This window comes from Rhinolophus sinicus, linkage group LG11 (genome assembly GCF_036562045.2).
Source record: "Rhinolophus sinicus isolate RSC01 linkage group LG11, ASM3656204v1, whole genome shotgun sequence".
Lineage (NCBI taxonomy): Eukaryota > Metazoa > Chordata > Mammalia > Chiroptera > Rhinolophidae > Rhinolophus > Rhinolophus sinicus.
The window spans coordinates 6788857-6994269 of record NC_133760.1 but is presented as its reverse complement, the minus strand read 5'-3'; the positions used below and the strand labels follow the sequence as shown (position 1 = coordinate 6994269).

Genomic DNA, 205413 nt, shown 5'->3' with positions numbered 1-205413 from the left:
AAACTCTTGCTCAAATGCACTAGGAGATAAGCACAAGAATAGTCATAAGCAGCAATGTTTGCAATATCGAAAAAAACCCACAGAAAAACATGGGTTGGTTCTAGGAACCTGGATTGGATGATCCTGAAACAGAATGAGGACATAAGTGAAAAAACTAGTGAAATCTCAACAAAGGCTGGAATTCAGTTAATAGTAATAAATCAGTGTTGATCTCAGTTTCAACAATTGTACTGTGATAATGATAAGATGCTGACAGAGAAAACTGGGTGAAGGGTACATAGAGGTGTGTATCTTTGCACCTTTCCTGTAAATCTAAAATTATTCCAAAATCAACAATTTAGGGGAAAAAAGAAAAAGAAAATGTCCATCTATAGGAGGCTGGATAAATTGTGGTACATTTATTTAATGGAATAAATTTTACCACAGTGAAACATCAATCAGTTTCAGTTACAACAATGCAGATGTGCTTCCATTTACTAATGAAGTTTCAAAACAGGCAAAACCAAACAATATACAGTTTAGAGGCACAAATATATTGAGTTCTTTGTTTTCAATTGAGGGAAAGATAAAATTTAGCAAAATAGTTACCTCTAAGGGGCAAAGGAAGGGGATGAAATGGAGATGAGCCCACAAGGGAACTTCTGAGCAAATGATTTTTTTCCCCTTAAATTGGGTGGTGGGACCATGGGTGTCATTTTGTTCTTATTCTTTATATCTTATCTCGTATGGATTTGATTTTTTAAAAATACCTGTTCCATATTTATTTTTAAAAAATTTTTCTAGAGGTGGCCGGATGGCTCAGTTGGTTAGAGCGCAAGCTCTGAACAACAGGGTTGCCAGTTCGATTCCCACGTGGGCCAGTGAACTGCGCCCTCCACAACTAGATTGAAGGCCAACTACTTGGAGTTGATGGGCTCTGGAGAAACAAACTGTTCCCCAATAAAAAAAAATTATTTTAAAATTTTTTTTCTAAAGAAAAGAATTTAGCTGGGGAAGCAAAACTTTGGCCTCTGAAACAATTGAAGTAAGTCCTTTCATCCCTTCTCAAACCTTGCAAACCTTCTAAAGGACTCTAGTCACAGAGAGATGGTGATCCAGGTAGAGAGGTATGATTTAAACCCCAGAAACAGTTTTAAAAGCATTTCTTAGGATCACTGCATAGATTATATAAATGTCTAACCACTATGCTGTACACCTGAAACTAATATAAAATAATATTGAATGTCAAAACTAAAAAGTGAAAAATATAAAGACACCATAAAAAAGAAAAAGCATTTCTTCCTTCCATTACTAGGCAAGTATTAAGAAATACTGAGCCTCTCCCTGTGTGCCACACCTGAGCTGGGCAGACAAGAAAATAAGGAGACAAGGCCCTGGCCATTGAGAATCTACTTCCAGGAGGTAGGACTTACCCACCGATTTGAAATGAGTTGATGAAAGGGCCAAGACTCAGGAAGAAGGGGGCCCTGGATAAGAAGGATGTCAGTCCACTTAGCAAGTTGGGACTAAACCTCTACAAGTGAATTGACAAGAATTCCTGCATTTATTTAATAGACATCAAGAAATATTGGGTGTTTGTCTGTCTTCTGCTCAGAGCTTATGCTGGAGAGATGAAAAAAGAAGATGCAAGGAGCCTGGTAAAAGCTGGGTGTGGGGCAGAGCCAGGAGTGCAGTTTCCAGGCTCTCAGCCTCACGTGGAAAGGTGCTGGCTCAGGTAGTAAATGGCCATCAGCTGTGATTCGATGGTCTTCAGCTGTGGCTAGTTGGCCGTCAGCTGTGAGCAGTGAGCCATTGGTCACTAATATAACTGCCGTGGCTATGCTAGCAGCAAATGGGGGCTAGCAAGAAGATGGTGGCTGGGCTGGCAAGAGGTGGATTGCAGTTAGGATGGCAGGTCTTGGATAGTGTGGCTCCTCCTTCATGTGTCCCCAACCCAGCCACCAGCGAGACTATAGTGGTATGACTCCCCTATCTATGGCTCCGTGGGTGTTCCTTTTTGGCCTCACCATGTCCTGCGTTCTTGTGTGGGGAGCGGGACTAGAGACCCCGCATGCCACCCTGTGTGACACTGGGAAATCTCAGAGAAAGATTCATGTCCTTGCTTCACTATCACCTACTGGTTGGCTAAGCGCTTACTATGTGCCCAGAAGAGACAAAGAATTCCTGCCTGTGGGAGAGCTTACAGTCTCATGAGGGCCAGGCATCTCCAACCCTTGATGGGACCTGCAGGAGGAAACAAGTGGGGAGGAGGAAGTCACTAAAACCAGCCTCAGAACGGCAACCTTCTCCCTGTCTGGAGGAGATGCTGGCATCTGTGCACATGGCCTTTTGCCCCTATTTTTAAGTGGAGACTTGTGGAAGGTGGTGGGGCCAGAGTCCCACAGAGCAGTCTCCGGGCTCTCGGCCTCACGTGGAAAGGTGCTGCCTAGGGTAGTAGATGGTCATCAGCTATAACTGGTTAGCCATTGGCCACTGATATAACTGCCGTGGCTGAGCTAGCAAGCACGGATTGCAGCTAGCAAGTGGGTTGGTTGGCAGAGAAGCAGACGGCACATTGCAGTTAGTAAGGGGTTGGTTGGTAGGCAGAGAAGTGGACGGCGGGTTGCAGATCATGTGGCTCCTGCTTCCTGTGTCCCCAACCCAGCCGCCAGCAAGAATGTAGTGATATGACCCCCCTATCTGTGGCTCCGTGGTGTTCCTTTTTGGCTTCACCATATCTTGCATTCTGGTGTGGGGAGCAGGAGCTGAGACCCCACATGACAAAGGGCATGTCCCATCAAGTCACCCCTTCTGGATAAAAACACCTTAAAAAACTACATTCAACACTAATCATAACACCCAAAAGGTGGAAACACCCAAATGTCCATCAACAGATGTATGGATAAACAGAACGTGGTTATCTATGCAATGGGATATTTTTGAGTCTTAAAAAGGAATGAGTACACCTGAAATCTATGTAATTTTACTAACAATTGTCACCCCAATAAATTTAAAAAAATAAAATACATAAATGTTTTAGAACCTATGTGACTAAACAGGGAAAAAAAAAAAAAAGGAATGAAACACTGATCCATGCTACAACATGGACGAACCTTGACAACATGATGCATGTGAAAGAATCCAGACATGAGAGGCCACCTATTGTAGGATTCTATTCATATGAAATGTCCAGAATAGACAAATCATATTCACTGTCTTTTGTACCAATAAACTACTAAAGTTTTGGGGTGCTCCATTAGACTCAAGAGAAGGGTGGCAGTGCCCCCACTGACTCAGCACTGCGCTGTGGATACAGCATACGTTCACCTTTGTGGAATGAATGAATTGGCAGGGTGACTGAACGATAAAATTACTACTGGCTGTCCCCACCCTGAAATACAATATCTGGAGACATTGGCAAAATGTTTGTGGTTGAAATTAGGACTTGAACAAGCCTGATACCAAGGGGGGAGGGGGAGAGAGAGAGAGAGAGAGAGAGAAGAGAGAGAAGAAGTTCTGCTTCTTGATATTTAGCCATGAAAATGCCAAGCCCACAGAAGTGGAGACCATTTTCTTGGCTCAATGAACAAATAGATGATGGAGGAGAAGCGTCTCCGGCAGGATGACTCTGAGCGCTCCCCCAGCACGATTCCATTTGTGACTTGTCATCTTGCAAGTCATTCGACAGATGCCTTTCGACTGTCTGCTATGCACAGAACACTCACTCTTCGGGGCATCGTGTGAAAATTACAGCAACCTATCTCCTAGGGTATGTATTTATATTTAGAAAAACTTTCCAACAATTTCATGTTATAAAACATATTTAATAATTCTATTTTCTGGTTTTGATTATTGTTGTAATTCTTTTGGTTCTCCTACCAGAGACATGCTCCTTGAAAAGTGTGGTCCGGCCTCATTCAACCATCTATTCCCCATAGCACTTAGCAGGACTTAATCATTTATTATAATAATAATGCTATTATTAATAACTTATATCAGCATGACCAACTCATACCAATTTGCCCAGAACTTTCCTGATTTTAGCACCAAAAGCCCCATGTCCCTTGCAACTCCTCAATGCCAGGCATACTTCCACTTCTGGTCACCCCTATTATAATCTGTAATATAAACAGAAACCATTTATTGAGCTCTACTTATATTAACTTACTCCTCACAACATCCTGATGAGATAGGAATATTATTACCGTCCCTATTTTCTAGATGAGAAAACCAACTCAGAGAGGTTAAGTAACTTTCTCAAAGTATACACAGCTAGGAATAAGCCCATCCTTTTTACTACCCTGGCATTCAGTAAATATCTGTTGATTGAGTAGACTAAAAGTCCTTAGTATCTTAGTATTTGCTCATAAAATCTAGTTGAAGAGGTAAGACAGTCTGAATCATCTTTGTATCTCTAGTAACCTGACAGGGTCTGGCAGATAGGAAATTAATGTTGTGAAATCACACAGCCTCAAACGTTCAAAAAACACCACGAGCAGCATTTGGCTAACTACCAAAGAAGGATTTTAGTTTCCACTGGCTGTAGGAGGAAGGAGAAAGTTATGAGGACTGGAGAAGATACAAAGTTTCAGACCTAGTAATCTATGTCTTAAAGGTTAAGTGGATTATGGATTCGGGTAGCTCAGTTGAGGATTAGTTGCTTACCATGTGCCAGACACTTTGCTAAACTTTGTGTTTATCTTTCCCTTGCTTAAAAAAACAAAAACAAAAACAAAAAACAAACTCTACAACATATTTGACCCTAAACTGTATATTGTTTGGTTTTACCTGTGTTTTGAAACTTTATAAGTAAATGGAAGCACATCTGCATTGTTGTAACTGGAGGTAGGTGGCCCAGGGCTGGTTCCACAGCTCAGCCATGTCATCACAGATTTTCACATTTTTCTGCTCTGTTGTCCTCAGAGTATTGGTGTTTTCGAGTCTCATTATTGTTGCTTCATGGTCACAAGGTGGCTGCTGCTGCTCCAAGCATCACATATTTGCTCCATTGTCCCAAGTGGGAGAGATGTAGAGCAATAGAAAATGCTCTCTTTTTAAGTGTCTTGGTATTTTTATCCAGAAATAAAGGTGTTTTTTGTGGTAGTTTGCAAAAATTTCCCTATACTCTGTGTTCTTCTCTCTATTCATGCTGTGGCCTTATAACTTTGTAGTGTCTTCCTACTCTGACTCTGGGCTTAGCCATGGGACTTGCCATGGCCAGTGGGATATTAGCAGGTGTGACACCAACAGAAGTTTAAAATGGGCTTTTGAGATTGGGCCCAATCACTCCCGACCTGCCATCCCCATGAGGACATTCCCAGGCTGGCGTGCTAGAGAATAAGAGAGACACCCGTGGAGCATAATTGAGTTGCTCTAGTTGCTTAAGGCCAGCCTCCATCACTCAACAGCCATTGACCACCAGACAAATGAGTGAGCCCCACCCAGATCAGTAGAGCTGCCCAGGCCACCCCCAGCTGACTCCAGATGCATGAACAATACATGCTGATTATTATATTCCACTGAAGTTTGGTGGTTGCTTGTTACACACCATTACTGTGGAAGTAAATAACTGATTCACTTATTTCAGAAATCCTCCCAGCAGTCTTGATGAGAGCGGGGTGGGGGGAATCACATAGCCAACCACATCTGTGAAAGCAAGTGACTGGCAAGAGGAAGGGGATGGATCTGATTGGCTTGGGCCAATCCTGCTCGATCCTCTGGGATTGGTCACATTAGCCCCTCAAACAAAACTGAAGATCTGTTAGCAAAGACAAGACAGGGATAAGTGGGGGAGGCAGCCAGCAGTATCTGTCACTATAATGACTGAAGACACCTTTTATGGGGGAGGGGAAAGCTAGATGCATTAGATGCATGCAAAAACATATAAAGGCTGTCAGAGACCCCAGAAGTAATGGTGGGCCTTCTGGGGATGGGACCCGGATGGGAGACAGATCAGGAGGATAGATCAGCATTATCAGTAAGGTTTTTGTTTTTTTTTTACTTTTCTTGATTATTTTTAACTGTTTTAATCATTAAGAGTTTTAATTTTCTGCAAAATTTAAAAATTTAAATGTACTAACTAAATTAAAGTCTATTAATTAAACTCAAAACTTGATTAAATTAAAACTTATTAACTAAAATTGCATTAAGACTTATTAATTAAAAGAAAACTTGGGGTGGCTTGTTGCTCAGTTGTTTAGAGCACAGAGCTCATAACACCAAGGTCACAGGTTCGATTCCCACATCGGCCAGTGAGCTGCGCCCTCCACAACTATATTGAAAACAACAACTTGACTTGGAGCTGATGGGTCCTGGAAAAACACACTGTTCCCTAATATTCCAGAGTAAAAATTTTAAAAAATTAATTAACTTATAAAAAAAGAAAAAGAAAACTTACTTCACCTGTGTGGGGACAGAGCTCCAGAAAGTAGTTTACAGGCTCTTGGCCTCACGTGGAAGGGTGCTGGCTAGGGTAGTGGATGGCCGTCGGCTGTGGCTGTTTGGCCTTCGGCTGTGGCCGGTTAGCCGATTGGCCGCTGGTATAACTGCTGTAGCTACGGAGGAGAGCCGAGGATTGCCGAGGATTGCCGAAGAGCCGAGCAGAGCCGAGGAGAGCGGAAGAGGAGAGCCGAAGAGAGCAGAAGAGAGGGGAGGAACAGAGTCGAGAGAGTGGAGGAGAGTCGTCGGTCGGTCGGTGGGTCGGTTGGCGTTAAGGCGGACGGCAGGTCGCGCGTCTGGTGAACCCAGCCTCCAGTGAGACCATAGTGGTATGACTCCCCTACCTATGGCTCCGTGGGTGTTCCTTTTTGGCCTCACCATATCCTGCGTTCTTGTGTGGGGAGCGGGAGCAGAGACCCCCGCAGGCCGCCCCGCCTGAAAAATGGCGCGGCGAGCAGGCCTCCGCGCACGACAAATGGCGCAGCGAGCAGGGTCTCCCGCACGACAACCTGAAACTAATAAAAAAAATAAAGTAAATAAATAAGAAAACTTACTAATTAAAATCACTGTCGTGTGGGGAGTCATGCGGGAGACCCTGCTCGCTGCTCCATGTGTCGTGCGGAGTGGCCTGCGGGGTCTCTGGTCCTGCTTCCCACATAAGAACGCAGGATGTGGTGAGGCCAAAAAGGAACACCCACGGAGCCATAAGTAGGGGAGTCATACCACTATAGTCTCACTGGCGCCTGGGTTGGAGACACAGGAGGCAGGAGCCACACTATCTGCAACCCGCCATCCACTTGTCTCTATGCCAAACAATCTCACTTGCTAGCAATCCACTTCTCTGCAATCTGCAATCCACACTCCTCTCCTTGCTAGGTCAGCCAACATCTTGCTCGCCCCCATTTGCCGCTAGCGTAGCCATGGCAGTTATATTAGTGGCCAATGGCTCACTGGTTACAGCTGACGGTCAACCAGCCACAGCTGATGGCCATCTACTACCCAAGCCAGCACCTTTCCACGTGAGGCTGAGAGCCTGGAAACTGCTCTCTGGGGGTCTGTCCCCACAATCACATTAAAACTTATTCACTAAAGTGCATTTAAAGGTATTGATTATGAACACACAATGGGATTTATAGATGATGCATTACAGAATTGTACACCTGAAATCTATGTAACTTTACTAACAATTGTCACTCCAATAAACTAATTAAAAACAAACAAACAAACAATAAAGGTATTGATTAAAATTAAATTAAAATTTATTGATTATTGAACTTAACATTTAGTAGATTTAAATTTATTAATAAACTGAAATTGAAATTTCAGTTACTAAATTTAAATTGTCTACAGATTATGTTCTACAATTATAATTCTACAATTCAAGGAATTCATGTGACATGCCTGTGATTTTACTAAATGCAGTTGTGGGGACAGAGCCCCAGAAAGTAGTTTACAGGCTCTCGGCCTCATGTGGAAAGGTGCTGGCTCGGGTAGTGGATGGCCGTTCTCTGTGGCTGGTCGGCCAATTGGCCGCTGATGTAACTGCTGTGGCTACGGAAGAGAGCCGAGGAGAGTGGAGGAGAGTCTTCGGTCGGTTGCCAGAAAACGGACAGCAGGTCGCACGTCCGGTGAACCCAGCCTCCAGTGAGACCATAGTGGTATGACTTCCCTACCTATGGCTCCGTGGGTGTTCCTTTTTGGCCTCACCATATTCTGTGTTCTTGTGTGGGGAGCGGGAGCAGAGACCCCGCAGGCCGCCCTGCCTGACAAATGGCGCAGCGAGCAGGGCCTCCCGCACGACAGCAGTGCTATGTGGCAGGCCCTGTTTGAAGCACTTCACATATATTAACTCAGTGAACCCTTACAAGCACCATATGGGGCAGATAGTAGTTATGGGGACAGAACCAGGAGTGCAGTTTCCATGTTCTTGGCCTCTCGTGGAAAGGTGCTGGCTCAGGTAGTAAATGGCCATCAACTGTGATTGGATGGCCATCAGCTGTGGCTAGTTGGCTGTCAGCTGTAACCAGTGAGCCATTGGGCACTAATATAACTGCTGTGGCTACTCTAGCAGCAAATGGGGGGCTAGCAAGAAGATGGTGGCTGAGCCTGCAAGTGGCGCAGTGAGGGTTGCGGATCGTGTGGCTCCTGTTTCCTGTGTCTCCAACCCAGCCGCCAGCGAGAATATAGTAGTATGAATCCCCTATTTATGGCTCCGTGGGTGTTCCTTTTTGGCCTCACCATATCCTGCGTTCTTATGTGGGGAGCGGGAGCAGAGACCCCACAGGCTGCCCCACACAACACTAGTATTACCCCCATATTCCAGATGAGTAAATCGAGGCATAGAGAGACTAACCTAGTAAATGAAAGAGTCAAGATCCAAAGATCTGGGTTTGAACCTGGCCCCAACTCACAAGCTGTATGGCCTCAGGTGAAAATCAGTTGCTGCACCAGAGATTAGGGACAGTGACCCATCTGAATGGAGGTCACAAAGAGAAAATGGGAAGACTTTCAATAAAGTCCTCACTGAATCATGGGCTGCCACATGGTCATCTCCATCTCCCACCACTGCCCACCCACATGCAAACCACCTGATATTTTCACCAGGTAGTACAGTGCTTCTCACACTGGGATCGAGGTTTTCTGTGGTCACAGGAACTCTTGGAAGCTGTGAGAGTGCTTAGGAAGACTAGGCAGCAAAGAGAGGCAAGGAGGGACCCAGATTTACACTCTGAAAAATGCAGGCACTTGAGAAGTCAATCAGTGAGGACACAGAAAAAGAGGAACCAGAGAAGTGGAAGAAAAACTCTGAAAAGGGAAGCACCAGTGAAGCTAGGGGGGAAAAGATGCTCTCTGAATAAGTGAGGGGTCCACCCTGACCACCAGCTTCTCCTCTCCACCACCCTGTCCTCACTTCTTTGCTTCGATCAGCCCTACTTTCTATGGTTCGTCTTTTGAATCACTTCCTTCAAGCACCCTCAAACTCCTTGCCCCTCTCATCCTCTGGAGTACACACCTGGCTAAACTCCAGCCATCCACCTTTTCGGTGCCAGCTGAACACAGCAGGAGGAAACCACCCAGCCAGCCTGACGGGTTTTACCTGAACCAGAGAAATCACAGACCTCAAACGGGCACAGGGCATTCTCCCTGCATCTCTGGTGTGCTTGTTTTCTGCTGAATGGAGAGAGGACTGTTTCCTTCTAGGCCTCGCACCCCGACCCCCACCTGCCCTCCAGCTGAGGACCATGTCCCATATGGTACTTCCCTGTGCAAACCGAAGCCGTCAGACGGGAAGCTCCTTGCTGCCCATCTCCAGATCACAAGTCCCCTCATCTTCTTTCCTTTTCTTGACCCCTTCCTTTCAATCCCCCAGCCCCTGGGTTCCATACCCTCATTTGAGGATTGAGGTTATATCTTCTCCCTCCCTCTCTTCCTCCCTCCCTTCCTTCCCTCCCTCCCTCAATCCCTCCCTCCCTTCCTTCCTTCCTTCCTTCCTTCCTTCCTTCCTTCCTTCCTTCCTTCCTTCCTTCCTTCTCTTTTCTGTTTCTGCTTCTCCTACCCTTTTCCTCCCCCTCCTTCCTGTACCATGAGGCTCCACACCAGCTACTGCAGTCCTTTCTAAAAGGCACTGGGAACCATCCACCCCTCAGTGGGAAGAGAGGCCAAAAGGTTGTGGACTAATTTAAGCTACCACAGGTGGTGATTGTCAGGTCTCTCCTGGTAAAGCAAACTTTTCTCTCCTTTGCAACCAGTAGTCCGAGAGGTAATGCTTTGAGACTGTGTGAATGGCCTGCTCCCCACTGAACTCCCCCTAGTTGATTTTGGCATCTAATATTGACCCTTGCCTGGAACAAAGTTCCACTGCAGTTGACCATATCAGAGATGACAGTGGCCTGGACTAACGAGTGGGGACAGAGATGGTGAAAGGTGCTCTGATTCTGGCTTTAATTGTAAGTAAGTCACTCCCCATGTAACTACTTACAAATATGTGTCTCTCCTGCTTGTTCTGTCAGGGTGGGGGCCACGCTTATCTTGGCCACTGTGTCCCCAGTGCCTAACAGGGCCTTCTAGTAATAACAACATAAAAGCACCAGGTACTGTTCTAAGCCCTTCACATTCACTCCTTCGTTGAGAGACGAGGATTGCTGCTATACCCATTGTACAGATGAGGAAACTAAGGCACAGAGAGGTGACTAACTGGCCCAAGGCACACAGTCAACAGGTGGCAGAGCCAAGATACAAACCTGGAGGCTTTATTCCAGATCCTGTACTCTACAGTCCTCAGGAAAAAAAGCCTCAATAAATATCTATTGAATGAGACAATGTTGGGGGGTGAGGGAGGTATGATGTGTTCCAGGTCATTTCAGTTTCCTCTACTTAAAATCCTTTGGTGGGGGGCAGAATTTTGTTTTCTGTTTTGTTCAGTGATGGTGAATGTTCAGCCCTTGCGGCATGGGTTTTTTGAGCACGAGCAGCATAAGCCTGGCTTGGCAGATGGGCCCGTGCTCTGATCTGTCCTGTCTGTTTAGGGCACAAGGCTCAGATTCCAAAATACCAGTTTCTTCCTTGAAATCCAACTGTGTCCTGTGTCTGAGGACACCCAGGACATTCATTTCCCTAGTGGAAGCATCTAGCTTCACAGATCCCCTACCTTCCTTAACCAGGGTCTCGTGGTTTCCCTATGTGCGGTCCAGAAGCGAAATGGTACAATGAAAGTAATGTGGGTCAAAGCCATCTCGGTGCAGGTGACATGGGTGGTTGAGGTTGATATTTCTCTCACTTCCACCAGTACCTATCACCTCATTTCCTGCAATTCAGCAAAATCATCATTCCCTCTGAAATTAAGACACTTGTTTCTTTGCTTAAATGATAATAATAGCTCTCAGCTAATATAGTGCAAAAGAAACAGCTCCAAAGCTGTTATTCTTTGACTGTACCATCCTCTCTTTTGTCATTTGTCATTGTATTATTAGCAGCAACCTGACATTTGGATATTGGAATCAGAGTTCAAGGGGAAGTTGGTGAGAGAAAGGTAAGAGAGAATTTTGGATTTCCTTTGTCATTCTGTAAGCACTACAGCACTAGGTGGTGGGGGATGCCCACATGTTTATATTAGCTCTTAATCTCTCCTTTGTATCAGTTAGCTAGAGCTGCGTAACAAACCATCTTGAAATGTAGTGGCTTAAAACAATAACTGCTTACTTTTTCTCATTTGTATTTGGGTCATCTGCACAGTTCTGCTGATCTGGGTCAGGCTCAGCTGACTTTGGCTGGGCTCAGCCATGAATCTGGCACCCTCTGGTGGGTTAGTGACTTCAGCTGGAATGACTCATTTCTTCTCTACCTTTCACTCACATCACTCCAGAAAGCTAGCCCAGGCATGTTCTCATGTCAAAGGCAGAGTAGCAAGAGAGAGAAGAGAGATACCCAGAACCTTTCAAGGCCTAGTCTTTGAAGGTATACATTGTCACTTCTGCTGTATCCTACTGACCAAAGCAAGTTGTGAGTTTAGGGGATGGGGAAATAGACTCCATCTCTTGATGGGAGGAGCTGCAAAGTCACAAGCCAAGGGTCTGCATACAGAGAGAGGTGGTGAATGGCGGGCTTGAGGCAGGTAAGAGTCCTGCTCACTCCATCTGCTGTCTTCCCCATGAGCTGGTGAAAGCTTGGGTCCCACTGGCCACCATTGCCCCATTTGCTCAACATCCTTGTTTTCTGACTTCAACCTGTTCCTTATTTCTTTTTGTAGGTCCCTTTGGTATATTTTGGGGGCTCCCTATCCCGTTCCTCACTGCCCAAGCCCCCAGTCCCACATCCACCCATCATCAGAGGCTAATGGCCTCCACCTACTTCGGGATCAGGACTATCCCACTTTCTCTGCCTTTTCTTTATTCCTTCCATGTCCTGCAATAAAGTGTCTTTTCTCAAGTGCATGTGAGGGGTTCAACCTGGACGTCTCACACTTTCTCAGCCCCCTTCCCAGTCAGTCACAATTTCATCTCCCTGGGGGTCAGTCCTCTTATTTCCATCCCCATGTCTTCACTGTGGTCCAAGCCACCCCTGGACATGACCTCATGCCTAGACTAACAATAACAATAATACATAAGGGTAGGGGGATGCAGACCTAGGTTTTAATCCTGGTTCTGCTCTTGACTCGCTGGGTGGCCTCAGGGGAGTGGCTTTACCTCTCTGTGCTTCAGTTTCCTCCTACTAGCACCAAATGTTTGTGTCCCCCTCAATCCATGTATTGAAACATAATCTCCAATGTGATGGTATTAGAAGGTGGGGCCTTTGGGAGGTGGCGAGGTCATTAAGGTGGAGCCTTTGTGAATGGCATTAGTGCCCTTATAAAAGAGACGCCAGAGGGTTCCCTCACCCCTCCCATCATGTGAGGACACAGCAAGACAGTCATCTAATGAACCTGGAAGCGGGCTCTCACCAGACACTGAATCTTCAGCCACTTGATCTTAGACTTCCAATCTCCAGAACTGTGAGAAATAAAGTTTCTATTGTTTCTAAGCCACCCAGTCTATGGGATCGTGTTATAGCAGGCTGAATGGACTAAGACAACGCCTCTATAAAATGGGGATGATAATATACCTGCTTATAAGGTTGTTTGTTGTGAGAATTCGAAAACCAACCGCATCTGAAGACCCGAAGCATTTGGGACTGTTCTGGGTCCTGGAAGCTGAGAGAAATAAATGATGGAGATATTTGGGGAAACTGATTCCATCCAATGTGCCAGGTCTGCACTTAGCATGCGACCTTGAGAGTTAGTCCCATTTTTCTGATGAAACAACTGAGGCTCAGACAAGTTCAATCACTTGCCCAAAGCCACAGTTACTGAATAATTGGGCCACAATTTGAATCAAGATCCATGTCATCCCCAAATTTCTCTTTCTGACTGTGAGCACCAGCTTCTCACTGGTCTCCCTGCTTCCTCACTTCCCTGCTCCAATCTTCTCTCCCCACATCAGCCAAAGGGATGCAAGGAAGGGGTAAAGTTGATCACACCTCCCCTTTCTAAGCTTCTTCAGGGACATGACTCAGTACAACACGTGATCCAGGATGGGACCATGGCCTGGGGAAAACACCGCTATAAAAAACATTATTTGGCTGGCCCGGTGGCTCAGGCGGTTGGAGCTCCGTGCTCCTAACGCTGAAGGCTGCCGGCTAGATTCCCACATGGGTCAGGGGGCTCTCAACCACAAGGTTTCCAGTTCGATTCCTTGACTCCCGCAAGGGATGGTGGGCTCCGCCCCCTGCAACTAAGATTGAACACGGCACCTTGAGCTGACCTGCCGCTGAGCTCCCGGATGGCTCAGTTGGTTGGAGCGCATCCTCTCAACCACAAGGTTGCAGCAACTGGACCTGGAGCTGAGCTGTACCCTCCACAACTAAGATTGTAAGGACAACAACTTGACTTGGGAAAGTCCTGGAAGTACACACTGTTCCCCAATAAAATCCTGTTCCCCTTCCCCAATAAAAATCTTAAAAAAAAACATTGAGGCAAATTGAGAGATTTCAATTTGTGGATTAAACAATAGTGTTATTGTATCAGTGTTACATTTCCTGATTTTGATAACTGTTCTGAGGTTTTTGAAAATGTCATTGTTCTGTAGCTTCATGCTAAAGTATTAATAGGGATCAAAGGATACAATGTCTGCAACTTCCCTCTCCAATGTTCAGAAAAGAGTGAAATAAAACAAATGTGGGCAAATGTTACATTTTTGACCAGTGAATCTAGGAAAGGGAAATTATTTTTACCTTTCTTGCTAGTTTGCTATAGATTTGGACTTATTTCAGGTTTAAAAAAACAAAAACACAAAAAAAACCCTTCATTCCACTCCTAGATACCTATCCAAGAGAAATGAAAACCTATGTCCACACAAAAGCTTGTACACGAACATTCAAAGCAACATTATTCATTATAGACAGAGAGTGGAAGTAACCCCACTGTCCATTACCTAATGAATAGATAAACCAAATACAGTAGATCAAGACAGTAGAATACTATTCAGCCATGAGAAGGAATGAAGCACTCATCCATGCTATAACATGGGTGAACTTTGAAACATTAGGCTGAGTAAAAGAAGGCAGACACAAGAGGCCATATGTTTTATGAGTCCACTTATATGAAACGTCCAGAATAGGCAAATCCACAGAGATAGGAAGGAGATTAGTGGTTGCCTAGAGTTGGTGAGAAGGGGAAATTGGGTAGTGACTGCTAATGGACACAGGGTTTCTCGTTAGGATCATGAAAATGTTCTAGAATTAGATAGTGGTGATGGTTGCATGGCATTGAGAATATATGGAAAACCATTGAATTGTAAACTTTAAATGAGTTTTACAGTATATGATTTGTATAGCAATTAAAAGTTAACAGCGATGCTGACAACAAACATTTCTTTATTTTTTTAACAAGCATTTCAATGACAGTATATTGCCTTTGGGATACCCCCAAATCCCTGGTGTACCTGCAAGGCTGCCCCAGCCTCTCTTAGCCAGGCTCCCAACACTCCAGCAGCCTGGCCTGCCTTCTTTCCCTGCTGCCTCCGGACCTTTGCACCTGCTCTTCAGCTCCACCCTTGTCTGACTAACTCTATGCATCTTTCAAGTCTTAGCTTACAAGATAAGATGACTTCCCTCCAGAAGGTTTCCCTGAATTCCCAGAGTCAGCATTTGAGATAATTTCCAGAGGATTTCTTTTAATGGTCACGCATGTATTTTTTTTAAAACAATTTAAAAATAATTTTTTATTGGGGAATATTGAGGAACAGTGTGTTTTTCCAGGACCCATCAGCTCCATGTCAAGTCGTTGTTTTCAATTTAGTTGTGGAGGATGCAGCTCACTGGCCCATATGGGAATCGAAACGGCGACCTTGGTGTTATGAGCACTGCGCTCTAACCACCGAGCTAACCATCCACCCCGTTCATGATGTATTTTAATGCTTGTTGGGGGGGGGGAAAGTAACCTGCCTATCACACACATGTAACTTCATGACTATTGTTACTTAGGGTGAGCCTAAGGGAGCCCATTTAAGGAAAGAGAAACAAAAGTTGATCGGAAGAACAATTTAAAGGTACAAACAATAGAGGAGCAAACATTGTGAAATAATCCTTTAGGAACTACAAAAGTTGGGAAGCCCTCCCACCCACCACCCACCCCTGCCCCTGGGGCTGGGTTAACTCCTCCTGACCTCCGATAGCTGCCACCAGGCTAATATCTATCAAACCACAGGAAATGCTTTGTTTTACATGTCTCCACCACTGGGGCGTGAGCCCCATGAGGGCAGGGCTGGGCCAGTCTTGTCACCCTTGTGTCCCCAGCATTGCCTGCACAGGGTGAGGCACAGAGCAGGTGCTCAGGGAGTGTGTGTAGAAGGAACTGATGCCAAGCTATGGAATGTGGACTTTCCCCTAAGGGCACTAGGGAGCCACAGGAGGGTTTCAATCAGGGGAGTGTCAAGGTTGATCTGTGTTTTAGAAACTCCAGGCTGCCTCTCTAGGCCCAGAAAATCAACCCTGCTTTCCACAAGCTTTTCCTAGCAAACTCTTCTTTTCCCTTCTCTTCTTCCTCCGGGAAACCTTCCTGAACCCCAGGCTGGGTCAGGAGCCTGCTCTGGGCTCCCACAGCCCCCTGCCTCCCCCGTCTCAGCCCTGTCTACCCTGGGGGGTAGGCTGGGTCTGTATCCCCTAAGATCTCAGTAATGCCTCCAGAGCAGGGGCCTTGACTGGACCTCAACTGCCATCGCCCCAGACCTCCACGTTCCTTTTCTCCATCAGCCCCTCCCCAGCCAGCTTTGGCTCCTCTCCTTGTGTATACTGCCATATGTATTATTTTTGGAAGTTGTGTGTAATCGACACCTCTACTTTCTTACCACCTTTTTTAAAATTAAAAAAAAAATTAAAGAACTTTTATATAAAAAAATTTAACTATTTAAAAGTGTATGACTCAGTGGCATTAAGCACATTCACAATGTTATACCACTATCTAATTCCAGAACTTTTCCATCACTCTAAAAAGAAATCCTGTGCCCATTTAGCAGCCACTCCCCATTCTTTCTTCCTACCCCAGCCCTAGACAACCACTAATCTGCTTTGTCTTTATGGATTTGCCTATTCTGTATGGTTCATATAAATGGACTCCTGCAATATACGACCTTTTGTATCTGTTTCTTACACTTAGCATGATGTTTTCAAGGTTCATGTAGCATGGATCAGGACTTCTTTTTATGATTGAATAATATCCCATTGTCTGGATAGACCACATTTTGTTTATTCATCCATTGATGGATATTTTAGCTATTGTAAATACTGCTGCTATGAACACTCATGTACAAGTTATTGTTTGAATACCTATTTTCAATTCTTTTGGGTATATACCTAGCAGTGGTCATATAGTAATTCTATGTGCAACTCATTGAGGAAACACAAAACTGTTTTCCATATTGGCTGCACCTATTTACCAACCAGCAGTGTATGAGGGTTCCGATTTTTCTACATCCTCCCAAACTTTGTATTTCCCCCTTTTTTGATTATGGTCTTTCTGGTGAGTGAGAAGTAGTTAGTCATTGTGGTTTTGATTTGCATTTCCCTAATGACTAATGAGCTGACCTCAGCTCCCCGCCTTTGCTCCCCCCCACTAAAACCATTTTCTCATGTTCACCAGTCCAATGGTTTAATTCCCATCCTTTTTTCTCTCTCACACAACTTTGGACACCTTCCTCCCTCTCCCGCTATGACCTGTCCATTCCTAGTCTTCCTCTTCTTTTTGGAGAGAGATGTGGGAACTTGGGCTAGTTATTTAACTTCTATGTGCCTCAGTTTCTTCACCTGTGAATGAGAATAACAATACTGACTTCAAGGTTGTTGTAATGATTCAATTAACTAATGCATATAAAAGGCTGAGAAGTGTGCCTGGCACACAGTAAGTATCAGATAAGTGTTTAATGGTGAGAAGGCTGGGGGGGCCAAGGGCAAAACTTTTCCTCTGCAAAAGGTACTTCAAAAAGTAAAAATTGCCCTGGTATAGAATTTTAGGAAAACCATCAGAAATTCTTTTATTGGAAAAAAAACCCTCTGCTGAAGAAAGTAGATATTAAATTGTTCACCTTCATCAAGAATTTGCATTAACCTTATATAGATTTTTAAAACAATGCAACAAAAGACAAACTTTTTAGGGGCAAGTGCAGTAAGTGTTTAAAAGTGTGAACCTTGGAGCAGGGCTGCCTGGATTGAAATCCCTGTGGCCCTGATTTTTGCAATTCTGTGACCGCTCTGTGACTCAGTTTCCACATCTGTAAACTGGGGATGATACTAGAACCTCCTACCTGCTAGGATAATTGGGGCATTCATTGAGTTGATCTATGTACCTGGGTGGGCAGTGCCAGTTCAGTTAAGTGTTACTTATAACTCCATCATCTTGTAGCCTGGCAAATTTTCATTCTACGCGGGGGTGACTTTCACAGTCATCTAAACTAGGTTTCACAAACCCTGTAGTGCACTTATACAGAGGAAGTCTTCACAAATAAGATCCGTTAACAGGCCAAAACTCATTAACTGTAGGAAGTCCTGTTCTCCAGATCTCCCTGAACAGAGAGTAATAATAAAGGTCAAAACCAGACAGTGCTCCCCTCTGCCCATCAACTCCTCCAGCCTCCTGTGGTTTTCCCTGAGGAGGCCAGCTTCCATTCTTAAAGGGGCCTCTCCTAAGTTTTAACTTTTCCTTCCTTTTCCCAAGAGGATCTGGCTGGGTCTCTTCCTCCTACTCCCCCAAGCATAGCCCAGGAAGCGGCCCCTCCCACGTAGCTGGGATGTTAAATCCACAGGTGATTATTACGTCGCTTAAAGCAATAAATAAATAAAACCACTCTCTGGCTCTGGGTCTGGGTATCTGGTGGTGGTACAAGAACAGGTGAAGGAATTCATTCCCACCGTGTTCCCACCCCCCAATGCCATTGCAGGGTGCAGGGGGTGCAGGTCAGTGACCTCCATAACCAAGTCAATAGTTTCCTAGGGGCAGTAGTGAGGAGGTAGGGGGATGCAAAGGGAAAGTTCAGAACTTCGTATTTTTACTTACACTATCATGTATTTCTTCGAACAGGTGATACAACGTTCAAACTTTATAAAAGTACAAAAAGACCTACCTTCCACCCACCCTGTCTCCCTCCCAGACAGCTGCTGTTACTAGTTTTGTTCTGCTTTCGAAGATACTCTGGGCATTTAATAAGCAAAAGCTTGTATTTTTCAACAACTCCTCCCCCGGACCTTTTAAATTTTTATACACGGTGCTCCTATCTTTGCTATTTTTCCTCTTTACTGAATACATAGCTCATTCCGTGTCGGTTCCTCATATTACGGTTATTCGTGTCCCATTGTGGGCCAGACAACAGCTTATTTAATGAGTCCCCCAACGATGGACAGCTACGTTTTTTCCGGGTTTGTTTTTCCTTATGCATCTTTATGGAAGAAACAAAAAGTTCCCCACCCCTTGGTTAGCGTTTATCAAGAAACGGGAGGAAGCCTCAGCCTGTCGGCCCCAGCTGCCCTCATCCGCCAAGGGTACCCCATCTCCAGGGTCCCAGAGCTCCCGCCGCTCGTCCCTCGCGGGCCAGGCCTCCCTGAAGCTGTCAGGCGCGAGCCGTAGCCTTCTGGAGTCCCGCCCATCAGCCGGCCCGCAGTCGGGCCAATTCAAATCCAGCCAATGACAGAGTGTAAACAAACCCAGGCCCCACCCCCCCGGTGAATAATACCTCCGGCCGGCGCGAGGCGTATTTAACTCTGTAGGGATTGGGGGCGGGTCGGAGCAGTGGACCCGCCCCCAAGCTTGGGCCAATGGGCTATCAGACCCCGCCCCCAGCACTTGCTGCGCGGAGGACCCGAGGCCGGGCTGGGCTCGCAGCTGCCTGATTTGGTCGCAGCTCACGGTCTCAGCTCTCCTGGTAGGTCCGCAGGGCTGGGAACTGGGCAGCGCACTACTGCTGTACGAACCATATTTATTGGGGGCGAAGGGGTGTCAGATGGCGGAGGTCACCCAGTAATCAGTGCCCTCTGATTCTCCCTTCCTTCCCCCGCCTGGCGCTAAAACCCGGATCCTCTAAAAGTCTTCGATGGAAACTTTCTCTCCGTACACCCCATTGAACAAAATCTGGAGAGGTGGCAGGAGTGTTTTAGGACTTCTTGTTTTGTTCTCCCGTGTTATTGAAATGTTACATACATAAAAAAACAAAAAGCAAAAAACAAAAACGCACAAATCGCAAGTGTGCTACTGGACAAAAAGCTAAAAACACCCGTGGCGCCAGCATCCTCCCACATCAAAAAACAGAACTTGGGTTGGCAAAGTTTTCAAGAACTTGGTAGCTGCCGGTGCGAGGGAGGAGCCACAGTGGGCGTTGTTTAGACTTTCAGAGGCACAAACTAAAGAAAAACCACTCTTCTGTACAGAGGGAGATCAGGCTGGACATTGATCAGGGTCCTGCAGTGTAGGAGTTGGTTGCTGGGCGGGTAAGAGGTGCAAGGCTCCGTTAGAAGTAAAAGGGATCTTGTTGGGAGAGCTGGAAATGGGGTGCAGGACTAGAAATGAGGGATGATGGGACAGAAAATGCTGTGGTCTTGCGGGGAGGCAAGCGTTCCTAGCTGAAGCATTAGGAAGGGAAGGGGGACTTGAAGCCAGTGCCCAGGATTTGGAAAAAGGCCTCAGGCCCCTGGGAAAGAGCAGGTTAGTTCTCCAATGTACTGGTGCCTTCCACAGCAAATAGGGGTTTTCCTGACATAACTTTTTAGCTGCACAGTTATAGTAAAAACAAGTCATTGGAGGTTGAGATGAGGGGCCCAGATAAAGGTCATGCTGAGATCATAAGCCCAGGTCCAACATCTAGGACCATGCTAGTTAAGTGGCTGCAAGGGCCCGTAGAAGAAGCCATTAGCCTCACAGCAAACTTTTTTCAAACCTTTTATTCTATCAGCAAACATGTGAGGTGTCCATCACCTGCCCAGTCCTATGTTAGGAAATATTGTGACTCATATGGGATTAAGTCCCAAATCGGCAGGCAAGAACCCTGTACTAGGAACCTAGCTGAACACAGGGTGCAGCGTAATTGCTGGTTAATATATCACCTCTGTATGCTGCTTTGTCCCTGTCCCAAAAGAGCTTCCATGTCCATTGCCCCATTTTATCCTCTGTAGTCCTCAAAGTCTGGACTCTGAGGCCTGACAGAGCTGGGTCTGGATCCTCAGCTATGTGACCTTGATATGGTTTCTTACCATTTCTGAACCTCTTTCTCTTTCACAAAAAAAGGATAGAATTGAGATTTATAATAAACAAGAGTCAGCACCTGGCCCAGGGGGTTATTACAGTCCTCAACTGTTTATCCGAGTTGGGAGTTAGTAACCTGGTTATTAATGTGGTCAGGGGGAGGTAAACAGTTGTCTATAACATACTTTGAAAGGCATCAAAAAATAAGATGGTTTTGATGGGTGGATAGATGCACAGAAATAAAACAAGCAGAGCAACATGCAAACTAGATGGTGGGTATTTGTTCACTATATTTCCTCCACTTTTTCATGTTTAAAAATGTTCATAATAAAATGTTTGCGGGGGTGGTTTTGATGTCTGACTGTATAGTCCCACTGGAGAGATGAGGAAATGGGGGAGCTAAAGTGACCTGCTCCAGATGAAGGAGATAAAGTGAACTTCATCTGGTGACTCAGACACAAAGTTGGTGTGAGAACACCTAGGTGTACTTGATTAGTCCCTACCCTGGCTGGGCAGCCCTGGGGCAAGTTGCTTAACCCGTGAGTCTCACTGCCAACTCAGTTCGTAACTCACAACTTTCATCTGATTCTCAAAGGAAAGGAGCGTCACCTCAAAAGGACAGCAAGTCTCTACTTGGGCCCCTACTGACCTTACACTGGCCTTGAACATTTAATCTCCCAGGGCTTTGCCTGCCAAGGTTTGGGGCTGGCTATTTTATTGGCTTCCTTGAAACCCAGTCAGGCCCGTTCCAAGTGGTATGGCCTCAAGATAAATCTTCCCGAGAGATCAGCTGTGCTTGTGGGAGGGTGGCTATTGTTTATCTCTTTGTTCAGTGGACCTGACCTTTCTTGAGCACTAAGTGCTAGGCACCATTCTAGGGGTGAGGGATCCCATAATGCACCAAGAAACCTGGGACCTGCTGTGGAAGGTGGGGAGAAACCAAGGCTAAGTGACTTATTTGCTCACTAGCTTATTGTTGGTGTCCCCTAACAGACTGTGTATGTGTTGGGGACAGGGGGGCGGGAACAGGAACCAGGCTGCTCTTGGTCACTACTATATCCTTGACACACACTAGATACTCAAACAATATTTCCTGTACGAATGAATAAACTTGGACAGTCACCCTCTCCCCCACGCTTCAAGTTTGCCAACTTTAAGCCAGCCAGTCCTCAAGTTCTGAGTCCCCCACGGGCCCTGCAGCTATGACAGAGACACAGTGCCACCCAGCTCAGATCAGGTCCCACTTCCTGGCTGGGTGACCTTGGGCAAAATACTTCCCCTCTCAGAGCCAATTTAGTTTTGCACATTGTAAGATGGAAATAACTAAAGGTCTCCAGATGGGGGATTATCAGAGGTCTCTTCCGGGTGGGCAGTATTGAGGATTGGAAACTGCTTGGCACTAGTTAATGAATACTCAACGTGTAGTTCAATCATAACCAATGGAAGGGCAAGCTACACAAAAAGTCTAAGTGTGTCTATTGCTGTTCCCCGAAGGGTCACATACCACCAGTGCATGACCACTGTTACAGATTTACCACTCTTATATTTGGGGCAACCCTTAATGTGCTCACTTCTGGAATGGATCAAGTTTCCTTTCTATATAATAATCAATAATAACAGCCAGAACTTATCTGGCACTTCCTGACAGATGCTGCTGTCTCCATGATAGTTCATTTCCTTCTAACGACCCAAAGAAGTGAGGACTATTATTTAGAGATGAGGAAATGGAGGCACAGAGAGGTGAAGTAATTTGCTCAAGGTCACACTGTAAGGAAGTGGCAGAGGCAGGATGTGAAACGGGCTCACTGGTTTGAGTCAGGGCCATTAACCACTGTGGTCTAACAAATTTAAAAAAACGATAAAATGTTTAAATAATATTAGTACCACCAAAATATTAGTATAAATGCTAAAGCTTAAAAAATACAGATGTTTCAATCACTCATTTATTCAACACACATTTATTGGGCAGCTTCTGTGTGCATGGCGTTTTCTCAGCACTGCGGAGACAGAAGGTACTAAGAGACCAGAATATGGGTTCCCCCGGCCTGTGCGCCCCAGGAGGTCAGGCCTCGACTGTCCTGAGCCCCCGCTGGGCCCTCAGCATGGCAAGGGCACACAGTAGGCGCTCACCACACGTTTCCTGAATGAACGCGTGAATCTCTGTCCCGCCCGCGAGGCTTTCACGGCCAGGTGGGGCGGAAACGGACCCAGCACCGCCGCGGCGTCCTGGGACTTCTGGGAATCCACCAGCGGCGCCGGAGAGGCCTCTAGGAGGCTCTGCGGCAGGACGGACCCGCGTCCCCGGCACCCTCCGCGGGGCCGGCGCAGCTCGGCAAAGACCGACTGGGGTGAGTGATCAAGCCAGCCCGGGGAGTCCCGGCCGGTCGCCCCAAAGCACCACCGCCTTCCACCCTTTTGGTTCCAACTCCCGGCTCCTTCACGGTTCCACCTGCGGGGCCTCCCCTCTTTCTCCAGCCTCATCTCCCTCTACCTTTTCGAACCATCGCGTCCTCCCGCTGGGCAACCGTCCCCCGAATCGGGGGCACGTCCAAGGCGCAGGACGACCCCTCCCCAGCCTGGCCAGGAGTCTGGGAGCGGGAATTCCTTTTAGCCTTCCCCCCAACCCGGAGCGTCGTTCGAGGCAATCGCAGAACTCCACCGGAGCCTGGCAAGGCGCACCCCCAAAACCCCCGCGACTGGGGCTGGGGAGTGGGCGGTGCTGGAACGGAGGGTCCCCTCCCCGGCTGTCCGCAGCCTCCTATTCGCTGATCTGCCCGCCACTCTGCGCCGGGCGCCGGGGCTGGTTTGCCCAGTGCGGGGCGTGGCTCCCCCAAGCCCCTCCCCCGGCGAGGGCGGAGGGAGGAGGAGGAAGAGGAGGAGGAGAAGGGGGGGCGGAACACAAAACCTGCAAAGGTTTTTTTTTTTTTCTTTTGCATTTAATTAAAAAAAATTTTTTTTTTGCAAACCTGAGGGGTCCTTCCCGGAGCGGGAGTAGGGCCGGGGCGCCCGGGCCGCACGGGGCGGCGGCGGGAGCCCGGCGGAGGCTGCCGGGCGGCCGCCATGCGATCAGGCAGTGCGCTGACCGGCCCGGCCGGTCGGCCCCTTCTGGGTCCTCCCTGTGCAGCCCGTGCGGGGCCGTCTCGGAGACCCCGCGCCGACGGCTGCTCAAACATCAGGGTGAGTTTCTCACAATGTAGCAATTTCTCTTTAAATCTCTTAACTCTCTCTACCTGCGAGTCGGGGCTGTGACAGGGCGCAAAAGCGAGGGGGGAGTGGGGGTTGGCGGCGAGGGTGTGTGTGGGGGGAGCCGGAGCCGGGGCCGAACCCACCCCCCCGACACTCACACACTCAGCCCCCCAACCGGGGCGCAGCGCCCGCTACCTCTTTTTTTGCTCGGCGCCCACCGCCCCCGGCAGCTCCCCCACCCCCCGCGTCTCTCCCACCATCACCGCCGCCCCGATCCTACGGGGACCCCCCCCACCCCCGGCTCCCCTGACCAAACCCAGCTCCCGGTGCTTCCCCGGCCCTCCCGCCGGCTGCCGGGGATACAATGGAGCGGCGGAAAAACGAGACCTAACGTTCCACTGGGGGAGGGGCGGGGAGACCCCCCTCCCCTCGCCCTGGACCCCCTCCCCTCGCCCTGCTCCCCGCCTTTCGGGGAAGAAGAGGGCAGTGGGGCAGCGGATGGTGATTTCCCGGCCGGAGGCAGCGAGCCTTCACCTCCCCTTCTCGCTCGTCTCCTGCGCCCCCTCCCCAAATGCCTCTTGGGGATGCCGGGGAGAAACGGGGCTTCTGGCAAGCTGGGGAGGGATGGATGCGGAAGGAGGCCACCCGGTCTCCCCCTCCCCACCGCCCCTAAACAATGAAAAGAGTTGACTTGGTCCCCCACCCCCTAGCAGTGAAAGGAGTTGACCCCCTCCTCCGTGTGCTGGCTGGTCCCGGAGGGGGTCCATTACGGGGGGGTGGGTTGAGGATGGAGGTGAGCCTTACCCCTGTCACCTCCCGGGGTTTGGGGCGGCCCCCCCATCACCACCCCCTCGGCATGGGAATGGGAGGCACCAGGCCCAGCCCGGGCACCGCGCTCGGGTGGTGACCTTTAGACAAAGGCAACCCTTTCCCTGGGGTGAGCCCGGGCGAGTCGGGCCCCTGCGGAGGGCGGCCAGGCCCCGGGCACCCGGAGGGAGGGATGGAGGAGGAGGGAGGAGGAATGGAGCCATCTGGTTTTCCCATCCCTGGCTGCCCCTTGGGCTGCCTCCCCGGCTGCTGTCACAGGCGGCCGCGGGGAGACAAGGGACCAGGGGCTGCCCAGGCCTTGGTCCGCGGCCAGAGGAGAAGCGGGCGAGGAGCCGTGGGAGGGCTCTGGTTGGGGCGAGGGCGCCAGCGGTGATTGGAAGGCACCGTGGTGGCTCCTTCCTCTCCGCGCCCCTTTGTTTTGCTTTGTGGTTCTGAGCAGCTGAACTTCCCGGGAGGTGGGGTCAGAGGCCGCCTTGTCAGCTCTCCCGGGGAGGCCAGGGTGACAGGTCCCAGCCCTACAGCGTTCCCAGACGGGGGTGGGGGGCTGCAGTCTTTGCTCAGCCTCCAGTCGGGGCAGTCAGCCCCTTTTGTCACACAGCCCTCCAATAGTCTAACAAGGATATACTGAGCGTCTGCACTTCCTTCACACCTCCTTTTCCAGGGCGCTTGTCCAGGGAAACAATTTGTAGAAACACCCAAAACTCCAAGGCCTGAGATAAGTTCTGGGTGCTTTCACCTGGGATGGGGGGTAGGGATGGGGACTGACTCAACTCTGACCTCAGGGGTGGTGGGAGAACCGGCAGGTGACAGCTCAGGAACTATCCTCTTGTGCTGATGTCAGGTGGGACTTAAGGGTCTGTGGACCTCCCCCACCCTCCTGCAGAGCTACCCCACTCCTAGGAGCCGGAAATAACATCTCCCTGCCCAGGGAGCCTTATGGATTGGCTGATGCTAAGTGCATTACACACTGGCCACAACTGGAATAGGAACTTGGGACTATTATTAAGTCCCATTTTACAGACAGGCTAATGGAGGCTCAGAGAGGTTAAATGGCTTGCCCAGGGTCACACAGCCCCAATTTGTAACCCTCTCAGTTTTCTCCAACTCAGCTCAAAACTGTTACCTAGGTTCTCCTGTATCCCTCTTTGGCACTTGGTCCCTTTGATTTCGGTTGACCTGGGTCTCAAATATAGTTAATACCTGGACAGAGCTGTCAGAACACCACTACCCCCCACCCCGGCCTGCCCCTGCCTCCCCTCCCTTCGCCACACCTGGAAGCTGGGGAAAGTAAGGAGCACCTGGAAGCTGGGCTGAGGGCAGGATCATTTCACCTGTGGCTGAAGCAGAGCTTTTGCCTGCCAGGGCTGAGAGTTGGAAGTGTGTGAGTCAGGGGATGGGGGGCCCCAGACCTGGCTAGGAGGCACCAGGGAGCTGGCCCCAATCATCTTCCTTCTCCACCTGAGCTGGGATTTGCCTTGGCTTGCTCAGCCCCTGTGGGAAGGGAAGCTGAGCTATTGGGGACCTTCCTTGTACTCTCCCCCTGTGACCCTCCGTGGGACCCTGATGCAGCTGGCAGAGAAGTTTCTTGCCCGTTTCTCTGCTTGGCCTGGGTGTCAGACTCCGGTTCTAGTCTGTGACCTTAGGCAGCTTATTTAGCTTCCTCGTCCTCGGTTTTCTCATCTGTAAATGCGGATAATCACAGTTCCCTTAGCTGACCTTGAGGTGGGTGAAAGTATTCTCCAAACATGTTCTTTTTCTTTATTATTATAAGAAATAATGGCGTGTCTTATAGGGTGGGGGAGGATTATCAGGTGCTGGGCATTTTAGGGTGATAGCAAAAAGGCGTCCACCCTGGGAGATTTCCCTGTGGTGGGAGAGGGCTGGCTATACATAATTCCACTTTGTTGACACTTGCCCTTCCCCGACTCTGACCTGGGACCCTACTCCTTCATCCCTCACTGGTGCTGAGTAAACCTTTGGGGGTTGGGCTGAGGCAGAATTGCTGGGGAGGGCCCAGCTCACTCAGTGAGGGAGGTGACATAGGTGGTCTTGCAATTTTACAGATGAAGAAACTCAGTCTAGGGGGAAGCCTGTGCTATGGCTGGGGGTAGATGGGAGAGGGGCTCCATACTTGTCAGCAGAGCTGGGGAGAGAACGTTTTTGAGGGAGCCCCTGCTCCCAACTGCTGTCCTTTCCTTAATGTGCAAATATCTTCCTTCGTGAGCTGATAGGCATAAGTAATAATAATTCCTGGGTGGGCAAAAGGAGGGGGAGGCTGTAGGTCTCTAGGCTGAATGTTTCCTGAAGTAGGAACTCTTTTTTTTTTTTTTTTTTATTAAAGGGGGGGAAGCATGAGTAAGGCCCAAGAGGGACAGGCCTGTGCACCGCCCCCCTCCCTGCTGACTTCCTTCCCAGAGGCCTCTGGGACCTTCCTCAGCCTTCCCTCAGGATGTGGGGTCTTCTTCTTCTCCCCTCCTTGAGTCTGTGGCAGGGCCAAGGGTTCAGTGCCAAGCCCTCGGGCCTGGTGGGAGGGGCCCTGGGGTGTGGGGAGGGTTTCCCAGGTCCAGCCACCAGCTGAGTTCCCGCCAGCCATCCCAGCTCTCCCCTGTGGCTGTCTTGACTCCTGGTCTCAAGAATGCAGAGGGCTGCTGGTGGGGGAAGTTAATTGGAAACAGGAAAACATGGCATTCCTTTCCAGGCGGCCTGGGCTTGGAAAGCAACTGAGGGGCTGCCTTTTTCCCTCTCCCACCCCACAGGGGAAAGGGGTGGGGGCATGGTTATCTTGCCCTGCTCTCTTTTGGGTCTCCCCCACCACCAGGCACCCTCACTCTTAGTAGCAACAGTAGGATACCTGAACTACATAACTGCTGCCGCCATCAGAATGCGTTGTTCCCCACTTATTTACTGTTTATATCTGAGTTTGTCCCCTCTCTTTGAGGGCAGAGGGCCTGCTTGAAAGTTGGCTCCCCAGTGTAGGGTGCGGCACACTAGAGACACACGGGACATGTTTCGGGAAATGTTTCATTGAATTGTCCCTAAGGAATCCCTCCTCATTCCTTCTCTAGAATTCTCCCCAGCCTGGAGTATCACCATTAGAGTTCCGTCCCCATTGACTGAAGCCTTTGTGTCTCGGTGACATGCAAGTTCCCCCAGCTGGGAGAGAGAGAATGTTTTCTGAGACATTTCTAGTTTGGTGACAATTAGTTTTGTGTAGAGTTTGTGTATTTATGGTGGCAGGGGAATGTGTTGGCAGGAGAAGCAGGAGAGAGTGCCTTTGTTTCTTTAATTGTTCCCAGTGAGGGCCTACTGTGTGTCAGGGCCCTGGGGCTCAGTTATGAAATTGGGACCCAGTCCAGGAGGAGGTTAGAGGTAAGTGTTGTTTTCAAGGCTGGACTAGCTGCTGTGGGATTTGATGAACTCTGTCTGGGTGGTCTGAAGGCTCTGAGGAGGAAGCATCTCTCTCTCTCTCTCTCTCTCTCTCTCTCTTTCTCTCTCTCTAAGTGATATGTGTACATGGGACAAATTCAGAATAGTAAGTCTCCCTCTCCACCCTCCCTGGCATTGGTGGGCCCCCATCTTGCCTCTCCGGAGGCAGCTCCTCAATCCTGATGTTCTGTACACACACATTTATATCTGTGTTTGTAGCATTAGAAGTATTTATTGTGCACAGAGGGTAGTCTGCTCTTCCCATTGTTCTGCACGTGCGTTTTTTCACTTCTTCTTCCTGGAAGGCCCTACTGCACAGTACATGGAGTGTTTCCTCTGTCATTTTCTTGGCTGCATGGTATTCCACGGTGTGGGTGAATCCTTGTTGGCATACGCAGATGTGGAGGTGTTCCCAAAAGATTCTGCTCACAGAGCTGGAAGGCACACGTCCACATGTCTTATTGGGGAATGGGTATGCTTGGGATAAACCGGAAGTGGGGTTGCTAGATCCAGAGCCCGTGCTTTCTCATTTGGTCACTCTGAGGAGGTTCCTTTGCCATCGCATCTTGAAAGAAATCATCTCCCTTTTTGTTCAGTTCATCCTACCTGTCTGCTCTGGGGTCTTTGCCTCTTGTGACCTCCTTGCCTCTTCCTCCTTCCCGTGGCCTGCAGCGTGTTCTTGCCTGCATCATGGAGATCAAGAGTGGAGCTCAGGAAGCCAGCTGTCTGTTGGTTTGAATCCGGGCTCTGCTACTTGCTGGCTGAATGGCTGCAGGCAAGAGGCTTGCTCGCCCTAGGCCTCCATTTTCCCTTCTACTAAATGGGTTTATTTCAGTACCTAGTTTTGAAAGGTTGTTGTGAGGATTAACTAATACTGGTAGCCTGCCAGTCTATGGTGGTGTTGTCTGTCATTCTTTGTAGTTCTTTTTTCCTGGGGCTGTAAACCCCTTAAAATGGCAGGCATAGAGGGAATGCTGGCTCTTCTACTAAATTGCAGCATGACCCTGAGCAAGTGATCCCTTTTCTGGGTCTCAGTTTTCTTGTCTGTAAAATGGGCCTGTGCTGGCTCCCTCATAGGGTCTGCTGGGAGGGCCTAATGAGGCAGTGCTCTTCCAAGCCAGGCATACGGTGGGCTTTCAGGAACCAGCAACTGGTGTCGCTGTTTAAATCTACACTGTGATTACTGTTCTCCCATGGGACCCAGGCTGACTTCTCCACTCTGAAAGGTCCCCATTGTCTTCCCGAAAGGCACATAGGAACAGTGTCGGCATTCTAAACAGGAAGGCACATAGCAGCCTGCTCTGGCATCAGGCACGGCGGTGTGACCCTGGAAACAGACAGGGCTTTCCTGCTCTGTGCCTCAGTTTCCTCATCTGTAAGAATGAGAATGACAGGAGACCCACCTCAGGTGTGCTCCCAGATGTTCAATGCCTGGCAGATAGCAGGTACTCGAAAAATGTTCGTGGCTGTGATGATGATGATGATGATGAAGAGAATTAGCAAAGTCTCCCATGAGATCAGATAGCCAAGTCCTCACTGCCTTCTCCCAAACCCTAGGCAATCAACGTTGGCATTTAAATGGAGGGCAAGGACCCAGGCAATCACATACCGTTTGGGTTTGGGTCTCAGTTTCCTTATCTGTAACAGAACTTACCTCCTGGGGTCGTTATAAGGCTTTAATGAGTGAATATGCGGAAAGGTTTTTTAAGACAGGGCCTGGCTTGAAGGGGTGGGTGCACGGCAAACATTCACTTTGCTTATTCGTTATGTATTCATTATTAATATGTATAAAATTATTATGATTTTAACTTTTTATCATGGAATTTTTAAAGTAACCACCAAGAGTTGAGAGAATAGCATAATCAACCCCCACATGCCTATTGCCAACTTCAGTATTTTCTGGTCCATTACGCCACCCCCAATCCCCCCGACCCAGCACCTTTATTTATTTATTTATTTATTTTTTCTGAAATACTTTTAAGCAAATTCCAGACATCTTATCATTTCAACTGTATTTTTAGTCTTAATAAGGATATTATTACTTCTGGGGTCCAGAAACTGTTTTACCGCCTCCAGGATCTGACCTGTTCAGTAAAGGAGGAAACAGTAAGCCCATTTCACAGATTAGGGAAACTGAGGCAGCAGGGAGTGGACTTTGGCCAGGTTTTCCTATCTCTGTGTTCCCTTCGTTGGGACCTTGGTGAGGTCCCTGTCTTGGCCACCACAGGCCTCACACCCTGGGGGCTGTTGCTGATTACAGGGGTTTGGGGATTCACACCTGAATGTGGGCAGCGTGGGCGGAGGTTCTGATGTTCTATGCAGAAACCCCTCCCCCAAAGGGCGAGTGGGAGAGGTTGAGCTGGAGCTGGGGGCAGGGGGATGGGCGTGATGACCGTGGAAACGAGGGATAACTGGGTCAGCCAAATGCCTGGGTCCGAGTCCTCTTTCTGCTCCTTCTAACCTTATGACTCAGGGGGCAAGTTACTTCCCCTCTCATCCTTAGAGAACCGGAAGTACAGGAGTGATAATAGATGTTTCTTTCAAGAGCCTTTGCACCAATTAAATAAGGTCCTGTGTGGAAAAGTGTTTCACAAGTGCCTGGCTCAGAGTATGCCCTCAGCAGAAGGTAGCCAACAGCGCAGGTATTATCACTGTTGTTACTACTTCTGTGTATACTCCGAGGAGGGCGTCACCAAACGCTCTTTCTGGGATTAAGAGAATCGGAGGAAGGGTTCATGCTCCGATAACCCCCAGGCGGGCTTGGCTGCCTTCATCCGCTCCTCTTGCTCACGCCGTCCTTTAGTAGTTCCCCTGCAAAGAGCTTGGAGGGACTGGAGGGGGCTGCTGACTTGTAGGTGACCCTCCTCCCAGCCTCCAAAGTCCCCTGTGTCCTAGGCTGGCACCTTGGGAGGGCGGAATGTCTGTGGCTGTGGGACCCTTGTTAATTACCCCTGGGGCCCTGGAGGGAGCCCCTGGTGATCTCCGCAGCTTGGAGGCAAAGAGTGGCCCATTCCCCCAGGACATCCGCAAGTAGAAGCTCCCCAGAGCCCCCTTTCCAGGGAGTGGGTATTACCTGTTGTCCACTGTGCAGTGGCTGTCAGGCGGAGACCCATGGCTCCTGCCTCATGGGGCGGTTGTGACAGTTTGCTAGACTGTCACCTGCCTCCTGCTCTTCATGGCAACTCACCCATCCTCGAACACAGCCCTGCAGGCTAGGTGGGGGGGACATCCTGGAAGAGCTCTTAGCTCTTTTACCCTCTCATGCCAGGCTCCCTTCGGCTTAGCAAGCGCTTGCCACAGAGGCCTTAACTTCTATCCCCAGATTGGGCCACTGACTCCCCCTTTCACAGAAAGTTTTCTATGGATTCCCCCCCCATCCTCTCATGGAAGTACAATTTACACACAGTGAAATGTGCAGACTTTAAGCGTGCATCTCCATGAGTCTAGACAAACATGACCATCTCTGTAACCCATACCGCCGTCAAGATCCAGAGTGTTCACATATATACTTGTATATATTTATGTGTGTATAAAATTCCCTTTTATTCCCATTCTCTTCCCTTGCCTCTCCAGGTAATCTCCTCACATTTTTAAGGTGTATCTCCTTATTCTCCTGTGCCCCGACGAATTGTTTGCTTTGTGTGGTGGATTTTGACTTTAGGGGATCCTGCTTTATTTCTCCTTCTGGGTCTATATTGGCCATCTCCTGGCTTTTAGGTTCCATGTTGCTAGTTGTCTGTCTTGTCTGTTGCTTCACCCAGCTGTGTTGCTCCGTGGGGCAGGGTCATCGTGGTTTGCTTAAATTTCTTCCCAGGGCCAGATCCCCAGGTTGCCACCATCTCTCTGTTTTAGAGGCAGTGAGAGGCGAAGTGACTTGTCCAACGTCACACAGCTAGCTGCTAGCAGAGCGGGGGATTTAAATACAGACACGTCCTACTGATTAAATTCAGACCCACGTAGCAGGCCTCCTGTGCGCCTGTCGTCAGAGCTCTGCCCTCAGGGACAGGGGAGGGAGGTAAGCCAAGAACACACCCATCCTCCTGCGAGGGGAGATCAGTATCTTAGTCTGCTGGGCTGGTGGAGGCTGGTGGAGGCTGGGAGGAGACAAGACTTCTGGGGTATGTTGGGGCATCAGGGCAAGCTTCCTGGAGGAGGGGGCTTCTCGGGACAGGCTTTGGGCTCCAGGCCATTCCCAGTAGAGAGAAGCTTGAGATTCTTTGTACAAAGGCCAGTTGAAGCTTCATGGGGGAAGGAGGGCCCGGGACACTGGGGCTGGGGTCTGGGGTGCTATGGTTTTGTTAATGGGAGGTAAGAGAAAGAGAACTCCAGGATGATTCAAGGCCACTGGCCTGAGCAACTGGGTGGTTGTAGCTGCCTTTCTTGAGAAGTGGTAGAGGTGCCTGTGCTTTGGGGAACACAAATCTCGGGGAGTGGAGCTCTAACACCCTCTTGGCTGGTGGAAGGATGCAGAGAGGAGAGAAATGGAGCATGAATGAATGAACTGTAGGGGTCACAAGTGAGAGTCGGCGACACCAAGTGATGACTGAAGCTCCAGGGATGGAGCGATTTCCCAGGGAGAGGACAGGAGAGGGTTGAGAACCAACCTGGGTGGCTGCCCACATGTAGAGCAGAAGCTTCTTTGGCCGAAACAGAGGAAGTGGGGGAGGAAAGTCAGGTACATGGTCAGCGTCTCGGGAACAAAGTGGGGGAGTTTCTAGAAAGGTCTTAGCTTATATGGACTTGAGGTCGCACTTCTTGGGTTGGATGCAGCTGTTCTGGAAGCAGAGATGTCCTGGGTTTGATGGGGAGGTAGGGGCGGGAGCCAGACGGGAATGTGATGAAGAGCTACGAGACATGGAAGAATGGTTTCATGGACCGATGGATGGAAGGCAGGAAGGAGGGAAGACAGATTTAAAAATATGTGTCTTGCTACCCTCCAAGGCTCCCTGGTTCGCTCAGGTACAAGTCTAACCGTCACCTGCCCTGACAGAGCCCCTCTAATCTGGCCTGGGCTTATCTCCTTGACCTCGCCTCCTGCTTTTCACCTTGCTTCTCCACAGCACCAAGCTTGCTCCTCCCTCCTCACCTGTGTACTTGCTGTGCCCTCTGCCTGCGGTGATCTCCCCCACCTCCTCCCTGTGGGGCAGGCCTCTGCTTAAATACCCCTCCTCAGGGCAGCCTTCCTGGCTGAAGCTGTGCTGCTTCCTTCACGTTACTCAGTGGATTCCCATGTTAGGATTCATCCCTAGGACCTGACTCGGAATAAGCCCATCATCAGTGTTTATTGCACAAATGAGGGGCCGGGTGACCTTTACATTGGTTGGGAGGAGAGGAGCACAGGGATTGGTGTGTTAGGATCTAAGGCTTAGAGGCTCTGGAGAGAGAAAAAAAGGAGCGAAGGGAAGTTCTAGAAGAGGTGGGAGGGGGAGGTACCAGGTTAGCCCCAAGAGTGTTTACTCAACAGGTCAGGAGGCAAGGAGAAGAGGGGTGTGAAGGCAGAAGAAAGGCGTTTGTGCAGTTGGGAAGGAGTTCTGGAGACCAGCATGGACCTGCTTGGAGAGGAGGAAGGGGAGGCCTGCGGGGGCATGTGGGGTGCCACGGTATTGCCACCTGGTGGGGGAGGAGGAGCTTTGGCAGTCCTGGCCCACCTGGCCCATGCTCTTTCTGGGGGCTGAGGTCTGAAGAGCATGGTGGTTCTTAATTTGGGGGAAAGAGGTCTCGGGTCCTTTTGGAGATCTGCTCAGAGGCCACAGACCTTTGCCCCAGAGAAATGCACGCTGGGTTCTCCCAAAATTTGGTGAGGGATTTCAGGGTTGTTGTGGATCTGGTTAAGAGCTTTACCTGGATTGTGACCAGAGCAAGAGCCGACACTGCCCCGGCCACTGGCCTAGGCCCTTCACAAGCACTGACTCTTACAGAAGGACCCTAGGAGGTAGGTGTAGTGAGAACCCCCATTTTACAGATGATAAAAGGGAGGCACAGAGTAGTTAAGTGACTTGCCCAGCGTCACATAGCTGCTAAATGGTGGTATGGCCCCAGAGCCCAGGCTTTTAGCCTTAAAGCCTCGATGCTTCCTTGGTACTGGGGTCAAAATGAAAATGCTCCTAGTCCGGGAAGCTGCCCTCATCCCCTACCCGCCACCTTTGCCCCCGGATCCTGCTTGGGGCTCCTGCTTGGGGCTCAGCGAGGTGTCGTCCCTTCCTCCTCTCCCTTTTTACTCTCCCTGTTTGTCTTCATTACCATAACCGTGGCTGCCCCAGCTTCCTCCAGACAGCGGATATGTTTGTGAGTTTGTGAGCGAGCTCAGGTGGGTGACAAGCTGGTATGAGTCAGTGAGACCTGCAAGCGGTGGAGGAGTCAGATTGTGAAGGCACTTCTGGTTTGGGGCCAGCTGTGGGACTTGGAGCACGGGCCCCCACCTCTCTCAGCCTCAGTTTCCTCATCAGTTAGAGGGGTCTCATGTCTTCCCCTTGGAGGTGAAACAGATGGCGTCACATGTCTACAGATGTGCTGCATTTACGGCACTCACTGGCATCGTAGGTGTTTGAAAATTTAGAATAGTTCGGACCGGAGCACACACTGGGTGGCGGGGAACACCCAGCAAGGCGGGCCGCTTCCCATCGCCAAATAGACTAAGATTTCTGCAGCCAATAATATTTCTGCTGCTGGTACATCTGTGGCTGTTGACGCGAAGGGCGATACATGTGAACAGTCATTGCAGGCCAGGTTTGCCCCCAGTAAGTCAGGAAAGAAAAAAAAAGATGGATTTTAGAGATTTTTGGAGGCTGAGATGGCAGATATGGGTCATAGATCTAAAATATCTACCGATGGGATTGTCTTGGCGTTTCATTGAGATAATGTGTGGTCTAAATGCTCGTTGATTACTCTCACGGTTGTGGCTGTTATTCTCATTAACCAGCCTTTAGTCTCCTACTGGTGCAGACACGTCGGGCTGGCCTGTAGGTCAACGGTTTCTCAAACTTGAATGTGCCCAGGGATTCCTTGGGGAACCTGTTAAAAATGCGAGTTCTGATTTAGTAAGTCTGAGGCTCTGCATTTGTGCAGGTGAGGCCACTGCTGCTCCCAGTCGGGACCACACATTTGAGTTGCAAATATGCTAGAGAGTAGAGTGGTTTCCCCATGGTTTCTCAGACTTGCTTCAAGCGTTCTGGGAATCTAACAGACATGGGATGCTCAGGCTAAAATAAAATTCCTTACCGCTTAGCTTTTGGGTTTGCCGATTTGAGGGTAGGTCTGTAGTAATTATTACACATGGGGAAAAAGCCATATACACTGAAAGTCTTCACTGTCTCCCCTTCCTCTGGAGAGGAGACCTCAGTGGGGAGTTTGGCGTGTATTCTCTCAGCCCTCCTTCTATGCGTACATTTTTTCCTTTGATCATATATACTGTATGAATTCTTCTACCCCTTTCTTTTTAACTTGAACAAATGTCTTAGAATTGTTTCCATGTCAGCAATCTAGAACCCCACCCATTCTTTTAGCAGTTTAGGAGTAGTCCATAATTTATTTAACCTCGGCCTTATGAGTGGGTTTTTTTCCGTTTTGTTTTTAGTTTAGTTCCGATTTTTGCTGTGAGCCGGTATGTGTCTTTATATTTAAAGTGTCTCTTGCAGACAGCATATATATAGTCTGACAGTCTTCATCTGATGATTAGATATTAAGATCAGGGCTGTCTGATAGAAATAAATGCAAACCATTTATATATTATTTTAAATTTCCTAGTAGCCACAGTAGAAACGGAAAATTAATGCGAATATATTTTATGTAATCTAATATATCCAAAACACTGTTATTTTGACCTGTGAGCAATATAAAAATCATTCATGAGATATTTTTAGTCTTTTTATTGTGGTTAAATGCACATAACATAAAATTTACCAGTTTAACCGTTTTTAAGTGTACAATTCAGTGACAAGTATATTTGCAACGTTGTGTAATCAGCACCACTATCCATTTCCAGAACTTCCTCGCCATTCCAAACAGAAACTACCCTCTATATACACTCTCTCTCCCCTGCCTGTAACCTCTATTCTGCTTTCTGACTCTATGAATTTGCCTGCTCTAGGTACCTCATATAAGTGGAATCATACAGTATTCATCCTTCTGTGTCTGGCTTATTTCACTGAGCATAATGTCGTCAAGGTTCATCCATGTTGTAGCGTGGATCCGTGCTTCATTCCTTTTCACAGCCGCGTAACACTCCGTTGTCTGTATAGACTACAGTTTGTTTCTCCATTCATCCATTGATGGACACTTGGGTTGTTTCCACCTTTTGGCTGTTGTGACTAGTGCTGCTGTGAACACTGGCCCACACGGATCTGTCTGATTCCCTGCTTTCAGTTCTTAGGGATGTAACCTGAGCGTGGAATTGCTGGGTCATATGGTAATTCTGTGTTTAACTCTTTGAAGAACCACTGTTTTTCCCAGTGTTGAACGATTTCACATTCCCACCAGCAGTGCACAAGGGTTCCCATTTCTTTACACCCTCACCAACGCTTAATGTATAGTCTGTACTTTGTTTCTTCCTACGTCAAGGTTTCGAAATCTGGTGTGTATTTTACACTCACAGCCCATCTCAGTTGGGGCCAGCTGTATGGACAGACAGGTTTAGACCATTTTCTGTTCAAGGTTGGTATTGATGCGGCTGGATTTCAATCTTCCATCTTGCCATTTGTTTGCTGTTTATCGCCTATGTTCTTTGTTCCTTTTTTCTCATTTCCTGCCTCCTTTAGATGAATTGAGTAATTTCGTGTTCCCTCTTATCTCCACTGTTAGCTGGTTCATACTACCTCTTTGTTGCTCTAGAGTTTCCATTCTGTGTCTTGGACTAAAACTTGGGCTTCGAGTCTCAGTGAGACGGGAGCCACAAGGGGCTTTTGAGCCAGGGAGTGACCCGACCTGACATTCTTGTATCCACACCTTCAGTCGCTTGTGCAAGAGTGTTTCTACCAGCCAGATTCCTGGAAGAGGACTTGCTAAGGCAAAGGGCAGCATGCATTTAGATGTGGGTAGGCCCTGCCAAATTGCATTCCACAAAGACTTAGCCTTTCTCACCCCTTGCAAACAGCAGCCAGGATCTAGTGAGTGACTGCTCTGTGCCAGGCCTGTGCCGGACCCTGGGGACACGGGAGAGAATCATCCCAGGCCCCACTGCTTAAAAAAACTCCATCTTCAAGGCCCAGCGCAGCCTCAGGAACTGCCTCTGAGCTCAAAGAAAGGCGAAGGTTTCAGAGGAACCGAAAACGGAGAGGCGAGAGGATATTCTTGGTGGTGGAAGGAGGCTTGGTACATCCCGGGTGGCATGAGAGCTGGCGGGTAGACTGTATTGGTCCAGAGACCATCAGTGCGGGACATGTCAGGGTACAGTGGAGTAAAATAACTACCTTCCTCTGGGGTATGTTTGGGGTGAGTTCCACAAGAAGGAAGACAGCTCACGGGTTGTTGTTTGACTAAATTATCACCGTGTGTGTGGGAGGGTCAGTGTCAGGTATGGGTCCACCTGACCTAGGGGCAGGCTTGACCCAAGTTTTGGACCTGTGTCCGATAAACTTGTGCTTGGAGCCCCAGCTCGCTCCTTCCCAGGCAAGCTACTCCAGGCCGCTGGTAAAAGAGAACAAGTAGCAGCAGAAGCTGCCTCCCAGGGGTGTGATAAGGCTTCAGCCAATGACGGGATGGCAGCATGGAGCTTACTAGCCTCCTGAACTATATAGTAAGGCTCAATAAAGGTTAGCTGCTATTACCATGATTGCTCTTGTTGCATCGTCATTATTATTCATTTCAGGCGGATAGGCAACAGCCAGGTACTTCCTTATGCCTAGAACTGACACCCCAGAGAAACGAAATCAATAGCTCAGGGTCAGAACAGTGCAGAGCTGGGATCTGAAGCTGCGTTTGTCTGATCAGAGCTCATGGACAGCCTGCTTCCACGCCTTCACACACAAAAACTCTTCCCCTCTTAGAACAGCCAGCAAGACACGCTATCAAAATAACACCACCAACATCAGTAATGGTACCCGCAGTGACTTGGGCAACATGACCTGACCTGAAGCCAGGTTATTTATAGTCTGTCTTTATCACGCTCCAAGTGAATATTCATACGTTTGGCTGCAGAAATACTAGCATTTGATTACCGGGTGCCCCCTCGGAGCCTGCCGTGGGTGTTCTGTAGTAGGCACGTGTAGTAGATACCCCATCACCTTGCAAAGTCTAGAAAAAAATCTGCATTTCAGCCCATCTCAGCTTGAGGGATTTGAATAAAGGATCAGGGACCCACACGCATATAAGTTCTGTGTCCCCTTCCCCACACCCCAGGTTGCATATTGCACACCTCTTCGCATCTTCTAGCACTCTCTAGGGTTGTGTGTGCTACTCAGATTCTCCACTCCCTCCCTGCTAGACGGTTCCGAATGAGCAGTGGCGTCAAGCCTTGATGGGATTGGAGGCCAGGGAGGTGGGTGGGCGGTAGGAGTGGGCAGTGAGGCTTCTGGAAAGCTGTTCTCCAAAGCTGGAACCTGGAGTCTGTGCTGGGCCATAGCTGGTGATGCGGGAAGAAGGGGAATGTGATGATGGGCCAGGCGCAGTGTCATGGGAACTGAGAGGGAGGCCAGGCCCTGTAAATGGTCAGGTAGAGGAATTAAGGTTGAGTGGGCTTGGAGATTTTACGCACTGTCCCCGCTGGTTACTGGCATGTTGTCTCCAGCCTGCATCACTTTGCCGAACTCTCCACTGGGTTGTCAGGCACCCCAAACTTCACGTGTCCAACACAGAGCTCCCCCAAAGCCAAACCAAAGTAAAGACAAGTCTGCTTCTCCCCAGTTTGTCACTACCTCTGTTCACGGCAGCTCCATCCTTCTAGGACCAGGGCTGGAGAGATGCTTTGACATCATGCTTGACTCCTCTCTCTTTCTCTCTTAATTTAACTAAAAATTGTTCTTGTTGTGATAAACAACACGTAACATAAAATTAGCCACCTTAACCCCTTTGAAGCGTGCAGTTCAGTAGTGCACAGTAGATTCACGTTCTTCTGCTGGATGCCTCTTTTTCTCTCCCGTGCACCTATCAGCTCTGCCTGGTCTCCAGAACCTGGCCTCGTGTCCCCACCTGCACTGTCCCCACCCTGGGCCAACCTTGTCACCCCCCACCTGCACCACTGCAGTCTCCTCCTCCTGGTACACAGCCTGTTCCCCTCACGAAGCCAGAGGGAACCTACTGTCATTGGAGTCTGCTCGGCTCCCTCCTCTGCCCAGAGCTCTCCCACAGCCCCTGTCACTCAGAGCACAGAGTCCTTACAGTGGCCCAGAACTCTGCTGTCCAGTGCGGTAGCCGCTGGCCACATGTGGCCCTTGAGCACCTGAGTGTACAACACACACTGGGTTTCAAAAACTTAGAATGTAGGGGGAAGGAAAATAAATTAATCTCTAATATTTTTATATTGATTGAATGTTGAAATGATTGTTTGTGTATACCAGGTTCCATAAAATATGTTATCAAAATTAATATATATGTAGTGCCACCTATTGTCTCCACTAGAAGACTTAAAATAACATACAGGGCTCACACCATATTTCTGTTGGGCAGCGCTGGTTTAGACGGTACCTCCCCCGTAGCGCCAATGAAGGAGCAAATGAATTCATGGAGGGAAAGCTTGGAGAACAGTGCCTGATACATCACACGCAACATAAATGTTAGCTGATTTTCTTAAATTGCGGTAAAATATGCATAACATAAAATTGACCATTCTCACCATGTTTCAGTGTACAACTCAGTGGCACTAAGTACGTGCACAGTGTTGTGTAACCATCACCTCTGTCCATTGCCAGAAGTTTTTCAAAACTCCAAGCAGAAACTCAGTATTAAATAATAAATCCCCTTCTCTCTCCTGCCAGCCCCTGGTAGCCTCTAATCTACTTTTAATTTTTTAATCTACTTTCTGTTTCTATGAATTTGCCTATGGTAGGTACCTTGTATAAGTGGAGTCATATTTGTTCTTTTGTGTCTGGATTCTCACACTGAACATAATGTTTTTCAAGGTTCATAAATACTGTAGCGTGTGTCAGAATTTCATTTCTGTCTAAGGCGGGATGATACTCTATTGTATGGGTGGACCGCATTTTGTTTATCCATTCATCAGCTGATGGACAGTTGGGTTGTTTCTATAGTACCTTTGAGCTGTTGTTATTTATTTAGTTATTTTTTTTTGGTGGGGGGGAAGGGGAACAGGACTTTTTTTATTGGGGAACAGTGTGTACTTCCAGGACTTTTTCCAAGTCAACTTGTTGTCCTTTCAGTCTTAGTTGTGGAGGGCGCAGCTCAGCTCCAGGTCCCATTGCTGTTGCTAGTTGCAGGGGGCGCTGCCCACCATCCCTTGCAGAACTCGAGGAATTGAACTGGCAACCTTGTGGTTGAGAGGATGCGCTCCAACCAACTGAGCCATCCGGGAGCTCAGCGGCAGCTCAGCTCAAGGTGCCGTGTTCAATCTTAGTTGCAGGGGGCGGAGCCCACCATCCCTTGTGGGACTCGAGGAATTGAACCTGCAACCTTGTAGTTGAGAGCCCACTGGCCCATGTGGGAATCGAACCGGCAGCCTTCGGAGTTAGGACCACAGAGCTCCAACCGCCTGAGCCACTGGGCTGGCCCGCTGTTGTTCTTTTTAACTCACAGTCTGGACCCTGACTTTCTAGCTGTCCTCATCTCCCACTAACTACTCTCCCCCTTGTTCACTGTGCTTCAGCCACATTGGCCCCCTTCCTCAACTCAGGCAGACACGCACTGAGGGCTTTGCACTTGCTGTTCCCCTGCCCCATGACACCCTCCCTCCCTCCCCTCTTCAACCAGGCCTGCCCTATATCACTCTAGTTAAAATTGCAGACCCCATCCCTTTCTTTTTCGTGCTTTGCCTTCATAGCATTTAACGTCTTCCGACATACCATTTACCTTGATTTTATATATATATATATATATATATATATCAATCAACATTTTATAATATTGTAAATATTGTAAATATTTTTAATATTTATAAATTGTATACATAGAATGGCATTCCTGTTTCAACATTTATAAATATAATTTAAAATGCATATTAAAATTTTATTCAATAAATATAAATCAAATACATGTAAATTAAATATTTGTAAATGCTTAGTATAATATATTGTTATTCTATTTTGTCTCCAGCCTTACCTTCCTCAAAAATACCCGCTCAAAGTGAACAGGGATCTTTGTTTTGTTCACAGCCGTCCCCCCAGCTTCTAGAACAGAGCCACATGTCTCAGTCCTTAATTGCTGAATGGGTGACTAGTGAGTAAGGAACAGAAGAATGCGAATGAGCCAAAAGAAAGTGTATTGGGGGTGGAATGGAGAGGAAGTTAGGAAGAATGGAAAAAAGGCCCCAAGTTGTAAAAGCTGGTGTGATCACGCCTGGGGGGTTGTGAGGGACACTGGGAACAGACTGGCAGAGTAGGCAGGGTGGTGCTTCAGGGTCCGATCTTGACTTGAAACCTGGTTTCCTCCCTCATTTGCTGGGTGACCTTGAGTCAGTGACATGCCCTCTCTAAGCCTCATTGCCTCATCTCTGAAAAAGGGAAAAGAGGGTGGCCGATGGCTCAGTTGGTTAGAGAGCGAGCTCTCAACAACAAGGTTGCTGGTTCAATTCCCACATGGGATGGTGGGCTGGGCCCCCTGGAACTAAAGACTGAAAACGGCAACTGGACTTAGAGCTGAGCTGCACCCTCCACCACTAGATTGAAGAGTAACAACTTGAAGCTGATGGGCCCTGGAGAAACACACTGTCCCCCAGTATTCCCCAATAAAATTTACTAAAATAAAAAGGAGGGGGGAAGAGCAGCAGTTCACTTATTCAGCAAATATTTCCTACATTCCTACCACGTGCCAGGCACTGTGGTAGATGAGGTAGGCAATGCCCTTGCCCTCATTGAGCTTCTCTTCTAGGTTCCCACCTTCGGTCGATGTGTGAATTAAGCACTTAAACACCTGGCAGGCCTGTGGTGAACCACAGTTCCTGTTGTCAGCTTAGATGTAGATTTCAGCTTTCCCCATCTGTCAGGTGGCGATAAAGGTACCTACTGGGCAGGGTTGTCATGAAAGCCCAGTACCTTGTTTATGGTGACGGTGATTTATAAATGGGGGCTCTTGTCATTGATGTGGTGTTGGGCTGGACGTGCAGGTTGGCCCTGATCATGGAGCTTAAGTTTCTTTTCAAAACACAAACTTGATATGGCTTAGAACATTTTGTGGACACTAAATCTCTAGTCTTGGACGTGGCCCTGATGCTTTGTGGTAGGCGCTTCTGAGTTGGGCACACCTCTTGTACCCTGAGGCGTGCAGAGACTCAGTTCCTCTCCTCTCTTCTCTTTCTGAAACTTCTGCAAAAGGTTCTTCTTTCATCAGCCTACTGAGTTGACCAACCGTCATTTGGTAGGTGTGTGAATTAGCATGGGTCATACTAGCCACTGTAACAAATAAGCCCTTTATTGTCATTGGCTTACCACCATAAAAGAGTTTTTCTTGCACATGTCATAGACCAGTGAGGGAGTTCCTGATTGGGCGGCCTCATGTGAACTCACTGAGGAAACCAGATTCCTTCCCTCTTGTGGCTCTGCCCTCCCCTGAGTCTGGAATCCGCTGTAGAAGTGGAAGAGCGGAGGAACATTTTATGTGTCAGGCCTGGAAATGGAGTGTGAGTTCCACCTACATTCGGTCATGTGGCTATACCCGGCTACAAGGGATGCTGGGAAATGTAGTCCAGCAGTGTGCCTAAGAGGAAAAGAAAATTTGGGAGCCATACACAACAGTTTCTGGCACAGTGGATGTGTAGTTTTAGATCTGACATGGCTGGTGGAGTGGGTGGGAAGGACTTGATTCTGGGAAGAGGGGGCATCTGGGTTAGCTGTTTTCTTCACTTTTGACTTGTAATCCCCGATAAGACATACACGAGTATTTTACACCATGGTCCAGGATGGACAGACACACGCACACATCTGAAACAAAAGTTTTGTGGAACACTTAGCTTGACCACCTTTGAGTCATTCAGCAACACACTTTAATTATTTTATGCTCTTTTTTTGTTGTTAAATTTTTATTCTCCTCTGTTTGCTTCATTTGTTTAAGTGATCTTGAGACTCACGACATTGATTTCATTCCTGTTCAAATATTGCAACCCACAATTTGAAAAACACTGAAAATGACAATGGAAATATGAGAAAATTTGAACTGTAATGGACAACTTCTGGACTCTTGACCGTACCACCTTGGTTTTTCATGTGTCCAAACCCATTTTCAGAAGCATGATAGAGGCATGGAAGGTTAGAACACCTAGAACAAAGTCTGCTTGACTCCCATGCCCTCCACAGCTACCCCTCTGACATCATTCCCCATGCTCTCCACCCACCTCACGACAATCTAGTTCTTGGGGCTAACCAGACACATTCCTGCCTCAGGGCCTTTGCACTTACTATTCCCATACCCTGGGATGCTTTACCCTCACATATTTGCTTGGCTCTCTCCTCGTTTCATCTCGGTCTCTGCTTCAATATCACCTCTGTTGACCACCCTATTTTAAAATTGAAACCTTCCCTTCCCCATCATTCTTTATCCTGCATTATGATCTCCTTGCCACTTAGAACTATCCAGTAGGTTAATTTATTTACCAGTCGTGGTATGCTCCTTCTGTGAGAATTTAGCTCCATGAGGGGTGTCCCAAGGCCTGGGGCAGAGTAGGTACGCACTAAATATGTTGAGTGAATGAATTAAAGTTTTTCGGTTTGATTTTTTTCCCCCCTCCCCAGCGGGAAAATGGCTTCCTCAGATCCAGGACAGGATGTTTTATTGGAGGGCAAGGTCAGGTAGGAGGGAGAGAAACTAGAGCCTAGAAAGCCATTCCCAGGAATTCTATGGAATCAGTAGCTTGGTTGCTTGAAGCGAGAACATATGTCTGTAGATTATTTTTACCAAAAATTTGCTTAAAGCAATGCGGGTTTTCCCTCCTTTCTGCTTCATACCAGTCCTAAATGTCACCTCTTAATCAACTGAACCTTCTGAGGCACCACAAGGCACGGGGCGGTCCCCTCCAGTCTTTTCCCTCAAGTCCCTCAGGTCTGGTTTTCTTTTTTAATTTTTATTGAAGTATAAAAGTTTCTATGTTTTTTTGTTTTATTAAATTTATTGGGGTAGGTAACATTGGTTAATAACATTATATAAATTTCAGGTGTACAACTTTTTGCGACATCTGTATACTCCATTGTGTGCTTGCCACCAGAAGTCTAGTCTCCTTCCGTCACCATATATTTGCTCCCTTTGACCCTCTTCGTTTCCCCCCTGTCCAAAGATTTCTATGTTTTGTTTTGCTTTGTTTTGTTTGAAGTCTTAAAGTATTGATGCTTCTGAAATCAGCACTGCTCACACTTAGGAAATTCGACAGACCTGGCACATTTCACATTCCTTTGTGGTTTCTGTGTCTTGACTATTTGGGGGAAGGTGAATGGTAGATGGAATGTGAGGCCAAAGCCTCGTGCCCACCCTCATGGCACCCCTGCCCCTGGCCAGTAGTGGGTACAGAAGGGAGGCAACCTGGGATGACCTGGGGACCCACCTGGAAGTACATGTAGGGGACCCAGGAAGTATTATACGACCGCGACTGGAGTTGGGGACCCTGGTTTTGCTAGTCTTGTTCAGGCCTCTGTGTGTTTGGGGCATGGGGGCCGTGCTGAGGGGAGATGCTGTGAGAATGCGCAGCCTGGGAAGGGAAGCTGGGTTAAGAGTCAGGGTGGGGGTGCTGGGGTGGGCCGCATGACCAGTTTCTTTCCCTTTTTTTCCCCCTTAAAATTTTAAACAGCTTTGAGATACAATTCACATATCATCAAATTCACCCATTTAAAGTGTATGATTCAATGGGTTTTAGTAGATTCAAGAGAGTTGTGCAACCATCCCCTCTATCTAGTTCCAGAACATTTTCGTCATCTCAAATGGAAACCCCATACCCGCTAAGCAGTCACACACACACAGCCTCCCTCCAGCCCCTGGCAACCACTGGTCTGCTTTCCTGTCTTTGATGGAGTTGACGGTTCTGGACACTTCATATAAAAGACACCTTTTGTGTCTGGCTCCTTTCACTCAGCATGACGTTTTCAAGGTTTATCGACATGGTAGCATCTATCACTACTTTATTCCTTTTTTTTTCTTCTTTTTTCATTTTCTTTTTAAAAATTAAGATAATTTACATACCATAAATTTCTCCCTTTTAAAGTATACAATTCAGTGGTTTTTAATATAGTCACAAGATTGTGCAAGCGTCACTTCAGTCTAATTCTAGAACATTTTCATCACCCCAAAAGAAACCCTGTACCTATTTTCCCCCCAGCCCTTGGCAACTATTAATATACCTTCTTTATCTGTGGATTTGCCTATTCTGTACATTTTATATAAATGGACTCACATGATATGTGGTCTTTTGTGCCTGGCTTCTTTTACTTAATATAATGTTTTCAAGCTTTATCCACGTTGTAGCATGAATCAGGGCTTCATTCCTTTTATTGGCTGAATAATATTCCTTTGTATGTGTACATCACATTCCTCAGTTGATGGACATTTGGGTTATTTACACTTTTTGTCAATGATGAATAAAGCTATTTGGCCATTTCTGAAGCCAAGGTGGCATTTTCTGCCACTCCGTGCCCAGGCCCATTCTTCCTTTCTTCCTACAGGCACACACACCTCCTCCCTGCCTCCTCCTCCTCCTCCCCTTTCTGTTCTCCTTTCTCTTCCTCCTTCCAGTTCTTTCTGTGTTATCTCTCCCCCTCCCCCAGCCTCAGCCAAGGAGGAAGAGTCTGGAAATCATTTCCAGGGAACCCTGGGCAGGCCCACTGAGCACTTCTGTTCTCCCTGCAGGGCCTGGGACGGGAGCAGAAGGGACAACCTGATCCTTCTAACCCAGCCCCAGGGGAGATGTGTGGGGACAGGGCCTTGCTTAGGAAACAGCTTTTCTTTGAGGCTTTAAAATTTTTCTGTATTTTATTTTTTACTTTTTGGAATAGAGAACACGTGCCCAAAATTTCGAGTGAAAATCTCCCTCCTTCTCCTGACTCCCAGCCATCCAAACTCACCTACTCTTCCTAGAGATTAAATGGTTAGTTTTGGAGCCTCTTTCCAAAGAGGTGTTCTGTGCCTATGTAAGCATCTCTCTCTCTCTCTCTCTCTCTCTCTCTCTCTCTCTCTCTCTCTCTCTCTCACACACACACACACAGTTTATAAGGCACTAATGACAGAATAGTCTAACACACCATTCTGCCCTTTGCCTTTCTTTTCCTTTTAATAATATATCCAGGAGGTTCTAACTTATCAAGTTCAGTGTCTTTCACAGCTGCATAGTATTCCATTGGAGGGCCCTGACTTACTGAACCTGTCCCCTTTTGCTATACACTTAGGTTAGCTCCAGGCTATTACAAATGAGGTACAATGAGTAACCATGTACAACTGCTGATTTGCATGAATGTGAGTAGAGTTGTAACTTAAAATCCCAGAGATGGAAATGCGGAGACAAAGGGTGTGTGTGTTGGGGGGAAAAAAAAGCTATGAAAATTCCCAAATGTACACGAAAGTAGAGCAGCCAAATGACTCCTGTTACCCCCAGGTTCCACATAGACGAAGACTTGGTCACACTTGTCTTACTGATCTCTTTTTTGTTGTCATTGAAATATTTTAAAGCAAATCCCAGATCTCCTGTCATTTTAATCCTGCATACTGTGTTTCCCTGAAAACAAGACCTAGCCGGACAATCAGCTCTAATGCGTCTTTGGAGCAAAAATTAATACAAGACCGGGACTTATGTTATATAAGACCTGGTCTTATATTATATGAGACCCGGTCTTATATTATGTAAGACCCGGTCTTACATTAATTTTTGCTCCAAAAGACGCCTTAGAGCTGATTGTCCGGCTAGGTCTTATTTTGGGGGAAACACGGTACTTAAGTGTGTATTAAAAAAACAAAAATAAGCGTTTTCTTATACGAGGACAACGACAATGACATTATCAAACCTAATAAAAAGTTACAGCTGTTTGGTATCATCTACAGATGTGCTTTTTTTAAAATTTTGATGGGGAGTATTGGAGGACAGTGTGTTTCTCAGGGCCCATCAGCTCCAAGTCGTTGTCCTTCAATCTAGTTGTGGAGGGCACAGCTCAGCTCCAGGTCCAGTTGTTCTTGTTTTTCAATCTTTAGTTGCAGGGGGCACAGCCCACCACCCCATGCGGGAATTGAACTGGCAACCTTGTTGAGAGCTCGTGCTGTAACCAACTGAGCCATCTGGCTGCCCTTTATTACATTTTTGTATTGATGTAATTCACATACTGTACAATTTGCCCTCTTCACGTCGGTGGTTTTTAGTATATTCACGGGGTTGTGCAACCATCACCACAGTCTGGTTCCAGATGACTGTCATCACCCCGCAAAGAACTCCCGTACCCATTAGCAGTCTCGTCATTTCTCCCAGCCCTCCTTCCCCACTGCAAACCCCTGGCAGCCACTATATTTTTGTCTCTATGGATTTGCCTGCTCTGGACATTTCATGTAAGTGGAATGATACCATATGTGGTCCTCTGTGTCTGGCTTCTTTCTCTCAGCATTATGTTCTCAGGGGTCACCCAGGTTGTAGCAGGGTTCAGAACTTCATGCCTTTTTATGGCTGAATAATATTCCATTGTCTGAATATAGCACATTTTATTTATCCATTCATCAGCTATTGGACGTTTGGGTTGTTTCCACCTTTTGACAGTTGGGAATAATGCTGCTATGAACATTCATATACGGGTATTTGTTAGAGCATGTTTTTGATTCTTTTGGATATATGCCTGAGTGGAAACGCTGGGTCAGATGGTAACATGACGTTACCCACCAGAAATGCATGAGGACTCCAATTTCTCTTTTTCATTGTAACCATCCTAGTGGGTGTAAAGTGGTACTCATTATGGTTTTGATTTGCATTTTCCTGATGGCTAATGATGTTGAGCATCTTCTCCTGAGGGATGTGTGTTTGGAATTCAGATCTATCTTTCCAAATGGGGGCCAGGACCACTGTTTTTGACCACCTTGTCTTTAATTTGTCCCCCAACACTCCTTCCCTGATTGTTTTCTCTGGCCCTGGTTTGTGAGTCTCATGGTTCTCAGTCTCTACCTCGTCATATTCCTATACAGAGACCTCTAGCCCCTCTTCCCTTCTGTTCAAGGGATAAAATCTAGGTTTCCTGGTGGTCCATGGCCCATGCCCTTCCCTGGGGCAGTGTAGCTGATGGTACCAGACTATCTGGTGGCATGCCAGCTCTGCTCCTTACCTGCTGTGTGACCTGGGGCCAACGCCTTCATCTCTCTGTGCCTTGGTTTCTTCGCAGGGTGGTCGTGAAGCCCATTTCATTCCATCTTCCCTCGGGCTTTCTCCTTTTCTTTATTAGACACTTATTGAGGGTCTTTGTAATTCACATCCCCAAATGGGAGTGACATGTATCCCTTTGTTCACTTATTCAACAGTTATATACTGTCTATTGTGTGTCAGGAGGGGGAATATGGCATGAACAAGACAAAAATCTCTGCCCTTGGGAAGCTGATCAGTTAGTGGGGGGAGACCCAGGATAGGACTGAGTGCTGCATGCTGTGAAGAAAAGAAAGAGGGAAAGTGGGTGCAGAGGGCTGCTGGTGCGAGTGGGAATTTTAACTAACCCTCACTAAAAAGATGACATTTGAGCAAAGGCCTGAAGAAGGTGAGGGGCAAGCCCTGTTGCCATTGCAGAAGGATGTTCCTGGCAGAAAGACCAGCAAGTGCAAAGGCCCTGAGGCAGGAAAGCAGAGATGCTTGCCCCAAGGCGTAGCCAGTAAGCCCCAGAACCACCATTGGAACTGGGCAGTCTGGAGTCAGACTCTGGTTTTGTTTTGTTGTTGTTTTTTATAATGAATTTTATTGAGGTATAATTTATGTACAATGTAATACATCTACTTTAAGAGTATTGTTGGGTGCATTTTGACAAATGTATATATACCATTGTGTAACCACCACCCCATGCAAGATACAACATTTCCATCACCCAAAAAAGGGTCCCTCAGTGCCCTTTTGCAGTTAGTCCTCCCTACCTCCTGGCCTCAGGCAATGACATCTGCTTTCTATAACTATAGGTTCGATGTGTGTTTTCTAGAGTTGGATATAAATAGTCGCACAGCATGTAGTCTTTTTGTGTCTGGCTTCTGCCACTCAGCATAACGATTTTGAGATTCATCTACATTTTGAGATTCATCAACGTTGCATGTATTAGTGGTTCGTTTCTTTTTGTTGCTGAGCTGTATTCCACTGTGTGGATATGTTACAAATTACTTATCCAGTCACCTGCTGGTGGACCTTTGGGTTTTCCCAGTGTTTCCTTTACAAATGGAGCTGCTGTGAACATTCTTTGCATGGACATACATAATCGTTTCTCTTGGAGTGGAATGGCAGGGTCTGGCAAGGACATGTTTAACGTTATTAGAAACTGCCCAACCATTTTTCAAAGTGGCTGTAACGTTTTGCATTTCCACCAGCAATGTGTAAGAGTTCCAGTTGCTCCACGTCCTCACCACCACTTGCTGTTGTCAGGCTTTTTAGTTTTAGCCCTTCGAATGCATCTGTATGGATATGTCATTCTGGTCTTAATTTTAATTTCCCTGATGACGAAAGGTGTTGAACATCTCATTGGCTTATGGGCCATTTGTAGATCTGCTTTTACTTGTTTTTAAATTGGGTTGTTTGTCTTATTGCTGAGTTGTAGGATTTCTTTATATATTCTGGACCCCTGTCCTTTGTCTGATACATGTATGTACTGTGAACATTATCTCCCAATTTGTGATTTGCCAATTTAAGTCAATTCTTATTATTCACAGAAGGTATGTTCTAGAAAGTTGGTAAAGGCTCCACGCGAGGGACTTTGCAGAGCTCCTGCTGGCTTCCCAAGTGGTGGGCAGCAGTAAGTCCCCAGCCAAGGTGATGCGGTGACACTCCTTCCACCAGCCTGCATCCCAGCCCAGACATCTCTTCTGAAGCACCCTTAATTCCCTGCTCCCACTTTTTCTTCCATGCATTTCTTAAAATGATATATGATGTATGAGATCATTCGCAAACCATACAATTCACCCATTTAAAGGGTGCGACTCAGTGGCTCTTAGTACATTCAGAGCTGTAAAACATCACCACAGACCATTGTAGAACATTTTTCATCTCCCCAAAAAGAAACCCTACACTACCTTTTTTATTTTTTAAAGATTTTATTGGGGAAGGGGAACAGGACTTTACTGGGGAACAGTGTGTACTTCCAGGACTTTTTTCCAAGTCAAGTTGTTGTCCTTTCAGTCTTAGTCGTGGAGGGCGCAGCTCAGCTCCAGGTCCAGCTGCCGTTGCTAGTTGCAGGGGGCGCTGCCCACCATCCTTTGCGGGACTCGAACCAGCAACCTTGTGGTTGAGAGGACACACTCCAACCAACTGAGCCATCCAGGAGCTCAGCGGCAGCTCAGCTCAAGGTGCCGTGTTCAATCTTAGTTCCAGGGGGTGCTGCCCACCATCCCTTGCAGGACTCGAGGAATTGAACTGGCAACCTTGTGGTTGAGAGCCCACTGGCCCATGTGGGAATGAACCGGCAGCCTTCGGAGTTAGGAGCACGGAGCTCTAACCGCCTGAGCCACCGGGCCGGCCCCAAAACCCTACTACACTTCTTAGTCATCACACCTCAGTCCTCACCTCCAGCCCCCCAGTCACTGACAACTTCTAGTCTACTTTCTGTCTCTATGGATTTGCCTGTTCTGGGTATTTCATATCAATGGAATCCTACAATACGCAGCCTCTCGTGTTTGGCTTCTTTCCCTCAGTGTAATATTTTCAAGGTTCATCCATGGGGCGGCATGAATCAGGACTTCATTCCTCTTTATTGCTGAATAATATTTTGATGCATGAATAGACCACATTTGGTTTATCCATTCATTTGGTTGGGCTCCAATCTCATACAGCGATGTAAGAGCCGTGGCCCCTTTTCTCTTTCTAGAAATAACTAGACTTCACACACAGTAGGTGGGACTAGGGTTGACAGGGGCCACCTCCTTACCAACTTTTTCCCATGATGGTCTGGGTTTTTTTTTTTTTTAAGATTTTATTGAGAAGGGGAACAGGACTTTATTGGGGAACAGTGTGTACTTCCAGGCCTTTTGTTCCAAGTCAAGTTGTTGCCCTTTCAATCTCAGTTGTGGAGGGTGCTGTTCAGCTTCAAGTTGTTGTCCTTTCAGTCTTAGTTGTGGAGGGCACAGCTCAGCTCCAGGTCCAGTTGCCGTTCCGTTGCTAGTTGCAGGGGGCACAGCCCACCATCCCTTGCGGGAGTCGAACCTGAACCGGCAACCTTGTGGTTGAGAGGATGCGCTCCAACCAACTGAGCCATCCGGGAGGCAGCTCAACTCAAGGTGCCGTGTTCAACCTTAGTTGCAGGGGGCAGAGCCCACCATCCCTTGCGGGACTCGAGGAGTTGAACTAGCAACCTTGTGGTTGAGAGCCCACTGGCTAATGTGGGAATCGAACCGCAAGCCTTCGGAGTTAGGAGCATGGAGCTCTAACCGCCTGAGCCACCAGGCTGGCCCCCCATGATGGTCTGGTTTTATCCTCACATCAACCCTGCACGTGTTTGGGTGCAACTGGCCCATTTCCCAGATGAGGAAACTGAGGCTCTCAGATGGAAAACCATTGGCTCCAGGTCCGACAACTGAGCAGAAAGTCGAGGCTGCTGACCCAGATATCTCCAGAGACCTGGTCACAAATTCTCGGTGTAGTGTAAGCATCCGGGAGGCAGCTCAACTCAAGGTGCCGTGTTCAACCTTAGTTGCAGGGGGCAGAGCCCACCATCCCTTGCGGGACTCGAGGAGTTGAACTGGCAACCTTGTGGTTGAGAGCCCACTGGCCCATGTGGGAATCGAACCATCAGCCTTCGGAGTTAGGAGCATGGAGCTCTAACCGCCTAGGGCAGGGGGGTGCGGGGGATGGGGGGTGGGGATGGAGATGTGCCAAGGGCAGCTGAGGAGCCCCCTCCCTGTCAAAAGGGGTCAGTTGCTGCTCAATTCTTACTGTAGGTCAGATAGTCCAGTTTTTTAAGAAAAGCTGGAAATCTAGATTCTTTTTAAATAACATTTTTCCCAGTTTCTAAAATTTGGCCCACAGAGTAACTATGTAAACCAGCCTAAATGTATCTGGAGCTTCGGTTTGCTGCCTCTTACTTACTGTTAAAGGGACAGATCTGAATGTGGCTCTTGCTGTACCACAGGGGCTTAGTCCAGGCCCTGGACAGGCACCTGCTTCCTGGGACGTCAAACCCTGTCTCAGTGTTGTCTCATTGTCCTCGGGCCACTCACTGCTGTCACCAAGGTCCCTGGCACCAGACAGGCTGTGACAAAGGACTAGGGACCAGCCCTCTTAGTAGGTGGCCCTGGACAGACAGGCTTGGCGCAGTCCGTACATGAGCTGGGAAAACGGGACACAAATTTTCATGGTTTTGGTTTCCTCATGTTGATAGTAACAGTTAACATTGATTGAGCGTTTGATGTGTTAGGCACATGGACTCATCAAATCTTGATACAGCCCTGCAAGCAGGAATGAAGTGGAGAATATTTAAGCTCCATCAGAACCCAGGTCCGCTGTGAAACACCCGCATGCAGGCAGAACACTACTGGCCTGCAGAGTGGTTATTCCAATGTCTGTTTTGTAGACACAGAAACAGGCACAGAGAGGGGAAGAAACTTGTTCCAGGTTGCACAGCAAGGAGGGGACTGAGCTAGGGGCAAATCCCCAGAACTGGCCGAACTTGATATTTTGAAAATTTTTCAAGTTTCTAAAAAAGTGGCAAAAATAATATAGACAACCCTTCATCTAGATTCACCAACTTTTAGCATTTTACCATGTTTCCCTTTTTTGTTCTCATTTTCTCTTTTTAAGGGCCAGCAGAGCAAAAAGTTTTCTGTGTGGGAGCCTCAGTTTCCTCATCTGGAAAATGGGCCAGTTACAGAACATGGTCCAATTACATCTGAACTCTACACTATTTATTTTTTCTGCACCATTTGAGAGTAGGAACCATATACCACTCGCTATTTTGGCCTTTGACACTTTGGTGTGTATTTCTGAAGAACAAGGCTGATGTTACGAAATCCTAGGATTGTTATCAAACGCACCTCGTTGAACATTGATGCAACACTTTTATCTGGTGTATTCTTCGTATTCCGATTTTGTCAGTTCTAATAAAGTTCTTTATAGCCAAATCTCCCCACCCCCAATATAGGACCTGGTTTGGGATCACGCATTACATTTATTTGTCGTATCTCTCGTTTTCTTCAGTCTGGAGTGTTTTTTCTCAGCTTTTCTTTTGTGTTTTGTGACATTGGCCTTTTGGAAGGGTCCAGACCAGTTATTCTGTTAGAGCACCCCTGCATTTGGGTTTGACTGCTGTTTCCTCTCAGTAAGAGTCAGGTATTCACGTGACTCATCCCCGCGGGAATTTTCAGAACCCTTGCTCTTGACCTGGCCAAGGTTCTTCCTTTCAAAGGTGCACTCCAGTGGGCGGGTAGTTGTCTTGTTTCTGTCCCGGCAGCTGCCGTATTGTTTGTGACAGTCCATTGTACTTGTAATATGTGCATTTGGGGGGCATGCGATTTTAATACAAAGTTAAAGAAAAACACAGTCTCTTAACTGGAGGGAACAAAAGAGAAGCGTGGGGATGAAAGTGGAATATACAAAGGTCCAGAAATGCTGTGAACACACAAGTGACTCATAATTCTGTCATCTTGGGTAGCCAGCCTTATTTGCATCTTGGCACATGCCCTCCCAGTCGATTTGCTTTTCCCCTTGCCCTCGGCGGGTGCGTCGTGAGTGGGGAATGCCCCCTGAGGGCTTGTGTCTTGGAGCTGGGGTTTCTGCCCCACTGTGTGTGTGAATACCAGTGTCCTCCACGGTCCCTAAGAAGGACTCAGAGTTCTGGTCCTCAGGGTGACCAGGGCTGGGTCTAGATCTGCAGAGCTCCAAACCCAAAGCCGGGGGTCGGCTCAGCCCAACGCGCAAGGCTGAAGTGCATTGCGCTAAAAAACAGTTTTCTCTGGTGGTGGATTTTTTTGAAGCCTAAGCCTGGGGATTTGGGAGCAGTAGCTACTCCTGATAATAGTGACCCTTTTCTAGCACGTCCCGCGAGCCGCAGCTCTTGTACTTTACATGTATTCATTCATTTAATCCTCGCACCGACACCGTGCAGGTGTTGGGGCTCCTGTCAGAAGTGGAAACTGAGGCACAGAGAGGCGTGACTTGCACAGGTTCAGACAACGGCTTAGTATCAGAGCAGCATCTGAACCCAGGCCGTCTGGGTGTATGTGGCAGACTTTCTGGCTGCTTCTGATGAAACACTTTGCCTGTTTATTTAACCATGGCCTCCACGATGTTTTTTGTTGTGGAACAAAAAACAGATGTCCCTTTCTCAGGACCCTTTACTTCCATCTGCCAGAAAATTGTGATCATGTGTATACACAAATCTACAGTGTCGTAAGATGGGAATGGCGTCCCCCTAGGGCGGTGCAGTGTGCAACCTGCACAGTTGTACACAGTTACCCAATGTTTAGTAAATATTTCTCAAGCATCTACTTCAGAGACAGATAATAAACAAGATAAGTCAGTAAAATATTTACTGTGTCAGATGATGGTAAGTGTTCCTAACAAAGATAAAGCAGGATAAAGGGGAATCAGGTGCAGGAAGCTGGGGCTGCCCTTTTGGAGGTGACGTTTGAATAGAGACCTGAAGGAGGTGAGGGATTAGGCCATGTGGGTATTTGGGGAGGAGCGGTCCAGACAGCGGGAACAGCCAGTGCAAAAGCCCTGAGGCAGGACCTGCCTGGTGGGTTTAAAGACTGTTGAGGAGACCCGTGTAGCTGGAGCTGAATGAGCAAAGGGGAGAGGGTGCAGGCTGAGCGTCACAGCTTGTGGGGCCTTGTGGGTCACAGTAAGGACGTCACTTTTACTCTGAGTGAGACGGGAACCTGGCTAGGGTTCTGAGCAGAGGGCAACATGAACTGACTCAGGTTCTAACCAGATCCATGTGAAGACGAGGCTGGGGTGGGGGCAGGAAGACCGTGAGGAGGCTGCTGAAGAGAGTCAGGCATAATGTGGGTTCAGGTAATGTTTCTTACTTTTGAGGTGTGAACGAATGATTGCAGCGAAGCCGAAGGAAGCATTTGCTGAAAGAGAGGTGCAGGGTAAGGGCTGAGAGGTCTGCTCCAGCCACCCCCCAGCCCGGTCCCTCCCAGAACAAAGCAGGGTCTTGGGAGGACCCAGCCACAGAACAGCTGAGAGCCGGGCTGCAGAGCACACCTGCTTAGTAACGCAGGGTGTGCTCAGGGGGTGTTGCCTCCATTTTCACTCTGTAAAATGGGGATAATCACGTGTCTTGGTGTGGTCAGTACCTAGTTGCTACTTTTCCTTTTTTATAATTCTGAAATAGAAGATTCGTACAGAAAAGTATAAAACATGTATGTTCCATCTGGCAATTATAAAGTAACACTCTTTTGCATAGTTAATCTTTTTAAAACAGCTTTATTGAGATACAATTCACACATCATATAATCTACCCATTTAAAGTGTACAATTCCATGATTTATAGGACATTCTCAGAGATGTGGAACCATCATCATCGTCAATTTTAGAACATTTGCATCACCCCGAGAAGAAACCCTGTGCCCCTTAGCCATCACTCCCCATTCCTCCCATCCATCCCAGCCCTGGCAACCAGTGCTCTACTTTCTTTGTCTATAGATTTGTCTGTTCTGGATGTTTCGTAGAAACAAAATCATATAATATGTGGTCTTTCACGCACCATGTTTTCGTGGTTCCCCCAGGTGACAGCATGGATCAAAGCTTCATTCCTTTTCACAGCTGACTAATATTCCACGGTGTGGATGGAACACATTTTGTTTCTGCATTCATCAGTTGATGGGCATTTGGACAGTTTGTACCTTTTGGCTAGTGTGAATAATGCTGCTGGAACATTCGTGTACAAGTTTTTAACGTGGACACGCGTTTCTGTGTCTCTTGGGTATCGTAGAATAACTCTGTTTTACCTTGTGATGAACTACCAGTCTGCTTCCCACACGGTCACACCATTTTCCATTCTAGCAACAATAGATGAGAGGGACAGTATTGTTTTCTTCCCCTTGTTGATAACTTATTGTTGAATGACAACACACAGAAAAGTGCACACATCATAAGCGTCCAGCTGGATGAATTTTCATACCCTGGACACACCCATCTAATCAGCTCCCGAAACAGAATATTACCACCCTCCCAAGAGATGCCTCGTGCCCTTTCCTATCCCCCAATCTCTTGCCCTCCCCGAGGGAACAACCATCCTCATTCTAACTCCATAGATTAGCGTTGCCTGGGTTTGTACTTTACGTGTGAAATCCTGCAGCATTGTTTTCTTTCCATCAACGTCATGTTTTTGAGGCCCTTCTATGTTGTGTATACCCATACTCGGTCTGTTCCTTTTTCATTGCTGTGTAGTATTTCATTATGTGGATGTACCTTGACGAATTCATGCATTCTCCTGTTGATGGGCATTTGGGTTGTTTCCAGTTCAAGGGTGCAATGAACTTTCTAGAACGTGTCCTTTGGTCCACATCTGCCCTGTTATTCATAAGGGTAGGATTATAGAGAAAGCAACCCTAGGCTCTGTATGATGCCAGGTAGAAATTGTCAGAAATATGCCCCACATCACATATTCTAGAATCTTTCTTCCTGGATGAAGATTCAAAGGCATTGCTGCAGCCCTGCTGCGTGTTTAAGCCCTTTAACTCTTGCTCTGGGGTCTGGAGAAATGTTTTGCACTGCGCCTATGAACCAGAAATCCACGTTGTCAGTGCAGGTGTGGAGGCAGCTGCCTTGGGATCCTGTCCCTTGTGGGGGTGTTACAGGGTGCTGTGACCCCCCTAGTGGGCATTCTGCACTTTTGCCTAGAGATTTTGTTGTCTTGTTATTGGAGTGGCTCCTGGCATTGAATGGACAGGGACCGCAGGTGTAGACTGACTGGATTAATTTGGCTCCTGGGTTTATGTGCAAGGCGGGAGAGGGAGGCTAAGTCCTGTGAAGATGCACTCACTTTCTCTCTGTCCCTCTTCCTCTTGCTCTCCCTCCGTCTCTCTCTGAACTGCTCTTTCCCACATGGCATCAGCCCCATCAGCACTTCTCAGCTTCCCGTTCTCTGACCAGCTTTCTGTGCTGAGGCCCAGTTTCACGCCCCACCTCCGTGACCTTTTACCTCCTCTCCCACCGACAGGTTCCCTCTGGGTCGCTGGGCCTCACTCCCATTCTAGCGTCTGGTCCCCTGTTTTGAGCCCAGCCCCGTGGATCTCTGGTCGGCCTGTGGATGTGTCCCCCCCACACAAGCCCTCCCCCAACTCGCTTCGGTCTTGGGACAGGCATGTAACACTGTTCAGCATTAGCTGTGGGTCACAGAGAACTGTCCCCCTCAGTCATTCAGTCAATGTTTACACAAAGTGAACCAAACAGAAGCCTGGGATCACCCCTCCTGGCGGAGACAGGCAGTAGATAAGATTAATCACTTTTACAGCATGTCAGATAGTAATCAGCGCTTTGAAGAAAAGTAAAACAAGAGAAGGAGGTGGAAGTGCTGGGGGGGGGGTAGGGGTTGCAATTGTAGAAATAATTGGTTGAGTCTCACTGACCTGGTGACAATGGAGAATTGGTGGTAAAGGCAAAAGCTTGCCAGACAGACAGAGTGGCTTATGCAAAGGTCCTGAGGCAGGTGTCTGCCTGGTATGTTAGAGGAATATTGAGGAGGCTGGAGGGGTTGAATGAGGGAAAGAGGGTGGGAGATGAGGACAAAAAAGGAATGGGGACAGATGGTGTGGGGCCTGGTGGCCTGTGGTGAGGACTTGGGCTTTCACTCCTGAGTGAGGCGGGAGTCAAGGGAGGGCTCCAAGCAGAGGAGGGACGTGAGCTGACTTGAATTCTAACAGGATCCCTTTGGCTGCCATGAGGGGATGAGATTGTAAGAGAACAAGGGCAGAATCGGGACATGTTTTGGAGCTGTGAGGGACACACAGGCAGGTCCTTGAGATGAATTTGCTCCATCAGGCCGAGCCCTCGAGGGCCAGCGGGGCCTCTCGGGAAGCAGGTCAGAGCTGCAGCTCCAACACTTTTTTTTTTTTTTTTTTAAGTTCATTAAAGACTGTTGAGGTTTTTTTATATATGTTTAAACTTTTTCTTTTGGAATAATTTTAGATTTACAGAAAAATTGCAAAAATAGCCCAGAGTTCTTTCATACCCCGCACCCAGTTTTCCCTAATGTTAACATTTTGCATTACTGTGGTCTATTGTTCACACTAAGAAACCAACATGCTGCGCTCCCTGAACTTATTCTGATTTCCTTAGTTTTTCCCCGTTTCTCCAGGATCCCATCCCGGGTACCACCTTACAGTTAATTGTTATGTCTCCTGAGGCTCCTCTTGGCTGTAACCATTTCCCAGACTTCCTTTATTTTCAATGACTTTGACGGTTCTGCGGAGTCCTGGTCAGGTATTTTGAAGAATGACCCTCACTTGGGATCTGGCTGGTGTTGTTCTCGGGACTAGACAGAGGTTAGGGGTTTGGCAGGAAGACCACAGAGGTAAGTGCCCTTCTCATCATGTCACATCAAAGGTACATGCTGTCAGCATGACTTGTTACCAGTGGGGTTAGCCTTGATCGCCTGGCCGAGGGCACAATTCTTATATCTCCTTCACCCTCTTTTTAAGCAGATGGTAATGTTTTGTACACACTGTTCTGCATTTCACTTGTTCATGGAGCAAATAGTTTGGGAGATCTTTCCCTATCGGTATATAGAAAACGTCCTCATTTAAAAAATAATAATATCTGTATTGATATACAGTTTTGTGCCGCTTAATGACAGGATGCTTTCTGAGAAACGTGTCGTTAGGCGATTTCGTCACTGTGCAAACATCACAGAGTGTATGTACAGTAAGTCCTTTAACGCCGTCAATAGGTTCTGGAACTTGAAGCAAAACAATATATAGCGAAACTAGTTTTCCCATAGACTGATGGATACAAACAAGAGTTGAGTTCCCATGGCATCTCCTCCATGTAATGACGGAACAGCATTAGTTGAGGACCTGCTGTACTTATGCAAACCTAAATGGTACGTGTGGCCTACTGTACTGTAATTGTATGCTGTACTTTTCTATGACTGGCAGTGCAGTGGGTGTGTTTACACCAGCGTCACCACAAACACATGAGCAATGCATTGTGCTGTGACATTACGATGTCTGTGTCACTAGGCAATAGGAGTTTTTCAGCTCTGTTATAATCTGTGGGACCCCTGTCGTATATGTAGTCTGTAGTTGGTCGAAACATCGTTATGCAGCCCATGCGTGTAATTCACATACCATAAAACTCATCCCCCTGAAGTGTACGCTTCACTGGTTGTTAGTATATTCACAGAGTTGTGCGATCATTACCATACCTAGTTATAGGACATTTTCATCATCCCGACAAGAGACTGTACCCATGAACAGCCACCTCAGATTCCTGCCTCCCCACCAATGCTAGGCACCATGAATCTGCTTTCTGTCTCTATGGATGTGTCTATTCTGGACATTTCATATGAATGGAATCCTACAATAGATGGCCCTTTGTGTCTGGCTTCTTTCACTCGGCATGTTTTCAAGGCTCGTCCATGTCGTACGATGATGCCTTCGTACTTCATTCCTATTTACGACTGAAGAATACCTCACTGGCTGTACCACATTTGAGTGGCCCTTCTCCCGCTGATTTGGGTTACTTTGAATAGAGCTGTTGCCACGGACATTTGTGTCCAAGTTTTTGTGTGAACGAATGTTTTCATTTCTCTTGGGTGTATATGTAAGAGTGAAATTGTTGGGTGACGTGGTAACTCTATTTTTAATTGAGGAACTGCCCAGGCTGTTGCCCACAGCAACCACACCATTTTACATTCCTACCTGCAATGTCTGAGGGATGATTTCTCCTCAGCCTCACCAACACTTGTCACTGTCTGTCTTTTTTATTAATAACCATCCTAGTGAGTGTGAAGTGGTATCTCACTGTGGTTTTCACGCATTTCCCTGATAACTGACATTGTATGGCATCTCTTCACGTACTATTTGGCTATTTGTGTACCTCATTCTTTTTTTACAGCTGCATAGAATTCCCCTCGTTTAGGTGGACCACAGTTTATTTAACCCATTTTCTACTGATGTCCAGTGGATTGATATGTTGCTATTACACACGATGCTATAAAACCTAAACATGTAATTCTGGCTGTGTCATGTGTACCTATAGGATACATTCCCCTTAGTGGAATCATTTAGGTTAAAGGTAAAGGGTAAAGGTAAGAACTTACCTTGATAGAGACAGCCCTATGCAGTCGATTCTCGTTATCGGCACTGGCCACATTGCAAATTCACCTACCTGCTAAAATTTATGTGTAATTCCCAAATCGCAGTACTTTCCCAGCCATTTGCAGGTGAAACGTTTGCATGGCCCTCTGTGCCCGTTTCTAGCCGAGGTCAGACGCAAATGCTCTGCCTTCACATTTCAGCTCTCACGCTGTCAATGAGTATCATTTTCTTGGTCTATTTAGTGCCATGTTTTTCACAGTTTTGTGATTTTCTTTGGTGATTTAGCTGTTTGAAATGCCCCCAAGCGTAGCGCTGAAGTGCTGGCTAGCCTTCCTAAACTCAAGAAGGCTGGGATGTGCCTTACAGCGAAAACAACGGACGTTTGAGAAGCTTTCTTCAGGCATGAGTTTTTGTGCTGTTGTCCGTGTTCTCAGTGTGAACAAATCAGCAACATATATTAAATAAGATGTCTTTCAACAGAAACACACATAAAACAAGGTGACGTATTGATCAGTTGGCCACCAGAGGCTCCCAGGACCCTGTATTTCCCCGGGGAGCAGTATAGTTCATTAGTCCCTAATTCAGCGTTCGTGGCCACTTTGTAGAACACAACTGTCACAAATAACAAGAATTGATTGTGTAAGCTTTTTAAAAATCACACTAGCTGTGTTTTACTGAGATAAAACGCACAGGTCTTAAGTGCACAGCTTGATGAATTTTGACACGTTATCTATGTAACCATCATCCAGATCTAGATACAGAGCATTTCCATCATCCCAGAAGATTTCTTCATGGACCTTCCTAGGCAATACTTACCCCTCTCTTTTGTCCCCCCTCCCGACCCCTTGAGGACACCATACCTCTGATTTTTTGCCCCCATCCGATTCGCTGGAACTTTACATGAAGGGGACCACATAGTGCGTAGTCTTTTGTGTCTGGCTGCCTTTGCTCAGCATGATTCATTTGAAATTCATCCATGTCTTTGCATGTGTTGGTTTATTCCCTTTTATTGTTAAGCTGTATTCCACTGTATGGACAGAACACAATTTCTTTATCCATTTACCTATTGATGGACACCTGCGCTGTTTCCAGTCTGGGGCTTTTGTGAATAAGGCTGCTATGGAAATTTTTGTACAAATGATTTTGTGGACATACTTTTCACTTCTATTAAGTGAAATGGAATTGCTGGGTCACACAGTTAGGTGTATGTTTAATCTTAGTTAATCCAGGCTTTTAATTCTCTCCTGAACAAGATGTCTACTAGAAGCCATTCTGGGAATATTTGTATTGCTAGGCCACTAGGTCTGTCTCATAGTGTCTTGACCTTACCCTCAGGAGTGCAAAATGGCTGCTGTAGCACCAGCCATTGTCATCAGGCTTCCCCTCCGTCTTTGAAGCAGGAAGAAGGAGCAAGACACTTACTGGGAACTGGTGGCTTGTGTTCAATATGAGAGCAAGAGTCCCAGAAGGAAAACTAAAACAACAGAAACTTCTAGAGCAGCAGTTCTCCAAGTGTGGTTCCTGGACCAGCTGCATCTGCACCACTTGGGAACTTGTTAGAAATGCACGTTCTCACGCCCCACCCCAGACCTGCTGCTTCTGAAACCCAATCTTTATTTTAAAAGCCTTCTGGCTCAAATTTAGGAACAAGTGGTTGGAGGCACGTGTGGGATGCTGTCTGGGCTTTTGTTTCCTCTGCTTCTCATAGCTCCATTTTTTCCTGAACTTGAAGCTTTCTCTTGCCTGATGCCGTGGAGGCCCTGTGTCCAGTCAGTGTAATCGCACCTTTTGTTCCCTTCATCTGACCCCATTGCCTGTTTCAGTCCTTCTCAGAGTTTCCCGTTTTTTTAATTTTAATTAATTTATTTTTTAACTAGTACTAAGAAAAAAAGTCTAAAATCTTTCGAGATACCTGATTTTCTTGGCAAGACTGTAGCTTTATAGCTGGGTTTAGAACAGCGGTGAATGGCAAAGAGGGAAAAAAGAAAGAACACACAGAGCATTTCTATGGTGTAACTAACTACCTGTATAAACTGGGCTTTTAGGAGTTAGGCACCAGTCCCTTTTTGAGCAATCCAAGTTTTATAGGGCATGCTGTCCCGTTGTTAAGCTAATACAATGATTTTAGAACTCTATAGGTCACTCAAAATGAAGATGGTGCAGCTTTTATTTGCTCTTCAAATTGCTCTTTCTCTCTCTTTCCCTAAACGGGTGGGAGTGGGCGAGGAACCAACATTTTTTTCCTTGTTTTCCTTTTCTGGCTTTGACATAGACACAGCATGCTAGCAGCCACATACCCAGGGCCCAGCTACCTCTTATGAGTTTTTGCACGGAATTGTGAAAGATACCTCTTCTGGGAGGGCACAGTCCCAGAGTCTCCTTTGTGTGAATTAGGAGAAGGGGGTCCTTTCTCCAGGTGGATGTTACCCTTATCTGGGTCTCACTGGTGTCAGCAGAACTTCAGCTGGATTTGAGGCCCCACTTGTCCCTATAACTGTATTCCTTTGTGCAGTGAACAACCTGGGCAACTGTACATGATGGTTGACATATAGTATATAATATTATATATAGAGGGTGCCAGAAAAACTGTATACACATTTTAAGAAAGGAAAAAAACATTAAAATTGTAATATTCAATATATACGGATAGCAAAAGATGACTACAAGTCACGTTTGACTTCTGCAATGACAAGAGGTGCTCAAAGTGGTTACCATCAGCGTAATTTTAGTATAGTTAAAATTTCAGTAATCCTTTCTTAAAATATGTATACTTTTTTTGGCACCCTCTGTATGTAGTAATATAATACCATTATATACCCAGTACAGATTACATGTGTGTGTCTTACAAATTTACATCCCACATTAGTTTCCTGTGGCTACCCTAACAAGTACAACAAACGTGGTATTCTTAAAATAACAGAAATTTATTCTCTCACAGTTCTGGAGGCCAGAAGTCCACAACTAAGGTGATGGCAGGGCCAGCAGAGCAGTCAAAGTCTCGCTCTCCCTGAGGGCCCTAGGGAAGGGTCCTCCTTTGCCTTTTCCAGATTCTGGGGGCTCCAGGTGATCCTGGGCTCGTGGCTGCATCACTCCAATCTCTGCCTCCGTCTTCACCTGGCCTTCTCTATGTCTTCCTTTCTGTCTGTTCAAAGGTCACTGGTCATTGGACTTAGGGCTCAACCAGATAAACCAGGATGATCTCCTCTCGAGATCCTTAACTTCATTGCACCTGCAAAGATCCTTTTTTCCAAATAAGGAAGGCCATATTCACAGATTCTGGGCTGTGGACATAGCTTTCTGGGAGGCCACTATTCAATGCCCTGCCGGTGCCTTAGAAATAAATACATTCAAAGAGTGTAACATCTAGGCGTTGTGGTATGTGGAGTCCATTCCACAGGGCATCACCCGATTTGCCTGTCTGCCGAACTGTGTGGGAAACGAACTGACTTCTCTATGGCATTTCAGGACCCCATAAGGGGAAGAGGACCTGAGTGGGTTACTGGAGGACGGGGGGACCCGTAAGGGCATTGGGGTGGGGGCGCTAGCCAGCCTGGCACCACCATGGAGTTCCCATGAGCCTGGGAGCCTGTCGGCCTAGGTTCAAATCCTGGCTCTGCCATTCTGCTAACTGGTGACCTTGGGCAAGTTACCTAACCCTTTTCTCTGCCTCCGTTTCCTCAGCTGTGAAATAGGTATGAGGGTAATGGCACCTGCCACATAGGACTGTTGTGAGAATGAAATGAAATAAGATGAAGCACTTAGAACAGCATGTAGCACTAGTATGCTCAGCAAACCCTGGCTATGATGACGAAGACGACGACGAAGCCAGAATTGGTGACAGCCAAGGGCATAGGTCACAGATGTAGACCACCTCAAATGCCTGGACCTCCAAACTCCAGCCATCCTGGGGGCCTCTTAGGCAGGGGTCGGCCTTATGGCTGGGCAGGTCGGGGTGGTGGCCAGTAAGGAAGGGGTGGGCGTGGAGGAGCAGAGGCCAAAGCGATCCTGGCCAGTAGGAGGAGGGCTTTATACTGTCGTTTGTGCGTGGTTTGATTGATGTTTTTACTGGTAGGCTTGAGCTCTGAGAAGGTATATCCATTTGCCCACCACCGTTTCCCGGCACCCAGCATGGGGCGGGAATATAGGAGGTGTTGAGTGACACTTGCGAATTGGTGGGTGAATGGATGCGAGTGGTGGAGGCAATATTTAAAATTTGTAACAAGCAGCAGAGCCTGGGCACCAATCGAGTATGCGTGGCATGGTGTGGAAGGAGGGTCCTGCGGGCTCCCTGCTGTGCCACCTGGTCCCTTCAGTTGCTGGGTCGTGGGAGAGGGTGGGTCTTAGGTGGTCCTGAGAAGGTAGGCGGAGTGTTGGAGGCTTGGAGCAACATTTATTTACCAGTCAGTAAGGAAGTGCTTGGGTATTTTAACAACAGGTGCAACCAGTTGTGAATAAGCTGAATGTTAACACAGACGGGGTGGATGGGTAGGTGAAAAGAGAAACGGTGAGGCCTGGATTTGGGTAGGAATAGTGGTCATGGAGAGGAGGAGATAGAGTGGACAGATTTGGGAGATGCAATGGATAAGACTTGGGGGAGTCAGAGATGTGACGTCAAGGTTGGTCCTTAGTCTCCAGAGAGGGCTATAGCTGCTACATAACAAACAACCCCAAAATAGAGAGGCTGTTCTGGTTATTGCTGTTTAACAAGTTACCCCAAATGGAGCAGTTTAAAGCAACAGTTGTATTATGCTCATGGGTTTAATGGGTCAAGAATGTGACATGGAATTTGACACAGTGGTCTCTGATCCGTGATGTCTAACGTCTTGGCTGGGAAGACTGAAAGGCTGGGGACAGAAGGCTTTTCCACACGTGTACTCGGCGTCCGGGCTGCGGTGACTTGAATATATGACCATGAACCAGAGCGCCTACTCGTGGTCTCTCCATGTGACGAGCTTGGGCGTTCCCCTAGCATGGTGGCCTCAGAGTAGTCAGTCTTCCATCTCATGGTTTCCATGTTAAATGTCCCCATGGCCAAGGCAGAAACTGAATTGCTTTTTGTGACCCAGCCTCAGACGTCACATAGCGGCACTTCTGTTGCACTGCCCTGGTTCAGAAAGTAGTCACAAACTTTCCTCAATTCAAGGGAGTAGCAAGATCACTTTGGGAAAGATCGGGGGTGGGGGGGTCAGAAACATTGCTGCAGCCATCTTTGGCAGACACCATACGCCACAGTGGCTTAAAACCAGTATCCTAATGCTTAGCATGCGGACGGGGTACTTCTGGGGTTCCCTGGGTATCTGTGGTTCGCTGTCGGTCAGCTAGGTGGCTCTGCTTCTAGGGCTTGGCTGGCTGTGAGCTGGGATGATGAAGGTGACAAGCACGTGTCTCTTGTCCTCTAACAGGCTAGCTGGGCTTCTTCACATGGCAGCTGGGCAGAGCATGCCAGGTCTCTTTAGGTGTAGGCTCCGAAGTGCACACCACACTTCTACCACATTGTCGGCTAAGACAAGTCCAGAGGCCAGTCCAAGTTCAAGGGTTGAGTAATAGATTCCACCTCTTGATAGAAGGAGCTGCAAAGAGTGTGGGACTAGGGAGGAGAAGCGTTTCTGGCCGTTTATGCAAGCCCACGGGGATCTTTTTTTCACATCCCCTTACCATCAGCCCTCTCCCATTTGGCTGGACCTCTCTTCCCAGTTAGTGTGTTCAGAGTCCTTGACCCTTGGAAGGCCGTGGGAGACCCCTCTGATGGGTTGCACAGTTATCTAGAAATGAAAGCTCATTTATGTCAGGTTGTGTTTGACTACAAATAATGGAAAACCTAATAGGGGCTTAGACTGTAAGAAGTCTGGAGGGAGGCAGTGCATGAAGAGTTGTTAAGAACCCAGTCTTTTTCTCTCCTCTCAATAGTCGTCCTCTGCCTGGGGTCTTATCAACCTCAGGTTTGTTGCCTCCTGGCTGCAACATCACTGCCACAACTCCAGTCATCACAACTGTATTCAAAGCTGGAAGCGGGTAGCAAAAGACTTTCTTCCTAGAGAAGTTCTGTCATTATATTCTGGAAGAAAAACTTTCCCAAAGTCTCCCACAATCTTCCCTGAAAGTCTCACTGAGCAGAACTCATCTCTATATACTTTGACTTTTACTACTTGCAGAACTATGGCTACCTTAGCTGCAAGGAAGCCTGGGAAAGTGAATGTCTGATAAAGGGAATAGGTGTGCCACTGGCTTAGTCTAATTATTTTAAAACTATTTTGACTACAACCCACAGTAGGAAATATGTACCCAGACAGACACACACACTTGAAACCGGTGTCACAAACTCTTATAGTTAGGCTTACCACGTGTGGTGCCTTTTTAATATTTTCTATTCTATCCTATTCCATTTTACTCTATATCATTTAATTTAACAAAAATTCCTGGTCACGGCCTGCTAATTTGATTTCACAACGCTCAAAGAGGTGTCCCACAGTTCGAAAAAGACTGACTGAGAACAGTCTTTGTTTACACTTTGGAATTGGCAAGTGTCATCCTGAGTAGCACCAGGCTTCTGTGAGCAAGGCGAGGAGGGCTGGGGAAGTGGTGTTTGGAAACGCAGCAGCTACGCTTTGCCACAGATCTTCTTGTCTTGCCATTTGCCATCAGCCAATGATACAGTTCTGTCGACTTTCATTTTGACCCGAAGGTAACTAAAATCTGTACTGGGAAATTATCATTTTCCTGTTTCTGGAGCTAATGGGGCCTTTTAATTCCGTATCCTGCTAGGCAGTCTGGCTTCTGCATGGCTCCCAATGACAACGCAAAACTCCGATCGCATTACAAGTGCCGGAGGAATTCACACGAGTTTCTGGAAGGACACTTTGTCATTGTTGCGTCACGGCTGTTCTCTCTAGCTGGTTGTGGAGTTGAGGCCCACCTTTTTCTGCTTTTTATAGCAGGTGGTGAGAAATGAGGTTCTTCAGAATCACAGGGTCTGTCTGAGTTCGAATTCTGGTCCCGTAGTATTGTTTGAGGCAGGTGTTCTGACCCCTCTGAGTCTCTGTTTCCTGAGCTGTGAGACGTGAGTCAGCCTTCTTCCCACCTCATTGAGGCCGGGAGGGACCGGCGGGTCAGGAATTAGCACAGGGCCCGAGACTGAGGGAGCATTGAACCTGTGCAGGCTTTTCAAGGTGCATCAGTCAGCTTCAGCTTACGGTAGCCAAGTCTCATCCCCCCTCCTGTGTGTGCCCTCTGTGGGTTGACTGTGGCTCTGTCCACGTGTCCACTCCATTCTGGGACTCAGGCGGAGCCATGCGATGGCTCTTAAAGCTTCTGCACCCATGTGGGCAATTTTGGGTTGGCAACTTCTCACACCAATTATGGCCCCCTGGAATCACTTTTTCAAAAGCTTTGGATTATGTGTGTGTCCGGGAGAGGGGCATCCGGTGCCACCCTTGGTTGAGAATCGCTGTGCATGCTCCCCAAGGTCAAGGACTACATCTGCTTTTGCTCATTATGGTATTCCCAGCTTTCCCCATGCTGGACACATAATAGGTGCTTTATAAATGACCTTTTCACCAGGCTGCTCCTTGAATGAATGAATGAATGAATGAATGAATGAGTTTATTTAATTTCCTCTGCAAATTCATTTCATAAGTATTTATTGAGCTCCTAGTGTGTGCCATGCACTGTGCAGGCACTTGGGTGTCCCACAGGGAACAAAACAGGCAAAAATCCCTGTCCTTGGGGCGGGTTGACATTTTGGTTGGGGGCAGGACAGACAGTAAACAACCAATCAGAGAGACATATGACATTTAGTATTAAAGTGTTTTTGTAATTAAGAAATTCTCATTATGGGACATTTCAAATGTGCATAAAGCAGGGAGAATAGTAAAACATGGACCCCTCCCACCACCCCAATCAAGCAACTTCACCAATTTTCAGTTTTCCGCCACTCTTATCGACCATCATGGTCCAATAGCACTGTCTGCTTTCTGTCACGATCCAAGTGTTTTATATCTGTGCTACCCCGTATGCTAGCCACCAGCCACGTGTGGTTATTGATTGACCACTTGAAATGTGGCTAGCGTGACTGAGAACAAATATTTAATGTCATTTAGTTTCTTAATATGAATATATTTTATTTGACATTCCTAATTGTCCTTTTTCCCCCCAATTTTTAAGTCGTGGTAAAATACACATAACATAAAATTTACCATCTTAGCCATTGTTAAGGGGACAGCTCCATGACATTAAGTACAGCCACACTGTTGGGCAATCATCACTACGGTTCATCCCCAGAACTCTTTTCATCTTGCAGAACTGAAACTCTGCACCCGTAAACACTAACTCCCCATTCCTCTCCCCCTCCCACCCCCTAAGCCCCTGGCAACCACCATTCTGCTTTCTATCTGTACATGTGTCATACGTGGAATCATACAGTGTTTGTCGTTTTTTGTAACTGGCTCATTTCACTTAGCCTAGTGTCTTCAGGGGTCACCCATGTTATAAACTCTGTCAGCGTTTCCTGCCCGAATAGTATTTCATTGTCTGTAGACACCACATTTTGTTTCTCTGTTCATCTGTTGATGGACACTGGGGTTGTTTCTGAGTTTTGACTATTGGGATAGGCCTGCTATGAACACGGGTGTAGAAATAGCTCTCTGAGACCCTGCTTTCAATTCTTTTGGATGTATACCCAGAAGTGCAATTGCTGGATCATGTGGTAGTTCTATTTTTAATTTTTTGAGGAACCGCCAAACTGTTCTCCAAGCAGCTGCATCATTTTACACTCCCACCAACAGTGCACAAGGGCTCCAATTTCTCCTCATCCTCGCCAACACTTGTGATTTTCTGGGTTTTGATAGTCGCCATCCCAATGGGTGTGAGGTGGTGTCTGCCGTTTAGATTGCCTTTCCCTAATGATTAGTGATGCTGATCAACTTCTCATATGCGTACGGCCGTGTGGTATCTTCTTTGGAGAAATGTCTATTCAAGTCCTTTGCCCTCATTTTGTTTAATTCACTTAAACTTAAATGTACATAGCTGCATGTGGCTAGTAGCTACCGGATTGGACAGTGTACCCACAACAGGATTATTTTGCAGTAAATCACAGACATTCTATCATTTTGCCTCTAAATATTTCAGGATGTATTTCTAAAGGCCAAGGACTCTAAAGAAAAAAACAAAACAAAACGAAGCCATTATTACACCTAGAATCTTGATCATAATTTCGTAGCATCGTCAGATACGCAGGCAGCATTCAAATTCTATCTTTTTCAACAGTTGGCGTTCATTTGTGTCCTTAAAGTCTCCTCTGTCTGCTGGTTGAGAGCTGTGGGATGCCTGCGTATCCGAGAGCATGCGGGCGGGCACATTTCATCCTTCTGTGTGGCCCCTGGATCCCCCATAACTGCTCTATTTAGCCTCGTTGATCTCACCTGAGAAGTGGGGGTAACAACAGGGTTGGAAGGATTCAAGGAGACCTGGTGCCTTGAAGTTTAAGTTGCACCCTGTGCATAACCCTCAACTGAAGCAGATGACATAGAAACCCTTCCAAACGTGCTCAAGGGTGACACACAGCAAAAGGTACCACGTGGAAAAGCTGGGGCCTGGGATTTTTGTCCCCCCTGCCTGGGCTGTGGCCAGAAAGCTTTGGGAGTGGCCACACCTGCATAATATTCGCAGTGGCAGTTCCATGACTTACAGGCACACCTTGTTTTGTTGCACTTCACTTTACTGCCCTTCACAATGTTGCATTTTTTACAAATTGAAGGCGAGACCCTCCACCAGCAAAAAGAGTACAACTCAACTCGCTTTATTGGGACCCTTGCTTCATTGCGGTGCTCTGGAAACAAACCTGCAATATCTCCGAGGTCTGCCTGTATAACTAGTATGTATCGCTTACAAAATCCGTGAGGATTAAAGGTGTTCATATAAAACAATCCTGTGGAGGAACATAGTTATCCCCATTTTTAAGATGGGGAAACCGAGGCACAGAGGGCCTAAGTAACTTGTAGGATACATGGCTGGGAGGTAGCTATACTTGGATGGGAACCCAGGCCTCCTCTTACCTCCCCCCCACCTCCCCACACCTGCTTCTCCAGCAAAGAGCTCTTCACTACTCAAGGTGCCTTCGATTCCCACCCTAAGGACTGGGCCAGCAGAGCGCACACAGCAGCTTTGTAGATGTCAGCTGCTCAGAATCTGGGATGTTTGTTAAAAATGGAGTAATTCTGGCTCCTCTCATGACTTCTGATCTTCTCGATCCAGGGTAGGTCCTGAGAATCAGTGTGAGACCATGTGGAGAGGAGACTGGGGGGCAGAGAGCAGAAGCTGGAGGCCTCTGTACCTCTGACCTGTCCTCATTAGCCAGGGACGTTTAGTAGAACTCAAAAAATAATAATGTAGAGACCAATAATGTCAATACTGGCACCTGGTCTGTGCATACCACAAGACACCGTCACGTGAGAGGTGGGGACTAGGATTGTGCCCATTTTACAGATGAGGATCCTGAGGCCCAGAGAGGCAAAGTGACTTGCCCCAGGTCACCTAGCCCGTGTGTGGGGGAGCAGAGATTTGAACCCCTGACTCCAGCCCCAGGACTGGCACCCTACATGGGACCTCCTGGCAGTCACCTAATGGGGGACAGGTGCCAACCCCAGCCACTGAACGGGGCAGCCAGTCTCCCAGGAGCCCAGGCCTGCTGATCATGCCATATTCTTCTCTCTTTATTATGGAAACTTTCAAAAATATACAAAGTAATTAGAATGGTATGATAAAGTAAAGCCCCCAGATGCTTGTCATCCAGCTTTAACAGTTACCAACATTTTGTCATTCATGTCTCACCTCTCACCCCACCCACTGCCACTCCATGATGATGATTTATTTTTTTAGTTTTTAAAGGTGAAATTTATGTGTGTTGAAATGCACGAGTCTGAGCTGTTAAAATTTTAAGCCCTCATAACCGACACCCAATCACCATGTAGAATGCTTCCCCCGCCCCATTCGTTTCTCTAGTGCTATCATTGGAATGAAAAAACAGATAAAAATTGTCGCAGAGAAGTCTGGAGTCTCCCACTGGACATTCACCTGTGGACCCATTTGGAGAAGCCTGCTCAGGAAACACCCCCTCCTGGCTCTGATTCTGCTGTTAGGAGGTTTACAGAGCTTGGACCGTCCCCAAAACCTGAGGCAGGGTGGAGGGAAGAACTTGGGAAACGGGCCCTTGTGAACACCTCTGGACCAGGCCAGTGCACCTGGAATCTAGGTGGGACAGGACCCCATGCTCCAGGGTCTTGTGACAGATGCTTTCTAGATCTCTCTGGGGCCTGGGCCACTGGAGGAGGAGGGGAAGGCACTCCATGCTCCGGTTCCTCCTCTCTCTTCCATGCCACTCTCTTTTATCGCGTCTACAAATCTGAACTATCCCAGGCATTCCTAAAATGATAACAAAAGCCTGCACGTCACCCAGCTGTCTTATCTTGACATTTTTGCCATATTTGCTTCAGATTTTAAAAGAAAAACAACACGATGAGCATCCTCTGTGGGATTGTGGTTAAGGGCGGGGACTCTGGAGTTAGCCTGCTTTGGCTCAAACCCCAACTGGCCACTTCCAGCTGAGGAACCTTGGGCATGTTGCTAACTGTTCTGAGCCTCGGTTTTCTCATATGGAATGGTGCTGATAAACGCACCTGCCTTACAGGGCCTTAGAGAAGGTGAAATGGGTTAATACGTGCAGAGTGCTTAAAACCTGTGCACAATGGGCCCTAATTCAGAGACTCATTATCGTCATTACAGTGGAACCTCATTATTCACAGATTCTGTATTTGTTAATTTGCCTACTTGCTAACATTTGTCACCCCCAACTCTCCATACTCATAGTGCTTTCCCCCCGTCACTTGCAGGCATGTGCAGAGCCTTGAAAAACACACATGGGTCCAGCTGAGGTCACTGCTGTGGCCTCCCAGTGCAGTGCTGAAGCCCTGTCTAGTGTTCCCAAGGTCAGGAAGGCTGGGTTTTCCCCATGGAGAAAACAAGCTTCGTTCAGGCACGAGTTATAGTGCTGTCAACTATGCGTTGAATGTTCGTGAGTCAACAGTTTCTATTAAATAAGGTGTCCTTAAACGGAAACACAAATAAACCAAGGTTACGCATTGATTGGTTGATGAAAATGTGATGAGAGGCTTGTAGGAACCTGACCCCTTGTGTTTCCCCCAGGAGCGGTGACTCAGTATTCACTAATTCAGTGTTCACGGCGACTAGAGAACCTCAGTACCACGAATAACCAGAGTCGACTGTATTTTGTTAGATTGAACTGCCGCTAAATGATATTGTATAATGTTATATACTATTGTGTCGTGTGTGTATATATACACACGTGTATCTGTAGCACGGTATATATACAGAGGGTGCCAAAAAATGTATTCACATTTTAAGAAAGGAAAAAACTATTAAAATTATGATACTCAATGCATAACAAAAGATGAATACGAGTCACGTTTGACTTCTGCAATGACAAGAGGTGCTCAGAGTGGTGACCATCAGCGTCCAGACACTTCTGATTGCGGGGAACTGCTGCTTGAGCAACATTGACCAAAGTGTCCGCTTGTATCCATTGTTTTTTTTGGCACCCCCTGTAAATACATATTTACATATTGTATGTATGATAATATATAGTGTTGTTGTATGTGGTTTTGAACTTGTATTTGACCTCTCCTTTCTGACTTCCCTTTTAACATTGTCTCTTCAACCCTTCTCCTCTCCTGTCCTTCCCTTCCCCTTAGTCCTTCTCCATCCCTCCCCACTCTTCTTTTCCCTCCTCCTCCTCCCTCCCCCTGCTCCGCCCCCTCCTCCTCCTCCTCCTCCTCCTCCTCCTCCTCCTCCTCCTTCTCTCTCTGTCTCTCTCTCTCTGGCTACATCTTTCTCCTTTTCACTGACTTGCTCACTCACAGCCTCTCTCTCATTCTCTCTCCACAGCTGGCCCCTGAAAGGACGTTCCCCAAGTCCCCAGCTGGGGGCCCCGCATAGACCTGGAGTGGACACCCCCTCCTTCCCTTCATGATTCCTTTGTAGCACAGGTAACCAGTGGAGGATCCCAGTGCCTCCCCAAAGGGGTAGTTGTCCCTCCTTCCACTTCTCTGGGCCCACCTGGGCCCCTGGACAAGGAAGGGACTTCCTTCTTGGCAGAGCCTGCTTAGCAACATCTGCAGCCCCTGCTTCTCCAGCGTGGGCCCCCTGGCTCATTTGGGCCATCCCCCTGTGTCCACGCCAGCAACAGGCAGGATCTTTCTCCCTCCGTTCCCCCTCTCTCCAGATTCTTTGCAGATCTTGACTTTTGGTCTCCTGGCTGGGCTGTGTCCCCACTGTGGGCTGGTTGGGCAGGGCAGGGGCTTGTAGGCCATGGACCTAGTGACACAGGAAGAAAGAAGTATAGCCAGGGGCTGGGATATGGAGTCAGAGAGAGCATGTTGTCACCATTGCCTAATGCAGCAAGAGCTGAGAAAAGGCCTATCTGAGGACAGTCCCATGGCTCGCTCTGGGTGGGAGAGTGATTCGTGTGTGAGCCTCTGGGGATGTGTGTCTCTTGTCTGCATTGTCTGCCCTGCTGTAGACCCAGGCTTGTTACCCGGGGCTATAAAGTGTGTACGTGTGTGTATGTGTGCGTGTCCCATAAACCCTGGGAAGGTACGTGTCACATTTTTGGCCGCATGCATGTCTCTGACAAGGGGGTCTTTTGCTTTCATCAGCTTTTCCTACGTACTGTTCGGGGAAAAGCCTCACCCAGCTATGAGAGGAGGCTGGCTCTTCTTTATATCACAGAGCAGTTGAGGGTCCTGGGAGCTGGGGTGGCGATTAGGAGGTCTAGGTTAGGGGAGTTCAGAGAATGCTGGTGGAGTGAAGGGTTGTGAATCTGCTGAGCGCGCATGTGAGATGGTATGTGTGTGGTGTCAGTGGAGGGACTCACAGCAGTCATTGCGTCTTCTGTGAGGTTCAGGAACACCCCTCCACACCAAAAAGAGACAAGAGGGTAAGAACGCCATGGCCCTGGGCTGCAAACCTGCACCAGTGAGGGGCTGGGTATGATTTCTCATCATGTCATCCACGCATCACTGGGAGGAAGGATGAGCGGGTAGAGGGACAGGTGGCTCGTGTGTTGGGAAGAAAGGAAAGATGGATATTTGAGTGGCAGTTTGGAAAGATGGGCGGACGGGAGCTTGGAGGGAAGGAGGAGTGTTTGGAAATACAGAAGGTTAGGTGGGTGGTGGGGTGGACAGACAAATGCAGACTCAGTTCCCTCATCTGTAGAATGGGCCCATTGGGCTCCCTCCCTCTTCACGGGAGTGCTTGGGACAGTGCCTAGTGCAGTGTACGCACTCGACAAGACAAACGTTAGGCATCCCCATCCTCATGCTGACGGGCTCAGCCTGGCCTGGGCAGCTCCTCTGACTTGGAGCAACCATCCTCCTGGCCCCGCTCCCTCTCTCTGCCCTCCCTTGGGAACCACAGTACATATGTCTTCAGGGGGGGTACCCAGAACCTGGGCCGAGAAGTCCTTCTTGCCTCCTCCACCCAAACATCTGCAGGACAGACCCCTACCTCACCCCTCTCAGGAAAGCATGGTGGTGAAAATCACAGGCCCAGGGGTCAGACTTCCTGGGTTCAAGACCTGCCTCTGCCACCTGCTAGCTGGGAGGTGGAGAATGATGGCCCCTGTGCCTCCGTTTAGTCATCTGCAAAGTGGGGGTGGCAGGACCCACCTCCTTGTGGGATACCATGAGGATCAAGTGAGTTAAGTGTGTGTGCAGCACTTAGCTCGGGGCCTGCGTGTGGTCAAGGCTTGCTTAGTCTTGGGTGACGTCATCATCATCGTTATCAGGTGCGGGGGAGAGTGAGAGGAGAGGAGGAAAAGGCAGCTGTGCCTGGTCCCGAGGCTCTGCAGGAAGGGCACCCAAGGGATGCTCCCCACCCCCACCCATGGCCATAGACTCAAGGGAACAGAAACCCTGACCCCTCCAAGGGCCTTGGACCCAGGGAGTGGTCCTTGAAGGGAGGGTCCTGGCATGCTGCCGAAATCTAACCTCGTCTCCCTTACCCTCTTCCTACCCTGCCCCACCTAGTGGCGATGGATGATGAGGATGGGAGATGCTTACTAGACGTGATTTGGTGAGTAACAGGCTCCTTCCTACCCTCTTTGCCCCTCCCCTCCCCCACCCACCTCTCACCTCTTCAGTGCCTCTTCCCTTCTCTCTTTCAGTGACCCTCAGGCCCTCAATGACTTCTTACATGGATCCGAGAAGGTGAGTGCAGGGCAGGGAGGCATTCCCAGGGTATGGAGCTGTGGAACTGGGAGTTGACATGTTTTTCTGATTCGGTAGACACCTGCTCCCTGCCTTCTGTAAGCCAGCCACTGGGGTTATGGCAAAGAGCAGACGAAACGGCAGACCCCTGTCCTCAGGCCATACACATTTCCTTGGTCAGCAAAGCAACCACTAACCAATAAAGGTGACTGGAAAGCACCATGCAGAGTAGGGTTAGAAATAATAGTGTCACATGCACAACCAAAGTGGTTTAAAAGAAAATGAATGGCAGGTGTGGTCAAGGAGACTCACCCTAAGGTGACACTGAAGGTGCACCTGTGGGATCAGAATGAGGTGCCCACGGTGCTCCAGGCAGGGAAAGAGCAGGTACAAAGTGGGAGCATTTGGCACGTTCAAGGAACAGAAAGAAGGCTTGTGGGGCCAGAATGAAGGAGAAACTACTAGGAGGTAAGACTGGAGTGGACGAAAGTCAGTAGGACATACAGGCCCTGGAAGACTTGGCTTGAGGAGTTTCGATTTTATTCTGAACGTGACAGGCAGCTCTGATGGGTTATTAAGCAGGAGAATGCCATGTTTGATTTGCAACCCAGGGAGTGGACGAGTGTGGAAGAGGGGAAGTCTGTTGAGCCACGAGGAGTTGTTTCAGTCGTCTAGGTCGCGTAACAAATTATGCCAACACTTAGTGACTTAAAACAGCGTTTATTAGAGCTCTCACAGTTTGTGAGGGTCAGGAATCAGTGAGTGGCTTAGCTGGGTGGTCTGGGTCAGATGTCGGCTGGGGCTGCTGTCATCGGAGGGCCTGTCTGGGGCTGGAAGACAAGCTTCCATGACTCATTCCCATGGCTGTTGGCTGGAGGCCTCAGCTCCTCACCACGAGGGCATCTCCTTAGGACTGCCTGAGTGTTCTCACAGCCCGGCAGCTGGTTCCCCCAGAGCAAGTGACCCAAGGAAGAGAGCCAGGCGGAAGCTCAATGCCTTTTATGACCTGGTCTTGGAAGTCACACACTGTCACTTCCGTCAGATTATATTCACTAGAAGCAAATCACTAAGCTGACCCACACTCATAGGGAGAGGAAAGGAGCTCCACTTCTTGAAACGAGAAGTATTGCTTTGTGGAGCGGAGGCAAATGCAATGGGATGACAGTGACCTGGGCAAGTGGCATGACAGTGGAGGAGGGGCCAGGTGCTGCCTTTGTTTTGGGGTCTGTCTGGGAGGCAGAGTCAAGCAGATTTGCTGGTGGATTAGGTGTTAAGGAAGAGAGTGTCTAGATTGCCTCCTGGATTTTGGCCTGAGCAACTAAGTGGGTTGTGGTACCGATTTCTGTGATTGGGAGTTTACGTTGGATTCCAGAAATCCATGGAGGGCTTTTGGATATTCCAGCCTGGGGTTCTGGAGAGACATCCAGCTGGAGAGAGAAATTGCGGGGGAGGCCTCTCACCTTGGCCCTGGACAGACAGACATTCACTGGGCTTCTGCGGATGCAGGCCCTGTCCGAGGTGCTGAAGGTGCTCCTTGGGAATCAGCCAGGGCCCTGCCCTTTCAGAGACCTGTACAGCTCGGCAGGTTAGGTCCGGGCCAGTGGGGAGGCCAGATGCTTGGAGTGACTTAGTGAGAAGGGACGGATGGTTATTGGGAGGAGACGGAGGTGGCATACCTGACAGGCCCTGAAGGATGTGTTACCAAAGAGATGAAGGACAAAAGGCAGGGGCACAGCCTGGGCAAAGGCAGGGAGGCAGGATTCTCAAGTTCAAGGCAGGCATGATGTCAGAGGAATTTTGGAAGCCAGGCTAAGGGACTCAGTGTTGGGGACATCTTGCTTCCCACCTCGTGTTTGTCTTTTTGTCCCGTGTAACCCTAAATTGTTTTTTGTTCTAGAGCATGGGCTGGCCTACTGCCCAGCTGACCTTTGACCTTGGGTGGGGGCGGGTCTTGTTGCAGCTCGACAGTGATGACCTCCTGGATAATCCCGGGGAGGCCCAAAGTGCCTTCTATGAAGGTCCTGGGGTAAGTGGCCCCGCAGGCTCCTTCCCAGTCATCGCCCAAGTTGCCCACAATGGCAGCCAGCGGGAGGGAGGCCCTGAAGGCAAGAGGGAAGGGGTTACACTCAGCCCTGGAGGCACTTTGTGGGGAGGAGGGCAGGGGCAGTCACTGAGAGCTGTGTTGGTAGAGGCAGGACTGGCTGCTGGACCACTCTGGCCCTGCCTGCAGGCCACTCGGAGAAGGAGGGGAGGGTCCTGGGCCCTGGCCTTGGCGCCTTGGGGCTCAGCTGGTGCAGAGTGGTTCTGGGAGCTGAGGTAGATGCCAGCTCTGGGCTTCACAGAGAGACACTTCTCTGGGGAGCAGGAGGTATGGAGGCCTGGGGACCTGTCCCTGCTCAGCCATGTGGGGTGTTGTGACCTAGGGAAAGGGGATCAGCTGATGCAGTCCTCAGTCTCCATCTGGAAAATGAAGGTGGGGTGATGAGCAAAGTTCAGAGTGAGGACTGCAGTGGGTATTTATTGAGCATCTACTGTGTGCCTGACTGTGCCGGACCCATCAGTAAATGCCAGTTGTCCTTTCTTCTTTCTCTCTTGCTGCTTCTGCCTCCTTCCTCCTCTCCTCTCCCTCCCCCTCCTTTTTCCTCCTTCCCCTCTTCTCTCTCCCTCCCCTTATTCCCCCTTCTCTTTTTCCCCTTCTCCCTCTTCATCATTGTAGCTATCATTTACTGAACACTTATTATCCACCAAGCCCTTTACAGAAATTTTCATTTAGTTCTCACAACTGTAATAATATATTCTGAATAATTTATCTTTCGCAATATAAATTATTACATCCAGAACCCAACAAATAAACATCATTTCATGTTATTACATTTATAGACTGAGTAACGATGATGAACCTTTATTCTTATTTTGTGACCACCATTCTCATCACCACTGTCATTTTTTAATACCTAAGGTTGGGTTCTAAGCACTCCTGTGTGTGATGTCAGTGAATGTCACGACCGTCCTAGGAGGCTATCTGGTCAAGTATCAGTGGGGATTCCATGCCATAAGCATAATTATTGCTCATGGATATTTGCACAAATATGCATACACATATTTACACATACGTGTCCTGCATGGGAAGCATTTTTGAGAAACGTCAGACTCACAGCACACTTGGCACAAAGTAAGGTTCAGCAGCAGTAGTGGCCCTGGCTGCTGCTGTGTTTAATAACCAGGAACTTTTATCAAAATAAAACCTTTGGGGCCAGGCATGTTTCAGAATTCATGGTGTTTCAGATTCTGGAAGGGTGATGCTGAATGTGTGTGTGTGACGTGTAACAACACGCTCGTTCACCTTTCCGTGGTCAGACTTACGAAGGGTCATGCTATGTGGGTAAATTGTGCCTTTCCCCAAGAGCGCCACTTCGGTTCTGGTCAGGTTTTGCTGCCAAAGAGTTATAAAAACATTCGTGGTTTTCAGGGCCTTTGGGGTTTGGGAATTTCAGATAAGAATTCAGGGGCTGTATGACTATTCAAAAAATGGTTTTATTACATTCTACGGATACGTACAGATGGGGAAAGGAGCCGGATTCTATAAGCTAAGCCCTGGTGGAGCTGGATTTGAACCCAGATCCAGCCACTTCCAGATGGAATGTTCTTTCTGACTATGCGACCCTGACACCCAAGTGTCCTCTGTTTCAGCCGTGCCCTGAGCCTGGCCCTTTGCTAATCTCAGATCTTTCCTTCCCACCTTATTTGGCCCCAGCTCCATGTTCAAGAAGCTTCTGGCAACCACTTGAACCCAGAGCCCAGCCAGCCGGCCCCCAGTGTGGACCTAGACTTCCTGGAAGATGACATCCTGGGCTCACCCGCAGCAGGGGGCGGCAGCGGGGGCAGCGGGGGCGCGGACCAGCCCTGTGACATCCTCCAGCAGAGCCTCCAAGAGGCCAACATCACCGAGCAGACGCTCGAAGCGGAGGCTGAGCTGGACCTGGGCCCCTTCCAGCTGCCCACCCTGCAGCCTGCAGATGGTGGGGCAGTCCCGGCAGGTGCCGGAGGGGCTGCTGCTGTGGCCACGGGGCCCCAGGCCCTCTTCCCAGGTGGCACAGATCTGCTGGGACTACAGGCCCCACCCACCGTGCTGACCCACCAGGCCCTGGTGCCACCTCAGGATGTGGTCAACAAAGCCCTGAGCGTCCAGCCCTTCCTGCAGCCCGTGGGCCTCGGCAATGTGACCCTGCAGCCCATCCCGGGCCTCCAGGGCCTGCCCAACGGCAGCCCTGGAGGTGCCACAGCGGCCACACTTGGCCTGGCACCCATCCAGGTGGTGGGCCAGCCCGTCATGGCACTTAACCCCCCCACCTCCCAGCTCCTGGCCAAGCAGGTGCCTGTCAGCGGCTATCTGGCCTCAGCGGCCGGCCCCTCAGAGCCAGTGACCTTGGCGTCCGCGGGGGTCTCGCCGCAGGGGGCCGGCCTTGTCATCCAGAAGAACCTCCCAGCTGCGGTGGCCACCACGCTCAATGGGAACTCAGTGTTTGGAGGAGCAGGAGCTGCCACAGCAGCAGCCACCGGGGCGCCCTCAGGGCAGCCGCTGGCGGTGGCCCCGGGCCTCGGCACGTCACCGCTGGTTCCGGCGCCCAATGTGATCCTGCACCGCACACCCACGCCCATCCAGCCCAAACCTGCCGGTGTGCTGCCCCCCAAGCTCTACCAGCTGACACCCAAGCCATTCGCCCCTGCAGGCACCACGCTTACCATCCAGGGCGAGGCGGGGGGCCTCCCGCAGCAGCCCAAGGCCCCCCAGAACCTGACTTTCATGGCAGCGGGCAAGGCAGGCCAGAACGTGGTGCTGTCGGGCTTCCCAGCACCTGCCCTGCAGGCGAATGTCTTCAAGCAGCCTCCTGCCACCACCACAGGGGCGGCCCCGCCTCAGCCCCCCGGGGCCCTGAGCAAGCCCATGAGTGTCCACCTCCTGAATCAAGGCAGCAGCATCGTCATCCCTGCTCAGCACATGCTGCCGGGCCAGAACCAGTTCCTGCTGCCCGGTGCATCCGCCGTCCAGCTCCCCCAGTCGCTCTCGGCCCTCCCGGCCAACGTGGGTGGGCAGATCCTGGCAGCTGCAGCCCCCCATGCCGGTGGACAGCTGATCGCAAACCCCATCCTCACCAACCAGAACCTGGCAGGCCCACTGAGCCTGGGGCCCGTGCTGGCCCCCCATTCTGGGGCCCACAGTGCCGCCCACATCCTCTCGGCTGCCCCCATCCAGGTGGGCCAGCCTGCCCTCTTCCAGATGCCTGTGTCCCTGGCCGCGGGCAGCCTGCCCACACAGAGCCAGCCGGCACCCACCGGCCCTGCTGCCACCACCGTCCTCCAGGGGGTCACTCTGCCCCCCAGTGCCGTGGCCATGCTGAACACCCCCGACGGCCTGGTGCAACCGGCCACCCCTGCTGCCACTGGCGAGGCGGCACCTGTCCTCACGGTGCAGACAGCCCCCCAGGCACCCCCCACAGTCAGCACCCCACTGCCTTTGGGCCTCCAGCAGCCTCAGGCACAGCAGCCCCCCACACAGGCCCCCACCCCTCAGGCTGCTGCCCCACCTCAGGCCACCACCCCCCAGCCCAGCCCAGGCCTGGCGTCCAGCCCAGAAAAGATCGTGCTGCCGCCCTCTGCCACCACCACGGCCATCCTCACTCAGGATTCCCTACAGATGTTCCTGCCCCAGGTAACCAGGGCTGCACTGGGCTGGAGAGGAGGGATGGGGACGGGGGTAGGGGACGGGGTCTGCGGTGGAGAAGGGCCGAGAGCAGCAAGGCAGTGGCTGGGGAGGTCTTCTGGGTTAGAGCATCTCAGAGATGGCACCCTTGCTCTGGGTAGCAGTGTCCCCTAGGGGGAGGCCTGAGGGTGACAGGGAACGACTGTGTGACAGGAAACAGAAGACAAGGAGGGAAGTTGACACAGCAGAGGGACAGACAGATAAGGAGAGGGATTTGGCTGGCTGACAGATTGAAAGACTGATGCGGAGAGTGAATGGCTGGCTGACTGACAGAAAGACTGACAAGGAGAGTCTGACTGGCTGACAGAGACAGACAGACTGCCCTCTTGCTGGAGATTGGGCGAAAAGACATGGAGAGACAGGGCAGGAGAGGTGGAGGGGGAGGTGGCTCTGGAAGCTGGCTGACCTCCAGGGACTGAGTGAAAGGTGCTGCTCAGGCTTCAGCCGCCCTGGCACCTGGACCACAGGGCTGCCAGCCCCCCGGCTTCTGTGCCCAGCTTCTTGGTGCCCCTCACACCCAGTTCCCATCATCTCCTTGTCTGGAGCATCAGTGCGGGTGGGGGTCTCGGGGTGGGGAGGCAGCAGGTGTGTGGGGGCAGCTTGATGACCCTGTGTGGGCTGCCCATTTCAGGAGAGGAGCCAGCAGCCCCTCTCCGCCGAGGGCCCCCACCTCTCCGTGCCTGCCTCGGTCATAGTCAGCGCCCCGGCTCCCGCCCAAGACCCAGCCCCGACCACCCCTGTCGCCAAAGGAGCTGGCCTCGGCCCTCAGGCCCCCGACGGCCAGGCTTCCCCGGTGCCAGCCCCCCAGGTAGATGAACCCCGGTAGCCTCTGTCCTAGCTCAGACCAGGCTTGCCCCCGCATCCCTCTCCCGCTCCCCACCCTGGCTTCCCCGCCTGTCTCTCTGTCTCGCTGGCTTGGGAAATGGTGCTCTCCTTTGCTCCCCAGATATTTCCTGAGGGCCTCCTGACAGTCATGGACGCTTGAGACCAGGGTCAGCCCCAGGGGAGCCCACATTCTAGGCAGGAAATTGATACACACAACAGGAAATCGATGATTTCCTAAAATTCTCATTTGCATATCTGGATAAGTAAAACGTTCAGATATTTCACATTTCAAAGGATGTAGATGAAAAGCCCCCTCTCCTGAACCTTAGCTTCCTGCTTTCTCTCCCCAAGGTGGTTTCTTACCTTTTCCATGTACAGACAAGCAAAATGACATCTAGGAATCTTCTTCCATTTTTACGAAAATGGTAGCATAGTCTGCATACAGGTTTGCACCTTGCTTTTATCATTTAAAAATTCATCTTGGAGACTACTTGGTTCTTTATATGACTACACAGTGTTCCGTTGTGTGGGTGGGCTGCTATTTATTTAACCAGTCCTTGTTCTTGGGCATTTTGGTCACTTCCGTTCTTGAGCTATTGTGAGCAAGGCTGCAAACAATGACTAATATGTCACTTTGTAGGGTAAGTTCTTAAAAAGGAAATTGCTGGGTCCAAGAGCACGTGTGTTTGTAGTTTTGACAGATATTGCCAAATTGCTCTCCATGGAGTGTAAATCGGTTTAACCTTGATCAGCAATATATCATCTGTGCCTGTTTTCCCACAACCTCCACGGTGTATTGAATTTGGCCAGTCTGGTAGGCGAAAAATAGTATCTTGTTTTGTTTTCATTTGCATTTCTTTGACTCTGAACGCGGCTGGGCAGATTTTCATGGACTTAGAGCTATTTGTGTTTTCTACGGAATTGTCTGTTCATACCTTTTGCCATTTTAAAATTTGGGATACTGGTCATTTTGTTATTGATTTGTAGAAATTCTTTACATATTAAGAAAATCAGCTTTTGTCTCGTGGGTCATAAGCACATGAGAGGTTAGGGAGAGCCAGCGTCCTTTTATTCTAGAGGGGAGGATGTTGTAGTCATTCAAAAAGGACTAGTGGCCAGGTAGTGGCCAGGTAGGCTAGGTAGGGAGAGGAAGGCATAGCATCAGCAAGGCCCAGGATGGCAGACATCAGGCTGGGCCTTGGCTTAAACCAGTCATGATTTCACTCTCATGTGATTTCAGTGCCGTGTGACTTGAAGCAACCAGTTTCTTCATTCCATCAACAGATGTTTGGGAAGGGAGGGGGCCGCTTAGTGTGTGTCTCCGGCCGTGTGTTGCCCGAGCACAAGGAACTGCTGAGCCTTCATGTCCTCATCTGGGAAAAGGGATAATAGTTTCTTACAGGTCTATTAGGAGGAGTAAATGAGTTAATACATGCTTCGCACAGAGTAAGCACTTGATAAATAGTTGTTATTATCATTATTACCATTATTATCATTATTATTATTATAGCTGTTGTCACAGGTAGAGCACGGGTCCAGTCCTGAGGGACAGGGGCTACGATGGCATCAGGCCGTCTCTACACAGGGAGGAACAACAGGCAGAAGGAGTAGGGGAGGGACGAGGGGCGCCGGGCCTGTGAGAAACCCACACTGGAAGTACTGTTGCTAGAGTGGCTCCCACGCAGGCCTGGGTCCCTTCGGCAAGTGGCTTCCCCTCTCTGAGCCTCCGTTCTCCGCTGGCACCTGGGGCTGGCAGGGTCCCTTCTGCTCAGCACTGTGGTGGAGAGCAGTCCAGAGCACATTTGTCCTGTGCCATTTCAACGTGTACACTTGGCGGGCACCTGCTGTGTGCCAGGTGTTTGTCTACACTCTGTCCTCGGGTGCCAAACCATCCCAGGTGACCTAGTACTGAGGAGGTTCTTGGGATACAGGGCTTTCTGTTTTAAGATGGAGACAGTGCAAACACGCGAACAGAAGGTTTTGTCTGTTGTGTCCCTGCTGTATGCCCAGTGCCCAGAACAGTACTCGGCACACAGCGGACAGCAGTGAGCACTGACTAAGTAAATGCCTCAGGGAGGGAGTCTGCCCACACATACAAGCACCTGCTCTGTTCTGGGTGCACCACCGTGAAATCAGAGGGCGTGCCATGATTAATGGGCACCAGATGTGGTGTGAAAACCACTGTCTGGGAGGATTGTGGGGTGGTAGCAGGGACAGGAACCCTGGAGCCCCGGCTCTGCCACTTAAAGGCTGTATGACCTTAGGCAAGTCACTTGCTTCTCTGTGCCTCAGTTTCCTTGCCTGTAAAATGAGGATGATGATAATAGTATCTACTCCACAGGGTTATTGTGAGGGATAAACAAATTAATATATGTAAAGTGCTTGAACAGGGTTGGCATGTTGAAAGTCCTGCAAAGTGAAAGAAGCCAGGCAAATGTCCTCTAAAGGGCCAAGTGTAAACATTTCAGGCTTGACGGGTCTCTGTCATTACAGCAGTCGCCCCTTATCCACAGGGGATACGTTCCAAGACCCCCAGTGGATGCCTGAAACCACAGACAGTACCTAACTCTATATATGCTATGTTTCTTTCCTATACATACGTACCTATGATAAAGTTTAATTTGTAAATTAGGCTCAGTAGGAAACTAACAACACTAACTGATAATCAAGTGGAACAGTTATAACAGTATGTGTACACTGTAATAAAAGTTACATCAATAGCTGTGGGGCTTTAGTAAGTAAAATCAGGGTGACTTGAACACAAGCACTGCAGTACCATGACAGTCAATCTGCTAAGCGTGATGGCTGCTACGTAAGTGAGTATGTGCAGCATGGAGACGCTGGGCAAAGGGATAATTCACATCCCAGGTGGGATGAGCAAGGTGGCACAAGATTTCATCACATTCCTCAGAATGGTACACAATTTAAAACTTCAGAATTGTTTTTCTGGACTTTTCCATTTAATATTTTTGGACTGCCTTTGACCTCAGGCAACTGAAACCCCAGAAAATGAAAACTCAGATAAGGGGGAGAATACTGTATAGTGCAAAAGCAGCTATAGAGCATCCATAAAAGAATGAGCATGGGCATGTTCCAATAAAACTTTATTGATGGACACGGAAACTTGAATTTCATATCGTTTTCACAAGTCACAAAATATTATTCTTGATTTTTTTTAAAGCATTTAAAAATGTAAAAACTATTCTTAGCTTGTAGACCATAGAAAATGGTAGGCCAAGCGGGGTGGCAGGCCAGATTTGACCTAGGGGCCATGTTTTGCTGACCCTTTTGATACCTTCATTTCATTAGATGAACACACCATGATTTATTTATTCAGTCCCCTGTTCATGACTACTTAAGGTGGTTGCCTGTGTAATTGTTAACAAACAACACTCATAAGTATTCTTGTACCCACATTTTGCACACATGAAAATACGAGATATGATCAAAAATATGGTGAATGTTTAAATAAAAAAAATTATTACAGTAAAAGACACATTGCCATCAATCTCCCTCAAAATACTCCCCCTTACTTCAAACACGCTTGCCCCATCGTTCTTGCCACTTTTCTAAAGCAGTTCTGGAAGTGTCTTTTGTGAGTATCTTTAGTCGTGCTGTCATGAATTGATTCAAAACATTTACCTTTCATAGCCATTTTGGCTTTGGGGAAGAGCCAGAAGTCTCCCGGTGCCAGATCCGGTGAATAAGGCAGATGATGTTAATGTTTTTATTTGACATAAATTGCCATACACCAGAAGCGATGTGTGACACGGAGTGTTGTCATGATGGAGGATGAAGTAAAGATACTCATGAAAGAGGACTTCCAGAGCTGCTTCAGAAAGTGGCAGGAACGATGGTGTGAGTTCGAGGCGAGGGGGAGTCTTTTGAGGGGGATTAATGGCAATGTGTCTTTTACTGTAATAATTTTTTTTTAATTGGGGAACAATGTGTTTTTCCAGGACCCATCAGCTCCATGTCAAGTCATTGTTTTTCAATCTAGTTATGGGGGGGCACAGCTCACTGGTCCATGTGGGAATCAAACTGGCGACCTTGGTGTTATGAGAGCTGTGCTCTAACCACTGAGCTAATTGGCCGGCTGCCCATCAGCGGCTCAGCTCCAAGCTCAAGAATTTGTTTCTCACTGGCCCATGTGGAAATCGAACTGGCGACCTTGGTGTTATGAGCGCCACGCTCCAACTACTGAGCCATCGGCCACCCAAATTTTTTTTAATTTAAGCATTCACTGTATTTTTTTATCATACCTAAAAACTGTAGGGTACATTTCTAGAAACAGAAGTTGGATTAGAGAGTATCTGTGCTTTCCAAACATTTTAGAAAAAGCGCTAACCTGGTTGGTTGCTCCTCCATGAGGTTCGTGCCTGGGGAGGCTTCTGGAAGCTTCATCAACCCCAGATCAGCAAGCAACTTGCTCCCCGCCAGGCTGGAAAATGCCACCCCTCCTGCACGTTTCTCTGATTCTTCATGAAGTTGAGCGTCTTGCCATCTACACGTGGGCAGTTGGAATCTCGGTAAACAGTCCACTCGTGTGGTAGTTTAAAAAAAAATGATTATAAAAAATAATTTCATGCTCATTTAGAGAATTTAGAAAATATACAACAGCACAGAGAAGGAAAATGAATTGCCTGTGATCCCACCATGTAGGAATCACTGGTAACATTTTTTGGCATGAAGCTTCTTTTTTTTTTTTTTAGCCTTTTTTTTTTTCCTTCTCATCCATTTAAAATGTTTTTCATTTTTTAAATTAGGTATTATATTCACATGGTTCAATCATCAAAGAGCATTTTTTAAAGTACAGGGGGAAAGTGTCCCACCCCATGCGTGCGTGTTCAACCACGGGCCCCTCCACTATATCCACAGTACCTCATTTTTCGTCTGTCCTTCCAGGTCTTTGTGCATATATAGCCTCGTGCACATATGGGTTTACATTTCTCTCTGCCCGGAAGCTAGCACATGACAGTCGCCCTCCCCCACCCCCCACCACACACACACACATCTGCGGATCTCGCACCCACGGATTCAACCAACCGCAAATCAGAAATATTCGGGGACAATACCAGAAAGTTAATCCCTAAACAATACAGTATCACAATATAGTGTTCACATTGTATGAGGTATTGTAGGTAATTTAGAGATGATTTAAAGTATACGGGAGGATGTATGTAGGTTATATGCAAATACAACAACATTTTATATAAAGGATTTGAGCATCTGTGGATTTTGGTATCCGTGGGGGGTCCTGGAACCAATCCCCATGTCCCCAGTAAATGCTATATTGATGCACCTTAGATCATGTTTAGTGTCGGCCTTGGCCTTCCACACAGAGCTGCAGTAAACAACTTGGTCACGTGTTACTTGCAGCGCGAGCAGGTTTATCTGTCTGGTCACTTTCTGGAAGCCTATGTTCTTGATCAAAGCAAATGTGCACCTATAATTTAGATATAATTTGCTGAATTGCATTCCTTTGGAGTTGTAGACAATTGTGCCAGGTTAGACCCCCACAGGCAATATACAAGAGTGTCTTTATGGGACTTATGGCTTATTCCTAGTGTGATGAGTGAACGTGGTTCCATAGGGTGCTTTCAGTTTGCATTTCTTTTTTTACAAGTGCAGTTGAGCTTCTCTTGAAATACATAAATCTTTTGTGTTTCCTTTTCTGTGCACTGTCTGGTCATATCCTTTGCCCCCCATTTCTCACTGATTGTTATTCTTAGGGGTTTTTAAAGGCTCTTTATATATGAGAGAGATGAACTTTGTGCTGTGAATTAGAAATATATCCCCCAGTATATCATTTGTTTTTTGACTTGGTTTGGGTGTATATGTGTGTCTGCATGCACGTGTGTATTGTTTGTCTCTGCATTTTTAATGGATAGAGTAAAATTTGGGGGGCTATTTTTAAACTTCATTTTAAAATCATTTCAAACATACAGCAAAGTTGCAAGAATAGTACAAAGAATTAATGGGCATTCTTTACTCTTTAACCAGTTGTATTAGTTATGTATTGCTGTGTAACAGATGTATTGCTGTGTAACACAGCCGCTTACAAGAACAAACATTATCTCATCTCAGACGGTTTCTAAGGATCAGGAATCTGGAAGTAGATTAGCTGGAGTATTCTGGCTCGCCATCTCTCATGGAGTCAAGATGTCAACCAGGGCTGCAGTCATCTGAAGGCTTGACTGCGCTGGAGAATCTGCTTCCAAGATGGTGCACTCATGTGGCTGTTCGCAGGGGGCCTCAGCTCCTCCCTATATGGGCCTCTGCAAAGGGTAGCCCATGGCACATTTCACAGCACCTTTCCTCAGAGTGAGTGATCCAGCAGAGAGAGAGGGTGCCCAGGATGGAAGCCACAGTCTTTTTTATAACCTAACCTTGGAGGTAGCATATGATCACTTCTTCCAAATTCTATTGGTCACAGAGCCCAACACTGGTGCAGTGTCAGAGGAGATTGCTCACTGGGGTTCGTCTTAGAAACTGGCTGCCACACCAGACTTACCCACTGTAACTACTTTGCTACAATCCCTTTATCCTTAGCTCTCTCAATAGCATACATTTTTCTTCTGAATCATTTGAGAATAAATTGTAGACATCAGGCTCCTTTACTCTTTAATATTTTAGTAAAATATCTCAGCCATTAAGAACAAGAACATTCTCTTACTTGACCACAGTAGATAATGTTCAAATTTAGCAAATTTAGCATGGAGACAATGCTGTTATCTAATCCACTGTCCATAATGCAATTTAGCCAGTTGTCCAGCAATCGTGCAATATATTATTCTCCTTACTTCACTCAGCATTCTAGCGCTCTGTGCTGGCCACTTCACTCAGACCTCAGAAGCATGTGTTTAGGGTGTTGTGTAGTGGGCCAGCTCTCTTTGTCCTGACTCACTGCCATGGGCCATCTGGGTTGTTTTCCTACTTTCTCGCTTGTAAACACTCCCAGGCTGGATAGCCCTGGGAACCTCAATGATCCTTATCACAGATGCCTGGAGGGGGACTACTTCTTCATAAGTTGGGTCCCTTTCAAAGTCACCAAACCAAATTGCCTCCAAGAGGAGTTATGCAGGTGACAATCTCACCAGCCCCTTGTGAGAGCCAAGGGCTGCCCGTCTGATCTCTCCTTAGGGCTGGCAAGCCTTTGAGGATGTATGGATTGAGTGATTGATTGGTTTGTTTTGAGAAGTTATTCTAGGCCGAGCTTGGAAAGGATGCTGGAAGGGGCTTGGAGGCGTAAAGCAAGTCATGACTCTGAAATCATGAGTCGGCCCACTTTGAGGGCTCGAAGCAGAGTCCCAGCTTTGGAGCCTAGCAGCACTGGGTGGCCTCGGGCTAGTCCCCTGAGCCCTCTGAGCCTGTGTCCTCAGTCAGCCTTGAAGTCCTGGATGGCAGTAAGGCAGGGGGACTCTAGAACATTTATTTCCACTCTTGGCCTCAGTGTCTCATCTATGAAATGGGTCCAATATGATCACAGCTCTCAGGACTGTGGAAGACCACATGAGTGGACTCAGGTGGCCAGCTGTACTTGCTGGATCAGTGTGGGCTGTCATGGGGTGCACGTATTCTGTGACAGTGCCAGTGTCAGGTACACAGCTGGCACTTACTGGTTAAACAGCAGCTGCCAAGGTTATGATTCTTGGGGAGGTGACCCTTGCAGAGGGAGAGTGCAGGGGGTCTCTGGCTGAGGCGTGTTATAGGGTCACTGTGCCCATGTAACAGAACTAGTGCCCAGATCTTATACACCCACACTCACAGGTACACACACGTGCCCATACCTCCAGGCTCCCGAGGCACGCAGGTGGGCCTGCAGCCCTGGTCATGCAGGACCTGGACATTTAGAAGGGAGCCCAGGATTTACAGGCTGGTGTCCAGAGGGACAAGCCCTGCCCCTCAGTTGCCATCCTTGTCCTTGGCTCCCTGGATCCCTCAGACTCCACTGTGGCCTCCATGACCATCAGCCCCACACTCCAGTGCCCAGCTGCGTTGGGGTTTTCCTTGGTTAGCTAGGCAGTCAGGCTGGGGCTGGCTGCTGGGACGCCGCCCACAGCGCCTTCTCCCCCCTCGCTGCTTGTGCTGTGCTCCTGTTCCCTGGCCCCTCGCCTCCCTGCTGGGCAGCTGGTGTGGTGTCGCCTGCTGCTTCCTCCGCTGCTGCCCCCAAAACCCTGCAGAGCTCGCCTTCATCTGGGGGGATTGGGGAGATGGGGCACAAGGGGAGGGGGTGAGATCAGAGGGCTGAGGTATGGAGGGGATGAGGTGGGGGACATATGCAGGGGTGCGGTGGGGAGTTGAGAAATGAGAGGCGGGGAGGATAACCATGGTGGGGTCCTTTCAGGACAAGGGGTGGCTAAGAAGGGGGGTTTCTGGTGGGAGTGGCCCGGGTCCCCAGTGTCTTGGGGCAGTGGGAGCCAAGGTTGGTTCTGACCCCTGCCCCCTCCCCTCTACCTCCCTCCCCTGCCCAGATCCCAGCAGCAGCTCCACTGAAGGGCCCAGGCCCCTCGTCATCCCCATCACTACCTCACCAGGCCCCTCTGGGGGACAGCCCCCACTTGCCCTCCCCACACCCAGCCCGGCCCCCTTCCCGTCCACCCTCCCGACCCCACTCCCGTCCTCCCTCCCAGCCCCAGAGCTTGTCCCGCCCACCCTCAGAGCCCGCCCTGCACCCTTGCCCCCCACCCCAGGTCCCGCCCACTCTGCCTGGCATCTTTGTCATCCAGAACCAGCTGGGCGTACCCCCACCAGCCAGCACCCCTGCCCCCATTGCCCCAGGTCCACCCCAGCCCCCTCTTCGCCCCTCCTCCCAGCCCCCTGAGGGGCCACTGCCCCCAGCCCCCCACCTCCCTCCGTCTTCCACCTCCTCTGTTGTGGCCTCCTCGGAGACATCTACCAGACTGCCAGCCCCTACGCCGCCTGACTTCCAGCTCCAGTTCCCGCCTAGCCAGGGACCCCACAAGTCCCCCACACCCCCTCCAACCCTCCATCTGGTCCCTGAGCCCGCAGCGCCCCCCCCACTGCCTCCTCGGACCTTCCAGATGGTGACCGCCCCCTTCCCGGCGCTGCCCCAGCCGAAGGCTCTTCTGGAAAGATTTCACCAGGTAATTGAGGCAGGGACCAGCCCCACCGCACGTTCCACAAGCTCCCCAGCCCTCCTCCTGTAGTCTAATCGGAGCCCTCCCACTCCACCCCCAGCCCTGGTGCCCGGCCACCCCACTCCTAGCGTGTGCCTCCCCACCCCTCAACCACCTGTCCCCCTCCTCAGGTGCCGTCTGGAATCCTTCTCCAGAGCAAAGCCGGGGGACCCCCCACCGCCCCACAGACCTCCGCCAGCCTGGGGCCCCTCGCCAGCCCCACTGCCTCTGTGCTGGTCAGCGGGCAGGTCCCATCCGGGACCCCCACCGCGCCCAACCATCCCCCTGCCCCGGCACCCATGGCCACCGCAGGTAGGGGCGAGGTAGCTCATGCAATAGAGATGGGGGCCTGAAGGTGGGTGGGGGGCTAATCTGTGGGTATGTGGACCCAAGGGGTCACCCAGCCCTCCGGGGCCTGGAAAAGTGGAGGAGGAAGGGCTGTCCCCCAGGCCCAAGGGGGCACTCGCTCCAGGGCTGGCGGGGCTGCCGAGGCAAAAGAACCAGAGGAAAGTGGGGTGCAGGCTTGGGGGTCATGTTTGAGGAGGTGGCCTCCATGCCGGTGACCTCTGAGCCCTGTCTGCCCCCACCCCTGCCCTCAGGCCTCCCTCCTCTGCTTCCTGCCGAGAGCAAAGCTTTTGCCAGCAACCTCCCAACTCTGGGTGTAGCCAAGGCCACTGTATCCGGGCCGGGGAAGTCCTCCGGGCTGCAGGTAAGGGGCTGCCAGATTGGAGGGCTAGGACCAGAGCGACATTGCCAGGGAACTAGGGAAGGAGCTGGTGGGGCAGGAAGGGGCAGGAGAGGCTGACGGACAGGTGTTCAGGGATGGGCAGCTGAGACAAATCCAGACGGTGGGGGAAAGCAGGACAGTCTGGGCAGGGGCATGCAAGAGACCTGCAGACACCAAGACAACAGGGTGACAATAGGCAAGATGGCCTGAATGAGACCCCAAGATGGTCACGGGACAGAAACAAGTGACTGTCAGGTGTCAGCTCAGGACCGGTGGGGTGAGACAGGTGGATGAGAGATGCAAGAGGAAGGAGCAGGTGAGACCCTAGACAGAGGGGCAGGGGTGGGTTGGGGGAGACTGAGGCAGAGACCACCTGTCGGAAATGGGGGGGGTTGGGTTATGAAGACAAGAACATGTCAACAGAGATGAGACAAGTGGGTGGAGGGACCAGCACCCAAGAGGTTGGGAGAGACTTAGAGACAAGCTTCACGAGAGGCCGAGAGGAAGACGGCACGAGAGAGAAATCAAAGTGATGAGATCTGAGGAGTCATTTGTGCAAATCAAGACACCAGAAAATGGCAGGCGAGACAGAGGCCTAATGATGAGCAGGGAGGGAGACACCAGAAGTTTGACTGGTGTCTAGACCCGAAGGCAGGCAGAGGCCAAGAGACTCACATGAGAAGGGGCTGAGGGGACCCTTGCTGAGGGTGCCAAGGATCATGCCTGTCACCCTCTCCTCGCCACATCCCCCACCTGAGCACAGTCCAGGTCTTCCCCACAGGTTGAGTGTGATGGGCAGGGTGCCAGGACCCCATCAGGGCGACAGCAGCTCCCTCCTGTCGGTGCCAGGCTGGGGATGAAGGGAGTCAGGGTGCCGAGGGAGGGAAGGCTTCTCCTCACTCACCTCTTCTCACCGACCCCCCCACCCCTGCAGTATGAGAGCAAGTTGAGTGGCCTGAAGAAACCACCCCCACTTCAGCCCAGCAAAGAAGCCTGGTAAGTGACAGCACCCTGTCCCTGGGTATCTTCCCCCCACCCCATCCTGCCTTCCAGGAGGCCTGGGAGCCGGTGTGGGGACCACTCTTTAGGAGAGGGGTTAGGCAGGCCCCAGTGCAAATCCCCACTCTACCTCCTGTTAGCCCTGTGGCTACAGGCAGTGCTGTTTCCCTCACGTACCCTCAGTTTCCCCCTCCGGAAAATGGGGTAGTAATAGTGATAATAGGCTGACGGGTGAGGATTCGAAGAGACTGTGTTAAGAGCACTCATGTGGCACCACTAGGCTGCTAGCTTCAAGCGGGAGGGATTGGCGTGGCTTGGTCACTGCTGCATCCTCAGCACCTCAGAAAGGGCTGGGCAGTCAGTGCTTGGTGGCATGGGATGGGTAGGGGATGGGTACATGTTGGATGCTTGCATGCGTTCTCTCCCTCTCTTCTGCCATCCTTCCACCAAGAGTGTTGATTAGTGCCCAGTCCTGTGCTGGGTTCTGGAAATACAAGACAGACCAAGTCCTACCCCTGTCGTGTGTGGGGTCCTCTGATCTTCAGCATAGGGTGGCATGTCTGGTGGGGGAGACTGTCACACAATAAAGGGACATAATTCACTGTAATATGCACTAGGGTAGAAAGCCTGGTGACAGAACAGGATTTTACCTCCCAGCCAATCAACCAACCAACCTCCCTCCACCCCTCCCTAAGGTTGCTGTTGGGTCCCAGGCAGCGCGGGGCCATGCTGACCCCCGGTGGCCGGAGACAGTATAGCATGGAGGATGAGGTTCAGGCTCTGGCATCTGACTCCCAGCTCTGCCTCTTCCTCACTGTGTGTGCTTTGGGTCAGGGCACTGCACCTCTCCAGGCCTCGGCTTTCTCATCTGTGAAATGGGCATAATGTTAGCACCTACTTCCTTTGGTTGTCGCAAGAGATGCAGTGAGAGCAAGCATGGTCAGCACACAGCACCTGCTTTGGAAACATAAGCTTGCCCCTAATGTCTGTGTTGGGGGCTGGGGCTCAGGGTCCAGGAGAAACCATTCTCCTGGCCTCACCACCCGCTCTACGTGTGTGTGGTCTCTCCCCACCCACCCCAGTTTCCTGGAGCATTTGCACAAACATCAGGGCTCCGTCCTGCACCCGGACTACAAGACAGCCTTCCCCTCCTTCGAGGACGCCCTACATCGCCTCCTGCCCTACCACGTCTACCAGGGCGCTCTCCCCTCCCCCAACGACTACCACAGAGGTGAGGCCTCCCTAGGACTACCCCCATCCTGTACCTGCTGTGTGGAGGGGGCGGTGAGGTACCTCGCTTTGCCTGTCCGCCCCCAACCTCTGCCTCTGGACCTCTTCTCTTCCTCCGCAGTGGACGAGGAGTTTGAGACGGTTTCCACGCAGCTGCTGAAACGCACCCAGGCCATGCTCAACAAATACCGCCTCCTGCTCCTGGAAGAGTCCCGGGTAGGGTAGCCATCACCTTCCCGCTCACGCAGAGGGAGGGAGGCAGGGAGGATGGTGGTCAGATCACAGGAAGGACAGTTTGGAATCTACTCCCATCCATCCCGGTTACTCGCATCCCCTCCGTCCCGGCTTCTTCACTTGCCTATCTTCTCTCCCCTTTTAGAGGGTGAGCCCCTCGGCAGAGATGGTGATGATCGACCGAATGTTCATTCAGGAGGAGAAGACCACCCTTGCCTTGGACAAACAGCTGGCCAAGGAGAAGCCGGGTGAGAGGGGAAGGGAAGGAGAGGTGTCGCCCACTCTTACCGGGGCCCCAGAATTAGACTCGGGGGTGGAGGGAGTGGGCGTGGCCTCACCTTACCCCGCCACTAGGCGGCGCCCGAGCCCGACCTTCCTGCAGTAGCTGGTCTCCCCTGACCTATGGGAGCTGAGCTCCTCTTCTGTCATCACTGTGTCCCTTTCACCCCCTCAATCCTGGCATGGAGGGAACATTCTGCTACTCCCAGGGGAATAGAAAAGCAGGGGAGCAGCGCCAGGACTAAGGTGAAGCAAGCAAGGTGCCCAGGTTGCAAAATATAACATGACGTCTACTCTCAGGTGCCATCCCCCCTCCCCCAGTTGCACATTACGGGGATTTGGGAATTGCTGAGAAGGGTTGCACCCAGCAATGTGTCCCCAGCCCCTGATGAGTCAGGGGCTTAGCACAGGGCCTGGTGGATAGTAGGTACTCACTCGGTGCACACCAGTTTCTCTTAGCTCTGTTTTGAGCAAGTGCCCCATGCATTCCCTAACCCCAATGGGTTTTCTTGGCCCCTTGGTCCTACAGATGAGTACGTGTCTTCCTCGCGCTCTCTCGGCCTCCCTGTCACAGCCTCTTCTGAGGGACATCGGCTTCCCGGCCATGCCCCAGCACCATCCTCAGCATCTGGGACACCCGCCCAGCCCCCTCTGCACCTGCCCACCAAGCTCGTGATCCGGCACGGCGGGGCGGGCGGGTCCCCTTCCGTGACCTGGGCCCGGGCGTCTTCCTCCCTTTCTTCCTCGTCCTCCTCGTCCTCCGCTGCCTCCTCCCTGGACGCCGATGAGGATGGCCCAATGCCCTCCCGCAACCGCCCACCCATCAAGACTTACGAGGCCCGAAGCCGCATCGGCCTCAAGCTCAAGATCAAGCAGGAAGCTGGGCTCAGCAAGGTCGTCCACAACACGGCCCTGGACCCTGTGCACCAGCCCCCGCCGCCGCCTCCCGCTGCCCTCAAGGCGGCCGAGCCCCCACCCCGGCCCCCGCCACCACCCCAGACCACCAGCCAGATGAACGGCACTGTGGACCACCCACCACCGGCCACCACAGACCGCAAACCGCTAGCCCCAGCCCCACACTGCCCCCGCCTGCCCCTACGGAAGACATACCGGGAGAACGTGGAGGCTCTGGGCAGTGGGGTGGCTGAGGGGGCGGTGACGGGCAGGGCCCGGGGCAGCAGTCCAGCGCCACTGCCCACCAAAGTGGACGAAGCCACCAGCGGGCTGATCCGGGAGCTGGCTGCCGTGGAGGACGAGCTCTACCAGCGCATGCTGAAGGGAGCCCCTCCAGAGGCCACTGCCAGTGCGGGGCAGGGTAGTGGCAGCAGGGACCCCAGCTGGGAGGCACCCTCAGTGCCCCCCGCCAAAAGGCGCAAGTCTGAGTCCCCTGACGTGGACCAGGCTAGCTTCTCCAGCGACAGCCCGCAGGATGACACGCTCACGGAGCACCTCCAGAGCGCCATCGACAGCATCCTCAACCTCCAGCAGGCCCCTGGCCGGACAGCCGCACCCTCGTACCCACACGCCCCCCAGGCGGCGGGCACACCCGCCTCCCCATCACCCCTGCACAGGCCAGAGGCCTATCCCCCCTCCAGTCACAATGGCGGCCTTGGTGCCAGGACGTTGAACAGATAACACCGGGCTGCACTTCCCTTCCCTATCCCCTTGCTCCGTGTGGACACCAGGGGCAGCTGGGCATCTGACGTCAGCCTCCTGGGGGACATGAGCCGGGGATCCCCTGAGTTTTTCTTGCCTAAGTTATTTGAGTCACAAAGGCCTCCTCCCCCACCTCCTGCTTCAGCTGGGTTGTTGGGTGGGGGTCGTGGGTTTAGGGGAGGGGGCTGGAACTTAAAATGTCCCCCTGCCAAAGGAGGGGGTAATCCCGGTGTGTCATTTCCCATTTCTTCCCACTTCCTGCCACACTCCACCCCTCCATCCTGGGGACACGCGTGTGTTTGCCAGGGATGGGGGCACTCTGGTTATTCCCACTGCTCACGTGTGTCCGGGTACCTCTCGTTGATGTGCTTTCACGGATCCATGCCTGGAAGGCACTCAGAGCTGGGAGGGTCCTTGCAGGCCTCGCTCAGCCTTTCCCCACAGGCCATAAAAGGAAACGCAGGGAAGAGGCAGCTTGAGCCAGCATCTTAGAGCCCCGTGTGGGGGCGTGCCTCCGGGCATCGGTCACAGCCTTGTGTGTGCGTCCAGCTCTGTGTCCTGTGTCCCTGTGTGTGTGCTCGAGTGAGAGAGATTTAGACCCTTCCCGTCCCTCGACTGAAATCCGAGCACCTCCAAAACAGGAAACCGGGGTCTTCCACCCGCCCCCCCCAACCAGTCTTCCCCTCTGTTCTTCCTGCCCCCAGCCACCTGCGCCAGATTTTGAAATCTCGGAGACAAAACGTACTGTAAGATAAACTTTTTTGTACTGTATTTATTGTGTATAACGATTTTTTTAAAGAATTCTGTACATTTAGAACTCTTGTAAATTAAAAACCGATCCTTTTTTTAAAACTATTGACGCCCCCTCAAGCACCATTGCTTTTGGGTCTTTTGGGAGTTTAGAGTATGAGGTTGGGCCCAGACGTGGGTGGGGAGTGGGGTGGGGCAGGCTTATTCCACATATATTTGTTGAGCACCTACTTGGTGGCAGGCCCTGTTCCAGGCACAGGGGTGCAGTATGAACCGGGCAGATGAGTCCCTGCTCCGGAGGGTGGGGCGGGCTTATGAGTGGAGGAGGCAAACAGTGAACAGCTCAACCAAAGAGGCGATTTTTTGTTTTTTTAATTTCCATCTTCCCACCCCCTCCCCTTTGGCAATCGTCAGCTTGTTTTCTGTATCTATGGTTCCGTTTCTGTTTTGCTTTGTTTATTCATTTATTTTGTTTTCCCCGCCATTCTTGTTTCCGCTATTGCCAATACTGAAGAGGGAAGAGGCGGGTTACAGGGTTAGCTTCCGTCCAGCCTCTGGTGACAACATTTTTGCCAACTGATGAATATATCACCTTGTTTTGTGTGTGTTTCTGTTTAAAGACACCTTATTGTTGATTCATTCACATTGAGCTCACCACCGACAGCATTTGGAATTCACACCTGAAGGAAACCCGTCCAACACACGTATTCTTCGTAAGGCACGTCACGGCCTTTTTGTCCATAGGAACACTAGATAGCATTAAGCACCACGCCTGGGGACCAGGGTTGTGGGGTGAGAGGCAAGGTCAGCGGGAGCAAGGGGGGGCCTATCGAGTAGGCCCTTGTGCTCCACGGTGATGACTCGGCTGTTACTGTGAGTGAGGCGGGAGCCGCACTGGAAGATTCTGAGCAGCATGGGCTGTGAGCTGACAGGTTTCCCAGGCGCCCTCTGGTGGCCGCGTGGGGAACACGGCTGAGTCGGAGCCCAGCGAGTGGACCCCAGGTGGGCAGTGGCGGGCAGACCCCAGCGATGGGCCCTTTCTCTGCAGGACCTTGGGGGTGTTTGTGGTGGAGAAGCTGATACATGGGGTCTCTTGGAAATGTACCACTCCCCTGCCTTGCTCTACACCTACTTCCCCCATGTGCAAAATAAAACCCTGAAAGAGAGCACAGTTCTTAACATTTTGGATCTCCATCCGTTCGGGGAAGACCCCACGTGGCCACGCCAAAAAAATTGACAGTGATTTGCACGGGCCGGGCCTCATTTCTGGAAGGCTGGCTGCACGCAGCCGGAGCAGAGGAACATGAAGACTGTCGTTTGGGGAGTAGTCACCGTGGGCGCTGCTCCAAGCCCTTCAGCTGTGTATCTTACCTGGTTCTCCCAGCAGCCCGTGTGGGAAAGGATAGCCCCATCCTGCAGGTAAGGAAACCAAGGCCCGGGGGAATGCAGTAAGTGGCAAGCTTGGCTACAAACTGGGTGGTCTGGCTGTGAGCCCACCATCTTCACGTCTGCAGACCCAGTTTCCAGTGAGCCCCAGGGGACAACAGCAAGGCCTTTGCAAGTGGGCTGCGCAGGAGCCAGAGACCCTCCCTCCTTCCACTGCCCCTGGAGAGGGGATCCAAACTGACCTCAGCTCCTACAAAGTAAGCCTTGCAGACCAAACTTCTTAGCTACTGCTCCCAGGTCCTGGAAGCAGCTCGGTGGCCATCTATATGGTTCCCTTTTCCACAGCTGAGCTATCTGGAAAAAGAGAGAGGCTCCAAAGGTTACTTCAGGGCCCAAGTCACCTGGGCGTAGAGCAGGATTGGAACCCAAGACTGACGGAGCCCAAAGTTCATTCACGTAACTACCAAGCTCACTGGCTGCCTTCTCCATCTTCCCCCCCCCCGCCCCCACTTATGGTAAAATATACATAATATAAATTTTACCATTTTACCATTTTTAAGTATACAGTTCAGTAGCATGAAGCACATTTACATTGTGTAATGATCACCACCATCCATCAGAACTTGTTTCATCTTGCAAAACTGTAACTCTGTCCCATTAAAAAATACCTTCCATCCCTCCTCCCGTCAGTCCCTGGCAACCACTACTCTACTTTCTGTCTCTATGGATCTGATGGCTCTAAACACCTCATATGAGTGAAATCATATAGTGTTTGTTAGGGAGCTGGCTTATTGCACTTGGCATAATAGCCCCAAGTTTCATCCATGTTGTAGAATGTGCCAGAATTTCTCCATCCAGTTTTGACAAATGGAGAAGGAGGAAGCTAGAGGGAAAAAAATCAACTGTAACTGAAAAAAATTAAAAATTTAAAAACTTTTTTAAAAAGGGAAAAAGATCTGAGCTTATGCCCTGAGGGAGGGGCTCCAGAGGCTGCAAGGGCATCAGGGAAGCTGGACGACACTGGGGACAGATCTCAGAGAGTCCCTGATTCAGAGAGCAGGGAGACAGCGAGATGAGACGGTAACCTCAGTTATTAAGGGCTCAAAGCGTATTTAATGAGGCAGTGTCGTGTCGACTCTCAGAGACATTTCACTCCACTGACTGCTTCCTAGAATATCTTTAAATGTATAAAATAAAACCCACAGGAATACAAAGGAACCAATTATACTGAAATACAGTTATCCATTTATTTCAAAACCCACAAATTGGTGACATGGTAATAGGGGCTGCTATTAATTACACACTAATTAGAAAGAGCAGGCGGTGGGTCTGATCATACTGAGTAAACAGTTACTGAAAATCTTTGAAACACCCAAAATGAGATGAAAACATCGGCGATTCATCTTAGTGACAGTGACACAGGTCCTGCTGATGCTATTGTGTTTTGTGGCTCACATTCATGGGTGAAAGAAAACCTGAATTTCAGTGTAAAGTCCAGATGTCATTTCCCCCCCCAGTCCAAGTTTATGGACCCTCCTGAACTTCATCTGAGGACACAGCAGGATGAGAGGCCCCAGGCAAGACATGAAAGCAAGGCTCTGCCTTCAGACAACTTGGTTGGACTCCTGTCTTTCCACTCCTGGTGCCAGAGAGACTGCTTCCTTGTACCTCAACTTCCCCATCTGAGAAATGGGATTAATAACAACAATAATATAACAGGACCTCACTTCCTAGGTGGGAGGGAGATGGTCCACGTCAAGCTTCTAGAATAGAGCCTGGCTCCTAGCAATTATAACATTAGTTGTCACTAAGTTCCAGGCCTTTTATTTACATGTATATCACCCCAATTATGTACATTATTGCATTTAACCAATTAAACATTTACTGAGTGCCTGCTGTGTGCCAGCAGACACTGGGGTGACAATAGTGAACACAACAGACCCAAGTCCCATTCCTCAGGGAGCTGACATTCTTACAGGGAGGAGGTTAAAAATAAGTAACATTAACAATAAACAAGCACAATCAATTTTTTTAAAAAAGGAAATAGGTAACACATATATTCTGGCCGTAGTGATAAGAGCTAAAAAGCAAAATGAAGTGGGGACTGGGGAGAGGAATGGGGGGGGCAGGACCCAAGGAAAGTGGTCCTGTGAAGTAAGACAGGTGGGGAAACTGAGGCTTGGAGAGGCAAAGTCACTTCCCTGTGGTTTTCTAGCAAGCAAGTAGCCGGGCTAGGACTGGACTCAGACCTTGTACGCTCTGAGTCCCACGCTGGGAGGAAAACCCAGCTCTGGACCTGGATTATTAGGGCTGATTTTTCTTAACCACCTACCATGGGCCAGGCGTGGCACTCAGCCCTGAACAACCTCTCTGGGTTTTCTGAATTCACTTTTCCAAGATTCAGTTATCTCACATGTAAAATGAGGGTAATAATACTTCTCTGGGATATTCTGAGAATTCAAAGAATTTAGAGTGGTTCTTGCACATAGGAAGCCCTCAGTAAACATTAGGGATTCATTCAACACATACTTACTGAGCCCCTTCAGTGTGTCAGGCACTGTGCTGGGCTGGGGACCCAGCAGGGAACCATCCAGTTGGAAATCCTTGCCCTCATGGGGCTTCTGTTGCTGTGAGAGAAACAGTCACTTAAGCAGAAAAATGTGGAGTATGTAGAATGATAAGACCGGTGGAGAAAAGAGAACCATATGGCTAAATGGTGGGTGCTGCATCAGAGAAATCAGGGAGGGCTTCTCTGAGGAGGTGGCACTTGAGTATACACCGAGACCTGAAGGAGAGGTGGGAGCAAGTCAGTCCTTCCAGGTGGAGGGAACAGCAAGTGCAAAGGCCCTGAGGTGTGTTGGTAGAACAGCCAGGAGGCCAGAGTGACTGCAGTGGAGTGAGCCAGGGGGAGAGGAAAGGAGGTGGGGGCAGGGGGAACAGGGAGATAGTGCAGGACCTTGTGGGCCACCTACTTTGGATTTTACTTTGAGTGAGAGAGGAGCTAGGGAGGTTTGTGAGCTGAGGAGTTTAATGAACTCACTTAAGTTTTAAAATTATTGTTATTATTGCTGCTGTTGTTATTGTTATTTTTATTCCCGTGTTAAGAAGGGAAACCAGATCAGGGAGTGGCCCAGTGCCTGAGGTGGAGGTAGAACTTGAACCCCGGAATGGAAAGCCCCTCCCTCATCCACCTCGCGAAGGCGCCCTTCCACTCCCCACCAGGGGGCGCCAGAGGCCGGGTGCCCGGTTGAGGGGGGGCGCCTCGTCCCGCCCCCCCCCCCGCCCCTCCCTTCCCTCCTCCCCGCTCCAGGCCCCACCCGGCTCAGACGGCTCCGGACGGGACCGCGAGCACAGGCCGCTCCGCGGCGCCTCAGATTCCCGCGGGACCCCTGCCCAGCCCGCCCGTCCTGTCCAGCCGCCTGTGCACCCCATCGGTGAGTGGCCCCGACCACAGCTGTCGCCTCCCAACCCCTGCCCGTGGAGCTCCGGAACCTGCCTTTGCTCCCGATTAGTCTCCTGCTCGCAAAGACCCTCAGTCCACACCCCGCAGTGTCTAAAGTTCTCCCAAGTGTCCCCAGCCCCTCCCGAAACCTGTCTCCCTGGCTCCCCCCAGCCCCTTCCAGTCTGTAACAGTGTCCCTCACTCTCCACGTCCCTCCCAGTCTTGCCAAGTCTCCCCCACTCACCCCGGTTTCCACTAGTCGCGCTCAACTCTCCTCCCCATCCTCTCAGCTAGAGATCCCTCTTTGGGGTCTCCCAACACCACCCTCCTCCATCTCTGCCCTACTTGGTCCTCTTCCCACCCAGGAGCTCCTCTCTTACCTCACCAACCCCATTGCCTGTCCAGCCACCCCAAACCTTCCAGTGATGTCCCCCAGACCTCTCCCTGCCTAGGACACCGACCAAAGCCCCCTTCCTTTGCCAGCATCCCAGGTTCCAGCTCCCACCTCTTCTCTACCTCTCCCACACTCCTGCCTTGACTCCTTTACCCTTTTTTTTTTTTTTTTTTTTTTAAGAATCATTATGGCTTTATGGATTTTTAACATATTTGATTTTCAGTTATTTTTGATGCTCAAATTGTTGCATCTTTGGGCAGTGGAAGTCCCATCAGTCTGGGTCCTGTGTCCCTGTGACTTGCCCCACCTATCTTTGAGTACTTCCCCACTATCTAACCCAGGTTCACTTGTTCTTTCTGTGCTGCAGCCCTAGAATCAGCCATTTCTCTAAGGAGCTCCGGTATCTTTTAGTGGAAAATGATATTTAGAGACGTCAGTCTGACCATGAAAACAGCAGTAAAATTATATGTATCCAGTTAGACTGATCAAGGAAAAATAAACAAAGAGACAAATGACTGATATCAGGAATGAAAGAGGGGACATCACTACAGATCCTACAGAGAAGGAAAGGCTAGTGAGGGAATTTAGAGAACACATCTGCGTGCTGGGGGTGCTCGTTGCTGCTGGGTTGGTAGTTCTTTCTTTCCCTAACTCCTTAGACCTATGATAGTCTCTGTGGTCAGGTTGCCTGAAGTCCCAGCATGAGCACTTTCTAGCACTTTTGGCAAGTTATTGCTATCTTCCTGAGCCTCCGTTCCCTGGTCCGAAAAGTGGGAATAATAATAACCCTATCTTACAACGTTGTTATGAAGATTAAATGAGGTAGAGCAGTGTCTGGCATGCAGTGATCATATATGTTGAGTTATTCTTATGAATGCCCAAGGCCCTCATGACCTGGGTGCACCTGGGCAATTTCTCAGCTTTATTTCTCACCACTCCTCGTGCAACTGTGTCCAGCCACTCCGTCCAGACATTTCACAGCTCCAGGAGTTTGCACACACTATTCTCTCAGCCTAAATGCCCTTGTCATGCCCACTCTGCAGGGAACAACTCAAAAGTGAGCCCCTCCAGAACTTTGCTGATCCTGTGGTCAGTTCATCATATCCACTTCTGGTGCCCACAAGTCCACTGCCTCGCATTTCCCAGACATCACTGACTGCTTGTGCCCAGGTCCTCTCCTCACTGGGGGCTCTGAGTGGGTGGGGGCTGGTGTCTGGCCTATTTCTGGGTTTACAGCTCCTGATACATGGCGTGATTTCAGTAACAATGTGTGAAATGATGGAAGGGGAGATGGGAGGCAGACCAGAATGAAGGAATGAAGGAATACATTTCTTCCAGGCAGTTTCTGCATCCTTCCCTTTGTCTATCCCTTGGTCTTCCACCATAACTCCCCTTCTTCAGTCATTTCACTATTAATCTCTTTCTTCCTCCAGTTCTTCCTTCTTCCTATTTTAGCCATCACCTCCCGCCGTCCACCATTAGTGCTCTATACTCCTCTTCCTCTACGCATTCCACCTTGAGCTCCTTTCCTTCTCCTCCTCCTCCACCAGTTCCCCCATCAACACCTTCTCCTTCTCCCACAGGCAGCTCTCTCCCTGCACATCTCCTTGGGCAAGCCCAGTGAGGGTAGCGTGCAGCCACCATGTTCAGCTGGCTGAAGCGAAGCGGGGCACGGAACCAGCAGCCTGAGGCCATCCGCACAGTGACCTCCGCCCTCAAGGAGCTGTACCGCACCAAGCTGCTGCCTCTGGAGGAGCACTACCGCTTCGGGGACTTCCACTCGCCAGCACTGGAGGATGCCGACTTTGATGGCAAGCCCATGGTGCTGGTGGCTGGCCAGTACAGCACAGGCAAGACCAGCTTCATCCAGTACCTGCTGGAGCAGGAGGTGCCAGGCTCCCGTGTGGGGCCCGAGCCTACCACCGACTGCTTTGTGGCCGTCATGCACGGTGACACCGAGGGCACCGTACCGGGCAATGCCCTCGTCGTTGACCCAGACAAGCCCTTCCGAAAACTCAACCCCTTTGGAAACACCTTCCTCAACAGGTGTGTAGCTGGGAGCCAAGGAGGCATCTTCCTGTCCCTGGCCCCCATCTCAGTCCCTTCCCCACCCGTGTTTCTCTCCTTTTCAGCCCCAGTTTCCTTCTCTCTACCTGATCCTCCCCCCTTCCTGCCTCTGCTCCCCTGCCTTCTCTAGAGGAACAGTGGAGCCAGCCTCCCTGGGTTCTACTCCTGTCTCCTGGGCGGCCTTGGGCAAATGACGTAACTTCTCTGTCTCTCTTATCCTGGTCTGGAAAAAGGGGATAATCATAGGGTTGTTGTGAGAACTAAAGGAACTAATACCTACAAAGTGCTTAGAACAGCACCTGGCACAAAGTATGCGTAAATGCTCAGTAAATATCAGCTCTGATTTTTGTTATAGTTATTCTCTGTCCTGATCTTCCTTTTCTCTTTCAAGTCTTCTGTCCTCTGTACCTGATGCACCCTCTGTGCAGACCTGGTTTGCCTTCCTCCTGCATCTCCATTGACCCCTGCCCTTCCCTCTGCCCCAGGTTCATGTGCGCCCAGCTCCCCAATCAAGTCCTGGAGAGCATTAGCATTATTGACACCCCAGGTATCCTGTCAGGTGCCAAACAGAGAGTGAGCCGTGGTAAGTGAGACTGGACTCCTGGGTCTGAGGGAGGAGGGGCTGGGGGCCTGGGCTCCTGGGTCTGAGGGAGGCGGCCCGGGTCTCTGCTAGGACTTGCTCCTGTGTCAGCTGGCCCTGAGCTGGCTGGGAAGGGAAGGGAGCTGGTGGAAGAAAGGCTGTGATTCCCCCATGTTGGTGCACGTTGCTGGTGGGGGAGGTGGTGGGTGAACACGTGTGAACAGGCCACAGCTGCATGTCTGGGCATCCCGAAGGGCAGAGAGGGAGACAGAGACAGAGAGACAGAGATACACAAAGTCATAGACAGAGAGACAGAGAAACTCGAGGCCCAGAGAGGAGACAGAGCTTAGCAGGGAGGCCCTGGGCACTGTGAGCTCCTGGCGAGTCTGGGCCACAGATGGGGTTGAGAAGGAGCTGGGAGGGGGGATCTGGGCAGGGGCCAAGGCCTGGCGTGGAATTTATAAACAGCTGTGCAGGGGGAGCGGCAGGAGGCGAATTCCAGCGGGGCCTCCAGAGCCTGGCCCCCACCGCTGCCCAGCGTGGCTCAGCATCTGCACCCCACACCCCCACCCCAGCATTTCAGTCCCCTGCTCCGCGCCCCAGAGGCCAGGAACTGGGGCAAAAGAGGCTGCAGTGTGGGTCAGAGGGGACCGGGAGGCTGGGCCTTGGGGTAGGGTGAGGGCGCGGAGCGTTACGGTGTTCCTGGCTGCAGGCCCAGCCCCAGTGTTCGTGCGTCCCTGGAGAGAAAGGCAGGGGGCAGCTGCAGAAGCGATTGGGAGGGCGCGCTGCCAGCCGGAGGGGGGAGGCAGAAGGGCGGCAGGGAGTTCCTGGGAGAGCTAGAGGGAACGGGTCTCTAAGCCAGCGCAGGGGTGCCAGGTGGGGGGGCCCAAACGTAGTGGGAAGGGGGGAGAGTTGAGAACGGGTCTCCTTCCCTGGCAGGAGGCAGAGGAGGAGAGTCTGTCTGGCTCTCTGTGTGGATGTGCCTGTGTGTGTCTGAGAATCTGTGCCTGTGGCTGTGACTTTTTGCGCCCCTGAAGGACTGTGGGGGACTTTGTGTCATTGTGTCTCTGTATGCCATTGTATTGTGAAGTGTTGGGTGAGTGTGTGTGTGTAAGGGAATCTTTTGTGTAACTGGATAATTTAGCGTGTGGCTGGGAAAGTGTGTAATTGGGGTGTGACTGGGATTATGAAAGATTCTGGGTGTGTCTGTGCATCTGTGTGTGTCAGGGCTGGGCTTGTGGTTGTACCTGTGTGTGACTTTGTGTGGCCGTGTGGGACTGTATAAGCCTGAGGGTCTTTGTTGGATTGTGTGTGACTGCATGTGATGGTATCTCTGTGTACAGTCGTGTGCTCGAGCGTGCGTGCTCGTGTCTGTTACTTTCTGTGGCTCACACAGTGTCTTTGTGATTGTGTGACCATGCATATCTGTGTACGTCCTAGATTGTGAGCAAGGGTGTCTCTGGGAGCCTGCAACTTCTAGCGTGTGACCAGGTGTGTGCTACTGGGTATTCACGTGTGTGTGCATTCATGTGTGTGTGCATTGGTGGAGTGTGTGGCTGCCTCTGTGTGTAATATCTGTGAACATGCGTGTATGTGATTGTGGCAGAATGGAGCCCTTTGGCGGGGTTCAAATCTGGGCTCTGCTCTTTTTAATCTGTGGGACCTTGGGCAAGCTACTATAAATTGGGACTGATAATAGTGTCAGCCACATAGGTTACAGCGAGGGTTAACATTAAATGTTAAAACATGGGAAGCACTGAAAACAGTGTGCGGCACACAGTAGGTGCTATGGAAGTGCTAATGCGACTGTTTTTCCTGTGTGAGTGCGTGTGTGCCCTGGGTTTCTCTCTGCCACGTCTCCCATTCCCACACTGACTCAACCTCCTTCCCTCCTTCCCTCCCGCATGAGACACACTTTCCAAATTTGGGCTGGTGTGTGTGTTTATGTAGGCACTGGGGAAGGAGGGGGCCCCAGCTGCAGTCCCTCTAATGACCTGGCCCTTCCTGCCCCCAGTGTCCCCCACCCGTCCAGTCCATTCCATTCCCCAGCGGCCATAAGGAGCCTGCTTCCTCCTTGGCAGGATGGGCCTGGCACCAGCTCCCCCATGAGGGCTCCTGCTCTGTGGACTCCCACCTGTGTGCCTTGATTCCTCATCTGGAAAATGGGGGTCATAAAAGTGTCTGTCTGCCTGGGGTTGTTTTGCGGATTCGATGAGTTGAATCAGGGAGAGCATGAAGTGATGTCAGGTGAATCAGTGATGGTTCCCCTGTTCTGCCATTTAACACCTCATCCTCCAGACCACTCTGTGGTCACTTATCCGAGAAGCCCTTCCTGACCCCCCAGGCTGGGTCAGGCACCCCCTCTGTGCTCCCGCAGCTCTCTGGGCTTCCCGGATCCCAGCCTGACCCTCTGGGGACAGCTCTGTGTCCCAAGTGGACTGTGACTGCCTGAGCAAGCCATGGCCCCAGCACAGAGCAGGCGGCTGTGGGGATGGCTCCTGAAGGATTCCCCCATTGTGTCTGGCACGCATCGTGACTAATACCTGTTCAGCACTTACCATGCGCTCAGCAGTGGGGTTTTCTTTTCTTCTTCCCTCCCCCCTACTTCCGCCTCCCTCCCCCCACTCCGGTTCAAGTGGTTGTTTCTCAGTCTAGTTGTGTAGGACACAGCTCCCTGGCCCATGCTGGTGTTATGAGCCTTGTGCTCCCCTCAGCTGAGGCCGTTGGTTGCCGGTCATTGGTCAGCCGCTCACAGCAGTTCATGGCAGCTGTCGCCGACTGCTGGCCGCTCACGATGGCTGCTGGCCACTCACGCTGGCCACCATCCACTCATGGTACCCCATGGCAGCACACGGCAGCACACCGCAGATCACCGCAGCCCAGCTCCAGAGAGAGCCGTTGTTCACAGGCTTAACTGTAGAGGGCACAGCTCACTGGCCCATGTGGGAATCGAACCGGTGACCTCCGCATTAGGAGCACAGCACTCCAACCACCTGAGCTACCAGGCCAGCCCTGTTTTTTGTTTTTGTTGTTGTTGTTTTTTAACAGTTTTATTGGGGTATAATTTACATGCTTAAAACTCACCCATTTTAAGTGTACAGTTCAGTGCCAGGCACTGGTTTAAGCTCTTTTTTTTTTTTTTAATTTTATTAAATTTATTGGGGTGACATTTGTTAGTAAATGGTTTAAGCTCTTTATATATGCTAGCTCATTTATATTCTTTTAATGTTCACACCAGTCCTATGAGGTTGGTTCTGTTACGAGTTTCATGTCATATAAGAGGAAACAGATTCAGAGAGGTTTCCTCCTTAAGGTCACACAGCTGATGGGGGCAGAGCCAGCATTCAAACCCAGTTCTTGCTGACTGACCTCTCTGTTCTCCCAAGCCTCCCTTGGGAGTGAATAGTGTGAATGAGGAAATGAGTGGTGAAAGAATGAATGAATGAACCCAGGAGCCAGTTGTTGGAATGGGTGCTCCACGAGGGCAAAGGCCTTGTATGTGTGTCCTCTGTGGTATCGCCAGTGCCCAGGACAGGGCCTGGTACACGGAAGACTCTCAGTCAGTATTGGTAAATACATGAAAGATATTAACATCTGCTATGACAAGAGCATTGTCAGGGCCAACGTGAACTCTCTAGTTGCTGGGTTGTGGGGAGATCAGACAGGCCTGGGGAGGGGCTGGGGTGATGGAGACACTTGGGGGGTTGGGGGGCCCATGGAAGCACACAAGGTGTCTGTTAGGAACCAGTTCAGTATTTTAACAACTTGTACACCCGGACCAATGTACACCACTAGTCTGCAGAATGAATGAATGAAAAAGGGGAGGGGGTGATTGTCCCCTGTAGTCAGATGGCTTGAGAGACTGGGGCCAGATTGATAGGAGTTGTTCTGGGGGCTGGGGGGCAGAGTAGTGGGCTACACAGAGGCCTTGGCTATTTTGCATAGACAAGGATTTTGATGGTTAACAACCTGGACATCCGTACAGTCCGATATCAACCCAAATAGATGCCTCCGTATGGCTGGAGGGTGGGGGGCTGATCTTTGTCCCACCCCCCTCCCCCAGGCTATGACTTCCCAGCCGTGCTGCGCTGGTTCGCCGAGCGTGTGGACCTCATCATCCTGCTGTTTGACGCCCACAAGCTGGAGATCTCCGACGAGTTCTCTGAGGCCATCGGCGCTCTGCGAGGCCACGAAGACAAGATCCGTGTGGTGCTCAATAAGGCCGACATGGTGGAGACGCAGCAGTTGATGCGTGTCTACGGGGCGCTCATGTGGGCTCTGGGCAAGGTGGTGGGCACGCCCGAGGTGCTGCGCGTCTATATCGGTTCCTTCTGGTCCCAGCCCCTCCTGGTGCCTGACAACCGGCGCCTATTCGAGCTGGAGGAGCAGGACCTCTTCCGCGACATCCAGGGCCTGCCGCGCCACGCAGCCCTGCGCAAGCTCAATGACCTCGTGAAGAGGGCCCGGCTGGTGCGGGTGAGTAGGGGTGGGGGGCAGGGGGAAGGGCAGTACTGAGAGACAGGGAGGCAGAGGCAGTCTGGCCTTTCCTTTGATCTTCCTTGGTCAGAGGCTGCTAGTCACGGATTTATCAGCTCTCTGATTAGTTAGTTGTCTAATCTAAGAGAGTTCTCTAAACTGGATTATTCTGGTGCAGAGTGGACTGGGGGAAGCAGAATTGCATGGAGAATTGTTCTTCTACCATTGCATTTCTGTCTTTGTCTTTTCTGTTGTATTTTTCCTTCATTCGTCACCTATCATTGATCAGACTGTACCATGTCCAGTCCAGGACTCCCATGTCACTCAGCAAAAACCAGGCCTTCCCTGTGGCTCACCCCCACAACCTGCCTTTCCTCTCTGTCTTCATCTTCCACTCCTTTCCCATCATTCATTGCACTTCACACTGGCCTCAGTCCTACCTCAGGGCCTTTGCACTTGCTATTGTCTTTTCCTGGAGACCTCCCCCTTCTCATTCCCCTCCCACCTGGCTATCCACATGGCTCACTTGTCACCTAGTTCAAGTCTTTACTCAAATGTCCTCTCTGGAAGGTTTCCCTGCCTGCCCTCCCTTTTTTATGACTCTAACTACCCCCCTTGCGAGTCCTGCTTTATCCCTGTTGTAGTTTTCTTCATAGTAGTCATTACTGCTTGGCCTTATGTTATCCATTCATTGGGTTTCTATGTTTACTGCCTGTCTCCTCCACTCACATTTAAGCTCCACAAAAGCAGGGATCTTTCTTTGGATTTGTTCCCTGTATCCCCAGTGCCTGGAACAGATTTCGTGCTCAGTAAATATTTATTGAATTAATGACATTGAACAAACGCTCACATTCAACAAAAACTCTTCTGTGCCTGGCCCTGTTCCAGATGGTGTAGGGGACACAGCAGTGACCAAGGCAGTCCAGGGGAGGAGAAAGACCCATCCCCAGACAAGGACAACCCAGCATGGTCAGGGCTAGAACTGGGGAGGCTGGGAGTAATCAGAGAGGGCTTCTTGGAGGAGAGAGCACCTGAGCTGTGAACTAGAGGATGAGGAGGACAAGGAGCAGAAGGGATTCTAGACAGTGGGAGCAGCAAACACATGGACTGGAAGTAGAACGTGGCAGGTTCAAGGAACAGGGAAAATGTCAGGTGAACGTAGTGTGGGCAGTGCAAGTAACTGAACCTGAGGCTGTGGAGGTGGATGGCAGTCAGACCACCCAGGGCTGGAGCCAGGAACCCGCGCTTTGTGCTGAGAGAGCTGGGGAGCGTGGCAAGGGTCAATGCAGGGGAGGGACATCGTTAGACTCCAGCTGCCTTCTGGAGGGTGGATTCAAGGGCTGTGAGACAGGGGCTGCAGACCAGGGGACCCATGAACGGGGAGGAGGCTGGATCAGGACAGGGCCTTGGGGAAGGGGAGGAGAGCACTGGTTTCAGAGTGATTTTGGAGGCTGAATGGAACATTCATGGGGGAGGCTGCCAGGGTGGAGGAGGGGCAGGAAGCTGGGCAGGCAGGGAGGCCCAGAAGGTTATGGGGGGTGGAGGGGCCTGAGGTGTTGATTTAAGGAGCAGTGGAGAAGGGGGTGAGTCACAGCCCCCACCCCCACCCCAGGAATCCTCCTTGGGAGGGAGCGGCCCAGTGTGGGCTGGAGCCTTCAGAGTCCACCTTTCTCTCCTGCCAGGCTCTGAACTGTCTCTCTCTATCCTTATTTCTACCTCTTTCTCAGTTTCTTTCTCTCAGTGTCTTCTTTTCTCTCCCTCTCTCCTTCCCTCTTTCTCTCTCTCCTGAGTTCCCTTCTTCTGCCTTTACCTCTCCGTCTTTCTATCTTTCTCAATCCCCCCATGGTTCGCCCTAATCCCCGTCCCCCCCCCCGTCCCCCCTCCCCACGGACCCCTGTTCCCCAGGCCTTGGGGAAGCAGACAGCGTCAGGAGCTGGAGCCCAGGGCCACAGTATGGTGGGGCAAGGTCGGGCCCGACACCTGGTGCCCCCGCGGCGGCTGCGGAAACCCGGACAAACCCCGGAGTCCGGGACCCGCGTCCCGGCCCACCCCGCCCTCCCACCTTATCTCTTCCTGGCACCTTCCCCCGTTTCCTCTCTGGAAAAGCCATCAGCGTCCTCTCGCCTCCCCTCTCTGGTCCCGGAGTAGCCGCCCTTAGGCCCCGCCCCTCACCTTATTGGCCCAGCCTCACGGGCCACGCCCACCAGCCTGGCCACACCCCTGTCCTGATTGGCCCCTCACACTTACAGACCATTCCTTCCCCTTCCTCCTGAAGATTCAACCATGGCTCCCCAGTGCCGCTCAAGATACAGCGACCACTGTGACCAAGACTCGCTGCCCCTCCCCGCCCCATGTCACCTGCTCATTCCCCACATATGATTCTGCAACACATGGTCCAGCCATCAAACAACCGTTTACCTTTCCCTGTGCTCTCCTCCAAGGGTACAAGGCCTTTCTGGACGCTTGGTAGTGACCCCTCTGTACGATGTAGGGTTTGTCCTCGGGCTCTGCCCTTCGGTAGAAGTGATAACTGCTAGAAGGGGCGATTTCACTGTGCTGTGATACTTGAGGCCAAGGTCTTGGGAGAGTCTGAGTCTAAAGAGGCCAAATGCACTGACCCTCATGCCGAGCTTCTCTGAGCAGTCCAATGACATTCATTCAAGTTACTAAGCACCTACCACGTGTCTCTCCCCCTCCCCCGATACACACTGTTCTAGACCCTGGGGATACAGCAGGGAGCAAACCAGACAAAGTTTCTTTTCTTGTAGAATTACTTTGTAATGGAGAAGTGGGTATTAAATTAATCTATAATATTATATTGTATGTGATAAGGATTATGAAGAAAGATGAAGCAGAGGAGAGACTGGTGAGGGGCTATTTTAGGGACATCAGGGAGGGTTTCCCAGAAGAGGTGATACTGGAGCAGAGACCTGAAGAAGAGGAAGAGGGGAGCTGAGTGGAGATCTAGGGGAGACCATACCAGGCAGAGGGAACAGCAAGTGCAGAGGCCCTGAGGCAGGAACATGTTTGAATAAGGAGCCCAGGGTGGCTGCAGGAGACAGGGTGGTGGGAAGTGGGAGGAGACGAGGACTCAGAAGCAGCCAGAGTCACTAAAATTTTTAGCATTCTAAACTGATGATTCATTAAACAAGTGTTTTTAATTGAACATTTAAGAACATTAAAGCATTCATGCTCTGTCAAACATGCTTCGTCCCACCACCTCTCAGGGTCTCTTCCCTAGAGGTGTAGGTAGTTTTTTGTGTCTTTTTCCAGACATACTCTGTTTTTATTTAAGCATATACATTTAAATATTGAGCTTCCTATTTAAAAAAAAAAAGGACATACTGTGCTCATTATTCTGCCCTCTTTGTTTATTTTTTGATAACTTATGAGATTGTGGCTCGAAGGTTCCCAAGTTCGTTGGTTTATTTTACAAATATTTCTTGAGTGCTTTATGTGCACATTTTGCCGGTGCTGAGGACAGAGGGAACAAATGACATCCCAGCCCTCCAATGGAAGGAGACAGAATAAGTAAACCAAAAGACAAATAAAATAATGATGAATTGTGGTAAATGTTGTGAACAAAACGATGAAGGTGAAAATGATGAAGACAGAAAATAATTGGATGGTGATGGCTGGGGCACCTACCTCTCATAGAATAGCCTCTGTGAGGAGGCAACATTAAAAGAAAGCTGAGGGAGCCAGCTGTGGGAAGTGCAGTGCAGAGTTCTAAGCAGCGTGGCATGTGCAAAGGCCCTGAGGTAGGAAAAGGGTTTGCATGCTGGTAAAACAATTAAGACAGGTGAGGAAGCTGGAGTAGTGAGTGAAGGGAGATAATGTTGGATGAAGTGGCAGGAGCCAAATCATGTAGAGCATTGCTTCTCAAGCCTTTCAGTCTCAGGACCTCTTTGCACTCTTAAAAATAATTGAGAACCCCAAATAGTTTGCATATACATGGCCGAAATCTGTCTATATTGATCATATTAGAGGTTAAAAATGAAAGAATGTTTATTTATCTCATAATTAACCAACAACTAATAATTATATAATTATTAATAAGTAGTAATTTATTATAAATGTTATCAGTAGGTTTTTTATGTTAATTTATATTAACAAATATCGATAATATTATAAGATCACTTAAAATAACAATAAGCCTAAGTTAACCTAAGTAACAGATGTTTTATGAAAATTAACTATTTTTTCCTAACAAAAAAATTAGGAAGGACAGTGAGCCCATTTTACACTTTGCAAATTTCTTTAATGTCTGACTTTCCACATGTTGTAACCTTCAAATAACTCCACTGACCACTCGAGAAAATGCGAGTAAAAAAGAGAAATAGTGTCTTAATACTATTATTTTTTGTTACTTTTGATTGTGTAAACCCTTATGGGTCTCTCGGGACCCCCTGGGGTTCCCCAGACCATACTTTGAGAATTACTTCTGTAGGGCCTTATCAGCTGTGGTAGGAATTTTGAACTTGGATAAGAAGCAAATCAAGATTTTGGAGCAGTGTCTAGTGGTCTGGTGTTTGTTCCTTGGGAAAAGAAAAAAGAAAAAATCCCTCCAGCTGCTGCTGCATGGAGAAGGGATTGTAGGGGCAAGAGGAGAAGCCCGGAGACCAGTGGGGTAACCAATGTGTCTCCTCAGGCAAAGGATGGTGATGGCTGGGACTGGGGGGGTGGCCACTGAGGTGGAGAAAAATGAAAAAGAGAGTTAGGAGGCAGCAAGGAAAGGACTCGCTGTGGGGTTGTAAGTGGCCAGTGAGGAGTAAGAACGAAATCAGGAGTGATTTCTCGATTTCTGGCCTCCACTGGGGAGGGAGAAGTGGGGTGCTATTTGTTCTCCGAGATGGGCACAGCTGAGAGGGCCACAGCTCTGGGGGCTGCACCCGAATTCCACTGAGGGCGTCCTAAGATGGAGCTGTCCAGGAATGTTGACCAGGCAATCATCTGAGCCTTGAGCGCCAGGGAGAGGCTTAGACTGGTATGTAGACTGGGCAGTGGGCGGGGCTGAGGAGTGTTTCAGCCATGGGAGGGGCTGGGATTGCTTAGAAGAGAGGAGGAACCCGTCCACCTGTGGTGGCAGCTGCTCACCTGTAACTGTTTGACATGCAAATTCTCAGGCCCAGCCCCAGACCAAGTGTATCAGCTACTCTGGGCCAGAGGCCCCAGGAACCTGTGTTTTAATGAGCCCCACGGGTGACTGAGGCAAGCTCAGGTGAGAACTCTCCTCCCACAGGTTCACACGTACATCATCAGCTACCTGAAGAAGGAGATGCCCTCCGTGTTTGGTAAGGAGAACAAGAAGAAGCAGCTGATCCTCAAGCTGCCCGTTATCTTCGCTAAGATTCAGCTGGAGCATCACATATCTCCAGGCGACTTTCCCGACTGCCAGAAGATGCAGGTGGGTGGTCTCCCAGGAGGGAGGCACAAGGAGTGCTGGGAAGGTGGCTTCTGTGGGCTCCCGGATGGGGCCTCGAAAATGAAAACAGGAGAGATGGATGGCAGATTCTGGAAAGAACCTTCCACAAATGGTTCCCTGGGAGCATGGTTTTATGGGTTAGGATAAGGGAGCGAAGAGAAAACCCCAAATGACTGTGGCTTAATTCGGATAGAAGTTCATTTCTCTCCTTCGTGAAAGTCCTGGAAGATGGTCCAGGGCTGGTTTGGTACTCTACAGAACCAGGGATCCAGTCTCCGTCTGTTTTAGCTCTCCTCCTTGCCTGGCCTCCAGGCCCAAGAACCCCTCATAGTACAAAATGGCTGTGGAAACTCCAACCCTTGTGTCTGCATTCCAGCCAGAAAGAAAAGCGGGAATGGGATGGAGAAGCTAATGGGATAGTCACTCTCTTTAAGGACACTTTCTAGAACAATACTGTCCAATAGTACTTTCTACAATGATGAAAGGATTCTGTTGTGTTGTGCAATCTGGTAACCACATTAGAACTGAAATTTTACGTTTTATTTCATTTTAACTCATTTAAATTTAAATAAGCATGTGTGGCTACTGTATTGAACAGGGCAATTCTGTTATAGAGTTGCACATGCAACCAACTTGTATTGACATCTAGTTGGCTAGAACTTAGTCACACAGTCACTGCTGGCTGCAAGGGAAGCTGGGAAGTGTAGTCTTTCCTCTAGGTGGACAGCTAGTCCAGGTAACGTTCAGGGATTCCAGGACTGAGGAAGAAGGGACAAATGGATCTTGGGGGACCACTGGGAGGCTCCTCGCAGGTCCAGACCTAGGATTAACCTGTGTTGGGGAAAGCGTTGGGTCTGGGTGTGGTTGCATGAGGTAAATGAAGAGTTACTGGGGGTGGGCAGGGCAAGAGTGACCTAATGAACATAGAGAGAGGTCCTGGCTCTGGCATGGGGGGGGATTAGCCCCTGACCCAGGCCGAGGGCTGATGCTCAAAGCATGTGACCTTTGGGGCTGAGATGTTTCCAGCTCAAGACTCTGAGGAATCATAGTAGTGAATTTCACCTTGGCCACTTACTAGCTCCATGAACTTGGGCAAATTACTTCCTTTTCGAAGCCTGTTTCTTCAATTGGAAAATGGGCATCTTCATAGTATGTACCTACCGTGTTTCCCTGAAAATAAGACCTAACCAGAAAATAAGCACTAGCTTGATTTTTCACGATGCTCGTAGTATAAAATAAGTCCTAATGCATCTTTTGGAACAAAAATTAATATAAAACCCGGTCTTATTTTCGGGGAAATATGGTAGGGCTTATTTTATATTACAAGCAACCTGAAAAATCATACTAAGGCTTATTTTCCTGTTAGGTCTTATTTTCGGGGAAACACGGTATTGCCATGAGTGCTGAATCAGCTAATGTTTGCAACCCCCTTAGAACAGTGTCTGGCACAGAGTTTGGACTAGATCAAGGCTTCTCAACCTTAGTACCACGGACATTTGGGGCCAGAGAATTCTTCATTGTAGGGGGCTGTCCTGTGCATTGCAGAATGTTTAGAGGCATCCCTGGCCTCTGCTCACTGGATGCCAGTAGCACCTCCCAGCTGTGACAATCAAAAATGTCTCTAGATCTTCCCAACTGTCCCGTGGGGGGTACTGTCACCCCTGATTGAGAACTGCTGCACTAAATAGCAGCTGTTAATATTACTTTGACATTTATTGAGTACTTTATCCAGACAAATTCATTTAGCCTTTCCCACCCACAAACGAGGGGAGTATTAGCAATCTGTTTTACAAATGTGGAAACTGAGGCCCAGAGAGGTGAAGTCACTTGCCTAAGGATACACAGCTCCTAAGTGGCAGAGCAGGGTGGGAACCCTGACAACCTGGCCTTGGAGTCCTGTCCCCCACTTCCCCATCACACCCCCATCTCTTTATGGTCACGATCAGCGGCCCTCTCTGTCTTGGCTCTGGAAATGAATGTGGTGCCATGATATGGGTCTGTCTTTGTGGCGACTTTCCCAGTGCAGGTGACTTAGAGCTGCCTGTGTCAGAAGTGGTGTGACCACAAACCCAGCCCCACAGCTGTGCTGGCACAGGGTGACTTGAGGGGGAGGTCCCAGGATCTCCTAATGATCTGTCCATCCCAAAGCGAACCTCCACATTCGGCAGCAAGCCCCTTAGCCCTTTTTGGGTGGTGGGGTAACGGCTAACAGAGTGGCAGGAATTGAATTTTCTAAACTTACATTACAGAGGGGGAGCTGGCTGGGCAGCTGGGTTGCCCAGGGGATGGGCACAGCTGAGGGCTGACTGTCTAGGACTCTGGTAAAGCTGGAGCTAATGTCAAAATGTTGAAATCCTTCTGCACCAGCTGACAAATGGCTGCTGCTCTGGGTCATTGGAGGTCCCCTGAGCTCCCTACTATCCAGTGGTTCTGGGGCGTGCCCGGCACAAGGGGAGGACCCATGGGATCCTGTTGCCCAAATCTCTTCTGAGTGGTGGGTGCCCAAGCAGCTATTCAAATACATCTGCCCCTCTCAGTAAAGAGCTGCTACCTGAGCTGCCCAAGAGTCCTGGTGCCACCAATGGACTGGGCCTCGGGGATGGTGCCCCCTGACATTTTGATGCCCCCTTCCCTCCCCACAGGACCTGCTGATGGCTCATGACTTCACCAAATTCCACTCGTTGAAGCCAAAGCTGCTGGAGGCCCTTGACGACATGCTGACACACGACATTGCGAAGCTCATGCCCCTGCTGCGGCAGGAGGAGCTGGAGAGCACAGAGGTGGGAGTGCAGGGTGGCGCTTTTGAGGGCACCCACATGGGCCCATTCGTGGAGCGGGGGCCTGACGAAGCCCTGGAGGATGGCGAGGAGGGCTCGGACGATGACTCCGAGTGGGTGGTGACCAAGGACAAGTCCAAATACGACGAGATCTTCTACAACCTGGCGCCAGCTGATGGCAAGCTGAGTGGCACCAAAGCCAAGACCTGGATGGTGGGCACTAAGCTCCCCAACTCAGTGCTGGGGCGTATCTGGAAGCTGAGCGATGTCGACCGGGATGGCATGCTGGATGACGAGGAGTTCGCCCTGGCCAGCCACCTTATCGAGGCTAAGCTCGAGGGCCATGGGCTGCCCAACAACCTGCCCCGCCGCCTTGTGCCACCCTCCAAGCGGCGCCACAAGGGCTCCGCTGAGTGAGGCTGCCACTGCTTGCCGGCCCTCCCTCCATTTGCCCTGCTGTGGCTCCCCAGCTTTGGTCAGCTGCACATACATCCCCATCCTGGCCCACACGCACCCTGCCTGCTCACCTTCCCAGCTGTAAGGATGGGGGTCTCTCTACCCCCACTGCCAGACAGAGGGGACCAGGAGAGGGGCAAGTCTTCTCTGCCCACCCTTCTCACATCTACCCTCACATACACTTAGGTACATCAATCACACCGACACTAACACCACACACAGCCATCCATCCATTCATCATTCAATCAAGTATTTATTGAGCACCTACTACAGTCGATGTTTGGGGCTTGTTCTAGGCACTGGGGATTCCAGCAGGGAGCAAAATAGACACATATATGCCCTCATGGAGCCGACATTCTCAGGAGACAGCACCTACATAGTCACTCAAACACACACAGACACACAACTGGCCCTAACCAGTCTGATCCCTGACTCTGGACAGGATCCCTCGCCTCTCCCCATAAGTGAGTGGCCCACTTGGTTGAAATGACTAACAGACAGGCCCCCTGTTGCACTTCCTCTGGCCCACCCAGGCAAGGACCCCCACCCTATCATGTCCTCAGGCCTTGGGACCACTGGGGGCTCAGAGGGGAGACACAACCTCCTTCTTCCTCAGATGGACTCCTCTTAGCCCCTCCCTGAGCTCTGGTCATACCCGTTTCTTTAATAAGGATCTTTAGGGAACAGAAAAGACCTTCCCATCCTTGCTCCTCCCAGACAGTCCGACCTTAGGTATTTCTGCCCTTTGCCCACCGGCCCTGGATTGAAAGCCCAGCCTGCGCCCCCCCCACCGCCCCCACAGCTGGTGGTCCGGATTTTAGACTGCTGGGACCCAGCCTCACTGTCCACCATGAGTCCATATTTAAGTGGAGCCCCTACCAGATATAAAAGACTCCAGGGCTTTATTTTAGTCCCCTTTTCAGGGATGTGGGTGGGAGGGGAGGGACGGGCTCTTGGTGCTACAGCCCTCCCTCCCTATAGGGACCTCGAAACCCCCCACTGTTCCTGCCATCACCACATATTAGTGCTTGACCCTAGTGGGGACTCCACATAAAAAATGGGGAAGAGGAAAACAGGTGGGGACGATGCCCCCTCCCCTCCAAGGTGCTGGCTGGGATTCCCACGCTCACCATCACCTCCGCCCCATGCCTGGGAGGGGCCTGTGAACAGAATAGCGGCTCCACAGAGTGAATAAAACTAAAGCTTCTTTCCATGTGGGAGTCAGGCTGTTTTGGGATGGGCTGGGGGTGGAGGGGGGAAAGGCTCCGCCTCTGACCCCCAGGGAAGGAAAGCCCCGGGCAGGACTTGAGGAGGGGTCCCCTTCTAGCTCTCAAGGGTAGGGGTGGAGGCCATGACTCAATGCCGCGGAGCCTAATGACTCAGGCCTGGGCTGGGGGCCAGACCGACATATTTTCCGAAGAAAAGTTACTCTGGGGCCCTCCCTTCGGGACATCCCTTCCTCCCACCGCTCGCCGCGGGGGCCTGGGAACCGAGCCCTGGGGCGTGGAGTTGTGTACGCGCGAGCTGGGGCACAACGTGTCTCCCTCCCTGTCCGCCATCGTACACCCATACACTGGGGTACACAATTCCTGACACGTCACGGACAAACGGGCTCCTGGAGGGGTGGAGGTGGTGCTGCCCACAGAACCACCACGCGTGCGCTCGCGCCCACGCCCAGGGGACTCGGCCTTCGCTATGCAACGGACACACACCCAAGACCACACCCACAGCACCCCGGGACACGGTGGCCACGCGCTCCCCGACGCCGCGGCTTCCAGCGCCCTCTGGCGGACACTCGGGAGCTGTTGGTGAATCCCCTGTCGGAGGTGGTCGGTGCTCAGGTCTCCAGGGCCACGATCCCGGGTCTGTCACCTTCCCAACACTCTGCGCAAGGATCCAGCTGGGTTCCCTGTGTGGCGCCTTTCTTCGTGTCCTTTTTCCTTTTTGAGTCCAAAGCGGCCTTCTTGAGGCCCTGGATCCCTATGGGTGGTTGCCAGGGCCCGAGGGCCTCTGAGCTCCCTTTCTTATTCGTAAACAGTTAAGATTTGATTCAAAAATGAAGTCTCCGGGGCGAGGCAGTAATAATAGCTAACATTTAGATATCAGGCACGATTATTAAACGCTTTATGCAAATATATTATTTCGTTTAATCTTCAGAATAAGCTGTGAGGCAGATGTACCGTTATCTCCCTATCTCACAGACGAAAAAATTGAGGTAGAACTAATAAGTAGCGTGCCCAAGATTATTGATTCTGAGTCTGCTCTTCTAGGGTTCTTACAGTGTATGTTTCTTACATTCCTGGCATATACATTTCTGTGCTTCCAACCTCGACAGTCCGAAAGCTCTTTGATTTTCAGGATTCTAGGATTGGAACATTGAGAAGCCAAATGTTCTTTGAAATTGGAACGTGTCTTGTGCTGAATCAGCCACTGACGGTTCAGATTTTTCCTTTTTAAGAAAACCAGGTTAAAAATAATCACCAAGTAAAAAATTAAAAATAATATTCAGATTAAAAAATATTCCTGAGCGGCTGGGAAAGTTTGGATTGGGCCTGAGCCAAGAACTTAAAACACGCCGCCAATAGGAATCTGCAAAGGAGGGAGGAACCATCTACCTTTTATCAAGATGGTTGACTCCCCGCCCCTTTGACGCTCCAGCCACTTTACCAAGATGGCAGACGCCGGAAGTGGGTCTCGGGAGTGGGCGGGATATCTGCGCGCGCATGCCCCGAGCAGGGTTTTCGCCGCCACTGTCTGGAGTCTTCCTTTAACAAGATGGCGGCAGGAAGCAGTGGCGGTGGTGCTGGTGGCGGCGGCGGCAAGCTCCGCTCGAAAAGTGAGGCCGATTCCGGCTTCCTGGGGCTGCGGCCCACTTCGGTGGACCCGGCGCTGAGGCGGCGGCGGCGAGGCCCAAGAAATAAGAAGCGTGGCTGGCGGCGCCTCGCTCAAGAGCCCCTGGGGCTGGAGGTTGATCAGTTCCTGGAGGACGTGCGGCTGCAGGAGCGCACGAGCGGGTGCGTGGGGCGGGACTTCAGGCATTTGGGCCACCTGTGGCGAGGCCGAGCGTGTTTCCTGAAGACTTCGGGGGGCTGGGAGCACCTGTCCCTGCTGTACCTGGGGAAGCGAGAGCATAAGTTGGGGACTCTGGGTGGGTAGCTTGGGAACTTGGTAGGGTTACCAGATACAGAGCGTCCAGTTAAGTTAGAATTCAGGTAAACGAGTACTGTGATTTTTTTAGTGCGTGTATGTCCCATGTAACCCACTGTAGTTGGGTGCGTTTTAAGTATTAAGTTCTGTAAGTTGAAGGGAGAGGCTTTAGCCTGGAGGGGTCCCAGGCTGGCGAGAGGATGCTTGAATGAGCATAAGAGGAAAGCTGGGCCCAGAGAGGTTAAACCTAGTCCTTCCGTAGCATCTTGCTCCCTCCCCAATATCTATGGCTGACATTCTATGTTTCCATCTCCCAGTGGCTTGGTATCAGAGGCCCCCGATGAAAAACTCTTCTTCGTGGACACCGGCCCCAAGGATGGAGGTGAGGAAAGGCTTTTGTGGTGTTGGAAGGCGATGACTGGTGGTGATCTAATCCCCTTCAGCCTCTCAGGGGATCTGTGTTAATGAAATGGCTTGTGTGGCAAACACCTGCCAAAAAGGGGCTTTACTGTAAACGAAGATCTGGAATGAACAGAAAGGAGGCTAGAAACTGAAAACAGTCAGTTCTTTTTGAGGTATCAGAGATCTTACTGCACAGAAAAGCCAGCAGGGGTCTGCCTTGATGAGTAGGTTAGACAAAATATCAGGTCTCATTAATTTGCAGAAAAGCACGTCAGGGACCTGCTGTAAGGAATTACAGTTTTAGTTAATAAGATACGCTGTAATAAGACGTAGAGGATATGTTTCAGTGAGTGCTTGAGAACCTTGTCTTAACCTGCTTGCCACAAATTGCCAAAGTGCAGGGTTGGCATGTGCAGAAACAAGTGGAGAAGTGAGCGATTGTCAGTGTTTCTGCCAGTATCTGGAAAAACAGACTACCAATAGGCAGTCTGCTTTAATGGGATAGAAAACAAGGCGTCAGCTTTAATGGGAAAACAAATAGCTTTAATGAGCAAAAGGCAGACTGCTTTAAACAGGCCACTCTTAATGATCAATATGAGATCAATCAAGGGGCCTGTTCCAGTGAACAGAAATAGAGTAAAAGGACCTGCTATCAGACATAGACTTCAAGCGAGCAGGTAAGAAAGGGTTATTAAAGGGGTTGATTTTCACAGAAATGGGTTGATCTGGGCTATAGATACAAAGGTAAGTCAGAGACCTGCCCTAGTGAGCAGGTAAGGAAGTAATGAAGGCCTGCTTTGGCCAGTAGGAAGTCCCTTTGGGGAACAGAAGAGAGTCAGTTTATAGATTCTGCTTTAGGGTTTGTTTTTTGTTTTGTTTTGTTTTTAAAGGGCATAACAAGTAAGTGATTGTATGCTTTAAGTAAAAGGCAGCAAACACTGTTGTGCTGAGAATTGCCCAGCTTGGGGCCCGAGTCCAGTTCCCTGGGCCTCAGTGTTGCCACCAGCTTTCTTCCTCGTTAGTGTTACTGGTTCTGGGGTGGCTTCCCGAATGTCTGGAAGCCCCTCGTGTGCAGGGCTGTGGATCTGACTCTGTCCCCAGCACAGGGCTGCATCCAGCTGGCCCAGGGAATGGGTGTGGTGGGGGTCAGAGCTTGGACACCTTAGGCCTCTGTCCTAAGGTGGGAGCCCGGGGTCAGCCTATGGCTTCCAAGTCTCCACTGGGATGCAGGTGTGATGGCTCCAATGGAGGTGTACTGAGGTGGGGGCGGAGTCTTGGAATGTAAGGAGGCTTGAGGCGTGATGCCTCTTCTTTCTCTCACTCTTAGAGCTGAACAAGAAAAGGACCAAAGGCCAGAAGAGGTCACTGCTTCTTAAGAAACCCCTTCGGATCGACCTCATCCTTGAGAACACATCTAAGATCCCTGCCCCCAAAGAGTGAGTGTCCTGCCAGTCCCACAGCCTTCTTTTCCGCTGGACTCGGGCCTCGTGCCCTTTTGTGCAACAGCCCCCACTTCCTGGTCCTAAAGGAATTGCCAGGGGGCTAGGTGAGGGTAACTTGGGGGCAGGGATCGGGTCAGATTTGGGCTTTGGAGGATGGATTGGAGGGAGTGAGGCAGGGGGCCGAGGCAGGTGAGAATGGGGCCTGGGGATGGAGAGGAGGAGATGCATGGGAGCCGCCATCAGGAGGTGGATCAGACAGGGCTTAGTGACTGACCCCTGAAGGCGGGGAAGGGAGACTCGGTGATGGCAGGGGGCTGTCCCTGAGATGAGGGTGTGGTAGAAGTGGCTTTGGGGGTAGTACGTGTACGAGGTGCCTGGGCGACATCCAGGGCAAAGGCCGCAGAGGCTGTTGTGTTGTTGGGTCTGGGGTTTAGGGGAAAGGCCTGGGCTAGAGAGAGATCTGGGGAGATGCTCTCGGAAGCTGCCGGATAGAGTGAAGAGTAGAAGGGGCCGGGAGAAAGTTCACCCTGTGGAGGGCTCTTGGGACAGGAGGTGCTGGAGGAGGAGCTGCCCCAGTGGTGGGGGGCAGGCAGAGGTGGGGGGCTCAACTGGGAGGAGCTGGGCCCTTTCTCAGGCCTCTGCCTTACCCACTTCACCTTTGCTGCATCTTCCCGCCCCAGCATCCTTGCCCACCAGGTCCCCAACGCCAAGAAGCTCAAGCGGAAGGACCAGCTATGGGAGAAGCTGGTAAAGCAGGGCGAGGTGCCCCGGGATGTGCGCAGGGCGCAGGCTCGACTCCTCAACCCTCCTGTGGCCAAAGCCAAGCCTGGGCCCCAAGACACAGTGGAGCGGCCCTTCTACGATCTCTGGGCCAAAGATAGTAAGTGTCTCTGCTGTCACCTGTGGGTGGGGACACGGCTGCCATACATGGTTGTGCAGGCTGTGCACTGCACAAGAGCTCCGTGTCTAAGGGGTGGGGGATGCCCTGTGGCTGTTGCTTTGACGATCTTCAGCAGAGTCAGGCGACTCAAAGTGGTGCCTTTTTCCCATGTGTGCTCCACGTTCTCGAGTGGGCTTTCCTGAGGGTCGGCTCCTGCCCCTTAGCCATCGGTCTCCTGCCTCCTGGACCGTGTCCAGATGCTCTCGTGCCTGGCTTTGGAAGCCCCTTGGGGTCTGAGAATCAGTCCTTCCCTTGCCTGGGCTTATGAAAGGGGGAGGGATCAGAGGGAGCCCCTTAGGCCAGGGTGTTCCCCACACTGAAAAGCCCCCAGCAGCCGCCCTCACTGCCTCTACAGACCCTCTGGAGCGGCCGTTGGCTGGCCAGGACACGTTTTTCCTGGAGCAGACCAAGAAGAAAGGAGTGAAGGTGAGAATGTGTCCAAATGGTGTCCCGGCTGATAGAGGTCGGAGGAGGAGGCCGGGAGCAGTGGGGATGGCTCTGCCTTCGGGTGGTAGAGCCTCGGTTTCGGAGCCCGTCCACACACGTGCTGGAGCCAGTTGGCCAGTGGTCCCTTCAAAAGGGCGTGAGCTCCGTGCTTTAGGGAAGGTGGTACTAACTGATGGGTTAGGGACCGGGGGAACCGCCAGGCCAGGGAACTGCAGAGCCAGTGAGGAGGCAGCCAGTGGGGGAGGACGTGGGAGGAGGAGTCCGCAGGGAGCACAGTTCCGGTTTCAGGGTTTTATTCCAGTGATGTTTTCCACAGGAGAGCGATGGAATTGCTGACTGCTTTGAGGACTTGGGCCTGAGGTGGGAGGAGGGACAACCCCAAACAGGCCTCAGGCAGAAGCACCAGAGCTAGAGGGCAATGGATGTGGGGAGAGGACAAGGGCAGGGCCATCAGGGTGACCCCCAGGCCTCTGCCGGAGACTAAGGGCCTTTGGCTGGGGTGGAGGCCAGACGGGCAGGGACCAGGGAGGCCTGTCGAGCAGCTGATCAGCAGGGTCCGGGTGAACCCAGGATTTTGTTTCTTACGAGCTCTCCGGGGGATTGAGGGCTGCACTGTGTCTTGATCGGCTGTAACCTGCTCTGACAGACACTGCTGCTGATTTCAGTGACTGGCCACGATGGCCAAAATCAGGACACACTGAACCATGTTTTTGCCAGTGTCACCCACCCCTGCCCACCATGGGGGTCACAGAGACTCTTCCCAGGAAAGGCAGGCAGAGCCCTGGCCTGCAGGGAGCTTGCTCGTCCTGGGGATGCCACTGCCGGGAATCCCAGGTGTCCGTTGTTCCAGACACGGATCCCCCCGGCACCTCCCAGCTTGGAGGCTGTGGGCTGCACCCCGGCCTCTGCTGCCTCCCAAGCCTGGAGTCCCAGCCCGAGAGCTGGTGAGAAGGTGAGTCCTGGGGTCCCCGGGCCTTACCCTGCCTCGTTCTGCTCCTCCTCCAGCGGCCGCCGCATCTCCACACCAAGCCCTCCCAGGCACCTGCCGTGGAGGTGACGCCCGCCGGAGCCTCCTACAACCCATCCTTTGAGGACCACCAGGTACACAGCCCTGCTGGGCCTCTCCTTAGTCAGCACCAGTCCCGCGGGCTGGCATTCCCTTGCCAGGCACTTTTCCTGTGCCCACTTAGAGCTGGGGACTCACCAGGACCAAGAGAGCCCCGAGCCTGCCCTCCTGGGGCTCATGGTCCAGTGGGGGAGACAGACCTATACCCAGACAGTGACAACCCAGAGTGGGCAGGGCTGGGATGGGGGGTCAGAGAGGGCTTCCTGGACGAGGGAGCAACAGAACTGAGACTGAGGAGTTTGCTGTGGAAAGAGGGGAATGGGAGTCCAGGCAGGGGAACAGCGTGTGCAGAGACCCCGAGGTGAGTGAGACCGTGGCACCTTTAGGGAACTTCACAGGCCGTAGGTGCAAAAGGACTTAATTCAGGGGTGTCCAAACTGCAGCCCATGATCCATTGTTAATTGGCTCGCAGAAAATTCCAAAAATATATTTAGTTTACTTAAACCCGGTGAGGCAATACGTACTTCACCTCGAGTGAGTGGCCCGGCTGTTGGTGTATTTTACCGCATATGGCCCTTGGTGAAAACCGTTGAAAAAAGTCTGGACACCCCTGACTTAACTGGTTAGCAGACCAACCACGTAACCAATGAGGCTTATCTGAGGCCGAGGTAGTTCAGCAGTGAGAAAACCCGGCTGAGAGTCACTGTTCATTTCACAGACGTCTGTTGAGCACAGATGTCATGAACAGAGGGGGACAAACCCCTGCCCTCAAGGAGCACAGGTTCCCGGAGAGAAATCGCCATCTTTGAGTAGATGCAGGACACACGTGAATGCTGCAGTGTCGTCCATGTAAGAGGGATCTTAGCTCACCAGGAGTAGAGGCAGTGGTCTTTACCTGATAACGTGTCTGCAGAAACAAACCGTATTGAAACGATGAGCTTGTCCATGTGGGAGGAGGCCGCTAAGTGCAGTCTGTTCCCCACAGGACTGACGTGGGCGGCGTGGGTGCTGGGGAGAAGGAAGAAAGATCAGACAGTGGGTTGTTTTTTTCTTTTTAATATATAATTGCTTTGCCAGAGGTATTTTCCATGCCATAGGTTTCACCCACTTACTGGGCACATTTCGGTGGTTTTTGGTATATTCATAGAGCTGTGTAGCCATCACCACAATTTTAGAACATTTTTATCACCCCAGAACACCCATTGGCTGTCACCCCCAAGTCCTCGCCGCTCCCCGTGTTTGGCAGGCGCCACTCTCCTTCCTGTCTCTATGGATTTGCTAGCTCTGGGTGTTTCATATAAATGAAACTGTACCGTGTGTGGAGACCAGACTGTCCTTTAGGGAACCAGTAGGGCAGCCAGGAGGTTAAGGGCCGCTGTGGGGAGGGCTGGGTGAGGCTGTAGTTGGGGGACCAGGGAGAGGAGGGGCCGGGGCAGTGGGGGTGGGGGGTGAGGGGAAGGAGAGGCCCCCCGGGGCCTCCGTCCTCACCCGACCCTGCCCCCTCCCAGAACCTGCTCTGGGAAGCTCACGAAGTCGAGCTGCAGCGGCAGAAGGAGGCCGAGAAGCTGGAGCGGCAGCTGGCCCTGCCCCCTGCGGAGCAGGTTGCCACCCAGGTGAGCCCGCACCCGCTCATCGTCCCCTCCTTCCCGGGGCCTGCCCTTCGCCGGCCTCTGACACCCTCCCTCTCCCGCAGGAGTCGACGTTCCAGGAGATGTGCCAGGGGTTGCTGGAGGAGTCAGATGAGGAAGGGGGGCTGGGTGAGGGCCAGGGCAAGGGGCCCGAGGCTGGAGCCGACAACACCGGAGGGGCCAAGGCCTCCGCTATGCCTGCCCGCCTGGCCGCTGTGGAGAAAAAGACGGAGCGGCAGCGGCAGCGGGAGAAGGCTGCCCGGATGCTGGTGAGCACTGGGCTCGGGTCTGCTCCCGCAGCCTGATTTCTTTTGTCTTCAGCCTGCTTTCTGTCATCCCTGCAGCCTGCTTTTCTGTGCTGTTTTGGATCCTCGCAGTTGCTTTGCCAGCTGAGACCTATTTCCCAGTGCCCTCCAGGCGCCACTCTGGGTTTAGGGGATACAGTGGGGAACATGCTAGACCAAGATACTGCAGCCCTGGTGCTTTTGGGGGGCCAGGATTTACGGACCACTGACAGAAACAAATGGATAAGAAAGGTTGTTTCAGAAAACCTCTCCCGTGAAGAAACTAGAGCAGCTGGCCTGTTGTGACCTGGGAGAGGTGGCCCCACAGGGCTGGCGGGCACGGCTGAGCCTCTGACTCCACCTGTTGTGCAGCGGGTCCAGCAGGCTGCGGTGCGGGCCGCCCGGCTGCGGCACCAGGAGCTCTTCAGGCTGCGCGGGATCAAGATGCAGGTGGCACAGCGGCTGGCAGAACTGGCACGGCGGCGGGAACGACGACGAGCACAGCGGCTGGCCGAGGCCGACAGGCCCCGCAGGCTGGGGCGGCTCAAGTGAGGGTTGGGGGTTTGGGGTGGGGTGCGGGAGGGCTCCTGATCCCTCGTCCTGGTGCCTTCCTACTTTGCTCAGCCTGGCCCCCTCCTGCAGGACCATGTTCCCCAGAGCTCCGTGCTCTCGAAGGCCCACTGCCCAGCCCAGCCTTCCCCAAGAGGGCCTTTGGACTCTGTGCCCTGGGCCAGGCCAGCCTCCTGAACGCCCTGCCCCTGTTCTCCAGGTATCAGGCCCCCGACATCGACGTGCAGCTCAGCTCAGAGCTCTCTGGCTCCCTCAGGACCCTGAAGGTACTTGCCCATCTGGGGTGATGTGGTGCTGTAGGGGGAGCCCTGTGCCCACTGATGACACCCATCCTTGCTCCCCGTGCCCCCCAGGGGCTGTGGGCGACACCATGGCTGCTCCCAGGCTGGGCCAGTTGGGCTGATGCCTGGGAGCTGAGGGCACAGGGTCCCGAGGTGGGGGCCCTAGGGGCGAGGGGCTGGGCGATGTGATGGTTTGACCCTGTAACCCTCAGAAGGCCTTTCCTCCCAACCAGGTCCCATTATAGCCCCTGCCCTTTTTGGTCCCAGAGGGGTGACCCTAAAAGTCAAAATGGACCCTGTCCCCCTCCCCCCTCGCGGAACTTTCCACAGCTCCCCATTACCCAGGTCCTCACTCGGCCATGGGCCCTGCGTGGTCTGGCCTGCCTCGGGGCTCCAGCCAACCGTGCTCCCCTCTCCTCTGACCCCTGGCCTGTGCCTTGCTGTTCCCTCTGCCTGCACTTTTTCCCACTTCTTCACCAGCTTCCTTCTTGTGGATTCGTCCAAATTCAGCTCAGAGGCAGCCCACCGTCGGCACCCATCACCCCATGAGCTCAGGCCAGGCTGAGACCAGCTGGGGGTCTTTGCTGAGAGCGAGTCTGCAGGAGCTGAGCCCTGGCCGGATCTCAGGGAGAGGCCAGAGGCCCTCGGGTTTCTGCTGGGCGCGCACTGACGCCTCCCTTTCTGTGTCCCACAGCCTGAGGGCAACATCCTCCGTGACCGTTTCAAGAGCTTCCAGAGGAGAAACATGATCGAGCCCCGGGAGCGAGCCAAGTGAGGGCCGGGCTCCCGCGGTGGGAGGCATCGGAGCCATCGGTGGGCTTGCCGATCACTAACCATTCTTCCCTTTTCCAGGTTCAAGCGCAAGTACAAAGTGAAGCTTGTGGAGAAGCGGGCATTCCGAGAGATCCAGTGAGTGGCACCCCCTTCTCCTTCCCAGTTGTCCGCTGGGTCCCTGGGCCTGTCCCAAACATGGTAACTGGCCAGTGGTTAAGTGTCAGCCTACCAGATGCACTGGAACCCAGAGTCAGGGCGGAAGGGTCCCCAAGGGGAAACAGAAGGGCCCAAACCAGAGTGGGGTGTAAAGTGGGTGAGAGCATGGGGCCGACACTCCCCTCATTCACCCTCAGCCTCCCTCTGTCCCCAGGTTGTAACCGCCGCTGGGTGCTGGAGTCCCCACCCTTCAATAAAGCATCTTCTGACCAACGCCCTAGGCCTCGTGTGTGACTTGTCCCCTGCTGTCGGCAGCTTTCTGTCCATCCCCCTCTAGTGCACAAGGGGATAGGTTCCAGAACCTTCATCTCCACCAAAGCTTGGTGAGAACCCAGGGTGTGGCAGAGGGCCCGTCCCGCAGGGACAAGGTGGGCAGCCAGTCCTGTAGAGGAAGGTCTTAAAATGGGGAGAGGGGCCAGGCTGGCGTGCTGGGTGGGTGGGGAGGGGAGGTCAGGGTCCACACTTGGGTTTCTGACTGGAGGGATGCCCACCGCTCTTGGCCCCAGGTGACTGAGAGGCAGGTCTTGATGACAGCACTGTCACATTGGTAGTGGCAGCAGCTAACGTTTGCCGAGTGCCTGCTGTGCTTATAAGCAGATGGAGTCACTCATTAAGCCTCACAGCAGTCCCGTAAGGGACGGCTAGACTTACCCCGTTTTAAAGGTGAGGAAGTGGAAACACATCAAAGGGGGTAATTTTCCTCCTCCCTCCCCATTTAATATTTTTGAAACCTTGATTCTACAAGTAATAAAGGACTGTTCTCACTGTAAGTCAGATACAGGGCATAAAGATACCCAAGAACCACGACGCACCCGTGATCCTTTGCTGTCCATTCAAACCCACTTCCCTGCAGCGATGGCTGTCACTGCAGTTTGGGATGAGGGATACTGTTATGTTCCATGTGGCGCTATTTAATTACATGTCAATGTGAAAATAGAATTGTTTTTTATTTTCCTGTGTCTTGGCAGGAATAGTACCGTATGTGGTTTCTAACTTCCATTTTAGTGCATCTTAGAGAACTTTCGGTATCTTGCACATGGTGCTTCCTCGTTCGTTTTCACAGCTACATAGACTTCTGCTACACGAGTGTCAGTTTCACACAAACAGGCCCATATTGCCCCTCCTGATGACACTGGAATGACATGTGCCATTTCACTTGTGTCTGTAGGACAAGAGCCTGGGCTAAAAGAAAAGTCTACCTCCGGGATCATTGAATGGGTTCAGCCAAATTCTCTGTGTAGGCCACTACGATTTTTATCCTCTGGCAGCGTAGGAGCCCGCTTGTTTTCTCAGCTTCCCTGCTGTCTGATCGCACTGTGTTTTGTGCCTGCTCACCAGTGAGGTCAAGCATCTCTTCATATAATCCCTGGCAGTTTCTTCTCTGCAGGGTCAAACCTTTTGACCATTCTCCTGGGCCATTTGGCATTTTCTTGTTTACTTGTAGTCACTCTATTATGGATCTGAAGTCGGTCATACATGATAACATTTCTCCCAGGCTAGTCCTCTTGACTTTGAATAGGGTATCTTTCGTCAGAAGTGTTCAGTGTTTCTAGTTTTCTGTTAGTCTCTGAATATTTTATTGCGGCCTTTGGGAAGGTTTCTCCAGGAAAAGATGTTTATAAAAATAGAGCAAGTAATTTATAAAAGGAACGGATGAAGGGAGAGAATAACGTCAGAGCCTCTCTCCACCATCTGTAAAACATCATGACAAGGAACTGTTCCTCCCTGTCTCCCATCTTAAAAATAAAAAGGAGTGTTGTGCAGACAAGAAACGAGCTCGGAGGGGAGGGTGCGCTGGGTGGGGGGTGGTAGGTTGAGGTGAAAATAAAAGCCACTCCGTGTCTGCTCAAGAGCTAGAGCCTTGGCCTCTGACCTATTAAGTTCATCCTGGGGAGTGAGTCTGAGAGAACCTGCTGGAAGAGAGGAGGAAACTCTTAATGCCCAGAGGTGGGCATCAGAGCATCCAACAAATATGTGGTTGGGGTGGGGTGGTCACAGCTACTCAAGGGCATATTTTGCAGCCTGGACATTAGGCAGAGTCCTCAGGAAATTCACGCTGTTCTATTGCTTGGGGAAATGCGTCTGTTCCCATGTGTGCAAAAAACGGTTCTGTGGCAAAGGCACGTGTGTTTTATTGCACGACAATTACATTTCATGTCTGAGTTTTACAAAAAAAGACTTAAATGCTGAACTCTAGTTAAATGATTTGCAAGCTGAACTGCCGCCTGCAACTTCCTTTGACACGCAAAAAACAATAGGCATTACCGGGCGGATGGGGGGTGGACAGGTGCCCAGATACATCAAAAAACAAGTACAGTGAAATGTGAAGAGTAGAATCGGGGTGGTGGGGTATGTGGAAACCTCCAGTGTTTAAAGGTTTTCCTCATAATTATTGGAAAATGGCACATGGAGATCTAGTGCTGCTAATGGACCTTAAGTTTCGGCCACTTGTGCTGTTCCTTGTAAGGCCCTACACCTTTTGAATTTGTAACATTTTTCCTAAAGCTGGTCCCCCAAATTGTACAGCTCCAGGCACCACAAAACGGGGATCTGCCTCTGGTGGTGATGTAAAATTAGAAGAGACTGCTCACCAGTTGGGTAATGACTGAATAAATGGTGACACGTATACTGCAGAATGAGCATGACTTGACTGTTAAAAAGATGGAGGCCATCTCTGGGCAGCAGCCTAGAATTGTTAAGAGCATGAACCTGGGAGCCAGCGTCCTGATTTCAAATCCCAACTCATTCACATACTAGCTGTGTGACCTTGTGAAAGTTACTCACCCGCTCTGTGCTTCAGGGTCCCCATCTGCAAAATGGACATAATGACAGTGCCTACTCACTGGGTTATCACAAGGATGAGTTAGTCTGCACATAAAAGCTCATGGAGCAGGGCCTGGCACAGAGTAAGCTCTAGAGTGTTTGCTATTAAAACAATGTGAGGAAAAAAACGAAAATGGCTTTAAAAAAAATGTGGAAACTTGAAATCTGTGCCAAAGACACCCCTTACAAAGACTTTTACCTTTTGGCCCACTGATTGCACTCTTGGGAATGTGCCCTAAGGAAGTGGCCGGAAATTTGGGGAAAAGCATAATGCATAGGCAGGTCCGGCAGAATGTTATGTAGAATGGAAGGAAACGTGGTAATGGACGGGGGCAGGCCTGGCCACTTGGGGAAGGAAGGCCTCTGTGGCCACTAACCCAGGGGTGGGATGCACATGTAAGAAGCGGGAAGTGTTTACGTTTTGATGCTTCGTGGAAAAAAAGCAAACAGGATCTGCCGCCGTCCACTCTGGGGCTCATCAAACTGACCCTCCATGCCCAAGGTCTCGGTTGGGGGGATTTCTTCCACCTTCTCCAACTTCTCTATAATGGAGAAAACTTTTTTTAAAAAATTATTGGGAAAAAAACTTACGGACAGATTCCTTGATGTATTGGAAGATGTCTGCCGCTGTGCTATTTGGAAGATCAGAAACAGAAACCGTCCAAATGTAGAACAATAAGAGATGGACATTTACAAGTGGGGTGTCTGCACTTGGGATACTTCACCATTTTTAAAAGGCAGCTTTTGGAAACTATTTTAATGGTCTGGGGAAATAGTTACGCTGTGTCTCAGGGAACTGTTCAATGGGGGAAATGACATATAGTAGAACCCTGACTAATTTAAAAGTGTGTATAAACACATAGGCAGAGAAGGTACCTGGGAGGGTTACACTGGAGTTAAGAGGGACCGCGCTCAGACGGTGAATGATGGTGGATTGTTAACCTCTTCCTTACATCCGCTTTTCTGTCTCTTCCCCATTTCTCCCCCGGCCACTAGGTGGGCCTGGCTAACCTCCACCCACCCTCCTCGCAGCAGAGGCTGGAGCAGCCACTGCATTGCCCAGATGCCCTTGCAGCTGGATTCTGGACACAGAACAGGTTTCAGCAGTTAGACTCCCTCCAGGAACGTGGATGACAGAAGTGGTCCAGGGTCACAGCCAGGACTGGGTATTCTTGAACTCAGGGGTGCCAGCGGCAGCTGAGTGGATGGGTTCTGTGCTCGTTCTGAGTCTCATTCCTGAGGGCCCACCCCAGAGTCCACTGCCCATGATTTTGTAAGCACCCATTCTCCATATTAAATCCCTTCCTGTTCAAAACACCTGGAGTGGTTTCTATTTAAGTTCCAATCCTTCCCCACAACTACCATACCCTGCTTTTACATTCAGGAAAAACATTTTTAAATCTAAGAGCTTTCCGAGGTCGGAATGAAACTAAACCACTGTGAAAAGTTGACATTTTGGCAGTGTTTGCCAGCAGAAGCGATGGTGGCCCAGAGAAGACAAGGGATTTAGCCAAGACCACACAGACTTGCCTAGAGTCAGGGTCCAGCCAGAACTTTCTCTGTTTCACTTGGAGAGCCCAGCCTTTCATGAACAAGATAGCAGCCTCCACCCCTTTGTGCTTTACTTGCCCCACATGTTTGGGGGGTGGGGTTGACTGATGACCTAAAATCCTTTGACCAGACTCTGGCGCGACACTCACATAAGTCCGCCAGGCCAGAAACCTGGCAACATCATGGATTCCTCCCTTTCCTTTAATGACAATGTCATTTAAATCATTAACATTTATTCCATTTGTAGAAAGCAGTCGCTGTCTCTGTCCCACGTCCTCGTTCTGGTCCCAGTGAGGTAACTGCTGTTGTAATCCCCTTTTTACCAGCTGACGATCCTGAAGCCCAGAGAAGGGGAGTGACTTGCCCAGACTTGAGATTCCACCCACGTCACGTTCATTCTCCCTTTGCAATAGTCCTTCAGTTTGTCCCCACGCCCCCTCACCCACCCAGGTACTAAACCAAACTACTGAGTCCCCTCCTGATAGTTGACATTTGAGCAGAGACTGGAATAAAGTGAGGGAGGCAGCCATGTGGCTATCGCAGGGAACACATTTCCAGGTGGAGAGAATAGCCAGTACAAAGTCCCTGGGGTTGGGAAGCACTTGCCTGCAGCCAAGGGAACCAAGAAGAGAGTATGGGAGGTGAGGCCCATGACAAACTGGGGTTAGATGGTGCAGTGTCATGGGGACCGCGTGAGGAGAGAGTCCCTCTGGCCGCGGATGAGGAACAGACAATAGGGGGCAGGAGACTAAGTGCGGAGCCCAGCAAGAAAGCAGCTGCCATAGTCCAGGCGGGAGATGATGGTGCTGGACCAAGGGCGCAATCAGGGGAGGTGAGAAATGATCAGATTCTGGACAGTTTTGAAGGTGGAATGCACAGACTGGCTGAGAGGCGGCGTGTGGGTGTGAGAGGGCGGTGGGGTGGGTGGAGGGAGATCAGAGATGGCACCAGGGAGGTTTCTGGGCAGAAAACTTGGATGGGTGGAGATTCCCGATACTGAGATGGAGCATAGATGGTTTTGGGAACACAAGTTCCAGAAAGTAAAGTTCTTACACCTCCCTGGCTGGTGGGGAGATGAAGAGGGAGACAGAGAATGAATGGAAACTGAGTGAGTGAATGAGGCATGAATTAAAAACAGGTCAACTGAGATGGGGACAACTCAAGCAAGAGCGGGTTTGGGGCAGAGAAATTCGGATTGGACTTTGGCAGGATTAAACATGAGCTGCCTATGAGGTGAGGTAAAGGAAGTGGCTGGACACAGGAGTTGGAGATCAGGGGACTGGCCAGGGAGAGACTGGGGTGGGCAGCGTGTGGTTAGGGGGCATCTGAAGCAGTGGGAGTGGGTACTAGGAGCTGAGTGTGGACAAAAGACAGGGAGATGAGAGGGAGGGTTGAGGCGGGGGGGCAGCAAAGGGGATACGGCAGAAGCACCCAGAAGGGGGTGGGGCAGACCAGGGAGGCGGATGAACCACTCCCGCCACCCCCAACCCCCAACCCCACCCCCGCAACCCGCAAGGTTGGAATTACCCCCAGGAGAGAGGAAAGGTGGGCAGGAGATCGGGTCAGGGGATGGATTGCTGATAACTACCCCGGGTATCCGGGGGGTACCCTCTGGTGACCGTGTGGAGAGCGGTCTCGTGGCGCCGCCTGGCATCCTGCATGAACATTAACGTTCCGGATGTAGACAGTCAAATGGAGCGTCTCCCAAGTTCAAGGGGAAGCGAATACATATGCGAGAGAGATGATGGCCGCCAGGGGGCGCCAAGAGCCCGCGCCCAGGAACCCGCCGGCCTGGGAGCTTCCTGCGCCACCGTAACTCCCAGTTCACCGCCACTCAGGACCCATCAAAGGGCCACACTGCAGCAGGCGGGATAAAAGCTAGACCGGGTGGAGGGAGATCCGAGGAGACGCCTCCCTAGGCCGACCTAGAGAGGCTTCTGAGGGCCTGGGGGCTGCGGGTTAGGGTTTGAAGGTCTGACGCAGTGGATGGGATTTGATGTAATACATCCACACTGATTACAACGTCCCTCCCGTCGGGCCTGGACCAGGACCAGGACCTCGGCCTGGTGGAGGGGGAGTGCGGACTGGCACGGGGGTCCAGGATCTGATAGGTGGGGGAGAGTTGAAGGGTGAGGGCCAGTGGGAGGGTACAACGGACAGGGGTCCCTGCCCGTGAGGGGCATGTGTAGGGCACAGTGGGGGCAAGGCCAGTAGGTGCGAAGACAGCTGCACTACAGGTCCTTGTCACTTTGCTGGGGGCAAGGGGTGTCAGGCCTCACCCCTGATTCCCCCACTGCCCCACCCTACCACCCTGTGCCTTCCTCCAGTGCCAGGCTGAGGCCTTACCCAGAACCCCTAAGAGCTGGCAGGCATCATTCCACCCCATTTATCCATCTGGGCTCCATCCATGCATCCACTTATCCACGCACGCATCCACCCATCCATCCATCCAGACAGAAAGAGTGCATGTTTGTGATTCTGTGTCTATGAAGTTGTAGAACAGGCCAAGCTAATGTATGGTGATATAGGTCAGGATAGTTGTGCCCCTTGTGGGGGAATTGACAGGGAGGATGAAATGATCTATATTTTGACCTGGAAGGTGTTTAAATGGTGTTATACATATGAAAATTCACCGAGTTGTACACCTAAGATTTGTGAGCTTTACTGTGTAAGAAAAAGTAAATAAAAAAACAAAAGGGGACAGTCAAGGGAAGGTCTCACTGAGGAGGTGAAATCTGAGTAAATACTCCTGTCACCAGCACCACTGAATGCTCCAAGGCTCCTGCAGGTAACTATTCCTCAGTGTAGCCTGTACCCAAATGCTTGCCCTAGTTCCTTCAGATACCATATTCACCAGAATAGGTCCCACCAGATCCCTGCCACCTACACACGCATGCACCTGTGTCAGTAGCACAGTTTGCCCCGTGTAAACGGAAGAGGCCTGATAGGAACTTGGGTGGTCTTTGAACAAATCTGTCGCCAGTGGAAGAAGAGCCTATATGCCCTATTTTAAAATCAGAAATATGCGTTTCCCCTTTAAGGATGCAAATCGGCTTCTTATCAGCCAAGGGCTAGTCTGGAAGGAAATGACGCCCCCTCACCCCACCCCAACTTGCCTGAATTCTAAGCGCCTGGGACTTGTCTGGAAAGAGATAAGCAGTGAGAAGAAGATAAGAATTCTCCTGGCGCTGAGGAATGACTGCTTTCCCGTTTCTCATAGGGCTTTTACAAGATTCAATTGTTTTGAATGTTTGTGAACGTTCTAATAAATGGTATGTTATTTTAAAGATGGTTATTGTGAAAATTAGTGATGTTCGCACTGGTAGCCGATGATATAAGTGACTCAACAATAAACCAAATATTTTCTTAAAGGTGCATTTATCTGACAAGTATTCACTGACTGCCTGCCACATGCCACTCACCGCTTTAGATGCTGGGCACATACCAGGAAGGGGGGAAAAATAGAAAAACACGGAGTGCACATTCTAGCGGCATCAAAAAATGGGAATAAGTAAGATATGCAGAATGCCAAAGGTGTGTGTGTGTGTAGCTGCACCGTTGTGTGCCAGCGTCTGCCTCCAAGCATAGCAATGTGGTTGTATAATCTCACTGCGTATCTTGTGCTTGGCACGACGGTATGTTATATTGTTACTGTATTATTGTGCAGTTGTGTGTCTTGGGGGCAGGTGTATTGCTGTGTGCTGCGGTGGGGGGGCCATGCTGATGGGCTTCAGTGATCACATCTGTGCGTGCAGCTGTGCTTTTGTGTAGCAACGCCTGTGACCGAGTTCTGCAGTGTGTGCTTTGTAATTGTGTGTCCCTGTAAGCTTGCATCTCCGGGTGAGCTGTCCTGCCCTTAGCTGTGTGTGTGTGTGTGTGTGTGTGTGTGTGTGTGTTGTACTATTGTTTGCCTGGGGTACAATTGTGTGTCCCACCATGTTGGCCAGATGGAGGTGGCTAACATTGTGTTGTGCATTTGCAGGTGTGAATGTTGTGGCTCTGGCTAGGCTGTTGTCTATTGAGAGCCTGGTGTGCTGTTGTGTCAGTGTGTGGCAGAATAGAGGTGAGTGTTATGTTGTTGTGTCTCTGACTGGGTTGTGCTTTGTCTGGATGTGCAATAGTGTAGCCAAAGAAAATATTTAGTAAATATTTATATAAAGAGGGTGAGCACTTGTGTGTAAGCATTGGTCTGTGTGTGTGTGAGTGTGTGTGTTTGTGTGTGTGTGTGAGAGAGAGAGAGAGAGAGAGAGAGAAAGAGAGAGAGATCCAGCCCAAAAGTCATTACTAATTCCTCCAGCCTCCCCTACTTCTAGACGACAGAGACCCCTTTGTTCTCAGTGGCAAAAGGGGGTGTCTTTCTTCTCTGAGGCGCCTGGCAAATTCTCAGCCCTAAGCTAGTCAACAAAACATCCTTTGAGCTTCTGCCCTGAGCCCGGCCACTTGCTGGGTATGCTGGGAACAACTGTGGGGGCACAGACCTGTGTGTGACTACCAGGGTTTGGGGTAATGATGGGGGAGCCCAGAAGGGACCCTGACCCAGCCCGAGAGGCTTGGGGAGGCCTTCCTTGAGGACGGTATTGTTACAATTTTTGGAACAAAAAGGAAAATCATGACGCATACAGATCTAAAAGTGAATGCGTGTTAAACGCTTGACAATCTTTGTGAGGCGTTAACACCAGTTCAAAAGAGATCAAAGGACAGACACATTTATAGATCAGGAGTATTGAAATGAACATGCAAATGGAGGCAAAACATTGGGAGATCCTATGGTCTGAATGTTTGCATCCTCCCCAAATTCATGTGTTGAAATGCTAATCCCCAAAGGTGATGGTATTAAGAGGTGGGGCCGTGGGAGGTGCTTAAATCAAGAGGGTGGAGCCCTCATCAATGGGATTAGTGCTGTCAGAAACGGAGCCTCAGACTGAGCCCTCAGCCCTTCCACCACGTGAGGACACAGCGAGGTGCCCGGCTGTGAGCCACAAAGAGAGCCCTCACCGGACGAGGCTGGCACCTTGATCTTGGATTTCCAGCCTCCAGACCTGTGACCAATCAATTTCTGTTGTTTATAAGCCACCCATACTGTGGCGTTTTGTTATAGCAGCTCAAACAGCCTACGACAGTGGGAGAGGGTTGTCCCTCTGCCAGACAGAATTCATTTGAGTGTCTGTAGAGAATCATTTTTGCACTGCTATCACTTATCTACAACTTACGGAATTTTAAAATAGATCCCATAGAACTAGATAACTCTGAATGACCTTACAGGTTGAATTGTCCCACCCAAAATTCTTATGTTGAATTTCTAATTCCTAGGACCTCAGAATGTGGCCTTATTTAGAAATAGGGTAATGAGTTAAGGTGAGGTCATACTGGTCATGTGACACAGCTGGTGTCCTTTTGAAACGGGGAAATTTGGACACAGACATGCACACAGGGGGAACGCCATGTGAAGATGAAGGCAGAGATTGGGGTGATGCTTCTACACGCCAAGGAACGTGGCAAGTTGCCAGGAAACCACCAGAAGCTAGGAGAGAAGTGTGGAACAGATTCTTTCCTAGATGGAACCAACCCTGCTGACACCTTGATCTTGGAGTTCAGCTTTCTAGAACTGTGAGATAAATTTCTGTGGTTTAAGCCACTCAGTTTATAGTAAATATTTTGTGACAACAGCCTAGAAAACAAATACTGATGTAATTTAGAGAAGGCAGTTTTCCACTGAAGACAAAGATTTCCCTAGAATATGTTGGAGCTGATTCCTGGAGAATAAGCAGGAATCAGACAGCAGGACAGCGTCGACACAGCATGTGCAAAGGCCCAGAGGCAGGAAAGTGGATGAGTCCCTGATGCGATTGCAGTGGTTTCGTGTGGCTGGGGCACTAAAGGGCAAGAAGGAACCAGGTAGGGGCAGATGGTGCTAAGGTTTGGGGTTTTGTCCTGGGGGCCCTGGAAACCCCTGGAAGGTCTCTATTTCTGGGATGCTGCATTAAATGTTCTACAGCACAGGCTCATCATATCCTCCCAAGACCACCAGGATCAGAGGTCACACAGCCAGCAACAGAGACGGAGTGGGACTTGTACCTTGCCTGCCACCTGTCCTGAGATGTGGGGCAGGAAAACCTCGGACAGAGCTAATCTTTATCGAGCTGTCCCCATGTGCCAGACGCTTTGCCTTCTAGTTCTTTCCGTGTGGATGAACTTATTTGACGCTCACATTAACCCCAGGAGGGCAGTACTATTTTCGTGTCGCTTCCTATAGCTTAGCCCCACCCACCAAACCACTCCCAGGAGGACAAGAACTTGGTCTATTTTGTTATCTCTGTATCTCCACAGCTGGGACTGCAGGTAGGTAGGCAGTACAGTTCCTGAAGGCCAGCACACCCATCTTCCAGACGGGGAAACTGAGGCTCAGAGAGAAACGTCTGCGCCCTAACCCCTTAACTCAGATGCCAGCTGCCAGCACTTTCCACGAACCCTTAGCTTTGAGAGGGTTGGAAGTCTCAAAAGGGGGAACTGCAAATGGCGATGAGACGGCGCAGGGCCCAGCTGCTAGGCCTTAATAAGGGAGCTGGGGGACCTGGCACGCTCACTGGAACCCTCGAGCCCGCCCCTGCGTGCCCCTAATTTTTCCGACCCGGCCCCCTTGCCCGCACCCCCGGAGAAGGGCCCAAGAGCCGCCCCCTCCCAGCCCACACAGTGAAACGACCAGTTTCCTTAGCAATTTTGTTTCCAGCCTTGATCAGTTGGCCCTGAACCCCGCCCCACGAGGCTGTACCATTCTGACCCGGAGGGGGATCTGTCAGGAGAGGACTTGCAGGGCTTCTCCCGAGTTCTCCCTCTGTCGGGACGCTCCCTGGCCCACCAAGGGGAGTAGGGGTGCCTTGGGCGGGGGACTCAGGCTGGCGGGGTAGGGGGCTCCTAGTATCCTGCTGTGGACACTTCATCCTTCCGACCCCCCCCGGCATTGGTTCGCGCCGTCGAACGCCAAGGTCTGTCTTGCATGTGGGCGTTTCCACCCCGGCGCAGACTCCTCGCGTCCGCGGACAGCGTCGTGTTGCGTCCGCGCTGTCGCGGATGCGAAGATCCCGAATAATGGCTCTCGCGGTGCGAGTCGTTTATTGGTAAGCACGACTCCAGAAGTCCCCGCCCGGACCCGTCCTCCGTACGGATGGAGCTGGGCGGTGGGCGCTGGGGGTGGGGGCATCGGGGGCAGGACCCATGGGGACCCTCCACGAGAACAGGGCCTCCCGTGTGGGTGGCGTGGACGTGGGAGAGGGCGAGGAATAGAGAGCGTTGATCCCGCTCCCCAGTTTGTGACCTTATAGATATCTCAGGTTACAAAAGGTAGGCCTGAGACACGGGTGTGGCCATTTGAAGCCTCGGAACTCCCGGGGAGCGGGTGGGGTCAGATTGGTAATGGGAGAGGAGCCTCCGCCAACGCCTGGTGTCCCTTTCCCCAGTATCATGAACAGTCGCGGGGTGGGGACCGAGAGTCGAGAAAGTTCGAGAATATTCCGGGGAAGATTTGGAAAGGAATGAATACAGTGGTTGCCCCTTGCTACTAAACGTATTCCTTTTCTGGCCTCAGTTTCACCATCTGTAGAAGGGTAGAGTGTGATCCTAATAGTTATCGGGGATGGAGTGCTGTGTGTCCGTGTTTCCCACGTTTGATCTAATGTCCCTGCTAGTGAAAAAGCCCCAGGAAGGCAGGGGACTTTTTCTTGTTGACTGTTTTATTTCCTGGCACCTAGTGCTGTGTTGGCATGTAAATACACGTTCAGTGAATTTTCCCTCCCAGAAATTGCTTGAGGGAAGGGGATCTTAGCTCGATCTTGAGGTGCAGACTGCAGGTCACAGGTAACTTGAGTCTGGGCCCGCTGACTGTCATATATGTGAAACGCCCAGCCCACCAGGGCAATGGGGTTTTTTTGAAAGGCCCAGATCTGTCTCAGTGTTAGAAATGTCCCCTTGCTAAAGCAGAGGGTGGAGTGACATTTTGTGGACCCCAGAGACCTGTGCACCAGATTCCAGTCCCAAATTAGTCTGTAATGGGAGCTGGAGAGGTGTTTGATTTCCTCAGGACTGGGAGGGCCTTGGGAATCAGATTCCCCCACGGCTGTGGGTGGGTGCGTGGGTGCGGGGTGGGCCAGGGGGAGGGATGGGTGCTGTTTCTGCAGTTCTCTTGCTAACCCACTTCTCTCATACCTGTCTTCTTGTCGCCCCCTTTCTCTGCACCCCACCTCTGTCCCTTGTCTCTTGTTCTGTGTTGTTTTTCCTTGTGTGGCTGTCCTCCTTCCTCTGTCCCTGCCTCCCCATGTCACTGGGCGTGTGTCTTTTCTCTCTCTTGAGGGTGTCTGTCTGCTCCTTGGTTTTATCATCACTGTCCTTAATTTCTTACTGGCTCCCTCCTGCTTCCCTCCATCTCTGCCGGGTGCCTGCCTCTCCCTGCATGCCCACCCTCCCCCTCTCTCCCTGGCCCTACCTTCTTGGACTCTTCTCCCACCAGTGGCGCTTGAGGCTACAAGCCCAAGGTAAGCATAGCCGCCAGCCAAGAGGTGTTCCTGGAAGATGGGGGAGGAGGGCTAGCTGGCTTGGCCTTTCTTGACCCCTGTTGTGCCCTCCCACCCTCCTTTTCAGTATCTTCAGCTCAAGAAGAAGTTAGAAGATGAGTTCCCCGGACGCCTGGACATTGTGAGTCTTGGGGACTGGGGACACGGAGGGTGGGAATCACATGCGTCACATTGTTTATCCATGGATGGCAGTGGGGGTGGTGTGGGTCAGCCCCGCCCTCTACCCACATTCTCTGTTCCCTGGGGAAGGGTGAGTGTCTCCATGAAAGCATCTCAGCCCCTTCAATGTGTCTTCCTCTCTCTAGTGTGGCGAGGGGACTCCCCAGGTTACTGGGTTCTTTGAAGTGATGGTAGCAGGGAAGTTGGTTCACTCCAAGAAGGTATGTCTGTCTATCCATCTCACCTTGGTTTTGGGCTAGCAGGGGGTAGGGTTGGAGCAGGTATTTTGGTCCCAGCTCACTCCTTCCCTGTTTGTCTCATCCCCAGAGAGGCGATGGCTACGTGGACACAGAAAGCAAGTTTCTGAAGCTGGTGGCTGCCATCAAAGCCGCCTTGGCTCAGGACTAATGTGCCCTGAAGGCAGAGGTGAGGAGGGCCCAGCTCCTAAACCCTAGAATTGATTCCTAGTTCGTAATGTACTCTGAACCTAAGTACTCATTTCCAACCCAATTCATTCCAGAACAAGTAGCAATTTCCATATTAGTCTCAGGATTGTAGAACTGCTTTTTAGCACCTTCTGAGCCTGATTTCAAGCCAATATGTTCCAGATGAGCCCCAAACCCAACCTGTTCTAGAACTGGGCACCAAGTTCTGGCTCCTGACCCTCAAGAGCCTAGAAGCACTGTATACCACCCTCCAAACTTGAGTGCCAGCTCCCGCTGCACAGGGTTCTGGAAATAAATATCTTATCCCCATATACTGTGCACCCCGATACCAGCTCACAGCATGCTTTGCACCAGAAAACTGGTTCTCAAATGCTTTAAACTCGAGTTCCATTTCTTAGAGTGCTTTGCTAGAACAGAACGAGGTCACGTTCAGTGTGAATTTGGACATGCAAATTTCAGTTAATGCAATGCAAAAATACAAATGTCTTGCCTCGTGTGGGTCTGAAATGAAGTGAGTCTCCCCAAACTAAAGGACAAATCAAGAATCATGTAATTCCAAAGCAGTAGGAGCTGAATAAATTGTGGACAGTGTTGCTGTAAGGAGGGTGGGGGTGGAGGTCCCACCCCTGTGGGACTTGAGTTATTAATGACTCAAATGGAACCCATCACTTGCATAAACACACCATTTGCCTCTGCCAAACTGTCAGTAACTCAGAGGCATTTGCTTAAATTAGCGCGAGGCTTACTTGGATTCTAGAGTTCCATTAGTGGATGATTTCACCCAACAGAAGCGCAAATGGGATTGACGTAAGAGAAGGGAGAGAGAAGAGTGATTCTATTTTGCATGTTTTGTGAGTGCAATTTCAGAGGTCCCCAAGACCACCCTCGGGTTCGGTGACTCGCTAGGACTTATAGAACTCGGCACAGCTCTTACACCCATGGTTATGGTTTATTAGAGTGAAGGGAAGAGGTGCACAGGGCAGAGAGACCAGGCGTTAGCTTCCGGTTGTGTCTCCCAGTGAAGTCACGTGGATCGCACTTAATCCTCCCAGCAGTGGTATGCAACAACACGCACAGAGTATTGCCAACAGGGAAAGGCCACGGAGCCTTGGTGTCCAGGGTTTTTATTGGGGGTCAGTCCCATAGGCGTGGCTGACTGCCGGTGTGGCTGACCTTAGTCTCCAGCCCCTTTGGAGGTCAGGAGCTGCTACCTCGGCCAGGGCCCCACCATCTATCACATTGTTAGCATAGATGAGCGGCTGTGTCCCCAGACCCCAGGTAAACCAAGACATTCTTTCCAGGCAGGATATTCTAAGGGCTTCGAGGTTATTCCCAATTAGCTAGGGGCAAAGGCAGACCCTTCTTTGGGTGAAGTGAGTCCTACCTAATCAGTTGGTAACGAGCTCTAAGTGAAGAGCTCTGAGCTGGAGTGGGCCGACCGGGGGTGTCTAAGAAACCAGTTTCAATTGTAATGGCTTCTCTGGAAACTGACCTTCCCCGGGGGGCATGTGCATCAGGCTTTCTGTAAGACTGCTGGGGGCCACCCATCAGTGCTTCCACAGTAGGGGCCTCATTTTCCTCATCAGTTTCTCACGACAGACTCGAGTGAGAATTCAATCTTTTTTTTTTTTTTTTTCTAATTGGGGCGCAGCCCACCATCCCATGTGGAAATCGAACCGGGAACCTTGTTGTTGAGAGCTCGTGCTCTCACCAACTGAGCCATCTGGCCGCCCCTCTAGAAGCTCAGCGGCAGCTCACTGCCTTCAATCTAGTTGTGGAGGGCGCAGTTCACTGGCCCATGTGGGAATCGAACCAGCAACCCTATGGTTCAGAGCTCGCGCTCTAACCAACTGAGCCATCCGGCCGCCCCGAGAATTCAATCTTGATCCACCTTGCTTGCCTTGTTGGGTTAGACTTATTCCCTCATGGGCATCCCACTTTCTTTGTGCCTCAGTTTCTCCCTGGGATTGCATTTCTCCCACTTCTTTACTGCTCTTCCCTTTATCACAGGCCCCATCCCGGCCTCTCTGCATGCAAGCTGACCCCGTTCCCCACCTCTTTTCTCTGCAGTCCAGTGACCTTGGCCCAGCCCCTCTCGGCAGATGCTTCATGACGGGATGGACTAAAATGTCTCATGGAGGCCGGGTCTTTCCCTGATGTTTTTGCAGCCGTCGGCGGGGCAGAGATCAACAACTCTGGTCTTTGCCTGTGTGTGTGTGTCTCCCCGTAATCCAGCTGTGCACACTGGACCTGCTCTTTCCTCTCCCTACCTTTCACCATCACCCTCTACTCCCCCATGTCTCCCTGTCTCCCCTCTGAGCTTTGGGGTGATCCTGCTCCAGGCTTCCTTTTCAAGGGGGAACCAAGAGAGGGATCCGGATGAGTGTGTCTCAGTTTTCAGCCATGTTTGCAACAGTTCACAATTCAATAAATATTGAATGCGTTTAACAAAGTGTGCCTGTGTCTGCGTGTCCATTTTACCCCTGGAAACCGCCCCTCCCCCCAGCTCCAGGAAAGCAGTTGCCAGGTATTGAGCTCTCGTGCCAGGTGCCTTGCTAATTAATAAGCACTTTATAGCAGCTCTGAGGTTATGCATTTGGAAACACACAGTGGTGACATGAATTTAAATGAGACCTAGACTCCAAGATCATTTGTTCAAGTACATTTTGCTGTGACCGCAAAGTCTCTGACACTTTTATTAGTCTGCCCCGGCTGCCAAAACAAAACACCATAGATCAAGTGGCTGCCACAACAGACATTTACTTTCACACAGTTCTGGAGCCTGGAAGTCCGAGATCAAGGTGTCGGCCGGTTTGGTTTCTTGAGGCCTCTGCTTGGCTTATACATGGTCACCTCACTTGGTCTCTGCATATGCACCCTGGTGACAAGTGTTTGTCCAAATTTCTTCCTCTGATGGGACACCAGTCAGATTGGATTAGGGCCCACTTTGATGGCCTCGTTTTGATTGAATTACCCCTTGAAAAATCCTATCTCCAGTCACATCCTGAGTTTTGGTGGTTCGTGTTTCAATATAAATTTGAAGGAGGGGACTCAATTCATCCCATAGTGACACTGTTCCTATGGAGAGTGGGGGCATCTCTTTGCCTGCAGCGGGGCTGGTGATTCCACCACCAACAAGGCAGAAGTGGCATCTTGAGAATCTCCAGGGCTAGAGACTGGACAAGCCAGGCAGCATCCGAGTCAATGAGCACGCGCTGTCTGCACGAGGCCACCTGGGACCACGAGGCTTGTTGGATGTGTTCTTACTGTGATAAAACCAATAGTGGCTCTTCAAGCCTTTGTGCACATTACTGTGAGCCTGCCATCTGCTGTTTAAGCAAGTCACATGGTTGAACCCCAGGTCAAGGGGTCTTGGATCCTGGAAGAGCTTTAGCCTTTGACAGCTAAATTAGGGGTTGGTTGGGTTTGATTAGCCCCTTCTAGCAAGATCAAGAAATGTCATCCTGATGAAGTTTAGGGAGGACCTAGTCATCAGCCATCACATCATGTCACTGTTGTGGGTCAGCTGCTAGGGCCACCCACGCCGAGGACGGAGTGCTCGGACACCATCTCTGCGGTGAAATCAGCTAATGCAACACCAGCTATCCCAGCGACATTTCAGACTAGAAGTCTCAGAGGTCCACACCTTAGTATTTCACGTGGGCACGACTAAGAGCGATGGGATCCGGGCCATTTTTGTCCTGCTTCTGTACAAACAAACCTCAGCCAGTTTACTTTTTTAGAATTGCATTTTGACATTTCACTACCACAGCTGATTCTGGATGCTGTGGGGCCGTGAAGGTGTGGGTGGATCAAGTGAGTTCGGAAAACTTCCCTGATAATCCATTTTACAAAGAGCAGGTCCTGGTGGCTATTAATATATAAAGGCATTTCAAAGTTAGAAATAGATGTTTCAGAAGTCCTTTCACTGAGGCCCATTTATATTTTATATGCATCTGCCTAACCTGCAAAAGTCCATTCAGATCATTAAAACGTGAACAAAATTTCATTCGTATAAAATCCTGTGTTCAGGAATGGAAGGAGAGCCCTAGAAATATCTACCACCGTCCTTTTATTTTAATTTTTGCCTTATGCATGGAAGAGAAAGAGAAAGTGCCATGATCCTGTTTTGACTTAATCAAGATAATTCACTTTCAAGCAAAGAGAATTCAGCAAGAACCTCACTGCCTGCCTTGAACCAGGGGACACAGTGACTTCTTTTTCAACAGTGACACCATGTGGCCAAATTTGAGAACTTCATCTTTCCAGATCACCTCGGATCACGAGAAAGCAATATGGGATCCCAGGACATCCCCATGGAACCACTTCTGGTCACTGAGACTTTTTTTTAATATAGTCAAGTGAGTCACCATCTGTAGCTTGGTGACATGACACTTTTCAAAGAAATAAGGAAGAAAGAAAAATACATCTCTTTTCAACTTCTTTCACTCCTTGCTGGTTGTGGGACTTCAGACAAGTGATCTCACCTCTGGGTGAAGATTTTGTGTAGAGAGAGAAAGCAAGGGTTTGAGGATGGAGGATAAAGGCAATGCCAGTCTGGGATTGGGCATGGACAGAGTCATGTGCAAAATGGGAGATTTTGCCCTCAGTGTCTCCCTAGCATTGCAACATCGTTCCTTCTTAACTCAGAAAACTGCTTTTTATGCCTCCCTGCATTTCCTCACTTCTCTCCATGCAGGTTGAAAAGACTTGAGTCCTCCTCACTCCTTAGCCCAATGTCGTGCGGGACACCCTGCTCGCTGCGCCATTTGTCGTGCGGGAGACCCTGCTCGCTGAGCCATTTGTCCTGCGCGGCGGCCTGCGGGGTCTCTGCTTCCGCTCCCCACACAAGAACACAGAATATGGTGAGGCCAAAAAGGAACACCCACGGAGCCATAGGTAGGGGAGTCATACCACTATGGTCTCACTGGAGACTGGGTTCACTGGACGTGCGACCTGCTGTCCGTTTCTCTGCCAACCAACAGATGACTCTCCTCTGCTCTCCTCCGCTCTGCTCGGCTCTCCTTGGCTCTCCTCGGTAGCCGCAGCAGTTATACTAGCGGCCAATTGGCCAACTGGCTACAGCTGACGGCCAATCAGCCACAGCTGACGGCCATCTACTACCCAAGCCAGCACCCCTCCATGTGAGGCCAAGAGCCTGTAAACCACTTTCTGGGGCTCTGTCCCCACACCCAACCTCTCAGTGACTCCACTTGGCAGCGCCTCATGACAAGCAGCTCCTCCCACCTTAAAAAAATATTCTAAACTTCAAGGACATCTATTGTTAAGAATCTTGAGGTCGGTAGTCAGCTCAACAGTGTAATCAAAGTTTCAGAATTTTTCTATTTTTTTTTCACTCTCTTACCTTTCTTTAGGTTGTTGGGTTTTTGCCTCATGGTCCAAAATGGCCATTGCAGCTCCAGGCATTGCATCTGTGTTCAAAGCAGGAAGGAAGAAAGCACCTTGCTAGTATACTCTCCTTTTGTGCCTGTCCTCCTGCCATATTTTTTATAAAAGTAAACTACACATAACATAAAACTCACCATTTGAAATACCTTAAAGTGTATGATTGATCCAGTGACATTTAGTACATTCCCAGTGTTATGCGAATATGACTTGATAGCTCTAGAACATTTCAACACTCCGAAAAGAAACCTTTAATCCATTAAGCTGTCCCTCCCCATTTCCCACTCCCCACTGCCCCTGGTAACCATTAATTTACTTTCTGTCTTTATAGGTTTGCCTATCCTGGAGATTTCATAGACATGGAATCATAAATATGTGGACTTTGTGCCTGGCTCCTTTCACTTGGCAGGATGTTTTCAAGACTTGTCAATGTCATAGCATGTATCAGAACTTCATTCCTTTTTATGATGGAATAATATTCCATTGTATGGATGTCCCACCTTTCTTTATCCATTCATGAGTTCATGGTCATCTGGGTTGTTTTCACAATTTGGTGATTGTAACTAGGGCTGCTATGAACATTCATGTACAAGTTTCTTTTCCATTCTTTTGGGTTAATTTTTATTTTTCTACATAACTACAAGGCCATTGTCACATCTAACAGAATTGGTATTGATTCCTGAATAACATAATCCTTAGTCCTGTTTTGAATTCCCCCCTTGTCACAAAGATGTCTTGTTACAATTTGGTTTATGTGAGTATGATCCCAGACAAGATTGACGCATTGCATTTGGTCCGTATGTTCCTCAAGTGTCTTTTCAGTCTATACCTGTCCTCAGTTTCCTTCTTATTTTATTCTATTATTTAGTAATAACTGTCTTAGAAGGTTGTTAACTCTCCCTGGTTATAAAGCTCTCCTATCAGCCCTCCACCTAAATGCAATGATTCTTAACCTTGACTGCACATTACAATCACCTGGAGAAAGATTTAAAAACACTCTGTGCTTGGCTGAGGAGCTAATGGGGAGAAGCTACCATCTGTGGGATTATGACTGAAAGCCTCTGAGTCAGAATCCCGCCCAGGCAGAACAGTACGGCAGCGCCGCTGAGTCTTGGTTGGCCTGAAATAGCAGGTCTCCCGCTGGCCCCGCCAATGGCCGCCAGGCACGTCCTGCTGGGCGTCGGGGTTCGGTTGGGAGTGAAAAATAAACTAAACAAACAAACAAATAAGTTATAAATAAGTAAATAAATAAATAAAATAAAATAAAATAAAAACACTCAATGCTCAGGCCACACCCAGACTAATTAATTCAGAACCAGCAGTCATAGGGTCCGTGTCCCTATTTTTTTTAAATAGATCTTTTTTTTTTTTTACAGCGGTTTTAGGTTCACAGCAAAATTGAGCAGAAAATACAGAGTTCTCATCTGCCACCTACCCCCACACATGCACAGCCTCCCCCATGACCAGCACCCCCACAAGAGGGGTGCATTGCTTACAATCCATGAAGTTACACGGACACCTCATTATCACGCAAAGTCTATAATTTACATTAGGGCTTGTCGTGCTGGGAGGCCTTCGGGGTCTCTGCTCCCGCTCCCCATACAAGAACGCAGGACATGGTGAGGCCAAAAAGGAACACCCACAGAGCCATAGGTAGGGGAGTCATACCACGACGGTCTCACTGGAGGCTGGGTTCACTGGATGTGCGACCTGCTGTCCGTTTTGTCTGCAGCCCACCGACGACTCTCCTCCACTCTCCTCCACTCTCCTCCACTCTCCTCCACTCTCCTCCACTCTCCTCCACTCTCCTCCACTCTCCTCCACTCTCCTCCACTCTCCTCCACTCTCCTCCACTCTCCTCCACTCTCCTCCGTAGCCGCAGCAGTTATATTAGCGGCTAATGGGCTAACTGGCTACAGCTGACAGCCATCCACTACCCAAGCCAGCACCATTCCACGTGAGGCCGAGAGCCTGTAAACTACTTTCTGGGGCTCTGCCCCAACAGGGCTCACTCTTGGTGCTTTACATTCTTTGGGTTTGGACAAGTACATAATGATGTATTCACCACTGTAGGTCATACAGTGTAGTTTCACTGCCATAAAAATCCTCTGTGCTCTGCCTATTCACTTCCTCCCCGCAGCCCCCAGCAATCATTGATCTCTACTGTCGCCATAGTTTTGCTTTTATGAGAATGTCACATAGTTGGAATCATGAATTATTTAGTCTTTTCAGATTGACTGCTTTCACTTAGCAATATGCATTTAAGGTTCTTCCATGTCTTTCATGGCTTGGTAGTTCATTTCTTTTTAGCCTTGAAGAATATTCCATTGTCTGGATGTACCCGTGTATTTATCCGTCACCTACTGAAGGACATCTTGGTTGTTTCCAAGTTTTGGCAACTGTGACTAAAGCTGCTATAAATACCTGTGATCATGTATGTTTTTAGCCTTTCCCCTCCACGTTATTCCATTGTGCGTCCAGGGCTGAGAACCCCACAGGCCTGACGGTGACCGTCCACCTGCACTGTTCAATACGGTAGCCACCAGCTACATGTGGCTATTTAAATTAATTAAAATGATATAAAATTAAAAATTCAGTTCTTTAATCACAATGGGCACATTTTAAGTGCCCAGTGGCCACCAGTGGCCAGTGGCTACCATATTGGACAGCCCAGATACAGGATACCATGTTTCCCTGAAAATAAGACCTAGCTGGACAATGAGTTCTAATGTGTCTTTTGGAGCAAAAATTAATATAAGACCCAGTATTATATTATATTATATTGTATTATATTATATTATATTATAGAACCGGTCTTATATTATAGTAAAATAAGACTGGGTTTTATATTAATTTTTGCTCCAAAAGATGCATTAGAGCTGATTGTCTGGCTAGGTCTTATTTTGGGGGAAACACAGTATTTCCATCCTTCCAGAAAGTTCTAGTGGGCTGCACTGGACTAGACTTACCCTTATTTCACAGGAGATGCAAAAAGAAAAATTTAAATTCTATATTCCTTCTTTATTTATTGGTTGTAACTCTTCTACAAAAAAGAACCTTCTCCCTTTAGCTGTTTGTTTACACTGAATTACAATTTCCACAGGAAAGACAGGAGAAATACATGATCCTTCTTAATTTAGCAATGTTGGAATATTGAATTAGAGCCTCAACGATTCTCTCTAGTTCTTTTTTCTTCCTTTTTTGAGGGCCATTGTGAACCTACTGTTTTTACGTATTTGACATTTTGCAATCTGTTGCAGACATTCCTCTTTCGAAGCTCAAAATGTTCTCCCTTTGGTTTCTTCACGTTGGCCCCTGAGACCTCAGACATAACCCCAGTAATCTCTGAGAGTCTCGTGTTTTCAGTGTGACAAGATGTTCCAGGCTCGTCTTGGTATTTCTTGCCTCAGACCTTGGGTCAGCCTTTTTGCCAAAAAATTTGGGTTACTTTGAGGGATATGATATATACTGACAATTGTCTGCGTCCCTAGAAATCTAGATGAGAGACAACAAAACCTCCAGGCCCTCATCTGTCTGGACACCCAACACTGTCCACACTCTGTGGGTGGGAGAGACTAATTTTAACCTTTTCAGTGCCTCTGCCCCATGGTCTCCTTTCTCTGTCCTCAGTGTGTCTCTGTGTTCATCCCTACCAGGGTCTGTCAGATAAGCAGGGGGACTTCTGTTATATCCTGGCAGCCCCCAGGGTTGTCCACACTGTTATATCTGTCTGCCCTCCCCTTCCTTCATAGCCTGTCATGTGGCCCCCTTTCCCTCCCCACAGTCTGATCTAATTTTCTCTCTGCCCTCCTGAGGTTGGCCTGGCTAAGAGGATTGGAGCATTTGCTAAATGGGACAGGACAGGGTCAGAGAACCGGATGTGGGGAGACCCAGGGCCCAGGATAGCCACAAGGGGGCAGCAGAGGAAGCGGGAGATGAAGACAGTGAGGCAGAGAGAAAGGGTGAGAGGTGCTCCCACCTAAAAGAGGGAGAAAGAGAGGGAGGAGGCAGGTAATAAAAGAGAGGACGTGCTACCTGGCTGCAATGGTTAACATGGTATTTACATGGTCACCAGATGTACATTTAAAAAATAGGGGCGGCCGGTTAGCTCAGTTGGTTAGAGCATGATGCTCCTAACACCAGAGTTGCTGGTTCGATACCCGCATGGGCCAGTGTGAGATGTGCCCTCCACAACTAGATTGAAACAATCACTTGACTTGGAGCTGATGAGTCATGGAAAAACACACTTAAAATAAATAAAAGTTAAAAAAAAGAAGATAAAATATATTGAAGAGGTATGAGAAATACCAATGAGTATAAATGAGGAGGGTGTGAGAAAGAGAGGGATGGAGTATCTGAGAGACAGAAGAAAAAATGTTGTGGAGTTTTAAGCAGTACGTGCTAGTCATTATGCAAAGAGCTGTACATGCAGGATTCCACTGACACCTCACAAAAACTATATATATATATATATATATATATATATATATATATATGCGCACTAGGAGTTGAAAGAAAAACACATAATTCTCCCATACAACTCTTTGTATTTCCATTTAATCACTTTGATTTTTTTTTTTTTTTTTTTAAGAGAGGGCGCAGCTCATAGTGGCGCATGCGGGGATGGAACCGGCAATCTTGGTGTTATTAGCACCATGTTCTAACCAACTGAGCTAACTGGCCACCCCCTCACTTTGATTTTTTTAAAAGAAGATTGAATTTTTTAGAAAGATTTCAGATTGACAGAAAAATGGAACAGATAGTACAGAGAATTCCCATATATCCAGTACCCAGTTTCTTCTGTTATTAACATCTTACATTAGTATGGTCCATTGGTTACAATTAATGAACCAATATTGATGCAATAATTATGAGCTAATGTCCTTAGTTTAGTCAGATTTCCTTAGTTTTTACCTAATGTCCGTTTTCTGTTCCAGGTCCCCAGCCAGGATACCATATTACATTTAGTCATCACGTCTTCTTATGATCGCCTGGCAGTAGCGTCTCTCAGACTTTCCTTTTTTTTTTAAATGACTTTGATGATTTTGAGTAGTACCAGTCAGGCATTTGTAGGATGTCCCTCTACTGAAATTTGTCTGATGTTTTTCTCATGATTAGACTGAGATTATGGGTTTTTGGAAGGAAGACCACGGAAGTAAAGTGCCTTTTTCATCACATCCCATCAAGGATATGTACTTGATCACCTGGCGGAGTAGTGTTTGTTGGGTTTCTCTACTATAAAGTCGCTCTTTTCTCCCCCTTTCCATGCTGTACTCTTTGGAAGGAAGTCACTATGTGCAGCCTGTATATGTTTTAATCCCAACTTCACTGCTCAGACTGCTGAGACTCAGAAAGGTGTAGTGTTCTGCCCCAGGTCACACAGCGGACACCCGGTGTTTCTGAGATCTTGTCCATCTCTGTGTTGCTCTACACTACCGAGACTCAGGGTGAGAGGGATACAGAGAGCAAGACATGCGAGTCCAAGATGGAGGGAGGAAAACAGGAGGCAAAGTGTCGGGAAACAGATGAAGAAGATGAGGATGTGGAAGGGGGTGAGAGACAGATGGAGACTGGGAACCCAAACAAGAAGGCAGTGAAGGGATGCAACAGGCAGAGGGACAGAAAAGGAGAGAGGCGAGAGAGACCAACAAAATTCTTTACTATGGATAATCTATAGATGCTTATAGAAATTTCCTGGTTCTAGCTTTTCCTTTGGAATGAAGTGGGGATGGAGGTTAATTTCGTTCCCACTTATAAATGTCCAATTGTTTCAGTACCATTTGTTATGCACCACCTCACATTGAATTAACTTGATGCTGTGTTCAAAACAAGTTGATTACATATGAAGATTTATTTCTGGATGTTCTCTTTTGTTCCATTGACTTACTTGCTGATGCTTATGTCTATAACACACTTTGTTGATTGCTGTAGCTTCATAATAAATCTTGAAATTAAGTAGCATAAGTTCTTCAATTTTCTTGAGCTTGTTTTGGTTTTCCAGATCTTCTGCATTTTACCTAATTTTAGGGTCATCTTATCAATTTCTTTGAAAAAGCTTGCTGAGATTTTTATTGGGATTGAATTGAATAGGCAGACAGATTTGGGGAGAATATCTATGAACATGGGATGTCTTTCTATTCATGTAGGTTTTCTTTAATGTCTTTCAGCAGCGCTTTGATAATTGTACCTCTTACATTAGATTTCTTCCCAGGTAGTTTTTGTTTTTTTTAATGCTATTGTAAATAGTATTATTTTTAAAATATTCTTTTCTAATTTTTCATTGCTATTACATAGAAATGCAATTAATATTTGTTGATTGATATTGCATTTTGGGACCTTGCAAATTTCATGTTAGTTTCAGTTGTTTGTGTGTGTGTGTGTGTGTGTGTGTGTGTGTGTATTCTATCGTTTTTTTCCTATGTCAACTACAAGTATTACAGCTTTACCTTATCTACAATAGTTTGTTTTCTTTAAAATTGGTGACTATTGGAGAACAGTGTGTTTTTCCAGGGCCCATCAGCTCCAAGTCAAGTCACTGTTCTTCAATCTAGTTGAGGGAGCAGCTCAGCTCCAAGTCCAGTCACCATTTTCAATCTTAGTTGCAGGGGGCGCAGCCCACCATCCCATGCGGGAATTGAACCACAACCCTGTTGTTAAGAGCTCATGCTCTAACCAACTGAGCCATCCGGCCACCATTCTGGCAGCTCAGCAGCAGCTCATTGTCTTCAGTCTAGTTGTGGAGGGTGCAGCTCACTGGCCCATGTGGGAATCGAACTGGCAACCCTGTTGTTAAGAACTTGTGCTCTAACCAACTGAGCAATCCGGCCGCCCAATACAGTTTCTAAAGATAAAATAAACTCCACTTCTATGGCAAGAAATCCCAAATATACAACAGAAAATGAATACAACACAAAACATAAATTTCCATCCATTCCCCTCCCCAGAGAGGGGGTCTAGGTGGAGAGCTGAGTACAGCCAAAAGAGAAGAAAAATAGAGGGTTTAAAAAAGTTTTGGGAAGTAAAACACTGTTTAAGGTAACGGAAACATGGAAAGAAAATAAAAGCCTAATAAATAACCAAGTGAGGCTGGCTTAAGCACTTTAAAGCCAGTGTCTGTGATGAGCAATAAAGACATTAACTGCTTCACGAAAATAAAATAAAAAAAATACATAAAAACAAGAAAATAAAAATGAATAAAAAGTGCTTCACCATAAATGAGTTCAGTTCAGACTGATGTATTGCAGCTGAGCCAGCCATCGAATGGCATGCTTTTTTATTTTTTAACCATTTTATTGAGGTATGATGTACACATGAAAAGCTGCCATTAAAGCTGTGTATACATTTAATGGCTACAACTTGATGGGTTTGGAGATAAATAGACTTCAATTTTTGATTAAAAATGCAAATGCAACCAAGATGTCTGTGAACATCTACAGCGGGTTCCATCCACTGCCCAAGTCACAGCGGATAAATCTTGGAGAGGGAGATACCGCAGCCGCCCCTTCTCTCCCTGGGCCTTACGTTGGTCAGGGTGTCCCAGAGACCCTGACAGCACCTACTGCTGTAACGGAAGTCTCACAGCCAGCAAGAGGTATGCGATGTGAGCAGGGACTTGAGAAGGGGTTTTCCATCACATGCCCATATGTCTCCTGTCCCCTTCAGCTCTTCTTCTCTGACCTGGCTGAGATTCTGCAGATGCTGGCCTGGCCTAAGATGGTGAGTCAGACTAGGTCAAGGCCAAGGAAACCCGCTGGGACTGAGGGGGTGGGAGAGAGACCAGGGAAAGAGAGGGAAGGGGAAGCATGGCTCTACACAACACAGAGAGGTGGAGATGGCGAGTCAGAGGAGGGAAGAGATATGTGGGGGGGGAGGGCGGGGGAGTTGTTGTCTAAGTGGCAGAATTGTAAGATCACCCATTTACTCTGCACTTCCTGTAAATCAGGCTCTGTGCTAAGAGTGTAAATGGCACACTCCAGTAATTCACACCCACGTGTGTGGAGGAGGTGCAGTTGTTACCAAAGTCTCATGGACGTCCAGCTATTCTCCAAGAAGAGGATGGGCTTTGCACAATTTGCCAGGGTGGAGGGGCGAAGGGCTGTGCTGGCCAGCTGGGCAGCCAAGGTCATGCTCAGCTCAGATGCTTGCTGTCTTCTCAGACACTTGGACACTCTGATCATCGTGTGACCTCTTGGAGGCAAGGGATTAGGCTGCCAGCCTTAAAGGAACTTTTGTAAGGATATTAGAGCACATAGGGCCACTGCTGTCACATGGGAAGTGACCCAGGCTAGGGGCTCCCTGTCTGTTCAAGAAATTCTGATGCCTCAGTTTCCCCTTCTTCCTACCTCCCCATTTCTCCCCTTTCTGCCTGTTTCCCCTTCTGTGTCCCCTCTCTTTGCCCCTCAGTCTCCTTGTGGGGCCTCAGTGTGTTTTTCTGTGTACATTCTTACCATGGTCACTCCGATATAAGCAGGACGGGTCTCCTGGCAGTTGTGCCCTGCCCCTTCCATCCACAACTTGTCACATAGCCTTCCTAATTCTAAATCCCTGCTAATTCTCCCTATGTTTTGCTGAGGCTGGCCTGGCCTAAGAGGATTGGAGCATTTGCTAAATGAGACCAGGACAGGGTCAGAGAAATGGCTGCGGGGAGACCCAGGGACCAGGACAGCTGCAGAAGGAAGCAGAGAAAGCTGGAGACAGGAGACAGAAGGAGCAGGCAGTTGGTGAAAAGATAGAGACCACAGACCCAAAATATAGACATTGCAGATACCAATCCATATGTTAATGGACCTTTGATTGATGACAAATTACCAGCCTCTCTATAAATTGACAGTTGGAAATTCATGAGAAAAAAACAAGAAACAAAATCCCCAGATCCCTACCTCATACTGTGTACAGTTAAAGACCTAAATATAAAAGATAAAACTATAAAGATTTTAGACAACAAAAAGGAATGCTTTAGAAGTGATAATAAAAGATTTCTTAAGCAAACAAACAAACAAGCATTAACATTACAGAGGAAAAGTAAAAAATAAAACCCAAAACTGAGCTGTATGCAAAGCACAGGGCTGGAGACCTCTGACGCCATCTGTAAGCTTTTTGCAGTTTGCAACAAAGCAAGTAGACATGTCGAGCAGGGGCTTTTGTAAGGTTTCATGTCAATCTGAGAACGAGGTTTGTCTTGTGAAAGTCATTTTTATTAAGTTTAATTTGTTTTACAACATAGCAGTTTGCCACTGATGGATGGAAACGAAAAAACAAAAACCGAAAAAAAACCCCAAAAAACTGGTCCATAAAACCAAATAATGAGAAGCACTGAAATAGACATTAGAATCAAGACATTCTATATACTTATAAAAAATACAAATGGGAAAAATGCAACACATGAACTGCCACGAGAATATAATAAATTCAAATAAATTAAGAAAAATGAATTTTAAAAAATGAATACATTATGAAAATTCCAATGTCCCATTAACATGTGAGAAGGGTTTGATTTCGCCACCACAAGGCCTCACAATTCTAAATGTCTGAGAGGATGCACACAGGGCGAGCGCTGGGTAAACCAAGTCGGTCAAGGCCCCTTAGAAGTTGCCGGCAGCACCGCTACAGCAGAAACTCTGACGGGAACCCCAATTCCACTCCAAGACTTAGGAACCCACAGAAATGCTCACGTGCGTCCTAAATAACGGGGCGGGACATTCAGAGCAGCGCGACATGTGATGACCGCACGGTAAACACAGCAAATGCCACCTCCCCAGGTCGGATAAGAGGAGGTGCAGTTCACACTGCAGAAGAGCACCCGCTGTGCACACCCACCAGCCACCAGTTCTCGCGACCACGTGGGTGCCCCCGCTCTGGCCAAAGACACCTCGTCCCCTCTGCCCTCCCCCCCATCTAATCCGCAAGACTTTGCGGGGACAGGAGCCCTTATAAGTCCAGTAATGTCCTGGGGTCCCAGTCGTTGTCATCTCCCTCTTGGTACCCAGACGTGGAGGAGGACAAGGGTCCCCCCAAAAGGTCCTCGAGTGAGGGCAGCTCTGTGAAACCGTGGATTAAAACAGGGTCGAGCGAGAAATCCGAGGCGTAGGGGCCCTGAGGCCAGACTGGAGCAGGGGCTGGCACTGGAGCTGGCACTGGGGCTGGCGCTGGGGCTGGGGCTGGCACTGGGGCTGGCGCTGGGGCTGGCACTGGCGCTGGGGCTGGGGCTAGCGCTGGGGCTAGGGCTGGGGCTGGCGCTGGCGCTGGGGCTGGCACTGGGGCTGGCGCTGGGGCTGGCACTGGGGCTGGCGCTGGGGCTGGCACTGGCGCTGGGGCTGGGGCTGGCACTGGGGCTGGCGCTGGGGCTGGCGCAGCCGGGACCATCTTCTGGGCGCCCTGCGCAGGGTCCCACCAGGCCTGGCTGTGGTTGGAGACGTTGGGTTCTGCTGCTGGGAAGACTCCGAAGGGGCTGGGCAGAGGGGGGTTGCAGAAACCTGGGCCCTCGGGGAACACAGGGCCCCCGGGGAGCACAGGGCTGACTGGGGCAGGCGCAGGGGCGCAGGCTCTGGGGCCCTGGGGCCCAGCGCGGGCTTCCGGGCCTTGACACCTGGAGAGTCCCAGCAGCCTGGAGTGTTTGGCCCTCCGGTTCTTGAACCACACCTGGGAAGAGACGGGACAGGCGGGAAGTGTAAGAGGTGAGGAGCTGCAAGCAGCCGCCTCTGCCCAGGTGTGAGGCTGCTCAGGTGCGATGAGCCGCAAGCCTCACACTTCTCCTCGCCCCCTCCCAGACTCAATTAGAGGCCCGGGATACCGGAGATCTCCGGGGAGGTGCAGAAGGCAGGAAGGGCAGGGCACGGACACCCAGGGCCAGGAATGGGACAGCCAGAGAGGGTCGCCGGGTTCACAGAGGCCCTGAGGTCTGGGCATGGGGAGACCCCAGGGACGCCATTCTGGGCTGGGTCGTGTTGGCTGGTTTATACCGCACAGGGTTGAAGTAGACTCCAGGCCCAGTCCTGTGTCCGCACTGCGGGACCCATTGTTAGCGGTGTGACCCGGGGCGGCTCTCGGCCCCTCTCACCGTGGCGTCCCCACCCGCAGAGCAGGAGAGGGGGAGAGTGGGGAGGTGGCTCAGTGACCCGGCCCGAGGTAGTGTCGCTGTGGGAGCGGGCCTGGTGATTACTGGGGATGTTGGGCGTGGGGGGGGGGGGTTAGACCTGCACTTGGTGTTCCTGAAGGTCAAGTCTGGCTGCCAGGGTCTCGCGCTCCTGGTACGTCGGGTACTGGTTCCTCTCAAAGAATTGCTCCAGCTCCTGCCGCTGTTCCGCACTGTACACTGTGCGCTTCTGCCGCCGCCTCCTCCGAGGAATTGCGGACAGAGGGGGCCCTGGCCAAAGGGGAAAACAGGGTCAGACTAGCCCCACGGACAGTCCTCGGACCACCAGGCCCTCGTGAGCTGGTGGGGGGCTCAGGCCTGAGGGCGGCAGGCAGCGCTGTGCATGAGTGTAGCATCTGGACTAACCGCCCTGGCCCTCACCTGCCAGCCCTGGCCCGGTACCTGTCTAAGCCTCGGTGTCCACATCTTTAAAATGGGCATGACAACAGTGTTCTATTATTATTATTATTACAGGGCCCACTGCAAGTGAAGGCAGGCAGGGTGGGTGCCTCAGGTTCACCCAGGCTGGTGCCCCAGGTCGGCTCCCTCCTCCGCATCCCCCCTTTCCCTTCCCCCTCCATCCAATGGCTGAAGCCACCCTGAAACTTGCAGGGGGGCACTGTGTGCCTGGCCCTCTGCTCATCTCCGTCCCAAAATATAATTCCATGCCCACATTTACTAAGTTTCCAGACAATCGGGCCCTTCTGTCCATGCCCAGAAGCCTGCTGGCCTCACTACAGGATCTTACCCGCACAGCCCCACCCGCTGGTCCCTGCCCCTCTTCATGGTGGGCCCAGACTCACCCACGGGACTCTCAGGTTCTTGCATCCTGGCTCCTGCTCTGCCCACTGCGTTTAAGGCTCTGTTCCCAAGTTCTGGTGCTTAAATACCATCTCCACTCTCAGCCCACCAGGCATGCCCTGAGGGTCCTGGGACCCACCCTCCCTGGGCCCACCCTAAGCCCCGCCCTCTGCAGGGGACCTAATCATTGATTAATCCTTTCACTGAGCAGCTACTGCACTTGTGCCCTGTCCTGGGGGCTGGGGAACCGCAATGGCAAGACAGCCTTGGTCCTGCCCTATGGGGGCTCTAGCTCAAGGGGACCCGACATTGCCTCGATGTGGGGTCCCCATCTCATGAAACAATCCCTCTGGCCCCCCAGTGCCAGGGGTCGTCCTGTTCCCTCCCAGTCCTGGGAGCCCCACCTCTCCCACCTCCCTGTCCAGCCGCCATGTTCTCCTGCCCCAACCATCCAGCAGCCTCCTTCCTCCTGGTCCTCAGAGGCCACTCTCACTTCTCCAGTCCATTCTCCAACTGTCTCCCCAGGCCCTGGACATGGGGAGAGTTCCACACCCTGACCCTGACCATAGTTTGGCATCCAGGCAGTTTTCCTCTGTGATGAAGGTGGGACAGGCTGCAGGTGGACAGCTGCAGATTTCCCTTGGGAATGAATGAACTGGGTCTGGTGTGTGTTTCTGGTCACTGAGACCAGCCCCTCAGAGTTGCATAGACCTACATCTAAACATCAGACTGGACTCGTCACTTGTCCACGGTCTTGGGGGACTTGGGATAGGGGAGAGTACAACTTCCAATGCTCATCCCCAGGGGCCTTTGATTATAATCAATGGAAATGATAATTAGCTGGGTGACCGAATACAAAAAGAAGGAAAGCAAAGTGATCTCATGATTAGATTTACCTCACACTCTGAGCAGTCACTTCTTATGTCACAGTGGCATTCTGCCATAATAGGACATTTTCCCTGCTTCTTGGGCTCCTGGGAACACATTGGTCACCAAGACAGTCGATGGCCCTGCTGTCAACAGGGATAATATAGCAATTTCTTTGATCTCTAAGATGTGACTAGAGGCCACCTTCTCTTTGATTTTGAAAGAAAATTAAGTGTAACATTTTGCTGATTAGATTGACAAAGATGAGGAGAGGGACCAGGCCTGGGATTGGTGGGTGAGGGGATAGGGAACCTGGCCTTTCAATCTTTTGGATGTAGGTTGGTTTTTGAGACAGACTTGGTGATATTTGTCAGTGTCCCTCAGCCAAGGACTATTAAGAGGACACCAGTAACTGAGAAAATTTGGGTTTATTGCAACGAGGGAGACACACACATGGAAACCCTAAGGGTGTCTCAGAACAAGGGTGTTTGAAAGGACCTATATAGGATTTGGACATGTATGAGATGATTTGGGGGAAGTTTCAAAGAGTAAGTTTTAAGCCCAACAGAACTGTAATCAGAAACACAAACAGATACTCGTACATCCATATTCCTGGCAGCACTGTTCACAATAGACGAAATGTGGAAACCATGCAAGTGTCCACTGACAGAGAAATGAAGAAGCAGAATATGGCTGATGAACACAGTGGAATATTATTCAGCCTTGTAAAGGAAGGAAATGCTGATACATTCTGAAACATTCATGAGCCTAGAAAGTATTATGCTAAATGAAATAAGACAAAGAAGGATAAATAGTGCATATTTCCACTTCTATAGAGACATACGCAAATTCATAGAGACAGAAAGCAGATTACCAGGGGCTGGGGGAGGAGGGAATGGGCCTTAGTGTTTAATGGGGACAGAGTTTCAGTTTGGGAAGATGAAAAGCATCCTGAATATGTGTGGTGGGGATGGTTGCACAACAGTATGGATGTACTTAATGCCACTGAACTGTACACTTAGAAATGGTCAAAATGGTAAATTTTATGTTCTGTATATTTTACCACAAGTTAAGAAATTAGAGTGGCTTTTCTCCGGTGTGGATGTTGTCAGGAAATAGTGGTGATACCATGATTGGGTATCTTATCTAGAAGGTGAGGAGGATAGAGTGTGGCTGGAGTGTGGTTTGTATAGAAAGTGTCCCTGTGATAATCTGATCGAAGCCTGCCCTTGTTTGTTTGTGTTTTGTGAAATCATTTATATTCAGCAGGAGGGCGCCAAGGTTTGGCGTCAGTTCCAGGCCAGCTCCCAGCCACCGACTGCTTTTCTCTTTCTTGTATACTATTTAGCAAACTCCCTTGAACTCAATGCGCCAAGTGAGGTGTTTGAGAGATGGGAATCCCTGGAGGTCCTTATCATTGTCAGCTGCCTGATGTTGGGCAAAGCCATCCTCCCCAGCCAGGCCCCGTTTTCCCCACCCAGACAATGGGATTAAGTCAACGGCTGCCCCACACCCCCCTGGGAACTGACTTCTGCTCAGGAGAGAAACTGCCACAGGGAGAGCCCGTCCTTGTTCTCTAAGGTGTTTCCCTGGGGCAAAGTGACTGGCCTCTACCATGCAGATCAAACATAAACATTCCTGGAAAATCAGCCTTTCACAGCCAGCAATTTTCAAATTCTAGTGGGCATCAGAATGCTCTGGAGGGCTTGTTAATACCCAGATTACCAGGTCTCACCCCCTAGTTTCTGATTCAGTAGGCACAGAGGCGGGGCCCAAAATTAGAATTTCTAACTCGTTCCCAGGTGATGCTGATACTACTGGTCTGAATCAGGGAGTAGTATCTGATTCAGATACTACTGAATCAGATACTGAGCAGAGGGCCAGGCACACAGTGCCCCCCTGCAAGTTTCGGGGTGGCTTCAGCCATTGGATGGAGGGGGAAGGGGAAGGGGGGATATGGAGGAGGGAGCCAACCTGGGGCACCAGCCTGGGTGAGCCTGAGGCACCCACCCTGCCTGCCTTCACTGGCAGTGGGCCCTGTAATAATAAGGGCTCTTACAGAAGTAAGAATCACTTCTGTTGTAAGTGGTTCTTACAACAGAACTACCGCTGTAAGGGACAGCCTACCTTGCCCGCCTGGGCCCCTACCCCTGGCCTTGGCCCCCGAGCTTGGCTTGGTTTTAGGGGCAGGAAGAGGCCAGCAAGACAGAGGTGGGGCAGAGGGCCAGATCGGGAAGGGCCTGGAGGAGCTCTGATGTTGAGAGAGAGAGAGAGAGAGAGAGAGAGAGAGAGAGAGAGAGAGAGATTCAAATATTTTTCTTATGTGCTAGACACTATTCTAAGTGCTTTATTTTTTTCTAATTTTTTTTCTAAGTGCTTTATAATTATTAACTGAGCTCTCAGCTGGCTGCACCCCCCTACCCTTAGTTCCTCCCTCTGCCATGACAAACTTTATGTTGCACCCACCCTCCTCTGTTGATGACAGGCTGTGTGGACAGGACACTCTTCTCTATCCCTCAGAAGATTCTTGGAGCCCCATCACTGCATTCTATATAAATTTTCTTTCTGCTTTTGTGTCCTCCAAAATCGTTCCTGCCTCCCCAATTATTCAATGTCCAAGTTCCAATATTGTTTTTCAGATTATGTATCCTTCTGTCCATCTGTCTATCTACATATCCTTGTATTATCTACCCATCTGTCTCTATCCCAGCTGAACGGTTCTGAGAACAGTTCTGAGAACAAAGGTTTATTTTCTTATTTTTTATTATTTTTTTATTGGGGAATATTGGGGAACAGTGTGTTTCTCCAGGGCCCATCAGCTCCAAGTCATTGTCCTTCAATCTAATTGTGGAGGGTGCAGCTCAGCTCCAGGGCCAGTTGCCATTACTAGTTGCAGGGGGCGCAGCCCACCATCCCTTGCGGGAGTCGAGGAATCAAACCGGCAACATTGTGGTTGAGAGCCCACGCTCTAAGCCACTGAGCCATCCGGGAGGCAGCTCAGCTCAAGGTGCCGTGTTCAATCTTAGTTGTTGCAGGGGGCAGAGCCCACCATCCCTTGTGGGACTCGAGGAATTGAACTGGCAACCTTGTGGCAGAGAGCCCACTGGCCCATGTGGGAATCGAACCGGCAGCCTTCGGAGTTAGGAGCATGGAGCTCTAACCGCCTGAGCCACCGGGCCGGCCCTTTTTTCACTTTTTAAAAATTAATTTTATTACAAAACAATGTAATAGTTAGACATTTACACCCCTCAAAAAGTGATAACCCCTCTCCCCAATCTACTACCCCTCTGACATCGTATGTAGCTGTTATTGTTCCACTGACTATTCCCTATGCTGTACTCCATATCCCGTGACTATATATATATTAAATTATAGTCGACATTCCATATTATTCAGCTTCAGGTGTACAGCACAGTGGTCAGACATCTACGCAGTTCATGAAGTGATCTCCCTAACAAGAAAAGTGCCCATCAGACCCCCTACAAAATCTTTACAACATTATAGATTATATTCCCCAAATTGTCTTTCATAGCCCTGTGGCTATATTGTGATCGCTAATTTGTACTTTCTAATCCCTTTACCTTCTCCCCCATCCCCACCTAGCAACCCTTAGGGTTTTTTGTTGTTGTTTCTAATCTCGGCCTCTTTGTTCTCCCTGGGAAATGGGCTTCAGCTTCATCAGCAGGGAAACATAGAAAAAACAAAACAAAAAACAAAGAAAAGAAATGTTTCACTGAAGTATACCACTGGGTGAGAAAAACGCACAAATCAATAAGTCATCGCAAAGTGAACCTGCCTATGTCCGCCTCCCAGAGTGAGGAGCAGAACACCTCTAGCAATGCCGAAGCTCCCTCATGGCAGCTCCCAGTCTCAACCAAAGGTAATCACTATCTTGCCTTCCAATACTACTGGTTAGTTTTGCCTGGTTTTGAACTTCACATGCATAGAATCATGGAATGTGTCTTCTTTTGTGTTTGCTTTCTTTCGTTCATCATTGTTTGCAAGAGTCATCCCTGTTGCCTTAGCAATGGCCTGTCTGCCTTCTGATGTCTGTGTAGTTTGCCATTGTACGATATAGCACCGTTCATGTATCCAATCTCTCCTCAGTGGCTATTTGGGCTGGTTCCAGTTTTGGGTTTTTCAAACAATGACGCTATGAACATTTTTGTGCATGTCTTCTGACAAAATAGGAGTGGAATTTCTGGGCCATAGAGGAGGCATTTCTCAAATTTAGTAGATAAAGCTTAATAGATCTTCAAAATGATTTTACTCTGTATCCTCACCAAAACTTAACATCATCTGTCTTTTAATTTTAGGCGTGTTGATGGGTGTGCAGCAGAAGATCATTGTAGCTTTATTTTGTATTTTCCTGATGACCAATGAAGTTGAACAACTTTTCCATTCATTTTACTTTAAATGTTTTTTTCTGTTATAGTGTAGCATTTTCTGTGTAATGATCATACACAGATTTTGTTAGATTTTCCCCCCAAAGTATTTGATATTATCGTAAATGTTATCAGTTTTTTTTTCCAAATTTGTTTCTTATTTTTTTGTGGCTGGAGTGTAGAAAAATAATCTGTTTTTGTTTTATTGACTTTTTTCCAGGGACCTTGTGAAATTCTCATATTAATTCTAAATGATTATCTATAGATTCTTTTGGGATTTCTACCTACACAGTCATATCATCTATAAATGATGGTTTTCTTCCTCTCTCTCTTGCTTTGACTCTTTCTTCCTTCCCTCCCTCCCTCCCTCCCTCCCTCCCACCTTTCTTTCTTTCTTTCTTTCTCTCTCTCTCTCTCTTTCTTTCTTTCTTTCTCTCTAAGCCATACCCTTTTTTCCTTTTCTTTCTTGATGGCATTTTTATTTCCTTATTGCATGGACCTTCAGTAATGTTGAAGAGAAGGGCTGAGCACTAGATAGCCCTGTCTCATTCCCAGTAACTGAAGGAAAGCTTTCAACATTTCAACATCAAATATAACATTTTCTATAGGATTATTCTGCAGATACCTTCATCAAATTAAGGAATCCACTTCTTTTCCTCATTTCTAAGAGTTTCTTATTTTTAATCAAAAATGAATTTTGAGTTTTATCAAATGCCTCCATCGTATGGCGATGACATGATTTTCTCTTTAGTATATTAATGTGGCAAGTTCCTTGGTTTTTGAATATAAACCATTCTTGCGTTCCTGAGATATTATTCCTAAAATAAACTCAACTTGGTCAGGATGACACATGCTGGATTCCATTTGATAATATTTTGTCTAGGACTTTGGTTCATGAGTTCATGTTTTTGATACTGAAGTTTGTGCAGGTCTCATGAAGTAAAATGAAAAAATGTTTTCTCTCTTTCAAGTCCCTGGAAGTGGCATCAGATCAATGTAATTTCTATCTTAATTGTTATGTGGAATTTGTGGATGAAGCCAAATGGGCATAGAGTGTTCTTTGTGTGAAGAATTTCAATTCTGGGGATTACTCTTCTTTAATAGGACTGTTCAGATTTTCTATTTTGTGTGTGTGTGTGTGTGTGTGTGTGCTTGCTTTGGTAAGTTACATTTTGCTAGGAATTTGTCATTTAAATGTTCAAATTTCCTTTAGTGTAAAATTGTTCATAATATCCTGTTAGGATCATAAATGTCTTTAACGTAGAATCTTTAGTAATGCCCTCTTTTTCATTCTTGACCTTGGTAATTTCTCTCTTTTTCTCTTTTTCAGTGTTTTTGGAAGCTATCAATTTTATTAGTCTTTAACAAAACATGTCTTTGATTTTATTTATTTCTGTTCTCATCTTTATTATTTTTTCCCTCTGTCCTATTTCTTCCCTCTGTCCTAACTTCTTGAGATGATGGTTAAAATGGTTGATTTTAGTCTTTCTTTTTATCTGATATCTGATATATCATTTAATGCTATAGATAAATGAAGTGAAAACTGGAATATTTTAAACAAATGAATGCCAATAAATTTGACAACTTAGAGGAGGTACACAAATTCCTTAAGAACTACAACTTTCTGAAAAAAGTTTAAAAGATGAACACTTATGTATCTGGTAAATAAATTAAATACATAATTAACTCTCTTACAAACTGGTGAATTCTATCACATACTTCTGGAAGAAATAATACCTTGCACAATACCTGGCATCTGTCTTATCTTTTCTTTCTCTACCTAATCTCCTCCTTGGCCCTGCTTTCTGTTCCTCCTTCTTAGAATGCATTGCCCCCTCTGTTTCCCTCCCCTCTTGGTTTCCCTCTCGGTCTGTCATCTCTTCCATATTTTGAGGGGGTTGAAACTATCATCTTTGAAGTCACCAAACATGAGTTGCTCTGGAAATCTGTGTGTCCCCAGGGCCATTCCATCCTCACCTCCCAGCCTCAGTCTCTTCCTCTTTAACCTAAGGTTCATCAGAAGATGGGTTGGATCCTGTTTGTCTTGGGAAACTTATTTAACCCCTTCTGATCCATAAAATAGGGGAGGAGGAATGGCTCTTACCTCATGATGGTGTAATGAAGATTCAGTGAGGGAGAATTACAAAGACAGTGCCTAACAGTGCTCGTGGTAAGTGCTCGATAGAGAGTTTAGCCATGATTTTATTATTATTGTGTGTCCCACGCATGATTTCCTATGGAGGGGATAGGAGTGGGGAGGGCATCACTTAGTTAAAACTCGGTTGTCTCCACGAAGTCCCCTCCCGATGGGTCAGGCATCAGAACCTAATCCTTGCTAATTCCCCTGCTTTTCTGCTGAGGCTGGACCCTGGGTAAGAGGATTGGGGCTTTGCTAAATTAGTCCTGGAAACAGCTCGGGAGGGGCTCAGAGAACAGGAGGAACAGGAGGGAAGACAAAGACAAGGGGGTGAGGGGAGAGATGGAGAGAGGAAAAGAGAGCAGAGAAATAATCAGGCCTGTACGAGAGGGGGAAGGAAGAAACAGGGAGGAGAGAAGCAGGAGTGAAAGAGGGGACCAACAATAGGGGGAGGGGAGAAATGCCAAGAGGGTCCCGAGGAGCTACCTCCCAACAAGATAAATAGAAATGCCAGTTTATGACTTCCTAGTTGTGGGACTTTGGGCAGGTCACCTGACCACTCTTTGCCTCAGTTTCCCCAGCTGTGCAGTGGGGATAGTAACAGCATCCATCTGACAGGTTGTTCTGAGAATTAGGAGAGTTAGAATTGGCTTTTACCAGGGTCTGGCAAATAGTACCTGCTCAGTAAATTTTTCTTTTTTCTTTTCCATCGACTTATTGAGGTATAATATATATACTATAAAATCCACCCATTTGAAGTGTAAGTTTGGTGAATTTGGGCAATTGTAGATGGTCATAGAACCACTACCCTAATCAAGATATGGTACATTTCTAGCACCCCAAAAAGATATTGTTGTGTTCCTTTGTAGTGTATCCTGTCTGTTGACCCCAAGCCCCTGGCAACAACAGTTGGCTTCCTGCCACTCTAACGTTAACTTTCTAGAATTTCATATAAGTGGAATCGTACAGTATGTGCTGCTTTGAGCCTGATTTCTTTCTCGGATTATTATGCTATTCACCCATGTTGTGATGTATGCCCGGCGCTCAGTGCTTTTTATTGCTGAGGAGTTGATGCATCCCAGTTTGTTTAGCCATTCATCTGTTGACAGACGTTTGGATGGTTCCCAATCTGGGGCCATTATGAATAAAGATGCCATGAATGGCACAAGTACAAGTTCAATTTAAAAAAAAAATAGGTTAAGATAAATATATAGCACAACGTCTTCAAAGGGTATCCATGTCATTGCAGGTGTCAGGGCTTCATTTCTTTTTGTGGTTGAATAATATTCCATTGTATGGATGGACGACATTTTGTTTATACATTGTCAGGCGATAGGCATTTGGGTTGTTTCCATCTTTTGGCTATTGTGAATAGGGCTGCCATGAACATGAGTGTACAAGTTTTTGTTTGAATACCTGTTTTCAATTCTTTGGGGGTATATACTTAGAAGTGGAATTGCTGGGTCCCTATGTAGTTCCAGGACATTTTTATCACCCCAGATAGAAACCCTGTGCCCGTTAGTGGTCACTCCCCATTTCCCTTCCTCCCAGCCCCTGGCAACCACTAATCTGCTTTTCATCTCTATGGATTTGCTAATTCTGGACATTTCATATAAATAGAATCATACAATACGTGGCCTTTTTATGTTTGGTTTCTTCTGTGAATGTACTTAATACCACTGAATGGCATATTTTACGATGGTAAAAATGATAAATTTTATGGGATGTGTATTTTACCACACACACACACACACACACACACACACAAACGTGTATTGGGCTGTTAGCATGGACCAGTCTTCAGGACCACCTATTTAATATAATAATCTCATTTATTTCTCTCAAAGTAGGTTTTCTCTATGCCCCATGTGGGGAATCTGAGGCTAGGATAAATGAGTTGCCCAGAAGTGGCTGGGTCATGTTCGGACAGCAAGTCTGCCTGACCCCATCAATCTTGTGTTCAACTCCCCCGCCCCCCAACACCCACACACAAATTTTAACCTAGGATTCAGTGATTGAGAGGAACAGAAACAGAGAAAGATGACTTAGAGTTGGAGAAACAGAAAGTCAGAGGCAAAGGAAATACGAAGAAAGAGAAAAGAGAAAGAAGGAAAATGACAAAAATCCAGCAAAAAGAAACAGGGACCTGGGAGTCTGAGAGATAGTCTGGAGGAAGAGAGATAGAGAAAATAAGAGACTGGAGAGAAACGGTGGGAAACTGAAAGTGACCGAGGGACAGAGATGGAAGAAGGGACAGGTGCAGGATGAAGCTGCAGAGGGTTGGAGGCTGATGGGGAGGGTTTTATCCTCACATGAGCCACTGAGGCAGGAGGCATAATTACCACCCTCTTGCCGAAAGGGAGACTGGGAGGTCATGTGGGTAGAAGCTGGCCGTCTAGAACCCACGTCCCTGCTGAAATGGCTTTAGGGAGATAGCAAGAAAAAGACGGTGACCAGACAGAGGAAGCACGTGGGTGGGCCCAGGCCCCCAGAGACAGAGGTGAGAGGAGAGGGAAGGGACAGAGCAATTCCTGTTTCTACCTTTCCGGTCCTTCCGAGAAAACAACAACAACAACAACAACAACAAAAAACACCCAGACTTAAGCAGGATTCAACATTTTAATCATTTTTCACTCTGAGAGGGGCCGGGGAAGGGACCGAGCTCCAGGAAATGGACAAGGGGAGAACAGGGGGCCTGATACAGAATGAGGGAGGCCCCTGGCCCTTTCTTCTGTCCTCACTTCCCTTGTCACTTTTCCTGGCTTTGGGAAGTAGACCCTTTGACATCCCGATGGACAGCTGGAGACCCAGAGTTTAGGACCTGGACCAGAAAAAGGAACCTGGAACTTCCCAAACAAGTTTGATTCCTCACTTTGTCCAGCAACCAGAGAAGTCTCGGATGACCCCAGTCTTTTGAAGTCAGACGGTGTCCTTTGTCCGCTATTACTTTCCACCCTCCTTCAAATCCTCTCCAACCCCTTATCAAGCTGCCTTTGAATTGTTTGCACAAGACACGCCCTCCTCTGTGAATGGCAAACTCCGTGGGGCAGGACAGAATCTTGTTTATACCTGAGAACCAGCCTCCAGCACCGAGTGTGGGAGTGTCTGCAAAATAAGTACCTGACCCGCATTCTGGTTTCAGATCCAGAGCACAGTGTCCTCTCCTCCCTATCCCTCCCTTGTGAATTTTCTCTGGATCCCACATCCTGCACCCCAACATGTGCCATCATCCTGTCTATCCTTTGTGTCCCACACTAGACTCCGAGTCACTCCTGGGTTTAATGTCGCAGAGCCCAGCATGACTCAGGCCCACGAGAGAGGACCAAGTGGTGCGTTGAGTAAACCCTTTCTGTGGGCTCTAATGGTCGCAGTGTACCCCTCGGGGGTCCAGACAGTGGGGACCTCTCCTGGCCTGAACCCAGAAAAATCATCTGATGCCTCCCAGCCTCTCTTCACACTGTGCCTTCCTCCTGACAGGCCTGCCTGTGCTGGAGACCTGGAGTCAGCTTGTATCAGCTCACGAGCACAGATGGCACACGTCTCTTCCCAACTCCGAGTTTGGTGACTTCAGACGGGTGCCTTGAACTCAGCCATAGTGGGAATATTTACACCACGGAAATTGTCAAACACTCCAAATCAGGGCGTCCAATCCCACCATCGAAACTGAAAACAAGAAAATCTAAAACAGGGATTGTCTATTTGAAATGTGAGCCTGCCTCCAAATCTGTTTCTCCCTCACCCCTTATCCTTTGTATATTTACAGATGTCCACCTACTCTTGTCTTTGAAATACCCTCAACTATAGCTGGCGTGTCACATGTAACTACCACAATTTCTCCAAAATCTGGGTGAAATTCACCCTAAAACAAAAGAAAAAAAAAAAAAAAGACATGGAACAGGCAACTTGCCTTCCGTTCTCCTACGAAATGTGTCCATTTTCAATGTCCGAATGAATGAAAAGTTGAATGATGAAGTGTCTTTAAGAAGAAATAGATTTATAGCAAACAGCCCCCTCAACCTACCGTGTAAACCTGATATTTGTGAAGTCTGTAAAATTGCCCAATATGTATCCTTAATTTAACTATCTAATTGGCCTAAGGTTCCGTGATGGAGCCTCTGAAAGTCTGGTTTTGGAAGTTCTAGAAGGATCTCTAGCTATATGCTAAGGAAGTGTCCCAATGGAAAGTTAAGGACTTGAGCCTCCCTACTTGTTTGTTCAAGGGCATCTGGATTCTGACCTAAACATCAGCCCCAAATCAACCATAAAGTTTAATGTCATTTCATCTTGGGGCAAGTGCTCATCACCAGTTTCTGGAGTCTGGGGCTCGTGGTTAGAATGGGTGTGAGACGGTGCTGGGCTGAGAGAATTACTAAGCCCCACTGAGCTGCCCCAGGAGAGGGAGGAAAGGGGTGGGTTGTGTTGAGCTAAGCTGCTCATGAAGTCAAAGCGTCCACAGCCCTTGGAAGGATGACCGGCCCCTGCTGCTCTCTCAGAGGTGCTGTCCAAATACCTAAGCTGCGGGCAGGCAGATTTAGACCAGAGATGGAGGGAGATGCTACAAGATCTGAAACTTCCAGGCACTCTGATCCTTGTAGTCCAGAGGCTCCATGGGGTTGTAGGCGAATTTCCAGGTGCCTGTGGGGTCCTTGAATTCCAAGCTGTCCACAGGGCTGTAGGCGCTGTAGCTCTGGCCTGACAAAGATGTGGGGGACTGGGCCAGGGAGGGTCCCACGGGGGGGCCCGAAAGGGGGCTGAGAGCCGGGCCCCCCAACTGGGGCACCATGGGAGAAAGGTAGGGATCCAGGCCACTGAAATAGGAGCTGGGAGACCCATAGGCTGAGGGGGAAGAGCAGAAAGCAGAGGCTGGGGCGTAGGTCATGGTGTAGGGTGCTGAGGGGAGAGAAGGCCCTGAGGCCACGGGCAAAGGGGACTCTGAGGCCGGACTCCAAATGGACACAGTGGCCACAGCTGCGGCGGGAGAGCCTGAGGGGCCAGGTAGAGGGGGGCTGTAGGAATCTGAGATGCCCAGGGGGTCTGGACAGACATCCGTGGGGGCTCTTGGGGATGTGCCTGCCTTCCTCTTGGCAGGACGAGCCTTGGCCTGTGTCCCTGGAGGCTGCTGCTGCTGTTTCTGCTGCTGCCGCTGCTGCCTACATTTAGCCCTGCGGTTCTTGAACCAAACCTGGGGGTTAGAGGGGAACGCCCGTGGATGAGTGGGGAGGAGGCCCAGGCAAGCCCCCATGGTGCCCAGAAATGATGCTGCTTATGGGTGAGACACACCAGAGTCACACCGCTCCACTTTGCAGTTATAGGGCACTCCATCCATCCATCCATCCATCCATCCATCCATCATCCATCCATCCATCCATCCATCCATCCATCCATCCATCCATCATCCATCCATCCATCCATCCATCCATCCATCCATCCATCCATCATCCATCCATCCATCCATCATCCATGCATCCATCCATCCACTTATCCACTCATCCATCCATTTACCTATCCACCCACCTTCCTGTCTGTCCACCCATCCACCCACCCACCCACCCACCCACCTACCCACCCATCCATCCTCTCATTCATACATACAACTGTACATACATACATTCATACAAACACACATGTATCCATATCCATTCATCTAATCATTTATATACACATAACACATTCATCTAATATACACATAAATCATATATAAATATATACATACAGTTGTACACACACACATATATTTAACCATCCAGTCATGAGTACATATATACAATCATACAAGAAAACACATACACATTGGTACATGAATCATACATGCATCCAGTCATACAAATATCCAATCATGCAAACACACACACATATATACATTCATCCATTCAATCAGTTAATAAACATGCATTAACCGTCTTCTACTGCTCTGGGGATATACATCAGTGGAGCTGACATTCTACTTGAGAGAGACAGATTATAAAGAGTAAATAAATCACATAGTATTTTAGAAGGTGATAAATACTACGGAAGAACCGATTAAGCAGGAAAGAGGGAGCAGTAGAGTTGGGGATGTGGGGAAAGATTGCAACTTTGAATTCGACCGCCGGTGGAGGCCTCAATGACTTGATTGGTGGGTAAAGACTTGAACAGGTGATGGGGAATAAACGTTCCAGGTAGAGAGAACAGAGAGTGCAAAGGTCCTGAGGCAGGAGTGTGCTTGGTGGGCATGCTAGAGGAAGACCCAGGGGCCAGTTGGCTGGAGCGGAGCAAGAAGGGTAGGAGCATTGAGATGAGGCCAGTGAAATAATGGGGGTAAAGGGTTATTCTGGCCTTTTATGACTGTGGCTGCTACTCTGTGGCTTCTTTCTCCTCCCATCACTCTGGGTCCCAAGAAGGGCCGGAACATCCCACCTGAACCCTGGACTCAGGCAGATTAATCTTCAGGGCCACCTCCTCACGGGCATACACATCCGGGTACTGGGTCTTGGCAAACAGAGCCTCCAGTTCCTCTAGCTGGCTCCGGGTGAAGGTGGTCCGCTCCCGCCGCTGCTTTCTAGGGGCGCCTGGGTGGGGAACAGGAAAATGGGACCCTCAGGTGACCTGGCTCCATTCTCTTCATCTGCTGGTGTGAGTCCCTGAGGGTGTGTGGGACGCTCGGAAACCCCTTCTGTGTGTTTATCTGCCCTACCCTTCTGGACCTTACTACGCCTCCCTGGGTATGGGGTCCCTTTTTGCCTGTCATTTTGGGGCTCGTGCCTCACCCCGAGGTGAGCTGGCTTTAGCCATGTACGGAGATGTATGAATTTGTTTTTTGGTCCCTTTCTAATTTCTTAGACACTAAAACATGCCACTGTGGATGTTCAACCATTTGTAGCCTATACAAGTGGCAGATCCATAATGTCCAACTTAATGAAAAAACAAAACAAACACAAAACAGCTAAATAACAATGCCACCAAAAGTACAAAGAGGGCTCACTTCTCTTAGAAATAAAGCATTTCTGGGGGCGGCCAGATGGCTCAATTGGTTAGAGCATGAGCTCTGAACAACAGGGATGCCGGCTGGATTCCCACATGGGCCAGTGAGCTGCGCCCTCCACAACTAGATTGAAGGACAACGACTTGGAGCTGACAGGCCCTGGAGAAACACACTGTCCCCCAATATTGCCCAATAAAATTTATTTTAAAAAAAAGTAAATAAAGCATTTCTAACAGATGGAAATTCCTCTGGTTCCTCTTCCAGATTGTTTCCCTCTCCCTCACGCCAGAGGGAACCACTATCCTAAATTTCTTTGAATGTCTGTATGCTTTCCTGAATCCCTAAGTAGTGTTTTGCATGGAGTAGTGTTTTGCATTTGCATATGGCCCTGATGTCACCTCTGTAAGTGCCCATCTTCTTCCTGAGGGCAAGGGACTCCAGAGGCCCCCAATAGATGGGGGCCAGTCTGGGGTGGCAGGGAGGACTGTACTCACTTGGGTAGGAAACAGCTTGGTGCATCAAATCCACACCGGAGCCACTCAGAGCCAAGGCGTTGACGGAATAGTGGGGCCCCGGGTTCATATACGCCATCATGATCTTCCTGGACACTGGTGCCCAGGTCAGTGGGCCTGCAAGAGAAGGGGGGAGGGGCTCAAACACGCCCTGTTACCGGATGGTGACAGGCTGGCTTAGGTTCAAATCCTGCCTCAGTCTCTTCTTAGCTATGGGACCTTGGGCAATTTCTCTCGCCGCTCCGTGCCTCAGTTTCCCCACCTCTAATAAATGGCCCGCTGCTTAGGGTCCTCAAAGCTTCACTGAGACACTGTCCATTAAGCAGAGCTGAGGCTATAATGGACATCGTAAATAGAAGCTCTACTTTCTGCTCTGTCCTTTAAAAAATCTGATCCTGCCATTTCCCTCTCCAAAATCTTTTCTTTCTGTGACCCGGGAAAAGATGTTCAACCTCACGCAGAATCACGGAGAGTAGAGTGAGCAGCTGTCCCCGGTCTGCCAGAGACAGAAGTTTTTTAGAGATGTGGGGCTTCTGGGTTAAACCCGGAAGAGTCCCAGACAAACCAGGCTGGTGCCTCACCCTGAAGGTATTAAAACGTCAGCAAGCGATGATCTGCCACAACCATTTGTGACCCATTGGGTTGTATGTCTGTACTAGACGGATGGACATAGTTATGTGTGTATAAATGATTAGATGAACGGATGTAGGGATGGATATATGTGTGTCTGTAATGACTATGTGTATGGATGATTAATGGGGAAATAACTATTCATTTCTGGTCCTTGAATTCATCTCTGAAATAGCTGGTTTCCAATAACTTAAATCAATCTTTGACCTGTGTTTATTACATATGTGTCTTAGAGTCAGGCAACAACAATAATAGTAATATTATTATTATAGATGCTATTATTATAGACACAAGATAGGGTAAAAGTGGCTGCCTTGGGAGGTGTGCTATATCCATACATTATTTTTGCAGTTTGGATTACTTTTTAACCATATATATGTGTCACCTTTTCAAAAACAGAATATAAACTCTAAAAAGAAAAGAAAAGAAAAAGACATGAGAACCTTTCCATGGCCCCTATCCCCTATTGCCCTCTTTAAGATGTCTCAGAAAACCTTGCAGCTTCTCTGGACACACACAAGCTGTTCCCTGGGCCAGGAATGCCTCTCCCCAGCTAACCCCTTTCCTCCCCCATGGTTTCAGCTCAAATATCACTTCCCAGGGAAGCTGTCCCACACTCTCAGCTGGATCTCTCTCTCTCTCTCTCTCTCTCTCTCTCTCTCTCTCTCTCTCTCTCTCTCACACACACACACACACACACATGTTTTCTCTCTCCTGTTCCTCAAGACCTTGCATGTATTAAATATGACACATTTTAACTTTGTTTACCTGTCTGTCTCCCCCAGCTCTGTCAGAGGAGTGCAAGGACTAGGTGTATTTCCATCCCTGCTCTGTCCCTGGCACCAATAAATATTTGAAAAATAAGTATATGAATAAAAAGTAGACGACATGTATTTCAGCTCCTACTCCTTCCTTCTCCCACTGCCCATCCTTCTCGTCTCTCACCTGGGAGACTTCTATTTATTATAAATTAAGGACCTACTGTCCATTCTGTAAATATTTTTCGAGGGCCTACCATGCTCTAGGAACTAGGGATGTGGCAAGAAACAAGACATGCAGCATCGCTGCTCTCATGAGTGAACTTCCAGACTTGAGTCAGAAAAACAGACCATGAACAAAGAAGTAGATTTTTTTAGAAAATCAACATGCTTTCAGAGAATTTCAAGAATTCTGGGAAAAATTAAGTGGAATAATATAATAACGAGGTTTGGAGTGAGGGTGACACATCTAATTCAGATAAACGAACAGGGAAGAGCTCTCAGTAAGGAGGTGACCTTGGAGCTGCCAAGTTTCCTAGGCATGAGAAGGTCTCAAGGTTGAGGCTTTTCCAGGCAAAGGGAACAGCAGGTGCAAAGGCCTGGAGACTGGAATAGTTTTTTCTTGTTGGAGGAGAAACAAGGTGTCCAGTGTGACTGGAGCAGAATGATCAAGGGGGAAAGTGGGCTAAGATTATGCAGGACCCGATGGGAAGGTCACTGGGGGTCTCAGTGCTGATAATAATAAAAACAAAAACAACATTAAATCCTAAGAATCTATTGGTGTCCTAGGAAGGACCCAATAATCTTCACCCTGGTCGTCACACCCTTGACTTGTCCTTTGCACTGAGCAGGGCTGACGTGTGCAACCAGTAGGATATCGCAGAAATGACCACATGACTTCCGATGCTGGCTCTCCTTCTGGAGGATGCTCGAGCAGTCCTATGGAAAAGTCTGTGTGGTGAGACACTGAGGTCTCCTGCCAACAGCCATGGAGATGAGCCCCCCAGTCAAGCCTTCAAATCCAGCAGCAGACTCTGAGCCAGAATCATGCAGCGAGGCTACTCCTGGATTCCTGTCCCTCAGAAATCGTATGACATCATACGTTTACTGTTTCACATTTACCGGGAGGTTTGGGGACGACTTGTTACGCAGCCACAGATAACTCATACACAAGCCTTTTCTATGCAGGATATCACTGAGTCCTCAGCACAACCTAGGGAGGTAGAGACAGCATTTCTATGATGCAGATGGGAACATCTTCAGGCTCAAGTGCCATGACTTGCCCAGGGTCACACACAGGCTGTGGTTGGGGACCCAGGATTCCTACCCTGGAGAATTCCTGAAGGCCCTGTTCTCCCAGTCCCCACCCTGGATTCCCTCTGTCCTCTCCCTCTTCTCCAGTTCCATCACAACTGCCAGACAGAGTGGAAACAAGCAGAACTGTGAACCTGTCCTGCTAGGGACAATTTGCGGGGCCTGGAACAAAAGCATCAACTTCTGATGTCTTCACCATCGAATCCACACCAGGTTATCCCACTAAGTGGCTGGCCTTCTGGAAAGCCTAGGTTTCTCTCACTGGATGATCCCATCCTACAGGTAGGGAATCTGAGCCTCTGGGGGAGGCAGGTACTCACTCAAGATCAAGCAGCTGATAGTGATAATGACCTCTAGGACAGAGGGTTTGCCCGCTCCTCAGACATCCGATAAGAATTTCATGGACAAGGTGTCAGCAAAGAATAATAACAACAAAAATAAGATCAGACACCTGGTGGAAAGCTTTCTGTGGCTTTGGCAGCAAGGTGAGGACCTCAGGATTTCTTCCCTCGATAGACACTCAGCTAAAGGCTTTGTGTGTCTGATTTCGAGGAGCACAGACAACACCTATTGATATTGACCTACAATATTGACCTTATGTTGGTTCACTCGGCAACCCTATTATCCTGCTGAGTGAATTTCAAGGCAATGGTGCTTCATGATCCCAAAGAGTGGGACGAGGGAGACCACTGTCCCTGCCTTAGGAATCAACCTGTGGGGCCATGGGCTGGTGCTTCGGGCTCTTGGGGTTCAGCAGCCACTGGGTCCAGGTTCCCACCTGGGCAGGTGCTCTGACAGGTGAGCCTGAAGGCTGGCACACACCTTGTGGATACTCATGGAGATCCTCACATCCTACAGGTGGGGAAACTGAGCCTGAGGGGAGGGGAGGAAGTTACCTGCCTCAGGTCAGGCAGCTGATAATCCAGTGAAAACTTCCTACAAGGTAGGTCCTGTTATCATCCCACTTCACAGAGGAGGAAATGAAGTCTCCGAGAAGTAGAGTCCCCCATCCTGTACACACGTCAGCAGCAGAGTCAGAGCTGAGCCAACACCTGTCCCTGAGCCTGTGCCCTTCTGACTGCCAAGCTACACGGCTTCTTAGGATGCTCACCACAGCCCCACGGAGCTCAGATGTCCATTTCTCAGATGAGGAAACTGAGGCTGAGTGAGGTTCTGTCAATTCTCGAGGTGACACAATTCTCCAGGGGTGTGTGGCACAGCCGGGAATAGAACCCAGATATCTCAGGCTCCAGAGGCCTGCTCTTGATCCCCAAAACAACCTGCGATCCCCCAGAGCAGAATGAGGCTAATGCCCTCCCATGCCTGTGACAGGGGCTTCCCATCGCTTGTCTGACTGGATCATCGTGGCTTCTTATCATTGTCCCCGCTTTGCAGATAAAGAAACTGAGGCCCAGAGAGGTCACATGAAGGGCCCAAGATACAGTGAGAAAGGACAGGTTTTACACCCACCCTCATGTGGCTCCACTCCAGGCCTTGGCGAGACACCCCCAGCCTCGTTCAAGGTCAGATGTTTGTGGTCCCCATGGGCTCCACCATCAGTGAGACAAGGAACTGAGATGCACATATCACCACCCAAGACGGGACATGGGGAAAGCTGGAGCCTGTGGGAGCAGTGACATCCCCAAGTAATCAATTCACCAGCATTGTGATCCCCAACTCATCACATCCTAGCCCCTTGGGCAGTCAGTCGACCCTTCCTCTCTCCTGATGCAGCCACAAAACCTTGGCCCTCTGTGTGTCACTTCAATTCTTTTTGTGTCATCCACTCATCTATTCAACAAAAGGCATCCCGATCACGGGCCAGGCACGGGAGGAAATCAAGTGGGGAGATGGGCAATTAATGCATAAATACACAAATAAAGAGAAAGTTTCAGGCAGTGATAAGGTTTATCAACAATGCCACAGGGAGGTGTGCTAGGTGCCTTCAAATGGGTGAGGAGCCCCCGGCACCGGAAGCTGGCAGAGTTTGGTCGTGTCACCACACCAACAAGCCATCCGTGAATCCTCCAGTGTCCCTATGCCATGGGCCAGCTCCCCCTGTGCACCCTCACTCTCTCCTGCTGCAGTCACAAGCCACCCCCAAACATCAGGACGGAACCTCTTTTCCATGTGGCATTGTTCTGGAAACATCATACCCTCTTCATCAGCGCCTGTGCGGGACACTGGGAATAATCGTGACTGAAACAAACACAACTTCTGCCTGCTCCTGTCCCCTCTCTTGCTCCCCCTCCCTCCGTCCCCTCTGGTGTTCCTGCAGACGCTCACCTTCAGGAAGGAGGGACAGTGCCCACGTCCAGGGCAGAGTTGTCAGATGGCAGAGGCTGAAGGAAATGGGTCCTCTCACATGCAGAGATTTTAAGCCCAGTCTGGGAGTGATGTCATTCGCTGTGGCCTGGATCTCGGAGGGTAATCCTGGCCCGGGTGGGGGACTGGACTCGGTGCCAGGAGGTGACATTGGTTGGGAGGGGGAGGGGCATCCGTCTGCCTAATCCCCTCCTCTCCACCGTGACTCCTTGGCAATTAGGCTGATGGGGAAGCGAGGTCCCAGCTCCTGCTGTGAGCAGGAGACCCTACTCCTCAGAGAAGTTCTCCCTGAGGTCTAACTGGTGTCCCTCCAGCTTTGGCTACTGTCCCATCAAAGAGGAAGGAGAGACATGCTGGGTGTTCCTGAGGAAGCATTTGAAAAATGAGGGCACAGGGCTTTCTGGATCCCTCTACTAAGTCACCCTTTCTCTCCCCAACAATCTGTCTACCAATTAATTCATCTCTGCTCTGCCCCATTATTCTCTTGTTCTGCCTCAGTTTCCTTTCTCTCTCTCTCTCTCTCTCTCTCTCTCTCTCTCTCCCTCTCTCGGCCTTAGCCTCTATCACTCTCATCTCTGACCTTACTGTCGCTTCATCTTCGGACATCAGCTTCTTGCTCTTCCTCTTCCCCTCTGTTCTCTCTCTCTCTCCACATGTCTTTGGACTTTTTTGGGGTCTCTGTGCCTCAGTTTCTCTTTTTTGGGGGCCTCAGGCTATGCCACCTCTGCCAGTTTGCCTGTGTGCCCCTCTCTCATTCTCCATCTGTTTCTCTCTGTCCCTGTCTTCATTGTTTTACCTGTATTTCTGTCTTGGTCTCGCTTATTCTCTGTCTCTCATTCTCTGTGCCTCTGTCTTTGTTTTGGTTTTAGCATCCGTGTCTTTCTGTCTCTCTCAGCTTCTGTGTCTCTGTCCTGTCTCCCTGTCTGTCCATCTCTCTCTGTGACTCCAGCCTATGCTCAGTACCTTTATCCTTTATCCAACCTCTTAAGCTCCAATCTGTTCCTGTTTCTTTCTCTTTTTCCTTGCTTCTTCCTCTGATTCTTGCTTTCTAACTTTTCCTTCATTTCTTTCTCCCTGTCTTGGTACCTTTCTTGTTCTGTACTTCTAATGGGCCTTATTTCTATCACCTTCTGTGTTTTCTTCTCTCTGTCCCTCTCTCTGTGTGTCTCTCTCTGAGCTCCTGATGCCCACATGGGTCTGTTCTGCTTCCCCACATCCCCTCACGCATGCACCCACAGGTGCACACGCACACATGTGCATAAGATCATGGTGATCCCACCTTGTGGCTGGGTCCTTGTGTTTCACCATAAGGGTCCCTTTCCTTCTTGGCCTCTCCCCAAACCCCTGCCAGGAGAGATTAAGGCCAGCAACCTGGCTGGGGAATCAGGACAGATTTTATTAGCTTGAAGAGACAGGAGTGACAGGGAGAGAGGGAGGGGCCATCTGACCGTCAGTGACCAGTCAGCAGGCTACTTGATGGGAGAATCCAGTCCTATAACAGAGCCTCCTGGCCCACTGGAGCAGGGAAGGAAAGCTGGCCATGCAGGAAGAGGGAAGAGCCAAGAGGTCTTTGCAGGTTCTTTGGAAACAGTATCAGCTACTCTATGTCACCTCCTCCTGGAATTTTGGTATTAATTGGTTCTGGGGCTCAGAGTCCCCCCCAGGGTGGGAGGGTGTGGAAAGGTGGGTTTCAGAAGGTCACGCACATGGCCCTGGGGTCAATTAAACTGAGTACAAATCCATGGTGGATCCCTTGGGGCAAGTTGCTTTCTTTTTCCATCTATACCCAGTGACTCAAGAGGAAGTCATGCATTTTGTCTTTCCCTCCCCATTTTTCCGTCACCTCCCACATCCCACCCATCCAATGTCCTGTATCTCTTCTTTGAGAGAACTGTCCTGCTGAAAACTACAAAGCACTGCAGGGAGAAATTAAAGAACACCCAAGTCAATAATGAAATATACCATGTTCATGGATTGGAAGACTCAATATTGTTGAGATGTCCATCCTTCTCAGACTAATCTCTTGATTCACTGCAGTCCCAATCAAAGTCCCAGAAGGATGTTTCTATAGAAATTGACAAGCTGATTCAAAAGTCTATATGGAAATTCAAAGGATCTAGAATAGTTAAAACAATCTTTAAAAAAAAAGCATTTGGAGAACTTATACTACTTGACTTCAAGCTTTATTGTAATGCTACAGTAATCAGGACAGTACGGTATTGCATAAGGGTAAATAAATAGACCAACGGGACACAATAGATGGTTCAGAAATTGACCACAACTTTATGACCAACTGGTTTTTGACAAAAATGTCAAAGCAAGTCAACAGGAAAATCTTTTCAATAAATTGTGCTTGAACAACTTAATCTGTCTCTCACACAATACGCAAAAATAAATTTGAGATAGATTTTAGTCCTAAACATGCAAAAGCAAAAGTATAAACCTCTTAGAAAAAAAAAAGAGGCAAATATTTTTGTTACTGGAGAGTGGGGCCCTTCTCAGGTTGGCCCTCACACTGGGGGTCAAACCTGGTGGCACCTGGGCAGAGTGTGAGCTAGCTTCCCACAGGCCTCCTGGGTGAGAGGCCGGAATCCCAGCTGCTACGTTTCCGGAGGTTGGGCCCATCTCGATGTGGTGTCCAGGTTCTTGGCCTCTGGAGCAAAAAATTGAATGAGACACAGAGGTAAAGTGGTGAAAAAAGTTTATTAGAAGAGATAGTGCACTCCACAGAATTAGGAGCTGGCAGAGCACTAAGAAGAGCAGCTCAAGGCCCTTTCTTAGCGAGGGTCTGGCGGTTTTATTTCTTTTCTCTGGGCTGGGCTCTTCCCCTCCAAATGCAGGACCACTTGATTGACACCTGTGATTGATGAGTGGCTGTTACCTCACCTTCTTAGACTGTGCATGTTCCTTCCCAGAGTTCAGTCTGTTATAACATTAATGAACTTCTGGGCATATGTATGATATTATAATGATGGTATAATGAGACTAGGATGAGATGGAGGTCGTTGTAGCCCTCTACTGCGCAGGACCAGTCTAATTTATGGTCTTTTCGTCTCCTCACAGTGGCTAATGGTTAGGGCAGATAAGGGAAGAATTTGGGAGGTCTCCAGGCGGTGCTCTCCATAGATGGTGTTGGCCGTGCAGGAATGCAGAGACCCAATTACCTTTTCTAACTGCCTGCCTTAATTCTCCTGAGAGATGTGATCTCCATAAATCTCTATGGGAAGTTGAAGGACGGGAGGTCTCTTCTTCTGTATCTGCTTCAAGCTGAGAAGCGGGTAGAGCTGTCCCTACCTAATGGGGATTCATGAAACTCTTGCCCTATCTGATCTTAAATAAAAAGAGGGGTCTCATATCTGCCTTGGTCAAGGTGCATTGGAAGCCTCGCTGGGACATAACTTGTATCCTGATGGTCCCTACCTGAGGAGAGACAGAGGTTAGTTAATAAAGTGAAAGCGCTGGCTCCAGGAGTAGGACTTGGAGCCCAATTATCTTAACTTTACCCAGCGGTTAGGTATGGACTGGCCTGGAGGAGTATTAAGACCCATTTGGTCTCTGGGATGGTGTTTATTTATCCAAGAGTTAGGTCTGGAATGGCTTGGGGGAATGTTGGGCTACAGTTATAGCTCACAGGCTTTTAAGTAGTTGTTAGGCAGGGGTGCGAGACATTCTGTGACTTAGGCTAGGAACAATCTTTAGTTTAGGATTCAGAAACTGATTAGAAGAGAGATTAAGACCAGGGTCTAAGGAGCTAAGAAACTAGGGCAAAGGTGACTTAAATTTTCTATAGTGAGGGAAGCTTAAAACTTTTGTAGTGAGGGAGCTCTCCCATATCATTTTCTTTACCTGGGAGTAGGCAAAGTTTTCTTAGGACACAGAAAGCAATAACCATGAAATAGAAAATTGATAAACTAGATTTGATCAAAACTAAAAAAATTCTACTCTTCAAGAAACATCATTAAGTTAAAGAAAATGTTAGCCACAGTATTTTAGAAAGTATTTGCAAAACATACAGCTGGTAAAGACCTTATATCCAGAATACACAAGACTCCTTCAACTCAGTAATAAAATAGTGGCAAGAGATACATTATAAAAGATATACAAATGGCCAAATGCTCACACACACACGACAGCACCGAACATTACTTGTCATCAGGGAAATACACATTAAAACCTCAATGAAATACCACTACATGCCCACCAAAATGGTTAAGACGAGGCTGATATCACAAATGTTGGTGAGGGTGTGGAGCCACTGAAATTCTCATACCCTGCTGGTAGGAATGTGACAATACAGTCACTTTGGTTGTTTTCTATAAAGCTTAACTATTTTAATCCTATAAATTGATCCAACTATTCCACCCCTAGGGGCAGTCATGGGCTGCATAATGACGTTTTGGTTAACAACAGACCCGCATATAACAGTGGTCCCATAAGATTATAATGGAGCTGAAAAATTCCTATTGTCTAGTAACTTCGTAGCCATGTTACGAAGGGACAAAGAAAAAGAAACAAAAGCCATACGTGTTTGTGGTGACGCTGGTGTAAACAAACCTACTGCACTGCCAGTCGCATGAGAGTATAGATATACAATTATGTCCAGTAAGACTTGGTAATGACATTAATAAATGATGGTGTCACTGGTTTATGCATATACTGTACTATTAATCGTTATTTTAGAGTGTACTCTTTTTACTTACATAAAAAAAAAGTGCTGTAAAACAGCAGGCCGTGTTTTGCCAGCAGCAGCCTCATGCATCTTGTGTTTACAGCATCTCTTGATGGCACCATTTTCTCTTGTGCTTGATTTGATCTCATGTTGTTTTGTAGAGTAACATGCTCTGTGGGCTTGTAGCCTAGAAGCTATAAGCTAACCATGTATTCTAGGTGTGTAGTAGGCTAGACTATCTAGGTTTGTGTGAGTGCACGCTATGATATTCACGCAACGATTAAATTGCCTAATGACACATTTCTCAGAATGTAGCCCTGTCTGTCGTTCAGTGGTACATGACTATATTTATCCAAGAGAAAAAAACATATGTCCACAGTAAGACTTGGACAGCAATGTTCATAGCCACTATTCTTTTTTTTTCCATGCTGGTCTCAAATGAGAAACCACTCAAATGTCTATTGAGCTGTAAAAGGATAAACTGTGACACAGCCCTAAAATGGAATACTACTCAGCAATTAAAGGGGAACAGTCTACCGCGTGTACAACATCATAGATGGTCCCCAAAACATGATGCTGAGGGAAGCCAGACACAAAGAGTGCATCACAATTGTATGTCATATTGTGATTTATAATAAGAAATATATCTTTGGCCTTGGTCCCAGTCCTGTCACAGAGATCTTAAAACCCTTGGAATTTCCTGTACTGAGAGTGATAAAGGTGTCTTTTGTTATGTTAAACAGGTGACTTTTGGAAAGCCCCTAGGTGACTTGTATGGGCTGGTTGCCAGGGGAACCAATGCAGGATTAGAGAGTGGGAATTTCAGCCCCGCCCCCACACCTCCCACTCTCTACCTCCTGAGATGTGAGAGGGCCTTTATGTAGATTGAGCTCAATGGCCAATGGACAGTGATTTAATCGATCATACCTATGTAACGAATCCTCCATAAAACCCCAAAAGGCTGGGGTTCGGAGAGCTTCTAGGTTGATGAACCAGAACACATCCACGTGCTGGGGGTGGGGGAGTATGTCACATCCTCAACTGCCCAGGGACAGAAGCTCCTATGTTTAGGACCCTTTTGGACCTTGCCAAATATACTGCTTCAACTAGCTGTTCATTCGTACCCTTTAATATCCTTTTATAATAAACTGGTAATCTCGTAAGTAAATATTTTCCTGAATTCTGTGAATTGCTCCAGCAAATTAATCGAACATGTGAAAGGTGAAATAAAATGGAGTCACTTATGTCAAGGGTTTTAAAATGGAACTGGGAGACCTTTAAGGAAGTGAACCTTATGCACACGTCCTTACCAGCTGGAAGCGTGAACTTCTGAACTGAGCCAAACCAGATATTTCAAGGACTCTACAAAGAACACCTGCAACTTGCTACAGTAATGGACTTTCCCTTAGTGTTAGCTTTAGTGACCACTCATGTTTAGTCAAGACTAGCTTTCTGCCTCCAACACCAATCAAAACTCTTTCAAAACAACGTATGCAAACATTCTTTTTTTTCCCTTTTTCTCTAAAAACTCCTGACTATTGCTACCCAAATCTGCATACCCAGAATTGCAATTTTTTTACCCCAAATAAACACTTTTACTTGATTTGTTGACTGGCAAAAATAACTCTCCAGAAAAATCCATAAGAAAAATGGTTTATTCAGCAACAAAGAAAAAGAAACAAAAACCACCACCTTAGCGCGGGAATGCACACCTCTAACCTGAGGCTCCAACTGGCTCCCACGTGAAGAAGAAAAATAATGACCCTGGTTCCAAGATGGCTATTCTATTTATTAGCATCCCTCCCCTGGAAGTTACCACAAAGTTTAACAGGAAGTCAGGACTAAAGAGTTAACAAGGGGCCCCGCTCCACCCACAGTCCTCCCAGCTCTATGGTTAAGCATTCTGAGATGCCAGTTCACTTTTATTAGATCATTGCTTCCTAATAATTTTAGGTTGACAAACTCAATGACAGGGTCATGGGAACCTCCAATTTATAGCAGGTTGGTCACAACTTGCCAGGTGGTCTGAAGGGGGCAGGGGAGTCTTGTAAGACTGAGCCCTTAACCTGTGGGACCTGACACTGTCTAAAACAGTAATGTAAATGGAGCCCCTTTAAAACGGAGCCAAAGCAGCCATCGGACTGTTGAATTGCAAAATTCAAAAACACACAAAAAATTTTAAATCAGAAAATGGTTGCCAGGAGCTGGGGGGAGAATAGAGAATGGAGAATGACTGCTAATGCGTATAGGATTTCTTTTTGGGGCAAGGAAAATGTTCTGGAATTAGCTAGTGGTGATGGTTGCACAACCTCATGAACATACTAAACACCACTGAATTGTACTGTTTGAAATGGTGAGTTTTATGGCATATGAATTAGATCTCAATATTTTAAAAAAGTCAGAAAAGTAACTGCCTGGAGATGAGAGGTGGTATTGACTGCAAAGTGGCATTAGGGAACTTTTTGGGTGGAGTAAATGTTTTATATCTTGATAGGTTACATGGGAATAAGCATTTGTCAAAACCCCTTTGAGAACAGCTGCTTTTCCGGAATAAAAATAAATGAATAATGAGACAGGCAAAACACAAATGGATCTCACAACCCTAATGCTGAACAAAAGCCAGGCATCAGAGAGTATGCAGGGGCCCAGAGAGGGGAGAGAGGGAACAAGGGTATGGTGTGACCCCATTTATAAAAATGACAAAACCTGGCAGCCCGGAGCTATGACGTTAGAAATCAACATAATGGCTGCCATTGGTGGGGGGAGAGGGAGCAAGTGAGGGGGACATGAGACTGGCTTCTGGGGGGCTACATGTTCATTTCTTGTTGTAGGTGTTGCTTAGTGAGTATGCTTACTTTGTGAAGATTTATCAAGATGTGCTTTTCTTCAGATATAAAAGAGATGCAGATAGATATGTAGAGATATACATACATATGCATGTTATTATAGTATACATTTATTATTATATTTTACACATTATATTTAATACTCCCTGGGCTCTAACAGGGTTTGCAGAACCTGTGGTACTGGCCCAGGTCCTGGGGGCGTTAACCCTGTAGTGACTGGACCATCGGGACACACAGGATTCCCACAAGACGGGGCCCTTGACGTACATAGGGATTAGGTGACCAAACAACCCAGTGTTCTTGGAACAGTCCTGGTTTAGCATTGAAAGTCCCACTTCCCAGGAACCCCTGAACCCAGACAAACTAGGAGAGTTGCTCTCCTGCTTTGGAGCAGGGATATTGGAGGAACTCAGGAGCACGTTTCAATGTAACAACTGTAACCTCTATACTGGTGTGTATAGTGGGCAAATCGTCAGCTCCCAAGGTGAGGATTATCAACTCTGTCTTGATTGTTTTTAATTTATCATAAACCTAAATCCTGATTTCCTACCCACTCTCCCCTCTCTCTCCTTTTGAGGGTCAGAGGGGATTCTGGAGACTGGGAAAGTGGGTACATATGTAAGGGCCTGGGGATGGCTGACCAAGGCCCTCAGAGATGACCTGGGGGTTCCTAGCCTGGCAAAGTTCTGGAAGTGTCTGACCTGCCAGGAATCCATGCAGAGCCCTAGGGTCTCTGACATGAGGTATCTTGCAGTTTGGGGGTGCAAGTAAAGCATTAAAAAAATTTAATACAGAATTTTAAATCCATTTAAATATATATATTTTAAATTCCCGTTTTAATTTCTAATACAGGAAACAGTGAGTGATATAACCAACATCAACAAAAGTTCTCTGTGTCCTCAGCAACTTTCAAGAGCTGGAGAGGACCTGGGGTGTGTTTATCTGGATGGAAGTGCCCTTCAGACTCTGGGCCATGTGTAGTAGGGCCATTGAGGACACAGTTTTGATGGACAGACAAGCATAGGCCCAAATGATTAATTGTTTCAATTAATCATTGGCTGTGTGTCTCTGGACAAGGCACTTATTTCTCCGAGTCTCAATTCTCCTCCTCTGAAAACCAGAGTTGATAATTCTCACCTTGGGAGCTGATGATTTGCCCACTATACACACCAGTATGGAGGTTACAATTGTTACATTGGGGGTTAACCCTTTAAATGTGTCCTGCACAGCCAAGGAGTGTGTCCCTGTTCCCCTCACCCCTTCTCTCTGCCCTGACTCCATCTCCCACTTCCTCTGCCGCCTCCCTGTGGCCGTCCTGGCCCCTGGGTCTCCCCACAGCCGGTTCTCTGACCCTGTCCTGGTCCCACTTAGCAAATGCTCCAATCCTCTTAGGCCAGGCCAGCCTCAGCAGAGCTGAGAGAGAATTAGATCAGATTTGGGGGAGGGACACGCCACAGGCTGTGGAGGAGGGGAGAGGACAGACTGCTGCGATAGAATGGAAACTCTTTCTGGTTATCTGAACCCCACAAGGAGGCCTGAGACTTCTCACACACTGAGATCCCAGCAGGACACAGGGGCAGCAAGAGGGGAGTCCGGGGTCAAAAAGAAGAAGATTGAGGACAGGAGGAGACCCAGGGGGAGAGAGGGCACCTAGAAGCCGAGATGACTTACTCCCCATGCCTGGAAAGTTTCCTCACTTTGGCTCTCACCTTCATGGTCACTGGAGAGCCTCACGCTTCTGTCTAAATTTTCACATCTCTCCTTTCTATAGGGGCGCCATTTTCTCCTCCAGAATTATTATTTCTTGGCATGTGTGGTTTTATGGGCCAGATGTTAGCAGCTCCACCTTTCCCCAAGGCTCACAGAGGTTGTGGTGAGGACACCCTAGGGCTGCCCTGAGGAGCACCCCCAGACTCCCTTCGTGTACAGAAGATGGACACTGGCTAGACTAGAAGTTTCCATAGGAGAGGAGTGTGGAGCCCCTGAGGGCAGTCAGTTTTTCCTTTAGCATTTGATGAAAACTCAGGACCCCTCCCCAAGGACACTATTCTGCAGAGAGCCCCAGGAACTCAGGTTCCACAAACAATTTTTCTAGAACCTTCTGCATAGGGCAAGGGTGAGACTCCAAGAGGCGCTCATGGAGGCAGAAAGCTGTTTGGTCAGGGAACCAGCATTATGTTTAACTCTTCCCACATACCTGGCACTTAGCTGGGCAATTTCGGAACTCCCCCACCAGAGTAGAAGCCAGACTTTGTAACACCTTTGCACAGCCTCTCCCTTACAATTCTCAGTTGACTTTTGACATCCTCCTGTGATTCTTTGCGTAGTTACAGGCTAAAGTCACCTTGAACACCAAATCAGCAAATTCATTTCTGCTCCTACATTCCTGTCAGCCCTTGGTCACATTTTCATCAGCCAATCAACACATCATCTTGTCTTATATGTGTTTCTATTTAAAGACACCTTATTTAATATATTGTTAATTCTTTCACGTTGAACTCACGGCCCACAGCACTATAAGTCGTGCTTGAAGGAAGCTTATCTGACACTTTTCTTCTCCGTAAGGCAGTCACAGCCTCCTTGCATTTAGGGACAATGACAGCACTTCAGCAGCATATTTGGGGGCCATTGGAAGCAGCAATATCACCAACAAAAAGCACGAAAATACCATATGACCCAGCAATTCCTCTCCTAGGTTATATCCAAAAAAACTGAAAGCAGGGATGCAAACAGATATTTGTACACCTATGTTCATCGCAGCATTATTCACAACAGACAGAGAAGGTGGAAACAAGCCAAGTGTCCATCAACGGATGAATGGAGAAACAAAATATGGCATATATACAATGGAATATTATTCAGCTATGAAAAGGAATGAAATTTTTATATATGCTACAACAGGGATGAAACTTGAAGACATGCTCAGTGAAATAAACCAGACACAGAAGAACAAATATTGTATATTCCACTTATATGAGGTACTCAGTCAAGTTCATAGAGACAGAAAGTAGAATAGAGGTTACCAGGGGCTGGGGGGAGGGTGGAAGGAGGAGTTTGTGTTTAATGGGTATAGAGTTTCTGATGGAGATGATGAAAAATGTTTAGGTATAGAAAGTGGTGATGGTCAAACAATATTGTGAGTACATGTAATGCCACTCATTTGTATGCTTATGAATGGTTATAGTGATAAAAATTATGTTATATATATTTTACTGCAATTTTTAAAAACACAAACATACAAAAATTGTGGCACTGAATATACCTTGAAAAGGACATCTGTCTACACTGTAGGAGCTGAAACAAGAAGACAGAGTGTTACCTCGCTCGAGGTCAGCAGGGAACACCCAGATATGGAGTCTGCAAATTATGAAGATTGACTATACTTCTGAATGAAAGAGGAGGCAGAGAGTGATGTCTAGAGACACAGAGAGGACCTTCAATGAAGAAAGACAGTTAGGCCAGAAGGTTCTAGAAGGCAGAGACCAACTCCGCCAATCCCCTCTCTCTCCAGATGCCTATTATTGTCTTTAGAGCCCAGCTTGCTATTCCTTGCCCCCCCCCCCACTCCCAAGGAACCCCCTCCCCCACACAGAATGATGCCTCTCATTGCAAGGAGGGCGGGAGGTGTCTGGATGTCTGTGGGCATTTGGGAGCAGGAAACAGAGATGGGTCAACTACACTGGGAGGCTCAGAATCAGGGCTTGCCAAGGTGGAGGTTGCAGAGGGGATCAAGGAATTGATGGGTGGGGAGAGAGAGTCATTGCTTCTGTTCTGATTGAATCAAAAACCAGTGGATGAATTCCTTCCTCTTAGCACACATTTCTACCGACTTCCTTCCCGCCTACTCTTTTCTGCTGAAGCGGGGATTCTGGGCCACAGATGACTTCCTGGGAATTGAACAGCAGTCTGGGAAGCCCAAGGAGGACCCCTCAGGAACTCCTGCGCCCCCAACTGGCCCTGAGTGGGCTCTGCGCCTCTGGATTTCCATCCAGCTCTGGAAGGAGTCAGGTCAGAAGAATGGAGGGCAAGTAAATCACATATCCCCAGAGATAGAAGTTGTCCTTGTTTGCAAATTAATAATAATAATGATAATAATGTAGTAATAGTAAATAGAGACAACGAACATTCAGCATTCCTTATAATCCCCGGGTAATTAACTTCTGCTGGGTATTTTGTTGTTGTTATATATTTTGTTTGTATATATGTATGCGTGTATGTGTTTTTCGCATGTGATAATTAAATATGTACCTTCTCAGAAATGAAGTACCTGCTTGAGATTACTCCATGTCAAAAACTGCAGACTCATTCAACCATTAGTCATCAGCTTTGAGCTTTTCTCACTGTAGACAAAGGGATCAGGGAGGAAAAAAAAGTCTAACAAGGACTCTGTGTTCAGGATACATTTATTTCAGCAGAAGAAAGACAGACTTCCACCAGGCAAACAAACAAACAAACAAACAAACAAACAATCATGTTGAAAATCTTCAGTTAGTAAAAGTCCTACCCCTCATACCTTTTAATGGTGAATTAGGATTCCACAGTCTGAAGTTGCCAAGAATTATTGAATTATTGGTTTACTCATGGCCATGAATTAATTCAATGAACTCAGTTCATTGATAGTTCAAAAATATATGTTTCTGCTTGTTCACAGTGGACAGATATTCTCCCAGGATAAATCTCTTATGATAAAGCCATTGAGTCAAAGTACCGTGCACATGTGACCCTTAATCAAAAGTTAACAACTCAGCTTCCAAAATCTCTAATTTTCAATTTTTTTTACCAGTCTATAGTCCATCAATGGCAAGAGAAGGTCTCCATCCAACAACCCACCAGGTCTAGATGCAATCTATTTATTTATCTTGATCAACCCAGTGGCAATAAAATGACCATTGCACTCATTTATTACATTTTTTATTGATATATAACCATGTAACATAAAATGCACCCATCTGAAGTATAAAATTTAATATTTTTCAGTTTATTCACAGAGCTGTGTATCCATCACCCTATCAATTCGGGAACATTTTCATCACCCCAAATAGAAACTCCATACCTATCACCAGTGAGTCCCAGTTTCCCCCTCCCCCCCAGTTCCCGGCAACCACTAATCTGCTTTCTGTCTCTATGGATTTGTTTATAGACGTTTTGCATAAATGGAATCCTACAATATAAATGGAATCCTGACCTTTGTGTCTGGCTTCTTTCACTTGCAGTAATGTTTTCAGAACTCACCCATGTTGCAGCGTGCATCAGTATTTGATCCCTTTTTATGGTTAAATAATATTTCATTGTATGAATACATGCTGCTTTGAGCTTGTCCATGTATTTATGCCTTTATTGGCCAAATAAATTGCTTTACTTCAAAATCTTTAAAGGCAGAGACAGTGCTTTCCTGGTCACCACTGACTTCCCAGCATGTTTATAAGGTGTGTCACCTGTTAGATGAGAAGAGTTGATGGATGTTGGTACTTTCCACTATAGAACGTTAGTAGCAGTTCAGTATTATGAGCTAGATCTATAATACAAATTTCTGCGTGTTTTATTTAACTTTGAATTTGATCTCCTAGGTAATTTCCAGTTCCCTGGACTGTGAGACTTGTCAGCCAGGCCTACCTTAACCCCTGACCCCGTGAGGGTCCTGCCGTGAGGAGATGAGATCACCTAGGAGTATGGACAGGACAGATTCCTCTCCAGTGTCCTCCTGATGGTCTGTGGCTGAGGGACATTAACAGATATCACCAAATCCGTCTCAAAAAACAACCTACACTCTAAAAGAGTGAAAGGCCAGCAAAATGTTACACCTAAATTCATTTCAAAATCAGAAAGAAGGTGGCCTCTAGTCACATCTTAGAGACCAACGAAATTTCTAGATTATCCCTTGTTGACAGCAGGGTCATTGACTGTTTTGATGACCAATGTGTTCCCAGCTGCCCAAGAAACAGAAAAAAATGTCCTATATGGTAGAATGCCACCGTGAGATAGGAAGTGACAGTTCAGAGTGTGAGGTAAATCTAATCATGAGATCACTTTGCTTTGCTTCTTTTTGTATTCAGTCACCTAGCTAACTGTCACTTCCACTGATTATAATAAAAGTCCTCTGAGGGTGAGCATTGGAAGTTGTACTGTCCCCTGACCCAAGTCCCCAGCAGCCCCTGGACAAGTGAAGAGTCCAGTCTGGTGTTTAGACGCGGGTCCATGCAGCTCCGAGGGGCTGGTCTCAGGGACCAGAGACACACAGAACAGACCCAGTTCATTCATTCACAAGAGAAATCTGCAGCTGCCCACCTGCAACCCGTCCCACCTTTATTGCAGAGGAAAACCAGCCCGGACACCAAACCATGGTCAGGGGCAAGGTGTGGAACTCTCCCCATGTCCAGGGCCTGGGGAGACAGTTGGAGAATGACCTGGAGAAGTGAGAGTGGCCCCTGGGGACTGGGAGGAAGGAGGCTGCAGGATGGTTGGGGCAGGAGAACATGGTGGCTGGACAGGGAGGTGGGAGAGGTGGGGCTCCCAGGACTGGGAGGGAACAGGACGACCCCTGGCACTGGGGGGCCAGAGGGATTGTTTCATGAGATGGGGACCCCACATCGAGGCAATGTCGGGTCCCCTTGAGCTAGAGCCCCCATAGGGCAGGACCAAGGCTGTCTTGCCATTGCGGTTGCCCAGCCCCCAGGACAGGGCACAAGTGCAGTAGCTGCTCAGTGAAAGGATTAATCAATGATTAGGTCCCCTGCAGAGGGCGGGGCTTAGGGTGGGCCCAGGGAGGGTGGGTCCCAGGACCCTCAGGGCATGCCTGGTGGGCTGAGAGTGGAGATGGTATTTAAGCACCAGAACTTGGGAACAGAGCCTTAAACGCAGTGGGCAGAGCAGGAGCCAGGATGCAAGAACCTGAGAGTCCCATGGGTGAGTCTGGGCCCACCATGAAGAGGGGCAGGGACCAGCGGGTGGGGCTGTGCGGGTAAGATCCTGTAGTGAGGCCAGCAGGCTTCTGGGCATGGACAGAAGGGCCCGATTGTCTGGAAACTTAGTAAATGTGGGCATGGAATTATATTTTGGGACTGAGATGAGCAGAGGGCCAGGCACACAGTGCCCCCCTGCAAGTTTCAGGGTGGCTTCAGCCATTGGATGGAGAGGGAAGGGAAAGGGGGGATGCGGAGGAGGGAGCCGACCTGGGGCACCAGCCTGGGTGAACCTGAGGCACCCACCCTGCCTGCCTTCACTGGCAGTGGGCCCTGTAATAATAATAATAATAGAACACTGTTGTCATGCCCATTTTAAAGATGTGGACACCGAGGCCTAGACAGGTACAGGGCCAGGACTGGCAGGTGAGGGCCAGGGCGGTTGGTCCAGATGCTACACTCATGCACAGCGCTGCCTGCCGCCCTCAGGCCTGAGCCCCCCACCAGCTCACGAGGGCCTGGTGGTCTGAGGACTGTCCGTGGGGCCAGTCTGACCCTGTTTTCCCCTTTGGCCAGGGCCCCCACTGTCCACAATCCCCCCGAGGAGGCGGCGGCAGGAGCGCACAGTGTACAGTGCGGAACAGCGGCAGGAGCTGGAGCAATTCTTTGAGAGGAACCAGTACCCGACGTACCAGGAGCGCGAGACCCTGGCAGCCAGACTTGACCTTCAGGAACACCAAGTGCAGGTCTAACCCCCCCCCCCCCCACGCCCAACACCCCCAGTAATCACCAGGCCCGCTCCCACAGCGACACTACCTCGGGCCGGGTCACTGAGCCACCTCCCCACTCTCCCCCTCTCCTGCTCTGCGGGTGGGGACGCCACGGTGAGAGGGGCCGAGAGCCGCCCCGGGTCACACCGCTAACAATGGGTCCCGCAGTGCGGACACAGGACTGGGCCTGGAGTCTACTGCAACCCTGTGCGGTACAAACCAGCCAACACGACCCAGCCCAGAATGGCGTCCCTGGGGTCTCCCCATGCCCAGACCTCAGGGCCTCTGTGAACCCGGCGACCCTCTCTGACTGTCGCATTCCTGGCCCTGGGTGTCCATGCCCTGCCCTTCCTGCCTTCTGCACCTCCCCGGAGATCTCCGGTATCCCGGGCCTCTAATTGAGTCTGGGAGGGAGCGAGAAGTGTGAGGCTTGCGGATCATCGCACCTGAGCAGCCTCACACCTGGGCAGAGGCGGCTGCTCGCAGCTCCTCACCTCTTACACTTCCCGCCTGTCCTGTCTCTTCCCAGGTGTGGTTCAAGAACCGGCGGGCCAAACACTCCAGGCTGCTGGGACTCTCCAGGTGTCAAGGCCCGGAAGCCCGCGCTGGGCCCCAGGGCCCCAGAGCCTGCGCCCCCGCGCCTGCCCCAGTCAGCCCTGTGCTCCCCGGGGGCCCTGTGTTCCCCGAGGGCCCAGGTTTCTGCAACATGCCTCCGCCCAGCCCCTTCGGAGTCTTCCCAGCAGCAGAACCCAACGTCTCCAGCCACAGCGAGGACTGGTGGGACCCTGTGCAGGGCGCCCAGCGGATGGTCCCGGCTGCACCAGCCCCAGCCCCAGCGCCAGCCCCTGCTCCAGTCTGGCCTCAGGGCCCCTACGCCTCGGATTTCTCGCTCGACCCTGTTGTGATCCACGGTTTCACAGAGCTGCCTTCACTCCAAGACCCTGTGGAGGGACCCTTGTCCTCCTCCACGTCTGGGTACCAAGAGGGAGATGACAACGACTCGGACCCCAGGACATTACTGGACTTATGAGGGCTCCTGTCCCCGGAAAGTCCTGCGGATCAGATGGGGGGTGGGGGGTGGGAGGGCAGAGGGGACGAGGTGTCTTTGGCCAGCGCGGGGCGCCAACGTGGGCGCGGGAGAACTAGTGGCTGGTGGGTGTGCACAGCGGGTGCTCTTCTGCAGTGTGAACTGCACCTCCTCTTATCCGACCTGGGGAGGTGGCGTTTGCTGTGTTTACCGTGCGGTCATCACATGTCGCGCTGCTCTGAATGTCCCCGCCCCGTTATTTAGGACGCACGTGAGCATTTCTGTGGGTTCCTAAGTCTGGGAGTGGAATTGGGGTTCCCGTCAGTTTCTGCTGTAGCGGTTCTGCGGCAACTTCTAAGACCAGACTCGTTGGTTATTTAATTGAAAATGCATTAAATCCATAAAAAGTTTTGGGAGTTATTGACACCTTTACACTACCGAAGTTTTCAATCTAAATAATATTACTTATTTATGCCTTCATTTGATTAACAACGACTCTCCACAAGTGTTATTATTTAACCATAGAAATCTTAAGTACATATTTCTGCAGGTTTATTTCTAGTACTTTATTATAGACCGACATTTTAGACGGTATTTTAAAATTTGTTTTAATATTTGTTCTGTCTATAGGATTCAGTTGACATTAATTTGTTTCAGGTGATTCTATTATTTTGAGCCAGGAACCTGGCTCAAATTGTTAAAATTCTAATAACTTATGTGGACATTGTTCTGGGCTTGATAATTTGAAAATTAATAAAGTGAATGGTCCTCTTCTGAACAGTGTTTTCTGCAGGGCCTGAGAGTGTTGCCCCTCTTTGTTACCCTCACCCGGCAGCATTGCCGGAGCACCCCTCACCCCTTCTCTCGCCCCACTGACTCCATCTCCCACTTCCTCTGCCGCCCCCTGTGGCCGTCCTGGCCCCTGGGTCTCCCCACTGCCGGTTCTCTGACCCTGTCCTGGTCCCACTTAGCAAATGCTCCAATCCTCTTAGGCCAGGCCAGCCTCAGCAGAGCTGAGAGAGAATTAGATCAGATTTGGGAGGGGAGCACTCATGTGACCGGCTCTGGAGGGGAGTGCTGGGGCGTGGGAGGAGGGGACATAGACGGCCAGGATATAATGAAATGCCTTCCTGCTTATCCGACTGACCCTGGTAGGGATGGACACACAAAAATCACTGAATCCACAACCCCAGTTAGACCCTTACGTTGTAGGAGAGGGCAGTGAGGGTAAAATTTTCGATATATCCTAGGAGAGCAAGCAAAGGTGCGGGAGTCCCTGTGGGCACCCTGGAGGCCAGGAACTGAGATAAGATTCAGACTCACACCCTGGGCAGAGAGGGTGGGAGGGTGGTGCCCCTGGGGACCTCCAGGCACCCAAGGATTACCAATGAATGGAAAACAGATTAAATTTTTTGTTGAATGGAGACCAAGTTTGCATTAGCCCTGGCTGCCTGAATGGAAAGTGACTGGATCAAGTGGAGCAGGAACCCTCCCTTCCTCATCTCAATTCCATTTCACCTCTACCCCAGCAGTGCCAGCACCTCCCCCCATCTCCTTCTGAATCCAGGAATCTTTGTCATCCCCTACGAAGCTCTATTTCACCTCTCCTCACAAGCCCGGGCTGTGTCCTGGGCATCCCCAATGGAAGCATCTGGACTTCCTGCTCAGCTCAGGAAGCAGGAGGCAGTGACTTCCTGAAGGCAGGTCTTAGAACTTCCCCATATCAGTGTCCCCCAGGGTACTGCTAGAGCAAGAATTTCTCTTTGTTTGCCTACCTGTAGAAAAAAAATTGCATCATCAATCACATGGTTACAGGCAGCACTGCTGATCTATTGGGACCTATGGTGAGCCCTAGGATCCATAGTGATCCATCTTTGGTGTTTTCCATGGTGATCCTTGTATATCTATTGTTCTCCGTGGCATCAACGGTAAAGACGTGAATCTACCGTGGATTTTGCTGTGGAGAAGGTGAAGCTTTTAGACTCAGCCACAGGGTATGTAGGAAAAGGACTCCGGGTGCAGATGAAGAGAGGTCATTGGACCTTCAACAAATGGGTAAAGTTCAAGCTTAATTCCATTCTGGGTGCTCTGGGGTGGAGATGGTGGTGGTTTGGGTATAAATGTCTTTGCTTTGTGAGGATTGGAGAGAGGGGAGAGGGAAGTCAAATGGAAATCTGGAAAGACCAGGAATGAGGGGGCCAGAAGGGACCAGAAGGATCTCTGAATTCAACAGGTCTCTCAATCACAGGAAACCCATTTTGAGATATCCAGGCAACAGCGTGGGATGTATTCAGACGCAGAGACACGGGATGTCCCAGTGTCCAGGAGGAACAAGTGTTGTCGTGCGGAAGACCCTGCTCGCTGCGCCATTTGTCGTGCGGGGCAGCCTGCGGGGTCTCTGCTCCCGCTCCCCACATAAGAACGCAGGATACGGTGAGGCCAACAAGGAACACCCACAGAGCCATAGGTAGGGGAGCCATACCACCACGGTCTCACTGGAGGCTGGGCTCACCGGACGCCGACCTGCCGTCCGCTTTTCCGCCAACTGACCGACTGACGACTCTTCTCCACTCTCTCCTCTGTTCCTCTCTCTCTCGGCTCTCCTCTTCCACTCTCTTCGGCTCTGCTCGGCTCTGCTCGGCTCTGCTCGGCTCTGCTCGGCTCTGCTCGGCTCGGCTCCTCAGCAATCCTCGGCAGTCCTCCGTAGTCGCAGCAGTTATACCAGCGGCCAATTGGCTAACCGGCCACAGCCGACGGCCAATCAGCCACAGCTGATGGTCATTCACCACCCGAGCCAGTACTCCTTCAAGTGAGGCCGAGAGCCTGTAAACTACTCTCTGGGGCTCTGTCCCCACAAGTGTGGAAAAGATACACAGACCCCAACCATAGTTCAGGAAGCTGGAGTAAGAGGCAAGTAGATGACCAGTTTCTTCCTTTCTTTTTTTTTTAAATTGAGGAACAGTTTGTTTTTTTCCATGACCCATCAGCTCTAAATCAAGTAGTTGTCCTTCAATCTAGCTGTGGAGGGCGCAGCTCAGCTCCAAGTCCAGTCAGTCACCGTTTTCAATCTAGTTGTGAGGGGCGTAGCCCACCATCCTATGCGGGAATTGAACCGGCAGCCTTGTTGTTAAGAGCTCGCGCTCTAACCAACTGAGCCATCCAGCTGCCCCAGATGATCAGTTTCTATGGAGCTCTGTTTCTGGGATGAAAAGATGGGAATTGGAGAATAGAAACCCATATTCTATCAGCGACAAATGGAGTCTGAGTGGTGCAGAGAAAGGAGCACTGTTTGAGTCGGACAGAATTACCACCTGAGATCCAGGTGTGCTGGCTCCTTGGCCTGGCTAGAGGGAAGACGGGGCATGTGACACCACACTTGTCTTAACATGGTGTCTGTTCATGGGAGCCCTCCACCCAACCAGACAAGTTACCTGGCTCCCCCAGAGTCCAAGTCGGCCAGGGCCTGTCAGGTCCCTGTAGGATGTGCATCTCAGGGGTCCTCTCGGTTAGACACCTGCTTTGCCCCAGATCCCTGGTTTCAGATTCAGGACATCTGGGTGGGGCGTGCGACTGCACATATGTCAGTGCCCAAGTGATGCTGACACTGCTGGTCCAAGGACCGCACTTTGAGAACCACTGCTCTAAATCATGGTCCTCAAATATTGCCACATAGGAGTTTTAGCATTCTTATACCCCAGGCCAGTTAAAGAGCATCTCTGGGGGTGGGACCCGGGCCCCAGTATCTTTTAAAGCTCCCAGGGGGATTCCAATGTGTAAAGCTGAGAACTGCCCTCAGACAAATCTCTGCTGACAAGTAGATGGACTCAGAGTTGATAAATTGCTGTCATTAAGACCATACCAAGACTTTATTTTACGAAAGGGAAATTAAGAATTGCTACACATCCGAGTGTCCCTTTTGCAGAAATCAATCTTTAAAAAAATCAAGTGCCATAAAAAGAAAGATTTTTACTGATTGTCATTTTTTATAGTAAATGAATACAGTATCTGCCAGTAATTTTGCTTGTAGAAAAAATTAAAACCATCTTATTTGTCTCTTTACTTGAAATTCCTCCGATTAAAATACCCAGGAGGAAACAAGCCTAAACTAGAGTTGTTTTAAAATTGTTGTTACAGTAAATGACGTGCCTAGAGACACAGTTGTGTTAGATCAAAGATGTGGTTCCTTCAGGGGTACCCACAGGACTGGGAGAGACAGAGCGTCCATATACCTGTTATGATGCCTCATGGTCACCAGGGGGCATTAATACACCACCGCTCCAGAGTTGGGTACCGTGGGTAGGGTGGGAGAGAGGCTCCTTATTCAAGTAAGAGAAAAGCAGGAAAAAAGACACAGAGGTAACATTATATTTGTTTCCATTAGTATAATTTCAAGCTAAAACCAAACAGAAAATTTTAATTTGGCAAGAATTTGGAACCATGGCTGGTGGAAATTTAACCTGGAACTTCCCCCATAGGAAAAGAGTTCATCTACTAAAGCTTAATGCACACACATCTTATGATCCGGCAGTTCCAGTCCTGGCCATATGTCCAACAGAAACGTTCACCAAGAGACATATGAAAAGACACATTCAAAGGTGCGTTAGGATTGTAAGTCCAAGCTAGAAAATTCCCAAGTGCCCATCAACGATGTAATAGGTAAAACAAATTTTGGTACAATCACGCAATGAAATACTGTACATAAGCACAATCACTTAACACAATATCTACCATATTAAATTTGAAATACACAACACAGTATTATTAACTATGGGTACAATATTGTACAGCTGGTCTCCAGAACTTACTCATCTTGTGTAACAGGAACTTTGTTCCCACTGAATGGCAGGCAACTCCCCATTTCCCCTTCCCCCCAGCCCTTGGCAATAACCATTCTACTCTCTTTTAAAGAGTTTGACTGTTTTAGAATCCTCATATAAGTGAAACCATGCACTATTTTTCCTTTGATCTGGCTTATTTCACGTAGCATAATATCCTCCAGGTTCATCCAGGTTGTTGCTAATGGCAGAATTTCCTTCTTTAAGGCTCAGTAATTTTCCATTGTTTGTAAATACCACATTTCCTTTATCCACTCATCTGTCAAACATTTTCCAGGGTAGATCATATGTTAGACCAAAGCAATGTTTTAGGGAAAAACTAGTAAGGAAGAAATCCAGATTCATCCACAGGGGAATGGGTAGCTAAAATATGGTATGAGCTTCAATACTAAATACTGAACTAGCTATATAATCAAGATGGATGAAACCCGCATATAAAATACATGAGTGGATGTGTTAGTTGATGAGTGCATTATACAGTACGCCATTTATCTAAGTTTTAAAAGCCTCCATAAATACCATATATTGTTTATGAGTATAGTCAAACACCACATAGTAAGGGAATAATGCTAGGTTGGAAATTATGTACTGCAAGGTCAGAATAATCATATTGTGAAGATACAAGCAATGGAAAGAAAAGGAACCTTAACTGCTTTTGTACTTTTATTTCTCATTTTTGTAAAAAAGAAATTTGACATAGCCTTGGGTAATATTTATATTGTTTCTGTATCATTCTGTACGTATGAAATGTTACAAATATTTTTTAAAATTTGGAATGCCATGAAGTGAATTAGGGGTGCCCTGGTAATTTTCAAAAATCAAGTCATCAAAGATGCAAAGATTTGATAATTCGAGGCTCCAAAATGAAATAACAGGTTTTATACAATTATCACCCATCATTTACACAAACACAGACAGGAGAACAAATATTTGTCTCTGAGACCTAGATGTTTTTGAACATTATTCCCATGGGAACAGCTCTTGAGGAAGATCTGCCGTCTTCTCCTGGAATATTTTATCAAAGACTTCAGCTTGGGCCACCGTGAAGTAATTTTTCCAGTCTCCAGAAATGCCTGATAAACATAAAATAGAGACACACATCAGATCTAGAGGTAGGTTACAAGACCCCAACACATCTCCTGGATCTGTTCCTTCTGTCCACTTGACTGGAAATTGTAGCTAATATAGCAGGACGACCAATGGCTCATCGGTGAGCCTTGATACCCATTTACACTTCCATCTGCCTGGAAATGATTTCCTATATTCTCTTCTCTCTCAACCCATTGTGGATACAATCTATTAGCAATAATGCAGCTCTATGTTCTGTTACATCCAGAATCTGTCCACATCTTACCACATCTGTCTCTATCACCTTGGCCCAAGTCAACATCGTTTTTCACCTAGATTATTGTATTAGACTTCTAATTAGTCTCTCTGGTTTTTTTTTTTTTGGTTTTTTTTTTATACCTTTCTCCACTGTAAGTTATTCTGAGCATGTCAGCCATCTTGATTCCTTAAGAAACTAAGCCAGATCATGTCACTTCCTGCTCAAATTCTCCAAGGACTTCTGGTTTCCTTCGTGAAAGTTCTTATGGCTTCTACACGGCTCCAAGTCATTTGGTCCCCTGTCATTTCTCTGATCCCATCTCCTATGACCATGCATTTGTTCACTCAGCTTCATTTCATTGAGTCTTCTGATTCTGCCTCAAACATGCATCTCAGACTATTTTCACTTCACATCCCTTCTTGCTGGAGTGCTGTTCTCTCAGGTATATCCATCTTGTTCATTGGCCTCTTTCAAGCCTTTATTCCAATGCAGTCGTTTCAGTGAGGTTCTCTCCCACCCACCAGCTAATTTAGAACTGTAAATCTCCATCCTTGCTGAACTTTACTTATCACGTATGATATGCTATGTCTTGTCCTTTGTGTGTGCGTGTGTCTGTATGGCATGTATCTCCAATATATGTTTTAGAAAGTCACAAAGTTTTCCTTTTAAATTGCCAAAGACTTCGTGTTTCAGAGTCATAGATGCATAGTATGTACTCAAATGTCTATTGAAATGACTAAAAGAATGAGGGACGTGCTATCATTGTCTCCATTTTACAGACGAGGAAAAAGCGACTGGAGAAATTACAGTTAGAAAGTGATAGATGCAGCTTTGAAGCCAAAGATGCTGATACCAGAAACCGTGTTCTGAATTATACAGTTATGTTATTATTTTATATATCATATAAATTAATACTTAAGTATTATACTAACTAAATCAATACATAAATTAATATATAACTGAATAATACATAATTACATATAAATGTATATGCTTAACTTACATGCATAGAAATAATGTAACAGAATGTCTAATAAATAATTGGTGCCCTATAAACACCCATGTTACTCTCATGCTCATCATTATCTTCATTATTAGAACAATTTTCATAATTAATTTCTTTTTTTATTAAAGTTTATTGGGGTGACAATTGTTAGTAAAATTACATAGATTTCAGGTGTACAATTCTGTATTACATCATCTATAAATCCCACTGTGTGTTCACCACCCAGAGTCAGTTCTCCTTCCATCACCATATATTTGATCCCTTTTACCCTCATCTACCACCCCCTCCCCGTAATTTATTTCTTATGCTCATGTATCCTCCATAACACACCTGACTTTTATTTATTATTTACTTATTTTTATTAGTTATTATTATATAATATATATTTATATATATAATTATAATAATAATAACAATTATTATTTGGCCTAACATAGGATCTACCCTGGGAATTGTTTGTCAGATGAGTGGATAAAGGAAATGTGGGATAGACAAACAATGGAAAATTAAAACAACAGGGTGATCAGACATTTATATACCTCACAAAGTAATAACCCCAAAAAGTCTATTACCTATGTGACACTGTACATAGCTATTAGATTGTTATTGACTATATTCCCTATGCTGTACTATATATCCCCATGACTATTTTTTTTTAGAATTATAGTTGACATTCAATATTATTTTCTATTCGTTTCAGGTGTACAACACACCTGACTTTTAGTAAGCCAGGGTGAGGTCTTGAGGTACCAGAATCTCTGTAAATTCAGGCTGCCCCCTATTAAACATCAGGTGAGAGAATGTTTCTGTGCAGGCAAGCCTGTGAAACCAAGCAAGTGATCTGTTTCCAAAATACAATGGTATGAAGGGCATAGGACAGATACTCTCACTCCAAAAGGAAGAAATCAGAAAGAAAGCGATCATGGGTCCCAAGCAAATTCAAAACCTAGCAGGGCAAATTCCATTAGATTAAAATGTTTTATATTAAAGTATGGTTGGCATATATTATATTTCAGGTACACAACACAATGATTTGACTTTTAGATACCTCACTAGGTGATCATGATAAGTCTAGTAACCCACCTAGGTTTAAAGGATCGAGAATTAACCTCTTTGTCTTGATGCTCTGACCTCCTGGACCATTGGGGTGGTGGCCCCCAGCCCCTCTGCGCTGGGTGGCAGCCCTCACTCAAGGTCTTTTGAATTATTTAATTCCTTTCTTCCGTGAGTCTTTCTTCCACTCTGGATATACTTGAACTATAGGGCTCTGGGAAATGCACTCCTGCTATTGCACGCATCCCATTCTTCATTCATCTTGAGCCCAAGGACATGGACATGATTACGCGTTCACCACGGGGCCCTTACAATGTCTGATAGCAAGACAGTTTCTCAGCTAAGTGAAAAGTCTCCCCTCTTTCCCTTTTGAGTCGTTGTTTATATATTTCTTTGTTCAGGATAGTTGTTGATGCTAAATCACCAGTGGGATAGCACCAACATGACCACCCCCACTCCTGTCCTCACTTCCCAGGTAAATCACAGCTGGCAGGTTGGCAGGGGTAGTGAATTCACCTGGTTACTGCTTATAGAGCAGGGG

The 205413-nt window shown here is 49.1% G+C and overlaps 7 protein-coding genes and 1 non-coding gene across 16 annotated transcripts in view; 6 read left to right on the top strand and 2 right to left on the bottom strand.

The window, feature by feature from the left end:
• Window positions 1-22924: 22924 nt before the first annotated feature.
• On the top strand, window positions 22925-97576 carry BICRA (BRD4 interacting chromatin remodeling complex associated protein). Of its 6 annotated transcripts, none has more exons than XM_074316178.1 (15): window positions 22925-23019; window positions 73550-73650; window positions 75691-75736; window positions 75828-75870; window positions 77831-77896; window positions 79625-81580; window positions 82263-82439; window positions 90931-91563; window positions 91728-91908; window positions 92196-92305; window positions 93258-93319; window positions 94405-94553; window positions 94674-94768; window positions 94932-95034; window positions 95595-97576. In XM_074316178.1, the coding sequence occupies exons 3-15, from the start codon at window positions 75696-75698 to the stop codon at window positions 96698-96700; spliced, it is 4722 nt and encodes a 1573-aa protein (XP_074172279.1). In that variant the 5' UTR covers window positions 22925-23019; window positions 73550-73650; window positions 75691-75695; the 3' UTR covers window positions 96701-97576. The 6 variants fall into 6 exon arrangements, with proteins under 6 accessions (XP_074172279.1, XP_074172278.1, XP_074172280.1 ...); XM_074316177.1 differs by lacking the exon at window positions 22925-23019 and adding an exon at window positions 23560-23848; XM_074316181.1 differs by lacking the exon at window positions 22925-23019 and adding an exon at window positions 23562-23848 and having other exon boundaries at window positions 91501-91563.
• Window positions 97577-102156: 4580 nt separating this feature from the next.
• Window positions 102157-119686, top strand: EHD2 (EH domain containing 2). Its single transcript, XM_019752665.2, has 6 exons — window positions 102157-102291; window positions 104276-104738; window positions 105245-105342; window positions 109403-109815; window positions 115058-115222; window positions 117883-119686. The coding sequence occupies exons 2-6, from the start codon at window positions 104335-104337 to the stop codon at window positions 118432-118434; spliced, it is 1632 nt and encodes a 543-aa protein (XP_019608224.1). The 5' UTR covers window positions 102157-102291; window positions 104276-104334; the 3' UTR covers window positions 118435-119686.
• Window positions 119687-121221: 1535 nt separating this feature from the next.
• On the top strand, window positions 121222-129884 carry NOP53 (NOP53 ribosome biogenesis factor). Of its 2 annotated transcripts, XM_019752661.2 has the most exons (13): window positions 121222-121487; window positions 121938-122002; window positions 123350-123458; window positions 124145-124344; window positions 124760-124830; window positions 125857-125952; window positions 127426-127530; window positions 127611-127814; window positions 128202-128377; window positions 128599-128665; window positions 129375-129451; window positions 129533-129589; window positions 129825-129884. In XM_019752661.2, exons 1-13 carry the CDS (start codon window positions 121249-121251, stop codon window positions 129829-129831), a joined length of 1473 nt encoding a protein of 490 aa, XP_019608220.2. In that variant the 5' UTR covers window positions 121222-121248; the 3' UTR covers window positions 129832-129884. The 2 variants fall into 2 exon arrangements, with proteins under 2 accessions (XP_019608220.2, XP_019608221.2); XM_019752662.2 differs by lacking the exon at window positions 129825-129884 and having other exon boundaries at window positions 129533-129593.
• Window positions 128711-128821, top strand: LOC141567784 (small nucleolar RNA SNORD23). Its single transcript, XR_012490613.1, has one exon. It is a non-coding gene; the product is annotated as a small nucleolar RNA SNORD23 (small nucleolar RNA).
• An 11123-nt stretch (window positions 129885-141007) lies between the features above and the next one.
• On the top strand, window positions 141008-145668 carry SELENOW (selenoprotein W). Of its 2 annotated transcripts, none has more exons than XM_019752670.2 (6): window positions 141008-141159; window positions 142545-142569; window positions 142676-142729; window positions 142914-142988; window positions 143095-143193; window positions 145224-145668. In XM_019752670.2, exons 1-5 carry the CDS (start codon window positions 141113-141115, stop codon window positions 143173-143175), a joined length of 282 nt encoding a protein of 93 aa, XP_019608229.2. In that variant the 5' UTR covers window positions 141008-141112; the 3' UTR covers window positions 143176-143193; window positions 145224-145668. The 2 variants fall into 2 exon arrangements, with proteins under 2 accessions (XP_019608229.2, XP_019608228.2); XM_019752669.2 differs by having other exon boundaries at window positions 141010-141159; window positions 145284-145668.
• A 24877-nt stretch (window positions 145669-170545) lies between these two features.
• CRX (cone-rod homeobox) lies at window positions 170546-180471 on the bottom strand. 2 transcript variants are annotated; one of them, XM_019752587.2, is made up of 4 exons: window positions 180402-180471; window positions 175396-175530; window positions 174337-174488; window positions 170546-173122 (listed from the first exon to the last, which is right to left on the bottom strand). In XM_019752587.2, the coding sequence occupies exons 2-4, from the start codon at window positions 175493-175495 to the stop codon at window positions 172496-172498; spliced, it is 879 nt and encodes a 292-aa protein (XP_019608146.2). In that variant the 5' UTR covers window positions 175496-175530; window positions 180402-180471; the 3' UTR covers window positions 170546-172495. The 2 variants fall into 2 exon arrangements, with proteins under 2 accessions (XP_019608146.2, XP_074172276.1); XM_074316175.1 differs by lacking the exon at window positions 180402-180471 and adding an exon at window positions 179012-179116.
• A 14362-nt stretch (window positions 180472-194833) lies between these two features.
• Window positions 194834-196654, top strand: LOC141567664 (tetrapeptide repeat homeobox protein 2-like). The gene is made up of 3 exons (XM_074315877.1): window positions 194834-194858; window positions 195431-195594; window positions 196154-196654. The coding sequence occupies exons 1-3, from the start codon at window positions 194834-194836 to the stop codon at window positions 196652-196654; spliced, it is 690 nt and encodes a 229-aa protein (XP_074171978.1).
• Window positions 196655-202136: 5482 nt separating this feature from the next.
• SULT2A1 (sulfotransferase family 2A member 1) overlaps window positions 202137-205413 on the bottom strand; it is a 15141-nt gene continuing 11864 nt past the window's right edge. The window contains exon 6 of the mRNA XM_019752572.2: window positions 202137-202559. Coding sequence (XP_019608131.1) covers window positions 202447-202559 — 113 coding nt within the window. The 3' untranslated portion in view covers window positions 202137-202446. The remainder of the gene's footprint in view (window positions 202560-205413) is intronic.

Coding starts and splice junctions, on each gene's coding strand:
- BICRA (XM_074316178.1), top strand. CDS start 75,696: ATGGATGATGAGGATGGGAGATGCTTACTAGACGTGATTTG. Junction 77,897..79,624: donor CCTTCTATGAAGGTCCTGGG/GTAAGTGGCCCC, acceptor ATTTGGCCCCAG/CTCCATGTTCAAGAAGCTTC. Junction 95,035..95,594: donor GCTGGCCAAGGAGAAGCCGG/GTGAGAGGGGAA, acceptor TTGGTCCTACAG/ATGAGTACGTGTCTTCCTCG.
- EHD2 (XM_019752665.2), top strand. CDS start 104,335: ATGTTCAGCTGGCTGAAGCGAAGCGGGGCACGGAACCAGCAGCCTGAG. Junction 104,739..105,244: donor GGAAACACCTTCCTCAACAG/GTGTGTAGCTGG, acceptor CCTCTGCCCCAG/GTTCATGTGCGCCCAGCTCC. Junction 109,816..115,057: donor AGAGGGCCCGGCTGGTGCGG/GTGAGTAGGGGT, acceptor CTCCTCCCACAG/GTTCACACGTACATCATCAG.
- NOP53 (XM_019752661.2), top strand. CDS start 121,249: ATGGCGGCAGGAAGCAGTGGCGGTGGTGCTGGTGGCGGCGGCGGCAAG. Junction 124,345..124,759: donor CGATCTCTGGGCCAAAGATA/GTAAGTGTCTCT, acceptor CTGCCTCTACAG/ACCCTCTGGAGCGGCCGTTG. Junction 127,531..127,610: donor CGGAGCAGGTTGCCACCCAG/GTGAGCCCGCAC, acceptor CCTCTCCCGCAG/GAGTCGACGTTCCAGGAGAT.
- CRX (XM_019752587.2), bottom strand. CDS start 175,495: ATGATGGCGTATATGAACCCGGGGCCCCACTATTCCGTCAACGCCTTG. Junction 174,489..175,395: donor CCAAGCTGTTTCCTACCCAA/GTGAGTACAGTC, acceptor TTCCCCACCCAG/GCGCCCCTAGAAAGCAGCGG. Junction 173,123..174,336: donor TGCCTGAGTCCAGGGTTCAG/GTGGGATGTTCC, acceptor TCTAACCCCCAG/GTTTGGTTCAAGAACCGCAG.
- LOC141567664 (XM_074315877.1), top strand. CDS start 194,834: ATGCAAGAACCTGAGAGTCCCATGG. Junction 194,859..195,430: donor AGAACCTGAGAGTCCCATGG/GTGAGTCTGGGC, acceptor CCCTTTGGCCAG/GGCCCCCACTGTCCACAATC. Junction 195,595..196,153: donor TTGACCTTCAGGAACACCAA/GTGCAGGTCTAA, acceptor GTCTCTTCCCAG/GTGTGGTTCAAGAACCGGCG.